General features: G+C 39.2%; 2 long non-coding RNA genes across 3 annotated transcripts; both read left to right on the forward strand.

The window, feature by feature from the left end:
- Nucleotides 1-13,991: 13,991 nt before the first annotated feature.
- On the forward strand, nucleotides 13,992-40,746 carry LOC134735769 (uncharacterized). 2 transcript variants are annotated; one of them, XR_010119220.1, is made up of 2 exons: nucleotides 13,992-14,062; nucleotides 40,479-40,746. It is a non-coding gene; the product is annotated as an uncharacterized lncRNA (long non-coding RNA). The 2 variants fall into 2 exon arrangements; XR_010119214.1 differs by lacking the exon at nucleotides 13,992-14,062 and adding an exon at nucleotides 40,316-40,386.
- A 45,857-nt stretch (nucleotides 40,747-86,603) lies between these two features.
- LOC134735767 (uncharacterized) lies at nucleotides 86,604-224,125 on the forward strand. The gene is made up of 3 exons (XR_010119210.1): nucleotides 86,604-86,619; nucleotides 102,956-103,012; nucleotides 224,113-224,125. It is a non-coding gene; the product is annotated as an uncharacterized lncRNA (long non-coding RNA).
- Nucleotides 224,126-288,358: the final 64,233 nt, after the last annotated feature.

The following is a 288,358-nucleotide window of genomic DNA, read 5'->3' on the forward strand; positions in this document are numbered from 1 at the left end:
AAATTGTTTCTTAATGCTGAGGTCAGACAGGGTTTAATTAGGAGAAATACAATTGGTGTAAAATTCTGCAGCAGGCTGCTTGTTTGGTGTCATGCCAAGTCAACATCTAGTCTCTCCAAATGGAAATTTTCATTAGAGGCCATTGGCAGCCCTAGTTAGGCTGAGTTTCAACTTTTCCAAGTCTCCTGGTAATGTAAACCTGAAACTCAGCATATCTCCTGCCTAATAAGGGGTTGTCCTCCTTGCATTTACAAGCACTTGAACATGTGCACGCTGTCTTTCTCTGTTACTCACATACCCTGCTGCCCCAGTCCCCCCACTAGCAAAACACATTTCCCACGGGAACTGGGTGAACTCAGTTTTCCCCTTTCCTTCACCATTTTCCCTCCTTCCCTGTTCCCACATTAATAATAATCTTCAATCAGCGTATTATTACTTCAAAAATATTTTCCTATGCATCAGTTCATCTAATCTTACCCCTAAACCTGAAAGGTGAATGGTTTTGTATTTGTAGGTAGGAGGCCCAGCACAGGTCATGTCTATGACTGGCTAAGAGTGGGTCTCAGACCTCTTGGTTTTGAACCCTGGGCTTAGGCTAACCCACAGAACTCGGTGTTCACACACGCTGAGACATCCACACTTGCTCACGGAAATGAACAGGCACAAAATGATCTCTGTTCATTCTTTTCTTTTTGCTTCATTTTATGTGCTATCTATGAAGAAGTAAGAGTGCAAGGTGTTATTATTCAAAGCTGCACAAATTTCCCCAAGACTTTGCAAACACTCTTGATGAGATGCGACCCTTTCTTTTGTGTCTCTCTTTTGAGACATGTCTTTTCATACACTCCAAGATCTCAGTGGATGCCTGCAGCAGTAATACTGCTATTTACATTAATTTTAAGAGCCTAGATCTTCACACCTTCAAGGATAAGGTTTTATCAGTGTTTCTAATATAAATTTTGTGTCTCAAAAGTTGTTTAATTTATTTGGAAAATTCTGCTTCTAGGCTTCTATTGTTTCTGTCTCTTCCGCTCTCTTTTCCTTTTAGCTGAAGGCAGTTTTCATTACAGTGACAAAGACCCCACTATGTTAAAGAAAATTGCGCAGAGAGACCCCAAAAATCCATCTACCCAACAGAAATCTAAGTCATTTTCCCCTGCAGTATCATATCAGCAGTAACCATCGTGGGTTTAAAGACATATGGGACCAAGTTTTCATTTTGATCTGTGATTCTGCTTTGCCGAGGCCCAGGCTCCTTGTGAGCTGAGCCACATTTCGTTTAGGTTCTGGGCCTCTGAGCCTAAGATAATGTGCCCAGTTGGGGTCAAGGTAAAGCTCTGTACAGGGCAAGAAATTACTAGGCGATCCCTCCTCCTCAGCCCTGCTGAGCCAGGAGGCCATGGGAGATGCCTTTGAAAGGGGAGCCTTCTTAGCTGCCCAGGACTCTGTTCCAGGGTATGTTCTTGTTGAGACTGGGAGTTATTGGAACTCTTGTACCATGCAATGTCGAATGCAGATTTCTTGCTAATCTCTATTCCCACAGGTTGACGTCCCGCCGACGCTACCTTTGGCTTTAAACCACGGATGCCCCTCTTCTACAACAAGCTTATACCAGAGATTAAAAACACTGTTAAGTTTGCTTTCCACACAATTTAAATTTTCAGTATTTAAAAATTTTCCTATGTTACTGTTGTATAGGTAAGTCTTCCATAATACTTGTTCTGAAATTGTGCATTTGTTCCAGTGCAATGGATATACCAGGGAACAATTCAAGCATAACGTGAATTTTGCATTTGCTGATGCTCAGTTTTGTCCATGAGAAACAGCAAACTGCATGCAGCTGAACTGAACTGCATAGAAATACACATGCACACAACTCCACCATCTATCAGCCACTCTGGCTTACAGTGTGTGAGATTCCACAAGCCTATGTTTTTTATTGTATTCTACTTTAAGTTCCAGGATACATGTGCAGAACATGCAGGTTTGTTACATAGGTATACATGTGCCATGATTGCTTGCTGCACCTGTTAATTCATAATCTAGGTTTTAAGCCCTGCATACATTAGGTATTTGTCCTAATGCTCTCCCCTTCACGTCCCCAACCTGACAGGCCCCGGTGTGTGTTTTTCCATTCCCTGTGTCCGTGTGTTCTCATTGTTAGACTCCTGCTTACGTTCTGTAATGCTCTCATGTTTGTGAGCTTTTTCATTCAAACAAAACACAAAAGCAAAGCAGAACAAAAAACACACACTCATTGAGCATCCTAAGGGTTCTGTATGTCCTGGCTCAAAATGCCAAGCAGTGCCTGCAAAAAAGCAAGCACTATCTGTAATCAAAGATCTTTCATAGAAATTGCCAAGTCCAAAAGTGGCCCTTCTGATGTCAGTAGTGGCTATTTAGTGGTTTCAAAAACATTGCTACAATTTCAAATTCATGAAGGAATTTCCAGAAGTGATCCAGAAGTTAATTAAAGAAGAAGGCTATAAGCTGCATCACGTTCCTGGTTTTGATGAAACAGATATCCCTTTAAATGCATGCCTTAAAGGACTTTCATCTCAATGGCAGAAAAATATGCCCCAGAATTTCAGCATGCAAAAGATGGCTCCACTGTGATGTTCAGTACCAACGCTGAACCAAGAACAATGAACCACACCCATCCACATCTGCTTCTACAACTTTCCACCTGATTTCAGATAGCCCTCCTTCGACCACTTCACAATAACTCAACACAGTGCAGTTCTTCCAAAGCCTGATTGCACAAGCTAATTTCCAGTTTGTTTGTTTTTTTCTGGGCAAAGTGCTGTATTTATTGTATTTATGTATTCCACAAGCATGAAACATGTATGAAACTGTACTTTTATTTTTGACATATCACTGAAAAAGTTTTTGAGTATTATGCCCCAACCCTACTTTTTCCATAACCCTTGTGGATTTTATTGTGCAATTTTTTATGGCACAATGATTTTTTGGGGATACATATGTCTGTTACAGCAGAACTGACTACAATTGATTCTTATCTCGGCATTGCCGTGGTCTTCAAGTATTTCAAATATGATGATGGGTTAGAGATTTCACATCTAGCATGCCCAGAGCTAAATTCCTGATTATTTTCCCATAGTTTTCTTTGCCCACAGTCCTTACCAGGTGCGTGAATAGGTGGCTCCATCCTTTCTTTTTTTTTTTTTTTTTTTTTTTGAGACGGAGTCTCACTCTCTCACCCAGGCTGGAGTGCAGTGGCGCGATCTCGGCTCACTGCAAGCTCCGCCTCCCGGGTTCACGCCATTCTCCTGCCTCAGCCTCTCCGAGTAGCTGGGACTACAGGCGCCCACCACCACGCCCGGCTAATTTTTTGTATTTTTAGTAGAGACGGGGTTTCACCGTGGCCTCGATCTCCTGACCTCATGATCCGCCCGCCTCGGCCTCCCAAAGTGCTGGGATTACAAGCGTGAGCCACCGCGCCCGGCCTGGCTCCAGCCTTTCATTGACTCAGTCTAAAAACCCAGCAGTTACCCTTAACTCTTCTCTTTGTCTTACCCCACATGCTGATGGCTCTGTCTGATGTGTCAATTCTGATGTATCAATTTTTCAACATCCCACTGCTCCCAAGTCACTGGGTTACTCTAATAGCCTCTAAACATGTCTCCTTTCTTGACTTTTGCCTGACCCACTTTCTTCATTCACATCTATTCTAAACCCAAGAGCCAAAGTGCTCTTTTTAAGCCATAAGTCACATCATGCCACTTCTCCACAGCACTCCAGTGGCTTCCCATCCAACTCCAGGTGAGAGCCGGAGGTGCACTGGACCTGCATAGCCCACCTGCCCCAACCCACCTGAGGTTCCTCCCCAGAATCTCCTTCTATCCCTCTTCCTCTGGTTCACACCACCCCAGCGGCCCTGCCTGCCACTTGCCCTTTCTCACACATGGCAGACACATTCTTTCTTCAGAGTTTTTGCTCTGGCTGCCCCCCTGCTGAAATGGGATTCACCAAGGTGTCTATATGGCTGGCTCAATCTCTTATTCCAAGTTTTTGCTCAAATGTCATCTTCTCAGCACATTCTTTTTTTTTTTTTTTTTTTTTTTTGACACGAAATCTCACTCTGTCACCCAGGCTAGAGTGCAGTGGCGCAATATTGGCTCACTGCAAGCTCCACCTCCCGGGTTCACACCCTTCTCCTGCCTCAGCCTCCCGAGTAGCTGGAACTACAGGCGCCAGCCACCATGTCCAGCTAATTTCTTTTGTATTTTAGTAGAGACGGGGTTTCACCGTGTTAGCCAGGATGGTCTTGATCTCCTGACCTCGTGATCCGCCTTGGTCTCCCAAAGTGCTGGGATTACAGGCGTGAGCCACTGCTCTCGGCCTCAGCACATTCTTTACACTTGAACCAAGTATTGCCAGTCCCCTTCCCTGTTATATTTTTCTGAATAGAATTATAATTTTTATCTTCTTACATTTGTTTCTTGTTTTGTTATCTCCCTCCTCCCCCTCCCTCCATTGGACTATGTCTCCTAAACACAGGGATTTTTGCCGGCTCTAGAAGCTGCATCTCCAGCTTCTAGAGCAATGCTTGGCATCTAGTGTATGAACAATAAATATTGGTTGAATAAATAAGCTGAGGGATTGGTCTCTTTGTGTGAGGTAAAACAGAGGAATCAGGAGGACCAATGAGCAGAAGTTACAAAGAGGCTCAATCTAAGAAATAATAATTCAATCATCCAGTGTGCTTCACAAGACTGGAAAAAACTAGAGAGCTTTCTAGTTCTCTGTTATTCAAAGTGTTTAAGGGGTGGGGGCAGAGTTCCCCTACACCATGAATAGGTGGTATGGACACTGGGTTGGTGTATCATATTGCACCCAAGCATAAACAAGGTCTTAGGTCTCTTTGTGCAATGAAAGTCTTTTATTATTATTATTATTATACTTTAAGTTCTGTGTGTGATTCCACAAGCCTATGTTTTTTATTTTAAGTTCTGGGATACATGTGCAGAATGTGCAGGTTTGTTACATAGGTATGCATGTGCCATGGTGGTTTGCTGCACCCATCAACCCATCATCTAGGTTTTAAGCCCCACATTCATTAGGTATTTGTCCTAATGCTCTCCCTCCCCTTGCCCCCAAACCCCCGACAGGCCCCCGTATATGATGTTCCCTTCCTGTGTCCACGTCTTCTCATTATTCAACTCTCACTTATGAGTGAGAACATGCAGTGTTTGGTTTTCTGTTCCTGTGTTAGTTTGCTGAGAATGATGGTTTCCAGCTTCATCTATGTCCCTGCAAAGGACATGAACTCATTCTTTCTTATGGCTGCATAGTATTCCATGGTGTAGATGTGCCACATTTTCCTTATCCAGTCTATCATTGATAGGCATTTGGGTTCATTCCAAGTCTTTGCTATTGTAAATAGTGCTGCAGTAAACATACATGTGCATGTGTCTTTATAGTAGCATGATTTATAATCCTTTGGGTATATATCCAGTAATGAGATTTCTGGGTCAAATGGTATTTCTGGTTCTAGATCCTTGAGGGATCGCCACACTGTCTTCCACAATGATTGAACTAATTTACACACGCACCAACAGTGTAAAAGCGTTCCTATTTCTCCACATCCTCGCCAGCATCTGTTGTTTCCAGACCTTTTAATGATCACCATTTTAACTGGCGTTGAGATAGTATCTCATTGTGGTTTTGATTTGCATTTCTCTAATGACCAGTGATGATAAGCTTTTTTTCATGTTTGTTGGCCATATAAATGTCTTCTTTTGAGAAGCATCTGTTCATATCCTTCATCCACTTTTTGATGGGGTCATTTCTTTTTTTTCTGGAAGTTTCTCATAGATTCTGGATATTAGACCTTTGTCAGATGCGTAGATTGCAAAAATTTTCTCCGATTCTGTAGGTTGCCTGTTCACTCTGATGATAGTTTCTTTTGCTGTGCAGAAGCTCTTTAGTTTAATTAGATTCCATTTGTCAATTTTGGCTTCTGTTGCAATTGCTTTTGTTGTTTAATCATGAAGTCTTTGCCCATGCCTATGTCCTGAATGGTATTGCCTAGGTTTTCTTCTAGAATTTTTATGGTTTTAGGTCTTCTTTAATCCATCTTGAGTTAATTTTTGTATAAGGTGCAAGGAAGGGGTCCAGTTTCAGTTTCCTGCATATGGCTAGCCAGTTTTCCCAGCACCATTTATTAAATAGGGAATCCTTTCCCCATGGAATGGAAATCTTTTATTCCTGTTTGTGTTGAATTTCTTACTATTTCCTTTGATTCCTCAGAAAAGGTTAATAGCCACTTTCTTGTAACTATTTAGCAGTATAGGAAAGTGATTATAATAAAAAATACATTCTACCACATATGAGTTACAAATAATACACTTATAGACTGCCTGTCCAATCTGCCTCCAAGGCCTATGGGAAGCATCAGATAGGATACTTATGAAAGCACTTTGAAAAAGTAACTCTAGAAACACAGCATAGACATGGCAACAAAAAAATTATGTTCGATGTTCAATATATGTTTTGTTCTATATAACTTCTTTACAGTAATACCATAAAATGAGACTTCATCTACATTAAGACATAATTATGAAATTTTTCATACCAAAACTGGGGTGGGAAAAGATGGTATTTACGGAAAGAGAATGCTCATTGTGTTCCCTGGGATGAGGAAAATTGTGGATGGTAGTTTGTTGCTGTTACCATAAATAACATCTCAGTTGACTTAATGCCCTTCAATATAAGATTAATGATAATATAATATCAATATCAATCTGGATAAACTTTACCAAGATTTGCAAACTTACTTCTATCAGGGAAGGCGCTCAAAGAAAGGAACTAAAAATGTGTACTTGGGAATAGTGGGAATTTTCAACTTCACTTTGTAAATCTTCTAAGATGGTACTGGTCCATGATCTCACTATCTGTTAGGAACTGGGCCGAACAGCAGGAGGTGAGCAGTGGGCCTGTGAATATTAACACCTGAGCTCCGCCTCCTGTCGGATCAGTGGCAGCATTAGATTCTCCTAGGAGAGCGAACCCTATTGTGAACTGCGCATGCGAGGGATCTAGGTTGCGTGCTCCGTATGAGAATTTAAGTAATGCCTGACGATCTGATGTGGAACAGTTTTATCCTGAAATTATTCCCCACTCCTACCACCCCCACACACCCTCGTCCATGGAAAAATCGTCTTCCATGAAACCAGCACCTGGTGCCAAAAAGGCTGGGGGCCACCGTTCTAAGATACAGAAAACTAACTGTATGTCAGTGTGCGGGTTGTTCAATAACCAGCCTGTGCACAGAGCTGGCTGCTGTACTCTTTCCTGGGAAAGGAAATTCACTTCCCTTGTAAAGATGACACTGAACTAATGAGTGAGGGTTGTTGTCATGGCATTGTTAGTTATCAGCCAGCATGGACAAGCCAGCTGCCTTTGGCATATATAGCTGAACACAGAGAAAAGCAAGAAGGGTTTTTGCTCCTGTGTGAAGCAGAAGATGGTGAGCTGCTGGATGCATTTGGAGCTGGGCCCTGAGAACAGCCCGGCAGTCCTCTGTGGACCAGGGTATAAGGAATAAATGTGCTTCCTTCTAAAGCCTTCCACAGAGTGATGGTTTTTCAGGACTGAGAAAATCACAAGGAAGCCTGGGTGAGCGATAGAGCTCTGAGACTCCTCCTATTTGCATGCAGTTCAGGAAAGGAAGAAGCTGTTTAAAGGCAAAGACTTTAGCTGCACTGGAAGCTTTGGCCTTTTCAGTGGAGAGACCCAAGAGACAGCCTGTCAAAACAGAAGTCTCTTACTAAAACTCCCTAAGTGCGAAGGCCTGGGCAGTCAAGAGGGGCTGGGACAGGAGAAGGGGGGCCATGCAGGAAGGGCAAACCTACCACAGCCATGGAGTCTGGGTGACATGCAGACACAGGGAAGGGGGAGCAGGACACAGGGGGAGGAACTTAAAAAAAAAACAAAAAACAGGCAACTGGCTATGTGTCTCCAAGCAGATGTCCCCCCGGACAGCATACTGTAGCGATGCGTATTTTTTTTAAATTCATTAATTCCATTTTACAAATAAGAAAGTGAGTTTATTTGCATTTTCCCTAATTACATCTTCCCTGTTCCCTGTCCTTTCCGATTCTCTCCGTGGTGATTCCCACTGCGAGATCAGCTTGGCAGGGCTGCACCAAGCAACTGTAGGGTATTCTGCTGTTTCTTTGCTCTCTTTCTCCTTTCTTTCAGTAATCCCCGATGTTCCCTCAGGATCTGAGTTAAGATTTAATTGTGAAATTTGCATAGTAACTCAGCAAATAAATTCTTCCATCTCTCATAGACCTTTCACTGCAGAGGGCCATTTTAGTTATAAATCACTTACTTCTCCGTTCCCAACTGCATCAGCATTTTGTGCCCCTGAGCAAAGTGGAAAGGGGAAAATATCTAATGACACACCGAGCTGGCGTTTGGCTTTCATGTCTCGTGAAGGGCAGGGTAGAGGTAGAGGCTGGATGAGGGAGTGACTGGCAAACACCGTCTTTCCACCTGCTGCTTCTCTAAGGAAAACCCATGTGAGAATGATCTGGGCCTCCGACCCACACCCAGGAAACCACACACTCCTGATCCCCTTTCAGCATGTGTCATGCTAGGAAATCCAAAGAAGGAAGCTGAAACTGCACCCAGGCATGACGGTTCCCATTTTCTCCACCCAAGTAACACTCTGAAATTGCCCACAGCCTAGGCAATCACAGTAAAACATGGTGGGAATGAATTTGGCGAGCAATAGTCTAAGGAGGGTTGTATTCCTATGGCAATATCAAGGCTGCAAAGAATGTGTCCCCAACCTAGTCCAAGTCCACCTGGAGGCTGGGGTTCCATCTGGGACTCAATCTAGAAAGATTTGTGAGTTTTTTTTCTTTCTTCTTTTCCCAGGCTGAAAATACTCTCAATTCTGGACTCTTCCAAAATGTTGTAAATACGATTGTTTGGGCCAATTCAAATTAAAAATTTTACCAGAGCCCAGAAAATTTTTTCTATAGTATCTTTGCATGTTTCATCTTAGTGTCCCAACTAGATCCCCCTTTCTATCATGAGTCAAACCCGAGTGTGGCTTAGATTACACAGGACAGTCACAGCACGTTGCACAGCTGAGATAATAAAGAAAGAAAGAAAGAAAGAAAGAAAGAAAGAAAGAAAGAAAGAAAGAAAGAGAGAGAGAGAGAGAGAGAGAGAGAAAGAAAGAAAGAAAGAAAGAAAGAAAGAAAGAAAGAAAGAAAGAAAGAAAGAAAGAAAAAAGCAAGCAAGCAGTATCAGAAAAACCAAGGAAAAATACAAGAAAGTCTTAAGAAAGGGGGAAGAAGCATATTTGAGTAGTCACTCTGGATATCCAATATCTCTGCCTAGAAATAACAAAATGTGAGTGATACTCAGCATAGGCCACTCTTGGACCTGTGTAGCATCCCTTGGTCCCTTAAAACTTTCCAGTCTCCAAGAAGGAACCCTACCTGACAACAAACTGCTGATTTGGATTATCAGAGGTTAAACTGCTAATGAACCAAAGTTTGATAATCTCATTTTAAAGAATGTTGCTATTCTTTAAGAAAAAAATTTACAAAGAACAAATAAGGAATTTTATGCAGATAAATTGCATTCACCTAAAAATTTGAAGATTGCTGATCAAACGCAAGCCCTGTAGTCATATTTCTTTCAAACAACTGATTTCAGTTCCTTATTTATTCTGTAGCTGATCAAAACATGGTGCCCTAATTTTTAAGTTATGCTTGTCAGCCCCAGGAGATTAGTGAAAATTTGAATTCCATAGATGAATCAGCAAGTCAGCATCTCTCGCAGATGCGAATCTCCCCACTGACATACACCAAGTGGTCCTCCGACGTAAGACTTCTCTTTTGTCTCCTTTCCTACATCTCCAGTGTGAGTCAATGAAAGATTCTAGGATTGAATTGAAACTGCCTTTTTCTCCTAATTCTATATCAATAGTATTTCCCAGGAAAATGTTATCACAAGAAATCATAATGAATATAATATAGCTAGCTAGAAAAACGATGCCTATTTGAAACCAACACCAGGCGTATGAGTGAAATACTGGTAATGTTATATTCAAATCAGGAATAAGAAAAGGTGTCTATTCTAGCCTGTCGGTCATTGTTGTTTTGGAAGTACTGGCTAAGGTAATGAAACAGAAGAAAGCATCAAATAAACATAAGCATGAATAATAGGAGATATCATTTATAAGTTATATGACTATATGCCTAGAAAATCCAAAATAATAACTAAAATTAGTAAGAATTATTGTTAAGCTAACAGGAAAGTATGACATGTTTTAAAAGCATTATATTCACTTCAACAATGTTAGTACAAATATGGACAAGTACAAAGAAATAGAAGAAGGCTAGAACAGCAGAGAAAGCTTTCTTGGAAAACCCTGGAGAGTCTCACAATTCCAAAACTCAGGAACAGGAGTTAGAAATAGGACATAAAAGCTGAACACAGGAAGATTAATTGAAAGAATATACAACAGTGACTTTTCTTACCCCTTACTCCTATTCTGGCAAGAGGAATCTCTGACAACCAGGCAAGAGGAATCTCTGACAACCAGGCATTGAATGCCACCATCCCTTCATAAAGGATGGCTCTTTATTAAATAAGAAGAATGCATTGATGTTGGTTGCAAAACAAATATATCCTCATGTCAGTGGTCTCAAAACTTAATCACTACTTCCCCATTTCATCTAAAGCTGCCAGTCCACAAGCCTTGCCCATGTACAAGACAGACAAAGACTGAAGTCAACTTCACAAATGCTTGATCCGGGACAGGGGCAGGTAACTTGAGAAAGGGTGGAACTTAAAAGAGAAAGGCAAGATAGCAACATAGAACATAGGATGAAGGAAAAAATAAAAGAAAAAGAAGTGTTGAGAGGAACAATAGCCTCTCATTAGTACCCTCAAAGAAATTAAGATGATGTTAATTTACAATACAACAACAGCATGACAAAAAAAAATAGGAAGAGAAAAAAATATGATGGGAAAATGAGAAAGATCTCTTGGCAGGGCTCATGCCTATAATCCCAGCACTTTGGGAGGCTGAGGCAGGTGGATCACTTGAGCTCAGGAGTTCAAGACCAGCCTAGGCAACATGGTTTGGGCAACCAAACTCCATCTCTACCAAGAAATACAAAAATTAGCCAGGCGTGGTGGTGTGTGCCTGTAATCCCAGCTACTTGGGAGGCTGAGGTGGGAGAATTGCTTGAAGTGGGGAGGCAGAGGTTGCAGTGAGCTGAGATCACACCATTGCACTCCAGCCTGGGCAAGAGAGCCAGACTCTGTCTCAAAAAAATAAAAAGAAACAAGGAATCTTATATGATGGTTAAAAGATAAAAGCATTCTCACACAGAATAAAAAACAAAATGAAAGCATATTAGGTAAAAAACAAGTAACAGAGTTGATCTCTTCAAGAGGTAAAATAGCCAAGAGGAATTTCAGAATGAGAACAGAGAAAGCAAAAAGGAAGACACTGAAGAAATCATACAATAAAGGTTTCTCGGAGCTGTAGAAAGACATGAGTCTCCGGGGTGAAAGGTTCTCTGAGAACCCCAGCAGAATAAATTCCAACACATCCACACAGTCTCGTCAGAACACCAAAAGTGAAGAGACCATTTCAGTAGCTTCCAGGGGAAAAAAGCAGGTCACAGAAATGGGAATTAGATCAGTATCTGTTGTCTCACTGGGAATACTGTATACAAGAATATAATGGAGCTTAGCCTATTATGTTCTAAAAGGAATTGTAATTAACACCAAATTCTATGCCAGGCAACCACACCCCCACCCTGGTAGAGGACTGAAGAGACACTCTTGGAAAGAGTTTGGAACCAAGTATTCTCTGGACTCAGGGACACCAGGCAACTCTTGGGCCCGGACTGGGGGACATCTCAGAAATGAGGTTTCAGTGAAAGCCTGCACACCAACAATGAGAATCCCAGACCCTTCCCCAGTTGGCTCCCAGGATACTGGTAGAGAAGCTTATATTTTGCAGGCAGAAGATGGGAGGGTTTCTCTCCAAGGGAAATGATGAGCTCAAGAAGAAAAAGACATTTGAGGGAAGCTGCAACATGAAAGTAAGAGAGAAACCAAATGACTTGAAAGGAGATTTGCCATAAAGACGTAATGAATACAGAGAGGGGGGAAAATACTTCTGAAATAGTCTTAGTGAGATAAGAGGACATTAATCCTTAAAACAAGAACAAGAAACTATAAAAATAATATTCAGTAAGAAAAATATTTTATACATTAAATTATGACGGCAGAAAATTCGAAAACATATGAATAGAAGGTACGAAAAATAAGCTTAGTAAATCTCTCAGAAAGTAGAATAAAAAGGTAGAGATGGCCAACATTAAAGGACATGAAATTAGAAAATCAAACCAGAGCGTTCAATGTCTAAATATTAGGACTTCTGAAAGGACAGAGAAAAAAGGGGAAATTTAATAAAGGCACTTGGATATTGATTTCTACCCTGAGAAATACCATCAAGCATCCATCCCATTAAATTAGAAGATGCCTTCACCTGCTTATATAATTTTGACATTATTTTTGAAATATACACTGGGGAAAAAAAAAGAGTCTTAGAAATGTCTGGGGAAAAAATAAACAGCCCATATGCAAAGAGACCTGGAATAGAAGTAGTAATTGACTTTTCCAAAGCAACCGTGGAAGCTGGACGACAATTAAAAAATTCCTTCAGGGATCTGTGGAAAATTATTTCTAACCTAGAATTTTAACTCAGCCAAATTATTAACAGAGTGTAAGGGTAGCATAAAAATGTCTTCAGTTGGTACAAATATATTCATGGGATCTTAGTATGCTTCTAAAGGCTGTGCTTCACCAAATATGAAATAAACCAAAAGAGAAGAAGACACAAGATTCAGTGAACAATTGCACTGGCAATTTCCTGGAGGAAGGCCCAAGGAGGACTCAGGAGGACCACTGCACATCAGGCCCTGAGACCCAGTGGTCTGCACTGGGACAGAATGACCTTCTGAGGGAAACAATTGAAGAGATAGATTTGCCGATGTATTGAGAAGAGTTCACACTTGCGTGCATAGTTTGTTGATTAATGAGAAGCTTACAGAAAAATAAATGAAACAATATGTAAAAGTAGAGGGAATAGGTATTAATAATTCCAAGGGAAGCAGACATTTACCAGGAATTTTGACTCTCTGTCCGAGGCAATGGTGAAAAATGTTTTATGTGAACTCTGATCAATTCTATGGCCAAAGTCTTGAGTTTTGATTCCATCAGAATTCTGTGAAATATGGAGATTTGTATAGAAGGGGAGTCGATCCCTGGAAATTGCATACATTTCAAGTATTGGAAGACAGTCTTGGCATTCAGAAAGCTAGCTGGCCCTTTGTTGAAAACAGAGAAGGCAGCCATTTATGCTAGAAGAGTGGCGGGACCAACTAAACACATGTGCCTCTAATTTGTAAACTGAGTGTCTATAAATTAAGAATGTTTTAAATCTGTTTAACAGGCATCTTCTCAAGTATCCTGGATCACCTTTGCTTGTTTGTTTGTTTGTTTAGGCAGGTACTCATTCTGTCACCCAGACTGGAGTGCAGTGGTGCAATCATGGGTCACTGCAGCCTGATCTCCTAGGCTCAGGCAGATCCTTCTACCTCAGCCTCCTGAGTAGCTGAGACCACAGGTGCATGCCACCACACCCAGCTAAATTTTGTATTTCTTATAAAGATGGAGTTTCCCTATGTTGCCCAGGCTGGTCTTGAACTCCTGAGCTCAAGCAATCCCCAACCTTCTGCCTCAACCTCCCAAAGTGCTGAGATCACACGCATGAGCCAACACACCATGATCACTCTTCATAAAATCGCAATCTCCATCATTCCCCACGCCTTTTATTCAGCTTATATTTTGTTTATTTAATATCACCACCTGAGACAGGCTGCATTTTGTTTATTCATAGTTTGTGTTCCTCCACCCAGATTAGAATGTAAACATCAGGATATCAGAGACTTTGCTTTCATTCATGGTTGAATGGCTGACAACTAAAGTAGTAAGTAGAACAAATTAGTTACTCAATAAATACCTGTTAATTAAAGAACATAAAATTCCATTCTACATTAGACATTTTTATTGTTTAAGAGGTTGACATTTATTTATTTTAGTTTTCCGGCTTTATTGAGGTGTAATTGACAAATCAAAATTGTGTCTATTTAAAATGTACAATGTGATTATTTGATATATGTACACACTTTGGAACAATTACCACAATCAAGTTAATTAACACATCCATCACCTCACATAGTTACCACTTTTTTGTGTGATGAAAACAACAAATATCTACTTTTTTAAGCAAATTTCAAGTATAAAATACAATTTTATTCATTATAGTCACCATGCTGTACTCTAAATCCCAGAACTTATTTATCTTATAACTAAAAGTTTGTATACTTTAACTAACATCTCTCTGTTTCCCCCAACCCCAGCGCCTGGCAACCACCATTCTGCTCTCTGCTTCTGTGAGTTCCACTCTTTCAGAGTCCACATATAGTGAAATCATAACAATACTTGTCTTTCTGTGTTTAGTTTCTTTCACTTAGTATAATGTCCTCCAGGTTCATTCATGTTGTCACAAATGGCAGGGCTCCCCTCTCATTTATTATGGTTGAATAAGATTCCATTGTATACGTGTGTGTGTGTGTGTGTGTGTGTACCACATTTTCTTTATCCATTCATCTGTCCACAGACACTTAGGCCATTTCTGTATCTTGGCTATTGAGCGTAATGCTGCAATGAACATGGGGTGTAGATCTCTGTTCAAGACACTGATTACATTTCTTCTGGATATATACCCACAAGTGGTATTGTTGGATCATATGGTACTTCTATTTTTAATTTTTTGAGAAACCTCCATACTGTTTGTTTTTGTTTTTGAGACGGAATCTCACTCTGTCACCCAGGCTGCAGTGCAGTGGTGCAATCTCAGCTCACTGCAATCTCTGCCTCCCGGGTTCAAGTGATTCTTCTGCCTCAGTCTCCCAAATAGCTAGGACAACAGGCGTTCACCACTACACCCAGGTATTTTTTTGTATTTTTAGTACAGATGGGGTTTCACCATGTTGGCCAGCCTGGTCTCGAACTCTTGACCTCAAGTGATCCTCCCGCCTCAGCCTCCATACTGTTTTCAATAGCTGCTGCACCATTTTACATTTCTACCAACAATATACTAGGGTTCCCTTTTCTCCACACCCTCACTAACAATTGTTATCTCTTGCCTTTTTTAACATAACCATCCTAACATTTATGAGATGATACATACCTCATTGTGGTTTTGATTTGCATTTTCCTAATGATTAGTGATATTGAGCACATTTTCATACATCTCTTGGGCGTTTGTATATCTTCTTTGGAAAAAATGTCTATTCAGGTCCTTTGTCCATTATTTAATGTGTTATGTGTGTTTTTTGCTATTGAGTTGTAAGTTCCTTACATATTTTGGATATTAACTCATTATCAGATATATGGTTTATATATTTTGTCTCTCATTTAGTAGGTTTTCTTTTGATTTTGTTGTTTCTTTTCCTGTGCAGAAGCTTTTTAGTTTGATGTAGTACCACTTATTTATTTTTTGCTTTTGTTGCCTGTGCTTTTTGTGTCATATCCAAAAAATAATTACTAAGACCAATGTCAAGGAGCTTTTTTCTTATGTTTTATTCTAGGAGGTTTATGGTTTCTGGTCTTACATTTAAGTCTTTTGCCCATTTCATTTTTGTGTATGGTGTAAGATAAGAGTCCAATTAAATTATTTTTCCATGTGGATATCCAGTTTTCCCAATACTAATTGAAGGATTGTCCTTTCCCCATTGTGTATTCTTGGCACTCATGTCAAAGATTAGTTGACTGTGTATGTGTGAGTTTATGTCTGAGCTCTCTACTATGTTGAACTGGTCTGTGTGCCTGTTTTTATATCAGTACCATACTGTTTACTATACTTCATAATGTAGTTTGAAACCAGGAAATGAAATATCTTCAACTTTATTCTTTTTTCTTCAAAATTTACTGGGTTATTTAGGGCCTTTTGTGATTTCATACAAATTTTAGAACTTTTTTTTCTATTTCTATGAAAATGTTATTGAAATTTTTATAAGGATTGTATTAAATCTGTATATGTGGGTAGTATAGGCATTTAAACAATATTAATTCTTCCAATCCATAGACAATGGATAGCTTTTCATTTGTGTGTGTCTTCTTCAATTTCTTTCAGCAATGTCATAGTTTTCAGCACACAGGTCTTTCACCTCCTTTGTTAAATTTATTCCTAAGTATTTTATTCTTGTTGATGATATTGTAAATAGGATTTTTAAAGTTTTTTTCAATACTTAATTGTTAGTGTATAGAAACAACAAATTTTTTATGTTGATTTGTATCCTGAAACTTTACTCAATTCATTTATTAGTTCTAAGAGGTTTTTGGTGGACTTTTTAGGGGTTTCTATATAAAAGATCATGTCATCTGAAAACAGAGACAATTTAACTTCTTTCTTTCTGATTTTAATGCCTTCTATTTCTTTTTTCTTGCCTATCGCTCTGGCTACTACTATGTTGAATAGACGTGTAAGAGTCAACACCCTTGTCTTGCTCCCCACCTTGGAGGAAAAGCTTTTAGCTTTCCACTATTGAGTGTAATGTCAGCTGTGGTCTTGTTATATGTGGTTTTATTATGTTGAGGTACATTCCTTCTATACTGACTTTGTTGAGAGTTTTTATCAGGGAAAGATGTTGAATTTTATCTAATGCTTTTTCTGCATCTATTGAGATGATCATATGAATTGTTATCTTTCATTCTGTTAATGTAGTGTATCACATGTACTGATTTCCTTGTTAAACCATCTTTACATCCCAGGAATAAATCCCCCTTGATCATGGTGTATTATATTTTTAATGTGATGTTGAATTTGGTATTTTGTTGAAGATGTTTGGATCTCTGTTTATCAAGTATTTTGGCCTATAATTTTCTTTCCCTGTGGTGTCCTTATCTAAGTTGGGTATGAGAGTAATGCTGGCCCCATAAAATGAGTTTGGAAGTGTTCCCTTCTCTTCAGTTTTCTGAGAAAGTTTGAGAAGGATTGGTGTTAATTCTTATTGACATACTTGGTGGAATTTACCTGTAAAATTATCTGGTCCTAGGCTTTTCTTCACTGGGAGGTTTTTGATTACCAATTAAATCTCCATACTTATTATTGGTATGTTCAGATTATCTGTGTCTTCCTGATTCAGACTTGGTAGATTGTATGTTTCTAGGAAATTATTTATTTTTTCTAGGTTATCGAATTTGTTCACATATAATTTTTCATAGTAGTTTCTTATGATCCTTTGTACTTCTGCGTTATCCGTTGTAATGGCTCCTCTTTCATTTCTTATTTTATTTGAGTCTCCTCTTTTTCTTAGTCTGTGTAAGGGTTTGTCAATTTTGTTTAGCTTTGAAAAAAACTAAGTTTTGCTGATATTTTCTTTTTTCTTTTTTTTTTTTTTTTTTTTGACAGGGTCTCACTCTGTCACCCAGCTGGAGTGCAGTGGCATGATCACGACTCACTGTAGTTCAACTTCGAGCAATCTTCCCACCTCATCCTTCGAAGTAACTGGGACTACAGGCATGCATCACCACACCTGGATAATTAAAAAAAACTTTTTTTTGTAGAGATCTCGCTATGTTGCCCAGGCTGGTCCCGAACTCCTTGGCTGAGGCAATCCACCCACTTTGGCCTCCCAAAGCATTAGGATTATCAGCATGAGCCACTGTGGCAGGCCTTGCTGATCTTTTCTATTGTGTTTGTAGTTTGTGTTTATTTATTTATTTATTTTTGCTCTAATCTTTATTATTTCCTTCCTTCTGCTAGCTTTGGGCTTAGCTTTTCCTAGTTACTTGAGGTGTAAAGCTAGTTGTCGATTTGAGACCTTTCTTTTTCCTTGATGTAGACATCTATTGCTTAAACTTCCCTCTTTCCCTCTTAGAACTGCTTTGGCTGCATCCCATAAGTTTTCTGTGTTGTGTTTCCATTTTTATTTGTCTCAAAATATATCTTTATTTTCCTTTTGACTTTTTCCATAACCCATTGATCGTTCAGGAATATGTTGTTTAATTTCTACATATTTCTAAATTTTTCTATTCTCCTCCCATTGATTTTTAGTTTCATATCATTGAGATCAGCAAAGATTCTTAATATGATTTCTGTCTTCTCAAACTTTTTAAGACTTATTTGTGGTCTAACGTATCTACATTCGTCCTTAACATATACTTCATAAATTATTACATAAAATTCCCAATTTTTATTTCAATATCACTTTTTTTTGCTTCTAAAACCAGAAGAAGAAATGTAAAATCGCAATTTGACATACTTTAACTGAACAGCCCTATGGCCTGGGAAAAAAACATAACTTCAAAATCTCATAGGACTTTACTATCATGAGATGTCTACTTTTCTAACCAAAACAATTCCATGTGTAGACATTTAAAAAAATGCCAAGACTCTACTCGAAACTATAAATCTCTTTTGAATGGGAGTTATTTAGTAAATTATGTCAAAGAGCAAAAAAAAATTAAGAACAAGAATTATCTGCATCTTTGTAAGACTTTAATGTTCAACTGTATTTACTAAATTTATGAGACCCTAGTTTTTGCTTTACAAACCAAACTAAGAAAACAAACAAAATAATTTTGATGAAAACATCTTGGACTGATGTTTTGGAAAAGGTAAAATCCAAGATAGCACAAATCTGTTCAGGTAACTAACGTAGCACCAGGCCTACTTATATAATTCTTGGGGACAGCAATTCTTTTTGAAGTAATTTTCACCCCCAGACCACAGGATAAATTAAGAGTAGAAAGACTGGGTCAGAATACATGCAAATTCGGGGTACACATTTGATTATGAACATGAGATTGGTTGACTTAAGCAATTTTGTTTTAATATTTCACTAATTAGGTAAGGGACAGTTCTGATTGTGATGAGATTGTCCCACTCTGTATCAGATTTCCTAGGAGACACATTAATTAAAGCAATTCTCCTTCCTCATGAACTAAAACTTTACGGAGACTAAGTGTACCTCCCCCACCCTCATCCTGTCACACACTCAACTCTGTGTCTCCCTCTGGAGAAAAAGAGTGACAGCAAAAAAATAAAATCAAATAAATAAGAGGCAGAAATAGCATTGCAACCTTGGCAAGCTTGTCTGAATATTTTTAGAAAATTCCAAACAGCACAGATACAATAAATCACCAATGGCTCAGAAAGACATGACATGACAGATCTTGCTATAACCACAGAGAAGGAAATACCATCAAACAAAAACTTTCTAAATGTAAATGTACAAAACTGCATGCAAATGCATGAGCCAAAGAATCATATGATAAACAGGTAGAAGAAGGATTAAAACTAGACATGTATCATTGCTTACATCTCTCCTCAGGCCATCATTCAAAATAAGGTGCTCTCACATATCTCTATGAAGAATAGTCACAGATATTAAATAATATCCATATGACGATGGGATTGGGCATCTAATATAGATTATGGCACAGGACCCATGATGTGTCTGTTGTTATCAAATTCCCTACATCATGGGAAAGACCATAGAATCAGGGCACAGCAGGAAGAAACTATTCCATCTTCTCCATCACTTCCCCGCTTTTCTACCATGACCATCAACAGGCTCAAAAAAGACCACTGACACACCTGAGATGTTGGAATGTGACACACGGAGAGGGTGCAGTGAGGAAGGAAGAGCACAGAATCTGGAATGACATCAATGGACGCTTGCATCACATTTCTGTGACTTCATATCTGTAATTTCCTAAGCAGTTTCCGGCCATACTTCCTCATCTTTAAAATGCAAATAATAATGTAGACTTTACAGGTTTTTGAGCCAATGAGACAATGAAAATTTCTCAAAACAGGGCTCACAATGGTAGCTATTTACCACCAGCAGCCAAATCCAAAGAGCACCTTTCCCACAGTCCCCTGATCCACTCAGTCCACTTGGCATGCACTAGGAATGAAGGAGTACAGAGAATAAACATAAAAGAGGAGGTCAAAAAACTCTATATGTAGCTATTAAGCAATCTAAAATGAATATCTTTTTGTTCAGTTAGCAGATATTTATTGTCTATTATATGCCAAAAATAATCTCTATTTGTCAGACTCCTAACCTTATCTAACAACACTACCATAAAAGATAGGTGATGATTTGCTGGATTGGTCACGATTTGAATTAGTTAGAAGTATTTATTAACTGTATGTATTGCGTTGATGTCCATTTCATTGCATATTTAGAGAGAGAGATAAAGAAGGAGGAAGGGGAAGAGAAAAAGAGGGAGAAAGAAAGAGAAAGAGAGAGAGGAGGCGACCTATATGTTCAGGGATCTTGAAGCCAAGGCAGCCACAGTTATTAATCTCTAATATGTATCTCCAAGTCCCTAAGAACATATATGATTATAAAAATGAACATGCAGAAGGCTGTGATAGTCATAAGGGAATGATGAATGGTAAGGCTCAGATAAAGACCTCCAAAAAAATCCTTTTATTGGAAACTGCACTCAAAAGCAAAGAAATAAAGCGGTACTAAGGCCACACCATCTAGTTTGCAGAATTGAGACTTGTAGGGATTTTACTGACCATCTCCATTATTTGTCTAGTAATTTTGTCTTAAACCTTATTATTCTGGCATGAATTTTGGATTGTTCCAATTCTGGAACTGCCAAGGAATAGAAGCACACTCACAACAAACACCCTTCGAAGAAAACCCAGGAAGACCCATGCGATAGATTCCTGGGACTCAACTTAGAAGGCATGGTGGTACTCTTCACTATATGTCTGCAGTGATTTGTGGAATAAATCTCTCACTTTTCCTAACCCTAGTTTCTTTTATTATTAAAATAAAAGTAATTATTCTTATGGACTTGCCTCAGAGAAAGCCATGAGCACATACCTAGTAATTTTATAAGGAAGCTTTAATAGATCAGGAGGAATAAAGATGAGTGGATGGATGAGAGCACAACATTGGCTGTTACTGCTACCCCATCTGCTAGAGACTAGAGTATTAAACAGTCCAGTCACAGCCTCCTGCTAAACCTGTAGGCTCTGAGAAGAGAGACACATATCAGCTCATTAATGTTCTGTAGTAAAATCAGGATAAGAATTCAGAGCCACCATACAAAGCTGACAAGAGAGAGGAGAACTGGTCTTACCAGGAATGTCGTTGGGGCTCCACTGGTTAGAGAAAAAATGGAAATCAGAGTGGGCAGGTTTTCTTGGCAAGTCCCAAAATAAGAGTTAGTATGAAGCTCCTGGTCTCTAGTTCTTTCTGAAACCAGGAAGAAGCATGATGCAAGGGAAAGCTTCGATAGAAGGCCTAAGGGGCTTCTTATTTCACCTAACCCATTTTCCCAGTCCTGCTGTCCATCAGGCTCAGCAAACCACATATTTGTATGTGTACCTGGGTTGATCTCTCATGGGAAATGTCTTTTGGCTCTAATTCAAATCACTTTGATGCCTAGAAAGAGATATTGCTTGTTATAAAGACATGCCAAGATTGTTTCCAGCCTAAACACTTCTTTTTCTAAACCCAGGAGCTCGTGCGTGAGATGTCTTTAGCTTAAAAGTGACAAAGATGAAAGAAATACAGGTCTGATAGAATCTAAAATTATATAGACATGATTTCTCAGACATGTTTTTTAAGGTTTAGTAAATCCAACTTTCCAAATGCCCTAGGCTGTGTTGATTTCCAAGTATCTTTGGGGAAAGTGTGATGTCTATTAATCAATTTTTCTGCTTCCTTAGCTCAGGGTTTAGGAATACACAAACTACCCCCTCTGGAAGCATGTTACAAGACGGGATTTTCCCGGCCTCAACTTCTTCAGCAATGGGGAAGGGGTCTAGGAACGTGGGGATACTAACTACGATACTATGACATACCTGCCACAAATAAGTTCCCTATAATAACGTAATTAGGAAGATTTTGACTCTTTAAGTTAGAGAATTTTCTGAAAGGGGCTTTAAGAAAAGATAGATAAAGGAAAAAATGAATTCACAAAATAAATGTGGGCCTCCAAATGATTTTAGTGACTTTTTTGAGGGAAAACTTGCTGACTACATAAGGCCAAATTGAAAATCCCAATATGGATTTTTAGAACTGGTTAAGAGATAGAAACTAAGAAGAAGAAATCAATGGTCATTTCTCAGCTTCAGACAAAGTTAATAGTTACTGCCTTAAGAATCTGATTATAGTTAATCCTCTAGTGCTAATTTTCTTCAGTATATTTATTAACAACCTGGAAGTGTAAAATGTGCTGATAAAAAATAATTACGCAGCCTGTCAAGGCTCAGAGAAATTGTGAGCAGGGAAGAAATAAGTCACAAAGATAGCCAAGGAAAGAAATTCGGCTTAGCTAAGGGAAAGTGATGCCCCACTGGAAATAATTTTCAATAATCTTCCCCAAATCCCTTAAAGTGAATAAGAGATGTTAGGCAGATGCCATTACATGTAGCAAAAGCACAGTCTCCCTTGATTCGAAGGACCAAGTTTAGTTTCAGCCAAGTTATTTTACACAAGACACAGCAGAATTCAGAACTAGCCTAAAAAAGATGACCCAGGTAAGAAGAACAACAACCAAAAAAGCTTGGATATGCTGTTCTGGGGAGAGTCGTTAACACATAATAAGTTCAACAATCTATACATGGTGATACAGTTTAGCTCTATGTCCCCACCCAAATCTCATCTTGAATTGTAGTAATCCCCATGTGTCATGGGAGGGACCTGGTGGGAGGTGACCAAATCATGGGGGTGGATTTTTCCCATGCTGTTCTCATGATAGTGAATATGTCTCATGAGATCTGATGGTTTCATAAAAAGGAGTTTCCCTGCACATGCTCTCTCTTGCCTGCCACTAAGTAAGACATGAATTTGCTCCTCATTCACCTTCTGCCATGGTTGCGAGGCCTCTTCAGCCATGTGGAACTGTGAGTCCTTTAAACTTCTTTCCTTTATAAGTTACCCAATCTCAGGTATGTCTTTATTAGCAGTGTGAGAACAGACTAATACAATGGACTCCAAAGAACTGGAGTGAATAATTATTATAGAGATAATTGCTGCACCTTAGCTGTACCTTGAATGACTTATCATGAGTATGGCTATTATGAAATACTATCTGTGTAAACTGTACCCCTAAAAATAGGGCAATGATGTCAAAGCGAACAATTGGTAGAAGACTCATCTATGAATAACTAGTCTTGAACCGAAGGGGGAAAGAGTTGAAAGCTAGCCAGTGCGGCCTTTCCCCTGTATGCTCATCTTATTCTTACCCAGCTTAGGCACTTGTGGGGCTTCACAGGACCTCTCAGAAAGGACCATGTTCAGAAGCACTGTTTTCCTACCAGCCAAATATTTTTTAATTAATTTAAGATTGAGTGTCTGACCCTCTAACTTTCCAATAACAGGGCTGAGCTGTGTTTTGCTTGTTTGTTTGTTTGTTTTTAGAAAATAGAAAAACAGAGAAACCATACACATATAAGTAGACCTACTCACTTTACAGGACATTTGTAATAAAAAGACCATCGGAATAAAATTACTTAAACCAGTGAATTTTTTTCAAATTCAGGTGCAGAAATTAGGGTGAAACAATTGGCTACTTGTGAAAATATACACAGCATTTTCCTGTAAGTTAGACCCAAAGACAACATATATTACTGATGGAAATATCAAAATAACACTTAAAGAAGTACACTGACCAGAATGATACCTTTTGATTTTTCAAATATTCCACATTCTCCATAATAATGTATTTCTTTGTTTTTATTTCAAAAAAACTTTATACCAGGGAAAATTATTTTAAACTAAAATAATTTACTTTCTAAAAGCATTTGATTAAGTCTACAAACACTTAACGTGAATAGAATTTTAATTACAAAAACTAGCCAGCAATTTCCTATGATATTAAAAAACAGGCTCCTCGGCATTTGCTCTCAAGTCGCACCACATAAAGCCAATGTCTTGCTAATGCTTTAATGCACCTTCCACTTGTTCTATTACCAGCCACTGAAACCACTGGGATGTGTGGGAGGAACTGGGGAGGAATTTCACACGCACAAACTTTTGGAAAATTAGACTCAAAACTTGACTCATAAACAAGTATTTACTGAATAACATCTGTCTGGTGCTTTACCAGCCAATGGCTAAGGACAAGAAATACCTAACTCTAGACACAGCAGAGATCATGTGGAGAAGTGGTTGGTGATCTGAAATGAAAAGGAAGGTGGAGTGGTTACCAGAAATAGCAGCATAATCGTAACCACAGCAGGAATTGAGTTATTATAGGTGCAAAAATGGAGGCTTAGAGGTGCCAAGTAATTTGTCCAAGGTTGGCGGGACAGTCACACACAAAAATGTGACAGATTCAGGATTCAAAACACCCAAAATCAGTGTTTATACATAACTAGTTAGAATTTTCCATGCCATGTGAGACTGAAGCATCCTTTATGAGAATCCTGCTTCAAGACATGAAGACAGTGCCTAGCTATTTCTTGGGCTGCAAAGAAAGGATTGGATGGTTGAACAACTATCTATCACTTAATGACCATCCACTAAGAGTGTAGCACTGTATTAAGTCCTGGGCAGAACCACAGCAAATCCAAGAGAAGAGAATTGATCATCAAGTACACTGCATACTTAAGAGTTGTCATTACTAAATATTGGTTGAATTAATGCAGACAAATACATGAATGCCCTGATAAATATTGTGACCCTTAGACCCTAAGTTTTCTAGAATATGTCTATATGGTGGAATCACTATTGCCATTTTTGAAGAAGCAGTTTCCAAAGTACTTCCTTGAGGATTTCTCTCTCTCCCTTTTCTCTCTCTCTCTTTCTCTTTCACACACACACACACACACACACACACACTGCAGCAGCAGCAGCAAGGTGCTCATTTATTCCCTTAGACACAAGTCCTGCCCTAGACTTGGCAAATTGCCTTTTCTGCCCAACCCACAGGATTGAGAATCTGAAGTGAAGTGGAAAATAATAGCTGAAATAGAGCCGTATTTGGGCACAAACCTTGAAAGATGAAAAGAAGGAGGGAAGTAGAGGAAGTGCAAACAGAATTAGAGAGTGTTAAATACGAAGTGTTCTCAGACACAGGGAGAACAGCAAGCAAGCTGCAACCCGTCGGCCCAAGGGAAAAAATTCCAGGTGTTCAGCACTTCTCATTCCCCCCACCCCACATGCCTTCATCTCTCTCCCTCTGCTAGGCTAATAAGACCAAGGAGACACCCTCACGTCTTCCCAGTGTGTTTGGGTGGGATTATTTCCCATGATGATAGACAGGCTTTGTGCAAATGCTCCAGCACTGTCATGAGGAAAGATAGGGGATACTCAAACTTATTCCCTGCCACTTTCAAGCCCTGGCTGCAATCATTTTTTTCCTATAAAATAACCTCAACTGAGAGAGAGCAAGAGAAGGATACCACCTTATTCAGGACAAGAAAGATGCTCCAGAGGTAAATGGGAAGTGTTCAAGGTTATTGGGGAAAATGTGTTCATCCTGGGAAGGCATTCCATTGTCAAATGCTGGCCAGGTAGGAGAGGAATAAAAAGACATGGGAAGAGAAAAGGGAACGTAGACTTTCGTTCTGATGGCTCTCTGTGAGGTGGAAGTGAGAGTGCCTCCACGAAACAGAGGAGTCAGCAGGAAAGGCTTCGTAGAATTCTGCTGCCCAGCGCTGACAGCCCTTGGCATATTTTCAGCACAAGGTACATTAACAAATAAGGAAAAGCATCCTCCTGGGCCTCTAATAACATTTATTTCATGCATCATTTCCTCAGAGGAATAGTAGGCTGTGTATTTTTTATTCCCAGTGTGTCCTGTCTAAGAAATAATAGCCAAGATCACCTGCTTACTTCTGTGTATTTTACAACCCTCCTTAAGCTTTGTTTGTCTTTCCCCGATTCCTATTCTTCTTTCTATGCACTCCATACTATGCAGATCTAAATAAAAGGGACAAAAATGCTAAGAACCCAAGCTGGAATCACTTGACTCTGCAGTGTCAAGACATCTCAAATCTTTTACAGAAGGAGGCAGAGTAAGAATGCAGAATAAATAAATTGAATGGGCTATGCAGTGTAGACTGAAACCAGGATAAATAAGCAAAAATGAGAGTGGTTCCCAAGCCTCCAGGGATCCTGTCAGCCCTAGACATGTGCCAGGTGTTCTGGGCTCTTCTATTGGCCTGAGTTAGCCTGAACCTCAATATGGGCTCCCGTCCTTGGCTGCAAAGAACACCTGGCAACTCAAGCTTTATTCTCGGCCCTATGGTGAGTACTATACTCCCAAGGCCCAGGTCTGCTGATTAACAAAGTAGCTCCAAGTTCTGAGTTCCCTCTTCTCCATTTGTCCATCAGACCCATCGGTGTTATAATCCCAGCAAACTCCAACAGGACCTATGCTGGAAAAATAATTTTTAAGTTGATCTTTCCATGCAACTTCAAGGGTCTTTTCCCCACAACTCTCAGCCCCTATGATACCTTAAGCTCCCACCATGCACTCAGCCAGAGGGGCAGTGGGAAGCCCCCACTGACCCCAAAGGACAGACCTCCCCCAGCTCTATCTGATGCTTCCTCAAGAGAAATGTCAAAAGTGGGTGGAGCACACGCTCTGGGCTGCAAAGCCTGAAGCTGCAGTAATGACATAGAAAAATGGTTATGAAATAAAATGTTACATAGAAAACAGAATATGAAACTGTGCTACATTACAGCTATAACTACATAAAATGTATTTATCTGGTAAGAGAACACAGAACATGAAAAACACAAAAATGGCCATTTATTGAGATGGTGAGTCATGGGCAAAGATTTTCCTTCATTTCAATTTTCATTAACATATTACAATGTTATTTGTGCAACGCAGAAAATAAATGAACTGTCTGATCCCATGAAGCTACATACTAAAGTTAGTCCTGTTGTGAGCTGAACTTGCAGTTCAGTTTCCTCAAACCTACACATATACTGACCTACTGTAAATGTAACTCAATAACCACTCCACCAATCCTGCAACTGTAACTACTGAAATAACTGACTTCAAAGCCCTTCATATTCGTGCTCCTTCTTGCTGCCGTATTGTGGATATTGTCCCTCCAAACCTCATGATGAAGTTTGATCACCAGTGTTGGAGATGGGCCTCATGGGAGGTGTTTGGGTCATGGGGGTGGATCCCTCATGAATGGCTTGATGCCATCATCCTTGTGGTAATGGCTGAGTTCTAACTCTGTTAGTTCCCACGGGAGCTGGTTGTTGAAAAGAGCCTGACACCTTTGATTCCCTCTTGCTTCCTCTCTTACCATGTCCTCTCTGCACATGCCAGCTCCCCTTCACTGCCACTCCTGCCACAAGTGGAAGCAGCCTGAGGTCCTCATCAGAAGCAGATGCTAGTGTCATATGTCTTGTGCATCCTGCAGAACCATGAGCCAAATAAACCTCTTTTCTTTATAAATTACACAGCCTCAGGTGTTCCTTTAGAGCAACACATAATAGACCAAGACACTTACCTTATCCCAACAGAGGCATTTGTCCTCTGCTACCTTTTCAACCCACCTACCTTTTCAACCCACCAAGGGTTGAAATGCCCAGCGTTTCATGAGTGAGTGTGCAGATATCAAGCCATATCTGCATCATTTATTAATGACCAGACTTACTTAACATCATGTTAATTTCTATACAGACCATTTTAAATCAGTTCAAGAAATGTTTGAATATGTTGCCACATTCTCAGAATGGTACCAGGTACTGCCAGGGACCTGAAAGAACTAAAAGGAGAAAGATTTCTGTCTTTGGCCACATCCATCAAGTAAGGGAGAGCTCATAGTTGAATGTGGGGGATAGTGGCAGGGTTGCCAGTCTTAGAAGACTGGAAAGAGGTGAGCTGTGCTGATGCAAGGTGCACTATTTCCCACATGATGTCTGTGGAAGCTGAATCACTTTTGTAACTTAAGAACCATGCATGCTCTTTATGGCATCATTTTTAAGAAGGACTACAGAACAACGCTGTAAATCATTCACTGGGACACACTGTATGGTAAGAAAGGAGAGAGAGGAAAGTAGGTGGCAGAATAATATTTATGAAAGGATTAAAAAAATAAGTAAACCAGAAAGTGAGTAATTAGGTTGAGAAAGAATTTGTATAAAGACAGCTCCAGAAAGATTTACAGCAGTAATCCCTAATTTTTTTCACCACCGAGGGCCACCTTTATTACTTTTCTCAGTAGGATGCACATCTTCACAAATTTTTGTCTACTAACCACAAAACATTTATTGCTTACTGATTAATTTGTTTCATCATTTGGGTTCACTGACAACATCCAGAATTGCCAATCGGAGCTTTTAATCATTACAAACTAACTTACGTTAGCACAACTGATGTAAAATGATTTTCACTCCCCAAAAAAATGACTTTGCATTTAGTCATCACAGCCTCACTGCAGATTCCCGCTAAGCTTTTTGAAATACTGAAAATAGCTCAAGAGTCTATTATGATCAGAGTATTGCAAGGTGTAAGGGACCCTGGGGTGGAAATTCTCAAGGTCTGCAGTAGCCAAGAAGACCAGGGACCCTCAAAAGCAGACTCAGGTTGGAAGGCACTGGGCTTGCATGTGGTAAGTTTGCTCAGAGGAAAAGGATTATGAGTCCCATGGAAAGACTCACAGGCACTAGTGGGCATCAGCAAATGGCTAGGAGGCCCAGGAAGTCTGGTGAGAAGCAGATGGCACCTCTATGCGGATGAGTTTTATTTCTTAATAGCTCCTCACATCTATCTTTCGTTACCTTTCCTGGTGTTACCTTCGCTAATCACATTAAGAAGTTGTTGGTCTCTGTTTTTCCCTTCTTTTTGTTTTGAGATGGAGTTTTGCTCTTGTTACCTAGGCTGGAGTGCAATGGTGCGATCTCAGCTCGCTGCAACCTCCACTTCCCAGGTTCAAGCAATTCTCCTGCCTCAGCCTCCCAGGTAGCTAGAATTACAGGTGCCTGCCACCATGCCTGGCTAATTTTTGTATTTTTAGTAGAGATGGGGTTTCACCATATTGTCCAGGCTGGTCTCGAACTCCTGACCTCAGGTGATCCACCCGCCTTGGCCTTGCAAAATGGTAGGATTACAGGCTTGAGCCACTGTGCCCACCTGTTGGTCTCTTTTTAATGAAACAGTGACTTAGTATTCTTGTAAAGAATTGACATATGTAAGTCTGCCATTATTGCTTTCAAATTTAGATCCCTCTGTTCCTGCTCTGGGCTCGATTGTAACCTGTATACTAGAAAGGGAAAAAAGAAAGACATTTGTGTATGTCTTATTTCAACTCCCAGTAGCCTCACAAATTGGACTTTGGACTAACTGAAGTACAGAACTGGAAAGGGAGGAACCCTGTGACCTGCAGGAGCCCACTGTTGGCACAGAGCGTGTGTGGCAAAAGAGTGGAAGAGGAGCGGCTCCAGCAGAGAACAGGGAACAGGGAGGTGCGACTGGGAAGGACAGACCTTCTGTAGGCAAAGCCCATGCATAAAGAAGCTTTTAGGAAGGAATTAGGTTTGATCTAAAATGAAATAACCACTATAGGAGCCATGTCCCAAGGAGTATTCTATAATCAGTAAAGGAGAAGCCCTGTAGTAAAAGACTAACATTCTTTCACTTTGTTTAACCCAGAAATTCCCAAGGTAATTTAACCACAGAAATCTTCTAGGCGATATGTGGAACGCCTCCTCACATCCTACTAAGTCAATGGAAACAGTGAGCAGAGGGTTTAGAATGTGGAAGATCCTCATGTTAACTAAATGGCCATTGGAATGCTGTGACCAGAGATACTGACTTAGCAACTCAGAAGCTTCCGAGGATGAGACATAGACAATAAGAGAATGTAGAAAAGGAGAAGTCAGGTGAGATGAGGAACTTAAATTCTCATTGCTATTTGGGTACCCTTCAAAAAAAAAAACACAAAACAAAGAGAGAAAGAAAAGTGAAAAATGGAGAGGAAACTGTCAGAGAATGTGCATGAGTTTATTGTGGCTGCTGTAACAAAAGACCACAAACCGGCTGTCTTAACACAATGGAAGCTTATTCTCTCAGAGTCCTGAAGGCCAGAAGCCCGAAGTCAGTATCACTGGACTGAAATAAAGGTGTCAGCAGGGTCATATTCTGCCTGGAGGCTCTAGGGGAGAATCCTCATGCCTCCTTCAGTTCCTGGTGGCTGCTGGCTTGGGTGGTGGCTGCATCACTCTTCTCTTCAAGACTGGCATCTTCAAAGCTCTCTCTGCTCTGTCTTTGCATGACCTATCCTATGGGTGTGTTGTCAAATCCCTCTCTGCCTGTCTCTCTTTAGCTCTCTTAAAGACACTTGTGATTGCATTTAGGGTCCACCAGGAAAATCCAGGAAACACTCTCCATCTTAGGACCATTAAATTAATCACACCTGCAAAGATACACCCCTCCTCTTGAAGAGTTAGGACATGAATACCTTTGCAGGCCATATTTTAGCCTACCATAGAGGGTAATTAAAATGATTTGGAAATAAAGGAAGAAGCAGCTTTCAAGAAGAGAGTGTGCTATTGTGAATAATGCTGCAATGAACATATGCGTATGTGTATCTTTATAATAGAATGATTTACATTCCTTTGGTTATATACCCAGAAATGGGATGGCTGGGCCAAATGGTATTTCTGGTTCTAAAACTTTGAGGAATCGCCACACTGTCTTCCACAATGGTTGGACTAATTTACATTCCCTCCAACAGGGTAAATGCATTCCTATTTCTCTGCAACCTCACCAGCATCTGTTGTCTCTTGACTTTTTAATAATCACAATGTGACTGGCATGAGATGGTATCTCATTGTGGTTTTGATTTGCATTTCTCTAAAGACCAGTGATGTTGAGCTTTTTGGTGAGGGGAAACATTAGGGAAAACAGCGAATGCCTGCTGGGCTTAATACCTAGGTGATGGGTTGATAGGTGCAGCAAACCACCATGGCACACGTTTACCTATGTAACAAACCTGCATATCCTGCACATGTGCCCTGGAACTTAAAAAAAAAAAAAAACAAGAAAGTAATTATTTTTTAAAAAAAGAAGAAAATGTGGTCAAGGTCATCAAATGCTGCAAAGATAATAAGAAAGGGAAGAATTTAAAGAGCAGCTCATATCGAGCAGTTAGAAGTCTGCTGGTGGACATGGTCAGAGCATTCCAGTGCATTCCACTATGGGGGAAGCCCCACTTAAGAATGTTGAGGAGAAATGGACCATGAGGAAGTACTAATAGAAACAGAGAGTTTCATACTTTTTTAAAAGCTATATAAAAACATAGTTACATATATGAAGTATAATTTGGTGATGGATTGCAATCACTACATTATAAAGATAAATTTGAAAAGAAAATGAACTTTGGAGTTAAGTTCTGTGCTGCTTCTTCACTTGCAAACATCTCTGAATAATATTTTCCCAATGCATACTGCCCTCAGGTTTTCACGTCTCCTCTGATTGGTGCTCTATTTTTCCTGCTCACAGTTCCCTGCCTTCTTCCTTTCTTTCTCTTACATCCTGTTCTCTGTTCTCCCACTAGACCTGGCCTTCATGCATTTCTCAGTGAGGAAACCTGAGTGTCCAGCCCTTATCTAAGCACAGTTGATAAAGAGTCATGGATATAACAGAAAGAAGAGGATTTCCAAGAGCAAGAAACATTTTATTATATTTTTGTTAGAAGGGCTAAAATCAATGAGAAATAGGAAGGGAAATAAGGAAGAAAATAGGTTTTAAAACATTTGGCACCAACCACAGATAGACATGCATAATCAAGTATGCAGAAACATGGAAGAATTAGCCAAAAATAATAAGGACAATAAGCAAAATAAGATTTGTACAAATCTTCTAAAGAATTCATGTCTTTGTTACTGTTTTTTCCCATTTGACTTATATATTTATTACCAGAATAAAATGAAAACCCAGTGGCATAGTGGGGCTCAATTTATCTCATCTCATAAATACCTTATGATATCTAAGAGGTTAAAGGCTTTGGAATCCCAAATCTTTTGGGACAGAAGACAGGAGAGTTTATAAGAAAATTAAAAGTCCTATGTCTTTGAATGTTTATAAGCAGCTTTATTCATAATAGCCCAAATTAGGAACCACCCTAATGTCCATCAACTGACTAATGGATAAACAAATTATGGTGCATCCATATAATTGAAAAATACTCAGCAGTAAAGAAGAATGAACTGCTGATACACACAACAGAATCAATGGATCTCCAAAACATTACGCTGAGTGAGGGAAAGCAGACTCAAATGCACACATTCTGTATGATTTCATTTACAGAATGGATAAGAAAGATAAATATAACCTGTGCTGAAAGGAAATACATCTGTGGTTGCCTGTGGCCAGGGGCATCAGGGGTATTAAGAAGAAAGAGCACAGGGAACATTTTGAGAATGATGAAAATCTTCTATAGCTTGATGCTGGGGTGGTTATGTGTGTATAAATTTGTCCAAGCACACCAGAAGGTACATTTAAAATGGGTGCCTTTTATTACATGCAAATTATACCCCAATGAAATTGATTTTTTTTAAGTGTGTGTTATCTCTTTGAGGGGTACTAATATTCATTCCTTAGAATAATATTCATGGGACTTTTTTCTCTGCTTTGGAAAAGATGAAGTAGATTGGCTACCCTGAGACTAACTGGAGTGAGGGAGCAAATATTCTATCCCCAGTGACCTGGGGAAGGCCAGTCAGCATAGCACACTTCATTCGTCCACATCCTCCATTCTCTGGGGATAAGAGAGCTTTGTTAACTGAGAAGTCAGTGTATCCAAAAATCACCCACAAAGAGGCAATAAATAGATGCAAAAACACAAAACATCCACAAAATAGGGAAAGGGCGAATTCACAAATTTCTACTTTCATAGAAAGAACAACAGTGATCACTCATGCCAATAATGGTAACAATGCTATCAAGTAGTCTTATCTGAAGTCCTCATGCCAATCATCTGTTCTGGCATTGCAGTGATCTATATAACTGAAAAACCCTGTTGCTACACAGCACCGAGAAATATTGAATCAAATATAGTAAACATTCCTTTCATGCAAAGCTGAACTTGTAAGCCACTCAGAAAAATTATCAGGGGCAAAGAAGAAACAAAAAGCCAAGCAAAGACAGAAAATGAGGATTTGTGCTTGCAGAAGGTGGGAAGTGTAACTACAGCTACCTGCATTAATCCAGGACCCCAAATGCCCAAATGGATGACACGGTCAGGGGAAGAGGGCATGCCTGTTGTCACAGGTTCTTCTCCCTGGAAATAAGACTATGAGGCACAGCTTAGCAAGAAGGACAGTTTACTAGTGGTGCTCTTAGGATTGATGCCTGTGTGGGGAAGAATGGGAGCAGGATTGGGCAGGAGAAGTAGAAATGTCACATACCCATAGCAAGGCCTTGTCCAGCCCCACAGGGAGTTCTGAAGCTGGATAGCACTTCAGAGTTGTCCTCAGCTGGGGTCCAGGGAGCCCAGCTTTTGTACCATTGAATGCAGGCTGCTCCTAAGAAACAGGCCTGACCTTTAGCAAAGGAAAGTCCCCAGGCTTCAGCTGTCAGCGGGTAGAACTCCCAGTAGCTGGGAAAATAAGTCCTTCAGGCCTGAAAGGCAGTGTATAAGTGAAGAAATCTGAGTAATCTCTGTGGTTTCTATCAGTGCCGATTTCCTGGGATTGTGGAGCACATCCTAGCATATATTACAGTGTTTTAATTTGTCTCTCTCAGCCTGAGTAGACCAAAACTAAAAAATAAATTCCTAGAACTATTAACAAAAATGTCTGCCCTCACATGGCTTTCAGGTTTTAATTCACACTATTTAATTGGTCTGTGAACTCCCAAGCAAATGAATCACTTTAAAGCATTTCCAGACTAGTAATACCCTGGGGTATCTGGCTTAAGTAAACAGAAAAATCTCTCTGGAAGGGTATATATTCAACCCAGGAAGCAAGAGTTCCATAGACAGGGCCCCAAAAAGCATGAGCTTGCAATACAAAATAAAGACATGGAAAAGTAATCTGCCATAAGCAAAAATAACAAGTAGAAAAATTAGAGGCTGAGGCGGGAGAATCGCTTGAACGCGGGAGGCGGAGGTTGCCATGAGCCAAGATCGAGCCACTGCATTTCAGCCTGGGTGACAGAGTGAGACTCCATCTCAAAAAAAAAAAAAGAAAGAAAGAATTCAACACCTAAGAAACCCATGTAATCAACTTTAAAAAAAATAGATCATAAAAGGGATATCTATTGCTTAAGGCATTAAGAATTATTTATAAAATAAAATGAAAAAGGCAACAGAAACTATTAAAGGGATCAACATATATGAAAAAACTGTTTATATATTATTTAAAAATTTGAAATTTCTTTCTCTTTAGAGAACATCTCTTTTATTATCTATTTTAAAAAATTGTATCTAAACTAGATACAGAGAAAGAGAACTTTGGAAACCAGACAATAGAACTAAGAAAGAAAACACCCAGAATAAAGAGATGAAAAAATTTAAAGAGGGATTAAAGACTTGGGACATCAAATGAGAAAACTCAAACTTTATTAATTAGAAGACAAGAGAAGAATTGGGGAGAGGAAAAGTTGCAAGTGATAATGACTGAGGATTTTCTAGGAACGATGAAATATATGAATCCTGTGATTCACAGAAGTAAAAGATTGAACACAGGAAAAGTGTGCCTACAGATCACCAAAACAAAAGATCTTAAAAGCAAGCAGAAGAAAAAAGAACCTATCTAAAACAGAAAAATAATGAAAAGAAGGGTAACTAACTTCTTAACAGCAACAATGAAGGTAGAATGCAGCAGTGAACTTCTATTTTCTTTTTTAAAAATTTATAAACAGCTAAACTATGTTTTAAAAATTTGAGGATGAATATGACCCACCAGTTGCACCTTTGGGCATTTGTCCCAGAGAAACTTGTGTCCACATAAAAATTTGTACATGAATGTCCATAGCCATTTGTAATAGCCAAAAGCTGTTAATTACCCAAATGTTCTTCAATATGTGAATGGTTAAACAAACTATCGTATATCCACACCACGGAATACTACTCAGCAACAAAAAGAAGTGAGCTATTGATACATACAAAAACCTGAATCTCCACAGAAGAATGATGAGTGAAAAAGCCAATCTCAAAAGGCTACATACTGCATGACTTCATTTATATAACACTGTTGAAATAAAATGAGAGAGAGAACATGGAGATCTGGCTGCCAGGGGTTAGGGATGGAGGGGTAAGGAGTGGGTATCTTTAAAGGGTAGCATAAGGGAACCTGTGATGACAGTACAGGTAAGTATCTTGACCTAGTGTAGTGTCATGGAGTTATCCATGTGACAATAATTGAAAGGGGATTGGAGGGGAGAGAGAGAAATTAGTATGTATCTAGGGAGTGAAATATGAATGAACTCTGGTTTCTATCAACACCAATTTCCTGGAATTGAAACTGTACTATACCCGAAGAAAATGTTCCACAGAGGGAGGCTGGGTGAAGGGTGCACAGGACCTCTCTGTGCTATCCTTGCAACTTCCTGTAAATCTACAACTAAAACATAATAATAAAAATTATACTAATAATTTTAACAATTAATAAAGTATATTAAAATAATAAAATAATAATAACATAGCATTAAAAACATAGCATAGAAGAAATCAAAGTAGAATTAAAGCATGTTTAGAACAGAAAAAAAATATTTATTTACCACTAGCAGATCCTCACTGAGGATCTATTTCCAGAGAAAGGAAATATTGGATATATTTATATTTACTGGATATATTTCTTGAGAAAGGAAAATTATCTTAGAGGGAAAAAAGCAATTATTAACAAAAAAACTTGTATACATGTAAATGAATGTAACAAGAATCGACTATTTCAAAGAATAACAATAATACTATCTAATTTTGAGTGTTATGATACTAAGGTAGAAATGAAGTACTATAGTAACATGTAAGATGGAAAAAGATCTATCCAAAATAAAGAATTTTAAGATTTATACAACAGCCTAGAGGAAACTAGAAATAATAATTGATGTTAGACTTTATTCGCTCAATTATTCAAGTTAACATTCAAGGGGTAAACGCTAGGAAAAAAAACATGAACAAACCAAAAGAAGACAGGAGAGGAAGGGGAAAGGAGGAGTAAAAGGAACAAAATAAGTTAGTAGAAATAAATCCAGTTATTCATGATCATACTAAATATAAATGGAATAAATTCCCCAGGTAAAGATTAGAGATCATCAGATTTGATAATTATAACAACTACATACATAAAAACATAAACTCCAGCCACTTCTCTTTATGGAAGTCCCAATTGAAACATAAAGACACAGAAAGTTTGAAAGTAAAAGGAAAATATTAACCAAAATAAAATTAGTGGAGCCATATTTATATCAGACAATAAAAATCTTAAGGTAAATCATAATCAGTATTTTTGTATTAGTGAAAAACTTGAAACAACCTAAATATTTATCACTAAAATTATAAATAAATATAGGAATACTATGCAATCATTAAAATCACTGAACTAGAACAACATATATAAATGTAGAGATGTCCAAAACTTAATCGTGTAGGGGAAAAAGGCAAATTGCAATAAAATAAATAAACTATGATATTTTTAATATAAGGTTAAGAAACAAGCAACAAGTTTTTCAACCTGTTATATTGCCAGTGATATTTGCCTTCCTTTATATAGCTCCATGCCCATGGAAACTGCAAAATTCATTCACCCTTTCATCCAGTTCTCTATCAGGAGAGGGGGAAAAAAGTATTTGAATAGTGAAAGGCTGGGCCAACTGGACTCAATAGAAGGTAAAATTAATCTCAGATGGCCAGGGTAGTGAGGGCTTGGTCACCAAGGACTGACAGTACAGCCTGGAAATAAGGGTTCCTTCAAAGCAATTTCAACATTTCAGATTCTGCCTGAAAAGAATCAATCAGGAAAAAATAATTATTTAGGGGGAAAAAAAGGGCAATGTTAAAGAAACAAAGTCACAAGCAACAAGCTCAGCAAATAATCAAAAACATATATTCTATGGTCTGAATGTTTGTGTCCCCTGAAAATTCCTGTGTTAAAACTTAATCACCAATGTGATGGTATTAGGATATGGGGCCTTTAGGAGATAATTAGGTTTAGATGAGATCTTGAAGACAGAACCCCCATGAAGAGGATGAGTTCCTCCAGCAAACTCCCTCCGTGTTAGTCTGTTTTGTCTTGCTATAAAGAAATACCCAAGGCTGAGTGATCTATGAAGAAAAGAGGTTTATTTGGCTCATGGTTCTGCAGGCTCTACTGGAAACATAGTGCCAGCATCTGCTTCTGGTGAGGCCTCAGAGAGCTTACAATCATGGCAGAAGGCAAAGGGGGAGCTGGCATATCATATGGTGAGAAAGGGAGCAAGAGAGATGCAAGGGAGGCAGCAAACTCTTTTTAACAAATGGATCTCATGTGAACTCATGACCACAGGGAGGGCACCAAGCCATTCATAGAGGATCTGTCCCAATGACCCAACACCTCCCAGTAGGACCCACCTCCAACATTTTGAGTCACATTTTGACAAGAGATTTGGAGGGGACAAATATCCAAACCATATCACCCTCCCCCTCCACCATGTGAGGACACAGCTAGAAAACACCATCTATGAACCAGAAAGCAGGCCCTCCTCAAACACTGAATCTGCCAGCACCTTGATCTTGGACTTCCCAGCCCCTAGAACTGTAGGAAATAAATGCCTGCTGTTTATAAGCCACCCAGTGTATGGTATTCTGTTACAGCAGCTCAAAAGGACTAAAACAAAATGTTCAAGTTTCCAGTGAACTATTTCACTAGCATTGGTCCATCATACCACCTCCACAGATAAAATTACTATAGTTTATGAGGTAGTCTATGAATAAATAAATATACATGTATATATGTATATATACTTTATGTGTATGTATATAAATATATACACAGTTATATATGTATGTTTATTAACATATATGTAAATATGCATATATGTAAGTATACATATGTGTAAATATACATACTTTATATATGTATATATACTTTATGTGTGTGTATCTATGTATATAAAGTATAAAGATGTTTTTTTCAAAGTGAGGGAATGACTACCAAACGCTGACTATGACACGTTTATGTCCTAGGTTACCCCTAAATGCTAAAGCATCTATCTCAGAGCCTGTTGTTCTTGTGCACTGTGACATTTCCCCAGCTGTGTTGGATCCACACCTTCATACACAGCATAATCATTCACATGTCACTGAGAAATGCTTGAAATTACAGCTACATAGAGACATAGCCAGTTTAAGGCAAATGGGAAAGCAAGACTGTAAATCTTCTGATTGTTACAAAAGAAAACAGAATTTTCCTTCCCAGGGCCAAGAAAAATTACTCTTCTCCATGCGGCACTCGTACATGGCAGCTAGGAGCTTCTCCCTCGGTCCCACATGTCATCAGAAGTGATCTCGCAGCAGAGGCTGACAGTGGCATTTGATAAGTGCACAGGGAACATCAGCTCATCGAGGACAATATCTTTGTCATGGGTAACTTCAGCCCATTCCACATTTGAATATGGCAACTCTGTTCCATAATTAGAAGGACAGATTAGGATGGATGGTGTAGTTATGATGAATAATAATGTTATCAGTGCTAGTGGACTTTTTTTTTTTTTGGCTGTTACTATAATACATTTAGAAGCAAGAGGCTCTGCATGAGGTTTGGCCCCCATCCCTTCTGTCTACTTGTTCTCTATCTTGTTTTAAAAATTACTATGGAAGTGCAGTCCTATAAGGAGTCTGTTTGGAATGCAGGTTCTGCAAGGAATTTCTTCTAATCCCAGTCTTGAGGAATTATTAAGAAATTGCTTTATTTAACTGATAGCCTGCTGGACACAGGAAGCACAAACTTGGCAAGAGCAAAACAGAATTTCAATTTTCTCCCTCTCCCATGAGCGGGCTGCTTCTGTACTCCTGCTTTGAGTTAATGCCCCTACCCCAACTCCGTTTCTCAAACTGGGGCCCTTGTTTCCATCTTGTCCCTGCCCCTAATCCCATCCCTTCAAGGCACAAATAGATCTGACACTTGCTTCTTCCACCCCATCCTTCCACCCAGGCTCCACTTCACTTCCTCATTTCTCTTCTGAATTATCACAAAACACCCCACAGTGTCTTCTCCCTTCTAACGTCCTGTTAAATTTTAATTCCACATGACTAAGAGTAAACAATCTATAGGTAAAGTACACTATGTCACTTCCCTTGTGAAATCCTTCTGTGGCTTCCATGACCATAGAATAAAGTCTAAACTCCTCAGATGGACATCAATGTCACTTTATAACCTGGCCCTGCAAAATTTCTCCAGCCCTACTCCATGCCTTTCATTTTTTACTTCATCCAAACCCAATTGGTCACAATGTTACAAATGTAACTGGGTCTTTGTCCACACTAGACCCTCTCCTGGAATGCCCACTCACATTTCTTCCTCTCCTGACCTTCTCTTGACCTTCAAGACATGCCTCCAGGCCTCATGTCCTCCAGGAATGCTTCCATGACCACCTGGGCTGGTTAAAGGATTAATCTCTCCACCTCAAAGCATGTGGAGGGGATATGCATGGAGCACAGACGTGGTTCTCCCTCAGCACACACCTATCACAGGGAAATGGTCTGTCTATTAAAATAATTTTCCATAGTATAAGTTCTTTTTTATCTCATTCCACTCTGTGACTAGCATGATTAGGAAGCATAACAGGCTTTGAATATATTGAAGATATATGTTTGAATATATAAGTTTTGAATATATTGAAGATACACAATTTGAATATGTAGGTTTTGAATATATTGAAGATATACGCCTGGCACTCTTTCAGGCCTTTTCATGCGTGTTTTCTTATTTGCTTAAAATGTTAATTACCTGCTGATCAGGTTCTTCTATTCAATGTGTGGGAAGAACTAACAGGAATTGGGCATTTCCCAACGAAGGCAAAAATAAGTCCTCAGCATCCTCCCCCGGAACACAAGAAGCTCCCCAATGCCTCTCACATTTCAGTATTTCAAAGCAGGTTGAGGTGGAGAAGGGAAGAAAACAGTCGAAATGAAAATGGTTAAGTTAATTAATTGCAAGCTCGCTTGTAGGACCAGCACGTTTATTTAATCAGTTGCCTAGTAACCCTGCCTGTGTATGACGTGAATCTGATTAGCCTGCCGCGGTAGCAAATGATGGGCCATTTTTTTCTCCCAGCCACCAGTGCTCCCAGCCTGCTTCCGTGTGCTTTGAGGTTTGGAAAACCCAAATTCCGCCTCCTGCCCCCTAGCATGGAGGTTGTGAGGTGGAAACAAATTCTCATTCTCTTTTTTCTTGTCTTATCAGTCTCCACAGACCCCACGGCCAAGCGAAGAAGATCTTTGCATGAACACGACCTTTCAGCTGGTGAATCAGATGACCAGAAAAATTCCCCACATCAGTTTTCTTTACGGAGTGACCTACACACCAAGAAGAGCCGCTCGGCTCTCAAAACTGCTGTCGTATAGATACCTACGTGGATAAACAAGTAATGTTTCCACAAAACACTGCAGGTTAGGGCCTCTGCTCATGGCAGGATAGAGAAGGCAAAATAAAGAGGGGGCTTTGGACTGTTGGTTTTGCATCATGTAAGCTTTTTTAGTGACCTTTAATGGGGAGAGAGACTAGATGCTGAGTTTAATCACGTAAGACCAGCTCAAGACAAACGGCGCAGTTTTGTTTCCTGTCTGAAAAGAAAAAAAAAATAACTCATGCACTAACAGGAACTGAACGCTGAACACTCCTTTGGTGCTAGATTTATTGGAGGATTTGACGACAAGAATTTGCTTGTAGTTTTCCACCTTCCCTGTGCTATTTTCTTAGCCAGTCATTTTGAATACTCCTTCCCCACCTTTATCCCCCAACCATTCCTGTTCTTAAGCCAAATAAAAAAAACATCACTGAAATAAAGACCCACGTTTCTGCTTTGACACACCATGACCACATTTTTATACTGTTACGTGGTGGGCTATTTTTTTTTCTATTTGTCAGTCTCTGTGGATAAAAGACTCCATCTTCCATAAAGAATTCCCACCAGAAATCTTTATAAGCCCTCAATCAGAGAGACACTCTGCCATCGCGCTGTGCAAAAGCTAATCTAATTAAGACAGGATCTGCTAAATTTAATAGCCTGCTATGAATTTTTACAGACATCTGGTAGCTGGAAGTTGGAACAGCTCTCACATATAAAATTCACATTGTCCAGATAACCAATATCAGGGTCAAATATTTTCTTTCTTTGGGGAACTTACATTGTTTTGGTAGGAATGCTATTTTCAAATCATGATATCCTATAGGTAAATGCACTGGAAAGAAGATTGAGGATTGAAACTTCAAATCTCAGCTTTCCTTCTGCACAGTAAAGACAAAGATGCTTCCATTGTCCGGTTTTATGGATAAATCTGAAAATGTACACACAGGGCTGGCTTCACGAGTGGTACCCAGCATTAGCAAGTCCTTGCCTGGTACAAGGCGCTGCTCTCCTGTCTTGAAATTCTTAATTTTTGAACAAGGACACCTGCATTTTTTATTTCCCACCAGAGCACACAAATTATATAGCCACTCCTGTGTATATAAAACTCTTTGCTTGATGCCTGTTCCATAGTAGACACAAAATAATTAGAATGTTCTCCTCCCCATCTACCTTCAACTTAAAATTATGAAATCCAAGCTAGTAGCTTTTCTTTTGCTTCTGAGCAGGACCTCTTGACTGATGGTCTTAACTAAGAACCCCTACTACCACCTCCACCAACCATGGTCATATCTATTTGTGTAAAACGAATGATTACAGTAATCTAAAAAAGTTAAATTGTATATATGCCTATATGGTTGTATGTGCAAAAATTGCCAATTATTACAAAAACTGACACTGATTATCTCTGAGGCAAAGAACTGTTACCAGAAATTGGGCTCTGGAAAGGGACATATTTTTTACTTCATTTGTCCTTCTTTTTGTCTTGTTTTGTTTTACCATATGTGTGTTCTGCCCTTGAAAAAATACAGCATAACCTAGTTTTGTTTGACTTAGATCCCAATAATCCTAACTACACAGATATATAAATATACATTCACTCTTAACCGTTGTTTGAAGAGGGAAATCTAAGTAAGGCACAGCTTCCTCAAAATCCAACCAATTGTCCCCAGTTCTAGAAGCATGAGTTACTTATTGAGGTTGGTGGAGATTTCCGCCACCCACCTTATGTTCCATGGTCCACCCCAGAGGGAAAGAGAAGAAAGGGGTGTCAGTGTTCTTTTGGTAGAAACATCACCCCACAAAATTTCCTGCACCTCAGAAAGCCTGTATATTCACGGGAAACTTTCCTGCCACCTGAAAACAAAGAGAAGCAGAGCAACCCATTAAAAATGCATGTTCTCGCAACGTTTTGCCCTGGGACAGCAGAAAACCATAGCATCTAATAGGCTTTGAAGTGAAAAGTGCAATTCCTGTGAAATGAGATTTTTCCAAAGTATCTGATGAAGCAGCTCCTTGCCCCCCAACCATGACCGAAGCATAGCATGAATGACCTTGGGCAATGACAAACAATATCACACCCCCAGCAATCAGCCTGGATAATTACCATATTTAATAATTAAGCATGTGGTCTAAATTTGTGTTCAGCATTTCTGCTGAATTCTGGGGGGCATCCACAGGTGACTTGTGTATGAGGGTTAGGTTGACTAGCCAGCTCTCAAAATTCGAGTGAAAGAAATCTTCCACTTCTTTTCATCCTAAGAGTTCCAGCCTCCCACAATGGAACCCAAGATAGCTACTAAGGAGAGAAACAAGATTCCTCCAGTATTGTTTTATTCCATTGCTCTGGGGCAGCTAGGTATTTAAAACAAACAAAAAACACATCAAAAAAGAGAGGGGCTACTTGCTCTGTTGTAGAAGAGTTACGCAGTCTTTTTGTTTGTTTGTTTGTTATGTATTTTCTGACTCTTCTGTCTGAAATATAGGATATTCAAATATAGGATATTCAGTTCTTTTACTACTCAATCTCTTGTTGCTTCTCTGCCATGGTCTGTGGGGGACCAGACACAATCTGTGTGCCCTAGAAAACACCTTTAGGAGGGTAAAGAAGACCTTGTCCAAGGATACACCAATGACAGTCAGTGGGTATTGGAAAATAAAGATACAAGCCAACCCTGGCTTCTCCCAGTCCTTCCCAGCTGTAGTCCCAGCACTTTTGCGATTCTGGTTTCCCAAAAAATCCCATCCAGGGCATAAACTATATGTGTTGTTGTAGCTGGCACATCCTGGAGTTAAGCTGAGCTCTCGTAAATGTGATTGTTTGTGTGTCTGGGTGACACCTGGCAACGTGGAACTATTTTATGCTTCACTTGGCTTAACATTTGCTTTTCCTCCCCAGCAATGCCTAGAACATAGAGGGACAGAATAGATATTTGTTAAAGCAATAAATCGAGAGGGAGATTGGTATCATTCTCTTGAGTGCTAAGAGGCCCAAGGTACTTTTAACTCTAAGCCCCACCTGTTTTAGCCTGCCCCTTACTCCTGCTTGTTAGAATAGAAGTGTTAACTACTTTCTTAGCTTCCTCATAAAGAGACACAGTTTAGTTGGTTTAGGCCAAGAGTCATAGCATTAACGGAGAAGAGCATGGACTCCAGAGCCCCAAATTTTCTGGAGTAGTATCCCTGAACACCACTTACTTGCTGTGTGACCTTGAACAAGATACTTAGCCTTTCTGTGCTTCAGTTTCCTCATCTGTAAAATGGACATAATACAAGTACCAGTATCATACAATTGCAGTAAGGATAAAGTAGTTAATATTTTAAAGTGCTTAGAATGATGCTAGTACATAACAAGTGCCATATAAATGTCTATGAAATAAATCAAATGCTATTTCTAAGAAAGGGTAATACTAATTCATAGATGGCAAATACAATTCAGCGTAAGAGTGAACTTATATTCATTGGCAGGAGATATCTGAAACCATGTGAGGAAGGAGTCCAAACCCACAATTGGGCTGAGGTGAAAAGTAGAACCTGGTGATTGATGAATGTCTGCCGTGGATTCTCACAGAGGAAATGGAAAGACATGTGCCCTGTGTCTGCTATTGCTGTTATGCATATGATTTTTGCAACCTAACATATTCCAAGAACCCAAGGAAATGGGTCAGAAGACTAGAAAGCTTGAAAAAATATTTTTTGAGAACACTTATGTGGCAGATATTATTCTAAGTGTCAAAATAAAACAATTAATAAGTCAGCCACTGCTTTCAAGATATTTACAGACCAGAAGGAGACATGGACTGGCAAATTCTCAGATAAATACTGTGTTCAGTGATGGAGTGTAAACATAGAACTTTGAGAGCGCAAAGAGGTGGCAACTAACATACTCCAGTGTGGGACAGAGACAAAAGAATCTTAGGGGGACCCCACTTTCTCATATAAAATATCATGTGCTACTCCAATTTCCCTCATGTTGTATACAACTATACAAATGTACAAAATATATGAAACAGTGTTTTTCAGGCATTAAACAACAATCAGCATGGAACTGTGATCCCAGAGAGAAGAAAAACAAACAAGGTGATTTTTGCAAGTGTTCTAACCTAACATCTGCAAGCAGATCCAGGTCAAAGCACTAGGAGGAGACTGGTTGTATTTTTGAGTGGAGGATATAGACATTGGAGTCAAAAAAGGCCGAAGCAGCTAGAATTGTAGGTCCAAGTATGAGCAAAAAGGGAGCTTCACAGAGAGAAAGCTAAGGTCTGCAAAGGGCCACATTGAGTTTGCGGCTGAATATTTCTGTGCTCACAAATTGTAAAATACATTCAAGTATGTAAAAGAACACATAAGCACGACAAGGAGAGAAACAGAAGATACATACAAAGTATACAAATTTAAATTCTAGTGATAAAGTAAATTATCTGAACTCAAAATTACTTGGGACTGGTTAATATACATCTTTAACTTATCAGAGTTTACCTTCAAATATCACACCTTTTCATGTACAGTGTAAGAATCTGCAAGAGTATACTTCTAACCCCTGATCTTTGCTATATACTGCTACACAGATAATTAACTCCACTATTAATTGCTATCTTTTTCTTTTAAGAATCGATTATCTTTTAAAGAAATTTAAAAACAAGAAAAGAAATGCCTTTTATATTTACACACATATCTATTATTTGGGGCACTAATTATTCCTTTTTGTGGGTCCATATAACCATCTGGCATAATTTGCCTTATGCTTAGATAAGTGTTTTTCTTAACATTTCTTTTAATGCTTGTATTCAGTGATGAATTATCTCAGATTTTGTCTTAAAGTCTGTATTTTGCCTCCATTTTCAAGAGGTATTTTCTCTGGATATAAAATTCTGTGTTGACATATTTGACTCCCATCACTTTAAAGATGTCTTTCCATGGTTTAATGGCCTGCATAGTTTCAAGTGAGAAATATGCTGTCATTCTTTTTTTGTTTCTCTGTGCAAAATGTCATTTCTCTCTGACTGCTTTTTAAAATGTTGCCTTATCATACGTGTTCAGAAAATTTGATTATGATATGCCCTCTTGTGCTTTTTTTAAAAAATATTTCTTCTGCTTAGGATCCACTGACCTTCCTGGATCTGTGGATTTTTTGTTTTCATCAATTAAAATAAATTTTCAGGCCTTTCCTTTCAAATAGTTTTTCTTCACTCCCTACATCCCACACTTACAGTTTGGTCTTTTTGGTCTTTTTTTCCTCTGTGTGTTTATTGTCAATAGTTTCTATTGCTAGTACTTCAAAGTCCCTGATCTTTTTTCTTCTTATGGTGTCTAATTTGTTCAGTAATTGATAGAAAAATTAAACAAAAAATGAAAATATAAAGTATTTGAACTTTTTTTTTTTTTTTTTGAGATGGAGTCTCGCTCTGTCGCCCAGGCTGGAGCACAGTGGTGCAATCTCAGCTCACTGCAAGCTCTGCCTCCGGGGTTCATGCCATTCTCCTGCCTCAGTCTCTCGAGTAGCTGGGACTACAGGCCCCTGCCACTACGCCCAGCTGATTTTTTGTATTTTTAGTAGAGACGGGGTTTCACCATAGTCTCGATCTCCTGACCTCGTGATCCTCCCACCTCGGCCTCCCAAAGTGCTAGGATTACAGGCGTGAGCCACCACGCCTGGCCATATTTGAACTTTTTAATTTTTTTAATCTAATTTGTTTTTGTAGAACACTCCATCCAATAGCAGAAAACACATTATTTTTAAGTGCACATAAAAGATTCACCAAGCTAGACCACACTTGGGACCGTAAACAAAACTCAGTAAAGTTTAAAAGATTAAAATCATACAAAGCATGTCACCTGACAATACTAAAGGTAAATTAAAAATCAATAAAAGAGATTCCTAAAAAGTTCCCAAATATTGGAAAAAAATTTTAAACCCATTACAAAATTATCAAAAATACTAAACTGAATTAAATTTAAAATATACATTACATCAAAACCTGTAGGAAGCAGCTAATAAAATGTCTAAAGGAAGATTTATTGCATTACATTCTTCTATTAGAAAATTGAAAACTCTCTAAATCAATTGTTTAAGCTTATTCATAAAGAAATTCAAAAAAGAAGGGTAATTGAAAGCCAAAGTAAGCAGAAGAAATGAGAAGGCAAGGTAATGAAATAGAAAACCAAAAAAAAAATACAGAAAATTCATTCAATAACATAAAAAGCTGGAGGTTTTTTAAAAAAGATCAATAAAACTGATAAACTTCCAATGAGAAAGTACAAAAATAGACAAAAATTATGATTGTAACAGAAAGAATATTGCTACAGTTTCTACATGATTTAAAAGCATAATCAGAGACTGTAATGAGCAATTTAATGCCAATAAACTTGACAACTTAAATGAAATGAGAAAATTCCTGAAAGACACAAACTGCCAAAGCTCACTGAGAAAGAAACAGATACATTAAATAGCTCTACATCTATTAAAAAAAATTGAATTAGTGGTTAAAATCCTCCCACAAAGGAAACTCCAGTTCCAGAGGTCTTCTTTGGTGAATCTACCAAACATTTAAAGAAGCCATGAAGCAATTCTGCAGAAATTCTTCTGGAAAATAGAAGAGGCAAGAACACTTTCCATCCCATTTTATAAAGTTCGTGCTGTCTTGATATTAGAACCAGAGAAAGATACGACAAGAGAACTCTAGGCTAATATTCCAAGAAACATAATGGCAAAAATCCTTCAGAAATTTCTAAAAATTGGATTCAATAAATGAAAAAGTATTATGTCTAATTTTGGCTTATCTGAGGAATCAAAGATTGAATTGACATTTTTAAAAAACCAACTTGATTCACCCTATCAACAGACTAAAAAAGAAGAAATATATGTTCATTTCAATGAATGCAGCAAAAGAATTTAACAAAATTCAACATCTGTTTAAATTAAAAACTCTCAGTAAACTGGGAACAGAGGATAACTTCTTCAATCTAAAAAAGAGCATACACCTAATGCCACACTTTTAAAAGGTTAAAGCTTTCCCCTTTCAAGGTAAGAATGCTTTTAGCACTTGTATTCACCATTGTACTAGAGGACTTTGTCAGTGCAATAATGCAAGAAAAAGAAAAAAAATACATCAAACTGGAAAGAAAGAAGTAAAACTGCCTTTATTCAGAGATGATATGATTGTATTTGTACAAAATCCTAAAGAATCTTTTAAAAAGGAATCCACAAAGAAGCTAAGAGAACCAATAAGTTCTAGGAGAATAAATAAGTTTAGCAAGGTCATAAGATAAAATATCAGTATAAAAATTCAATCCTGTTCTCACATCCTGGTAACTGAAATTGGAATTGAAAAATAAAATGGAAATTGTTGAAAAGCAAAATAAAGAAAGAACTATAACAGTGTCAAAAACATAGAATACTTAGAGATAAACTTACCAAGCATGAGGAAGATCCTTTATTTTTGGATTACAAACCATAGTTGTGAGACATTTAAAAAGGTCTAAACAAATACAGAAATATAGCATGTTTAGGGATTGAAAGTCTCAATAACACTAAGATATGAATTCTGCCAAAATTGATCTATACAATCAAATTGTTCACCACAATCTCAATCAAAATCCTAAACTTTTAAAATTTTAAAACTCCAAAATTTTAAAAATAAGAACAAAGTTGTAAGCCTTATGCTACCTTATTTAACAATTTAAGTGTGGTATTGGCATAATTTAGACATCTAAGTCTGTACTACAAAAGAGAGAAGTCCAGTAATAAACCTACCATATATGGCTAGTTAATTTTGGCAAGGGTGATGATGTAATTAAAAGGGCAAAAGGATCATTTTCTTTAACAGATGGTGCTGGAAGAACTGGATGTCTATGTGCTAGCCAGCCTGCAAGATGTCCCCCAATAATCTTTGCTCCTAGGTATTCAGAGCTTTGTGTAGTACCCTCCCATTGAATTGGAGCAGATTTATGTGACCAATAGAATATAGAACTGAGAGAATATGACTTCTAAGCAGGAGTGGCCCTCACAATATGGAAATCAGATCATTTTTCTCCCCTGTTGAAAGTATTTCAATAGCTTTCTGTCTCACCCAATACAATTAGAAGTCCTCACGTTGGCTTAATAACATCTTTGATGAATACTTCTCTGACTCCATCTTCCACACCTCTCTCCCTTACTTTGTCAGCACGTGGCCTTCACTGTTGCTTGAATCTGCCTTGACCTTGAAATCAGCATTGTTTGCCCCCTGACTTGTCTCTGATCTCAGATTACATAAATGTCCCATTAACAGGGAGTTCATCCTGACTACATGTCTAAAATAACCCAGTCCCCCATAACTCTGAACACTGTATTGCTTATCTCTGCAGCACATATCACCACGTGACACACTGCACATCTACATGTCTGCTCGTTTATCCTGTTGCCTCCTCTTTCCACTCCACACACTAGAAAGTAAGATCCATCAAAGTGGCAACTTTGTTCTATTCATATAATCCCTAAAGCCTGGAAAAACACCTAGAATGTGGTAGGTACTCATGAAATACGTTGAATGTGTAAATAAACCTCTGTATTTTATCAGACTGGGAAAACAGGAACATGAGAAGTTAAAATGAGGCCAAAATTCAAAAGAGGAGAAATGCAAAAGGAAAAGAAAATGGGGGCAAAAAATTGAGGTTTATCACAAGATCATGGCAGCTCCAGAGAGTGTTCAAAAGCTCACAGTCTGGGTCAGCTAATGAGAGGGCACTGAAGAAATATTCCAGGGTTAAGCTGAGAGAGAAAGTTTACAGCTATCTAAGCAGCTCTGCTTGCAGTACATGGTCAGGTTGAGCAGACCCTCAAAACAGAAAACAAAATAGTGCAGGAGTAGATTTGGTACTACCTGAAGAAACTGTAATTACTCTGAAACTGACTAATTTCTGGGTTACCATGAGGAGAAGGTGAGTTATGTAAAAGAGAAAGTTAACTGAGGTAAAATGGGGAGTTGGGGGCAGATTATGTTCTGATCATAGCAAATTTTTTTTTTTTAAAGTCAGTGTGGCAATTCCTCAGGGATCTAGAACTAGAAATACCATTTGACCCAGCAATCCCATTACTGGGTATATACCTAAAGGATTATAAGTCATGCTGCTATAAAGACACATGCCCACATATGTTTATTGCGGCACTATTCAAAATAGCAAAGACTTGGAACCAACCCAAATGTCCAACAATGATAAACTGGATTAAGAAAATGTGGCACGTACACACCATGGAATACTATGCAGCCATAAAAAATGATGAGTCCATGTCCTTTGTAGGGACATGGATGAAGCTGGAAACCATCATTCTCAGTAAACTATCGCAAGGACAAAAAAACCAAACACCACATGTTCTCACTCATAGGTGGGAATTGAACAATGAGAACACATGGACACAGGAAGGGGAACATCACACATCGGGGCCTGCTGTGGGGTGGGGGGAGGGGGGAAGAATAGCATTTGGAGATATACCTAATGTTAAATGACGAGTTACTGGGTACAGCACACCAACATGGCACATGTATACATATGTAACAAACCTGCATGTTGTGCACATGTACCCTAGAACTTAAAGTATAATAAAAAAAAAAAACCTTAAAATTCACAGTTCAAGAAGCCATCCTCAGCTCTGCTTCCTCTATCACCTTTCTTCCTGAAGCCCTCCTGACTTATTTTCCCACCAATGTAGGGCAGAGGCACCATGGAGGTACCTTGGTTGAAGTGGAGACTGTTGTTTCCCAATATCCATTTTCCCCCTCTTCCCTTTCATTGAGGACCCCTCTGGGTTTCACCTCGGCACCTGACCACCCAACTATAGACTACAATGCTTTGTCCCAGTTGATTCTAGGGATGGATTTGTGACTGATTTCACAACAGTGGGATTCCAGTGGAACTGACCTGTCCAAATCCTGTGTGATCTTCTTAGGCATATTCACCATGCACTGGCCCTTTCCTGCCATCTGGATCATAGCAATGCCACCTGGCCAGCCTGGATCCCTAGATGACTTTGTGGAGGAAAACCTTCATATCTACCCTGGTCTGTTTAACAAGAGAGAAATGAACCTTCTCTTTAGGTCCCTTTGCTACAATTATGTAGCTGGCATCCTAAATACTGCACTGGTGCAATGGCATAGAGGAAAAGGTATAGAATCTAGAGTCAGAAATTCCCTAGTTCACGGCCCACACCTGCTACTCACTAGGCAAGTGTTTCCAAACCTTGTTTCTGCAAAATAAAAGAGTGATAATAAAACCTGCCTTGCAAGGGGTTACATGTTTACAACTTTAGAAACACCAATAGTGTCTCATCCTTGGTATTCACTCAGTAAAGTGCTAGACTTCTTCTTCTTCTTCTTCTTCTTCTTCTTCTTCTTATTATTATTATTATTATTATTAAGATGGAGTTTTGCTCTTTGTTGCCCAGGCTGGAGTGCAGTGGCGTGGTCTCAGCTCGCTGAAATCTCCGCCTCCTGGGTTCAAGTAATTCTCCTGTCTCAGCATCCCTAGTATCTGGGATTACAGGCACCTGCCACCATGCCCGACTAATTTTTGTATTTTTAGTAGAGATGGGGTTTCACCGTGTTGGCCAGGTTAGTCTCGAACTTCCGACCTCAGGTGATCTGCCCGCCTTGGCCTCCCAAAGTGCTGGGATTACAGGCATGAGCCACCGTGCCCAGCCTAGACTTATTATTAATTGTATTGGCCATACACAAATGCCTACCAGAAGTGACAGCGTGTCAGGAAAGGAAGGGGTAAAGGAGAGAAGAGGCAGCAAGGTCTTTGGGTCTATCTGCCCAGCTTGCCCCTACCATCCTTCCTGAGTTCTTAAGGAGTGGCACTCACCACTACGCATTCTATGCCAGATGAAGACATCGTCATAGGCTAGGATGGGAAGTCTTCGTGGCTTCCCATGGCCCTCTCCAGTTTTCTTAATCTTACTTAAGTAAAGTCATTTTCCATCCCCAATCAATCACTTCACAGAAGCCCCAATGACAATGCACTGCATCCTGCTCTCAGTCACGTGCTTTCTCTTTAGCTGAAAAAGCTAAAAACTGAAGACAAAGCAATACCTCCATGATCCTCCAAATAGGATTTCTATGGTTTTAAAACCCTCAACGAGGAAATGCCTGAAAATAACTTCTCAGCTGGAACAAGACCAGTGCCGCACAAGTCCTCCAAAAATCCCTGGGGACGGTTTCCCTCCTCCTCTTTCTAACTTTCCCTTTAAAAAAATCTGTACTTCAGATTTGCAACTTTCACATCAACTGTGGAAATCTCAGACAAACATGGGCAAAAAAAAAAAGTCTTCCCAGATATGATGTACTGTAATGTTTACCATTTTAAAAGAGTCACTTCTTAGCCTGCTGCACAGTAAATAACTCATTTGTTTCACTCAAATCACTTCACATAATAAAGGACTTGTGTAAATTCAGCAGGAGTTCTGTCATCCCTAGGTGATGAGTTGGCATTGGAGGATTTATCTCTACCATCCACCAGTATGAAAAGCTGGTGCTGCGCTTTTTAACACGACAAAAACTGTGAGAAAGTTGCAGTTCTGGCTTGTGAATTCATCAAGAGCTGACTTCATGAAATCTTAATGAACAGATTCAAGCAAGGGCTGAGAATAACTCATTCAGGCAAACAAAAATGCATTAATGCAACATTAAGCTCAAGAAATATAAACCTACAGAGCCTAAAAATTTAGTCAGTGCAGGTGAAATAAATAGTATCTTTTGTATATGCATATTTATGCATAGCAAGAGACAGAGACAGAAAGAGAGAGAAAGAGAGAGAGCAAGCACACAAATAACTATAACTCAGGATAAAATGATGTAACATTGTCCAGTGAAACTTTCAGTAATGATGGGTTAATAACCTCAGGTCAAAAGCCGCCCTTGGACTTGCTCCAAAAAATGCTGTCAGCAAGGGAGAATTTGACCCAGCATTATACTGAGAATCCCTGAAAACGGAATTTATTCCAATATCTGAAGGCACAGATACATAACAGGTTGGAGGTGCCCAATTTGTGTTTTCTTCCTGGCTAAAGATGTTTTTCTTTGCTAATAAGCCTAACTCCCATTTGCCTTTCTCTGCCAGTGTCTCTGGGGAGTGCTCGTTGACCGTGATGGTCTTCAGGAGCCCACCCTTTCAACTGAAACTCACAGCCAGGATAGATTGAAGTCTGAGGTTTCCAGCAAAAACAGGGGCAGGGGTGATGGTGAAACCTTGCCAATAACAGTGAAATCATGGCGGGCTCTGAGGTTCAACAGATATTTATGGAATGTTTTTTTCCGAATGCCAGATGGTCATTTCCTTACCTCAACACTATGAAGTTTCACTACCCCTGTCTCTTTCCGGGATGAAGGAGCCAAGACTGAGTTAGGGGAGGTGCTAGCGTGGTGCTCAGCTCGTGAGCTGGTAGCCAAGACGTCACCTTCCTCCCGCCTGACCACCTGCATTTTCACTTACCCGTGTTGCATTATGTACATTTTGTCCAATTCTGCCGTCCACATGCAAGTCCCCACTGTGCCAAGACATGCGGTTCCTTCCTTTGGTGCCACCTGTGAAGTAGCAAAGGCCTAGAGTTGAGAGTGAAATGCAAAGGGCACTGTCCCCAAGGAATTCATTAGAGTTGCGAGGAGGACTAGAATAGGGCAGGTTTTGTTTCTCCATCCATATGCACCAGGCTGCCACAGTTCCTTTCTCTGAGCTGCTCCCATACCCAATGGAAATCAGTCTAAGCAGTGAGCTGGCACAAGCTGCTTTTTAAATAAAAGTGCTTCACACCCAGGACATCTCAAAACGATAGCAAATAGACCCAGAGCCGAAGAGATAACAGTTGCACTATTTGAGCTAATGGTCGTTTTAGCGCCCTATAAACATTTTATTATTAATTCCATAAATGGTTAATATGAAACCCTTTATAATGCTTTCATTTAGGACTTGGTAAAATCATCCACTTGTTAGGTATATAACTGGGCAAATTGTAATACAAATATAAGTGATCATATTTTGGTCACATGTGGTTAATTTTTCTTAGATAAAACACTGAGGAACCCAATATGGAAATGTCAAAATTGCCTTGGAGTGAAAAACTCAATTTGAATATTTATGTACATGCTCCAAGTTGAGGCAATCCAACAAACTGTTTAATAAAGACAAAAGGATTCAGCTGTTTGTGCACTTTAATTTGCAAAACAAAGAACATCACATAAATGTGATTTAGTTATATTATTACACACTTTAATTTATTATTCATGCATCTTATTTTCTATAACCAAAACAATAAGACATGTGTTGCAAAATATCAGCATTGCCACAATTCAAACCACTTACGGGAAAACTTTGGTTAACCAGGACACAGTCAAGCTAGGAGTCCAGATGTACCAAGGGTGTGTATAGATGCACAGACATGTGATTAGAGAAAGAGAAGATTTTTTTTAATCGGTAAAGGTAAAAATAAAATAAAATAGGCCAGCATGCAGAAAATCTTTAATTCTCTTGGCATAGTGCCACCACAAGTTATTTTCCTGTTTAATGTGCTTGTTCCATCATCTCTACCCCCAGCTAGAATGTACACTTTGGAAATCGAGGCCTTCCTGCTCTTGTCTCCACTGTTTCCCCCTGACTACAGCAGTGTCTACCTCTTCTGGTGCTCAAGTCACTCAGTTGCATAAAGGCATGGATGAGCAGTCTCTCCAGCTCAGTATATACCACAGACTTAGGATCTGCATGGCCAGTAAGAAATGACATCATCATGACCCCAGGCCCCCATTGGCCCAAAGACACATTTGTAATATGATTGTTTGCTTGGTTTTCTTAATTGTAGCAAAATATACATAACATAAAATGTACCATTTTAATCATTTTTCAGTATACAGTTCAGGGGCATTAAGCACATATACGATGTTGTGTTACTATCTCCATCATCCATCTCCAGAACTTTTTCATCTTGCAAAATGGAAACTCTGTACCCATTAAAGATAGCTCCCCAATTCCCCTTCCCCTAGCCCCAGCATCCACCATTCTACTTTCTGTATTTGTGATTTTGATTACGTTAAGCTCCTCACAAGAGTGGACTCGTACAATATGTGTTCTTTTGTGACAGGTTTATTTCACTTAGCATGATGTCCTCAAGGTTCACCCATGTTGCAGCAAGTGTCAGAATTTCCTTCTTTTTTGAGGCTGAATAATATTCCACTAAATGTGTATACCACGTTTTGGTTACCCATTCATCCCTCAGAGGCCACCTGGGTCACATTTGGTTTTGATGGCATGTACTGTCTAGGATTTTTTGTGTGTTTGTTTTATTCTGTTTAATTCATTTTGCATGTCTTTAGATAGGGCACATCTTCTCCAATTTTTCACCCTCACCCGCTGTCCTGACTCCTCACCCAGCTTAATCATTTACTCCTTCTTTCCGTGTCTTTCTACGAAGATTAAATTTTGCTGATTATATTCTACTTGCTAAGGCAGAAATAAGAATAATACATATTAGAAGTCAAGAATTAAACCAGGGAAGAAGTTTCTACTTAACTTCTATTTGGTAGTTTTGGTAAACCTTAAAGTAAAACATCTATTCCTTGAGCACTTCAGACATTTGAGGTTTTATTCAGGACATTTGAGCGGCATTTTCCTCTGATTACTTAATCCTAAATCATTTTATACAATTCCAGTATGATCAAACTGGCATGTTTGTGCACCTAGCATATTCTGACCTAGATTTGGTAGGTTACCTGAATTTCTCCTTTTCATTCATTCATTCAATACATGTTTATTGAGTGTCTATAATTTGTAAGGCTTTGTACTATTAGGTTGGTGCAAAAGTAATTGTACCAACCTAATAGCTTTGCAGATACAAGCATTAGCAAAAATTACATAGCTTTGGCCCTTGTGAGCACACTCTCGAGAGGTGCCAATATTGAGCAAAGAGTATTCAAAGTGACGTAAAACTTCAGCATGAAAACATAGTAGGTGAATTCCAAACAGTGAAAGGAGTATGGTGCTACTTTAGCAAATAGCAGGGAAAGCTGATGTAGTCCCAAATGTGAGTGTGTGGTGTGTGCTGGGGAGGGCAGTGGTGAACTGGAAGTGAGTGTTCTTCTGCCAGTCTGACAATGTGTACGAAGTTATCCAGGGGAGAAGTAATGGGATAGATAACCTCATTTCCTTTCTTTCCCATTCATTCTTTCATTCAAACATTCAGTCAGTCAGTCAATCAATTTTGTTGAACATCTACTATGTGCCTGGCACAGTGTTAGGCACTAGGGGTATGATGATGAACAAGACACACATGGCCCTTACCTATATGGAGCTTATGTCCTAGTGGAGAAAAACAATAAAACACAAGTACAGAAACAAAAACACAAGAAAAAAAATATTGGCAAATATTGTAGGAGCTATGAAAGAAACCAACTAAGGCTTAAATAGAGAATAACATGGTGGGGGAACCACTTTAAGCAGGGTGGTCAGCTAAGGCTTCTTTGAGAAGGGAACATTTAAATGGAGTCTGAAAAGATGAGAAAGAATGGATTGTACAATAAAATGGAAGGAGAAGCATTGTGACCAAAAGGAACAGCATAAGCAAAGCAAGGGATGAATTTGGAAGACCACTGGCTGAAAAAACAATGTGAGATTTGGGACTTGGGCAGTTGCTTCCCAGGCCTTGGCCATGAGTTTAGGATTTTGGTTGGGTGTTCATTTATTTTCAGGCTTTTCTTTGTTTTTGACGTAATTAGGGAAGTGACAAGATCTGAACTCTGCCATAGGAAGACTGCCTTTGCTGCTCTGTAGAGCATGAATTAGGGATGCCATTTAGGTGCAGCCCAAGTGAGGGATGGTGGTGTCCCGGCCTCTGCATTTTCATTGCTTTGTTTTCTTTGGAATCCACCCACCTCATTCCCCACTAGGATGTAAGCTCCTTGCAAGGGAACTACTTGTGTCTGATTTTGTTCATGGCCATACACCAAGGGCCTGACAGTGCCTGGAATACAGGAGGTGGTACTCAACAAATACTTGTTATCGTGAGGTAAGATCATCAGCCCTCTGAATAATGGTCTTGGCCTGCTTACTTTTACGCATCAAGATCCCAACCAGGGTAAATTTACTGAAACAGTGTCTGTGGTGGGGGTTCTTATCATTTTCATTGGCTTGAGAATTCTCAGTGAACATGCCAGCAGTCTCACTCTACTTTCAAGTGAAGATTTAGTATCTGGAAGCGGCAGTAAGATTGTAGATCGCGAAGACTTCATTACCTTTACAAAACAGACTACAGGGCATTTACTTGTGTGCTCTGAAATATTATCATAAAACTAAACCACACTTGTCAAAACAAACAAGCAAAGTAAATTCCAGGAGGCATTATAGCCTCAATAGCAATTGCATTATTTTTACAAGCTAATTCATAAAACCAAATAATTCATAATGGCACACCCCTTCATAAATGTGACTGTGTGAGACCCTACAGCATTAATACATCAATGCAGATGTGTAAATAACTATACTGATCCCTCAATAAAAGTGTTTTATTCCCATCACTATTGGATAAATATGCCACTGGAATAATTTACTTCTTTTCCCTCTTGAAATAATATTTCTAAAGGTAAAAATTTAGATTCAGAAAATTGTTTAAAACTAAGTTTGATTAGAGTCTGCCAAACTTCAAGAGGAAAATGGATGATAACTAATAATAATAACAGTAATAATACGAAAGCATTTGGTATGGAAAGCTCATGACTTCACATACTTCAGCCAGTTAGTCACCTGAACGTTTCCAATTATTCATGTTGGTTGGCATTGTGCAAATAAAACATCTGAATGACTGACTGCATTTTTCTTTTCTCATTCAGAGGTTTTTTATTCAACGTCATTGCAACTTTTAGAGGAGAAGCAGTGCTTTTAAAGTGTACTTTCACACAACATGCTTTGATTTGATTTATCAACAGAGTAAAAATACCCATTAGTCATTTAGTTCATCTCTCTCCACAACTCTGACTTCTTGCTTTATATATGGCATAGGACAGGTAAATCTCACAGATACTAACATAAAATAATGCTTAATATGCATATGATCCTTCCAGTTTCAAATACCCTTTCATATTCCAAATTGAGTAAATATAAAAAGAGCCATTTTTGTAGATCCAGCTGGAGTCTTCCAGAAAATGATACTTTATATATACATTATGTGGAAAAGTAAACGCATTGTAAAACATGAAAATGTATATCCTGATATTCATTAAATGCCTACAGGATCATAGTTCCAGCTGTAGTTGACCAGAGATTCTTACCTGAAATCACTCACTGGAATTATAAGAGTTTGCATCATGAAAGTGTCCAGTTAGAACTAACAGCAACTTTGTTTTCAGGGTTTAATCATCACTGCATGTTTGCATCCAGTGGGTATAATAGACCTTATGTCTTAATCCTTGTTTGCTTCATTTGGAAGGTAGATTGGTATTTTCAATGGAAATGATCATACACTTATTAAGAGCTATTTCAAACTGGCATCTAGTAGGAAGCTTTGGATTGCCTAAAATACAGTATAAAGTGTCTTGAGGGTGTGGAGTAGGGGTAAGGGAGGACTTGAAAGGGTGAGAGATTACTCAATTGAATTGTGAGAAGAAGAATCAGGAAGATTTAAAATAAAATGGCAAAGAAATGAAAAATATCTGCAAGCATTCTTGAAGCATTCTCGTAAGACTCTATAAATAATATGAATTTGTTCTTGAAAATACCTTGACTTGAAAGCTTTTGAAATTCTTTGATGAAAATTGTCAGCTGAGTACAAAGCAATAGCATTATTAGCAATTATTACTATAAGACATTAATTGAAACTAGCAATAGAGGAATTTGTAGTAAGTTTCACAAGGGTAAATAGTACATATCTTATTAACATTTTGCAAAAAAAAGTGAACATAAACGTTATTATTTTTACTCTTTCTGCACGTGGAAAACAAACATTAGAACCAGATGAGTAAAACTATCAAAGATGCCAAGGGACATTCAATAGCCCAGATATAGGATTCTTCAGAGAATGGTTTCATTTCTTACTATGATTTCATTGAACCCACCTCATTTATTCAACAACTGTGTTTTGAGCACTGACTATGTTCCAGGCACTGTGCTAGGAGCTGCTGACCAACAGAGGACCTAAAAGAGACCCCATCTTCAAGAAGCTAAGAACTGGGTGGAATATCTACATGAGTTTAACCAGTTTTATTTTTATTAGTTGCAGTAAGAGTAGTATCATTATTAATATTTGGTTGAGTCTCAATTCAGTAGTAGTAGAAACACGAAATATTTAATTTCTGTGCAGCCAGAGGAACTTCTGGGTTCCTCTGATATGGTTTGGGCAGGTATTGGGAGTGGTCCTCGTCTTCTTCGTAAATGCAAAGTGCCTATTTATCACTAATCGATGGAACAGGCCATTTCAAAGGCCCTCTAACCTCTAGCAATCCCTACTCTACACCAGAACCCGGCCTCAGTGCACTTCTAAGATATGCCCCCAAGTTCCAGGAGAAATCAGTACAGTAAATAGTCAATTAAGATTTCGCTTTTAAGGGCCAAGATAGAGCACACACGGATAAAGCAGAAATTCACAGAGGAGGTTCCTAACCCAACCCCAGCGACTTAGGGGAGACTGAGGTGTGAACTGGCTTACAGGATCATGTATACACAGTGAAAACTAGTGAACATTCCCCACGGGTGCTATGTGTATTGTTCAAATTAGGGAATCTTCCTCTAATCTGAATAGCTATCCTAGGCCTCGCTCAAATTTTAATTTCAATTGTTGTCAGGTTGGAGGTTTAAAGAAGTATGGAATAATTCAAGGAAGGATAATGTATCTTATTTCTGCCAGGGGAGTCAATTAGCCTGTGAACAGAGGAAGGACTCTGGTTCAGGGCTTTCTGAATGCAACGTGGGAAGAGCTGGGGAGGAAAATGTTGCTGTGTGAGAAAGAAAAACCAACCAAACAAACAAACAGAAAAAACAAAGTGAAGCAAATGGCAGAATGTACAAACAAAGATAGAAACCGTGGGAACCTCAAGTGAATCCCCTGACTCCACTAATTAGACGACGCTCTTGGGGCTTTGCACTAAAATGCGAGGTGAACCACTTGGAAAGGATCCAGAGGAAGGCAACGATGGTACCCAACAGTCTAGGGGCACTGGGGATATTGATGCTGTCGGAAGAAAGCTCAGAGACAGTTTCCAGTCGCTGTGTGAGCATAAAAAAGAGAATCATAGGTAGGGACACTGGACAAGGTGAAAGGGTCAGGCATCAGCATGGGGATTTGGGTTACGCTGGTTCCAAAAATAATCACTCGTTCACATGCTTGGGGAAGGCCATCACCCAGGAAGAGGTGATTTGATGACTGGCTATGCAGAGGAGGTCAAGACCCCCAAAATCAGTAAGGGCTGCCCAATCCCCTCGGGAGCCATCTGCCCACGAGTCACAGTCCCTTAAGACAAGAATGGCGTTCTCACTCCTCCGCTGACCCACCCCACAGCAGCCCTGGGCCAAATAACTGCATTAACAACGACGTCCCAGAGCCCAGAAAAGAAACACAGGCTTTGGGCAAATCATGGGCCCAAGGCAGGTGCTTAGGAAGTTTCCTTTGTTTTTTCCTTTTCTTTTTCTTAGAAATAGTTGAAAGGTTTCGGTTCTTTGCATTTTTTTGTTTCTGTATTTATAAAAGTACAATAAATAATTCAAAAGAAAGGCAGAAGTACATAAAATATAGAACTGAACTATCCAATACAGTAGTCACTAGCTACATGTGGCTTTCGAGCACATGAAATGTGGTTACTCCAAATTGGGAAGTGCTGTAAGTCTATGGCACACCTGGACTTCAAAGTCTCTGGATCAGAAAATGATGAAAAAAGATTACATGGATAATTACCGTATATTGATTATAGGTTGAAATGATAATATTTGTGTAGACTAGATTACATACATATATATATATATATGTATATATATACTATTAAAGTTAATGCATCCATTTCTTTTTACTTTTTTTAACGTGGCTACTAGAAAATTTAAAATTAAATATGTGGTTCAGATTTGTGGCTGTCATTATTCCTTCTGTTGAACACAGCGAACACAGAATACAAAACCAAAGTCTTTAGTCCTGAGCATTCCGGTCCTCAGAAAAAACACTCATAACATTTTGTGTATTCATCAGAACTTCTTTGATACATACACAGTAAAAACCAAAATAGGACCATTTTACATGTATTTTACTGAAATTGGCTTTGTCTTTCACCTAATAATATATACAGGAGGTGCTTCAATGTTGGCACAGCAACATTTCTCTCATTCTTCATTCTTGCTGCATAGATGTTGCATTGATGCTCCCCAAATCCATATAACATTCCCTTATTTATGGAATTTAAGCTTTTTCCTTTTTTTCCCCCTTTATAATAACATCACTGACTTCTTATTGGAATTGCTGAGTCAAAGAGTATGAAAATTTTTAATTTTGATAGAGACTACCAAATTGTTTTTTAAAAAGTAATCATCAAATTATATTACCAGCTAGTCTGAAAATATCAATTTTTCACATCTTTGCCAAGTTTTTTCAATTGTATCCAATCTGATGGATGCAATTTATATCATTTACATTTTGTTTTCACTGATAACTGCTGAGGTTGAGTATTTTTTCACCTGGATATAACTAGTACAGTCACTAAACAGAAAACAACTTCATCCATCTTCAGACTTTCTGTTGAAAACCCCATCTGGGACCCAGACTTTTTCACATTTCCTTCTGTGTCCTCGCTTTACGAATGAAACCTCAGAAAATCTTTTTGTGTTTTCCAGGACTAACGGAAGTCAAAGTCTTCTCATCTCTTCCTGTCATAGGAACCCTCCTGCTTCAAGAACTAAAATGTCCAGTCCAGACTCAAGCACATGGGTCATTCTTTACTTTATCCAACTTGAAGCTGATCTGTCCTCCAGCTGAGCCTGTCCAGGCTCAAACATTTTCCCTTCCTTTCCTCCCACACCCAATGGAGGAGGAGCTGGTAGCTTCCTCCTCACCCCCTACCCTTATACTTACTTTATTAGTTGTTTGGGTTCTTTTCTTGATGTGGGTAGAAGAAGCTCTCTATGTATTCTGCACAAAAAATTCTTTGTCTGATATGTACATTGAAACTATTTTCTCCCAGCCTGTCACTTCTTTTTTTTTAACTTTATCATATCTTTTACCAAATATAGATTTTGAATGTTGATTTATCAAGCTGTTCTTTTAAGTTCTGCAGTTTGTGTTCTTAGCAAAGCTTTCTATACTTCAAGATTACAGAAATAGACTCCTATTTTTATTTTTGTAACAGCATTATTGAGATATAATTCACATGTATTACAATTCTCCCATTAGAGTATACAATTCAATAATTTTAATATATTCACAGAATTGTACAATCATCAACATAATCAATTTTAGAATATTTTTATCTCATGTAAAAGAAACTCTATACCCTTTAGCCATCACCCCCCAGTCCTCCCATTCCTGGGCAACCACTAATGTACTTTCTACCTCTATGGATTTGCCTGATTTGGACATTTCATACAAATGGAATCATGTAATATGTAGTCGTTTAAAACTGGCTTCTTTCCCTTAGCATAGGGTTTTCAAGGTTTGCCCACATTGTAGCATGGGTCAGCACTTTGTTCCTTTTTATGGCCAAATAATATTCCATTGTATGGATATACTACATTTTATTTATACATTCATTAGTTCATAGACATTTGGGTTGTTTCCACCTTTTGCTATTATGAATGTTACACTATGAACATTTGTGTGCAAATTTTTGGTTGGACACATTTTTTATTTTCTTGGGTGTATATCTGGGAATTGCTGGATCAAATCGTAACTCTATGTTAAACTTTCTAAAGAACTGTTAGGTTGATTTCCAAAATGGCTGCACAACCAGTGTATGAGAGTTCCAATTCCTCTACATCCTTGCTAATACCTGTTATTATCTGACTTTTTAATTATAGCCACCCTAGTGGGTGTTAAGGAGTGTTTCATTGTAGTTTTGATTTGCATTTTCATAATAACTAATGATGTCAAGCATTTTTTTTCAAATGCCTATTGCTCACCTGCATATCTTCCTTAGAGAAACATCTACATGAGCCCCCTGCCCATTTTTTAATTGGGTTATTTATCTTTTTATTATTGAGTTGTGAGAACTCTTTATATCTTCTAAACACAAGTCTCTTATCAAACATGATTTGCAAATATTTTCTTCCATTCATGAGGTTGTCTTTCCACTTTCTAGATAGTATGCTTTGATACATACAAGTTTTCAATTTTGATAAAGCCCAATATATCTGGGTATACTTTTTTTGCTTCGGTGGTTTGGTTTTGTCACTTGTGCATTTGGTGTCACCTCTGAGAAACCATCACCAAATTTGAGATCACAAAAATTTACTCCTATATTCTCCTCTAAGAGTTTTGTAGTTTTAGCTCTTACATTTAGGTCTTTGATCCATTTTGAATTAATTTTTGTATATGCCTTAAGGTGGGGGGTCAAAACTCACTCTTTGCGTATAAATATCTAGTTGTCCCAGCACCGTTTGTTAAAAAGATTATTCTTTACCTATATAATTGCTTTAGCTCTCTTGTCAAAATTATGAAAAGCAAGACCCCTATATTTTGTTCTCATGTTTTTATAGATTTTTTTTGTTTCATTTAGATTTATTTTGTAGTATGATGTCAGGTAAAGGTCTGCTTTATTTTCTAAATTGATGGCTAATTGTGACAATATCATGTTTGAATAATGGATTCTCTTTTCTCACTAACTTGAAATTTTACTTTACCACATGCAGTATTCTACATAGCTCTGTTTAAGAATTTCTGTTTGGAAAGCTTTATATCTGAGTGTTTATCCTTGTGACATTACCCTTGTTAGCACTAAGACATTTTGGTCTACAAACTTACTCTTTTTTCAGCAATAACATTGCCTTCTGAGTAATTTCTCTCCTCCATCATCTCTCTTCTCTTCTCCCAGAAGATATAACGGTGAAACTTCTGGATACATCCCTTATCCTCCCCTTTGTCTCATGCTCTCTAACCCTCAGTGCTTTTCTATTGTTTTCTGGGAGAATTCTTCAATGTAATCTTCACATTAATTTATTCTTTATTTGTGATTTTGTCCATTTCCAAATCCTATAATACTTGATTTTCTTTTACAAGTGAGTGAATATAACTTATTTGCACATCTTTCCAAGGATATTAACTTCTTGTATAAGTCACCGGCATGCCTCTAACAGGCTCTGTCTCCACGCCCATATATATCTCCTCATTCTTAACCCAACATGCACCCAAGCCAATTGCCAGCACCTGTATTTCTTTGCCTGAGGGCTTTCTTCTGCCTCTGAAGCCCACATTGCTGCCAAAATCTCAGGCTTGAGGGAATGAGGAATTAATGTCCCATAGAAGCAGCCCTCAAATAAATACTGGCAGAGGTAGGTATAAAATTACCCCCAGCTCCTTCACCGTCAGATGGGAGACTCTGACTCATGTGTTCTCCACGGGTTCCCAGAGTTTCCCCAGTGGGACCGAATCCCAGCTTCCTGCAGTGGTTGCTGCCCTTCCTGGCTGACTTCCCTTCCCAGGTTCACTTTCTCACTCCCCTCCTGCTGTTGCTTTCACCTCCCAAGTGAATTATTTGCACTTGAAACCTTGTCTCAGGGTCTGCTTTCGAGGGTAGCCCAAACTAAGACACCCTCTTTCTATTAACTCCATTTCTCTGGGCATTAGGTCTGCTATATTTTTTCTTTAATTCCTCTATTTCCAGTGGTTGGTAATTTTTATTTGTTTATCTTTGTACTTGAGAATTCCTGCTAGTTTATCTATTTGAGCTGGGCAGTTCCCCTTGGAGGAAGAGTCATTATGCAGTTAAGTACTTCTTTCCTAGCCTCATCTCCTCTTATGCACTCACCCCGCAGGGCCCCGGCCCCCAGTTTCTGACACATGCCCTGTTGGTGGGGTGGGGTTGGGGGAAGTAGATGCAGAGAGTAAATATTAGAAACAAGAGAAATGATATTTGATGGGCACAGATGTCATCTTGTGGTGGTGCCTGCTGAATGTGGTATATTCTCAGTGTGCATTTTTGACACATGGGGACCTTTGATGGATTTTTCTGAGTTTCAACTGCAAACCTCTGGCTGCAATTTCTGTGATGAACAGGGACAACTGAAGACTCCACCCCCTGACTTGGGGCACTCACACAGGCTTTCTTTGTTGGGAACCATTAGTGTCTAGGAAGCCTTCCTGGGCCAAATCCCTTGTAAGCTCCAGGGCAGGTGGCAGATCTAATTGACCCACGGGTAAAAGAATTTACAAAGCAACCAAGTAAACAAAAAACAAACCTTAATCCACCTTTGGGGAAAGCATGGCTTGCTCCCAGTGTAGCCACCTTTCCTCACTCTAACCAGAGCCTTTTTAAATCTTTGCATTTCTCAGACAGCGTTCAAACACCAGCCCCTTGTGTTCCCACCAAATTCCAAGGGAAACATGTCAGACTATCCAAGCGGTCCCCTTAGCTGACTTGAAGTAAGGAGGCTACCCTTCCTGCATCTCACTTCTTACCTCAACCTTTTTATAACTTTGAGGTTTCCTTTTTGGTATGGTTTTGGTGATCTTATTTAAGAAATCTTTTCTAGGTAGGAGAATCGCTTGAATCCAGGAGGCGGAGGTTGCAGTGAGCCGAGATTGCACCGCTGCACTCCAGCCTGGGCGACCAAGCAAAACTCTGTCTCAAAACAAAGACAAAAACAACTTTTCCTACCCCGATGCCTGCCATAAAAATATTTGTTTTATTTGGGAGGCCGAGGCAGGTGGATAACCTGAGGTTGGGAGTTCAAGACCAGCCTGACCAGCCTGGAGAAACCCTGTCTCTACTAAAAGTACAAAATTAGCCAGGCATGGTGGCACACACCTGTAATCCCAGTTACTCAGGAGGCTGAGGCAGGAGACTTGCTTGAACCCAGAAGGCAGACGTTGCAGTGAGCCGAGACTGCGCCATTGCACTCCAGCCTGAGCTATAAGAGTGAAACTTCGTCTCAAAAAAAAAAAATTATTCTAAAAGTTTTGTTTTTGACATTTAGAACTTTAATAAAGCAGTGCATTCTTCATTCTCCTTAAAATCACCATGATGTGGGGATCCCCCCATACTCAGCTGCTATCTTTCCATGCTTCAGGAAAGGAGTAGACTCCAGAAATGGGTAACTTCAGCTAAAACAAGGCAGGTACCACGCAGCTTTGGTTTCAAATTAGAATTTTCTTTTAAGTGTAAAGTGAAACACTTGTCTTGGGAACTAGAGTTTGTTAAGAGAGAAATGGTTTCTAGGTTCCAAAATCTCCCTTTTGCAATGTCAAGAGGATAACTAACCCACTTAAATGATAGACGTTTCCACCCCAACTTGGAAAAAAGTGAAGAGCTTTTCTAATCTTCAATGTAGCAAAAGGAGAAAAGAGAAAAAGCTGGAGAAGAGGACCAAGACTTACATCTAATTTCTCCGGCTGGAGGAGTAGAGGGTGGGGAAGAAGGGAGAACACCCCAGAGCTGTCGTCACTCTACAACTTCCACCGGCATAGACTGTGAGAATGTTAAGTGTCCTCACATGAGCCATACCCAACATGGCACCAGCCACACAGTAGGTCACCCTCACTGCTGGAAGATGCTCATCATAGAAAAGACTGGAGATAGTGTCCCTTGTGTCACCCCAGTTCACATGTAGATGGAAGGGATCTGGTTCTTCAGGCCAAAGACACTTTTCCTGCTTTGCCATGGATGCATAAGATAGTCTTTGAGAATCCCAAAGTTCCCCTGGGTCTTGGGCTGCAAACTGAAGACCCTCAGTGCAGCTGATACAAAGCTGCTGGTATGAAGCTACAAATGGGCACATTCTAAGACATTTATATTTCTCTAGGAAACACTCCTGGTTTGAAATACTTGTTCTGGACTTAATGTGTCTGTCCAATACTCCCAACATCATTCCTTCTTTAACTCTGCTACCAATTTTAGGGAAATCCTTGAGAGTCCCCAGTAGGAGAAGGGAGTTGCAGAGTTGAGGTGCAGCAGGACTGCCAGGATGAAGCCTGCAGACAGTGAAGCACCCTGTAGCAGGTACCACGGGGAGTTCAGCTAATCCAGGATCTGGATGGAAGGCATGAAGGTGATTCAGAGGAGAGCCAACTAATGCCAAGGTCAAGGGTGTTGTGAGGAAAGGGTCATGTTTCCCCAGTTGAGATGCCAGCATGGGCCCTACTCTGTGGCAAGGCCAGAGGGACACTGCTCCCCTGGCCAGAGAGGACCAGGAGAGGACACTCTGTTATGAGGACAGGCAGTCTTCTCCCTCTACCCAGGTACCATCCTGTCAAGAAGGCAAAGGGAGAGAAGCCATAGAAGTCTAAGCATTTACCTAAGAGAATAAATTCACCCCAAAGATATCCTTTTATAGGAAAGAAATTGATTTACCTATCATGGGCAGTTTTTTCTCCATCCACAGAAGAATAAGGCCCCAAGCATAAGGTGAGATAAATTATAGAAAATCAAGGAAAGTACATTTTCTTTTGAGATGAAAACTCATCTCAATGTGGCATCAACTCCACTGCATATAATAGACCTGTGATAAATATCTGTAGACACCACCTGGTTCTGGTCTGATGTTTTTTAAATAAGCGTTTAAATGCTAGATTTTATTAACAATATTGGTGATGAAATGTTCTTTATCTTTAGTGTCACAGATGTCAAGGAAACACATGTTCTCTGCTTTGCACTCGTTTCTGATGCCTGCTGCAGTTACTAGACCAGGGGGTGGAAACACATGGTTGAAAGTAGAAAGCGCACTACTCCTGCAGACAATCAATTCCTTTACTTAACTGCAATTACAGTGAGAGACCAAAACGTTTATCCTTCTCTTAGCTCCCCTATTTGCTTCTTCCCTGGGAGGTATTGGATAGATGGGCATTTTTAGATGCTGCTGTAGATAGTCTCCCTACAGTAAAAGGCTATTAGTGGGATTGCAAGACAGCCAAAGTTACAGCAAAGTGCAGTTCACTCATATGCAGGACAAGGCATTTTCTAATGGAGCAACGTTAGAGAGTAGACCCAGTACAGGGCTGTGAGTGCCTAACAATGGCACAATGAAAGGCCCTCAATTATGCTGGACCTTGGCTCTCTGGGTCACGAATGGCCAAGGTAACTGCTCAGCCTGTGAGTGAAGGGACTGTTCAGGCCTCTTAAGGAGTACAGGGAAAAGGTGAAGTTATAGAAAGAAAATAGTAGTTAGAATTGGAATTGTAAAATCAGGTGAAGGAAGGAGAAACTGGCACAAATAGAAGGGAAAACACTATTAGGGAAAATATTTCACTTCCGAAAAGCCAAGCAATACAAAAATAAACAGAAAAGAAAACCAAAATGTGGCCTGGCCCCTCCTCCCCAACTCACAGGACTATTGCCTAGAACCTCTGCAGAAAGGACAGCCATTGCGTTTCATCCCAAGGGACTGCTTTTCCTCTCACACCCCAGCCCTGGGTTCCCCCAGCTCCAGCATTAGACCATTAGGAATGGCTTGTTTGCAACATCTAGAGAGGCTACCCTACCCTCATGCAAGCTTAATGAGGTGTTGAGCAATAAGGCCCATATTCCTATTTACGGTTTCTTCTCTCATTTCAAGTCACAGAATACACTATCTTGCAAGCCCCCAAACCCCTGGAAGCAGCCCACCGGACTCAGTACTGAGCCACAGAGAAAAGTAAGTGAAGGAACAATTCCATCAGGCTTAGAGAAACAATGTTCTCCTAATCAGGTTATTTCCTGGCAGTTCCTTACCAGCTGGACTAACTTCTAGTCAGTAAGTTCACAGTGACCTTCTCAGTTGCCAGGAATGCTTAATTAAATGCTTGAACAGATAGTAAGTAGAATAAATAGCACATGCACCCTAAAATTGGCAGTAGAGTTAAAGAAAGAATGATGCAACTTAGTTTTGGTAGACTGGACAGAAACATTAATTTCAGAACAAGAATTTTAAACCAAGACACTTCCTAGGGAGACATAAATGTCTTAGAATGTGCTCCTAGTAGCAGCTTTGTTTCAGATACACTCAGAGTCCTTAGGAAACTTTGAGATGATCAGAGTCTGTCCTATATCTCACATGCAAAATATGGCAGGTCTCTTTGGTCTAAAGAAACAAACAAACAAAAAAGGAGACTTCAAAGTCTGTGGACACAAGCCAGAAGGGGTGGCCCCAGAACGGTCCTAGAGTAGGGTCCAGCTCTCCAGACCCTCAACCCATGTGCTGTTGAATACTAATTTTGTGCTGGAAATAATGTTGAACATTTTTTATGTGTTATCTGATTTAATATTTCACCAATGCTATGATGTAATTATTATTTTTATTTTTTTCAGAAAAACAAAGTGCAACTTAGGGGGTAACTTATCCATGATCGCACCATGAATAGCAATGGCTAGAGCAGTGTTTCAAATCCAGTTGGTCTGGCTCCAAAACCTGTGCCCATAAACACCATACCTTGGAGTCAAAGAATATGTGCTGGACCGGACATGGTGGCTCATACTTGTAATCCCAGCACTTTGGGAGGCTTACGAGGGCAGATCACTTGAGCCCAGGAGTTCAAGGTGAGCCTGGGCAAGAAGGCAAAACCCTGTCTCTACAAAACATACAAAAAATTGGCTGGGTATGTTGGTATGCACCTGTGGTCCCAGCTACCTGGGAGGCAGAGGTGGGAGGATCACTTGAGCCCAGGAAGTTGAGGCTTCAGTGAGCCACATCATGCCACTGTACTCCAGCCTGGACAACAGAGTGAGACCCTGTCACAAAAAAAAATATATGTGTGTGTGTGTGTGTGTGTGTGTGTGTGTGTGTGTGTGCTGGCTCCCACTACTGGATCTAAAGATGGTCTGATCCAGACACCTTTATTGACCTAGGTCTCAGGTAGCCCGAGATGAATCCCAGGAGTACATCCTAGGAGTCCCCATCCTAGGTATAAGGATACACTACACTGGAAACATAAACTTCCCGCAAAACATTGCAGTGTGGCTGATGATACCATGAAAAAACAAAAAGAATCATGAACATAGCTTTAGAATCTATACTTTTTTATCTTTTCTAAATCTACAATATATACCAAGTGGCAACATTCATATTTTATGGATACTTGTTTTTTTTTTTTTTCAATCCCTATGGATCTTTTGTTGACATGCTGATCACTAAAGTTATTTGTGGATCATGGTTCCACATGGTCCCCAACTGACAAATATTACTTATGCTCTTCTAGGGTCTAATTTCATTATCAATTAAAGGACCATGTATTTACCAGCATGGCTCATTCACAGATTTTCCCTGGTCTGGCTATTTGGAAAGCTTCACCTTTTAGTGTACAAAGTACAAAGTGCACATGCAAATGTTTGCTCTCCTTTTATTTCTGAATATTTACTGCTGGGTTTGGCCAACAAGAGTTTCACAGGCTTCTGTTGCTCTGAGAGGAAGAAAATGTACTCCAGGTTGAGTGCACACTTTGCCCTTGATTGGGAAAGACGTGTCAAAGAAAAAAAAGAAAAGAGCCTGCACATGGCCTTTATATGGACCACAGATTGAAAGACAAAGAGCCGAGAATCTTTTAAGACTTTCAGGATTCAGGCCGGGCGCGGTGGCTCACGCCTGTAATCCCAGCACTTTGGGAGGCCGAGGTGGGCGGATCACGAGGTCAGGAGATTGAGACCATCCTGGCTAACATGGTAAAACCCCATCTCTACTAAAAATACAAAAAATTAGCTGGGTGCAGTGGTGGCAGCCTGTAGTCCCAGCTACTTGGGAGGCTGAGGCAGGAGAATGGCGTGAACCCCGGCAGGCAGAGCCTGCAGTGAGCCGAGATCATGCCACTGCACTCCAGCCTGGGCGACAGCGAGACTCCATCTCAAAAAAAAAAAAAAAATAAAATAAAAGACTTTCAGGATTCAAAAATTTGCAACCTTTTAGATTTACGATTCTTAAAGTTAAGAATATCTCTGGATATTTCTCCTACCGACCCCCCCCCCCAAAAAAAAACATGCTTCTGCAGAATAACAAGGGGACTGTCTTATGGAATAAAGAATAATCACAATACTGGTAACAACAACAACCACAAAAGCCTGTGAGGCATAAGGTCAGAAGACAATAAATTAAAAGACAGTAAAATGCGAAACATAGATGAATAGAATATTAATCCAGCAAGACACTGTGTCTGTGAGTGTCTACCCAGAGAAATGGAACACATTCTAGGTGTGTCAAACACAAGAGATTTAATAGAGGAAATGAGTTACATAGATGACAAATGAACTGAAAAGTCAAATAAGCTACAGTGAAGTAACTGCACTCAGGAAGTGACCATCACTCTTGGAGCCACAGAGCTAAAGGAGGAGGTGATATCCTCACCGGAATCAAGACTTGGCGCCTGCCCCCAAAAGGGAGGCTGGCCAGCATGGGACAGGCCTTGAAGGAAGCAGAGGTGCTGCTGCAAGTGCCACCTGCAACAGAGAGAAAGAGGGAGGGACCCCCTGGCTTCTCCCCCATCCCACCTGCCACTTTTCTGCCAGCACCACCCATTGGTTGAACCTCCCGCATAACCAGAAGTTGGGGAAACCGGGGAATTGGACCCCCTGCAATCCAGCACAGAGCAGGGAAGGGCCAGGAAAGGATCCCAGAAGGAACGGGCAAATAGCCAGAACAGAATCTGATGGTTTTCTTCACTTATGAAGAAATAGTTTTATTCAGTTTTCACTCATAAGAAACAAAATAGCATTTTTCAAAAGTAACCAATTCAAATTTTCAGATATAAAAGGATGTTTTCATCAGCGATGGGCCACATATACAATGAGGGTCCTACAAGATTATAATAGAGCCAAAAAATTCCCATCACCTAGTGATGGACAGCTGCCATAATGTTGTAGCACACTGCATTACTCATGTTTGTGGTGATGACGGTGCAAACAAGCTGACTGCACAGCTGGTCATATGAAAGTCTAGTGCATACAATTATACACAGTACATAATACTGAATAATGATAATAAACAACTATGTGAATGGTTTGTGTATTTACTACCCTATACTTTTAAATCATTGTTTTAGAGTGTACTCCTTCTAAATATTATTTTTTTAAGTTAACTGTAAATAGCCTCAGGCAGGTCCTTCGGGAGGCATCCAGAAGAAGGCGTCGTTGTCATAGGAGCTGACAGCTCCATGCTTCTTATTGCCCCTGAAGAACTGTCAGTGGGACAAGGTGTAGAGGTGGAAGACAATGATATGGATGACCCTGACTCTGTATAGGCCTAGGCTAATGTGTATGTTTGCATCTAAGTTTTTCACAACAAAAAAATTTTAAGTTAAAAACAATAAAAAAGTTGAAAAAAGGTTACAGAATAAGGATATAAAGAAAATAATTTTTTAGCGTATAATGTACTTATGTTTTAAGTAAGTGTTGTTATAAAAGAGTCAAAAAGTTTTTAAAAAATTGAAATGTTCATAAAGTTAAAAAGTTACAGGAAGATAAGGTTAATTTATGATTGAAGAAATAAAAACGTTCATATATTTAGTGTAGCCTAAGTGTACAGTGTTGATAAAGTTGACAGGAGTGTACAGTAACGTCCTCGGCCTTCACATTCACTCGCCACTCACTCACTGACTCACCCAGAGCAACTTCCAGTCCTACGAACTCCATTCAGGTGTCCTAATCAGGTGTAGCATTTCTTAATCTTTTATGCCATATATTTACTGGACCTTTTCTATGTTTAGATATGCAATACCATTGTGTTATAATTGCCTACAGTATTCAGTACAGTCACATGCCATACAGGTTTGTACCCTAGGAGCAATAAGCTAGACCGTATAGCCCAGGCGTGTAGTAGGTTACACTATCCAGGTTTGTGCAACCACACTCTACAGTGTTAATACTATGACCCAGATCTCAGAACGTATTATTTGCTCTCAGAAAGGAAAAGAATGTGTTGCCCAAACACATGTCCTCCATTAACTAATTGGCCACCAACTCTTTTGAAGTTTTTTTCCTTGACCCACATCTCTCCTGGGCTCATAGAACAACATCTTTCTGAAGGAAGGAGTCGATGAAAACAGTTTTAGTAACTCCTTTTTTTTTTTTTTTTTTACCCCCAGAGCTGAAAGGGATTATTATTGGCTTTATTGGTGGTTAAAAATAAAAATTATTACTGATTAGTAAATCTCAAATTTATTTTTAATTATCAGATAGAATTGAATGCAAAATCAACTGCCTTGTTAGCTTTTAGTGAAATCCTCTTAAAAGGCACAACTGAAAATACATCAGAAAAAAAATCTTTAATGTGAATTTCCTGGGACCCCATGTCTACTCAGCATTTCCCTTTATTCCAATTGTACTGGGTCACCTGCTGCTTCAGCAGAGAGTCCCTCATGCCTTTGATCACTACACTGATAGGGCTTTTATAACACTTGATATTTATAATCAGAGAGCTACATGCAGGTTATTGTTACATATTCAGAACGTGCTTTTCCTTTCAATGAGAATGAGAATTATTCCCCCGATAACAATAGGAGTGATGGAGGTATTCAACGGCAAAAGTGAGGTTCCAGTAGGACCACCATGAATGTAAGTGCCCGGGACAGGATCCTGCTTAGTCCAGAATGATGGACATAGGCTGGTATCTACTGAAGAGGAAAATGAAATGAGATCACATGAAATGAAGGCAAACTTTTATCTACTACAGAGAAAGAACCTCCTGGGAAAATATGGGCCTGCTAGGAAATAGTACTGGGTATCAAAGGTGATTTCTGTTTCCTGTAGTCAGTTCTGAACTAATTCCCAGAATGGCATGAAGGGATGCCAATTTGAACAGAAGACAAACTGTGCTCTCTGTCCATTTGAAATCACATCACCTACAAGAGTAATACAAATGGCTTGGATTTTTTACAGTCACTTACTTCTAAGGAGGTCCAAGGGCTTCCTACCCATGATCTCATTTACTAGCAAACTGTGAACTCTGTTCTCCCACGTGCAAGAGAAGTGCCACTTCCCTGGGTAGAAGAGAGAGAGGAACTTCCTCTATTCCCTTCTCTCTATTTAACTGTCTCTGGACAAGCAAAGAGGAAAATATGCTGGCCGTGCCCAAACCAGTGTCATGAAAACAGCAGGGCCTTTCCAGCCAGAAGACAGGTACTTGATCCGGGCTTGCTCTGCCACTTTTCATCTGGGTTTAGTTGGCCGAGTCATTTAATCGTTCTGGGCCTCGGTTTCTTTGTCTATAAAATGGGTACAGTGACTCCTTCCCTGAAGTATTGTTATGTGAAATAGAACTAATACAGGTAAAATGCCTCAAACAATGGTTGACGTATACTTGATGTTCAATAAATAGTATCACTTGTGTTTATTATATATTTAGTTGAGCCAAAGCCCAATATCAAGCCTGCTTCTTTTCTTCCATTCCTACTCTGCCATTTTCTCTCTTTTAACTCACTTTGGTGAGAATTTAGAAAAGTGGCAGAGCAGAAGCATAGACCTGCCCAAGAAAAGCCCAGGCTAGGAGTTTTCCTACCCTAATCACAAATGTACACAGGGAGCAGGGCCCCTCCTCTTCACCTTTCTGCTCTTAGATGAGAAAGGCTGCATTTATCCAATGAAAGTCATTCAACCATTATTCCCAATCTTATAGCTGTTAGGGAGGTACAGTAATTTCCAGAGAAAAAAAAGATAAAAGTCTATCTTTAAAAACTCCCTAATGTTAGGAATCTAGAACATTAGTTATTGAAAATTGGTGTGGCTTGCTAAATAGAGCTCAGACATACTAACATCTTAAATGTCTGTCTCATTGGTCCCTGCAATGTCCAAGGCACTGTCTAGATCCTGAGAGCCAAGGTCCTCCCTTTAGAACTCACAGTACAGTGGGAAAATAATCTTTCTATACATATGGGAAATAGAGTGAGCACTAACCACAGGCTTTTCTTCTTTCCCAGCCAACCCCAGCCTGCTGCAGAATTGAGCTGAGGGAGGTGAGCGATGGAATTTAGAGCCCTATTTTGTCATTCAGCATTTCAAAATTATGTCCTAAGAATTTTAGAAGAAGAGTAACTATTAGCTTTGGAAGAAAATCACACATAAATCACCAATGTTGCATTACGTTTTCCCCCTGAACTCCCCCCTGGCATTACAAATTAGTTCTCACATTACTTACTAAAGTACTCTGAACTTTATAAACACAATACAACTTAATTATCCCTTTCTAAAGTGGTTTCCACAGTTTAAAGAGTCTTTGAATGAAAGTATATTTTCACAGCTGTATATTCACATAGAAAAATCGCTATTGTTATCATCATCATAAGTTTCATGGGATGTTTTTTGGTACCAAATATATTTATTTTCTAGAGAACAACAATAAAAACCATGTTTTTACATGCCTTCACTGCAGTTTGAACACCAGTGTTGCAAATGAGTTTGTAGAGAATGTGTTCCTAAAACACACAGCCCTCTTTGCAGTTGTTTGGAAGCATTCCCCAAACCCTCTAGAAACTTAACATCAAGCGACCCAAACCTCCTTCTCTGTGCGGATGCCAATTCTGTGGGATCCACTCTGACACCTTCTACACAGATTGCATGAAAGGTGTGTCCTGTCTGCTTTGGCTGGTTATCATTCTTGTTTCAGAATGATTTCAGAAAAGACCATAAGCTTGTGGCAGAGTGAATTTGTGATCTTATCCAATCATCTGGGCTGTTTGCAAAACTTCAGTAGGTGGCAGCGTTTTGTTGATAAATGTTTTGTTAGCCAAGTGATCTCATTTAGTGCAACTGTTGCAATATTAATAAACTGAACTTATGATCGTGTTTGCCAAGACTGAAAATATTGCCTTTCTATCCAGCGGGTGCTCTTATCTGAACTGACAGCAGCATTCATTGTCTTAGAGATGAAGCGGGGGTGGTGTGATTGTGTGTATGCTCTTATAAGGAGAAAGTGATGGAGGCAGAGAAAGGGGTTAGGAAGGGAGGCTGGAGAGGAAGAAAGAGGATATAAAAGAGCTATGATAAGATGCCTTGCCCACTACCTGGCTGGTTCTGACAAAACTCTGGGCTGCCTCAAGTGTTCACTCCTTCCTTGGGTGCCCTTTGTGGCTCACAATGACCTGCAGGTGGTCCCTGAGATCCTAAGGACACTAGGTCATGGTCACCTGCTAAGCAGCAGCTCAGACCCTTTGCAGCAAACATGGGGAGGCTCATAAGGGCTAAATACCCCAATACCCATTCATGAGGCCACACGAGAGTGCTCCAGATATGTCCCTAAGCTTACCAGGGCTGGGAAAGACAGTGTTCCATTACCTCTCTGAATTAAAACAACTTCTGTCAGGCCTATTGTGACCAACCAGGACAGCCCCAGAGTGGCCTCTAGAAAGAGGGGCATGGGGGCGGCAAATCCTTCACCAAAAGCTCCAGCCTGTCACTCAAGGCTCTTCAAATCTGACCCAATCAATCTCTGTCACATCCCTTTTCTTCAGTCTTCTCTGCAAGCCATCCTTTAAGGGTTGGGAAGCCCTGGCCAGTAAACAGAGCACTAAGGACACTTGAGAAGTGTCCACTCTTTCTCAGAAGACCCGAGAAAGCCACCCACACTCAAAAGTTTTCAGAGGCACCTTGGCTAGGATTTCAGGAGGATCCCTTGTGGGAATCACATATATGGAGCCCAGAATATGCCTTTTAATTTTTTTAATTCCAGAACCTCGCTGCTGCTGCTCTCTTTGCCCCGCTAGAGATGCCCTTTATTCCATCCCCTTCACCTGTCAGCAAGATGAATTCCAGGAGTAGATTCAAGTCCTTCCTCAGTGATAAAGGCTTCTCTGATCACCCCAGCTGGACTGGATATCTTTGTTTTATGAAGACTCACTGCAATTATTGCTATGCCAACTCAGTGGCCTTTACTGCCTTATAACAGCAAGGAGACTTGTTATTGCAGCATCTGGGCTGCAACCTCTGAAAGCAGGAGGCCCATGTCATGCATGTGCTTAGAGGTACTCAGTTAAAGCTTAGCCAACACATCATTTGCACTGCTTTTCATTGACACCTTTCGCACCACTTATTTTTACTTTGTATTAAAATTATAAAAACACTGTATTTATAAAGCCTGCTTTCCTCTGCAGACTCTAAGCCCATTACATGCAAAAGCCTATCTGAATTATCTTTGTCTATGCTGAACACCTAGAACAATGGCATAACAAAAATGTCCTTTGATTAATCGATGCCTTTTTATTCAAATTAACATGCAGTCGATCTCATTGCTACCAGAGAAGGACTCTTTCAGTTCTCTTTGTAAAGTCATTCCTCTGAGATAACCATGGTTAAATTCTTCACCAAGGAAAGGTCCCCATACATCATTTCAGTAACTGTAGCACAAGACCCAGGCCTCTGAACAGTTACAGTAATGACTAACCGAACCGGTAAAACATTAAAGATCTCCTTTGCCTCCAAGTTGGCATAAAGCCTTTTACTTAACACCAGTTAGTAATCTTTCTTATTTCTATTTATATCTTTTCAAAGCAAAAAGATGACCATTTAAAAGGAAATTATCTCTTTCTGCCTTGTCAAATCCTATTAAAATCAATTAAGAATTTTGGAAGACACTAAAACTGGTAACAGAATATGTTAAATATTCCCATGTGGGCCCAAAAAAGCACATTATCTTCCCTGAGAATACCCCAAGTTACTAGTTGGCCAATGTAGAATCAAATCAATTTCCCTTGCCCAATGCCTACTGCCCAATATGAGATGCTTTTCTAACACTGCTTTGTTAGTCAGTTCATCATGTCAGAATGAGTTAGAGAACTTTAAGAGTACGTGATCTCCCATGTGTACAGATTATCATATCACCATTATGTTCAAATATTTGCCTCAAATTCACAGTGAGCAGTGATGTGCATGCTGAAAGTTTTACAGAGTTGGAAGGATGACATGCTTTGGAGAAAGGATTTGGATGCTAGGAATAATTAAGCAATCTGCATTTATAAAGCAACCATTAATTCTGGCCATTCTCTTAGATACATAGTATGAGACAGGAAGGAAAAGCAAGGGGCTCTGGTGGCTTTATTTATTTATTTATTTATTTTTTGATACAGAGTTTCATTCTGTAGCCCAGGCTGGAGTGCAGCATCAGGACCTCGGCTCACTGCAACCTCCGCCTCCCAGGTTCAAGTGATTCTCCTGCCTCGGCCTCCTGAGTAGCTGGGATTACAGGTGCCTGCCACCATGCCCGGCTAATGTAGTATTTTAGTATTTTGTATTTATTTTGCCATGTTGGCCAGGCTGGTCTCAAACTCCTGACCTCAGATTATCTGGCTCCCAAAGTGCTGGGATTACAGGCATGAGCCACCGTGCCTTGCCTCTAGTGGCATTAAGTCCTCCAAATACATCGTCCAGGTACTTCTGTGCTCTATAAAAATATGCTTTATAAAACTTTTCAGAGGTTTGGAGTGAGGAAACAACTATCCTTCAACTTCTGCCCCATAACCTAAAAATTGCATTCCTTCATAGAATATTGTAGTTAAAAAATTGCCTTTCTTCCACCCTACCTTCTGCCCCCTAAACCAACCAGTGCCCCCACGTGCACATGCAAGCTACACCGTAATATCCTTGGATCCCTAGAGCTTTCTCACCACAAGAACTACAGATTCATGAGAAAGCCAAACGTAGAGTTCAGCTCTACTTTCTTTAACAAACATACTCCCAATGTGCATCCTATAGAAACAAACTAGTGTGGGTGCTCCCACCCCAGACAGATCCGTAATCATACTCACTCAAGACTAAACCATCATTGTCGTTTCAAATGTCTTCACTAACCAATGAAATCATGCTCATTCATTCTGCTTCAAACTTCTAAGCCATGTTTCTTTGGAAACTTTGCATCCAAGCTGAACTACCCATAGTTCACTTCAGGTCATCATGAAGATAGTCAAGTCCCATCAGGTAATTGGCTATCACATTCAGGGAACAACGTATTGCTCCATGCTTCAGCCCACACAAATCCCAACTTGTTGAAGCAATTAAAACAGCTACACTATGGACTGAAGAAAAAAAGTGCATCGCAGAAAATTTCAATCCCTTGGCTGGGATGGCATAAATGAACTACCTAATTATAGGAGACCAAGCAGAAATGGTTTGCATAACTAGTTCCCATAACTATTTTTCTCTCCTTTTGTCATCTTCCATGTACAGGCACCATTATTACTGGGGAATTAAAGTTATTATATAATGGATAGACTGCTGGTCTCCTATTTTTTATATTTAGCAATCACCAGCCTAATGGAATGTCTAGAATTCACACTGCCAACCTCACAACTTGACTGGGCACTGGATGTGTTGGAAGCACAAATCCTAGTTTTAGGATGTAGCCTTATAACATGGCATCCTATGGAAAGGAGAAGAGCCTGATTATCAATTTGAAAATTCTCACTATTTTCTTATTAGTGATGAAACCTTAGAATCTGACACCTTGGCTAGTTCTCTCAAGATGTCATTATTTAAATCATTCATTATTAGAGCATCGACAATCAAAAGAAATTAATTTCATATCAGCATGGCCCTATTTGTCTGGCAGAAAGTGACATTGCAAAATTCATCACAAGAACAACTTTCACTTCATAATTGAGAGAAGTTGCGTGGTTGTCTTGAGTCCAAGAAACCAGCTGAGAGACATGCCAGAAGGAGTAGTGGGCAGGAGACAAAAATCTGGGTACCAGCTCCATTTCTATTCTAAATTAGATGGCTTTATGTAAATCACTTTTCTTCTCTGGGCTTCTGTTGTCTTACCGGCAAGATGAGGCCAGACATTTGCTAAGGGCTCTCCAGTTTTAACATTCTGTGATGCTATTAGCATTCTATGGTACTTATGCGGGAAGTCACAGAGATTGTGGTTGACCATGAAAGCCTACAGAATTTTTGGAATCTTTTCAAACAGATATGAACCAAACGTGACCAGCTGGTCAGCATGCTGACAGGAACTACTTGAGTTACGCCCACAAAGGAGTTGACTTGACTCGGTGATAGTGGTGAGGGGGAAACTAGGACTCTCAATGAAAGTTCAGGAAGTTGCTCACTGTTTCATCATGTGTGTGTAGCACCAACTCTGGAGATAATTTTGAGCTGAATAAATCTTAATTTTGGCCCACCACCTCTCCTGCACCTCTTCCTCACTTTACTCGCCTTCCAAGTTTCCAGGACCTTTAGTGTGAGAATGTGTTTGGGGCAGATTGGAATTGTCACATGATGTTTTTTACATTAATATTTTTCTTGCAGACTGTTTTCACTCCAAATTCATGATCACTAATCTCAAAAAGGCCCTAAATGCTGTCTGAAAGTCATTCTAGATGCTCCATTCCATTAACTTTTTACTCCCCCAATTATTTCATATCTTCTCAAAGCACCAATGCTTCCTCCCTCATCTCTTCACTCTCATCTGATAAGTTTGCTTCCTGCACTAGGTAGAAAATGGAAGCCATTAGTTGGGTACTTCAACAAGCTCTTACCACTATATTCACCTACCTACCTGCAGCAATGCCCACGTTATCTTGCTTCCTTTCCTCATAGCATGGGAGAATGCAGCTCTCTGAAGACCAAGCCCTCCACGTTTCCACTAAATCTCAACCCTTCTCACCTACACAAAGGCATTTCTTTAGCAATTTTCCCAGCTGTCAGCTGTTTTTTCCAGTTGTTTTCCTGTTTCATGGATTATTGCCTTTAGCACACAATTATTTTCACCATCTTATGAAAGAAAACAAAAAAATACTCACAAAACCCCACTTTTCTCTCGACATACTATTTCTTTGCTCTTCTTTACAGCAAAACTCCTTGAAAGACTTGGCTATACTTACTGTCTCTAAATCCTCTTCTCTTATTCTGTCTTAAAATCAGCCTAATTAGGCTTCCACCTGTATCAATGCATCTATTCCACTCAAGTTTCTTTTGTCAAGGCCAACAAAGACTTTCGCATTGCTAAAGCCTATAATCAATCCTCAGTTTTCATCTTACTTGATTCTTCAGCTCCTCCTCCTCCTGCTTGAAACACTTTCTTCATTTGGCATCCATGACACAAGACTACCTTGGTTTTTCTAATACCCCATGGTCCTTTGCTAGTTCTTCCACATCTTTTCGATCATCTCTTCAACCCTCTATTTTTGGTGTGCTCTAAGGCTCAGTCCTTGAATTATTCTTATCTATGCTTTTACTTTACTTTAATTATCACATACATTCTAACAACTTCTGATTTTTTTAATCACCAGCTGAGATACCTCCCCTAAACTCTAGACTCTAATATTAAATTGCCTGTTAATATTTAGAAATATAGCAGAATTACAGATTGAGCATGTCCAAAACTAAATTCCTGATGTTTGTACTTAAATCTGTACCATCTCAGTACAGGCTACTTCATCCTTTCAGATGTTTAATCAAAAATCATGGAGTTTTCCTTGACCGCTCTCCTTCTCTCACTGTCCACATATGATCAGTCAACCAATCTCATTAGTTTTACCTTCTAAATATACTGAGAATAGAATCATTTCTCAGACCCTCTCCCACAATCACCCTGATCTGATATAAGATCATGTCTCAGTTGAGTGACTGCCACTGCCTTCCTGCAGGCTTTTCTGCTTCTATCTTTGCTCTCTACACACCATGGCCAATACAGTAACCAAACTGATTCTATTATGAGATAACGTAGATGAGGTCCTTCCCCTGTCTGAAATCTTGCAAAACTTGTCATCTCATTCAGATTAGAAACCAAAATCTTCTCTTTCAGCTACCAGCAACCAAGTAATCTCCCTCTTCATCATTAATTCACTGATCTCATCTTCTAGTATCTCCTCCCCATTTCTCACTAAGCTCTAACTACTTGCCATGTCGACCCCCACACTGGGCACCTTGCTTACCTCCAGGCCTTGTACCAGCTATGCCCTTTGCTGGAACACTGTGTCCCTGGCTTGCTGCTATGTATTTTTCATGTATTTGTTCAAATGTCACTTTCCCAGTAATGGCTACATGGCTTGCTACTTATAATTGGTAATTACAATCCACTCCTTTGCTCCATTGTCCATACCCAGTTCATTTTTTCCCATAACAATGGTAACATTTTAATATACTACACTAGTAACTTTCTAATAGTAACCTTTGAATATATTTCTAATATTCTATGGTAGTAACTTTATAATAATAGTAACCTTTGAATATACTAGCAATAGTAGCCTTCTAATAGTAACCTTCCAATATACTAGCAATAGTAACCTTATAATAGTAATATTCTAGTATACTACCAATAGTGACCCTAATATAGTATACTTCTAATATACTACATATTTATACTATTTACCCTATTATACTATTTTACCCTATTATAGGGTATAATAATACCCTATGTTATTACACTATTTGGTCCCACTAGAACGTAAGCTTTGTAAAGACTGAGTCTCTGTTTTGTTGACTGCTATATCTTCAGCAACTAGAAAAGCTCCTGGCACATAGTGGGCACTCGATGTCACTGAATAGGTGAATTCCTTCCCTATTGCCCAATAATATTCAGGTATGATACTTTATGATTATCTGCCTTAATATAAATTGGGGGGATAGATGTTTGAAGAAACTAATGTTTTAATCTAAGTATTTTATATGTCGTGAATATGGTTTTATCTCATTTTGAACAGTGGAAAGGCCTTAGATTTGAAGCCACGTTGGACTGATATCAAATTCTGGTAGTGCTGCTTATCACCTGAAGAGTCTTCAGAAAATTTTTTGAGCCAATTATGAAACTGATATAATGAGGGAGCCTGCTATTTAAGTTTTTTGAAAGAAAATGATGAGCTTGGATTTACATAAAGGATGTAGCACAGTGTCAGGTCAGACTAGCTGCTCAGTAAAAGTCATTCTGGATGTTTGAATTGCATGAAGTATTCAGGTGTGCTAGGACTCATATAAGGTTTAGTATATCATCCTCTTTCCCCAAGAGAGCACTTTGATGCAAAGGATAGAATCTTACAGGGAAAATTTCTAGCATCAGCAGTAACGAAGGAGATTTTCATTGGTGTTGAAAAGGAAAGACAAAAGGAGAGAGATGGGGTAGGAAGAGCACTCTCCGGGGACTCCTCACACCTCATGGAAAACCACTCTCTTCAGAACCCACTGTGCCTACATGTGCCATAATAGAGTGAGAGGCTGATTCAAGAGCTCATCCGTGACTCCTGTAACACAGAGAAGGACTGTCTTTGAAGATTAACATCCTACTAGCATGTCGCCCAAAGAGATTCATGCTGAAAGAGAGAAAAAGACAAGCGTGCAGGGGAGGGTAGAGTTGAAGAGAGACAAGAAACAAAAACTAGAAATCATTTGTGTCATAATTCCTATATTAACACCTGAATGGCTAACATGCATGCCCTGAGGCACATTAAATGAGAAATTGCAAAGACTATAAATATAAGAAAAATGAGAACATTCGACCCTAACAGTTGGGATTCACAGGCAGGCAGGCAGCAGTTGGTACATATAAGCCCACACAAGTGGAGAGACTCTTGTTCCCAACATCCCCCTTTCTTTAATAAGCCAATAAATATTGATTCTGACCTGGTTGCCACTTGTTCTCCTAACATCTTCTTTCATTCCAAGTCTTTTCGAAACTATAAAAAGCTAATTTCCAGATTCCCCATCTGGCCAGAAGGACTCAGTTTTTCAATCAGATCTCCCAGAGGCCTGATAGCAATCATTATGAATGAGAAAAGGCATTTTGTATTCTCCCCAGCTTGCTCGCAGACAGAAGGAGCAGGGCTGGTTACCTGCAGAGGCAATGCTGAAATTAAAACACTTGTACCTGCTATGCATCTTGGACAGATCACAGAAGACGCTGGGCAGCAGCCCAACACCCAAATAGAGGGTCAGCCGTCATCGTAAAGTGCGGCTTTCAGGTTAACCTTATGATCAAAAAGTTAAAAATCATCCTCGTTTCTCACTGCCAGGCTTTTATCTCAGGCAATACAGTTCCGAAGAATGTGATTTTAAACAACATACATGACAACTAAATTTGAGTTTTAGAAAAACATACAACTGGAAGGAGAAACTCGACCTACATTTTGAGGCAAGCTTTCATTTCTTAGAGTTCCTCAGTAATCGATAAGAATGTATTGAGAAACTACTGTACACTTAGCACTGTTGAAGTAGGTCATCTGGGCGCAGATGAGAATTACCAGACAGTTCCCTAACTCAAGGAGATTTCACTAATTGAAAAGACAGAGAAGCGTGTGCACTCAGAGGTTGGTTCTTAACATTTTTGGGGTCATGGAGCTCTTAGAGAATCCAGTGCCAGTTACAGAGGTCTGTTATAGAAAAATTCAAATCTTTACCACATTTCAGAAATTCTGCATCTCTCACGGACCCCTCTATGGCCCCAGATGAGGTTAGACTTCCAATCACACTTTCCCATAGCACATTTACTTCCTCTTTGGAGAAACACGTATCATATGTTCAAAGTGTGCATTTCCTGCTTTGGCACTGGCACCTAGTAGAGTTCTGTCACATAATAAATATTGTTGAATAAATAACTGAATCAATAAGCTTAAGAATGCCTGCATTGGAGAGTCTAAGAGGCAGAGCATTGATGCCGAACAGATCAGGCTCTTCTTAGGGCATAATAGATTATAGTATTAGAAAGTTCTTGTGAACTAGAATGTTAAAAAAAGGCATCATGAGGTCAGGCACAGTGGCTCACTCATGTAATCCCAGCACTTTAGGAGACCGAGGTGGGCAGATCATCTGAGGTCAGGAGTTCAAGACCTGCCTGGCCAACATGGTGAAACCACGTCTCTACTAAAAATACAAAAATTAGTTGAGTGTGGTGGCACACGCCTGTAATCCCAGCTACTTGGGAGGCTGAGGCAGGAGAATTGCTTGGACCCAGGAGGCAGAGATTGCCAAGAGCTGAGAACATGCCACTGCACTCCAGCCCGGGCGACAGAGCGAGATTCTGTCTCAAAAAATAAAAAATAAAAAAATAAGTAAATAAGACATCATGAGAGGATTTGAGATTTGATCTGGAACTTGACTAGTAGAGAGGATTTATATGGTGACAGCAAAGAAATGAAAAAATCATATCACCAAATCATGACCTAAGAATGAGGACCTCCTTTTGGTTGGAGAATGAATTGGTGTCCTGGACTGGAGAATCAAGATATCAGCTGTTCTCTGGCTATGATGGAAAAGGAGACTTAAAAAAGAGAGAGAAAAGAAAAAGGATACCTGGGGTGCCTGGAATCAATGAAAATCACAACACCTGGAGTTGGAAAGCAGGTAAGAGCCAAAGGAATCCTAACATTTGGACGATTTGGATCACAGACCAATCTGCAACTCTGCTGCAATGAATCTCTTCTCCCAAAAGGCTTTTGCATTGTTTGACCAAATTCTGGGGAGACAGCACGGATAGGAAGAACTTATGTGGTTACATGTCTGGCCCAGGTGTACCAGAAACACATAAACAGAAGATTCAACCCCACAGCTTCTGTAGTTAGAGGTGGCAATGAGAGGTAGGCACAGAGGAGACACTAAGAATTGCACTCCTGCAAACTCATTGATCCATTTGTTCATTCAGCTGGAAGTCAGGTGCTTACAGGAAGTGGAGGAACAAGCCAGTTACATCCTATGTAAAAATAGGCATGATGATAACAACAGCTTAAGTGTTTGAGGAAAATTGCATTACTATTAGGTTGGTGCAAAAGTTATGTGGTTTTTATCATTGAAAGTAATGGCAAAAACCACACTTACTTTTGCACCAACCTAATAAATGAGATAATCCAATGAAAGCTTTTAGCTTGGTACTTGGTATATGCCCAATAAATGTCTATTATTGTTGTTATCATATTATTTGGCTAGATACGTATGACAAGATTTGGGCACCCAAATGTATTTAACCTCAGGCTCTAGATGTATCTTATATTCAGTTCTACATCCTGAAGACACAGAGGGAAAGGAAGAAAGCAAATGGTGAATCGGTGAATGCTATAGAGAAACTCACTTACTCACACACTTTCTAAGAAAAAGATAACCAGTAGCATCGCCCTCCAGAAGAATGCAACCTAATATCTCCCAAAGCCTAGAATTGATCTTTCCTTATTCTTTTCCTACTGCTTCAAAGTCTAGGCGAGTTGCTTACCCACAGGAGGGCTCTCCCAGATGCATGCTCACCCCTGTTTACAACTCAGTTGCCCTCTAATCTACCATTTGAGTGTGAGTTTAACCAATATCTAACCCAACATAACTCAGACTGGGTATACACAGAGCAATGTAGAGTCATATAAAGATTTAATTAAACACTTTAAATGTTATTTGCCTGACACTTCTTTATGTTTCAGAGTCCTGCCTCTGTGATACAGTCATGTAACCACATAATGACATTTCAGTCAATGATGGACTACATATTACACAGTAGTCCCATAAAATGATGATGGCACTGAAAAATTCCTATGGCCTGGTGGCATCATAGCCATCAAACTGCCATAGTGCAAAACCTTGCTCATGGGCTTGGGATGATGCTGGCACAAACAAACTTCCTGTACTGCCAGTTGTATAAAAGTCCAGCATACATCAATATGTAGAGTATACAATATGTGATAATGATAATAAACGGCTGTGTGATGGGTTCATGTATTGACTATACTATACTCTTAATTGTTATTTTAGGGTGTACTCCTTCTACTTATTAAAAAAGGTTAACTGTGAACAGCCTCAGGCAGGCCCTTTAGGAGGTATCTAGAAGAAGGCACTGTGATCATAGGAGATGACAGCTCCATGTGTGGCATTGCCCCTGAAGACCTTCCAGTGGGACAAGATGTGGGAGAGCTTGAAGACAGTGACGCAGATGATCCTGACCCTGTGTAGGCCTAGGCTAACGCGTGTGTCTGTGTCTTAGTTTTTAACAAAAAAAGTTGAAAAAGTAAAAAATAAAATAAAATGTTTTAAAAATAGAAAAAGGCTTTTAAAAATAGAAAAATAGAAAGATATAAAGAAAAAATATTTTGTATAACTGTACAATGTGTTTGTGTTTTACATCTTATTACAAAAGAATGAAAAAGTTAAAATAAATTGAAAAGTTAAAAGTAAAAAAGTTACAGTAATCTAAGGTTAATTTATTATTGAGAAAGTAATTTTTAAAATAAATTTAGTGTAACCTAAATAGTGTACAGGATTTATTAAGCCTACAGTAGTGTACACTAATGTCTAAGGCATTCATAAGGCATTCACTCACCACTCACTCACTGACTCATCTAGAGCAACCTCCAGTCCTGTAACCTCCATTCATAGCAAGTGCCCTATGCAGGTGGACCACTTTTTCTTTTATATCATATTTTTACAGTACCTTTTCTGTGTTTAGATATGTTCAGATACACAAATGCTTACCATTGTGTTACAGCTGCCTACAGCATTGAGTACAGGAACATGCTGCCCAGGTTGGCAGCCCAGGAGCCACAGGCTACAGTGGAGTAGGCTATCCATCTAGGTCTGTGTAAGTGCACTCTGTGATATTTGCATATCAGTGAAATTGTCTAAGGACACACTTCTCAGAACACATCTCTATCATGAAGCATCGGATGACTGTATATTCTCACACTTCCTCCCATGCTTCTTGAGGGCAGGATCTTCACTCTCAAGCAGCAACGTAATCCTATCCCATGGGAGGGAGAGTGTGACTAAGCCTTTTTCACTCACGCTCTAATTGGTCTCCACCATTTCTTTTTTTATTATTATTTATTATTTTATTTTATTTATAATCAGGATTTTATTTTGGAAAAATATGTTCTCACTCATAGGTGGGAACTGAACAATGAGAACCCTTGGACATAGGGCGGGAAACATCGCACATGGGGGCCTGTAGTGGGGTGGGGGGAGGGGGGATGGATAGCATTAAGAGAAATACCTAACATAAATGATGAGTTGATGGGTGCAGCACACCAACATGGCACATGTATATATGCATGTAACAAACCAGCACGTTGTGTACATGTACCCTAGAACTTAAAGTATAATTAAAAAAAAAAAAAGAAAAAGAAAACATTTTCTAGAAACTAGGTCTCCACCGTTTCTATAATGGATGCAATTCACCTCAGAGAAAAGTCTCTACCATCTTCTTTACTATATTCCTCCTCTTCCTTTGACACTGGAAGAGTGTGGGTGATGGGAAGGACGAGTGATACATAGACAACATTGTTGGGATTTGGGGAATGAAGGCAAAGCAGAGAAGAAGTAGGGAAAACCTTATACTGCTTTCCTTTCCCAACTTCCCATACCCTAGCCCCTTACCGTAAATAATGGGAAGCAACATGACTGACTGAATCAAAGGCTATGAATAGTTTTTCTCACCCTCATTAAGACAAACACGCTGAATATTAAGTTGCAACCACCTTCATAAGTGCATGTTACTTAACAGCCAAGGAGTAGTTACAAAGCTTTTCACATATTCTTAAAAGCCTTCAATACAGTAAAACCTTGCATGCTTACTCAAAAGATACTGTGCTGAAAACAGATCCCATCCAATAAGAAAGGTGAGAATACCCATCTCCTTATTTACGGCTAAAGATGAACAGACTTAGGCCCATTATGTATGCTCATAATGATTTTCTATCATCTTGATTTGCCCATAGACAGCCTTCTCCAAATCAGCAAAGAAGGACATTATCAAAAGCATATGGAGTGTCAACAAAGACTTAATCCAAAAATCAGGGAATATTCTGAAACTACAAAGCTGATGATCACTCACAAAGATGTTGATGTCCTTATGTCTATTCATTTATCTGTTTGAATCAAAGGGTTAGTGGAGGAGGAGGGGGAAGGATGGGAGAAGCCTGGGCATGATTAACAATAGGTGCAAGACAGGATGAGCTAGATTATACTGCTCCATATGCAAATTATACAAGTCTGATTGCATCAAACCATGCGCAGTTTAATGAGTACAGTAAGACGCCTTTATCTCTGCTTGGATATGTTCCTAAAAGGAAGACTGTTCCCAGATAAAGCACAGTTTAATAAGAAGATTTTTCATTACAGAGTCGATGAACATTTGCATATCCTTCCCCAAGCTTGGGGCCTCTTCTCTATGTTGTGTCTCAGTCTCTTTCAATCTCTCGCCTGATTTTCTCTCCCTCTGTCAAATTCCCTCCCCTTGCACCCACCAGCCTGTCTCTTATCCACATGGCTATTCTCATTCCTCATTTTTTTTTTCGTAAACTGAAGTCAGTAAACATTTGCATGTTGTTGGCATATATTTTAGGAATGTGTATACTCAGTGCAAATTAAAGAGAGTCCTACACAGATGAGATTAAAATCTTTAAAATATGATTTGAGCAGTTATTTATCTCAGAGGGTTTTCAATTTGTTTAACATTGCCATGTTTTAAAAATTCTGTAAGTGGTTATTTAAATATGTTCTGGTAATTTACTATTTATATATTTCTTTTGGTTTTGTTTTTTATTTTCAGCTCACTGAACTGGCGTGTAGGTTTAGGACACATGTTAGGAACACAAGCTGTGGAGTTTGCAGCCCTGCTCTACAGCCTACACACATGTAATCTTGGAAAAGTCACTTAACCTGTCTACCCTCATTTTCCTCATTTATGAAATGGTGACAATAATATCTATTTGTAGAATTATTTAAAGATAAAATTTTTTAACGTATGTAAAGCAATCAACACAGGGCATGGCATATTGGACCTGCTAAATTATGGATGTTTTCCTTTTTTTTTTTTTTTTTTTTGAGATGGAGTCTCAACTCTGTCGCCCAGGCTGGAGTGCAGTGGCACGATCTCGGCTCACTGCAACCTCCGCCTACCAGGTTCAAGTGATTCTCCTGCCTCAGCCTCCTAAGTAGCTGGGACTACAGACACGTGCCACCACGCCCAGCTAATTTTTTGTATTTTTAATAGAGATGCGGTTTTACGTTAGTCAGGATGGTGTCAATCTCCTGACCTCATGATCCGCCTGCCTCGGCCTCCCAAAGTGCTGGGATTACAGGTGTGTGTTTTGCTTAATAGTACAGTTTCTCCAAAAATATTAAATGTATAACTACATGCCTGATATATACTACATACATGTACACACATACATAAATATACATGTATGTACATATAAATATATATACACGTATGTGTGTGTGATTTGGCTGCATCAACATAGCTAAGCCGAATTTCATGTCCGTAGAATTCCCTCTCTGATTCACTAGAGACATTTCACACAAGATTTGGAAGGCAGAAGTGGGGCAACAGCTATGTTACTTTTAACTCTTAGAAGGTCAGAACAGAGTTTGGGACAGTATATGCAACTTGTACGTTGTCTCTTACTTTTTGCCTTAGTGGATCAGCATAGGGCTGACCTCCAGCTTGCTCAGCTTCCAAACCAGATGTGTGTTTAGCTCCATAGTGAGGGACACCTCTATTGTCAAAGTTACAGGCTTGGAGGGGGCAAGAGACCATCTCAGCCTCCAGTCCAGCCTATTGCATGTCCGTGGCCATCTTCTCTTCCTGAATGGATGAACTAGGGACTTCCAGCTCCTGCACCAAATAGAAACAAGTCACACATATACGGCGTAAGCTGCTCCCAACATTCCATGTAAGATCAAATCCTTATTTTATTTTTATATATGTATCCCTTCGAGACATAATTAATACCTTAGATAAAAATAATGACTCTCAAATGAGCTAATGCTGTAAAAATCAGTATTTTACAGATTACCAAGCGCTGCAAAAGTAGTTGCTTCCACATGTTTTTTTCTAAGACTGAAAGCTCACTGACAGCAACCATGTCAGATTTGTTTTCATTCCCTGCCCTTAACGCTGAGACTTAGTACTCTCTAAGTTTTTGATCAATAAAAAATTTTCATTGCAATCAGTATTTTAGAAATATTACAGTGGTAGAATTATTTTTAGAGGGGTAGGTGGGTTAGGTACCATTGATAAATAATAGACTGCACGTATGTAAAGTATAAAATGTTATACATTTTGATATACATGTAGGACCATGAAACCATCATCACAACCAAAATAGTGAGCATATTCATCATGCCCTTGTGTAATCCTTTCCTTCTCTATTCCCCTCGTCTCCTCCGGAAACCACTGTTCTGCTTCCTGTTACTGCAGATTAATACACTATTTCCAGAATTTCATATAAATAGAATCATAAACTATGTATCCTTCTTTTCACTCTCCATATTTATTTTCACATGCACCACTGTTATGTGTATCAATCGTTCATTTTTTGTATTGAGAAATAACATTCCACTATATTAATATTTCACAATTCGTGTACCCATTTACCAGTATATAGCTTAGATTGTTTACAAACAAAGTTGCTATGAATATTTCTGTACAAGTCTTTTTATGGACAAATATTTCTTTCTTTTTAGGTAAATACCTTGGAGTAGAATGTTGGGTCACATTGTGTGTGTTTAAGGTTTTAAGAAACCATAGTGGCTGCACCATTTTCTATTTTCACCAGAAGTTCCTGAGAGTTCCAGTTCCTCCGTATCCTCACCAAATTGATATTGTCAGTCTTCTAATTTCAGCCACTCTAATACATGTGTAGTGGTTCTTTCTCTCACCTCTTAAGATGGAAGCTGAGATAATTAATTTAAGATCTTTCTTTTCTAATAGAGGTGTTTAACACCATAGGTTTTACTATAAATGCAGCTTTGCATTCCATAAATTGTGACGTTATGTTTTCTTTTTTCAGATTAAAATACTTTATAATTTTACTTTTGATTTCTTCTTTGAACCATAATTTATTTTTAAATGTGTTATTTTGTTTCCAAATATTTGAGGATTTTCTTTTAGAAATGTTTATGCTACTTGTTTCTAACTTAATTGTGATAAAAAAATCTGCTATGTATGATTATTGGCATCCTTTTAAATTTATGGAAACTTGTTTTATGACCCAAAATATGATCTCTCTTGATAAATGCTCTGTGTGCACTTGAAAATAATAAATATAATGCTGCTGTTGGGTGGAGTTCAATTAGGCAAGGTTGATTGATTATTATATTGAAGTCCTCTATGTCCTCACTGATTTTATATCTACTTCTTCTATCAGTTATCAAGAGTGGTATTGAAATTTTACTATAGTTACAAATTTGTCTATTTTTCTTTGTAGTGCTATCACTTTTTGAACATGTATTCTGAAGTTCTATTATTGGGTGCATGTGCATTTAGCATTTATATACTCTTAATAAATAGACACCTTTATTATTATGAAATGATCTTCTTTGTTCTTGGTTATAATCTTTTCTCTGAAATATACTTTGTCTGACAATAAAACAGTAACTCCAGATTTCCTTTGATTGTTATATTCTTTCATATTATTTATAATGCTTATTTTATTTTCCATCCTTGTACTTTTAATCTATTTTTGTCCTCATATTTAAAGTGTTTCTTGAAGGCAGCACATACTTGGGTCTTGCTTTTATATGCAACCTGACAATATCTGTGTGATGTTTAGACTGTTAACATTTAATGTGATTTTAATTATGCTTAAGTCTATCATCTTGCTATTTGTGTCTATATGTTCCATCTCTTTCTTGTTCTCCTTTTTTAGACTAATTATTTTTACACTTTTATTTTGTCTCCTTTATTGGCTTATTAGGAATAAATATATTCTTATTTTAGTGGTGATTGTATAGTTTATACTATACATTTTGAACTTTTCCATGAGTAGTCTAAAAATCTTTCAATACTTCCAGTTTTTGCCATCATGGCATTGATACTAATATTGTCAAACATTTTACTGTTATTGAGATTGCTATTATTTTTGTTTAAACATTCAATTATAAAGAGTTTTAAATAATGAGTAAATAATCTTATCTATTTACCCATGTAGTTACCATTTCTGGTGCTCTTCATTCGTTTGTGTCCATCCATATATCCTTCAGGTATAATTTATCTGACTAAAAGACTACCTTTAACAGTTTTTTGTTTTTTTTTTTTGATGGAGTCTCGCTCTGTCATCCAGGCTGGAGTGCAGTGGTGGGATCTCGGCTTACTGCAACCTCCGTCTGCCGGGTTCAAGCAATTCTCCTGCCTCAGCCTCCCAAGTAGCTGGGACTACAGGTGCGCACCACCATGCCTGGCTAATTATTTGTATTTTTAGCAGAGATGAGGTTTCACCATATTGGCCAGGGTGATCTCAACCTCTTGACCTCGTGATCCACCCACCTCGGCCTCCCAAAGTGCTGGGATTACAGGCATGAGCCACCGTGCCAGGCCAATACTTTTTATATTGTTCTGAAGGTGATGAATTATTTCAGGTTTTTTATCTGTGACAAAGTCCCTGTTTTCCTTTTTTTTTTTTTTTTTTGAAAGATATTTTACAGGGCATAGAATTTTAGGTTGACTTTTCAGTGTTAAAAGATGGTGCACTACCATCTTCTCACAAAGTATCAGAGTTCCACCAAGCAAGGCCTGATGTCAGAACAAGTTTCTGGTTCCAGGAGAGAGCACAGGTTCTAGGCAAGGAAACTAAACAAAAGCCCAACTTGCAAAACAAAGTGAAGCTTCAGGCTACAGGAACATCCTGGGCAATTCCAGAGTATGAGTACCAAATCTGTTGACACTAAGATTAATTGAACATCCAGTTACATGAAGAAAATTGGAATCCTTTCTCTGCCATGATTTATTCAATTCTGGGCCTATGAATGCAAATTATTCAACAGTGGGTGGCATTTAAGGAGCTTGAAAAGACACAGGTAGGGAATATCCTCAGACATATGAGAATAAAAATGTCAAGACATGCTATGTACTTGAAATTTACCAACATTCAAATTCAGGAAATGCAGAGAATCCCTGCAAAATAATTCACAAGAAGATCATCCCCAAGACACATAATTATCAAATACTCCAAGACTGAAATGAAATAAAAATGTTAAAGGCAGCTAGAGAGAAAGGACAGGTCACCTACAAAGGCAAGCCTATCAGACTAACTGGATCTTTCAGTAGAAACCTTATAAACCAGAAGAGATTAGGGGCCTATATTAAACGTTCTTAAAGGAAAGAAATTTCAACCAAATATTTCATATCCAGCCAAACTAAGCTTCATAAGCAAAGGAGAAATAAGATCCTTTTCACACCAAAAATGCTGAGGGAATTCATTACCACCAGACCTACCTTACAAGAGATCCCGAAAGAAGCACTAAATATGAAAAGGAAAGACCATTACCAACCACTACAAAAACACTTAAGTACACAGACTAGTGATACTATAAAGTAATCACATAAATAAGCCTGCATAAGAACCAGCTAACAACACAATCACAGGATCAAATTCACACATGTCAATACTAACTTTGACTGTAAACAGGCTAAATACCTCCAATTAAAAGGTACAGAGTGGCAAGCTGGACAAAGAAGAAAGACCCAATGGCATGCTGTGTTCAAGAGACCCCATCTGACATGCAATGACACTCATAGGCTCAAAATAAAGGGATAGAGAAAAGTAAACCAAGGAAATGGAAAATAGAAAAAAGCAGGGGGTGCAATGCTAGTATCAGATGAAACAGACTTTAAGCCAACAAAGATCAAAAGAGACAAAGAAGGGCATTAGTAATATAATAGTAAAGGGCTCAATTCAACAAGAATGCCAAACTATCCTAAATGTTCATGCACCAAATACAGGAGCACCCAGACTCATAAAACAAGTTCTTACAGAGCTTCAAAGAAACTTAGACTCCCACACAATAATAGTGGGGGACCTCAACACTCCACTGAAAGTTTTAGATATATCATCAAGGCAAAAAATTAACTGAAGTATTTAGGACCTGAACTCAACACTGGACCAAATGAACCTGATAGACATCTACAGATCTCCCCACCCCAAAACAACAGAATATGCATTCTTCTCATCATCACATGGCACACACTCCAAAATTGACCACACAATTGAATATAAAACAATCTTAAGCAAATGTAAAAGAACCAAAGTCATACCAACCACACTCTCAGACCACAGTGTAATAAAATAGCAAATCATGATTAAAAAATCACTCAAAACCACACAATGACACGGAAATTAAACAACCTGCTCCTGAATGATGCTCTTAAATGATGGTAAATAATGAAATTAAGACAGAGATCAAGAAGTTATTTGAAACAAATGAGAACAAAGATATGACATACCAGAATCTTTGGGACATAGCTAAGGAGTATTACAAGGAAAATTTATAGCACTAAATGCCTACATGAAAAAGTTAGAAAGATGTTACACTAACAATCTAACATTATAACTAAAAGAACTAGAGAAGCAAGAGGAAATCAACCAAATCAACCCAAACCAAGAGGAAATCAACCAAATCAACCCAAAGCTAACTGAAAGCAAGAAATAACAAAAATCATAGCTGAACTGAAGGAGATTGAGAGCAAAAAAACCATTCAAAAGATCAATAAATCCAGGAGCTGGTTTTTTGGAAAAAATATAAGATAATAAGATAGACTGCTAGCTATCTTATTAGCTAGACTAATAATGAAGAAAAGAGAGAGAATCCAAATAAACACAATTAGAAATGACAAAGGGGATATTACCACTGACCCCACAGAAATACAAATAAACATCAGAGAATACTATAAACATATCTATGCACACAAACTTAAAAATCTAGAAGAAATGAATAAATTCCTGAACATATCCTCAAGACTGAACCAGGAAGAAATTGAATCCCTGAACAGACCAATAAAGAGCTCTGAAATTGAATCAGTAATAAATAGCCTATCAATAAAAAAAAAGCACCCAGAACTAGATGGATTCACAGCTAAATTTTACCAGATGTACAAAAAAGAGTTAGTACCATTTATACTGAAACTATTCCAAAATATTGAGGAGGAGGGACTCCTCCCAAACTCATTCCATGAGGCCAGCATCATCCTGACACTGAAACCTGGCAGAGACACAACAAAAAAAGAGAAAACTTCAGGCAAATATTCTTGATGAACACTGATGCAAAAACCTTCAACAAAATATTAGCAAACCAAATCCAGCAGCACATCAAAAAGCTAATCCAGCACAATCAGATAGGCTTTATTGGTGGGATGCAAGACTGCTTCAACATACACAAATCAATAAACATGATTCATCACATAAACAGAACTAAAAACAAAAACCACATGATCCTCTCAATAGATACAGAGACATGATAAAAGAAAATACCTCAAAATAAGAGCCATCTATGACAAACACAGCCAATAGCATACTGAACGGGGAAAAGCTGGAAGCATTCCCCTTGAAAACTGGTACAACACAAGGATGCCCTCTCTTACCACCCAGAGCAGTTAGGCAAGAGAAAGACATAAAGAGCATCCAAGTAGGAAGAGAGGAAGTCCAAATATACTTTTTTGCAACAGCATGACTCTGTATGTAGAAAACACCGTGGTCTTTGCCCAAAAACTCCTTGAGCTGATAAGCAACTTCAGCAAAGTTTCAGGATACAAAATCAATGTACAAAAATTACTAACATTCATATACACCAACAACAGCCAAGCCAAGAGCCAAATCAAGAATGTAATCCCGTTTACAATTGCCACAAAAAGAATAAACTACCTATGACTACAGCTAACCAGGGTAGTGAAAGATCTCTACAATGAGGATTACAAAACACTGCCCAAAGAAATTAGAGATGACACAAACAAATGGAAAACCATTCCATGCTCATGCTCATGAATTAGAAGAATCAGTATTCTTAAACTGGCCTAAGCAATTTATAGGTTCAATGCTAATCCCATCAAATTACCAATGTCATTCTTGAAAGAACTAGAAAAAACTATTTTAAAATTTATATGGAACCAAAAAAAAAAAAAAAAGCCCAAACAACCAAGGCAATCCTAAGCAAAAAGAACAAAGCAGGTGGTATCACATTACTCGACTTCAAATTGTACTACAGGGACACAGTAACCAAAACAGCGTGGTACTGGTACAAAAACAGACACTTAGACCAATGGAAAACAGTTGACAGCTCAGAAATATGGTCACACACCTACAGCCATCTGATCTTTGATAAAGCTGACAAAAACAAGCAATGGGTAAAGGACTTGCTATTTAGTAAATAAATGATGCTGAGATAACTGGCTAGCCATATGCAGAAGATTGAAACTAGACCCCTTCCTTACACCATATACAAAAATCAACTCAAGATGAATTAAAGACTTGAATGTAAAACCAACACTATAGAAATCCTGGAAGACAACCTAGGCAATATGATTATGGACATAAGAACGGGCAAAGATTTAATGACAAAGACGCCAAAAGCAATTGCAACGAAAGGAAAAATTGACAAATGGGATCTAATTAAACTAAAGAGCTTCTACATAGCAAAATAAACTGTCAACAGAGTAAATAGACAATCTACAGAATGGGAGAAAGTTTTGGAAACAATGAATTTGACAAAGGTCTAATATCCGGCATCTATAAGGAACTTAAATTTATCAGAAAAAACAAACAATCCCATTAAAACATCACTGATCATTAGAGAAATGCAAATCAAAACCACAGTGAGATACTATTTCACACCTGTTGAATGGTGATTATTAAAACGTCACGAAATAACAGATATTGGCAAGGTTGCAGAGAAATAAGATCACTTTTACACTATTGGTGGGAATGTAAATTAGTTCAACCATTATGGAAGTTGGTGTGGTGATTCCCCATAGATCTACAACCAGAAATACCATTTGCCCCAGCAATCCCTTTACTGGGTATATACCCAAAGGAATATAAATTATTCTATTACAAAGATACGTGCATGCATATGTTCATTGCAGCACTATTCATAATAGCAAAGACATGGAATCAACCCAAATGCCCATCAATGATAGACTGCATAAAGAAAACATGGTACATATACACTGTAATACTGTGCAGCCATTAAAAGGAAAAAGATCATGTACTTTTCAGGGACATGGATGGAGCTGGAAGCCATTATCCTCAGCAAACTAACATAGGAACAGAAAACCAAACACCACATGTTCTCACTTATAAGTGGAAGCTGAACAATGAGAACACACGAACACAGGGAGAGGAACAACACACACTGGAGCCTGTCAAGTGAGGGGATTGGGGGAGGAAGAGCATTAGGAAAAATAGCTAACGCATACTGGGCTTAATACCTAGGTGATGGGTTGATAGGTGCAGCAAACCACCATGACACATGTTTACCTATGTAACAAATCTGCACATCCTGCACATGTACCCCAGAACTTAAACTTTAAAAAAAAATGTGGGCAAAGGACATGAACAGACACTTTTTAAATGAAAACATACATGTTGCCAACAAGCATATGAAAAAAAGCTCAACATTACTGATCATTTGAGAAATGCAAAAGAAAACCACAATGAGATACCATCTCATTGTGATGGTATCTCATTGTGTAATAATTGTCAAGATAGCAATTATTAAAAAGTCAAAAAATAACAGATGCTGGGGAGGTTGCACAGAAATGGAAATGCATATATACTGTTGGTGGGAACGTAAATTGGTTCAACTATTGTAGAAAGCAGTGTGGCAATCCCTCAAAGAGCTGAAGACAGAACTACAATTCAACCCAGCAATCCCATTATTGGGTATATACCCAAAGGAATATAAATCATTCTACTGTAAAGACATGTGCACACATATGTTTGTTGCAGCACTCCTCACAATAACAAAGACATGGAACCAACCTAAATGACCATGAATGGTAGACTGAATGTATTAGTTTGTTTTCACATTGCTGATAAAGACATACCCAAAACTAGGCAATTTAAACAACAACAAAAAAAGAGGTTTATTGGGCTTATAGTTCCACATGGCTGGGGAGGCCTCACAGTCATGGCGGAAGGCAAGTCACATCTTACATGGATGGCAGCAGGCAAAAAGAGATCTTGCGCAAGGCAACTCCCTTTTCTTTTTTTTTTTTTTTAGGGCAAGGGGAGAAACAGAATCTCACTCTATCACCCAGGTTGGAGTGTGGTGGCATGATCTTGGCCCACTGCAACCTCTGTGATTCTCCTGCCTCAGCCTCCTGAGTAGCTGGGATTACAGGCGTGGACTACCACATCCAGCTAATTTTTTTTTTTATTTGTAGTAGGGATGGCATTTCACCATCTTGGTCAGGCTGGTCTCGAACTCCTAACCTCATGATCCATCTGCCTCGGCCTCCCAATGTGCTGGGATTACAAGCCTGAGCCACTGTGCCCAGCCAACTCCCATTTTTTAAAACCATCAGATCTCTTGAGACCCATTCACTATCACAAGAACAGCACGAGAAAGACCCACCTCCATAATTCAATCATCTCCCACTGGGTCCCTCCCAAAACACATGGGAATTATGGGAGCTAGAAGATGAGATTTGGGTTGGGGCACAGAGCCAAACCATATCACTGGATAAAGAAAATGTAGTACATGTACACCATGGAATACTGTGCAGCCATTAAAAAGAATGAGATCATGACTTTTGCAGGAACATGGATGGAGCTGGAGGCCATTATCCTTAGCAAACTGACACAGGAACAGAAAACAAAATACTATATGTTCTCACTTATCAGTGGGAGCCTAATGATGTTAACTCATGGACACAAAGAAGCGAACAATAGACACTGGGGCCTACCTAAGGGTAGAGGGTGAAAGGAGGGAGAGGATCAGGAAAAATACTATTGGGTAGTAGGCTTAGTATCTAGGTCATGAAATAACCTGTACAACAAACCCCCATGACACGAATTTACTTATATAACAAACCTGCACATGTATTCCTGAACCTAAAAGTTTTATTTAAAAAAAGAATAAAATGTAAACAGAATATATTCATTCAGCACATTTCTAGCCTCCTATAGGGTACATGAGACTTTCCCCACATGAGCACAAGATTAATTTGTTTCACATGATTTATATAGTAATTGAGACCTCAGCATACTCAAAAAAGTAAATAATAATACATAGTACTGCCTGGTGCTATTTACCTGAGTTATTCATAAACTTAGCTCTAGTATTATAGGCAACTGTACCTACAGTGATACCACTCAGGATTTGGATTGGGCTCAGCAAGCCTTGTGTACCAGTGTGATCATAGACCAGCTCAATAAAATCGTCCCCCACCCCAACATGGTAAGCAATGAATAGAGCTTTGGGGAGCAAGGTTTCATGTATCTGCAAAATGTTTGACAGTTCAAAGCCATTCTTTGTTCTTATTGGTAAGGAGCTTGGTGATCATTCAATTGCTGCCTGAGGTTTAGAAGAACTAAGCAAATCAATTTCATTTCTTTAGATGTCGTCCTTGAGTTATTAAATTATTTTACAATTTAATTGCATTGGAAGAGTTATTTCTGTGCTGTGATCAAGTCATAGTTCGCAAGCATGTGGAAGGTATCAGTCAGTCAGGAAACCTGTAAGGAAGAAACCAAATCTCTTTGCGAAAGCAACTGTATTTTCTGGGTGAATCCTACCCCTAGCTTCAGACCGAACATAAAGTAAAGAGGGGCTTTAGGATTTATCCATTCATTCCACAGACTTTTATTGTTTATCTACATTTCAAATAAAATTTCTAATGGAAGTTTTGATAGCTGCTTGAAAGAATTTACCGTATCTTATGTATCTCCAGATATTTATATTTGTGACATAGGATGCTATATTGCCCTCATTCTTTTCTGTCTTTTCTTTCTTTTCTTAGTTATATGAACTAAGTAGACAATAAGACTTCAGTGAATAAGAATCACGTGTGATAATTCTTCTGAGTCTGTACACATAAATGATACCTCTTAACTTATAAAATGACACTTGCCTTTTAAAAATAATTATTTTCTTAATGGTTTTTTTAGATCTACCAGATAACATATTACTCAAATGAGAAATCCAACTAAAATTGCTGAACCATTGTGCCTGTGGACCAAAACAACTGCTCAAACCTTCTTCTCAGGAAAACTGAACAATACTTACCACCAAAGCCCAAAGCTAAAATGCCAATTAACCTTTCTTTGGCAACTCTAGCTCCAGTGCGTGTTGTGCACTTTTTGTCAAAGTTCATGAAATAGTTAGTAATTCCAAGTAATCTAGAAAAGGGTAAATACAAATAAAATATGTTGCTTTGTGCATGTGATGTTATTCTTTTTATGATATTTTAGACATCTATATGATACATCTGCGGCTTCACGTGGCCTGGCATCTGTATGGAATCGTAACACAGACCCATAGCCCAGCAAGCAAAAAGTAAACTTTCACAGGGAGTGCTAATCTTCACTTATGTTTCTAGAAGAACATCAAAAAAGAGCTATTTAATAATACACAACAACACTCCTCAAATTCCTTTCCTCCTTCCCCTACTTCTCGTCTGCATAGCTTCTCCCAGCTTAAAATCCCAAACTGACTCCACAGTCCCAGGTATAATGATTTTCCCGGTTTCTCATATCCTGTAATCTTTATAAGTAGATCAGCTTATCTTCTCTGGCTTTGTCCTTCCTCCACTCTCTGGGCTTCTAGGGCCTTATCTTTCTTCTAATTCATCATCGGAAAATATCCAGGAGCCAAGCTAGAAAAGATTCTCCTTCAGTGGGAGGAAGGGATAGGGAGAGGAATATGGTAGAAAAGATTTTAAAAAATAAATTATGTCCCTATGACACACAGTAAATAGAACTAGAACAGAAGAGAATCAGGCAGTTCTGTAAATTTTGGCTACGTGTGGCAGAAAATCAAAGTCCTATTAATACATCAACTTAATTATCTAGATATTTCAGTGATATTAATATTCAGGTAAAAATCACTGCCTTATTTCCCCAATTGAAATTAATCATGTGGCATATATCCCTCAGTAGCATAATTTAACTACTAATCGCACACAAGTTTGCATCTCAGAGGTCAACAAATAAAAGTGTACAGCCTGTTTTTACGTAGCCCACAAGTTAGGACTATTATTTACATTTTTTTAAATGATTGGAAAAAAGTCAAAAGAAGAATAATATTTTGTGACCCATGAAAATTATGTGCCCTTCAAATTTCAGGGTTCATAAATGTTGGTTGTATTGGAACAAAGTCTAGCCCATTCATTTACAGTTGACCCATGATCAGCACGGGTTTGAACTTCATGGATTCACTTGTACATGAGTTTTCTTCCTGAGAGAGCAGACCAATCCCACCTCTTCCTCCTCCTCCTCAGCCTATTCAATGCGAAGACAATCAGGATGAAGACCTTCATGATAATCCACTTCACTTAATGAATAGTAAATATATTTTCTCTTCCTTATGATTTTTCTTAATAATATTCTCTTTTCTCTATTTACTTTATTATAAAAATATAGTATATAATACCTACAACATATAAAATATATATTTATTGACTTCATGTTATCAACAAGGATCCCAGTCAACAGTAAGCTATTGGTAGTTAAGTTTTGGGGGAGTCAAAAGTTATATGTGGATTTCCGACTGCATGGGGGGTTCAGTGCCTCTAGCTCCATGTGCTTGAGGGTCAGCTGTCCATGTTGTCTGAGGCTACTTTTGTGCTATGACTGCAGAGATGAGTAAAGACAGAGACCATATGACCCACAGAGTCTAAAATATTTACTAACTATCTGGCCTTTAATAGAAAAACCTGACCCCTGCTTTTCTCATAACACTCCAGTCTTATTTGGTTCAGGAAGTTACTCTGGTGTCTGCTTAATATTTAGACAGCTAAAGGTCACTATATGTCTCTAACATGAACTTTTTTTATCCTATGAAAAATAGATCAGCACAGAATTATTTGCCCTGAAAAACTGCAAGCCTCAAAATGACTAGGTCTATGAAGAAAGTACATATTTATAGAAGAAATTTAGCCCTGGATGCTCTGGACACTATTTTCATTTCTATTAAAACAGAACCAAGGACTTTTTAAAATTGTTGTTATTACAGCAAATTTAGAACTCACTTGCCAGAATGGCTGCCTGTACTCTTCAATTGGATCCCAAGTGTCTTTCTTTCTATTCATCATTGAAGAAGGTGTCCAATTATTTTCTATTAAATAGTGGTCTAAGGCTGGGCGCCGTGGCTCACACCTGTAATCCCAGCACTTTGGGAGGCCAAGGAAGGTGGATCACCTGAGGTCAGGAGTTCAAGACCAGCCTGGCCAACATGGTGAAACCCCATCTCTATTAAAAATACAAAAGTTAGCTGGGCGTGGTGGCATGCGCCTATGATCCCAGCTACTCGGGAGGCTGAGGCAGGATAACTGCTTGAACCGAGGAGGCGGAGGCTGCAGTGAGCTGAGATCATGCCACTGCACGCCAGCCTGGGCAACAGAGTGAGACTCTGCCCCCCCCAAAAAAAAAAAAAAAAAAAAAAAAAAAAAAAAAAAAACAGTGGTTCTAGTCTACCCTGCCCTGGAGATGGCTGGCTGCATGGCATGCAGAGGTGGTAAAGAAAAGGACACAAGCTAAGTAATCTGCACTCCTTCCAGAAGAAAAGTAGCATGTAGCCACGGAATGTAGTAGAAAATATAGAGGCTCTGCTCATATTACAATACTGAAATGCTATACTAAGTATATTTTAAATTATAAAGTCATTCCTCTCTGCTTTTTTCTTTCTCTCCTTACTTTTGCTTCCTTCTCTTAATTTGTGTTTTGAATATCCCAAGTCCTGTTCTTATTTCGTGTAGAAGCCAGGACTCCCTATACACCGTCTCCCTCTCCTTGTCTTCTTAAGTCACTTGAAAACACTCACTTACCCAGCCTTGGAGGTAAAAGTACCCTGAGGACTTCAAGGTTACCAAACGCAAAAGCTGTCTTTTATTTATTTCACAGTCAGTATACTGAGAGCACAGAATGAAAATTTCAGTTGTACAGATCCGCCTGTGTTTAGAAGTGTTTTAAAAAAGCAATAGGACTTCTTATGACATTAAACAATTACTCAGTTAATAGCCTTGTTTATGCCAGGATAGCAGGCAGAAATGCACCGTTAAAGCTGATAAAGAAAAGATGAACACAAAATATATTATTATTAATGTGTTTGAAAAGCTAAAACCACTGGTGAGCATTAAGTGCTTGGTGTAGAAGGGGAGACGTTTGAAGTTATCAAAGCAAAAAGTCCTGAAGTCAAAGAGAAAGAAGCTCTCGCGTAAACAATAGTTGAAGCTACTACTTTTAAATGGCATGAATTTTGAAGTCATGGAAAAAGACATAGAAGAAACCAAAATGTTGGAAAGCTGACAGCTGAAGGGGAAGGAATAATTGGTGAGGCCTGAGCAATGAATTGGAAAGTTCCAGGAGTATAGCTTTGAGAGATCAATTAACGCGAACTATTATCCAAGTCCCTGAGGTACAAACTTATCCTTTGTATAAGTAGTTCAGTCAAAACAACACACAAACACACATATGTACACACAGGCCCCTTCCTTCCCAACTTATTTGCTTCCCAAATAAGTCTGGAGTTTTATGAAACAGACTGCTTCTGGTCTTAATCTGGTACACAAGAGGCAGGCAACATGGTCCAGGTTTGGAGAATATGTCAGAAAAGCAGCAGTAAGTCCTGACCTGACTACCTACCATCTGTGTAACTTTAGACAGGTGTTATGGGCTGAACCATGTCCCCAAAATCTATACATTGAGGCCCTAAACTCCAATTACTCAGACTTTGATTTTATTCGGAGATAGGGCCCTTGAAGAGGTGATTAAGTTAAAATGAGTCCCTTAAGGTAGGCCCTAATCTATTATGACTGATGTCCTTATAAGAAAAGAATATTTAGACACATAAAGAGATGCAAGGGACATGCACAGAGAAGAAAAGCCATATGCGGACACGAGAAGGCAGCCGCTTTCATATCAAGGAGAGAGGACTCAGGAGGGACCAACACTGTGTCTTAGGAGAAACCACCTTGATCTTGGACTTCCAACCCCCAGAACTAAGAAAAAATCAATTTCTGTTGTGGAAGCCACCCAGTCTGTGGTACTTTGTTATGGCAGCCTGAGAAGATTAATACACCCAGTAACCAAAACAGAATCTCCCTGAGGGCGGGCATTTGTTTCCCCTTTTGTCAGCAGCAGTATTCTCAGCAATTTGAACAGTCCCTTGCAGTAATAAGGTCTCACTATGCCTTTATTGGATGGACGAATGAATGGGTGAAGCATCTATTTTCTCATCTGTAAAGACAGAACCATCATAATCCTATTGCACCAGTTCCTGGTAAGCAACAGAGAGAACCCAGATGTACATATTTCTTTTATCTACAAAAGACCACACCAGAAGTATTCTTCACATTGTCCCATCACCATCATCACAGCAGTATGTGAATCACAAATTTTCCAGATCTCAGTTTCATCGCAAAGTGGATATGAGAGAACTGTTTGTCTCAGAGAGGTTGTGGGAAAAAAATGCATTATCAATTATTATCTGGAAAGAATGTAAGAGTTTTTAGATTTTAGAATTATGCACATTATTATGTGTATTCTGGGGCTCCGATGACACATGAATTCAGGACATTTAGTTGTCAACACACCTCAAAGCAGCACAAGTGCTTCTTGAAATTGTCTGTGTCTCATAACTGTTTATTCAGATGCACTGAATAAACAATTATGGAACACAGGCAATTGGAGATCTCCATAAAATAGGGGTCATTTTCACAAATATCACTGTATTTATTGCACCCAAGTGTATTTTAGTATAACACTTGTAATAATGTAAAATTGCCCTCTGTTTTATAGGTAATGCTACTCAGTTACGCTAAGGGGAAAGAAACACCAAATCTGCAAGCTAGGCATTTTTTCAGCATTCAAAATATGACCACAAGAAGTGTCATGACAATTTAATTGCTTCAAAGTCATATTCTGAGATATACAGTTCATAATTTTAAAGCAATTCATCCATGTTCAACCCTGGAATTACTAGCCCACAGTTTCTTGGATTCTGTCATATTTTTTGCCACTTAAAATTACTAAGGTTAATTTGATTTTAGTAAAGCGAGTGAGATTTAGAGACAGGCGTTTGGAGTTTCATTTCCCTTTCCACCACTCTTTATTTCCAGTGATGGGAAAATTGTGTTAAACCCTTGGAGCTTCAGTTTCCTTATCTGTAAAATTCAGTATAATGATGTCAACTACACTCATTACAAACATAGGCTTTGGAGGTAGACAACGATGAAGATGTAAATCCTACCTTTTCTCTCACTAGCCATGGACTGAGACACACTAATCTATGAACATTTCTGGGTCTTGAGGTCTTCATGTGGCAGGTTGTCACACACAAAGTATAATTTGGTGATATGGTTAGGCTTTGTGTCCCCACCCAAATCTCATCTGGAATTGTAATCTCTAGGTGTTGAGGGGGAGATCTCGTGGGAGGTGATTAGATCATAAGGGCAGTTTCCCCCATGCTATTCTTGTGATAGTGAAGGAGTTCTCACGAGATCTGATGGTTTTATAAATGGCAGCTTCCCCCGGGCTTTTCCCCTTTTCTCTCCTGCCACCTGGTAAAGAGGTACCTGCTTCCCCTTTGCCTTCTGCCACAATTGTAAGTTTCGTGAGGCCTCCAGCAATGCAGAACTGTGAGTCAATTAAACATCTTTCCTTTATAATTACCCAGTCTCTAGTATTTCTTTACAGCACTGTGAAAACAGACTGATACATTTGGCATCAAACAGAGGCACTCAGCTAAAGGGGAAAGGGGAGACAATATTCTCTGCTTGTTGAGCCTTGTGACCTGGCGTGGCTGCCCATAGGAAGGAGTGGGGTTTTACCCATTAAGATGTAATCTTCTCTCAGACCATGTGCTCACCCTTAGGAGCCCCTCTCCTAATTCACACAAAGCATTATGTTGTCCAACTTTGCTGTGTACCTTTCTCTCTTTGTATCTGTTCAACTTTGAGGATGAAATAAGATACATGTGTAAAACCCCTGCCCATGCTGGTGTGCCCCACATTAGCTGCTGGCTGTGATACTCAACCCCCTCCTTTCCATACTCATTGCCAGTGCCCAAAGCAGTTCAGCTTCGGAGCATTTCTTGCCACAGCAGCTTCTTTGGCCTCCCAATAGGTCCTTTGCCTCCATTGCAACCCTAATTCATTCTCGTTCATTGGGCCAATGTAAAGGTGATGTACCATGCCTGCTGAGATCCTGAATGGCCTGTCCAGATCGCTGAGTGTGGTTTATGGGGTCCTCTGTCATTGTTAGTGTCTGCCCAGCTCCACCAGCCCAAGCTGTCTGCTCAGCAGCCTCCTGACCAACCCACCTTCCTGCCTCTGTGCCTTTGAGCAGTGAGTGTCCGGCATGCCTTTCCACCCATTTCCTTTGCTGACCAGCTGCTACTCACTCTTCAAGATTCACCTTCCATCACGTATTTCCAGATGTGTGCCCTAAGCCAGCTCTTTGACCTTGCCCACTCCTACCCCAAAGTAATTTGCCTAAAGCCACACAGTAAGTGGTGAAACTCAGAGGTGAACCTCAAGCTACCTGATTCCAATTTCCCCACTCCTTCCATTGTGCTGTCCTGCTTCTTTTATATAGTAAACTCGATTCTGATTGGTTTAACAGCGCCTCTGATTTCCATTCGTTAAGCAGAGCTGAGGATGAATTGGGCCAGACCAACTTTCTCTAAAGACCTGGTTTTTAACCTCTGACATGTAATGTATCACACATTACTAGAATTGTTTACTTTTCTTGTCTCTTCCACCTGACTGCTTGAATCCTGAGTTGGAACTGTTCTATTCATGGGTACCCCAGGTTCTGGCATGCAGTAGGCACCCAACGAACGGGTAAAAGAGAGGGAAGGTACATTATTGTGGGGTCAAAGAGGAAATCGATTTAAAAAGTGTTTTACTAGCTGTGAAGTACTAAGAAATGATCATTTCTTTGCCTTGCTTATTCTTGCTTTCACCCTTGCTTCAACCTCAGCATCATCCTTCTCTTTTCCCACCAGACCCCAAATTCTGAAGCCCTAGAAGATAAAATTCTGGAAGTCATCTTTGTATTGAAGAAGTAAAAAGGTGAAAATTTCCATAGATTATACTTAATACTAAAGATGCTAATCTCATTAAGATCAGGGACTTTAACTTAAACATGCTTGCTTCTCCACAAGCATCTCACACCAAATAGAAGCTCCAAAAGTATTGACAATTGTTTGAAAATCTTGCATAAAGGTGTATATGATTTATACCAGAATTCTAACATTGTGCTATTTTCCACATCTCTTAAAATAAAGATGCAAATCTAAGTAAAACTAAACAAACAAAAGCAAAAACAGTATTTTTTTATATACAATTTTGTAGCCTAGAGGCTATGAAGGGTAGAGCGAGAGTGTGTTTGTATGTGTGCTTGTGACTGCCTTTTAAGGAAAAGAATTGGGAAGATTCTTTAGACTTTACTGGAAAATATGTAACCCAAAACCTTTTATCTTTAAGGGAAAAAAATCAAGAAAACTTTAGAGTCCCTGTGAACAAGATATTAAATGTTTCGGGAGATTTGGGAGGAAATCCTTAAGGAAAAAGGTAGAATCTTGTGACTGAGGTTGGCGAGAGAGTGATATTCTACCAGCTTCAGGGAAGAGAGGTTTGGGGTCTTGGGATGTGCACGTGGGCTTGAGCAGTGGACCCCTGAGTGAGAGAGCCAGTGGTGCAGTGCTGAGGACCCCAGTTATCAAGATCAGAAGGCAGGATGTGCAGAAGCACAGACAACAGCTTCGAGTCTGCTTGCTAGGCTGTGCCATTCAAGACGTCTCTCTTGCTGGGACTCCCAAGGGGACTCTGCCAACCACCAGGTAAAAGGAAGCATTGGCTTCTATCGGAGGAAGGAGGCTCAGGTTTTAGTTACTGTGGCCTTTCTGTGGCTAAGGCAGCACACGTCAAAGATGGTAGGCAGAACACCCCAGGATGTGCATGCAGGAGGGGAGCCTCTTGAGAGACACAGCATTGGGCAGCCTCAGCTGCTTGAAACGGCATTGGGAACTCTCTGTCCCAAGAAAGATTGCAAATTCAGAGCCACAGAATACAACCAAGCTGACTGTGCAGTGCTGACACCTAGAGGTACCATTCCCATTGACTGCACCTTCTGGAGTTGTGCAGTGCACAACTTGCATAACTGTGCATCACGGCCTTAAGTCATATTTTCTTGGGATAACTGGCCCCATATGAGGTGGCAGGACATCAGAGCTGTTGTGTTGTATCGGGATCATGCTTCCTTGTCTAGTCCATTACCTGTGAGTGAACTGCAGGAAAATTAAGTCACTTAGACTGAGGATTTTAAGAACTTGCTTAAGGCTTAGTAATGTTCTTGGCTGCAATTTCTCAGAAATGAATTTTCCACTGATAGGAAGCTCTTCTGCAGAAGCCTGGCCTGACCTCATGTATAATGTGGATTCCTGTCAGGACCCAGGACTGGCACCAAGAGCACCCAAGGGGATTTAGTGGGAATGCCAGTGTTTGAAAACCAAGAACGTCTAGAAGCCTTTTTTTGATATCACAAGAAGGCAGAGGAGGAAGACAACTTGAAAACTTATAAAATTTTCCCTCACTACAATTCTACATGATAAGTCTTTTCATCATTACACAGAGAAGTTGATGCTCAGCTTCTGCTGAGCTGGTTCTTCTTGAGTCATTTATTCAAAACCACAAAACAAAAAAATAGTGAAGTCCAATTTGCCCATCAAGCAACTTGACTCCATTTTCATCTTTCTTCCCATTGCACCACTCTTCTTCCCCTTATGCATCAAAATACATTCTGATTCGTTTAACGGTGCCTCTGATTTCAGTTGATTAATTAGAGCTGAGGTTAAATTGGGCCCCAAATTTGCCTCCAGTTCTCCATGGTTAATCCACCATCTGCTGGGAAGAATGGTCAGTGTTTAAAGAGAAGCAAAAGAATCCACTGTCTACCATTCCTATCACTTCCATTTCAGCAAATATTTCATTTGGTCTTTAACGAGCATTGTATTTGGAGTTTCTCCTCCAGCCTGTTAAATGTCCCTGTTTCATAGCCTGACTTCAGAAGCATTCAAGAAAATCCTTGAGCCAAAATGTTAGCAGGTCTGATTGCCCTTCTTTTCCTTCCAGGTCACAGTAACTATCACAATAGCAATGATGACAGCATTTTTGAACATGGATCCCCTTTACCTGAATCACTAAAGGACCCCCTTTAGGTGATAGTTGGTCTGAATGATGTACCATCTTTCCAGGGCCGAGGTGGAATAACCGTTGGAGCTCCACAGGACCCCCTTTAGGCATTCAGAATCACTTTAACTTAAATGGTAGAAGAAAACTCTGAAGAGCTGCCATAGTTTAAATAAAATTTAGGGGAAAAATAGCAGAAGAAATCATCTTAATTTAACATACAAAGAGCTATATTTCAGTTCTATCCAATTAGCAGTGCTCAATATTATTAAAATCTGTTGACAAAAAAGTAGCAGATGCTCCATTTCCCTTGATGTTAATTAATGAAGTTTTTACCTCTAAAAATTTGAAGAAACCGGATCTTTTATAATCAAATAGCTTTCGCCTACACAAAATCTACGTCTGGAAAAACATGTAAGTGTGTCAATATTCAAAAGGGATAATTATCCTTTGAGTTCTCCAGATCTTCATTTGTCTTTCTTAGTGTTCCAACTCCAAACAGGCAGCAGTTTCCACTGAAATAAACGGTGATAATAATTATGCGGTGGAAGTCACCAGTTATCTCTGGCTGACTCTTTTATGGCAGGGATGGCTCATTGGCAGTGCTATAAAATTAAAAGACTATAATAATCCTAACAAGATACTCCACCGATTTTCAACTTATGGAGAAGAGTTTGTATGAATGTTGATTTTCTAGCTTTTTAATCAGAGAAAATTTTGAACATAAACAAAAGTTGAATAATATGGTAAACCCCCAATTATCCATTACCCAGCTTCAATAATTATCAACACCTGGACATTCTTACTTCATTTATGACTCTGCCCACTTTCCTGTCCTTCCATTATACCATTTCATGCGTAAGTATTTCAGTGTGGATCACTGAAGATAAGGATTCTTTATTTAAACACAAGTGAAATAGTTCTATAACATCTTGTGAAAAAAAATGACATCAATTCCTTAATGTCAGTGTACAAGTTTTCCTGTTTACCTCCTAATTTTTAGAGATTGTTTGGTTTCTTTAAATCCGACCCAAATCAGGTTTATAGATTGCAGTTTGTTATAATAAACTCTACCCAAATTTTCCTGGTTTACAATTACAAATATTTATTTCATGTTCAGGCTACATTGAACCCTGACCTGCTTCAGCTGGGCTTGGTTGTGCTCAGCCCCATTTGTCCTCTAGTCCTGGAGGCCTGGCTGAATGAGCAGCTCCCATGTGGGGCATATTGTTCTCAAGGAGGAGGGAGGGGCACAGAGGCAGAGCCAAGCCACACAAGTACATCGAAGGCTTCTGCTTGGACTCAACGCCTGTCTGCCCCTTCCACTCACATTTCAAAGACCAGCACGAATCAATGACCAAAACCCAATCCAACTGGCCCCTAAGCCCAGACCACAGTTTTTTTGTTCTGCTGAAGATGAGAAAAGAGGTTTATGTAGCCCACTGAAGGTTATGTGACCTAATAAGTGAGGACACCACAGAACAAAAGGTCAAAGCGCCCTGGTCCATTCGTGTTCATAAAGACTCTTCTCCATCGGCCCCTCACACCCCACCATTTTAAAACTGAAGCATCAGAATTGGAATCCGAGGTCTAGGTGTCTTCACTTCCTAACATGTAATTGACAGGCTCCTCGCCCAATGCTGCCCTTGACAGGGCTCAGTACTCTTCCTCCTCACCTTGAATCACCATTTCTGGAGGTCCACAGGGTGTTAGGTGCTGTGAAATAAAGAAGCAGATTTCCTGGAAAACTACTGGATTAAGCCAAGGTAATAGTTTTCTTGGTCACAGGTTTTCTCAGAGACATTAATATGCACTACAGACCAGACACAGTGGCTCACGCCTGTCATCCCAGCACTTTGGGAGGCCGAGGCTGGAGAATCACTTGAGCTCAGGAGTTTCAGACCAGCCTGAGCAACATGGTGAAACTCCATCTCTACAAACAAGACAAAAATTAGCTAGACGTGGTGGCAGGTGCCTGTAGTCCCAGATACTTGAAGGGCTGAGGTGGAAGGATCGCTTGAGCCCAGGAGGGTGAAACTGCAGTGAGCCAAGGTCATAACAAAAAAGCACTAAAAGCACTACGTAGATAAGTCTCAAAGATAGGAGTCAGCAGTTGGCAGCATTTCTCACATGCATTTGGTCACAGAATTACGTTCTCAGGGCATCTTGAGGAAGTAGTGTTCTGGGAGAAATCTTCGGGAAATGGTGGTCGGTCTGAATGAGGTACCATCTTTCCCGCATATGACAGTTTCTGAAGTGCTTCCAATTCAAACCTTCCCGGCTGTGCTGTTAATCCCACACCTACCCAGCTGCATCATCTGGGCTGCTTTTCAAAGAATATTGATACCTGGTCCTCTTCAGATTTCAGGTACAGCTTTCATTGGCAGGTGTGGGCCCTGGAGTGTAGACATTGTAGAAAAGCTTCTCCAGATTATTCCAATTGAGCCTTGACCTAAAAGACAAAAATGTCTATTTCTTGTTCATTTGCTATGTGCTACAGATGTACAGAAACAAGCTACGGTTTCTCAAGCAACTGATATTTGAGATGGAGTCTGAGCATAGGCAGGAGTTAGCTTGATAGGGAGGAAAAGGCTAACTGGCATTATGGGCACCACATGGGCAAAGCTTTAGAGGCAAGCAAAGATAACGGCACAGTTAAGGAAACACTGAAGGACTTAGCCATTTTACGTCTTGATATTTTCATCCAGTAAGTTGCTTCTTTTATTCTCTCTGAGGTTCCCATATCCACACATCAGAAGACAGTCCTTACATGTTTTCAGTCATTACTTAAATCAAACGAACTTAAGCCACCTCAAGTCCTGTAACACTGCTCCCAAACTGGCCGGTTGTTAAAATTAACTAGGGCAATTTGAAAAGATGCATATTCCTGGGTCTCAACTCCAAACATTCTGAACCAATAGCCTGATGGTAGGATTCCAGGAAATCTGCATTTCTTTCAAAGTTCTCCAGGTGATTCCCACGATCAGCCAGCTTTGGGAATCGCTGGCCTGTCTGATATGAATCCATCCTTGCCTCCCTGAGATTACTAGAAGGCAAAGAATCTGAATCCTGGGAACTTCTGACATGGAAGCATTTCAGCTTTGCACCTACAGACCCTTATTTGCATAAGTCTGAAGTTTTAAACATTTAAGTCGTCTTATCTTCTAATGTCAATGTCAGCAGTAGACATTTGTGACTGTGCTTCATGATAACCACAGAGAGCCGGAGACCGAATGTTTTGGTAAATTTGAGGGAAAAAACAATGGCAAGGAAATGCTGTGGTTTTCATCAGCTTTTTCTTGCTTATAACTATATAAATACAGTTGACCCTTGAAAAACAGGGGCTTAAACTTTCAGCATCCACTTACATGTAAGTATTTTTTTTCAAACAAATGCAGATAGAAAACAGAGTATTCGAGTGGTGTGAAACCCGCTGACATGGAGAACTGATTTTTGTATACGTGGGTTCCACAGGGCCAACTGTGGGACTTTATGTGCGAATTTGAGTATATGACAGGGACCTGGAACCAATCCCTTGCATATACCAAGGGGCAACTGTAAATGTTAAAACAGCCCGGGGTCAGAAAACAATTGACTCGAGGAACTAATTTAATTGTGGAAACGTATAGCCGTGGCCTGTAAGGAAATAACAGACACAACAACCACAATTACAGTAGCATAAATAAGAGTTTTCCAACTGATATGAGCCAAGTTCATTAGAGTATCTAATTCAGCCTGGGGACTAGGTTAGGAAGAGCTTTCTCCAGCAACTGATATTTCAGATGAGTTTTAGCAAATGCAAGAGATAGCTTGATGGGGAGGAAAGGGTTAGTTAGCATGCATGGACAAAGCTTTGGAGGCAAGAAAAGATAACGGCACTGTTAAGAAAAAATTGGTAAAATTTAACCATTCTATGCCTTGATATTTACATCCATAAAAGGGCATAACCATGGTCCCCACCCCTTAGGGGAGTCATGAAGATTGGATTAGTTACTTAGCACAGTGTTTAAAACAATAAACTGTCAAGTACTATGGGCTCAATTAAAGTCAGCTAGTGTTATCCATTGTTTATTTTATATGGTATCAGAATGTGTGGGGAAAGATGCAAATATGTAATTCAAATATCATTTTTATGAAAGTCTCGAATTGAAAACTTCAGAGAACGATGCTATTAAAAACAAAAGCCAACTGTGCGCCATGGAGCACTAAACCGCAGGGGCAAGAAGTGATGGTCTGTACCATTTTTAAAAATTGAACTTTTTTTTTCACAGAATGACATGTTTGAGAGTTCAGATATGATTCATGGCACGAAAATGACATTTGAGGTGCCTCTGATCGCCTCTGCCTGAAGAATACGAGTTAGCGTTAGAGCGTGCAGCTGGGTCTTTTCACTCCCGATTCAGGAGGGGACAGAAGGGAAGAGGCCAGAGCTTTTTGTGCACAGGCAGCAATTATACCCTGAAACCCAGAGCCTGACAGTCGCTGCTCCTGGGCAATCTACACTGCTTCCTGCTGCTGGCTGCTGAATGCCGCAGAGGTGATGGGGCCTGAAGGGAGCGAGTGAACAGGTGGTAATTATGACTGACACAAAGTCGGCCTGCGCAGACATGTAACCACCGAACAAAACACGCAGTTAGCTAACAAGAGATCGGTGGAAGGTTTTTTGCTGGCACTGTGTCTCCTGTCTGACACTTCTGAAATTGGAGGGAGGGAGGGGGAGGCGTTGTAAGCCTCGGTATTCAGAAGTATAATAGGCCAACTGAGCTGAAGGGAGAATGCTTAACATTTGTTCCTTTTGCAGCGATTATATCAGCCACTGTTTTCATGTTGATTTGGCCATAGTGCTCTTTGCTCACAGTTTTTCCTTTTGAAAACGTGTCCTTTGGATCCTTTCTTTGATACAGCGCAGCTTTCACGCACACCCAGCATTTTGAGCAATTTTCAAACTGTTCGTGTATTTCTGGATATTACAGTTCCTACTACATACAAAAGAGGTTTGATAGTACAGGCCGTCTTTTTCTCCCTCTGCCTTGAAGGTCCTGTGGATAGACTTTGTCCCATTCTACAGATAAGGAAAAGAAATACTGGGGTGTGTTCTCCCATCAGTACTTCTGTTGGTTCTTGTAAAGTTGGTGGGCAACGATCTTGAGGAACGTCAACAGCTGAGTCTAAAATAAAACAGCTGAGTCTAACATAAAAAAATAATAATACTGTTTTATTTTACATTCTAGAATATCCAACAAGTGCATCTGAAGATCGCTCTACAAGATTTCTTCCTCACACTAGTTTTCCTTCAAAAATGTTATGGTCATCTCATCCCCTGTGCTAGTTTAACGGGGGAAGCCAATCCTAAGTCTCACTTATTGGTGTTGATGCCGTGTGACTGAACTCCAGCTCATATTCCAGGGTCCTCTCACATCACATCCGTATGCTAAAGAAAATGGTTTTAGGTTCTTCTCTAAAATACCAGACTTAGTTCCATATACATGGCAACACGACATCAAACAGCTATTTGGGGAAGAACGAATGTGTCTTTGGATGTGGACAATAGTTTATTTATTAGCCCCTTTACCACTTTTTGTCCTGTCCTGAGAATAATCCATTCAAAATCTACCTGAAATAATTGGCATGTTTTTGTCCCAATAATAATAAAAGTTAAAATATAATTTTGTTCTTTTCCCATTCAGTTTGGAACCTTCCATCTTGTGGGTGCATCATATTACGGTAAAAATTTTAAAAAGACATGTTCACAGCTCTTTGTGGAGCAGTGGTGGCAGAGGAGGTCACGCTAATCTACTGCTGGTGAATAGTTTGTAGATCCATCCCAATTAAACTTCAGTTTCTTACTGTGAACTATGAGTACCAAAATCTTTCTGCAAAACATCCCTTGAATTACATTTTTCTTTAGGTTCTTATGTATGGGGCAGTGTTTCTCTGAATCACTCTCCACCCGTTTGTCTTTTGCTTTTAAGGAGGAGCCTTCATTTTCTACCCACCAACTCTCAGTATACTTTCAAGCTCTTCCTTTAATACTTTGCTTTATTCCCTCGAAATCAGCTTTATTAGCTACTTTCTATCACTGTGTAAAGATAACCACCAAATTTCTAACTTAAACTTGACATACAGATGGGTTTTTAATTGGATATATTTCCTTTATTTCAGATAAACATGTTTCAAAAAAGTTCTTCTCATGTGTCCCAATTATCACTCCTAACTGCAATTAGTTCTGTCTGTTGATTCTACTATTTTCTCATATTCTTTCAAGCTTACCACCATTGGCATTGCCTTTGACGCTTTCTGTTATTTGATTCTCCTATTCTTATACTTACTGTATCAGAGATTTGTAGTTTGAAAGAAACCTAGAAATTGAGACCAATACTTCTACAACTGAGAAAACTTCCGCCCAGATAAAGTCAGCTATCAAAGAATGCCCCAACGCTCTCAGACCTAGCAACACAACCGGGACTCATTCATCCATGTAACGAGCATTTCTAGAACACATGCAGTGGGCCAGGAGCTGTCCTAGGTGCTGTGAATACAAATAGGAATATGAATCCCTGACTTCTCCATACAGCACATCTAGTTCAGGAGATAAGTCAAAACAGATAGCTAAAGAATAATTTTTATAAGGGCAGCAAGGAAGTGGACAGGGTATTATTATAAGAGGTTTATGTAAGAACATCTTAGGGTGAGAGAAGGGGAAGTAAGAGAGAGGCAGAAACTCACTCTTCTCTTTCTTCTGACCTATCCCTCATACTTGTCATACTGGACAAATCTTCCTAATACAAAACAATTAATGTGACAGCTTTAAAACTGCTTAGGGACAATTGATATTGGTGAAGCCAGAGGATTTACATAGTAAACCATATTTTTATTTTTATTGTATCTTTATTTGAGGGTGACTTGAAGTTGCATTCTATATAGCTGTTTTATTAATTAAACAAGTTCAATTCTGTATTATGCAAATAGAAAGAAACTTTGTATTTTCTATTACACTCTTTTCAAATAAGTTTCCTGGGCTTACTTTTTCCTGATCATGAATAAAATGTCCATTCACCTTTTGGGGTCAAATGGCCCCTTCAGGTGGCCTTGTTGGGCAAGACAACTTTTAAGATGGCTCCCGGTTGGCACCTCCTGTTGGGCCCTTGTCTTGTCTGGAGACAGGCTCCCTGCCCTGCTGCTGGAAGTGGACCTCTCATTGAGAACTCAGGCCTCTCTTTCTCAGCCAGCTTCCACCAGCAGGCATGTTTACAGAGTCCTTGAGTGCTCCGAACTCCAAGAGATGTGGCAAGCTCCCTACTTGTTCCTGTGAAGCTCCCTCCTTCAATTGGCTTTAGGGAAGAGGACACACGTCCCCGTCTCTGCCAGGGGTGCTGAAGAATGTACAGCATATTGACCACTGTCTCTGAGCAGTCCTCATGATCAGCGTCTCCCACACCTCTATTTGGAAGGCTGGATCACAACCCACTAGCATGAAGCAGATGGGTCTCATGCGTAGCTTTATACCAGGATACCTATTATATAGTCTTCAGCTTCTGAGGCCCCAATGGAATGAAACAGAGACCTCAGGAGGAATCACAGTTAGCATACTATTATATAGGAGGAAATTCTACTCTAGCTGGAAGAGACTTAGGGGACTTCTGTTTTTATCTGTTATTTGGGGTGATTCGTGGTAGGACAAAATCATGTTGAGGGCAGCCAAAACACCTTCCCTCAACCACAGCCAAGTAGTCCTTGATGAACAACTCAACATCAGTTCCATAACTCCCCTGCTGAGAAAATTATTAAAACACCCTTTTCTTATCAGGAGCAAAGTCTTGGGAGCAAATTATTTTGCCAAAGTGTATGGGTCTACCTAATTCAACTAGGCCTAACTATCCAATTTTATTCTCAGTTCTCTACAATATGGAGTGTTCTCCTTCTTTCTTGAAGTGCATCTAGTATAAATTGTCTAAATGGGCATACTAGTATCCTTCAAAATTCCTTCCTCTCCATCACGTATTTGGATCCACCATGAAGACCATTTGCTAATAAGTGAATAAAGGACAGATAAAATGCCTTTATTCAAACCAATGGTCACCACATTTCAAGAACTAGTGAAATAGATTTGAATAGGGGTTTTATTGGACATTTTTTTAGATACAGGCATTCAAAAGTTGAAGTTTCCAAGGAAATATTTCGGGGCCAGGGCTCTCGGCGGTGGATTCCAAGGTTACACCCATGGCCTATACAGCATAAAAACATAAATAATTAGCTTAACTGGTAGATCTCCTTGTATCATTAATGTTACAGGAAAAATTCAAGACAGATCAATGAGAGACCCAGAGTCTTACTTTGTTTAATGATTTTGAAGTGCATGAAAAGTGGGCTACAACAAACACGGTACGTGAGATATTTGGAGTGGAAATATAATTCTTAGCTTCAAAAAGACTCAGAAGAGAGTGAGGTGAGGCCAAAAAAGGGGTTTAAGGCCTTTGAGTTTTGAAATTCAAGCCATATATTAAATACACTACATTCCACACAATAGCAAATTACAAGGGCCTCAGACAAACTTTTTAATTCAGGAGAGCTCATAGTAAGTTGATGTGAGGATGTGGAACAGCAGCTCCTGGCGAGCCAAGGGCCTTCTGCCCCTGGCCCCGACAGCCAGGGAGGGCTGCATCTGGGTGCCTCCATCTGCTCTTCTGCCAGGCTGCCGGATTCCACCCGCACACCATGCCGTCTGCTATCCTGGGCTCCCTCGCACAACTTGGCTTGCAAGTTCTAAGAAGATAAGCTTTAAAGTGCAAACGTCAGGGCTAAAAAAGTTTCTCAGATATCAAATGGACATCTTTTTCAACTCAAAGAACCAAATATAAATGATGACCCAGAGGAAATTCCCTTTAAAACAGACTAGCAAGAGAAAACATTCTGCCAGTTTTCATCATCTTGTTCTTTACTACCCTCAAACATTTGGAAAATGATCTAGATCTTCTGTGGGAAGAAGCCACCGGCTATATTTGCTTTGTATTAATGGAACTTATGTTTCTGTATTTCTCTAAAAGTGAGGAGACTGTCTTCAATTAAACAAGTAGGTAAGGGAGGGTGTACCCACAGTTCTAGTTGCAGAAACAGTTGAATGAGAATTAAATAACAAGTCAGACAGATGATACTATAGAAAGCAGGTCTTGAAATTAGTTGTTTTATCTGCATGTCACTGTGTGTCTTTGTTGCAGCACAGCTGAAGTTGGCTGACCCACTTGATCTTTCTGAGTTTCAACTACACTTTCTGCAAAATAGCAGTATTTGTTTCCCAGGGTGGTAAGGAGTAAGCAATCTCTTTGAACATGTCTGTTGTAGATATCTTACTGGTATTAGTATTTCTTATTTTCTCCCTTTACCAAGGGCACATGTGTAAGTGGATTACACATATATAGGTGGATCCTACTTCAGCTGGGCTTTTGTCTACCTCAGTGATTCTCAAACTGGCTGCACTTTATAACTGGCTGGGAAGATTTTTTAAAAGACTATTGGCCACACCCCACTCCAGACCAATTAAATAAGATTGTCTGGGAGTGGGACCTAGGCACTGGTATGGTTTTTTGTGGGGTTTTTTTGTTTTTGTTTTTGTTTTGAGACAGAGTCTCGCTCTGTCGCCCAGGCTGGAGTGCAGTTGTGCGATCTCGGCTCACTGCAAGCTCCGCCTCCCGAGTTCACACCATTCTCCTGTCTCAGCCTCCCGAGTAGCTGGGACTACAGGTGCCCGCCACCACGCCTGGCTAATTTTTTGTATTTTTAGTAGAGACGGGGTTTCACCGTGTTAGCCAGGATGGTCTCAATCTCCTGCCCTTGTGATCCACCTGCCTCAGCCTCCCAAAGTGGTGGGATTACAGGCCTGAGCCACCACGCCCAGCCGGCACTGGTATGTTTTAAGTCTCCCAAGTGATTCTGACGTGCAGCCAAGGTTGAGACCTGCTGACAATATCTCTAAGCCTTTTCTTTGCAATGTAATTTGTTAGAATATTTGTTCCCCACTTTCTAATACAATCACTGGTAGCCACGCACGGCCATGAAGCACTTGGAAAGGGACTAGTCTTAATTGGCACACACTAGAATGTACCACAAGCAGAAAATATGCTCCGGATTTCAAACACTTAATATAAAAAATATGTAAAATACCTCATTAATAATTTTTATAATGACTTGAAATGATAATATTTTGGATATTTTAGGTTAAAGAAAATGTATTATTATAATTAATATGACTTATTCCTCTTCACTTCCTTATGAGGCTACTAGAAAATTTAAAATTACCTCTGTGCCTCATGTTATATTTCTAGTGGACAGCTCTGCTGTAGATCAAGGATCTGAGACTGGAAGTATCCGCCTCAGCTGGGAATGTATTCGAAATGCAAATTCTTGGGTACCACCCCAGACTTAACTCTGTCTGAGACTCAGAGTGTGGGTTCAGCACTCTGTTTTAATAAATCTCCCAGGGCATTTGATATGTGTTAAATTTGAGACCCACTGCCCTAGATAATTGTCAAATCATGCATGCCTTTTCAACTGAGCCTCTTTGTTCTCTTGCAATGGGTCTACAATTTGTTTAGGAATGAAATGCCAAGTGGCTCTCTTTACAGACCATCCGGAGACATCAGAGATAAGGGAACACTGTACCTAAGAACTGCTTCTTCTTTATGGGTATATGGAAAACTTTTATTGAACTGAAAAAGAAAATATGTACTATTGTATTTAAATAAAATCTTGGACTTGATATTCTTGAATTTCTGTTTATATTTTTAATATTGTCTACCTAAATTTTGTTTAGAATCTGTTAAATATCAATAACCTTTGTATGGGAAACCATTAAAAAATAAAATACATGCTACAGAATTTGTATGGCACTAGATATAATCATCAAGAAAGAAAGGTATGGATTGTTTTCCTTCTGAAGATGACATCCTTGGTCTCTGGCTTATTTCCTAGTTCCCTAAACTATAGGTTTATGCTCATAAGCTCTGTCTGCTTTCTCCAGAGCATGTTAAATCTCATCTGCCAACCCCTTTGTTATCTCTCTTTCAAAAAGGAAAAAAGATGATTCAAGGTCAAGTAGCTCCCACATCGCAAACAGTTTAACCTAATTTGCCTGAAAAGAGATTTGAATTCTCAAAAATAAGCCTAAATTGGAAGCTCGCAAATTAAACACTGACATTCAGTGAAAGGTAAGAGCTGTGTCCTTCTAAATAGAAAAAACAGGTATTCCAACCATCTCAGGAAGTTCTCAAGGTCACGAGAGGCCACCAGGCATTAAGAACCAGATGCTCTGCTGTGGCGTGAGGAGACTGTCCCCAGGCATGCTAATGGGAATGGCAGCAGCTGTACCTGACCACTGATGCAGATGGAGAGCATGACAGACCCACAATGGAGTTCCCCCAAGTGAAGGGAGACAAGAGATCAAACTCACTAATCCATAATTTTATCTAGATCATATTGCCTGGACTATCGCCACATGCAAATTAATAATCTGAGAACAATAAATAGAATGGAAGGAGTCCCCAGTCATAGCTCTACCCATCAAAATCTGTGGGCGTTGCAACTACAAAAAGTTAGCAGGTCATAATTCAGCCACGTAAAAGAAAAACCATCTCACCTGAGCAAATGAAATGACAATATCATCTACATTAAGTACAAAACACCATTAACATTGCTTTCGTTCTTTGAAAGATTCTTTTAGAGTATCAGCTAAGCAATGTAGAGTAAGAGTTAAAAACTAAGCCTCCTGAATCTGCCTGCCCTGGGTAAGAGACCCAGTTCTGCAACTTGCAAAGTATAGGACCTTGAGAAGTTAACTTCTGTGTCAGTTCTTACTTGTAAAACTGTCTTGCTGTCATGTTTCCCAGGCAACTATTGATAAGATTAAAAGAAATGATGTATTTTACATGTTTAATCTGGTACCCAACACATAGGAAGTACCCAATCAATGGTAGATATTACTTTAAGAGCTATTCCTAGCATCAATACAATCCCCTTGTTATGTCCAAAATGCACAGCCTCAAACATATCCAAGAGAGAATCACTATTTTTTTAACCGTCTACTGTGCACAGGGCATTTCATATTATTTTACCCTCACAACACACCTAAAAGGTAGACATTACTCTCTTCGTTTTATAGGTGGGATAAGAAAGCTCAAAGATATTAAACAACTTGCCCAAGACCACACAGGTAGAAAGAGAGAGAGGCAGAATTTATACTCAAATCTAGTTGGCCCTAAAATGTAGTCTTTTTATTGTACCATGTAGTCTACTTGGAATTCTTAACATTGAGGGAGAAAAAAACCCACTGTTGCTTTCCGGAGGGGAGGAGATATTTTTCTATTTTTATAGATAGTTTAATTTTAACCAGAATGAGTAGAAGTGCATTATGTTCAGAAATTTGTAAAGTATTTTCAGGTTTTATTTGGGTACTCTGAGACTTAAGGCCCTTAAGCTCTGGGCTAATACTGGGTTCCATCCAATAGCAACAGGAAAACTAGCTCTTGAGAGATCTGATATATCAGAACAGATGCCCAGTGGTATATACATTTAATTTTAACAAATAGTTTTCATAACTATAGGATTTTCTATATTTATTAAAAAAAATCTGGCACATGAGGAAATATCAAATTGTGCTATTCCACCTCCATATGTGCCAGTTATCTATAAATATAGAAATGCAATAATTATCACTAAAACTGTTACTTGTTAAATTTTTAAAAACAGATAAATTATGAATATGGATTTGAAAAATAGTTTAAGGAGTTAAGAAATGGATAAGAATCTAGAATCACTGGCTGTAACTCAGATGGGATCCTGAAAGCCACCTAGTCCAGATGCAATGTTTGAATGCATTCCACAAAGTGGGTTTTAGGCATTTGCTTAAACACCTCCAGTGACAGCAAGCTCACTATCTGTAAAGACTCTCATTTGCAGTTGGATCCCGTTATTTGTTGACACTGACTTCCTTATGTGAATGCAAATTCTGCTAATGTCAATGCTACCATGTATGGAGCCACCACAATATGGCAGGCATCCTGTAAGCAGCATTTGATTCCTTACCTCCTGGAATCTTTAACACAATCTCAAATGAAATACTCACATGTTCACATGAGACGTATTAGTCAAGATGCTAAACATGCCACAGCTAATAAGTGGCCTGGTCCTCCTCTGCACACCAGAGCTTGCTAGTGACATGTCACAAGTGGCATTGGAGCCAGCTTGACCCACTAAAGTAGGATAAGTCAAGTTGAATCCTATTTCCACAGAAAACTTCCCCAAATAAATGGTAGACACCTATCATGTCTCCATATGTATCCTCTCCTTCGGGTTAAACATGCCTAATCTGTCATCATTTTGTGCTCATAATAAAATTTTGCATTTTTTCACCTTTTTGGAAACTCTCATATTTCTAATTTGTTTGTTTTGTTTTCAAGCATTATGATCAGAACCAGATATGATACTCCAGGAATGACCCAAAGAAGGAGGAATAGACACAGCCATCATGTCCTCACTCTGGATACTCTAGTTCCATCAAGGCAAACTTCTAGCTTTTATTACAACCCCATATTGCCCTCAACTCTTACCATCTTTAGAGTCAATAAACAACCCAAATCTCTCTTGTTGGTGCTCCATCTAATGCCTCCTCTCATTCTAGAAAATTGTCTAACCATGTGATTCACATGGGAGATGACTGCTTTTTACATACTAACCTCCATGGGTATTCCATTTGGCCTAGAGTGGTACTTAATCCAGGCCAAGTAAAATCCACCTGAGGAACTTTTTTTCTGACTGAAGCAAGAAAATTCTTTCCTTTTTGTTGACTAAACTAGAAATACATAAGTTCAAGAGTTGTTAGAGACCAGAGTTCCTCCCTTGTAGAGAAACTAAAAAATGCACAAGGAGAATCAGAAACAAGACAAATTGAGAGATTTCCAAAAGCACTCAAGTTCTGAGGCCCCCAGGATTTGCTTACAATAGCCAAAACCCCCTCTTTTGTGTTTAAACAATGAAAGTTAGGTTTCTGTCACTGGCAACCCCAGGAATCCTGACTAATTCACTTCTATTATATCTCTGCTTAAAAAGCTGGTAGTTTGTATTCAAATACTAGAGCTAACATGTATTTAATATTTTTAAGATTCAGGCCATGTTTCCAGAGTATAAAAATATTTTGGGATCCTGTTTTTGTTATTCTTTCCAGCTACATATCATATATAAATTTGATTGCTTAGTTATCAGACTCCTTGTCCAATTAATTAACAAAAACAATAGCATAGGGCAAGGCTGTATGACAGACCCCAAGTCAGCCAGAAGACCCCCGCATCAAAACTGAATCACTCTATCCATCAGCAGTGTTCCTATGGCTTAGCTGTTCTGTCAAGAACTGAGTTCAAGTGTGGATTTTCTTACAGCTAGTCTACCGTGCCAGCCCCCAGGCACCAAAGACAAGCTTTCTTCTCTATAAGTAAGTATTCCCATCACTGACGTGCCTTCCAGAATTGTAAAACATAATGGAAATAAATGACAATGTAATTTATAAATATCAAGCATTGGGTTGAATAGAGAGAGAAGATAAGTTTATGACTTGGAGAGATTGAGTTCTCACTTCATAGATGAAGAACTTGAGCTTATCATCATGCAGTTTGCTAAATGTTTGAACTTTTTAAATTTTAAAATAATGAAGGTGAAGAATTAAAATGCTTTTCAGTATCTATCGAAATAGTCAGGTGGTTTTCCTTATTCAGCTATGTGCTTTTTCAATAAAAGAAAGCAATTCCTCTTTAATAATACTAGAACCAGAGCTGACTCATGATGGATTACCTGGGGATGGAGGAAAGGGTATTAAAAGTGAGGAGAAGATGGTAAAAGTATAAGGAATATAAGTGAAGATAAACTTAATGCATTTCACAGTAGCACAGTGTCAGCTTTCTCTAGAATTTGCCTCCATGCACAGGGAAAACATGAATGGGTTTTGCAGAGAGATAAGCTCGGGTACAAGCCCCTCCACCTTTCCCACCTGAACGTTGGTGTAATAATGTCTACTTTGCAGGGCTGTTGTGAGACATAAATGATTATAGCATCTAAAGAATGTTGCCCAGTGCCAGGCACATAGTAGTTTCTCAATAAATATTGCTTCTCTTTCCTCCCTACTTTATTTCTTCTAATGATAATATATAAAAATACACAAAAATGTCCACATTCACTTTAAAGAAGTAGGCACAATTCATTTCACAAAATTAAATGTGGTATATATGTACAATGGAATATTATTCAGCCTTTAAAAAGGAAGAAAATTCTAATGCATGCTACAACCTGGATGAACCTTGAGGACATCACTCCAAGTGAAACAAGCCAGTCAAAAAACACCAAACACTGTGTGATTCCACTTATATAAAGTACCTAGAGTAGTCAAATTCATAAAGACAGAAAGTAGAATAGTGGTTGCCAAGAGCTGAGGGAGGAAGGGAATGCGAAGTTATAGTTTAGTGCATATACAATTTCATTTTGGGAAGATGAAGAAGTTATGGGGATGGATGGTGGTGATGGTTGCACAACAATGCGAATGGACTTAATGCCACTGACCTGTAAAGGTGGTTAAAATGGTTATGTTATGTATATCTTACTGCAATTTTAAAAATTATCTTTTAAAAAAAAACTTTGTGGAGTTGTTTGATTCTTGTCAATTCTGAACTAAAAATTTAATCTAGGGATTTCTAAGCCATCTATTCCCCCATCTATAAAATCCCCAGAAAGCCCGAGGTCAGTTTTGTTAGAGGCCTGCAGTGCATCTTCTTGGCTGGAGCAGAGCACAGCATGAATGCAGAAGCAGGGCCTGCTATGAAGGATTGGTGGCTTCATTTTTGTCCAAGAGCCTGCAATTTGCAGTGGCCTATGGAGCCACCGCTATTCTGAGCTCAGTGGGGCTGATCCTTGTAGCTCCAATACCTTCGCCTATGTCTGCCTCCTCAGTACTGATTCTGGGCCTGAGAGATTCAAAACAGCAAGTTTCATTATTTTTGTATTTTCTTATTCAATTTACCCTAATTGCACATTTGCAACAATATTTCTATCATCATACTTTTTTTAAAGTATTTCAGGGCCAGGCGCAATGGCTCACACCTGTAATCCTAGCACTTTGGGAGGCCAAAGTGGGTGGATCACCTGAGGTCAGGAGTTCAAGACCAGCCTAGGCAACATGGTGAAACTCCATTTCTACTAAATGTACAAAAATTAGCCAGGGGTGGTGACGCTCGCCTGTAATGGCAGCTACTTGGGAGGCTGAGGCAGGAGAATCACTTGAACCGAGGAGGCAGAGGTTGCAGTGAGCTGAGATCATGCCACGGCACTCCAGCCTGGGAACAGAGCAAGACTCTATCTCAAAAAAATTTTTTTAAATAAATAAAAATAAATCAAAAGCGTATCAGTTAACATCTTAATATTAGGGGAAAATCTTACTAGTAAAATCCTGATCAATGTGGCTCACAGTAATTGCTACCTCCTCTAAACTCTTAGCACTTACTGTCAGTACTATTCAACTGGCATCTAGGGTTGTGTGACATATCTTTTTTGTTGTCTTGTATTGTCATCTATCACTGCATCAGATTCAGTAAATTCACTAACAAAATTTGACGCCATCATTGCCTTGGGCTTGATTGTGCATCTCTTGGCTATAGAAGAAAGACACACGCAGGACTTTTCTGTGATTGTTCAGCATATTTTCTCTGGATTTTCTGTCTAAACCAGGGCAATAGAAATTGCCACTTAAGATTTGCGGTCTCCAGCCTCTCTCTCTATTCTGCTGCCAGAGTTACCTATTTAAAACGCAAGTCTGGTCATATCATATATATGCTTAAAATACATCCATCCATTTATTTTCTTAGTACATATTTCTTGAGCAATGACTAAGTGAACCATGAGTTGATCCACCAACTCAGTGCCAGGGCCTGAGTTGGTTGCTGAGGACACCTAGATGAGAAGACTCTTGTTCTCAAGAAGCTCATGGTCTAGTGAAGAGACTGGCATGACACTAACTGCAATATAACATGATCGGGGGCAAATAGCAGTGAACACAAGACACCTTAAGACTTAAAGGGACATGGAGTATGAGGGTTTAGGGAAGGCTTCATGGAAAATGTACCTTCCCATCAGATCAATCTGATGTTGGGAATCTCCATTACCCCTTGGCCTCTCCTTGCCTCCTTTGGACCTCAATACTGGAAGGTTGGAATTAGGCATAACCATCAGTGTCCACAAGAGAGAATCTTCAAAAGACAGCACTTTTGAGGCAACTGATTTTTCAAAATGAGCAAAATACTTGAAGTACTTCATAGAAAAGCTATCCAAATGGCCAATAAGCACACGAAAAGATGCTTAATGGAAGATGTGTATATTTATCAGGAAAATGCAAATTAAAACCACAATGAGATACCACTACACACTTACCAGAATGGCCCAAATTTAAAAGACTGAACATACTAAGTAATGGTGAAAATGTAGAACATCTGGATCTCTTCTCCATTGGTGGTAGAAATGTAAATTATTACGCATACTGGAAAACTTTTTGACAGTGTACAAGACTGGTATAAGAATATTCATAGCAGTTTCTTCATGAAAGCCAAGATTGAAAATAATTAAACCATCCATCAACAGTAAAATAGGTAAATATAATCTGGTGTATTTATACAATGGAATAACTAAACAGCAACAATAAAGAACAAACTTATACAATACACAGGATCATGAATGAATCTTACAATGTTGAGCCAAAAAATAAGCCAAAATATAAAAGAATTTAAAAACAGGCAAAACTAATCTATGGTAATAAGAGTCAAAACAATGGTAAGCTTTAGGAGGTGTCTACCGGAAGGAGGTGGGATTTTATAATCTGATTTGTGTGTGTAGGGAGGGAATTCATCAAGCTATACACTTAATACTTGTACACTTAATTGTATACAGATTATTCCTTAGCAGAATCAATTTTTTAATGATTACTGCCTTTGAGCCCTGGGTATGTGAGTTGCCCCTGCCCTCTGCCTGTTGGAGTCTCTACATACAGCCCAATGCCTGACCTAGCACTGGGGGCTACTCTGTCCACAGGGGGCTGTGAGAGTTTGTATCCAGGAATCCACATTGTTTTCAATATATGCACTAAAACTTTTAGGCTGTGTTAAGGGATGGCACACCTTTGATAATCACCTCTCCTTTGTTGTAGATAGAAGCTCTATGATATTAAGAGACAGCATCAATGAGCAACTGTTTCCCTGATAGAAGCAACATTGTAAGGAGAACTTGGACAGGGACAACCTCTTCCCAGCAAGGAGGAAGGACACTCTGTTCTGTATCACATACAGTTCCTTTTACATATTTCAAACACTGGGCCTCAAGTCAGGGGACAAGGCCCAAATTTCCTCTTATAAAGTAATTCTGCAGCCAAATTTGGTAGGGCAGAAGTTTGTTACAGGAATTCTGTGTCTCTGACCAGCAGTGGTTGAATGCTCTCCATCTTCTTAATTGAATGAGAAAATATCCGTAAATCTGAAACACTGCAGCAGTGTCACCAAGAACACTTCCTCACTCACAAGTAGTGTTATTGATTGGGCTGTGTCAATTCCAAGGCCTTACAGAGCAGATACAATTAGAGCAATAAAAGCTGAGGACAGAGATTTTGGTGACATTATTGTTTCATGGGACTTTCTCATCTGCATTGACTGAGTCAGTGTAAGATAAATTATCGAGTCCAAAAGACCTGAAAGCTTCCAGACTGGCACACTGCAGGAGAACTGTATGCGGCTCCCTGTGTCCCACCAGAAGGAGTCCTCCAGCGCGTGAGTAGAGCTTGCCTCCCCTCCAGCCCCAGCTCAGCCCCCGCAGAGCAGCATGCATATACCCCTATGTGGGACATCTGCTTTCCATGGGTGTCCTTAAACACACCTTCAAATTTGGGTCCAGATAAAAATATTAAAGACAGAAAGAAATTATGTTGGCCATCATCCTATAGTTTATCCTTCTTTGAATTGTTTTCCCATCAGGACAGAGAGGGCTCTGCATTCTTAGAAAAACTCCAATACCCACCTCCTTCCATAGGTGAACCTTACCCACGTGGACACCAGCTTCCAATACAAAACCAGGAGAATGACTAATGTCAATATGACCCACATATATTTCAATCATTATCAGACCCGATGCTATGCAAAACCAAAAAGAGGGTGAATTTTTCAAATTTTCCCTTATTTGAAGCACCATTCTTATCAAATGAAAGAGAATATTGCCCCCAAGGTGAACAATGACATTCAGATCTCCTGGTGCTCCTTGGCTATCTATGTCACCACAGCAAGCAGGAGTCAGGAATCTTGAGGTGGCTCTGCTGACCCTAAGAAATATGGCGCAGTAGGGTTTGTTTTTCTTTGTGTCCCTCAGTGCCTCCTATTCTTCATTTTTCTTTTCACTGGTCCAGGACTCCCTATCTCTTTTAGGTATCATTCTACCACCAAGGAATCTATGAAATGTTTCACATGACATCAGCTAACCACTGCCAATGCTAACCTGTAATAGATGTGAGGATGAGCTCAAGCTGTGATAATAGCTCCATGATGGGCATACTGGCATTTTAGAAGAGACTGGGGAGAACCTCCATGGCCTTTACCCCCAAGACACCTTTCTACCACTTTTCTCTCTGGGCTCTCATCTGTTGAGACAGATAATACCATCTGCTGACAGTGCCCTCTCTGCCTCCTAAAGTCTTAGGTAATGGTGAATTGTCAGTGTCTACCAGAAGCAGTGATGAACCTGCACGAAATTACTTGAAAAATAAATGTTGTACCAAGAGATTAGCAGAGCCAAGCCTCGACACAGGGTACTACCCATCTGCACTACATCCATAGCAGAATTACAGAGGAGAATTTCCAGGATGTGCATATTATCTCTTTGCAGGGAAGTCACAAGTAAAGATTAAGGTACTTAGCTAGAGTTAATACTGAAACATCGAGTGATTCTGTGCTGGCCCAAAAGTCAGGCTGTTCAAGGCCTTCTGGTCCTACTGCAAAGCTGGCCAACACACTTTTTAAATACACGAATATGAATTCATGTCTTCTCTGTTTTCTGTAATTACAGAATGGGCAGATGTTTTGAAGATAAGTCAGAATGGGAATTACCAGTTTGTGTATGCCAGACTTTGAGGCCTCCATGGGAAAGGGGAGAATGCAGATGTGACCTGGCCTGAAAACTCTATGTTCTGACCTGCCTGAAACTCTCTTCTTCTGCTTCAGCAGGGCTGTCTGTGCCACGCACCATGCCAGATTTGGGGGATAACGAGTTCAGTTTTTGACAGCTTGAATGTGAAATACAAGCACACAACTGGAAATACTAGAGAGGAGTTCAGGCATGAGGTCAGGACTGGAAATACGGTTTGAAAGTCATCCGTGGAGAAGGCATGGGTGAAGTCATGAGCATAGACAAAACTGCCCAGAGAAAGCCTATAGAATGGAGAGAGAAGCAGGGTGGGGGACTTCAAGGGGAGCGTCCACATTTAAGTAGAGGATAAAGGGAAAAGAGCCAGGGAAGATAAAATGAGTATCAAAGAAGTCAAATATAAATCAGCAGAAAACCAGAGTGTCAAGGAAGAAAAGTTAATACTGGTGTCAGACTATAGAAAGGCCAGGACTGAAGAAGGTGAAACCAAGTGATTTGATTTGACAATTAGGAGCTGATCATTGTTGGCCTTTCCCAGAGCAATTTCTAGTGGGGTGGGGGCATGGCAGTGGCAGAATCCAATCGTGTTGATGAGTCAAGTGTAGGTCAAGAAATAGAGGCATTTGTTTTAGAGGGAGTTTGAAAAGGGAATAGTTGAGGGAGACACAGAAGTTTTTGTAGGATAGGTTTTTCTCCTAAGATGAGGGAGATCTAAGTGTGTTTATAGCCAGAGGGGGAAGGAGCCAGTGTACACAAAGAGTAATTGAAGATTGAAGAAAAAGAGGGAATAATTGATGTAGCAGAGACTTTGGGGAAACAAAAGATGGATTGCGAGTTCACATATGCAGGATGAGCCTGCAAAAGAGTGAAGGATGGGAAAGAAACAAAAGTAAACAAAACAAAAGCCAAGCTGGTGAATTAGAGGCCAGGAAGTAGGCAGAATTCTTTCCCCATGGAGTTTCAAGGTAGCAGAGAAGGAAAACAAGGAGAGAGCTAGCGGGTTCCATTGCTCAGAACTTCTCTGTTCTCCCAGTTTGAGTAAGACCCTGGAACCAGTGGGTGGGAGAATGTTGGAGGGAATGCTCTATGGGGACCACAATCAGAAAGCAGGATTTCTGAGTAGATTATTTCAGAGGTAAAAGTTTACCATATATCCTCATGTAGTCATGGGAAACACAAAGGCTTTCTCTAACCCTATGGGAAACCCAGCACTATAACAGCCAATTGGGGAGGAAGTGAAAGTTTTGAATCAAGATTTGAAAACAAGTAGGAAATTGATGGACATTATATATTGATGAGCACACCACATGACTCAGCCCTAGTTTTGCAAGTCCACGACTGACACTCATGTTAATTTACTGAGCAGGCCAAGGTTGGGCCTGGAGAATTGAATACAGTAACACCAGAACATGGAAAAGACTTTACCCAACATTACTAAATGTCACTCGTCCTGATTTTTATTTTAGTGCCTTTCATTTGTGTGTTTTCCTATTTCTGAGTGTGTATTTGCAGCACTGGGTACACTTTCTATCTTTTTTTCTTTTTATCCTATTTTAATATTTTTCCATTTTAAAACGTTTTTTATATAACTCTTCACTTGCCATCTCTCTGCAAAGCCATGAACTCTAGGACAGCTGCTGAAAATAAACAGGCTTGGGGAGAACAGAGAAAAGAAGAACCAGGAACAATTCCACTCAGTGTAGTCCTTTCATCCTTGTTCCAGGGTAACTCTTGATACATCCCCTTTGCCCATTCATTTCCTCTAACCCACCCGAGGGGTGATGAACGTGATCAGTAATGGTTTGAAGGGAAAATGTTTTTCCCTCTCATCTTTTCTCCATCTAATCCCGTCTTTGAATTAGTCTGCCATTTACTGAATATGATGTTATTTCCATGAACTCCTGTTAGGGGGATGCAGGATACATCCCAAAGAGAAGCTTTGGGATGACTACCTTGAGCTTCCAAATAATCCCTCAAATCACACTTGGGATGCCACCAGCATCAAGAAACCGGGACTATGGAGTGACAGCCAGCTCTCTTTCCTCTCTACAAGCCAATAGGACCATAGTTGAATCCTTTAACTCACCCCCAATGTGTCACCAATTCAGGGAGTCACTTCCTGAAAGCCAACTCTGACAACACAACTCCTTGCTTTCTAACCCTGGGGGCCCTTAAGAGGGAGCTGAGACTTGCCATTTTTTCTTTGCAGGGTCATCAATCCAGTGCCTTTTGTGACGACTAAATTCACTGGGGAAAAAATTCAAAATGATTTCAGTGGCAGGCAGCTTCTGAAATTTTCCAAATGTACTTTTTTAGCTCTCTATTTCCCTTAAGCCATATGATGTCATTTGCCTCTCAGTCCCTCAGTGCCAAAAATTCTGCTTTCATATCTCTGAAATTTGCCAAACTATAAAAACCTCAGATCTCAGTTTGGGTTTTTAATCCCCCTCGCCAAAAAGGCAAAAAATTACTTTCTACACTTTCAAAGTAAGAATATCAGTCACACACACACACACACACACACACACACACACACACAAATCTCAGTTCACAAATCCAGTAAGTCTTTTACTGTGTGTGCCCCTGTTTGGGCTAATGGGCTGCCCTAATTTTATTCAGAATTTTTATTTTAATAGCTTGTCATCTGCTGCTTCAGGACATACCTAAAAGTCCTGACGCTCCCGACTTGACAGGTAACTAGGAGACTGATTTTCAAATGCAGTTTTACTTTGCTTTAGGACGTATTCATTAGTGATTTTTGAAGTTAGAACATTTTCCCACTGATTTGGAAGATTCGTAGATTCTTGTTATGTGTTTACCGAAGCTTTTTAGTTCACCTAAGAGAGAGAGAGAGAGGCAGAGAGAAACCTGCTTCCCTTTCTAATTACAGTCCCATTTCCTTAGCAAGTCCTTGAAAAAAGAATTCCCCAAGTCTCTAATCATCTCTCTAGTCGTAATCTCCATAATTGTGTCCCTTCCAGATTCCTTCTTGGCACAGCCCAGAGACTGATTTGCTCCATGTGGTTAAAAACCTTTTATTTTATGCCAGTTAGGACTTGTTTTCACGGCTTGCCTTCTTGGGCCTTAATGCTACATTGGATGCCATTGATCATCACAGGCTCCTTTTCTATCCCCAGTGAGTGATTGTAGCCCTCGTTCCATCTTCTTAATGGAGGGGCCGACTAAGCCTGTCTGACTGGATTCTAACTACCGGGTTCCACTAGGGTACCGCCTCCACTCCATTTTTTTCTCCATTTAGTTGATCAGTTCAATATAAAACCATTACGAAGAGAATTATTTCTGCCATAACATTGCCTCAAATAAAAAATGGGGTTCATTGGTCCTAATTCATCCTTATAGTATTGGTTCTGAACCTTGGACAATTTTACCCCCACTCTTGCCCCCAGGGGACACTTAGCGATGTCTGGAGACCTTTTCAGTTGTCACAACTTGGGGGAGGGGCTGCTACTGTCATGCAGTAAGTAGAAGCCCAGGGATACTGCTTAACACCCTGAAATGTATGGGACGGCCCCCCAACAAAGAATCATCTGGTCCCAGTGTCAGTAGCAAGGAGGCTGAGAAACCTGCTGTAGACGAAGCATGACCCAACCACCACATAAGCCCAGCGATTTTCTCTGATTTCTGTGTTCCCGCCTTCTAGGAGACTGCCTGGCGCATGATCATTGTTTGTTGATGAGCCTATGGAACTTAAAAAAACTCTCCCTCTGGCCAGGCGTGGTGGCTCATGCCTGTAATCCCAGTACTTTGGGAGGCCAAGGCAGGCAGATCACGAGGTCAATAGTTCAAGACCAGCCTGGCCAACATGGTGAAACCTCGACTCTACTAAAAATAAAAAAATTAGCTGGGCATGGTGGTGCAGGCCTGTAATCCCAGCTACTCGGAAGGCTGAGGCAGGAGAATTGCTTGAACCAGGACCCGGGAGGCGGAGGTTGCAGTAAGCCAAGATCGCACCACTGCAATTCAGCCTGGGCTACAGAGCGAGACGCTGTCTCAAACAACAACAACAAAACACTGTCCCTTGCTGGCATTCTAACAATTATCCATCTTCAGTAGTAGTAGCAAAGTGTTGCTTACAGTCTAAGTGGAATTCTTTGGGCTGCAGATTAGCCCCTTTCTTCCTTGTTCTGTCCTCATTGGAGGGGGAAACAGCTGCACACACTTTTCTGAGCAATGTGGCAAAGCTCTTCCTTTGAGCCTTGAGATATGAAGTCAGGTCCGGGACAAGGGTTCTTCTATCCCGAAGGCCTCTGAGCTTTGTTGGGGGATTCTGCCGACGATCCTCTGGACTGGTAATTAGGTCCTCTTCCAGCTAGATTAAGGTCCCATAAAGGAGGGGGGAAACTCCATCCTAACTGACCCCTGCAAAGGGTCTCTGGCATTGGTGGTATGAGAAAGGCAAGGGTGAGCGTTACACATAGGTTTAGGAGGGCAGCTCAGGGAAAGCCTCTAAAACCATCCCTGGCTAGGCTCTGGTACAGAAGCTCCTGAAAGGAGCTGTTAATGGAAGGCATCAGTTCGGGGGCGTAAGGGACAGGAAAGCAACAGCCACAACAAGCAGAGTCGCTGATAGAGGTGACAGGGATGGGAGTGGAGAAGGCGAAGAAGGTGGAGGGGAGGTGGGAAGTGAGGTCTGCATGCAGAAGGAAGCCACGGAGGGCCCAGCAGCACCACAGCTTGGTGAGATTATTGTCCAGTACTATTCAACCAGCTCTCGTAGAAGCACTTGGAAACATCCCAGCTTTCTTACCTGTGGAGTCCACACCCCCACGGACCCCCGTTATGCAGGCTCCGTGGAGTGCTCAACACCCAACTCTAGTATCATACTGGGATCTCTGAGTTTTACAAAATTATTAGGCCACCAAGCATCTTATAAGAACTTGAATGTCTTTTTGAGACATATGATTGCTAAACCTGTAGAGTTCACTTTTCCTTTGCTAATTACCATTGAGTATAACCCCTAACAGGAGAGAGAGCTTATAAAGATAAAAACCATATATATTTATGTAGTTTCTGCACCAAACACTTCACCAGACCAGCATTAGATAACTAGATTGTCTGGTCTGGGCTCCACGCCCTTTTATATACCCCGATCACTCTCTAAAGAAGTTCTAGTGAGTAACGAAAAGGACTGATCCTGAGCTGCTGGTTGGAATTCTCTACTTCCATTGCAAGAAACCAACGCGAGTAATTTCCCTTTCTGGTTGCTGTTTTCACTGGGTCTCTTTCTTCACATGCAATTTCCTCGTGTGCTTAGGAATTTTATGTGGGAAGTTACCTGTTAGTCTCTCTCCTTCCCCACCCCACTTCTCTCTCTCTCTTTCCTCCTCTCTTCTCTTTTATTACCCATTCCTCCACTCCCTGTCTGAAACTTTTCTGGTCGCTTCTCATCTTCCTCTCATCCCACCTGCCACCTCACAGATAGTTCTTTAGAAATTTCTGGGTGATGCTGGGGCTATCCCAGATCCAGCCTCCAGTACAGCCAGCCACCCAACTCTTTCCTTGGCCATAAGGTCACTCTCTGGTCCTGCTGCAGTCTGCTGCTTAGTGCTATAGGGCCAGGCACCAGATCCTAGTTTGGGCAGGTACCATTTTTTCCAGAGTCATCTCTTGGGCATGGGAATGGGAGCAAGCGGCGGCACCAGATCCACTCAGCCCTAAGTTTTTGTTTGTTTGGGTTTTGTGTGTGTGTGTGTGTGTGTTTTGTTTGTTTTTTGCAAGGGGGTGGTATTTGAAACAAGGTCTTGCTCTCTCACCCAGGCTGGAGTGCGGTGGTGTGATCATAGCTCACTGCAGCCTCAGACTCCTGGGATCAAGTGATCCTCTTATCTCAGCCTCCTGAGTAGCTGGAACTACAGGCATGCACTACCAAGCCCGGCTACTTTTTAAATTTTTTGTAGAGATGGGTGTATGTTTCCAAGCTGGTCTGGAACTTCTGGGCTCAAGCAATCCTTCTGCCTTGGCCTCCCAAGGTGCTGGAATTACAGGTGCAAGCCCTAAGTTTTAATTTATGAGTCTGGTTTATGTGGCTTGTCTCTCAAGGAGAATGTTTAGATGTCATTTCCCACAGAAGTTAAACCCTCAGCCACCAGTCTCCTCTGCTGACTTCCAGACCAGTAGGCCGACCCCACTCTGCACCTTAAATTGCTGTCATTTTCTGAGCACAGCTATTTATTTTCTATGTTTCTTTTTTGAATGCTTTAACTCGCATTGCTGGGTATTGGGAAAGAGAGGATACTCTAGAGCATGAACCCCGATGCCATTGTGAGAGGAAGACTTCCCTGAAGGCTTAATTTTATATTGATATTTATCTTTTCCACTTATAAGGATGATGGATATTCATCATGGAAAATGTGGGAAGCTGCAAATTATAACTCTGAAATAACCACTGTTAATATTTTAGTACATTTCTTTTAAACCTTTGGCTCTATAAATGTATATGCACAAACACACACACTCATACACTTACAAAATTGATTCACAGTGTACCTTCAGTTTGGTCTTCTGCTTTTATTTTATTACCAATTATTGTTTTTCATGTATTCTGAATACAGTACATACTCACTGTGGAAAATTCGTAAAACACAGAAGTAGGAAAGGTATATCATCTCTAATTTCACCATCCAGTGGTAACCACTGTGAAAATGAAGTATTTCATTCTACGAATTTTTAGAAATTTGAATAAAATATATAATATTGCACAATGCTTTTTTACTTAACATGATATCATGGGCACTTTTACGGATCATCAAAATATGACTTACATTGACCACACAGCTCTAATTTTGTGGGGTTTTCCCCATGAATAAAGGTCAGAATATATAACCTATACACTTTGTAATTTTTTGTAACTTAGTTTTGAAAATGTACTCATCAACCTTCAAAAAGAATATGTATTCTCAGCTTAATTTCCAATCGTTATTTCAGTCTCATTAAGTGTATCTTACAAATTTTTGACGCCGTTATTACTTTTTTAATCTCCATGATCTTTGAAGCCTTGGAAATTGTGTTACAGGCTCACACAGCAGTCTTGCAACCAATTTAGCTTTGTTCTAAGAACTTTTGGTTGATGTATTTGGTTTAGGTAGATGGCTCTTAAAAGACCATTTTCCTAGTTCATTGCATCTTTTATAAAAATTAAAGATCCTCTTTGGTTTAATGATTGTGCCTCAATTTCTATTTTGTCTGATGTTAATTCTGCGGCCACATATTGCTTTCCTTCATTGTTTCCCTGAAATATGTCTGACAAACATTTAATTGTAAACTTTTTTTTGTTGGTTATTTATTGAGGAGTAACTTGGAACCAGGTGATAGATTTGTAACAAACCTACACATTGTGCACATGTACCCTAAAACCCTAAAGTATAATAAAAAAAAAAAAAAAAAATCTTTATCCTCTACTTATTGTCATGCATGATACATGTGGACTTATTATCATTTTATTGTTATCATCATCAGATATTTCTTTTGTTGTCTGCTGTTGGACATTTTTCTGGCTTTTCCATCTGAAGTAGTTTGGCAAGTATGTATCTTATTTTTGATTCTATTAATAGTTACATTTGTGGTTTCCCACACTTTGTTAGAGACAGCCTTTAGTGACAGAGACGGGGTCTAGAACATTGTCTAGAGTGGCTTTACCACATGGGGACTGACTGTTCTCACATAAGAGGAAGTGGGGACAGAGGAACGCAGGGTCGCAGCTGCTCCCCGGGGTCACCCCATGGCCCAAGCTCTTTCTCTTTCTCTGCTTTGTCATCCTAAGAGTAAAACTTGCATCTCATGGAGGCCTCAGTGTCCCAAAAGACAGAGGGCTGCATCTTGGGCCTCCATCTACATTCCAAACAGGAAGAAAGGTGAAGAGGAGGGTGGAAGGGGGCAAGAGTGCACAAGAGGAGGGAAGAGGCAACGATCTGGATCTGGGTAGTGAAACTTCCCTGGAACCTCCAGCCAGCTTCCTCCCTATATCTCACTGACTACAATCATGTCACATGGCCATCTCTAGCTGCAAGAAAGCTGAGAAATAGACAATTTGTACTGAGCGGTTTGCCATCCTGAACAAGACTGAGTTTTGGTTAGTAAGAAAGAATATATTTTAGTCAAACAATTAGAAACGCTTGCGATTATTTCAAAGATTGTCAAAGATAAGAGCAAAACTGTGTTTTGTCTGCCTGCAGCTTCTGCTCTCCCAACCCCACTCCTGCACAACTGCATTTTAACTGTGTATTTGTGAATTTAAACACATTTTAAATCCATTTTCTTACTAAATTATAGTTTTAGATTATAGGACGTTTCTTTCGAAAGTTTCAAAATCACATTCAGCTTTTAAAACACATTTGAGCATTAAATTTATTACTTAAATTTATAATTATTTTCTGTTTACTTCAGATTCTTATATATCATAAAACTGTCTTTTTTATATTTGAATTTTGAGTTTTATGGGGTTTTTTAATAATTTTCTAAAGTATGTGTTCAAGTGATTTTGGAAAATATGTGTTAAGTGGTATGTGTTCTGGGCTCTTGCATGTTAGCAATTCTCTTCCTAATTCAACATTCCGGAGCCTAACTTGTGGGTAACATTTCAAAATAGTTGCCATTACAAAAAGCATTCAAAAGTGGGCAAAGGACATGAACAGACACTTTTCAAAAGAGGAGGACATACATGCGGAACAACAAACATATTTTAAAAAGTTCAGTATCACTGACCATTAGAGAAATGCAAGTCAGAACCACAATGAGATACCATCAAACACCAGTCAAAATAGCTATTATTAAAAAATCAAAAATAACAGATGCTGGCAAGGTTGTGGAGAAAAGGGAACACTTATACACTGTTGGTGGGAGTGTAAATTAGTTCAACCATTGTGGAAAGCAATATGGTGATTCCTCAAAGAGCTGAAAACAGAACTACCATTTGGCCCAGCAATCCCATTACTAAATATATACCCAGAGGAATATAAATCATTCTATCACAAAGATACATGCACACGAATGTTCACTGCAGCACTAGTCACAATAGCAAAGACATGGAATCACCCTAAATGGCCATCAGTAGTAGACTGGATAAAGAAAATGTGGTACATACACACCGTGGAATACTATACAGCCATAAAGAAGAATGAGATCATTTCTTTTGAGGGAACACGCACGGAGCTGGAAGCCATTATCCTTAGCAAACTAACACAGGAAAAGAAAACCAAATACCATGTGTTCTCACTTATAAGTGGGAGATACATGATGAGAACTCATGAACACAAAGAAGAGAACAACAGACTGGGGCCTCCTTGAGGGTGGTGGTGGGGAGAGGAGAAAGAGGAGTTGAAAAAATTACTATTGGGTACTAGGCTTAGTATCTGGGAGAGGAAATTATCTGTACAACAAACCTCCATGACACAAATTTACCTGTATAAAAAGCCTGTACATGTACCTCCTAATCTAAAATAAAAGTTAAAAAATAAATAAAATAAATACAAATAAATGAACTCACTTAGGCTCCTCATCACTTTATAACCAAAAAGTTACTTGCTCTTCTCTTAAGACCATAGCCAACAATTTTTGAATTTCCAAAACAAAACAAAACATAATTCTGAAAGCACTGACACACAGCACAGATCTTCACTGAACTGAATATGAAGGCAGGAGCCACATTGCACACCACTCAACAAGACTTCTACAAATGTATTTCTCCCTTGCAGTCACTCTTTCCTTAAAGTTTCATGCTTTACAGCAGGTACCACGTCACCTCTCTTGCTGCATCTTTGGCCCTCCTTGAACATTTGGCTTGCTGTTGCTCTCTCCCACAGTCTCTGAAATCTGTCCATTTACTTTTTATTTTTCTTTTTAATTTACTCTTTTTTGGCATACAGTTTGTGTATTCTGCCAAAATGCATAGAATTGTGTAACCTTCGCCCCAAACAGGATACAGGAAACATCATCCCAAAGGTTCCTCACGCTTGCTCCTTTGTAATCCAACCCTCTCTTCCCCTGACCCCTGGCAGCCACGGATTGGTTATTTCTATCATTTTGCTTTTTTTCCTCTCCCTCTCTGTCATTTTGGAATCACACACTATATAGCTATTTGAATCTGGCTTTTTTCATTGGCATAATACATTTCAGATTCATCCAAGTTGTTGCATATATCTATAGTTTGTTCCTTTTTGTTTCTGAGTAATATTTCATTGCTCGGACACACCACAGTGTGTTTATTCATTGGCCAGTGTAGTGAGTGAAATTATGTCTCCAAAAAAGACGTATCCAAGTCTTACTCCCCTTTATCTGTAAATGTTTCCTTATTTCAAAACAGCATCTTGGCAGATGTAATCAAGTTCAAATGAGACCATGCTGGATTAGAGGGGGCCCTAAATCCAATGGCTGATATCTTTATGAGAGAAAGGAGAAAGAGATTTAGATACAGAGACACAAAAGAGACACAGGGAAGAAAGCCATGTGAGGATGGAGATAGAGATTGGAGTGAGGCATCTGCAAGCCGAGGAACACTAGGGATTGTGGGAAGCCATCAGAAGGGAGGAAGAGGCAAGTAAGGATTTTTCCCTAGCACCTTTAAAGGAAGCATGGCTCTGCCAACACTTTACTTTTGGATTTCTAGCCTCCAGAACTGTGAGAAAATTAATTTCTGCTGTTTTAAGCCTCCAAATTTGTGATTTTTTTTTTACAGCAGCCCTAGGAAACTAATGAAACCAAATGAAGGATATTTGGGTTATTTATAATTTGGGGAATAAATTATGAATAAAGTTGTGATAAAAATTCATGTACAGGTTTTTGTGTGACCATTGGTTTTCATTTCTCTAGAGTAAGATAGGAGCGAAACTGCTAGACTGTATGTTAAACACATGTTTATTTAAAAAACTGCCATGCGGATCACGAGGTCAGGAGATCGAGACCATCCTGGCTAATATGGTGAAACTCTGTCTCTACTAAAACTACAAACAATTAGCTGGGCGTGGTGGCAGGTGCCTGTAGTCCCAGCTACTCAGGAGGCTGAGGCAGGACAATGGCGGGAACCTGGGAGGCAGAGCTTGCTGTGAGCCGAGATCGCGCCACTGTACTCCAGCCTGGATGACAGAGCAAGACTCCATCTCAAAAAAACAAAAAAAACTGCCATGCTCTTCACCAAAGCAGCTCCACCGTTTTGTGCTTCTTCTAGCAATGAATAAAAATTTGAGCTGCCCTTCATCTTCACGAGTACTTGTTTTTGTCAGATTCTTTCATTTGTTTTTTAAAAATTTTAGCCAATTCTCATAGTTGTGTGGTGGTATTTCATTGTGGCTTAATTTATATTACCTTAATGACTAATTGTATTAGTCTGTTTTTACACTGCTAAAAAACACATACCCAAGACTTCGTAACTTATCAAGAAAAAGTGGTTTAATGGACTCACAGTCTCACATGGCTGGGGAGGCCTCACAATCATGGTGGAAGGCAAAGGAGGAGCAAAGGCACTTCTTACACGGCATCAGGCAAGAGCGAATGAGTTACCAGCAGGGAAAATGCCAGACACTTATAAAACCATCAGATCTTGTGAGAACTCACTCATTATCATGAGAACAATATGGGGGAAACTGCCCCATGATTCAATTATCTCCACCTGGCCACACCCTGACACATGGGGATCATTAACAATTCAAGGTGAGACTTGGGTGGGGACACAGAGCCAAACCATATCACTAATGATGTAGAACATTTTTTCAGGTCCTTAAATGCCATCCATATATTTTCTTTGGTTAAATGTCTCTACAAATACTTCGCCCATTTTTAATTAAATTGTTGGCTTTCTTATTGCTGAGCTTTTAGATATTATCATTTATTCCTACATGTGCTTTATCAGATATATATTTTACAAATATCTTCTCCTAATCTTTGTCTAGTCTTTTATTACTGTCTTTTTAAAAGCAAAATTGTTAATTTTGATAAAGTCCAATTTATCATTTTTTCTTTTACGAACCAGATTTTTGGCATCATATAAAAGGACTATTTGTTGGATCTAAGATCACAAAGATATTCTCCTATATTTTACTCTAAAGTTTTAAATTTTCATTTACGTTTTATACTTACATTTAGTTCTGATACATTTTGACTTATTTTGTATAATGTATGAGATATAAATTCTAGTTTACCTTTATACATGTGGTTATCTAATTAGTCTAGCATCATTTATTGAATATATTATGGTTTCTTCATTGAATTCCCTTTGTCCTTTGTCAAAAATCGATTGAACACATTTGTGTAAATTTACATGTAGACTCACTATTCCAGCAATCTATGTGTTACTTTTTAGTAAATCTTCAAACTAGATAGTGTAACTCCTCCAATATTTACTCTTCTTTTCCAATATTATTTTGTGTGTTCTAGTTCCTGTGATTTCCATGTAAACTTTATTATATTTTTTATTTTAGATTCAGAGGGCACATGTGCTTGTTTGCTGGATGGGTACATTGTATATTGGTGGGGATTGGGTGTCTAGTGTACCTATTAGCCAAATAGTGAACATTGTTCCTGGTAGGTAATTTTTTAACCCACATAAACTCTAAAATTACCTTTTGATATATAAAACATGTACTGCTGACTTTTTATTGAGATCATGTTGAATCTATATATCAGTTTTGAGTGAATTGACATTTTAACAATATTGAATTTTTCAATCTATGAACACAATATACATCTCCATTTATTCAGGTCTTATTTGATTACTTTCATTAGCATTTTATAGTTTTCTGAATATAGGTCCTGCATATGTTTTGTTAGATTAATACCTATTTCATATTTTCTTGGAGCTATTGAAAATGGCATGTTTTATAAATTTTGATTTTCCATTGTTCGTTACTAGTATATAGAAATACTATTGATCTTCATGCTTGAATCCTGTATACTTGCTAAAATCATTTACTAGTTCTAGGAATTTTTGTAGGTTCTTTGAGATTTCCCATGTAGACAGTCATGTTGTCTACAAATAGTTTTATTTTCTTACCAATATTTGTGCCTTTTATTTCTTTATCCTGTGTTATTGTGTTGACTAAGACCGCTAGTAGAATGATGAATAGAATTGGTAAGAGCAGAAATCCTTGCCTTGTTCCTGATGTTAGGGGAAAAGCATTCAGTCTTTCACACATTAGAATGATACTAGCTATAGCTTTTTGTGGATGCTCTTTATTAGGTTAAAGAAGTTCTCTCTATTCCTACTTTGCTGAAAGCTTTTGTCATAAACTAATGTCGACTTTTGTCATATACTTTTTTGCATCTATTGAGATGATCATAAAGTTTTTTTCTTTAATCTGTTAATATGGCAAATTACATTGACTGATTTTATAATATTAGAGAAGCTTTTTACTACTCAGGATGAACCCTCATTATTTGGGATGTACAATGCTTTCTACGTATTGTAGAATTCAATTTGCTCATATTTTCTTAAGAAATTTTGCATTTTTATTCATGAGATATATTGTTCTGTAATTCTTTTCACTTGTGAAATCTTTCTCTGGTTTTAGTATTTGTAATGTTAATCTCGTGAGTTGAAAATTGTTCTCATCTTTTTCATGGAAGATATTGCATATAATTGGTATTATTTCTTCCTTAAGTGTCTATAGGATTCACTAGTGAAATCAGTCAAGGGTAGAATCAATGGTGAAAGACCTGGTCCAAGTCCAAAGGCCTAAGAACCAGGAATGCCAATGTCTGGGGGCAGGAGAAGATGGATGTCCCAGATCAACAGAGAGCAAACTTGCCCTTTCTTCACATTTTTGTTCTCTTCAGGCCCTCAATAGATTAGAAGATGTCCAGACACATTGGTGAAGACAATCTTCTTTACTAAGTTGTTTCAAATGCTAATGTCTTTTGGAAACAGCCTCACAGATACACCCAGAAATAATATTTTGCCAGTCATCTGGGCAACCTTCAGCCCAGTCAAATTGACACACTAAAATTAACCATCACAATTGTTAACTTATTATTCTTTTAATAATTTCACTTTTGTATCTGATTGTGATAATTTGGATATTCTCTTTTTTTTTTCCCTTGGTCCATATGGCTAGGAATTTATCACTTTTTTTACAATGTTTCTTTCAGGTTCTCTATTATTTATATTTTCAATTTCATTGATTTATTTTTTAAGAATCTATTATTTGCTTTATTATGCTTTATGATGGTTTAATTTGCTTTGTTTTTAGTCTCTAAAGTAGAAGTTTAGATTATTTATTTCAGACATTTTTTCTAATATAAGCATACAGAACACTTGCAAGTGACTCATATGTCCAAGAGAGAGTCTTAAGGAAAATTAGGAAATGTCTTGAAGCAAATGAAAATAAAAATGTATTATGTGTATAATGCGTACACATTTTCATTTTCAAATCAAAATTTGTGAGATGCAGCTGAAGTAGTGCTTAGAGGGAAATTCATAACAGTAAATGCTTTTGGATATATACCAATAAGTGGGATTGCTGGATCATATGGTAGTTCTATTTTAATATTTTTCAAGAAAATTCATACTGTTTTCCATAGCTGCTTTACCATTTTACATTTCTGCCAACAGTGTACCAGAGCTCCACTTTCTCTATATCCCTGCCAACACTTATCATTTTTTAAATAATAGCATCCTAACAAATGTGAGGTGATATCTCATTGTAGTTTTAATTTGCATTTCCCTGATAATGATGTTGAGCACCTTTTCACATATCTGTTGGTCATTAGTATGTCTTCTTCAGAGAAATGTCTGTTCAAGCCCTTTGCCTATTTTTAAGATGGGTTATTTGGGTATTATGCTATTATTAATAACTTGTATGAGTGTCTTCTAAATTTTGGAAATTAACTTCTTATCATATATATGGTTTGCATATATTTTCTCCCATTCTGTAGGTTGCCTTTTCATTCTGATGGTTGTTTCCTTTACTGTGCACAAAGTTTTCAGTTTGTTTTAATTCCACTTGTCTAGTTTCCCTATTGTTGCCTATGCTTTTAGTGTCAAGAAATCATCGCCAAGACCAATGCCAAGAAGCTTTTCCCCTATTTTTTTGGTAGGAGTTTTATAGTCTCTGGTCTTACAATTAAGTCTTTGATCCATTTTGAGCTGATTTTATTCAGAGAAAAATGCCAGATTCAGGTATATAAAATCCTCCTGCCTCAACCCCCACAAGTAGCTAGGACAGGCGTGCGCCACCACACCCAGCTAATTTTATGGTATAAGGTAGGTATACAATTTCTTTTGCCTGTTTTTGTTGTTGTTGCTTTCTTTTCTTTTCTTTTCTTTTCTTTCACATGTTGATATTCACTTTCTTCAGTGCCAGATGTTGAAACTAGCTTTCCTTCATTACGTATTCTTGGAAACTTTGTCATAAATTGGCTCTTTTATTCCAGGAATTTTTTTATTTGAATTTTTCTTCATCTGATATTAATATAGCACCTCTTCCTTTCTTTTGATTAGTTTTTTCAAGGCATATCATTTTCTATCTTTTTTCTTGTCTATAAAATTGTATTTTTTATAGGTATGTTGATTTTGGTTTTTGTGGGGGGGTTGGTTTGTTTGTTTGAGGCAGGGTCTCACTCTGTTGCCCAGGCTGGTGCGCAGTGGCATGATCCTGGATCACTGCAATCTCTGCCTCCTGGGTTAAAGTGATCCTCCTGCCTCAGCCCCCACAAGTAGCTAGGACAGATGTGTGCTACCACACCTGGCTACTTTTTGTATTTTTTGTAGAGATGGGGTTTCACCATGTTGCCCAGGCTGGTCTTAAACTCCTGAGCTCAAGCAATCCATCTGCTTCAGCCTCCCAAAGTGCTAGGATTACAGGCATGAACCAATGTGCCTGGCCTATTGTGGGTATGCTGAAAATTTTATATATCTGAATGTGGAATTTTTCTCTAATTGAACAATTGACTTTTTTTAATTTGGTTTAAACAATATTACATTTATTGAAATTATTGACATGTCTAAACTTAAATCAATATTTTTTTGTTTTTCTTTAGTATACTTTGGTTTTGTTGCCTGACTCACCTGTTTTTCTGTCTGCTTTTGGGTTATTTGAATATTTTTAGTTTTTTCTCTTATCTAGTGGATTTGGGGATCTACTTTTTTGTGCTATTTCTTTAGTTGTTTCTCTTTCACAATTAACTTAGAGTTAATATTTTACTATGTACAGCCGTATAGGTCCCTTTTTCTTCTTCCCTTTGTGCTATACTTGTCATATGTATTACAGTTAACAGGCATTTAAAACCACAGGACAAATATTGTAGGTTTTGTACATATTTTAACTCAAAATAACACTCTTTTATTTACCCAGATATTTACCAATTCTTTTGCTCTCTTTTTTTCACTCCTGATGTTCCTTTTTCCCTCTAATATTATTTACTTTTCACCATGAAGAAATTCCTTTAGTTGCTGATAATGTCTTTATTTCACCTTCATTTATAAAAGAGTTTTCCTGAATGTAAAATTCTGGGTTGAAAGTTAATTTTGTTTCTACTTTAAAGGTGGTGTTCCACTGTCTTCTGAGTTCTTCTTAGTTCCATGTTTTCTTTTTTTTTTTTTTTTTTTCCCTTGAGATAGAGTCTTGCTCTGTCTTCCAGGCTGGAATGCAGTGGCGTGATCTTGTGCAACTGCCACCTCCTAGGTTCAAGCGGTTCTCCTGCCTCAGCCTCCCAAGTAGCTGGGACTACAGGTGTGCACCACCATGCCCAGCTAATTTTTGTATTTTTAGTAGAGATGGGATTTCATCATGTTGGCCAGGCTGGTCTTGAATTCCTGACCTCAACTGATCTGCCCACTTCGGCCTCCCAAAGTACTGGAATTACAGGTGTGAGCCACTGCACCCGGACTGACTTCCATGTTTTCTGACAACAGATCTGCAGTTTTCCCCTGTAAGTAATGTGTCTTTTTTTTCCTCTGGCTACTTTCTAGATTAATTTTTAAATCTTTGGTATTCTGCAGTTTGATTACAATGTGTCTGGGCCTCTACTTCATTGGTGTGTATTGAGCTTCTTGAATCTGTAAATTTGTATCCTTAACTAATTTGGAAATTTTCTATTATGATTATTTCAAATATTTTTTCTGGCACTTTTTTTGCACTCCTTTCACTTTTCTTCAGGTACTTCAATAATTTAAATGTTAGAGGTTTTGATATTTTCCCACATATACCTGAGCCTGTGTTTGGTTTCTTTTCTGTTTTTTTCTCTCTGTACTTCAGATTAGATCATTTGACTCTATCATTATGTTTGCTTATTTTTTTAAGATATCTCCATCATTCCATGGAGGCCAGATAATACTTTTTTACTTATGATATTATATCCTTTTATTCTAAAGTTCCATTTAGTTACTTATCAATTGTTCCTCTTTTTCTGCTGAGAGTTTGTATCTTTTCATTCATTTCAAGAGTGCTTGCCTTTACTTTATGGTGCATGGTCATTAAAGCTGCTTTAAAAATCTTTATTTGATTATTCCAACATCTGAGTCTTCTTGGCTTTGGGGTCATTGATTGTCCTTTTCCTTGAGAATTGCTCAAATTTTCTGGTTCTTTGTATGTTGAGTGATTTTTGAATTGTATTATAGATGTATGAAATTAAATGTGAGACATACCGAATATAATGTAGTGAGACTCTGTATCCTGTTAAAATCCTCCAAACGATGTTCATTTTTTATTGGTTTGTTTGGCAGTCAATTTATAAAACAAAGCTATTTTTGTAAAGTGCTATTTTTCTTTGAGTATGTCCTACACATTTAGCTCAGGTGGGACCTCGGGACTTGTGTTGGTCTATATACCATAATGAGAGTATACCCTTCTCTAGCTATCTCTTCTCAAAGATTCTGCCACTCTTTGGCTGTTAGAGACTACTTTACCAGTTCTTCTGGCCAGAAAGATGAGCTTCTTTTTGGATTTTAGGCCCAGTGCTCTTGCACTGTTCTGTGCAATGGGGGCCACAATTGGGATACAGTGGTAAGAATATAACAGAATAAATAAAAGATTCCTGCACACTATTCAGGCTACTGGGATCCCTTTTTCCCATTCCTCTGATCATGGGTATGGATTAGCTCTTGGGATTTGTATACCCCACCACCACCATATCTAGGCAATACATCACCACGACTGGGGCTGGCCTCAGGCAATGCCAAGAAAGGAAAAAAAGAAACAAACAGAAAAAAAAAAACACAGGGATTTCATTTAATATTCTCTTTCAGTGACTTATTTTTGCTGGTCATCTGATTGGAAAGATGGCTTTCTTTTGGGTTTTGCTCTCCACACCTGTGGCACAGTTTCACCTCTCAGACTGTTGTTGGTTTTCCATGAATCAAAGCTGAGACATAGAGGAGGAGAATGAACAGAAAACTTACCAGTACTAGCTTGTTATGAACTGAGTGTTTGTGCTCCTGGAAAATTCATATGTTGAAGTATTAACCCCCACAATGCAATGGTATTCAGAGGTGGAGTCTTTGAAAGGTAAGTAGGTCATGGAGGTGGAGCCTTCCAGAATGGGATTAAAGTCCTTATAAGAGGAGACATGACAGCTTCCTTTTCCCCTCCCCCTCTCTCTTTCTCTTTCTCTATCCCCCTGCCCTCTTTCTTTCTATCTCCCCCTATATGAGGATATAACAAGAAAGTAGCCATCTGCAAAGCAGGAAGTGTGCCCTCACCAGACATCGATCTGCTGGTGCCTTGATCTTGGACTTCCCAGTCTCCAGAACTGTGAGAAATAAGTTTGTGGTTTAGCCACCCCATCTATGCTATTCCATTATAGCAACCCAAACTAAGACATGGTTGTTCTTCAAGCTTTGACTTCCTGTCTGTATTTACCTCTTATTGTTTACTTTCTAAGTCTTCAAATAGTTGTCTTATGTATTCTTTCCAGAGGTTTGAGTTTTAACCAATGGGTTAGATAAGAAATAGTTGGCTTGCTCCACCTTGGCCACCCACAAATCTGTCATATACTCATTATTTAGAATAATTTGTCTCTTGGCTTCTCTCATTTTTATTCTTTATTCATTAACTAAATGACATTTTTTTCCAGCCACAATGATATTGATTCTACTGAAGTAAGGATAAAGTAATGTCTCTTCAAGAACAATACTTACCTGCCCACCATGGATTTTTATTTTTCAGTTTGTTAAAGGGTGTCACATATTAAAAACTTTGTAAAGTTAAATTAATGTGATCATTATGGCATGCGTCCATCATTCAGTTTACTGGTAAAGGAGATTTAAAAGCCCAACAGAATAACATGGAAACTACAAAACTTTAAATCACCTATCTGCTCTTAAGTTAGAATTGTCATTTTATACAGCTAAAGGATCAGTAGTCTGTAATAATATATCTCTTCTTCTCATACAAGAATGTGATTAGAAAGACACCATATGGTAGCAGTCTGTGTTTTATATATAAATGGGGCAGGGGAAGGAGGAGGAGTGAAAGAGAGGGAAATAAAGGTACTTCTGATTGTTAACCAAGTATAAGATATATCAAGATGAATTCCATTTCTGACAAACAGAGCACCCACTATGCAAGGCAGGCTTCTTGTTACATGCTGGAGGAAATCTTTTAAATGCATAAAGCAAGTTTTCCTATTTCTTAGGAGTTTAGTAGGAGAAACAACTTGCACACCATTGTTTTAAAGGGAGTTAAAGAGTTATAATGCCAAAAGATGATCAGTATAAACCACAACGGATGTTCCACAATAAAAGAGTGGATGAGTTAATCGTGAAAGAGTTAGAACCCCTAAAGCAGAGTGGGGATTCGAGAATACAATGTTTTGGGTAAATGCAAAGATAATAGAAGGAATAGAATGAGTTAGCAGAAAAATATAAAGCATAGAAAGGAAATATCACAAGATTCCATTTTCTACTGAGTGTTAGGAGATAAAGCTGAAAACGTGGACTAGGACCAGATCACTGAGAATGTTAAAAGCCAAGGCAAAAAAAAATTAACTTGGTAATTAGCAAAAAGCCACAATAAAAGGTGGTTGAATAGGATGAATGGCACCATAGGAGCTATGATTTTGGAAGACCCATCTGTAATGTGAATTATGATGATGCTTGAGTAGGGAGGAACATGGATGAAAGAATATCAGCTGTATTGATACAATGATCTGGACAAGAGTTAGCAATTTTAGCTAAGGTGATAAAAGTACAAATGGAATGGAAAGAAGATTGATTAAAAGTAAAATCGATGATGGTCCTGAGTACCTTGGAAATAGGAAACACAGAGGGGTGACCGGCTGGGGAGAAAAGTAGGCAAGTATAGCCAAAAATATTGAATTTGAGTTGCTTGTAAGACAATCTGTTAGAGATGCTCATCAGGCAGGTAGCATGGAAGGGCTCAACAGCACAGGAGAGGAGACAGCTCTGGAAATGGAAAGGCAAGTGATGAGATCAAGGATGTATGGAATTTCCAGGGGGGTGAAGGGGAAAAAAGAGAAAACCATGGGAGATATCTGACTTTCCAGGACAGGAGGTAGAGAACAGAGAGATGCTTTGAAAAAGAGGTAGAAACAGTATCAATTCTGAACAAGGTCTCAGAAGACAAGGGAAAAGACAGTTTTAAGGAGGTATGACAATGCTGTAGGGAGATTAGGAGGGTAAGCACTGAGACAGTTTCCAACTGAGAGACCAGTGGTGACTGCTGCAGGAGCAGTTGTGATGGCAGAAGCAGGGATACAAGGGTGAAGGATTCATATGGTTTGGCTGTGTCTCCACCCAAATCTCATCTTGAATTGTAGCTCCCATAATCCCCACGTGTTGCAGGAGGGGCCCAGCAAGAGGTAATTTATGTATGGGAGCAGTTACCCTCATACTGTTCTTGTGATAGTGAGTGAGTTCTCACAAGATCTGATGGTTTTATCAAAGGCTTTTCCCCTTTTACTCAGCACTTCTCCTTCCTGCCACCATGTGAAGAAGGACATGTTTGCTTTCCCTTCCACCATGATTGTAAGTTTCCTGAGGCCTCCCCAGCCCTGCAGAACTGTGAGTCAATTAAACCACTTTCCTTTATAAATGACCCAGTCTTGGGTATGTCTTTATTAGCAGCATGAGAACAGACTAATACAAGGATCAAGAGGCTGAGACTGGGAGCAAGGGGCACAGTGCACGTACCTCTCTTGAAAAAGTCTAGGAGTCATGACCTAGATTCTACAGTACAACCTGAGAGGAGTATGACCTCTACTGGGTAGATCTACTAACAATTTGAGGGAAATAATTGTCCAATGGTGTCAGATGTTCCAGCTAATCAAGACAACCCCAAAAATTATGTGGAAAACAAGAAATGATGGATTCAAGCAAAAGGTTTTCCTCATAGGGGATGACATAGATTTTCTTTTCTTCAAAAATCTCTTTTATCTATTTCCTAAAAAGACTTATTCCCCTGCCTCACTGTCTTTGTCAGGTTCATGTTCCCGCAGAAGACAAGGAATGGTGTTACATTCCAAAGATGCAGACTATGAAGAAAGAACACTCTCTTTCCTAGCAGAGGGAAGGGGAAAAAAGCAAAGCAACGAGCTGGGACGCTCTCATGGAAAGCAGATGTACCACTTTGGCCTCGCATTCCCACTTGCAGCCCAACTCATTCTACAACCTACAGACTCCTTGCTTGGGAGTTTCCAGTGGGAAGTTAACTGTGCCTCTCGTTCTTCTTCACTCCACTCCACTTCACTCCCCAGTTGGTTTTATTAACAGCACCTCCTCCTTGCCCTTCTCATCCCACAGCCACCACCTGCTTCCATAAGACAGTGAGGAGCACAGCAGGAAGAGAAGGAGTCTTGCCGAGAGCTGAGAAACCAGCATCTTTTACTCCTCAGCCATTAACTGGTAAACGCAGACCACAGGCTCCTCCTTTGACACTGGGGATCTGGAATGTCCCCCTAAGCACTTCGTGCTCTAAGACTTTATAAAAATGTGAAAGGAGGGCTTGGGAAAAAAATGAGAAGGTCTGTAGTCTGGGTTTTCAGGCCCTCCCTCTGCCATTGCTTACACTGACTGACACTCTTAGGGAGATACTACAGTGCCCAGTTTAAAAATTTCACTGAGGTTACTTAACGCTCATTTTTTAAAACTGCAATGAAATGGAAAATGAGGAAATGGCAAGGTCAGCTTCATCCTGGCTACTCTCAGCACGTCTTCCCAGGACCTTTATCCAGGACACAGTGGAGCTTACATGAAAATTCATCTCCTCCAGGACTGACAAGTGTGACAGGACTTTTTGTAGGACATGCTAAATCTAGGAATCATCCAAGGGTAAGTTCTCAAAGGAAATTCTGGGCTGGTGAGGTGATCCATTCTGTCTTCTTTTTTCCTCTTTTCTCTGCCTTCTCTCTCTCCTCTTTTCCTTCTGCAGAGACACTTGATGTAAGGGCCAGGAATGCCTTCTGCCTAAGTTCTGCAGAGACATTTGATAAGATGTAGGGCAGGAATACCTTCTGCCTGACTTGTGCCTTTAGCTCTGGAGGGATATGGAGAGCTGGGGAAGAGGAGGGTGAACCGGGTCACTGTAGAGAAGAGGAAAATGCCAGTGGCTCATGACCAGCTCTGCAAGGTGAGAGTTCAGTTCACTAGACTAGTCAAATAGGGTGGGGATTGAAGACAGAAAGAAACCCAATGCAAAAACTTAAATGGTCTGGCCAGAACGTCCATCTCTTTCTCTGAAAAAACACCTCTCGACAACCTGAGGAAGGGATAAGCAGCTACACAGGTGCTGATGCAGCCAGGAACAAAAACCCTAAGCTACTGTCTTGCAGAGGGTGGACCCCTGAAGAACAGCCATGGAACCAGTAAGAAGGGAGGTCAGGAAGGATGAAGGAAGCACAGAAAGTCAGCAAAATACCAAACTCTCATAGTTAACAAAAAAGCTGCACAGAAATGGAACAATGAATTATGTAACCCAAATGGTTTCCATTGTCAATGAAGTACTAAAACTGTGTTCTTCCAAACGAGGACTGTGGGAGGCGCTCTGCAGGAAGGCGAGACAATGACTGGCTGTGGGCGGCTCCCACGGCAGCAGGTGAGCAGCACCAGGCTCAGCCCTGCTGTCAGGTGCACTCAGCAGACTGCCAAGGGGCCCAGGTTGCCCACCGTTGCTCTCAGACAAGGCTAAGAGAACATAAACCATCCGTTATTAAACATCCCTATGCTAATAGCATGACTCTGTATTTATCCAGCACTCTGCCAAGAGCCCAAACCTTTGTCCTAGAGACCAGAACAGTTGATCTTAACACCTTTGCACAGATGGAAACTGCACAAATGAGAGAAGCAGGAATAGAAAACTATACCTCTTATGTGCTAACCTTGGCCCAGAAAGGACATAATGTGTAAGGGGGAACTGTCAGGAGAAAAATTGCAATCTCTTCAGAAGCCAATGTACCTTTAATTTCAAAAGTACAACTGAGTACCATTTTCTAGACAGATGATTCCCCACTTCATATCTCTTGCTGTTCTTTGGATAACTTCTGTTATTTCTCTTCCATCTGTTATTTTCATTTATTTCAGCTAGATTTTTCCAAATTGGAGGATCTTATTTTGGGAACGATGTATTCCAGAAATGTTACCCCATTTAAAAAGAATGATTGTTTTTTTGCAACTTGGAAGAGTATTTTCTGGGTCCAGGAGTCAAGTATATTTTCTAGTTTCAGAAATTAACAGCCTTTTTAAAATTTTTTCAGAAACTTGCAGCTGGATCTCCTTACCCAGCCCCAGGGAGAGTAGTGGGTTTGGCCACCCTTGTGCTGCCCCCTGGAAAGGGTCACACTCGCATATTTTTCCCAGAGCACTTCAAGTCCCCCTTGAGGAAGGTCTTCCATGAGTCCTAAAGCTCCATCTGAGATTTTGGCAGGCAAGGGAACTGAAACACAAATAAGTGGGTATCTGTGCTACATCCAAGGAGCCAGCTCTCAACAGAAGGACCAGAACTTTCGTCAGAAAAGCAGGGAGAAGGAAAAGAGGAGGCAATGTATGCATGCACCTGCAGCGTGCAAAAGAGAGGGAGGGGAGGTTGTGGGAGCAAAGGAAGGGCCCGGGGATGAAGAGGTGCTGCAGGTTCACTCAAAAACCCAAGAGACAGGAAGAGATACTAAAAGGACTCAAGGCCAGGCGTGGTGGCTCACGCCCAGCAGTTTGGGAGGCCGAGGCGGGTGGATCACCCAAGGTCAGGAGTTCAAGATCAGCCTGACCAACATAGCAAAATCCCATCTCTAATAAAAAAAAATTACAAAAATTAGCCAGGCATGGTGGTGCATACCTGCAGTCCCAGCTACTCCAGAGACTGAAGCATGAGAGTGACTTGAAGCTGGGAGGCAGAGGTTGCAGTGAGCTGAGATCTCACTACTGCACTCCAGTCTGGGCGATAGAGCGAGACTCTTGTCTAAATAAATAAATAAATGGACCTAATTTCATACCCATAGGTGACATTTTCACTTTAATTCTTCTCCCAGATGTTACAATCTTAAATATATGAAACTGAAGATGTGCCACATCTCTCAAGTGACTTGCTTAAGTCTCGTCTGCCTCTTCTCTCAGCTTACCTTAGCTCTACCTGTGATGGATTCCTACTGATTCCAAACGTGCCACATGCCTTCCTGTGAACATGCTTTTGTATGTAATGAGCCTGCCTGGATGCCATTTGCTCTTTTCTGTGCCCGACAAACTCCTGCCCATCTCCATCAAGCCCACTGAAAACCCACATGCTGTCTTCTCCATGAAACCTCAGATTCCTGAACCAGAGCTGTTACATGTTCCCCTCACTTGCTTTCTTGCATACGACTCACTTCTCCCTTGTGGCACTCTTGACATTCCATGTTAATTGTTTGTCTGTTTTCCCCATTGGACTGTGTTAACTCAGGAGCTCCATCAATACTGGAGGGTGGAATGAAGGGAGGTCAATCTTACGGCCTCCATTCATGGTGGGTCAATGTGCTTTATAGTAAAGGATAACACAGCCTAGAATTGAACAGGGCCAAAAGCAGGTTGCCTTGATTAGCTCTCTCACAAGGTGTTATTGTGGTGGCGATGTCTATATAGACAATCATGAAGCAGCTCTGTCATCGTTCAACTTGGAAAAATCTTAAGACTCAGACCCAAGAGACACCATTAACTGATGAGGTGATGTTCTAAAATACACTTACCCTCAGTTTTCTCACCTTTCAATGTCATTAGTGTTATTTCCTTCACCTTTGCTCATGCATTTTGAGGTTAAAATAATCAACTGGTCAGGTGCGGTGGCTCATGCCTGTAATGCCACCACTTTGGGAGGCTGAGGAGGGTGGATCATGAGGTCAGGAGTTCGAGACCAGCCTGGCCAACATGGTGAAACCCCGTCTCTACTAAACGTACAAAAAATTAGCCAGGCCCGGTGGTACACACCTGTAATCCCAGCTACTCAGGAGACCAAGGCAGGAGAATTGCTTGAACCCAGGAGGCAGAGGCTGCAGTGAGCCGAGATCATGCCATTGCACTCCAGCCTGGGTGACAGGGCAAGACTCCGTCTCAAAAAAATAAAATAAAATAAAATAAAATAAAATAAAATAAATAAAATAACAGATGTGTAGGCACCTAATGGTTGTATAGGAAAATGATAGTCGGATTGAATTTCCTTAAATTTTGCCTCCTCCTCTCATCTCACCAGTCTCCACCTATGAGTAAAGCAAGCAGGTAAGAGGATCAAGAACCATCTTACTCTCTTCTCCAAAGCATGAGACACCTCTGTGGGATCCTACAAGATCTAAGAACATAGTTTGAAAACCTCTGCACAAATGCCTTCATACTCATTTGTCCAGGCCACATTGAAAACAGGCAAATATCTGCACTGGAGATGAGCAAACTTAGGGGAGTAGTCCCATGGAGAAAAACAATAATAATTATACACTGCTTGTATCTCATGAGAGCCACAAATTAACCATCTTAGTCCCTAGTCAAGGAAACCTGTAAAAACAGCATATATATTAATTATAAAATAAGGCTGCCAGTGGGGCGCGGTGGCTCATGCCTGTAATCCCAGCACTTTGGGAGGCCGAGGCAGGTGGATCACAAGGTCAGGAGTTTGAGACCAGCCTGGCCAACATGGTGAAACCCCATCTCTACTGAAAAAAAAAAAAAAAAAAAAAAAAATTAGCCAGGTGTGGTGGTGGGCACCTGTAATCCCAGCTACTACGGAGGTCGAGGCAGGAGAATCACTTGAACCCAGGAGGCCGCGGAGGTTGCAGTGAGCCGAGATCACACCATTGCACTCCAGCCTGGGCGACAGAGTGAGACACCATCTCAAAAAAAATAAGGTTGCAATTTAATTTGAGCCTTTGCTGGAGAGAAAATATTTTGCTAATAATGTAGTCATAAAACCCATCCAAATGAATGACCAACTACCAGCACAGGCATATCCTGACTCAGAGCTCTTTAGAGTCCTGCCATCCCAGGCCCTGCCAACCCTTGAACTTTCAAAACACTCAAAGAGATTCCCACAAGTCAGTGTGGAAATAGTTGTTCTGAGAGACCAATCCCTGCTCTACGGGCAGCCAGTGTTTAGATACACAGAAAAGTCCTGATTTGCCATTGGAATACAGCCCAGGTACAGGAAGAATAAAGCCCTAAATAAATGAGAAGAAACTTTTCTAAGATTAGCTTTTATCTTCTCTTTAGTCAATGTAGTCAGGCATCTTCGTTTATTGCAGCTGCTATAACAAAACACCATAGACTGGGTGGCTTATAAGCAACAGAAATTTATTTCTCACAGTTTTGGAGGCCGAGAAGTCCAAGATCAAGGTGCTGGCAGATGTGGTGTCTGGTGAGGACCCTCTTTCTGCGTCATAGACGATGCCTTCTCGCTGTATTCTCACATGGTGGAAGGGGTGAGGGAGCTTTCTGGAGCTTCATTTATAAGGACACCAATTCCATCTATGAGAGTTCTGCCCTCATGACCTAACCACCTCCAAAAGGCCTCACACCTCCTAATATCATCATATTTGAGATTAGGTTTCAATATATGAATCCGGAGGAGAAACAGACTTACAGACCACAGCACCAGGTAACCACTTCCTCTTCCTGATGTGAGCTGAAGGCATCTTTTGGTCAATATTAAACACTGTGCTATGTGAATCAGGAATATTGAGGCAAAACAAACTACGGTACTTGTTAAACTTACCATTGGGATGAGGAAGAAGTTTCCTCTCCCATGGTGTGTTAATTTTGTGTAAACTTAAAAAAAAAAAATTATTCCAAAGATAAAGGAGGAAAGTTAAGAGGATCCACCCGAAGCCCATAAATTCTACTTTATTTTGAATTCTGTTGCAGTACTTTCACATTTTCATGCAGAAAATCTAATCAGCTGCACAGTGCACACTAAAATATAATACATGTATATGTGGCTTTCTCATACACAAATTGAGACATCGACTGACTACGTCAGTGCAGTAATTAAAAATCTTACCTAATCTGAGATCTTCATTCTCCATAATACCTGAATCATTTAGGGTTTGGTTTGGCTATGTGTGACAGAGGAAAAAAAAATAGATTAAAAACAGTGGCTTAAACAAGATAGAAAGTTTTTTTTCTCTGTCACATGAATGAGGCCCAGAGGTGATCTGTCTGGGCTTATTTAGCACCCAGGGTCTTTCGAGCTCACCTTCCTCATGCCTCACCTTCAGAATCCAAGATGGCTAAATCCATCTTCCAGGCAGCAAGTCAGAGACAGTGACGGAGAGGAAGAGAGCAAAGGTGCATGCCAGCTGTCTCTCATGACGGGTTTTCAAAACCTGCTGTGGATACTTTTGCTTTCCTGCCATTGGCCACGATCCCTGATTGGCAATTGTGAAATCTCACAGTTAAGTGGTTTACTAGGGAGTGCCGCCACACTGTACTAGAAAGGTGACATAAATTATAAAATCAGAAAAATGCTGAACTCCGAAACACTAAGTTTTTCAGAAAAGCGAGAGTGGGATGGTACTGACAAATTTTCATAGAAGTCTAGCAGTATCTAAGGATAAGATTATTACTAAGGTTGTCTATTATTCTACTATTCTAGATCTTTCCACTCCACTTTCAAATTATGCATCGTGGTAATAGGTATGACGTCTCTAACTTCCTTTCAGATCAACACCTCTCAAATACGGTGTCCATCACACACTGAAAATCATTGCAATCAGGCAGTTGGGTGTGCCACTGGTAAATTTGAGTATAAACCCCCCAGTAGTAAGAAAAATGTGATAACTAAAAGTATATCTTCTTAAAAGGAGATTGAGATTTGAAAACACAATATCCTTGCGTTCCAGGTGGGAATATTTTAGGGATTCCCCTCAATTTTACCAAAATAAAGTAGACATTCTTTCCTGGTATAGAGAGCTGAGATGTCAATGAAGAGCTATATTTTAATAATGTTAATAAAAGACACCATGGGCCGGGTGCAGTGGCTCACGCCTGTAATCCCAGCACTTTGGGAGGCTGAGGCGGGTGGATCGCCTGAGGTCAGGAGTTCAAGACCAGCCTGGCCAACATGGTGAAACCCCATCTCTGCTAAAAATAAAAAAATTAGCCAGGCATGGTGGTGGGCACCTGTAATCCCAGTTTCTTGGGAGCCTGAGGCAGGAGAATCGCTTGAGCCCAGGAGGCGGAGGTTGCAATGAGCTGAGATTGTGCCACTGCACTATAGCCTGGGCAACAAAGCGAGACTCCATCTCAAAAAAAAAAAGAAAAGAAAAAAAGATACCATGACGTATGTGGTTTTTATTTAGAGTAGAATATTGTATTCTCTGGGGGCCTCAGAGGCAGTTGAATTTGAAATTCTGAGAGGCCCTTATAAGGCATCCATTTTCGGTGTCCAGTTTTAAGATTTTTGTCCCCGCTTTGTAATATTTTTTGTAGGTCCTCTCCAGGCTTTCAGTTAAGTGTACCAGAAGTGTGGCTCAGCCTGGGAATTCAGCTACAAGGCGTCAGAGCCTGACCAGCAGAGAGAAAAATAGGGCAGGGTTCAGTAGCAAACAACAGTGACCAAACTGGTCAGGGACAAGAGGGAGGTTTGCAGGAACACAAAAGCCTTCTTCAGAGAGTCCCAGAGGGTTCTGAAGTTTCAGAAAGCACCTACTAAACGTTAGTCATTGCCTAAGTGATGAAAGGAAAGAGAAAGGTACCCGGGTGTTGCAGCTGAGATCGAGACTGGATACACACCGTTACTGAATTTGAAAAACCAGTTGATGGTGGTCTGCCTTAGTCTCTTGCCTACCTGCTTCTCGGCCTGTCCCTCCCTGGAGACCAACGGTGAATCCTGAGAAGAAACAGGCATCGTCCTTATAGCTACACAGAACACAGGGACCTTCTGGCACATGTAACTCAGGATAGTGCAAACATGTGAGGACCTTGAAGATTGGAAGCCCCAGGATATAGCACCCTAAGCAATGGCACTGTCTCCATGACAGTATCAGCAGGAAGACTGGTGATGAGGGAACTTCCTCAAAAAGAAGGCATTGCCACAGGTCCAAGAAATATCAGGACGAGACTCAGGAATACAAAGGTCAACCAGAAAAACGTTAGCATGCTCTCCTCTGAAACCTAGTAAGGAATATGACTTCGTAAGGGACTATTAAGGTCACCAAATATGAAGGGTTCAGTCAACTATGATGGGATCACACAGTGCAGAAAACATGTGAATCATGACAGAGCACTATGAAGTGCCAAGTGAGGCAGAGACCAAATCCTCTGAGAACAGAGAAGAAGATACAATGGACAACACGCAAGGCATGAGATGGGGGAGGCCTCCAGGAGGAGGCAACATTTGAAAGCAGAGATAAGTGCCCAGCACTTTGGGAGGCTGAGGCGGGCGGATCACGAGGTCAGGAGATCGAGACCATCCTGGCTAACATGGTGAAACCTCATCTCTACTAAAAAATACAAAAAATTAGCTGGGCCTGGTGGCGGGCGCCTCTAGTCCCAGCTACTCAGGAGGCTGAGGCAGGAGAATGGCGTGAACCCAGAAGGTGGAGCTTGCAGTGAGCCGAGATCACACCACTGCACTCCAGCCTGGGCGACAGAGCGAGACTCTGTCTCAAAAAAAAAAAAAAAAGAGGCAGAGATAAGTGAAAAACAAAGTCAGCATCCACATGGAGTGGACATCCTTAAGAGAGAGACAAATGTGCACTAGGGTGCAGGGGTTTCACAGAGCCAAAAAGTAGATGAAAGAAGCTCATAGTGGAAGGACATGGGGTGGCCGCAGGGGGAGATACTGCCTAATTCTCATCAGAAAATCATCATGATCACCACTGTGATTCAGAAAGATCACTCTTCTAGCAGTGTCATGGAAACACTGGAGAGAGATTGTACCGGGGAGACAAGTAAAAAAACCATTTCAAGGATACGGGTGGGAGTCAAGGCCAGAACTAGGAGTACTCTGCTTATTTCAAGGCACAAAACAGACCATTTCCTCACTTACATCTCCATTCCCACCCCCTTGTACTGGGCACCTCTGGAGACATCTTCAAAACATTTGTTTCATTTGTTTTCCTAAAATTGAAAAAAAAAATATGTGAACAATCTGTACTGGCAATCTATCATTTTCCTAAAGGCTCAAAGTCAAATGTGGGTTGTGGGGGTGGGGGATGGAGATCTTACAGATGCAATTTTCTGTTGAAAGGCCATTTGAAGAAAACTGAAATTCGTGGTGAGGAAGAAGTGTTCTGCTTAACAGTTTAAAGTTTCCTATGGGCCTTCCTGAGTCATCAACTGACTCACTCCACCTGCTGAATTTTATTATTAATTCAAAAAAAAATTCTGATAACAATAGAGTCAAAATTATATTGTATGTTTTGATTTCTTTCCTCCCATTGCATAATTCTCCAGTTTTGCCCACATTTTGGCAGTTACTCTCACTACCCATGTAACAATGAGAAACATTCGTTTAAAAATATTTCCAATCCCCTCATGTTCACATGACATTGTTTCAATTCTAACTTTTTTTCAGTTCTTATATAAGATCCATTGCTATCTAATATTAGATCATTGTATTACACGTGACATACTTCTAATGTATGGTAGGAGTTTGACAGATCCTTGATTTGGTTCCTCTCTAAAGCCAAAAAACAAAAACAAAAGGAGCATTTTGTATACGAATGATCAGTCCCAATTTAAGTGCTTGTTGGATTTTTTCTTAGTTAAAATTTTGTTACTTTGAGAAGAAATATATTTATTACAATTATTCATATAGGTAAATATGAGTGCATGTATGTGTACTGTATGCCATAAATGTAGAGGTATAATCTGATTAATGATCAAAATTCCAAATTAATTATTAAAATTGAAATAAAGAAGCCCAAGTTGCCCTCATTTGTCCTTCAGGTGTGAACTCTGAAAGTCTCTAAGATACCTAGAAATGACCACCAAGCAGAAGGGACATTCTCGCTTAAGATGAATGTTTCTCTTAGCCTTCATAATTTGGGTGAAAACTATCTTGACATCGACTGGACATTGACTATATTATATTTGAACCAAAAATGTGAAATAATCTTTGTCACCAATTTTACCAAGTCAGTATAAAATTGTCAATGTTAAAAATGGTCTGGAAGATGATATGTAGGTTTGAAATTAACTTAGGGGTAAGATCGTTGCTTTAGGAAAATGGATCTGATTTTTTTTTTTTTTTTTGAGATGGCCTCTCACTCTGTCATGCAGGCTGGAGTGCAGTGGCATGATCTCGACTCACTGCAACCTCCACCTCCCTGGTTCAAGCAATTCTTCTGCTTCATCCTCCCGAGTAGCTGGGACTACAGGCATGCACCACCACGCCAGGCTAATTTTATTTTATTTTTTTTGTATTTTTACAAAATGCAAAAAATACAGGGTTTCACCATATTGGCCAGGCTGGTCTCGAACTCCTGACCTCATGATCTGCCTGCCTTGGCCTCCCAAAGTGCTGAGATTCCAGACGTGAGCCACTGCGCCCGGCCTGGATCTGATTTTTTCACATAGGCTGAGAGGTGAAGAAGAGGAAGACAGAGGGCAATGGTGAGAAGGAGAGAACACAGTTTGTCCTTCCTATGTTGAGTTTTTACACAGCTGCCACTCCTCAGAGGCTAGGATTTCCTCTAGAGCCCCAGCCTTGTGATTTGCACATTAAGCCACTAGGCCCTGGGCCTCTCCCCATGAAAACATGCAATTGCTTAACCCAGGTAAGCCAAATATAGTAAAGATTCTAAAAATGTGAATTTTTCTTACACAAAGTTCCAGTCTATACCTATGTATTTCCACATGGTTTGGCAGCATCTTCAACCTGTCTGCTCCAGTTGAAAATGTTTCAGCTTCCAGCTTTCAGCTGTGTAGGGGCTGAAGTAGGGGTAGCAGGGTAGAGGTGGCGCAGAAAACAAAAACTTTGCTATAAAATCTTGGGAAACATAAATAAAGATGAGGAAAACTGTACTTGCGCTTAGAACTACACTTTAGTGTTTGCGATGAGAGAGTAAGACTTAGAATCATCATAGAACAAAAGCTTTTTCCCAGCTCAAGCATTCAATTGCCTGCATCTCAGGAGAACCATGGAGGACCAAGGAGGAAAGACTGGACAAAGAGCCCCAGAACGTTAGTGTCAGAAAACCATGGAGTCTCTCATGAGGCCAGACAGCAAACACAACTTCATAAACACATCTTTGCAGAAAAGCAAAATAAAGTTTCAGTGATCTCCTAGGAAAATCCTGAAAAGTGCCTAGTCGACAGAGATGGCAAAAAGGAAATGGACATATGGATTCTTACTGTTTTTTACTTTATGTATAAGGTAACTAAGGTTCAGAAATATTAGGACACAGAGTTATCCATGCATCATACGTGTAAAATGGCATTTAGTTTGCCTGTCTTTAGTGCCTTATCTTTATTGACCTAGTCAAGTAGAAACAAAAATCTTTACAAGAATTTTCCTAAACATGAGACTGACCACGATTCTTTCGATCCTATTTTCTGCACAGGCCCTAACATTCTCATCCGGCAGGCTCTCCACCCACACAGAATCTCAGCTACTCCCTGGGTTTGGGGAGAGACCACACTTGATTTTTAGCTAAAAACAACTCTGTCAAAATATATATAGAGATATGATTTTATTTATTTATATGTCTATATTTATAATTAGTTACTATTTTCCTCATCTCTATCCTTAAAAAAAAAAAGTCTGGAAGCAAGCAGGGCAACAATTATTATTTTCAATATTCAGATGAGGCAAATAAAAATTCAAGGGGCTGGTGATTGCTTCAGATAATTTATATAATTTATAGAGAATGCACCAAACCCAAACCTCGGTTCTCCATTTGATTGTTTGTTTCAAAATCTCAGGTCTCTCCCCTCTCTGCCAAGTAGATAATTCTGAGTGTGATTTGTTTATAGAAAAGCAAACCTGCACAAAAGTTAGGTACCTCACTAATGAACTTCGGAATGTACCTAAATCCTGCCTATTGTAACTCTACATATGTTTTTGTTTTTCTTTTTGTGCTTTTCCCCCTGCATCTATAATGGATATCTTTGAACTTTAAAAAACATACTCCAGGGGTGACTATCACAAGCTTAAGGATACCTGGAAACTTCTTACAAAACACCCTTTGGCATTTCATCTAGCCTTGAGCTTCTCTTCTAATAGGGCAATCTTTTATTGTCTATTAGGTAAAAAGACAAATGAATACATTTAGCCTCATTAATATTACCTTTCTACTAGAATGTCTCTCCTGTTTCTCTTCTTCTGTCTCCCCAGTAGAATAAAACATCCATCCATTTATTAAGAAATATACACTGAGTGCATGTTCTTTGCAAGGTGCTAGGGGACCAGTAAACCAGTTGAACCTACAGTAGCTCAGGAGGGAGGGCTGGGGCTTGGTGGGTTGTGCTAGTCTGGTTCGGGTACTACTTTAAATAGTAATTAGGATTGCGACTCTGCTAGTCCTTCTGGGAAAAGCTAAGACTGGAAATGTAGGGAATGCCCTCCAGCTGTGGACAAAGGCAAAAGACTTATCATGGGAAAGTGAATAGGCACTTATTATTCTAGAGACAAATATGGAGGTAGGTCAAAAACCTCCTCCTGCCTGGTTTCAGCAGGCAAAGTATAAAGAAGAAATATCAGGAAAGGGAGAGCAGAGTCCAGGAATTAGTCTGTCCAAGCTGGGGATCTTGGTGACCAGCAGACTCCAGGTGGCCAGCATCAGCCCCAAGAATAAGGAATAAGTGGGCAGATGTTTGCATCACAGCCTTTGGAAGATTCTGTAGCCCTTTGTGGCAGAGTATAATCAATGTGAACCCCAAATATCACTTGCTATGATGTTTCAGGTCCTGCAGCCTAACCGAGACTAGTTGGTGTGGTAGGAAGAATTGAAAACCTTCCTGTTCTCAGAAGAGCCATTCTGGGATCAGACAAGGCTAATTGGGAATAGTGTTGGCTCAGATGAAGACATTCTCAGCTGATACAGGAGCTCTTTCTAATGAAGAGAATTCAAGGATGGTGTTTTGGACAATCAAACCAAGGATATTACTTCCAAGAAGTAGAATGCCTTTCCTACCTGTTCGCTTTTCATTGGCCCCTTGTCTGCCCAGACAGGGAACATGGCCTCTTTCCTTTGAAAGGACTAGAGAGATGAAGGAAATTAAATAGTAACACCATGAAGAAACAATTTAAAATTAAATGTTAGACATTCCTTCTCTTTTTCATTTCTTTCAGTCATCACCACCACTAACAGGAAATCCTCACTGGCTAGCATGTCTCCTCAGACTTCCAGAAAGCCAGTCTCATTCTCACTTTTTCTCCTCCTTACTCTCCTGCAGAGGACATCAGCTATCTCTTAGGTTCCTTGTTTCTCTCCAATCCCGTCTCTTGAGCACTCAAACACTGCACCAACAGTTCTCTATCAACATATTTTATTTAGATAAAAAGATATCAGTCTAAGAATAAGTAATGCTACTCTCTTTGGGGCTAAAGCAGTTGAAGTTGATTTTAGCAGCATCTTTTTCCTTCTCTGTGACAAATAGTTGGCCCTCCATTCACTTTAGAATTGCAAACCAAGCCCAGAATACAAAAGACATAAGATGAAAATTTATAGATAGGTATGTGTGTGCATATATGTGTGCCTGTGTGTCTAGCTGACTCTTGAACAACATTGGGGATAGTAGGGCTGACCCCCTACATAGCAGTAAATTTATGTAGGATTTTTGACGTTCCAAAAACTTAACTACTAATAGCTTACTATTGACTGGAAGCCTTAGTAATAACATAAACAGTTAATCAGCACATATTTTATATGTTATGTGTATTATATTCTGCATTCTTACAATAAAGTAAGCTGGATAAAAGATGTTATTAAAAATTATAAGGAAGAGAAAATATATTTACTATTCATTAAGTGGAAGTGGATCATCATAAAGGCCTTCATCCTTATCATCTCCATGTTGAGAAGGCTGAGAGGAGGAAGAGGAGGAGGATTTGGTCTTCCATCTCATGGGTAGCAAAAGTGGAAGAAAATCCACAGATACGTGGGCCTGCATAGCTCAAACTCACGTTGTTCAACTACATATATATATATATAGAGAGAGAGAGAGTATATATATATACTATATATATATACTATATAGTATATATATATATATATATATATATATATACAGAATCTTCCAAAGGCTATAGTATATATATATAGTATATATATAGTATATATATGATATACATACATGTAAAATATATGCATATTATATACATATACATGTTTAGCTCATAAAGCAGGAAGCCTGATTACTTAGCTCTGTAGTGTGGTTCTCAGATCAAAAGACAGCCAGAATCAAGATCTACTAAATCCTCAAGTCAGTGAATGAACACTGAGCTCACTGTCCCATCCGCCAAGGCCAAGACTCCTAGGCCTAAGGCAACACAAAGTCTATGGGAGGAGGCCAAGAAGGACACTGACATTAAACAGATGTAGGACTGAGTACCCAGACAGACTCTGAGTTTGGGGCCAACTCCACACTTGCTGTAAAACAGGAGAAGTGAAAAAACATAATTACCTTTAAAAAAAGGAGAATCACATTGGTTAACTAAAATCCCCTTTTGCCAGCCCTCAACTGGACCCTCTTGGATTCAATTACAAATAACTGTTATAAAGTAGATGTGACTTAAAAGACATATCATTGAAGATATACACTTTTTAAAATGTCTCCTATAATCATCCATAGAATCTTAAATGCATACATTTCAGAAATCTGAGATAAATTCCTAATCAATGCATATTACTATATATTTTAAAGTCATAAATGCAATTTGATAAACTTGCAAATTAATTTAGCAAGCAGCCATTTTAGAAAAGTGACTGATAAGCTGGTAATTTTATTTATTAAAGATAATTTAAGCAGATACTTATAAATTCATTAAGGGGTGAATCATCTTCCATTCAACAAGTTTATACTGAATATTTAGGACATGTGTTCACCATACTAAATTAGGGGGAAAGCACCACTGAACACAGTAGACATTTAAATAATGTTATTTAAGTAAAACAAGTTATATATACTGGGTCTTTTGTTCTAACAAATTTAATAAAGCAAACGTGTGTGTGTGTGTGTGTGTGTGTGTGTGTGTGTGTGTGTTAATGTTGGCTCTTTTAAGTATGAAATTTGAAAATTTGGGCATTAGGAACAAAAAAAATATGTGGCCGTCTCAACTCAGGAAACCTTAAATATTGGGTTGTGCAACTAATTCAATCTAACTTCCTTCTCACATGTTTTTAACAACTGCGAAAGAAAGATAAGCTGTCTTTTTTTTTTCAGTTCCCAGATGATTTTAATGTTTAGAAGAAATACATTTGAAAAGTGTTCAACCATGATAATAATGAAGTTAAAATGTAAGCAATAAAAGACTATTTAAAACAAAATTTTAAATGATCAGCTTGTGATACAATGTTGGGGTGATTCTAGTGCAATTTCTGACAGCAATCAATATCAAACGATAGGCTATCAAGATACACCAAAATATTATATTCTTTTAGAAATTCCTCTTGGAAAAAAAGAACAAAGGAAGAAAAAAGATAGAAGCATAAATATTCACTGCAGTACTAACACAAAAGAAAAAAATGGAAACAACCTAAGTGCCAACTATGAGAAAGATTTAATTGTATATTTTTAGTTTGCTGAAATATTATAAGGAATGTTAACAAATCAGCTAAGTTTTTGCAGTAACATGGAGAAATCCTGGCTATACAATGTTAATTGTAAATGTCAACTATATGATCACTCCCATACTATGGTTTTAACTATTAATATTATAAACAAGTAATGGAAAAGCAATTTAGAAGACAAAATAAAAAGGGGTCTGCTATAAAATAAAAAGCCGTCATGAGAACCACTCCACCCAATCCCAGACCTCTGAAGTGGGGTATTATGTGCCTGTTATTATGGGGGAAACATCTGCTGGTAGATTAGATGCTGTTTTAAGGAAGAAATAAAAGAATTATGCACATGTGTTGGAGGAAAAAGAAAGAAATTGCATGGGGGAAACATTATTCTTGTTTTATTCTCAAAATTAAAACATAGTGATAATATAGCCTAAGCAGATATGTATATGGTTGTTGATTGTGTGCCCCAAAAAGTTATATTTAAGTCCTAAACTCCAAGACCTTGGGTGACCTTATTTGGAAATAGGGTTTCTGCAGATGTCATCAAGTTAAGATGCAGTCATACCAGGATTGGGGGGCCCTAATCCAATGACTGGTATCCTTTTTTTAAATTTAAATTTAAATTTTTAATTTTTTTTTATTATTATTTTTTGAGATAGGGTTTTGCTCTTGTTCCCCAGGCTGAAGTGAAATGGTGCAATCTTGGCTCACTGCAACCTACACCTCCCAGGTTCAAGTGATTCTCCTGCCTCAGCCTCCCAAGTAGCTTGGATTACAGGTGCGTGCCACCACATGCGGTTAACTTTTGTATTTTTAGTAGAGATGGGGTTTCACCATATTGGTCAGGCTGGTCTCGAACTCCTGACCTCAGGTGATCCACCTGCCTCGGCCTCCCAAAGTGGTGGGATTATAGGCGTGAGCCACTGCACCAGGCCACTGGTGTCCTTTTGAGAAGAGAAGAATGTAGACACAGACACACACTCAGGGAGAATTCCATGTGATGAAGGCAGGGAGCTGCGTTCACAAGGCAAGGAAGGCCAAGGAGAGCCAGCAGCCAGCAGAGGCTGGAAGAGACCAGGAGGGATCCTCCCCTAGAACCTTCTGAGAGAGCATGTCCCTGCCAGCACCTCCACTTTAGACTTCCGGCCTCCAAAACTGAGAGAGAAGAAATTGCTGTTGTGTTAAGCTACCCAGTCTGTGGTCGTTTATCACAGCAGCCCTAGAGGACTAACATACATAAGCAAGCTAATTAATAGCCAGGGATACCACATTCTAAAATATTACTTTTTGGTTATTAATACTTATAAGCCAAGAAATTCAAGCACTGTTCTTTACATATTATAAGACCAGGCTTTGAAAACTCTTTCAAAGTTAAGGGGCAAGAGTTAATATCATTTTGGAACTGTACCGGCAGCATGGCACTGTGACTGGGGGAGTCACAAGACATGGGTCCCAATATTGACTCCATCACTCAGTGGTGACTTTGAACAAGTCACAACCTCTCTGAGCCTATTTCTTGCTTGTAAAATGGTGATAAGAATTGTCTCATTGGGCTACTGTGAGAACATTAGCTATTAAATGTAAAGCAATTAGAAAGTAGCTGGCCCATTATAAGCCTTCAATAAATGTTAGCTATAATTATCATGTCTGACTAAACATTTTGGTTCTATTCCCATTTTAGAATTACAGAAATTTCACAGGCATATATTTAGAATGCATATATCAATTTGAAAATTACTTATATTCCACTATATCAACACTTCTGTCTTCCTAACTCTAAGTGATTCCTACTCATATTAAGTTATATAACCTCAAATGCCCTGATCGTAGGACCACGAGAAAAGGTGAGTGGGCAGGAGCGGGGAAAAAATGGAATATAAAGAAAAGATTGCTGATTTGAGTTCCTCTGGAATTGATATTCTATGAAGCAGTGTCAGGCAGGATCAAAGAGGATCAGAGGTTTGAGCGTGTCTGCTTGACAAGCCAGGTGCTGAGATAAGCAGCATCTTCCGCGTCAATGCAGGAAATGGGACATTGGTTTTACTTCTTCTCATGTGGATCCACAATTGAGTGAGAGTTACTCAGATGTCTGGGCTACACTTGGCCCATATGTTTGTACTCACTGGGGGACTCTACACAGGAAATACCTTCAAGCATCGGCAGAGTGTTCTGCACAGCATCATTCAAGTGAAAGGGTGAGATATTTTCAGGATAATTCAGGCAAATCAGTTGCAAATGTGTCAAATGCCTGCCCCAACCATCAGTTTGCATATTAATCTGTTCATAGTTGTCACTATCCAGAGGCGGCAGAGGTTGCAGTGTGCCAAGATCGCGCCAACAAGAGCAAAACTCCATCTCAAAAAAATAAAAAAATAAAAATAAATAAAAAAAATAAAAAGCTTTTCAGAGGCCAGGCACGGTGGCTCATGCCTGTAATCCCAGCACTTTGGGAGGCTGAAGCAGGTGGATAATTTGAGGTCAGGAGTTCAGGACCAGCCTGAACAACATGGTGAAACCCCGTCTCTACTAAAAATACAAAAAAAATTAGCTGGGTGTAGTGGTGCATGCCTGTAATCTCAGCTACTTGGGAGGCTGAAGCAGGAGAATCACTTGAACCTGGGAGGTGGAGGTTGCAGTGAGCCAAGATCACACCACTGCACTCCAACCTGGGCAATAGAGTGAGACTCTGTCTCAGAAAAAAAAAAAAAAAAAGCTTCCCAGGTATCTTACATATTTATTGTCACCATAACTACCTTGCCCAGCTCTGTGGTAATTATGCCTGCGATTCTCTAGGCCTCCTCTTTAATTGTACCTCATAGGCTAGTATGAGCCTGGGCCTCCAGCTAAGAAAAGGTGGTAAGTGAACAGCTCTCACAGGGGGAAGCGTAGCACTATTCAGTGCCAGACATTTCTGAAAGAATAGTTCATATTTCTGAAGGCCAAATCCAAAATTTGCTCCTGCTGAGAAACTAGCTATTTAGATGTCCCTGACTAATCTACTGGGCTTTCTTCTATAAATTAAGTATAAAATAAGATTGCTTACGATAGACTGGATTAAGAAAATGTGGCACATATACACCATGGAATACTATGCAGCCATAAAAAATGATGAGTTCATGTCCTTTGTAGGGACGTGGATGAAACTGGAAAACATCATTCTCAGTAAACTATCGCAAGGACAAAAAACCAAACACCGCATGTTCTCACTCATAGGTGGGAATTGAACAATGAGAACTCATGGACACAGGAAGGGGAACATCACACTCCGGGGACTGTTGTGGGGTTGGGGGACGGGGGAGGGACAGCATTAGGAGATATACCTAATGCTAAATGACGAGTTAATGGGTGCAGGAAATCAACATGGCACATGGATACATATATAACAAACCTGCACATTGTGCACATGTACCCTAAAACCTAAAGTATAATAAAAAAAAAAGAGAAAGAAAATGAAATAAATAAATAAATAAATAAAATAAAATAAAATAAGATTGCTTTGATAAGTGGTGTATACTGTTTAATTTTTAAGCATGCAACTTGCAGTAGTATTCAAACACAGTATCCAAATGGAATTTAGTCCCATGAACCAGTCCAGGTTCAAAGTCACCCACGAATAAATGCAAGAGGAAAGCAAAGCTTGACAAATACCTGTGTTGTCAACAGAACCAAGAAAAGGACCTTTGTAGAGAAATGGTGGGCGGGGGGGGGACTACAACTCATATTGTGAATGGTATTGGTGCTGACATGTTGCTGGCACCTCAAAGAAATACCTTTTATTGGATGCCAGCTTAAGAAGAAGAAAAGAAAGGAAACGAAAAAAAAAAATTAGCTGAATGAGTACAAGGGAAAAGATCAATAACTCCCTCTGAATTTTTTTGGCAAATTGGCCAAGAAAGGGCTGAAGTCTTTACTGGCTGACAATTCTGGCATCTTTCCCAAATAGAAATGTTGCAGCCAGAAACTGCACTTAGTGAATTTAGTGAGACAATTAGTTTGGGAATATATATTAAAGGGAAGAGCACAGACCAACAGATTGTCATCAGAGCACCTAGGTCTACCCTGATCCCATGCAATGACAACTGGTTTTTGTTATCTGGGCCAGACCTCCCACTTGATGAGGACGCAGAGACCCTAATGCCCAGGTTGTGTGCTCAGCACCCAGCATGAATAGTACGATCACGCAACTTCTCACCCAAATCCAAACACCTTAGGAATGAAAAGAGGTACAATTAATCATCGGGCTGGGCCATAGGGGTAAACCTGCACTCTCTCAGACAAACCACGGCATACTGACAGCCTAACAGGAGCATGTGCCTCTAGAAATCCGCCCATTTGTAGTCATTGACTATGATCATTGATCCAGACCTTACCCACAAGAAATGAGAGGTAAAAGGGGAGATCACCTGAGTTAAATTTGTCACTCCTGCTGGAAAATGACCTCAAATCACTTGCCCATATGGCTTGGGGACAGCAGTGCTATCCTTCTGAGTTTTTTAGACTTTTCTTCCAGTCAAGCAGATTTTCAACACAGAGTTTTCATGATGGCTTAAATAGGGACAGGTAAGTGTCATTGTTATAATTAAAATGCAAACATCAACAACACAGCCATGAAGCAAAGGCATCCAACAGTTTGAAAAGAAGAGAGATACCTGAGTACAGTCACCAAGTGCTAGTTTGCTTCCAAATGCAGAAATTCAGTTGGTTCCCCCATACCATTTTTCTTGGTCCAATTTTTAGTGTTTTCAGTTTTGTAAAAACTACTTTTTTATTACCATAGAAATGTTAAGTTTTCCTCTCTCTCTCTCATTTCAATCTGTTTCTCCCACCCAACGCCACCCAGGAAGTTCAATTTTGAATTGTAATAGATGCACATTTGTTTCTATTAAGTTCTGAATCAAGTCATGAAAAGAAGCTCAAAATAGATGAATTAAATATGGAAAATAGTCATTTAGCCACCAGAATTCACTGACCAAAAATTTCAGTTCACTCTGAGCACGCCCCACAGAGGCTGAGAGTTCCAGACATCTTCTGATGTGGCTGCCTCAAAATCACAACATGCTGTTTTAAGTACAGCTTGAGTAACGTGTAATATGTGTTACTTTCAAAGCACTATCCCAAATAAAGGCCTGTTTTATCTTCGTGAGAATTTTGAGACAGGGCCTAGAGAAAACACATTTATGCCCATTTTGCAGATCAGGAAACCTACACACGGAGAGAAATCTGGCTGCCTGGAGATGCAGAGTTGATTCGAAACAAATTCAGCAGCACTCATGTGTCTAACTTCTGTCCTGGCCTATTTTTTATAAAAACTGCTAATGCAATTCTGCCACCATTTCAAGATATTAAGATCTGTCACTTTGTCACTCATACCCATCCAATCTTCGAAGGAATCTGCTGTTGATATTTAGTCTCTGGGACACAGAATGTATAACTATGAATAACACAATCATATGATTGGGTGTTTTCTTAATGTGCTCCTCAACTGGCACTCAGTCTAAACATGTAACCCATATTTGGAGCCCAAATATGAGAGTGCTTACACCTATTTTATGTACACTGCTGAACTCAAAACCTTTTAATTTCTAAGAAACAACATTTTCATAATTGCATCAGCTCAACCACATTTTCAGAAAAATAACATGGACTCAAATGTATATGTGATTAGTGGATTTGCCTTATGAAAATTTTAAGTCACTTCAAGGTTTTGGTTCTTCATTTCCCACATTCCCATTATAATGACAGCACCATAAAATTTGATATAAATTGCTAGAATCATAGTAAATATTTTCAAAACCCCTTCCTAAAGAAGAGGTGATCATATAATGAATCGTGCAAATCAGCAAACAGAACATCAGGAAAAAGGTATAAGCTGGGACCACAAATATAAACGAGGATGTCCAGCTGCCACATTGGGATATAGTATCCATCCCTCTCACTAAAGTCCAAGGGAAATAGGAGGAGAGATTTGTAAAGATCCTGTTGACGTCAGATGCTATGAATGTTCTTTGCTAACCATGACTTACTAAACCCGAACATTGAACCTTTTTGGTGACAACAGTTCATGGTAAAAGAAGTTAAAAAAAGTTTAAATAATATTTTCCCTGTGTCTGTTAGTTTGAAGAAATAGTCAGGGTAGGTGTCTGGGGAAAAGAATGAGAAAAAAAAAAAAATGTCTTTCCTTTGGGCTAAAGCCAAGGACAACCTCAAAGAAGATATTCTTCAGAGATGAAAAATCAGAGGAATGACTCTAGGAATGCGACTGAAACCCTGGGTGACACGTGACATATGGGGGTGAAAGGTTTTTAACACAAGAGGCATACTAAACTTTTCGGGGTGGGCTCTGAGGCTGGGCCCTTTTTTAGGGTTCTTTGTTTTTCATTTTTGTGTGTGGGCTCTCCATGCTTTGAAGTTCCAGCCAGCAGCAAAGAGAAAAACTTGCTCTGGTGTTTTTAGTTTGGCTGAGAGCTGCGATTTAGCTAAGGCTTCCCTCATATATGGACTGTAGGCTGATGCTGCAGGGTTGGCCGAGCCTGTCATAACCCTCTCAGTGTGTCTCTGAAATGGACACGGGCTCGGGATCATGTAAGGGAACTTGTGAAGCCATCATTACTTTACAGCTACAAAATTCATGAACACAGCTAGAAAGAATAGCCTGTTGCCATTTATCCGAAGAGGATCAAAAACATCCAGCACACTGCCTATTAAAATGTAAAAGCAGCCTTGAGTTCTTTCATTTTGACTCCAATTCCCTGGCACTGGCTTCGTGATCCTGTAGGGACCTTCTCGTTAGGACTTGTTGCTTCCACTTTCAATGTTATTAGTGGCAAAGCATTAGGCCAACAGTTATGCCCTATTCTTTTGTTCTTGTAGGAAACATCTGTTCTTTTGTCAGAGAGCACATGCCAAAAACTCTGTGATTATAAGCAGCGAGCTCTTCAGGGAGCAGTCAAGACATCACACACCCTGGAGCACAGACCTTGAAAACTTCCCGCACTCCCGCCTGGGTCTTGGCAGCCTCCTGGAGCTAGAGAATTGCTAAGCTAGTCACAATGAGGTCCCCAGCCTAGGCCCCCAAGCACCCAGGCTGGAGGGAGGGAGGAAGGCAAGTGGGGAGGCATGGAATGAGGCAGAGAGTGGGAGTTAATTATCGATGAAGCTACATAAAAACATCTTTAGATGCTCACTTGGCAAGAGTGTGAGGGCCACCCACATGGATCTGAACCCTCCAGACCAGTGCTCACACTGTATCACACACATCTGATGCTAACGGGAGAAGGAGCTAGAGACTACGCACACTGGGAGGCATGCAGAAAATGATGAAGGAAGCACTCAGGAGTCCCTGCGGTTCTAACTTACCAGTTCTCTCAAAGGTGGAATGCTGATGGCTCATGCTTGCTTTCAAGGGTCCACAAGCAGACTTGGGAGCCACGATGCCTGGGTCTGAATCTGGGCTTCACCCATTTTAGATCTCTGACACTAAAGGCGTTACAAGTTCACTGAGCCTCAGTTTCTTTATCTGTAAAATGACAGCAATAATGGTATCTGTCATATACCTGAACTAATGTGTAAAATATCTGCATAACAAAATAAGTTAAATCAATAATCTAAGTTTCTATCTTAAAAAGCTAAAAAAGAACAATAAATTAACCCCCCCAAATGCAAAAGCAAAGAACAATAAAAATTAGAGTAAAAATAAAGTAGAAAACAAAAAAATAGAGAAAAGGTTGATTCATTAAAAATATTAATAAAGTTGACAAACTCCTAGACAGACTTTAAAAAAAGAAAGAGAAAACACAAATTACTAAATTCAGGAATTAAAAGGGAGATATAACTAAAATATTTTCAGACATTAGAAAGTTAAAAAGCAAATATCATAAACAACATTATGTCAATACATTTGGTAAATGAAATGAATGATCTCCTTAGAAATACAATGAAAATTGTAGAAGTCTAATATTTAAGTAGCCTTATACCTATTAAAGAAATGAAATTCACAATCAAAATCTTTGCACAAAGAAAATTTCAGGCCCAATTGGTTTAATGCTAAATTCTTTGAAATATTAAGAGATAAAAGATAGCAATCTTTAAACAAAAACACTTTTAGAAAATAGAGGAGGAATGAGCATTTCTCAACTCTTTATGAGTCCAGCATTACACCAATACCAAGACTAACATAGACATTTCAAGAAAAAAAAATTATAGATAAAAATAATTTTTTAATATATATGTAAAAATTATCAACAAAATATTAGCAAACAGAATCCAGAAACGTATAAAAATAGTATTACACCATGGCCAGGAATGATTTATTTAAGGAATGCACGGTCAGTCTACCATTGGAGAATAAATCAATATAATTTACCACATTAATAAAGAAGAAAATTCACATATTTGAATAGATGCAGAAGTTGCACTTTAGAATATTCAACACCCATTCATAAGTTCTTAGAAAATTAGGAATAGAAAAACTTCCTTATCACAAGGCACCTATAAAAAACCTACAGTCATAACACACTAAATGGCAAAAAAAAAAAAAAAAAAAAAAAGGAAAAAGAATGCTTTCCCCTGAAGACTGGGCAGAGAAAAGGATGTCTGCTGTCATCACTCCCCACTATTATGCAGTAATGTGCTGAAACTCTTATACAGTGCAATAAGGCAAGTAAAAGAGAAAAGGGGCATAAAAGTTGAAAGTAAAAAATTTATTTGCAGAAGATACAACTATCTATCTAGAAAATTCTAAGGTATCTACAAAAAGAGCTACAAAAACTTGATAAGTGAATTTAATAAGATCGTAGGATATCAGATGAATGGGACACAGGAAATGCTACCCCACATTATGGCACCTTGGTTTTAACTGAGTATTTTAAGCTGAAAGAAATTGGGAAAACTGCAGAAGTAGAAATGTCTCACTGACCTTCTCTTTTTCCTTCTCTGACCTTCTTCTTTCTTCTCTGAAGCTTGGTCATAAAAGAATTATTTGACCTGTCTCCCCTGAAAGGAAGTCATAAGACTCTCCTTCCTGAGAGTTCTTCCCCTCTACCCAGAGGCCAAGAAGAATCTAAACTAAAAACCATTGCTAAAGTCATATCCCCTTGTTATCCAATCATACTTCTACATGAATGCCCATTCTTCACTACACCCAAGCATAAAAATACACAGTTTTCCTGGGTTCTTTATTTCTGAAGATTCTCATGTCATCTAAAACCTTGGTTAAGTCAATTGGTTATGCTTTTCTCTCATTAATTTGTCTTCCTTTATAAAGGTGTCAGCCATCAACCTTGTAATGGGTGATGAAAAGATATTACTTCTTCTCCCTTACAAGGTCAATACACAATTACTATATACAATTTGAATTGTATATAGACAATGTAGAGACAATTTGATTTTTTTTTTTTTTTTTTTTTTGGAGATGGAGTCTTGCTCTGTCGCCCAGGCTGGAGTGCAGTGGCGCGATCTCGGCTCACTGCAACCTCCGCCGTAAGCTACTTGAACAAGAATGCCATGTAACTTTCCATGTAATTCCCTTAACCACCTTGCTGGTACGAATGCTTCACTCATTACTGTTCAGCCACTTGGGGCCATGATAACTCTTCAGAAGATGGAAGTTCATGTGGGTGAGAGCTGGTATTAGGCCGGGTAGAGAAGGAGGAGCAAATGACACAAACCATGAATGCAAGTTTTGTTTTTCATTGTAAAACATTATGTTTCTTCCCCATATGAGCATCAGGCAGGAAACGATCTGAACGTTGGAAGAAAAACAAGAGTTCTACTTTAACAAAACAAGAACACACATCACCACCTACACGTCGGATATTTGGCAGTAGATCATGGTTGCAGGATTTATAGGAAGCACAGAAATGAAGAGGAGAAATCAAGCACTAGCCCAGAGACTGCAGGACTCATTATAAATAGCTATCTTTAATTAAGAAATGAATATCTTTGAGAAGAAAATAATGGGTTGTGGAAATGAGCTAAGAGAGGAAAAGAGGTTCTGATTAAAATTACCTTCTCAAGGAGCTAGAAGAAATGTTAGGTATCTTCTAGTACAACCACCTGATTTGACAGAAGGAGACTGAGTCACTCTGGTTGGAGCCAAGTAATTTCCCAACCAAGGTCAACTGCTCCTTAGACCAAGAGACCAGAACTCAGACCCTGGTCTCTTGGCTTCAATTTGTTTTGGATGATTAAAGTCTTTATTCTTCTGAAATGTGCCAAATGATTGAACTTCAGAAAAGGGTGAAGTCACCACGGACTAGCTGTCCAGGGGCCTATTCAATTAGAACAGTAAAAGCTTGATTTAAGTTTTCAGTGGCATGAATATCAGAGCTGGTGCAACAACCTGGTCCCCTATAGGGCTCTGGAAAAGCAAACTCATAAAGTGTGAAAAATGTATCCACAGTCCAGGAAAAGAAGACCATAACAGGCTCTCTCCTAAAGAGAAATGGGCTAAATTTTCACTGGGTGGGTAAGAAGCCTCCTATGGACACAAATTCTACTTTATGATCAGCCTAAGGCAGAGGCACAAGTCACAAACACAACTTCAGTGGTTCTATCCATGAGTCAAGCCCACCCCTGAGTAAAACAAGGGACCTTCACAGTGTCTATTAAGAGAATTTTAAAAATCAAACACACAAGAAAGAAAAGTGTCATTGTGATGCTAATTGAGGATGCTAAGTTTTGGAGTTGTTTCATACAGTTCTTTAAACTTTCATAAATAGAGTTTCTGCCTCTATTTGCATTCTAAAAAGATGGTCCTTTTTCTTTCTAACATTAACATGATATCACCCTCCCCAACTCAAAAGTAAAATGAAAAGAAGAGTTAAGGTTCAAAATGTTTAAATTATGCAAAAATAAAGGGAAATAAGAATAAAAAGCAATACCTCTTTGTTTCAGCCTGCCCTTGTTCCTGTGAAAATCCAACTCATTATATTCATGGGTCCTAATTTAAAGAATAACACACTCGGTGGGAGTCCAGTGACTGTTAATGCTGCTATTGTTAACATCATGAATGGTGTGGGGCTTTTTCCTACCCAGGCACCACATTTTGGAACAAAGGAAAGGAACAAGTTGGCTCTGCTATTATCCAAATTGGCCTCTGGCATCCACCGGAGGAAGTGACTGAGGCCGGCTGCTCTTTCTCAGGTATCCCTGGGGAATATACACATGTGATTAGCCTAACTGGCCACTGGGTGTGACCACGCTCCACACAAAAGGAAGCAGAGGCTGTTCTCAAGGGATTTTCCTGGCAAAGCTTAGACACGCGTGTGCACGCACACACACGCGTGCACACACACACCATGAAGCCTTCACTCTCGGAAGGGAAAGTTTAAAAAGTCAGTTCATGCTTGTTTGTGACTTCCAAGTATACACTTTGGGTCCACGTTATTCATTTCCTTTTCACTCTACAAAGATTATAACCCATCTTTCTATTAGGTCTCAATGAAAGAATAAGAAGCGCGTCAGTTTTGTATTCCAAATAACTCAAATCAAAAGAAATCACCCCTTACACTGAATCTAAACATGCCTGCAGCAAAATATTTCCATCCAAAAATCATATACCTCTGATTCCCACAACTAATGCTGTCTGTGGCTGGATTGCAAAGACAAGTATTTCTGGGTTTCTTTTGAAGAGCAAAGCCTAACATATTTGTGGTAGTGAATTAGACCCATATCCACTGCAGTTTTAAAGAAAACTGATTCAGGTATGCATGACAAAGACTTGAGTTCCAGTGTCATATAAAAGCACTGTGCTCAATAACTTCTCAGGAGACTATTGGCTGATCAGGATTTTTCATTTCTTTCCACATACTGAACAGTATTTAAATGGCAGAGCAAGGGAAGGAAGGATAAAGTCTACTATTGCAAATAAATATTAAAAAAAGAGTAACCACTCACATTGTTTTTCAGCTTTATTGAGATACAATTGACAATTTAAAATTCGTTTTTTTGTTTGTTTGTTTTTGAGACGGAGTTTCGCTCTTGTCACCCAGGCTGGAGTGCATTGGCATGATCTCAACTCACTGCAACCTCTTCCTCCTCAGTCCAAGTGATTCTCCTGCCTCAGCCTCCTGAGTAGCAGGGATTACAGGTGCCCACCACCATGCCTGGCTAAATTTTTTTTTTTTTTTTTGTATTTTTAGTAGACACGGAGTTTCACCATGTTGGCCAGGTTTGATCTCGAATTCCAAACCTCAGGTGATCCACCTGCCTCGGCCTCCCAAAGTGCTGGGACTACAGGAGTGAGCCATCACACGTGGCCAAAATTTTATATATTTAAGATGTACAACATGATGTTTTAATGTATATATTCATTGTGAAATGATTACCACAATCAGGATCATTAACACATCCATCACCTCACATAGCTGCCATTCTTTCTGCGGGTAGTGAGAACTTTTAAGATCTACTGTTCGCAAATTTCAAGCATACAATACAGTATCATCAGCTGTAGTCACAAAGCTGTGCATTGGAACCTCAGAACTTATTAATCCTATAAGTAAAAGTGTCAGAGGCATTTGAACCAGAGCAACTCCATCTTGACTAGGGCTGAGTAACATAAGACTAAGACCTGCATTCTAAGTCACAGGAGAGACAGGAGGTCGGCACAAGATTCGGGTCATGAAGACCTTGCTGATAAAACAGCATGCAGTAAAGAAGCCAGCCAAAACCCACCAAAACGAACATGGCGACGAGAGTGACCGCTGGTCGTCCTCATTGCTACGCTCCCACCAGCGCCATGACAGTTTATAAATGCCATGGCAACATCAGGAAGTTACCCTGTATGCTCTGAAAAGGGGAGCCATGAATAATCCACCCCTTGTCTAGCACATAAACAAGAAGAAATAGCCATAAAAATGGGCAACCAATGGCCCATCCTGCTGCCCTGCATAGGGAGTAACCATTCTTTTATTCTTTTACTTTCTTAATAAACTTGCTTTCACTTTATGAATTTGCTTTGAATTCTTGCTTGTTTGAGATTCAAGAACCATTTCTTGGAGTCTGGATCCAAACCCCTTTCCAGTAACATCTTGCCAGCCACCAAGGAAAGGACAATACTGAGGAAAGCCCCGAACCAAAGGCTAACTATGGGTAAGCGGTGGGGTTCAGTAACCCAAGTTTATACTCTTTGGCCAACATCTCCCAATTTTCCCACACCCCAACCTCTGGCAATCACTGGTCTACTCTGGTTCTATGAGTTTGACTTTTTTAGATTCCACACATAAATGAGATCATATGGTATTTATCTTTCTGTATCTGGCTTATTTCACTTAGCATAATCTCCTCCAGGTTCATCTGTGTTGATGTAAATGGCAGGATTGGCTTTGTTTTTATGGCAGAATAATATTTCACTGTGTGTGTAAATATACACATAAAGAAAATATGGTGTGTGTGTATATGTGTGTATATACATATATACAAACATACATGTATATTGCATATATATATATATATATATATATATATATACCTTATTTTCTTTATGTAGTCATCCACCTATGGACACTTAGGTTGTTCCCATATCTTGGCTACTGTGAATAATTCTTCTAAAATCATGAGAGTGTAGCCATCTCTTCAAGATGCTGTCATGGCGCCGGTGGGAGTGTCTTTCAGCGTGCTAATACATTCCTTTGGATATATACCCAGTAGTGGTAGTTCTATTTTTGATTTTTTGAGGACTGTCTATACCATTTCCTTAAAGGCTGTGTTACCAGAAAAGGGTCCTGATCCAGACCCCAAGAGAAGATTCTTGGATCTCACCCAAGAAAGAATTCAGAGGAAGTCCATACAGTAACGTGAAAGCAAGTTTATTAAGAAAGTTAGAATAGCTACTCCATAGGCAGAGCAGCCCCAAGGGCTGCTGGTTGGCTATTTTTATGGTTATTTTTTGATTATATGTTAAACAAAGGGTAGATTACTCATGAGTTTTCCAGGGAAGAGGTGGGCAATTCATGAAACTGAGGGTTCCTTCCCCTTTTGGACCATATAGTGTAACTTTCTGATGTTGCCATGGCATTTGTAAACTGTCATGGTGCCAGTGGGAGTGTATTTTAGCATGCTACTGCATTATAACTAGTGTATAATGAGAAGTGAGGACAACCAGAGGTCACTTCCATGGCCATCTTGGTTTTGGCTAGCCTCTTTACCACAACCTTTTTTTTTTTTTAACAGCAAGGTCTTTGTTACCTGTATCTTGTGCTAACCTCCTATCTTATCCTGTGACTTAGAATGCCTAACCTGGAAATGCAGCCCAGTGGGTCTCCAATTCATTTTACCTAGCCTCTATTCAAGATGGAGTCACTCTGGTTCAAATGCCTCTGACAGCTATACCAATTTACATTCCCACTAACAGTGTATAAGGGTTCTATTTTTTCCACATATTGACAAACTTTGTTATTACTTGTACTTTTGATAACAGCCATACTAACAGGTGTGACATAATATCTCATTGTAATTTTGATTATATTTCCCTGATGATTACTGATGTTGAGCACCTTTTCATTTACCTGTTTTCCATTTGTATATCTCCTCTTGAAAAATATCTATTGGGGTCCTTTGCCTATTTTTAAATTGGATTACTGGGGGAGGTTGTTTGTTTGTTGTTAGCTTTTTGCTATTGAGTTGTATGAGTTTCTCATATATATACATATATATATATATATATATATGATATTCAGCCCTTCTCAGATACATAGCTTGCAGATATTTTCTCCCATTTTGTAGGTTGCATTTTCATTTTGTTGGTGGTCTTTGGTTTTTTTGTTTGTTAGTTTTTGCTTTGCAGGAGCTTTTGGTATGAATCAATACCATTTGTCTATTTTTGCTTTTGTTGTATATGCCTTTGCGGTCATATACAAAAAAATTATTGCCAAGACCAATGTCAAAGAGCTTTCTATGTTTTGTTCTAGGAATTTTACAATTTCAGGTCTTACATTTAAGTATTTAATCCATTTTAATTTTTGTGTATAGTGTAAGATAAGAATCCAACTTCATTCTTTTGCATGTAGATATTCAGTTTTCCCAAGACCGTTTGTTAGAGACTATCCTTTCTCCATGGTGTATTCTTGGAACCCTTGTCAAAGATTAATTGACTATTTATGTATGGGTTTATTTCTGGGCTCTCTATTTTGATCCATTGGTCTATATGCCTATTTTTAAGCAACTAAGAAAACATATAGGATGTAATGCTTTATTTATGTAAAAATAAAAACTGTACCATACTGCATTGATTACTATAACTTTGTAATATAGTTTGAAATCAAGAAAGGTGATGCCTCCAGCTTTGTTCTTATTATTCAAGATTGCTTTGGCTCTTGAGATCTTTTGTGGTTCCATATGTGTTTCAGGATTGTTTTCACTGTTTCAATAAAAAATGCCATTGGAATTTTGAATGCTATTGCATTGAATCTATAGATCACTTTGGGTAATGTGGACATTTATACAATATTAATTCTTCCAATCCATGGACATGAGACATCTTTCCATTTGTTTATTTCCTTCAATTTCTTTCATAGATATTTTATAGTTTTCAGTGAGCAAACCTTTAGCCTCCTTGGTTAAATTTAATCCTAAGTATTTTACTCTTATTGATGCTATTCATTCACATTATTTTTAATCCAACCTTTAATTACCTTCATTCTCAGTTTCCAGATAGGTCATGCACACACATACACACACGTACACAAAGACATATGAGCATGTGCACACACATGATGGAACATTTAATTTTGACCTATAGTTTAAATTGTGTCTTTCTCTTTGAGCATACACAAAGGGGTATTCACTTGACTTACGCCATTTGTCCCCAAAAGGTTCACGGTGCTTTCACAGGGCTATATGAAAGAGTAGGAATAGGCACATTACATCTCCAAGAAGAAGCAGGGTCCAACATTGCCCTTAAGAGCGCATCCTATTTTTCTAGCATCTTATTTCAAAGAAACCCTTAATGTGTATGTGCAGTGCTCAGAAAATATTTGTTGATTGCTAATGCTGTGTCTGAAAATCAGTTGGAAGATGTTTTCCCAAGCCTGCCAGTTTACAAAGATCAGCTAAGTGCCTGGCGTTCCTCCATGTTTCTTAACTGAGGATATTTTTCTTTAAAGAAATGTTTCTGTGGATAGTCTAAAAACTGAATGACAAACCACAGATTCAGAGCTCGGACTGGAAATCCTCAGTGGGTCCTGGAATCATTATCCTTTTGTACTAAGCACAACAACAAGGCATTTTATTTTTACATAAATAAAGTATTCCATTCTATATAATTTCTTAATTGCTTAAAAAGACACTTGGGCATAATGAATGGAATTAATGAAGACAAAATAAATCTCATGGTTCTTAAGATTTTCATCCATATTATTCTTTAATTTTTTTTTCAGGAAAAAAAATTTAAGTCACACTGATGGCCAAAAGTGTATCGATAGGTATTTTAATATCCCAAGATAGTAAAAGCAGTCGCATTTTTTCTTAAGAAGGAAGGTTTAAACATGTATTATCCTTGGTGAGATGAAGCTCAGAGACCAGATTCACTTTGTGCCATTTTCTAGTACTACTCTAGACTCAAATCGATTCCAACAGTAATGTGCTAACGAGTAGCAGGGTGGCTGCTTTTAAAGTTATTTTCCATGTCAAATTGCAATGGGGGTTTATAAGTGCCAAAAATAAAAATTGACTCAAAGATTACTGGCTGTTAATTTTTATCAATTAATAATCAGTGGGAACCATTAGAATTAGTATAGTAGAATTAGCAACGTTTCTTTTCAATGGGTTCAAGTTTAAATAAAAAGAAGACTAAATTCCACATGATAGAACAGACCTCACCTTATTTGACCCTTGCTTGATTTTTCAGCCTCATCTCCTGACAACTCTGCTATGATCCCCACTCAGCATTTCCTGAATAGACATCCTTTCAAACATCCATATTCATTGCATGTGCTGTTTCCTAGAGCTGAAGGGCTTTACCCTAGGCTAAACCTGACTGCTCAATTTAACAAACTCCTGCTTACCCTTTTAGCCAGAGTTAAAATATTACGTCTTATATTAAACCTTCTTCAAATACACTGTCCTAGTGGGCCCATGGGATTGGACGTGTACTCCTCCTACAAAGCATTTGTTCCGTTGTTTGTATAGTGATCAGAGGTAGTCACATTTGTCTCCCACAGAAAATTGTGAGCAAGACAAATATTTTCAGATTTGTACCCCCAGGGTGCCTGGAACAGTGTGTAGTTCTTTGTGGGAGCTCAATGAACATTGGATAAATGAAGGAAGGAAGGAGGTGTGAATGGAGTGAATAAGTAAATTGATTAAGTAACAGACAAATAAAATCCAGGCTTGGGTAGGGCTCTCCAGCAGGCAGGAGCTCACCTACAAACCAAAGTATAATGAAGGCAAAAATACAATGCTGTCTCCTACATAGTGGAAAGAATACTCCTGAACCTCTCAAGGAAGCAGAGTCGAAGACGCCCATGAAAAGTACATCTAACTACACAAGTCCTTCTCCTCTGCCAGAAATGGGCCTTTCTGGACTAACCCATTTCCATTTCTGACCGTGACTTTTGGTATAACCCCTGAACAATAACGTGTGCCACCTGATCTGATTTTAGCTTACAATTTCCAAACTTCTCTTTTCTTATAATTTGGTTTAAAAGCTCTATGCTGATCTTTTTTTTTCTTTTTCTAGTTTTTATTCTAGAGCACTCTATATGGTTTCTCAGCCATATGCTCTGTCATGGAGCTTCATAGACAAAATAAAATGGTGTGTAGAGTACTCTTTTTTATAAGCTAAGTTGTGAATCCTCTTCAATTTTAAAAAATTCACCTGATTCAAATTTCCACTGCCTCAAATTCACAAGATTGACTCTTCCTTGGTCAATCCTATGATACAAACTAACACAGTAATCCAATCACTGCTTCTGTAGCCATGGTGATGGCCATGGCTCCCACAGTCACCTCTGAGAGAATTGGTCCTGGATCAACAGTGTCAGCTCTGGACTCTTCCTAAAACCCTAATTTTATGTGTCTAACAGGCAATTAGACATATCTACCAAGATGACTAGGTGGAACTTTAAAATGGGATTCTTCCACAAAGCAAACACATCTTCCCCTAAAGAGTTCTCCCGCCATTCAGTTGTTATTTGCGCGTCACCTTCCTTGGCCATGTGTGCTGAATACCACCAGTGTTCTTTGCCTTTTTTCTCTGCCAAAGTCTGACTTATCCATCCTCAGATCCTGACGACTGTGCCTTCATTATCCCCGGCTGAAGTGTTACTTGGGAACCCATGTTCAGTTACAGTGCACCTCCCAAACGTCCTCTTCCCCGTCTGTCCTAGCCTTTCTGTAACACCTACAGGACTTCCACATATTGCTCCCATGATGATTTCCTACCATCCTACCGTAAGCTTTTTCAATAACCCTGTGTTTGTTTACTACCTCTAGTCTTTTACACATTGCTAGAATTTAGATGTGATTAGTAAAAATGTGTTTCTCTAATATTAAATCACAGCCTTGTTTACTGCACTCTTTTCCAAGTTCACACTAAGAAGGACTTCTTGCTTGGATGATTGCATCTTCTCTCCTAGCTCTTCTCCCTGACTCTAAATCTGTTATTTTATCTAATCCATTACACACCACATTAATTTTCCTATGTTATTTCATCCTGTCCAAAAACCCTTAATGGCCCCTTCTCGCCTAATGAAGGAAGGAAATCTCCTTTGCCTGGCATTTGGGGCGCTTTAAAATTTTAGACCCAACCTGTCTCTCTATCTTCATCTCCTACTACTCTCCTAATTTTCCTTTGCTTGCTCTTACCTGGACACGGCTCTATCATTCTTAGGTTATGCTTTTCACAACTTCTATCACCTTCCTGGTCCCCAGTAAAATTCTTGGGAGAGAAGGACATGGGGCAGAGTGGGTCCTAGGAGCTGACCCAGGGCATGCCTTGTAGGGCAGCAGGGTCCTAGGATGCACCCAGGGCTTCAAGTCCTGGCAAGCACCCCATTCCTCAGGTTGGGCCACTTTGGCAAATAGCACAACCTTCCAATCCCTCATTTCTTCATCCCTAAAAAGAGCATAAGAACCTTGTTCACAAAGTTATTTAGAAGATGAACGGTAAAAATGCAAATACTGAAATTATTATCACAAAATAACAGGGATTAACTATAGTTGAGGATATACCCCCCCACCCCACTCAGAGCAAGTACTCAGGATAAGACAAAACTGCGGCAGGAGAAGTTCTGAAGATGAAACCTCTCTCCAATCTGAGGCATCTCCTTTATTAAGTCATTACAATTTTAAAACTGCTCAAATGCCTTTCAGATGAGGAAAACAGTGAAAACTATTCAGTTGTTAAGCAAGGGACTTTTTTTTAAGGAAATAAAAGTTTATGCCTTTCCTTTATCTTTGGAACTCATTTTCTTGTGATTTAATTTAAAATTTAAAGAATTTGATTTAGCTTAATTTGGGGCACTTCTAACCTTCTCTTTCTCTTTCTTTCTTCCTGGCCCAGATCAAGGGATCAATTCATGTCTCCTGAAATATGGGAGTGGTTTCCTCTGAAGCCATTTAGAAGCTATAAGTGAAAAGCAGAATGGGTCTAAATAACTGCTAATGTTGCTGCCAGAGCAGGTGCATCTCAACAAGGTGTGTAGTCGTCCAGAACCCTCAAACATCCATTTTAACTGATCTGCAGCCACAGATGCTCCTACATACCCAGCACCCTCTGCTCGCTTCAGCTCTGAAGAGGAAGGGAGCGTTCACTCTCAGGGTGAAATCTTGTTTGGACTTTTTTTTTTTTTTTGAGACGGAGTTTCACTTGTCGCCTAGGCTGGAGGGCAGTGGCGCGATCTCAGCTCACTGCAAACTCCCCACCATGCAGTTTCAAGTTATTCTCCTGCCTCAGCCTCCCAAGTAGCTGGGATTATAGGTGCACGCCACCATGCCCGGCTAATTTTGTATTTCTAGTAGAGACGGGGTTTCACTATGTTGGCCAGGCTGGTCTTGAACTCCTGATCTCAGGTGATCTGCCCACCTCAACCTCCCAAAGTTTGGGATTACAGGCGTGAGCCACCACATCCAGCCTGGAGTCTCTTTCTCAATAGGATGGATCCAAGGTAATTGGGAGCTAGTCAACCCACCCAAACAGAGAAAATACCGAAGTGGAGCAAGTCAGGCTTTCAGCTGTACCAGGCTGTGTATAGAGTTTATTTTTACCACTGTATTCCCTGCACATTGAACATAGTAGATGCTCAGTAAATATTTGATGAGTGAATAAATCTAGTAGAGAGCTCTGAAAATTCAGATTTTATTCCACTTACTGCATATGTAAGGACATGTGGTAAACAAACTATATTTTTGTTTATACATATAGATGTGTGTGTGTGTGTGTGTGTGTGTGTATATATATATATATAAAGATTAGAATGTCATTTTGAGAAACAGTAAAATGCATGAAAAATAGCAGGCTTTCACCAAAACAATCTAGGAATGTTGTGAAAAAACAACCGTGAATTTAACCCTAAATCAATGTACTAACAGAGTTCAGGACACGATACCCCTAAATATGGCACATTGGCATTTGTGGAAACAGAATGAAGGTCACACTCACCTCCTTGTCCTTCTCCCCTTAAGCAGGCCATAAATCCCTCATTCAAGAGGTGCCCTCCCCACACCTGGAGGAAAGGAACATCCTCATCTCTGAAGACACAGAGGCACAGAGAAATCTGAACAAACAGGCCTTACTAAGTTTCATCCAGTTTATTTCCATTACATCATATCCTTTCATCTTCCAATCACATTTCTTCGTGACTGTCCACTCTTCAAAACTAAGCATAAAAATACCAGTTTACCTGTTTCTTTGGACCTTCATTTTCTTATAAAGGCTCCCCTGGCACATAAAACTTAATAAATTCATGCACATGTTTTCTCTTGTTAATCTGTCTTTTGTTGTAGAGCCTTCAGCTATGAACCTAGTGATGGATGAGAAAATATATTTTTCTTTCCCCTGCAGTATGAAATGAATGCATGGCAACAAACGAAAAAAATTACTAAAATTATCCAACAGTGCTCTTTGTTTTTAATAATTATTTTACATTTGCTTACACAACTATTTTAAAATGCACAGACCAGTAAGTTCTGTTTTATTTTTCACACCTGTAGGAAATAGACTGTTTTTCATTCACTTATCCACTTTTTTTCAATAAAAAATTATTACACGCTAGCTAAGACCTTGGGCACTATGCTAGGTAATTAATGAGAAAATTAAATATACTTCTGCCCTCAGAGACATTATAGTTTCATAGAGGAAGCAGGTACCTGCATAGGTAATTATAATACAGTGGGTTAAGTACAATGATGGATGCAACAACAGTCTGCAATGGTAGCACATAAGCATAGTACCTGGTCTACAGTCAAAGAGCAGAAAAAAAAATCTCTAGGGAGATGAATCTTCACTCAATCTTGAAATTCAAATAAAACCAAACTGAAGAAATAAGTTGGAAAGAGAATGAGTCGGGTAGAGGAACAGTTCAGTGCAAAAGCCTAGAGACAAATATACCCTCATAAGAAACTAAGGGACATGTATGGCTCGGCAAAGATTCCGTCATGTGCTCTAAGCATGACATACCTGTCACCACTCCCCCTTCCCATGTCCATGGCAGACATGGCAAATTGATCACAGCATTCCCACAGAACTCAGATGCCTCCCCAAGTCCTTTTAGCATGGCACTCTAGGGAGTTAATTTCAGTCCATCAGAATGCAAGATGAAATATCCTTGCCATCTTTGCTATAGATGATGGGGAGCCTTTGAAGGTTATAAATAGGGGAAGGACAGCAACCTGATTTGTGATTTAAAAGATTCCTGTGGTAGAACTGTAGATAGTGGATTTGGGAGGGAGTCGAAACAAAAATGAAAGGCTGCTTTTATATGTTATATATGAATCATTATAGGACACAAATTCTTCTCACAGCCTGTATTCAAAAGGGAATTAAAAAGCAACTGGGATAGAGCCCATTTAGATCTATAAGGTCTGAGCTAGCACTGTGTTTGGCCCCATCATTAACAGAAATTCCAAAGAGAAAAAATATTCAGAGTCTTCCCTCAGAAATTTCCCCATCTCAGCTATGCTAACATTTGCTCCTGGAGGATGAAGGTGCTAGAGTTTCTTTAGAAAACAAAAATCATCTCATAATGAATGCTACCACCTTACTAAAGAGGAAAGAATGTTATTTGCAGTTGCTGTTTTACCATCAGAGAGTTGAGTTCTAGAAACTTCAATAAAAAAAAAAAAAAAAACTCAACAAGAGGAGAATAATAATTTAGTTTGGTCTACACTGCTTTTGCAGCCAGAGCAGTCAGTGACTTTCAAAATAACCTCAGCTGGGCTTGTTGAATTAAAAGAGTGAACCTTTTTTTTCCACTTTTTTTTTTTTTTATCCCAACAGAACTGCCACTTGTCAGTCGATTTGTTTTTAATTCCCAGGTCTCCCTGGTTTGTTTGTAGCTACTACGTTTTTTCTTTTTAAGTGCATGAGGAGGGTTAGAGTTTTGATAATCCATGTCCCCCAAAGGCTCCGGGGATATAGGGAAACAGCTAAGTTGAGAGGGAATCTATGAGGAGGAGAAAACACCAGATACAAAGGTTTGTTCTCATCACACAAGTGAAGTTTTCACATACTGGGGGTGACAAATCAAGAGGAGGGAATCAGATATTAGACACCAGGCATTTACCAGGAGGAGAAAGAAAGAGGAGATTTCTCAAGTCAATTTCATATTTGGGTAGAAATCTGCAGGCTTCAGGCACCTATCACTGCTATGTCTAGACTTCTGGACAGACACCAGCCGGGAGAGGGGAAGAAGGTGGGTGAGAGGTGGGCAGCAGCAGGCATCATGAGGAGGGGAAATTCTTTTCCCAAAGGACTCCACACCAAAAAAGTGCAACCGGAACAAAGAGTTGTGCTGTTTCCATTGAGAGAGAGAGATGATTCTTTAAAAGTGACAGAGCAGGTTGAGTCAGGGAACTCTGACTCCGACCCTCCGTGGTGTACCCTCGGTAACTAAAATACCTTTCCATACCACTCTATTTTCTATGTGTTTTCTTCATTTGTTTGGAGGAGATACTGTGAGAGAAACTGAGGAATACTATTAAGAATTTTAAGCTTCTATTTTATACTTTATTCTAGAAAGGATTTAAGAAAAATTTTAATGGTAAATGTACCTCCCAAACAAGTCTATCTAAACTTAGGGAGTATTTTTTGTTATGTTTTGTTTTTTGCTTTCCACACCCCAAAACAAATTCTTCTGATGGACACTTATTTTAGTCTGCTCTGTCTCTCTCAAAAAAACAGCTGTTACAGTCCGGAGTCCAAGGCTTCCTTACTTGTGGACTGAATGGAGGAGGAGTTTGTTGTCACGGAAATTACGCCTTTGGTCTTCCACCAAGACAGTCTCCACACAGTGATTTGTTTTGTGAGTACATCAACAAACAAGCAAGGTCTAGCATAAAGAGCAAACCAGTCCTTTGCTTTCCATCAGAGATGAGTCTACCTGAGATTGGTATGATGGGATTCCCTTTGATCTCTAATCTCTCTCTCTCTCCTCAGCACTAATCCCCACCAAATACTCTGTGATTCTACTTCACCCTCCCCACAGAAGGATGCTAAACAATGACTCATATCATTAAGATGGTCCAGAGTGAAGATTTCACAGGATAAATATTTTTTTCTTAATATGAATCACCTCTCCTTAAAAACCTTGATCCAGTATTTTATGTCCACAAAATGACTACTCTTTCTGTAGCCTTGCTAAAGCCTGTCTTCCCAGAGAGAAGGAAGGAAAGAAGGAGAGTCAGGAAGATACACCAACCCTCCCCAGGGGCTCTGTTTTCTAATTGTGCAATATTGCTATTTCTCTTCATTTCTACACCCAGAGGCATAGGCAGTAAGGCAGGTAGGATTTTGTTTTGTTTTGTTCTTGATGGTTTCTGTTTTGACAAGACCTCTGTAAAGACCTGTCAGCCCAGCTATAAAAAATTTTGTCTGGATTGAAACTTGGCATTTATAGTTGCAGTCTCAGAGAAGTCTTTTTTTTTTTTAAACTGTATTTAGATTAAATCTGTTAAGACTCTTAAATATGTGTAAATATCCATTTCAAGAGCTTTATGAGTTCCTTGATATTTTGTGTCCTACTATGTGAAGAAGAGATTCAAATCTCTAAGAGAGAAAAGCCACCAGTCTATGATTAACGTTTCTTCCTAAGGCATGTGGGTGAACATATCTACGTAGACAATATGTTCATCCAGGTATTGCCCATGCACGTTCAAATAATGAAATAAATGTTCAGCAAACTCCCGGCCCCCATCTCCAACCCCATTGGGAACCTGATCTTTGTCAGGCTGAGAAACACGCAGGAAAAGCAGTGAGCAGCAGGAGCCCACCTCGCATCCCTCTCTCTGTGACACACAACAACACAGGCAGGTGAGGGTGACAGAAGCCTGTTGTCCCCACCAGGAGCACAGGTCCACTCTTGGCAGGAGGCTCAGTGTGGAGCAGCATCTGTTGCCTGACCACTCAACTTGTCAAGAGAGCAGCTTGGTTCCTTTCATCATATTGATGTCTCTCCTCTCTGCGCCCACCAGCCAAAGGGTTAGTGGTGGCCATGGTATCAAACTCTTAACCATCTCTTTATTTTCCAATATCAATAGTTAGAAAAATATTTGCTATCTTCTCGTGTTTTGTGCAGATGGTTGTTTTTTGCTATATTAAAATGTTCCCAAAATGAAAACCTTTAAAAATGCATAGAATGAGAAACACCCCCGGCCTCCTTCACCTTGTGCTGTCACCTACTCCTGCAAGAAATCATCTATGTTCATTTCTCTTTGGTCCCTCCGAGGTTTCTTTATGCAAAAACTAGTGTAGGAACATGTAATTTTATTTTCTTCTCTTTCATATTACACCACTCTGCACCTTACCTTTTTCATTTGACAATATCATTCCACATTAGTACCTAGATACTGTCCTCCTTCATGTTTGACAGCTGCATGGTGTTACATTGGGTGCATGTAGAATCAACCACACACTTGGTTCTCTGTACTTGTGCTGTTTTCAGTCTTTCCTTATAAGAGATACTGAAGCAATGAAGGCCAGGCATGGTGGCTCACACCTGTAATCTCAACAGTTTGGGAGCCTGAGGCAGAAGGATCCCTTGAGCTCAGGAGTGCGAGATCAGCCTGGGTAACATAGGGAGACCCCACCTCTACAAACAAACAAAAAAAATTAGCTGGGCATGATGGCGCATGCCTGTGGTCCCAGCTCCTCGGGAGGCTGAGGTGGGAGGATCGCTTGAGCCCGGGAGGTTGAGCCTGCAGAGAGCCAGGATGGTGCCACCGCACTGCACTCCAGTCTGGACGACAGCAAGACCCTGTCTCCAAAAAAAAAAAAAGAAAGAAAAGAAAAAGAAAAAGAAAAGGAAAAGGAAAGGAAAGGAAAGGAAAGGAAAGGAAAGGAAAGGAAACGAAAGGAAAGGAAACGAAAGGAAAGGAAACGAAAGGAAACGAAAGGATATTGAAGTAATGTATTCTAACTAAAAAACATGTACTTTTTAGTTTTATTAATGACATCCTCTTGTTCTCTTATCCAGCTTTTTGAGTCATATATCTAAATAGTTTATTTTCATTGTTTCATTTTTTATTGATAAAGATATTTCAGGTTATAACTTTTTTCTTAGCAATGATTTAGTTATATTGCAAAATTCTGATATATGTTTTCATCATTATTAAATTTTGTATTTTGGTTTACATTTCTTCTTTGACCCAAGGATTGTTTTTAACATTTTTGTTATTTCCAAGTGAAAAGGCCTTGTTCTGTATTGAACTGTAATTTCATTGTATTGTTTTCAGATAATTTTGCTGCCCCTATTTCTACTTCATTAGAATTTATTGAAAATTTCTTTGTGGTATAATTAATATGTGATCAATTTGTATGAAAGATCTATGGGCTCTTTAAAAGTTGGAGCCAGGGTGTTCATTTGATATATATCCGGAGGAAGTAACTAAAAAGGTTGCTTAGGTCTTCTCTATCCTTGTTTTTTTTGTGTTTCCTTTAAACTACTCAATGTGACTTGTACTGAGAAAGGTTAGTCATAGCCTCCAGTTATTAGTAAGTTTCTTCTATGTGCTGTGGTTTCTGTTTTGTGAAAGTTCCCACTGTAATTTGCTATATAGATATTCTTTTTTTTTTTTTGAAGTTTTTAAATAAACATTTTATTTTTGAGTAGTTCAAAATTTACAGGAAAATTGCAATGCTTACATTTTATATAATATTTACATAAATGTGAAATGTGGTACGTTTGTCAAAACTATGAAATAAACTAAATATTTTAGGCTCACTGAGTCCTGATTCTCACATCTGTAGAAGGAGAATTGAGACTATTAGTTTTGTTTTTACTTTTTTAGTTATTGAAGTAATACACAGATAAATCATCTTTTTTTTTTTTTTTTTTTTTTCTGAGACGGAGTCTCGCTCTGTCGCCCAGGCTGGAGTGCAGTGGCGCAATCTCGGCTCACTGCAAGCTCCGCCTCCCGGGTTCACGCCATTCTCCTGCCTCAGCCTCTCCGAGTAGCTGGGACTACAGGCGCCCGCCACCACGCCCAGCTAATTTTTTTGTATTTTTAGTAGAGACGGGGTTTCACCGTGGTCTTGATCTCCTGACCTCGTGATCTGCCCGCCTCGGCCTCCCAAAGTGCTGGGATTACAAGCGTGAGCCACCACACCCGGCCTAGATATTCTTAAATATTGCATCTTGAGTGAATTATAGCCTTCAGCATTATGAAGTTTCATGTCTGTCATTATTAAAGCTCTTTGGCCTGAATCTCACCTTGTTTAATATTAAGATTGTGACCTCCATTTCTGTCTCTTTTGGTTTGCATTTTCCTAGTATAACTTTATCCATCCTTTTGTTCAGCTTTTCTTAAACACTTTTAGATGCTTCTTTTGTATACAGCATAGAGAATTGTATGTACTTTGTAATCCAGCCTGAAATTTCTATTAACGGCTAAGTTTATTTTTATTTATTCGTACAGCAGATATGTATGGTCTCTAGTCTGTAATATTAATTCATACTATGTTCACATATATGTATATGTATACATAATTTTCACAATGTGATCGGTGATATTTTTGCTCTATTTTGTTTTCTATTTTTGGTTATTATTCTAATATTTGAAAGTTATCTGTTTTGTTCTTGGAGTTAATTTTATATTAATTTTTATATAATGTCTTTAATTCCATCTTTGCTTTAGATGTTATGTACTAGTTTCCTATTATAAACAACAGTTTGGAAGCTCTTCCTTTTCCTTCATGACCTAATTTTTAAAAATACAGTTACTGCCTTTTATATTTGCCTTTGTACTATTAAATAAGCTAAAACTTTTTTTTAATATTTACGCATATTTTTCTCTTTTTTTTTGCTTTTAAGTTTAGGGGTACATGTGCAGGTTTTTTATATAGGTAAACTGCATGTCATGGGGGTTTGCTGTCAGATTATTTTATCATCCAGGTATTAAGCCTAGTACCTATTTGTTATTTTTCCTAACCCTCTCCCTCCTCCCACCCTCTTCCCTCAGGTAGGTCCCAGTGCCTGTTGTTCCCCTCTATATATCTATGTGTTCTCATCATTTAGCTCCCACTTGTGAGAACATGCAGTGTTTGGTTTTCTGTTCCTGCATTAGCATGCTAAGGATAGTGGCTACATCTCCATCCATGTTCCTGAAAAGGAGATGATCCCATTCTTTTTATGGCTGCATAGTATTCCATGGTGTATATGTACCACATTTTCTTTATTCATTCTACTACTGATGGACATTTAGGTTGATTCCATGTCTTTGCTATTGTGAATAGTGCTGCAATGAACATATACGTGTGTGTGTCTTTATGATAGAATGATTTATATTCTCCTGGGTATATACTCAGTAATGGGATTGCTATGTTGAATGGTAGTTCTGTTTTTAGCTCTTTGAGGAATCACCACACTGCTTTCCTCAGTGGCTGAACTAATTTATACTCCCACCAACAGTGCAGAAGTATCCTTTTTCTCCACAACCTTGCTAGTATCTGTTATTTGTTTGACTTTTTAATAAAAGCCATTCTGACTGGTGTGAGATAATATTTCATTGTGGTTTCGATTTGCATTTCTCTAATGATCAGTGATGTTGAGCTTTTTTTCATATGCTTATTGACCACATGTATGTCTTCTTTTGAAAAGTGTCTGTTCATTTACTTGGCCCACTTTTTAATGGGTTTTTTTTTCTTGTAAATTTAAGTTCTTTATAGATAAATAAGCTAAAACTTTTACTAACTGATTAGTCAGCTTTAAAGGATAACTCATGGCTGTTACCTATGTGGCCAGCAATGATCTTAGACTACTTTCCACATTTGCTGCCCATTCTTCTATTTCTTTTTGTTTTATTTTATTTTTTGAAATGGAATCTTGCTCTGTCACCAGGCTGGAGTGCAGTGGCGTGATCTTGGCTCACTGCAACCTCTGTCTCCTGGGTTCAAGTGATTCTCCTGCCTCAGCCTCCTGAGTAGCTGGGACTACAGGTGTGCACCACCTAGGCCTAGCTAATTTTTGTATTTTTACTAGAGACAGGGTTTCACCATGTTGACCAGGATGGTCTTAATTTCTTGACCTCATGATCTGCCCACCTCAGTCTCCCAAAGTGCTGGGATTACAGGCATGAGCCACTGCGCCCAGCTCCCATTCTTCTATTTCTGTTGGTGTATTATTCCTACATTTTCAGAGCATCTACAGTGTACATATCATTCTGTTATGCTTATTTATAACTTTCATTTAATCTGAATTTCAAAGTTGAATATATATAATATTCATCACTAGTCTTTTTCCTACAACTTTCCCTATGTCCTCCTTGTTGGCCAAAGCTCGTTCTCTAGTGAATTTACCATCAAGATATGATCAAAACAATTTGTCTGTATCCTTTATAATTGTATTAGTCCATTTTCATACCGGTATAAAGAAATACCCAAGGTTGGGCAATTTACAAAGAGAAAGAGGCTTAATGGACTCACAGTTCCACATGGCTAGGGAGGCCTCACAATCATGGCAGAAGGCAAAGGAGGGGCAAAGTCACATCTTACATGGTGGCAGACAAGAGAGTGTGTATAGGGGAACTGCCCTTTATAAAACTATCAGATCTCAGGAGACTTATTCACTATATGAGAATAGCACAGGAAAAACCCATCCTTATGATTCAGTTATCTCCCACCAGGTCCTTCCCATGACATGTGGGGACTATGGGAGCTACAATTCAAGATGAGGTTTGGGTGGAGACACAGCCAAACCATATCAAAAACTGAGGAGCAACTTAGCTTCATACAAGGTTTTGGTAACATCCTTTTTTTACCCTTGGGTATCTCGTAGGTAGTTCCATGGCTTCTGCCATAAGGCATTGCTGTTGAGAAGCTCGATGATGACATTGGTCTGGTTTGTGCAGGTATAACTCAATACCATGCATTGGGTGATTTATAAAGAGTAGAAATTATTTCTCATAGTTCTGGAGGCTGGAAAGCTCCAAATCAATGCACCAGCACCTAGAGAGGGTGTTCTCACGGTGCCATAACATGCGGAAAGCATCGCATAGGGAAAGGGCAGAGAGAAAGACAGAAAAAAGGGGACCGAACTTGTCCTTTTTAAGGAACTTACTCCCACAATAAGGAAGCCACTTCCATGATAACAGCATTGACCCACTCATGAGGACAGAGTCTTCATGATCTAATCACCTCTTAAAGGTATCATCTCTTAATATTGTTACAATGGCAATTAAATTTCAACATGAGTTTGGGAGGGGACCAACATTCAAATCAAAGCATAACTTTTCTTTCAAAAGAACTTCGTTTTTGCCTGGCTGTTATAAAAATACTTGTTTCATTTTCAAAATCAAATATTGTAATGGGTTAGTGTTCACAGTTTGGGGTCAATTTTCACTTTTAATGTATACATTTAAATCTTATTTCAAGAAAGGTGTCATGAATTATAGTTTAAATGTTTGCTTTGTTACAATGTGTTCATTTTCTTCTTTGGGAGTTGCAATTACAGAAATGTTACATTTCCTTTGCCTCTCTTCTATATCATTTTTTCTATATCCATTTTTAAAATATTTTTAAATTTTTTCTTATTATCTCAATTCTAACCTTTATGTTCCTAATCATTCTTCAAACCGTGACTATTTTATTTTGTTCTGTATAATTTAGTCTTCATTTCTGAAGTGGCCTTTTTCTCCTTTATTCATTTATTATTTTTATTTTGTTTTTTGAGACAGCCTTGTTGTTGCCCAGGTTGGAGTGCAGTAGCACAATCATGTTTCACTGCAGCCTCCATCTCCTCAGTTCAAGCGATCCTCTCACCTCAGCCTCCTGAGTAGCTGGATCTACAGACATGTACCACCATGCCTGCCAATTTTTTTTTTTTTTTTTTTGGTCATTTTGCCCAGGCTGGTCTCAAACTCCTAGGCTCAAGTAATCTGCCCGCATCAGCCTCCCAAAGTGTCAGGATTATAGATGTGGGCCACCGCGCCTAGCAGATATGGCATTTTTAAATGTGGAAACAACTCCTGCAGGTATAGCAGGGCCTCTCTCTATATGTACATATTAGTGTGAATCAAAACTGAAGTCTCACTGTCCCTGTCTATACCAAGCTAAGAATTTAGCCTTAGGAATGGAAACAGTATTGTAGGGACTGCTCTGAAACACCCGTCTGTTTCATAGGTGACCCACACAGGAAACTTAATGAAATACTATAGAATACCACAGTCATTAATCACAATAGTTCATTAAATCAGATAACCAGTTTTAAAATTACATATATATGTGAAATATATATGATTTTAAAATCTTGTTTTCATTGAAAATATTCATTCACCAATCTTTTCATTAGTTAATTTTCACTTTTGGATGGGTGATCAGTGTTTAGAGTTTCATGCCATTTTGTTTGTTTTTGCATAAATCACACTTATAATGCAATGTCTATAACTTCTAATTTCAGTTTCTTTAAAGTTGACAGAATGTAAGTATCCTTGAGAAACAATATGGGTAGTGGGGTGAGCGCACAATTCTCCTAATATCTTATAGTCATCTTATTCACACCTGAAACAACAGGAATATTTTATAACTTTATCAAAGTTAAATACGTAACATTTAACTTTGGTTTCATAGACATAGAAACTCTTTTCACAGTTATGTTTCATTATATAACATAGTTTAATTGAGATGTACTATTAAAAAAGTAAATTCAACTACTATAAACCCAACAGACTTTTTAGATCTGTGTGGGTGGTAAACTGAAGAGTAGCCCACTGTGGGTGGAGGCGGGGCGGGGGCTCAGTCAGTATGTTTTACAGCAAGAGTTAAGAGCATTGGTTAATTGGATGAGTCAGTTTTGTGCATGCCAATTAAGAGAGTGTCTACTGCTTTGTGAATTTATATAGCTCCTTCTAGGGCACACCAAGGTGTTTCAGAGCTCTTCACTTGGTATCGTTGTGGAATAAGCCATTCCCTGTAAAGAGAACAGAGGCAGATCTCTTCCCCACTTTACTGCTGAGAAACATAGATTCAGAATCCTCCTATGATATGCTCAGTGAAACACAATTATGACACTCCTCCACCTTACCCCTGTGTTCTTGTTGAATATTGATTGAATATTGAGCTCTTTCTCTGTCCAATCAGCTTGTGTGTGTGTGTGTGTGTGTGACCACATCATTGCTTTTTGCTCCAGCAGCTGCTTTTTAAGAGAGTTTGTTGTGTTCAGGACCTTCTAAAATATACTGTGGCTATTTTATTCTTTTGCTTTATTTCTCAGCATAAAGTCTACATTCAAATTGCTTTCACTGCTAATTTTCTGTTTTATTTCTAGTGAGGTAGCTAAGTTGCATTGATGCATTCTCTTCAGGAGAACATTGGTTTCCATTAAGATTTATAGTTTGCCAAGGAGTTTCAGCCTTTGAAGCATCAAAAAAATATTTTGAACAACTTGAAAGTCATGTAAATTAGCATTGAAATAGTGTCCCTTAGCATTCATGGGAAGAAATAAAAGGGCAGCAAGGCCAGGAGGGGCAGATTCAAGCCATTGCATGTGCAGGCAGCAATCCTTCCAGCACTGGGGGAGTTCATATGAGGAGAATATATTTTTGCCTCATGAGGCAACACATACAGAGTTAAGTCAGCTAACTTTTTGTTTGTTTGAGAACCAAAGGAAGTGAGATCCTATGATTTTCAAAAACATGATGCAAACCCCACTTCCCATGCTACATACGGTTTCTTCCTCCTTTCTTGATTTTTACATGCCAGCTTTCTTTCTCACTTGTTTTCATATTTCTATTACATATTTTGGAGGTTTTCATTCAAAACAATTACAAACTGCATCTTGTAACACCCTTAGCAAAGAGGTGTTACAAAATAGCATATAATAAACACAGAAAAGCCTTAGAAGAAAAACAGGGCTTGATAGTACATGAGCCAAATGGTAAGATAATTGCTTAAACAGAGGCACATTGATTCAGAAGTATGAAACATCTTAGTGGGAAGAAACAGATTAAAATCACTGCATACTATGATCACATTTTTTGTAAATGTAGTAAGTCTATGAATACATGTGTATATATTTATGTGTGTTTGTGTGTGTGTGTATGTGTGCGTACTCAAACACTGAGTGAGTGAATGCCAAGCTAAGAAGAAAAAATTTCTGGAAGAATGTATATCAAAATATTAATCGTTATCTCCAAGTATTCGAATTTAAAAGGCCTTCTTCTTTTTCTTCCTTTATATTTTCTGTACTTTCTTAGTTTTTAAAACAAGAATGAATTATTTTTACTAGAAATACAAAACTGTTCACATTTGTTGCCAAAAAGGAAACTCAAATGGACATATACTACAAGTATATGAAAGCACATTTCTGGCTCACGGCAGAGCTAATGTTGGCTAGGTATCTCTTGTACCCCTTCCGAGGGAACTTACACTTTGAAATACCAAAATACTGCTCATCTCCTGGGCATAGATCTGAGGATACTAGAGTCAGTGTGTACGTGAACATAGATCTGTATACTGGAGAAATATATACATATTGGAGGAAATCATTCAACACAATGAAGTCCACAAAATGTGATAAAACCATATGTGAAAGTCAGAACCAAAAAATTAAAAATGACTGCATTCATCAAGCATAAGGGCCACCAAAACAAAGTACAGTATTCCTTCATTCTACCCATGTGTCACTCAGCTAGAGTGTACCCGAGGTCATATGTATCAACTATCAACCTGCCTCGAGCAAATGCTGCCAAAACACAAAAATTGTCTTTGTCAGCACGCTGTCAAAATCTAAGAGTAAGAAATTATTAATGTAGGGAAACTTCTAGGATCTTCTATTGATTCATAAAAATATTTTTTGCAGAAGTGGGCCTTAAAGCAAAGCTTGGAAAACAAGAAGTTCAAGAGCCCATGAAAGTGTGAATTGAAGTTAAAGTGGGAATACTGAGAAGAACTAGATTGGCGGTATGCCCCCTTTCTGAGTCGCTGGTGCAGTCCCAAGGCATGCTGTGTTGTAGGGGATGAGAAGGAGAAAACAGGAAGATATATGAGTGGTTTTATTTATTTCCACTGTAAAATACCAAAAAAAAAATCCAACTCTTTCTGGTTCATTTGAGCCCAAGTTGAAAGAATTCTTCCTACTTATTGATTTGGGATAGGTGAAAAAGAGTGTTGCAGGAGAGATGAGAATAGAAAAAGAGAAGCGTAATCCGATATAATTCTGATTTACAGGTTGGACTACCAACTAGAAAGCAAATACCGATGACCTGAGATCTCCTTTCAGATAAGAAGATGGGGTAGAACAAATATTCACTGAGTCACTACCATGTGCCATGTAATGTGCAAAAGATCTAACAGTGTCCAAGACACAGTTTTTGTCCTCAAGAAATTTACTTTAAGTTCAAAGAGAAGTTAACCAAAAAAGGCATTTCTGTAAATATCTCCTTTCTTAATTTTTGAAAGGTCTATTTCAAAATTCGCCCGTTAATGAAACATTTTAAAGGTTTCTTTTGTGCCTAAAAATTTAAAACACATAAATAATCAAGCCTGATCTCTGTCCTTGAGGATGCAATAATCTGGTTCAAATTTAAATATCTTAATCAAACACACAAAACATAAACCTTTAGGTTTCATAATATGACACAATCAATCTGACTCCATTCCTCAACTACAAACATGTCGAAATAGTGGATAAACAAATGTTTAAAGACAAAAATGGAGCTCAAAATAAATAAGAGAAATTCTCTAGGTACTCACGATTAGAGAATTCATAATTCTTTTCAGATATACAAAGAAAACTTATTATTAATCAAATATTTGCTTTAAAAGTCATGCCAAGGGAACTATTTTTGTTTTTGTTTTTTTCTTTAGTATTTCAGTAAGTAAATACTGAACTCTAAAGTCTGCAGAGGATTAGAAATGGGTTCTCAATACAGGTAGTACATATTCATCTAAACTCTTTTTTATCCCCTATATATAAACATCTTTGTTTTCTAGTAAAAAAAAAATTCATATTCACGTTTCAAATTCAGAAGATATAAAAAATGCAAAGAAAAAGAGAAATCTAAGTTCTAGCATTTGGAATAACTGTTATTAACATTTTGTTATATAAACTTCCAGATTTTTTTCTGTGCATTTACTCACACAATATGAGTATACACATATTTTACATATTTTCATCTTTATAAACACTTAATATGCAGATAATCTTCTCTGGCCATTGTTAATTATAATTAGAAATAAAACACCATATATTTATAACTTTAAAATCATCAAATTATTTATGTGTATCAAAAAGTTATAATGCAGAATTTATAGAATATCTAAAATAGAACAACAAAAATAACAAGACTTTTTCATATCAAAATTTGTAGAATGCTGCTAAAGCTGTACATGTAGGGAAATGTCAGCTTTATATAACAATAAAGGAAACATTATAGAAAAGTAATAAGCTCAGCATTCAAATAAAGTTAAAAAACTAACAATTCAGTAAACCCAAAATAAACCTAAAAGGAGGAAATAAAAAAAAAATAAATAAAAACAATTTATCTGGAGAATCAGCAAAAAGAAAATTTGTTTGAAAATTAACAAGCCATTAGTAAGACTGATCAAGAATTAAAAATATGTCACAAATAAACATAATTAGAAATAAGAAAAATAAATGTATCATATAGAGAAGCCATTTCAAATGTAAAGATTTACCAGATATGTAAGAAAAATTTATGCTGTATATAATGCAATACTATGGGAGAATACAAAGGTAAGGCTCTTTAACTTATTTCATATAGAACAATTTTGATAAAAAAATACACAAAGATAGTAAAAGAAGTGAATATCATAGACCAAGATTGTCCATGAATAGAAAAACAAAAATATAAACTAAAATATTAGAAAACCCTCACCTAGTACCCATTAAAATGGCTACTATTAAAAAAGAAAACAGGCCAAGCATGGTGGCTCATGCCTGTAATCCCAGCACTTTGGGAGGCCAAGTTGGGTAGATCACTTGAGATCAGGAGTTCAAGACCAGCCTGGCCAACAAGGTGAAATCCTGTCTCTAATAAAAATACAAAAATCAGCCTGATGTGGTGGTGCATGCCTGTAATCCCATCTACTCAGGAGACTGAGGCATGAGAAATGCTTAAACCCAGGAGGCGGAGGTTGCAGTAAGCCGAGATCATGCCACTGCACTCTATCCTGGGTGACAGCAAGACTCTGTCTCAAAAAAATAATAAAAAAATTAAAAAAAAGAAAACAAGCACTGGCAAGGATGTGGAGAAACTGGAGCCCTAGTGCACTGTTGGTGGGAATGTAAAATGATGCAGCTACTATGAAAAACAATATGGTGCTTCCTCAAAAAAATTAAAAATAGAATTAACATATGATCCAACAATTCCACTTTTGGATATGAAGCGTCATTATCCACAACAGCGAGGAGGTAAAAAACAAACAAACAAACAAAAAACAGCATAAATGTCCACTGATGGATAAAGGGATAAACAAAATATGGTATATATATATATATATATATATACAATGGAATATCATTTAGCCTTAAAAAGGAAGGAAATGCTACTACAGATATGAATCGGAAGCACGTTATGCTAAGTGAAAAAGCCAGCCAGTCACAAAAAGACAAATACTGTGTGATTCTGCTTATATTAGGTATACAGAGCCATCAAATTCATAGAAACAAAAGTAGAATGGTGGCTGCCAGGGGTTGAGGGGAAGGAAGTATAGGGAGTTGTTTAATGGGTATAGTTTTAGTTTTGCAAGATGAAAAGAGTTTTGGAAATTGGTTGCACGACAGTGTGAATGTACTTAATACTATTGAACTTTATACTTAAAAATGGTTCGAGTTGGTATATTTTATGTTTCTCCTCCTCAGCCTCCCGAGTAGCTGGTATTACAGGCACCCACCACCATGCCCAGCTAATTTTTGTATTTTTAGTAGAGACAGGATTTCACCATGTTGGCCAGGGTTGTCTCTAACTCCTGACCTCAGGTGATCCACCCATCTTGGCCTGGGATTGCAGGCGTGAGCCACCGTACCCGGCCGAAATTAGACCAAATTCAGCACTGGCACCAGAAAGAAATGTATATGATCAGAAATCAAGAGCAACAGAAATGAAAGATATCTGAATAAATATAAATAACTTTTTCTCCTCCTCTTAAGTTCTTTGTATAGAATTTCATATAGAATAGAACAATTTTGATAAAAATATATTTGTTGAAAAGCAAAAACTACAACATTGCCTGTTGGAGTTTGTCAATGCATGCAGATGTAATACATATGACACTTTAATGTGAAGATCAATGGGGGACAGTAAAGGGACTGATATAGTTGTAAGAATTCTATATTTTACTTGAAATGGTAAAATATTAAAAACGCATATCAAGAAAACTTCAAAATAATCATTAGTTTTCAAAATTAGACTTGAACAAATAGAAAAGTTACATATATATTATAATCCCTACAGCAAATACCAGAAAATATGAAGCTTAAAATTGAATAGATAAATTAAGATGGAATATTACAATAATTCAAATAATCCATAAGAAGGCAGGAAAAGGAAAAACAAGTGAGCCAGAGAACAAACAGAAAATTCCAACTGTATCACTAGCAAGAATGTTACTAAATGAAAATTATAAATGGTCTTAACACATTAAATGAAAGATGGAAATTGCCGTATTCTGTTTTTAAAAGACCCAGCTAAATGCCGCCAATAAGAAATGCATTTAAAATATAAAGACATAGAAGGATTCAAAAATTAAAGATGGAAAAAGTCATTATGCAAACAGAAATGAAAAGAAAACTGAGTGGCTCTATTAATATTAGCCAAAGTAAACTTCAAGCAATGAGTTACCAGAGATAAGCAGATACATTAAATAATGACAAAAGGGTCACCTTAACAAGAATACACAACAAACCTAAATAGATACTCATTTAACAACTTAAATTGAAACCTATGAAGACAAGTCTGATAGAAATGAAAGAGGAAGCAGAAAAATCCACAATTATAATTGGAGACTTCAATACTTCTTCCTTAGTAATTGTTAATACAGCAAGCAGACAGAAAATAAATAAGGATATAGAAAACATGAACAAAATTAATAACCAATTTGCCCTAATTGATACTCCATTCTACAATAGCAGAATACACATTCTTTCTGATTGCACGTGGGACATTCACTAAGACAGATCATGTTCTGGGCTATAAAACAAAACTTAACCAATTTAAAAAGAGTAAAAGCCATATAAAATGTGTTCTCTGACATAACTGAATTGAACTTGAAATCAATGACAGAAAGATCGCTATAAAATTCCCAAATATTTGGAAATTAAATAGAACACTTCTATATAATCCATGAGTCACTGCAGAAGTTACAAGATAAATTAGAAAACATATATATATATATATATATATATATATTTTTTTTTTTTTTTTTTTTTTTTTGAGACGGAATCTCACTCTTTCGCTCAGGCCGGAGGCAGTGGCGCTATCTCGGCTCACTGCAAGCTCCGCCTCCCAGGTTCAGGCCATTCTCCTGCCTCAGCCTCCTGAGTAGCTGGGACTACAGGCGCCCGCCACCATGCGCAGCTAATTTTTTGTATTTTTAGTAGAGACAGGGTTTCACCGTGTTAGCCAGGATGGTCTCGATCTCCTGACCTCATGATCCGCCCGCCTCGGCCTCCCAAAGTGCTGGGATTACAGGGGTGAGCCACTGTGCCCGGCCAGAAAATATTTTGACCTGAATGAAAATGAAAATGCAATATATCAAAATGTATGGGACCCAGGTAAAGCAGTGTTTAAGTAGATATTTACAGCATTGAATGCTTAGGAGAAAAAGCCCTCAGATTAATGATTGAATGTCTGCTTTAAGAAACTAGAAAAAGAACAGCAAATTAAACCCAAAGCAAGCCCAGGAAGAAAATAATAAAGATCAGAGTGTAAATCAATGAAATAAAATCTAGAAAGAGCAATAGAGAACATCAATGAAACCAAAAAAAACAAATATTTATGTGATAACACATAAATATTTCTATTTCCAGCTATAATGGACAAGCTTATACCATACTAACCATCCCACAAAAAGCAAAAATAAATAAATAGAATGCAAATCAAATATTTAAAATATATATGAAGTATCAGAGAACTATAAAATTTCCTAGCACTTGAGGTGTTAAGATGTTGAAGAAAAGGAAATTACATTGCTATCATCCCAATATTCTATGACATCTTCCCACTCAAATCATTTGGCAATCTGAAAGTGATGCAGAGCTCAGAGACTGAGGAGAAATGCAACAGAACACACTGGACAAAAGGCAGAGAAGCTGAAACTGATTTTTTTTTTTTTTTTTTTTTTACTATTTACAGATATATGGTGACAAAAATTGGAATCAATGGCTCACCAAGGAGGGGGGCCCTGGTAATAATTACAGTCTTATAGTTGCAATCTTAAAGGTCTACACTACAGAAGTAATGACAAAATAAAATAAAGACTGAATTCTCGCCCCCAATTAGTTCAGCTCCTAAATGGATTAATGCAAGCTGCCCGTACTCCAAGTACCTGAGAAGCCCAAACATAAACTTTTTGTAGAGAGAGAGATTATCGGCTAGAACCTCTATAATTTTTCAAGCATAATATCAAGTATTTGATAAAAAATTACCCTGCATATAAGAAGACAGGACTAAGAGAAATCCAGACAAGAAAGAGGCCCACAGATATTCAAATATTAGAGTTATCAGTAACGAACTTTAAATAACTCTGATTAATATTTAATAATAGAAAATAAGAGAATTGCAAGAAAGAACTGCATACCCGAAAAATAACAAAATTGAAATTCCAAGGCAGATGGTTACGTATTTTAAATTAACAAATAAATAGGCGAGTTTAATTTACACAAATAATTAAACAATAAGTAAGCTGGAAAATAGCCGAATGGAAAATCTCTAGGAAGATATTATATCTAGAAGAAAATATCTATAAAGAAAGTATCTATAAGTATCACAGAAAAAATAAGGATCTGTAATACAGAAAAGAATGCAAAAGATATGTAAGATAAAGAACTAATATACATTCTCTTCCAGACTTAAATTACGTAAGTAGTTATCGAAGTTACTTGATAAAAAAGGAGGAGAGGGAGGATGAGGTAAAAGTAAATATTGCAGAGATAATAACCAGGAAACTTTCAATAATGATAAAAAGTAATCTAGCCAATGATTCAAGTCCTGCTGTGATCGCAAGCAAGACAAAAATAAAGAAAATTACTCATAGGCATATCAAGACGAAACTGCTAAATACCAACTAAAAGAAAATATTCCTTAAATTATGTAGAAAAGAAAAGAAGTGTTACAAACAAGCGACATCAAGGGTAACAGAAAAATTCTGACAGAAAGAATGTAAGTCAAAAGAATGATATATTGAAAAGTCTGAAGTAAAATAACTGCACTGTTATTTCTATGGCCAGTGAAACCATCTTTCAAAAATAATTTATAAATAAAGAAATGTTCAAATATTTATACTTTTCTTTACTAATAGAACTGCCATATATTTATGTCAGAAAAGAATAATCCCTGATGATTTCACAGAAACCCAGGAAAGAATGAGAAGCAACAGAAAGGCTAAATATGTGGATAAATTTAAATGAATACTGGTTACACAAAATAATAACAATAGTAATAATTTTAAATACATACACATTTTAAGATACAATACAATACAAATAGGAGGCAGAGGGAAGGTGGTAGAATTCAAGCATTCTAAAGTCCCTCCCTGCACTATATAGGAAATGGTAAAAAAAAATATTAGTTTATATTAGATTCTAATACTAAATCAAGGACATGTATCACAATTTCTAGGATAACCACTAAAGAAATGGTAATAAGAAATGGGGAAAATACAGTTACAAATAAATATTTGATTAACCAAAAAAATAGAAAAAAGAAATAACAAATTTGTTATATAAAAATGTAGTAATATGGTACATGTAAAACCAAGTATATCAATAATTACATTAAATATAAATTGAATAAAAACTCCAATTAAAAGGCAAAGATGGTCGGGCTGAATTTTAAAAATTAAAACACTGTTTACAAGAGACCACTTTAAATATAATGACACAAAGTTACAAGTAAGATTGAAAAAGAAGATACATTGTGCAATACTAACTGAAAGAAATTAGCTCCATTAATAACAGGGAAAATCTACTTTAAGGCAAAAGTATTACAACAGAAAAAGAGGAACAGATCATAATGTTAATAGGGTCAACCTACAAGATGGTATAATAATACTAAATTTGAATGTATCTAAAAATATAGCTTTAAAATATGTGATTAAAGAGGCTCTGGAGAAAAGGAAAGTGAGCTGCCAATCATTATGAGAAATTATAATACATCCTTAGCCTGTTTTAGTTCACCTAGAGTTGGACAGTCTTTGGTACAACTGACAGCATCCCGTATCAGGTGCCTACACATCTTGCTTTTCTGCCTGGGAGCTTTCTCTAGAATCTTGAGAAAACTCATCTTCATCTATATATACAATCCAGAAATACAGAGGGATTCATGCCACTGGGCACAACCCTCAACTAATGGAAGATGGGAGTTAGCAGGCAATTTTTTTTTTTTTTTTTTTGCCATTATGTCCAATAGTGGGAAAATTCTGAGGCATGTGCTACACATTATTTTTAGACAGTCTCAAATGGCATTAAGCCCTAGTTTTCAAGAGTCATGACCACCTCAATAATATATCCTTTATTGACAACTCTCATCTTTCTTGTCTCACTTTCTCTATTCCCTTCTTGTGATATCTAGGGTTGCCACTCAAATAAACCACCTGAACCCAAGTATTTTTTCCTCAGTGTGTGATTTTAAGAGGACCCAAGCTAACACAATAACTTACTTAGTAGCAAGTAGTAAAAATATATAATTTGAATATAATTAACAAATGTTAATGTAACTGAAATATGTAGAATACTGTATCCAGAAACTACAAAATACAAACAATATTTTTGAAAAATGTATTTTTACATTTCCAAACAATATGGTATTTTTCTGTCTTATTGATTTCTAGGCTATTTCCATTCTGATTAGAGAATGTATGCTTAAGCATTAAAATGATCATATTGCCCAAAGCAACCTACAGATTCAACACTATCCCTATCAAACTACCAACATTATTTTCCATAGAACTAGAAAAAAAAACTATTCTAAAATTCATATGGAACCAAAAAATAGAGCCCAAACAGCCAAAGCAATCCTAAACAAAAGAACAAAGCCAGAGGCATCACATTACCTGACTTTAAACTACACTATAAGGCTACAGTAACCAAAACAGTGTGATACTGGTACAAAAACAAACACATAGTCCAATGGAACAGAATAGAAAAACCCAGAAATAAAGCCATATACCTACCATCATCTGATCTACAACAAAGTCAAAAAAAAATAATAATAAGCAAGAGGGAGAGGAATCTCCATTCAATAAATGGCGCTGGGATAACTGACTATTCACATGCAGAAGAACGAAACTGGACCCTTACCTTTCACCATACACAAAAATTAACTCAAGATGGATTCAAGATTTAGATATAGATCTCAAACTATAAGAGTCCTAAGAGGAAACCTAGGAAATACCATTCTGGACATCAACCTTGGGAAATAATTTATGACTAAGTCCTCAAAAGCAATGGAAATGAAAACAAAAATTGACAAGTGGGACCTAATTAAACTAAAGAGCTTCTTATAGCAAAATAAACTATCAACAGAGAAAACAAGTAGGAGAAAATATTTGTAAGCTATGCATCTGACAAAGGTGTAATATCCAGAACCTGTAAGGAACTTAAACAACTCAACAAGAAAAACACAAATAACTGCATTTTAAAAATGGGCAAAAGACCTGAATAGACACTTCTCAAAAGAAGATATACAAGTGGCCAAAAAACATATGAAAACGTGATACCCATCACTAATCATCAGAGAAATACAAATCAAACCATAATGAGATACCATCTCACACCAGTCTGAATGATTATCATTAAAAAGTCAAAAGACAACAGATGCTGGCAAGGCTCTGGAGAAAAGGGAAAGCTCATATACTGCTGGTAGGAATGTAAATTAGTTAAGCCACTTCGGAAAGCAGTTTGGCGATTTCTCAAATAACTTAAAACATAACTACCAATTGATCCAGCAATCCCATTACTGGGTATATATCCAAAAGAAAACAGAGTATTCTACCAAAAAGACACATGCACTTGCGTGTTTGCAGCACTACTCATAACAGCAAAGACACAGAATCAAGTCAAGTATCCATCAATGGTGGATTGGATAAAGAAAATGTGGTACATATGCACCATGGAATACTATGCAACCATAAAAAAGAATGAAATCATGTCCTTTGCAACAACATGGATGCAGCTGGAGGCCATTATCTTAAGTGAATTAATAAAGGAACAGAAAACCCAATACCACGTGTACTCACTTATAAGAGGGAGCTAAACATTGGGTTCTCTTGGACATTAAAATGGCAGTAATAGAAAATGAATACTACCGAGGTGGGAAAGAGGAGAACAAAGATTGAAAAACTAACTATTGGGTACTATGCTCAGTACCTGGGTGATGAGATCATTCATACCTCAAACCTCAGCAATACACAATATAGCCAAGTAACAAACCTGCACATGCATCCCCTGAATCTAAAATAAAAGCTGAAAATAATTAAAGAAAAAATAATATAAAATATTCTGTGGCTTTCTTTATAGCCCAGCATATGATCAATTTTGGTAAATGTTCGATATGTATCTTTAAAAAGATGCATTTTGATGAGTAAATGTAATGTGGCATTCTGGATGGAATTCTGGAATAGAAAAAAAAGCATTGGTTAAAAACTAAGGAAATTTGAATAAAGTATGCACTTTACTAATAATGTATCAATATTGGCTCATTATTTATACCAATGTAACATAATCATATAAGATGTTAATAACAGAAAACTGGGTATGAACATATGGAAACTTTGTAACATCTTCACTATTTTTCCTCACAATTTTAGTAAATCTAAAAGTGTTCTTGGCCAGTCATGGTGGCTTACGCCTGTAACCCCAGCACTTAGGGAGGCCGAGGTGGGCGGAACACTTGAGCTCAGGAGTTCAAAACCAGCCTGGCCAACATGGTGAAACCCCACATCTACTAAAAATACAAAAATTAGCCAGGTGTGATGGCACATACCTGTAGTCCCAGCTACTCAGGAGGCTAAGCAAGATAATCGCTTGAACTCAGAAGGCGGAGGTTGCAGTGAGCCAAGATCACACAACTGCAATCCAGCCTGACAGAGCTAGACTCCGTCTCAATCAATCAATCGTGTTCAAAAAATAAAGTTTATTTTGAGACCCAATTGGTATTATTTTATTAATACATAATATTTTACATAGAGTAAATGTGGTATTTTGTTATTAATGCATGCACAGAATGTGTAATAACCAAGTCAGGACATTTGGGATATCCATCATCTTGAGTATTTGCCATTTTTATGTGTTAGGAACATTTCAAGTCCTCTCTTCTCCTACTTTGAAACATAGAATACATTGTTTTTAACTACAGTCATTCTACTCTGCTACCGATTATTAAAACTTATATCTTCTAACTGTGAGTTTGTGCCCGTTAACCAGCTTCTCTTCATCTCCGTTCCTACCCAAACATCCTTCTCAGCCTCTAGTATCTATCATTCTATTCTCTAGCTCCATGAGATCAACTTTTAAAATTTCCACATATGAGTGAGAACATGCAATATTTGTCTTTCTGTGGCTGGTTGATTTTACTTAACATAAGGACCTACAGTTCTACACATGTTGCTACAAGTGGCATAATTTTATTCTTTTATATGGCCGAATAGTATTCCATTGTGTATATATACCACATTTTCTTTATCCATTCATTCATTGGTGGACACTTAGTTTGATTCCATATCTTATTGTCACTAGTGCCACAATAAAAATGCCAAGTGGAGGTACCCTGTTGATATATTGATTTCTTTCCCTTGGGATAAATATCCAGTAGTGGGATTACTGAATCATATGGTAGTTCTATTTTTAGATTCTTGAGAAATCTCCGTACTGTTTCCATAGTGGTTATACAAATTTGCATTCCCACCAATAATATAAAAGACTTCTCTTTTTTCCACATTCTCATCACTTATGTTTTCTCTTTTTAATATTAGCCATTCTAACTGGGGTGAGATGATATATCATTGTGGTTTGATTTACAGTTCCCTGATGGTTAGTGATGTTGAGCATTCTTTCATTTACCTATTGGCCATTTGTATGTCTTCTTTTGAGAAATTTATATTTATGTCCTTTGTTCATTTTTTTAATAGGATTGTCTTTTTTACTGTTGAGTTGTTTGAGTTCCTTATATATTCTGGATATTAGGCCTTTGTCAGATGAATAGTTTGCAATTATTTTATCCCATTTAACAGGTTGCCTCTTTGTAGATTGTTTTTGTTTGTTTCGCTTTCAAGAAGCTTTACAGTTTTAGCTTAATATAGTCTCATTTGTCTATTTTTGTTTTTGTTGCCTGTGCTTTTGAGGTATTAGCCATACAATGTTTGCCTAGATCAACGTCCTGAAGTACTTCCCCTATGTTTTCCTCTAGTAGATGTATAGTTTTAGGGTCTTACATATAAGTCTTTAATTCATCTTGAGTTGATTTTTGTATATGATGAGAGACAGAGGTCCAGTTTCATTCTTCTGGTTATGAATAACCAATTTTCCTGTCCCCATTTATTGAAGAGCGTTTCCTTTCCCCAATATATGCATGTGATAACTTTGTTGAAAATCAGGCTATAGGTATGTGGCTTTATTTCTGGGTTCTCAATTCTGTTCCATTAGTTTATGTGTCTATTTTTATACCTATATCATGCTGTTATGGTGACCATAGCCTTGTGATATATTTTGAAGTCAGGTAGGGTGGTACCTCTAGCCTTGTTCTTTTTGCTCAGGATTGCTTTGGCTATTTGGCTTCTTTTATGGGGGCCATAAAAATTTTAAGAATTTTTTTCTAATTATGTGAAAAAAGATGTTAGTATTTTGCTAGGCATTGTCTTGAATCTGTATACTGTTTGGGGCAGTATGGTCATTTTAATGATATATATTCTTCAAATCCATGAGAATGAGATGTATTTCCATTTGTTTGTATATACTTCAGTTTCTTTCATCAGTGTTTTGTGGTTTATCTTGTAGAGGTCTTCCACCTACTTGGTTGAATTTATTCCTAGGTATTTATTTTAGCTATTATAAATGAGATTACCTTCTTGATTTCTTTCTTAGTTAGCTCATTATTGATATATAGAAATGCTGTTGATTTTTTTATATTGATTCTGTATTGGAGTTAATCTCTCCCTTTAGATCTAATAATATTTGCTTTATATATCTGGGTGCCTTAATGTTGGGCTCATGTGTGTTTAGAATTGTTATGTCCTCTTGCTGAATTGGTCTCTGTATTACAAAATGACCTTCTTTATTTCTTTTTATGTTTTTGAATTAAAGTCTGATTTATCTGATATAAGTATAGCTACTTCTGCTCTTTTTTGGTTTACAATTGCATGAAATACCTTTTTTACTTTACGGTAGATCTTTTAAGTCTACTTACTTTAAGTATATATATGTCTTTACAGGTGAGATTAATTTCTTATAAGTAGCATGTACTTGGGTTGTTTTATCATCCATTCAGCCAGTCTGTATCTTTTAAGTGGAATGTTTACATTCAAGTTATTATTGGTATGTGAGGGCTTATTTCTGATATTCATTAATTTATTTCTGCTTGTTTTATATATCTCACTCTTATGGTTTATCATTGTGGTTTGGTGGTCTTCTGTAGTGGTAACATTTGAATCTTTTCTCTTCTTTGTGTGTTTACTTCACCAGTAGGTTTCATATTTTTGTCTATTTTCATAATAGCAGATACCATTTATTTTACTTCTAGTCATAGGACTCCCTTTATTGTAGACCTAGACTAGTGCTGATTAATTCCCTCAGCTTTTGCTTGTCTGGGAAAGACTTTATTTCTCCTTAATTTACTTCTCCTTTGTTGGATATAGTATTCTTGGTTAGCAATTTTGTTTGGTTTTGTTTTTGTTTTACCTTTCAGCACTTTGAATTTATCTACCCATTTTCTCCTGGCCCATAAGGTTTCTGCAGAGAAATCTGCTGTTAATCTGATGGAGGGTCCTTTATAAGTAACTAGACACTTTCTCACACTGTTTTTAGAATTATCTCTTTGTCTTTGAATTTTGATAGTTTGACTATAATGTGCTATGCAGAAGAACTTTTGAATTGTATCTCTTTGAGGATCTCCAAGCTTCCTGTGTCTCAATGTCTGAATCTCTTGTTAGATTTGAGAAATTTTCAACTCTTATTTCGTTAAATAGGTTTTCTTAACCATTTCATTTTCCTTTTGCCTTCTGAAACACAAAAGTTTAAATATATGTCTGCTTATGGTGTTTCACAAGTTACACAGCTTTTGTTCACTTTTAAAATTCTTGTTTCTTTATTTTCCTCAAACTAGATGATTTCAAAAGACCTCTCATCAAGTTCTGAAATGCTTTCTTCTGCTTGATCTGGTCTATTGTTGAAGCTTTTTGAGTTTGTTTTGTATTTCATTCAATGAATTTTTCAGTTCTGGAATTTCTGTTTCATTTTTATAATACCTATCTTCTTTGGCAAATTTCTCGTTCACATCCTAAATGTTTTTCTAATTGCTTTGCATTGTTTTCCTCTTGAATTTCACGGAGCTTTTAAAAATCAACACTTTAATTTTTTTCCATGATTTTGTAAACTTCTTTTTGATTGGAGTCTATTGCTGAATAATTACTGTGTTCCTTTAGGGATGTCATATTCCCTGCTTTTTCATGTTTCTTGTGTCCTTACATTGATACCTAAGCATCAGGTATAAGAGTCATTTCTTCCAATTTTTTATATTTACTTCCATAGGGGAGGACTTTTTCCTGAACTTATAATGTTGATAGTGTAGGGTACTTTGGCTTTGATTCTGGGTGTGTGCAGTAGTGTGATCTCCATATGATTTCCTCAGCTATAAAAGGGTCAGTGGTGTCTGTCGTTTCCTCAGTGGCTTATGGCACAGCTGTTAGTTAAGGCTTTGGTGAAGTTTCTTGGGGACCAGGATGCCGGTGGGCCAGTATTTGGGCCCCAGTAGTGGCAGTGATGGTAGGCCATGCATGTTTCTCTTGGAACCCCAGGGTGGTGTATTATGCTGGCATTGGTGTTAGCATGTCAAGGCAGGCCAATTCTAGACCCTCAAAGTGGTTTGCTCAGGTGCTTGGAATGGGAGCAGTGGGCCGGGTGGTTGGGTGGGTCCTCAGGCCCCTGGGCAACAGGCATGCTGTGGGTGATGGCAATAGCAGTGGAGAGACAACTTCTGGGTCCCCAGTTGTCCATTTTGGTGTTGACAGTGGTTGCAATGGGCTGGATGGGCCATTCCCCAGGCCTGTAGGTGGTGTGTGGGTGTGGGTGTCAGCTGTGGTAGTAGCAGCAGGTTGGGTGAGCTTGGCCTTTGGGACTCAAGAGGAATGCTAAGGTGCCAATGGTGGCAATCTGGGCTGAACAACCTCAGGCCCCAGATGATACGCTTGTGTCCTGGTGGGAGTAGAGCTAAGCTGGGTGAACCTGTCCTCAGACATCCTGATTGTGCATTCAGGCATTGGCTGTGGTAGGCAGGTGTGGGGTGATTCCTAAGCCGCTGGCAGAATGCTTAGGTAGGGGCAGCAGAGTCTATACTGGGGCCCTGTTTCTGGGGAGGGAGGGGTTGCTTTCAGTGGGAGCAGCCATAAGCAGACAGCTAAAGGGCATCTGCTCCACTTGCAACTTAACCTTAAGAAACAGACCACAACAACAGCAACTTTGGGCAACTGAGTCTGTCCTTGGGGTGTGTTAAAATCTGCAAGTGGCCCTCTGCTGGAGGGGTGGGGTCACCATGCTTTGGTCCCAGTGATGGCAGCAGCTCTCAGAGACTGTGGCTCAGGCAGGGTAGGCTTTCTGCATGACTGTCCCTCTGCTGGGTGGGGCAGGGTCACTGCCAGTGACTCATGCTTTGGCCCTGGTGGCAGCTGCAGGTAGGAAATGTCTATAAGGTTTGGGGGATGTGGTGATGCACAGCTTGTTGAGCCCCAGGGCAGGATGCCATCTGGTGGGGTTTGGGCTCTCAAAATGGTACCTTGCTGTGGCTGCTTAGGGCTTGTGGGTATACAGGGCCATGCTGCCACAGTCTCCAGGCAGCTCCCTATGTCAGTCTTGGGGCCCATGAAGATCAAGGGGCTCTCCTGTGGCTAAGATTGCAAAAGTCCATGGTAGGAATGTGGACTACTGTGGGTCTCTCATTTACCCTTTCCCTGTACTGGGGAGTCTCTCCAGTTCCCTGCTGATTTCAGCCAAGTGGGCTGCCTCTGTTTCCTCTCCCTCCTTTTTGTAGGTGCTTCATATCACTTATCTATTGAATTCCAGTGCTCTTTCTTAGATTATCTATTTGAAGTGTGGTTATATGCTCACTGTTTTGGTGCTTCTTTGTGGAGGAGGTAGGTGGGTACCAGATGCATCTACTCTGCCAGCTTGAAGCCCCTCTTTATCAATTTAAATGTAAAACTATAAATTTTTGAGAAGAAAATAAGATAAAATACTTAGAACAAAAGTCTTAAGACTTCATAGACATGACACCAAAGGCATAATCCATAATTTTAAAAAATTCAATAAATTGGAATTTATCAAAACTAAAAACTTTTGTTCTGTGAAATATCCCTTTAAAAAGATGAAAAGACAAGCAGAGATGAGAAGAATATATCTGCAATCCACATGTATGATAAAAGACTCATATCTGGAATGCATAAAATCTCTCAAAATTCAATAGTCATTTTATGGTTTCAGATCTTACATTTAAGTCTTTAATTCATTTTGAGTTAATTTTTATATACGGTGTAAGGCAAGGATCTAATTTCATTATTTTGCATGTGGATATCCAGTTTTTCCATCAACATTTTTTAAAGAGACTTTCCTTTTCGACATGACACCAAAAGCATAGGCAACAAAAGCAGAAGTAGACAAATGGAATTACATCAAACTAAAGATCATCTGCACAGCAAAGAAAACAACAAAATGGAAAGGCGAGCTATGGAATAGGAAAAGAATATTTGCAAACCATAGATCTTACAAGGGGTTTATATTCAAAATAAAGAAGGAACTCATATAACTCAATAACAAAAATATCAATAATCCAATTTATAAAATGGGCAAAGCACTTGAGTAGACTTTTCCAAAGAAGACATACAAATAACAGGTATGTAAAAATGTGCCCAACATTGTTAATCATCAGAGAAATGCAAATTAAAATCACAATGAGATATCACCTCACATCTGTTAGGAAGGCTATCAAAAAAGGTCAGTGATAAAGAGTAGTCAGAGTATGGAGAAAAGGGAACCCTTGGCACGCTATTGATGGAAATGTAATTTGGTACAGCCAATTATGGAAAAGGGTATGGAAGTTCCTCAAAAAATCAAAATTGGGACTATCATATGATTGAGCAATCCTACCTCTAGACATATACAAAGGAAATAAAATCAATATCTTGAAGAAATCTCTGCATCCCATGTTCATTGTAGCATTATTCACAATAGTCAAGATACGGAAACAACCTAATTGCTTATAGATGGATGAACAGATAATTCTGGTACATACATATAATAGAATATTATTTAGCCCTAAGAAGATAGAAATCCTGCCACATCATGGATGAACCTAGATAATGTTATACTAAGTGAAATAAGCCAGACACAGAAATGCTATATGATCTTACTTATATGTGGAATCTTTAAAGTAGAACTCACAGAAGCAGAGAGAAGAATGGCATTTGCCTGGTACTAGGAAATGGAGGAAGTAGAGCAATGTTGGTCAAAGGGTACAAACTTTTAGTTACAAGGTGAACAAGTTCTGAGGATCTAATATTAGCATAGGTGTTGACAGATGTGTTAATTAATTTGATTGTGGTAATCATTACAATATATGTACATCAAAGGATCACATTGTACATCTTGAATATGTTCAAATCTTTATTTGAAAAATATGTTAAAATAAGAACAAAACTCAATAGTTAAAAAAACACAATCTAATAAGAAAAGAGGAAAATCACACGAAAAGACATTTCAACAAAGAGGAATACAGATAATGAATAAGCACAAAATATTCAACCTCACCAGGCATCAAGAAAGTCCAAATTACAACTGTGATGAGATATCAACACACACCTATTTGAATAGCTAAAATAATGATAATAACAAATGCCTACAACAATGTAGAGAAACTGAATCCTTGATACATCAATCGTAAGAATACACATGGTACAGTCACTATGGAAAATAGTTTGGCAATTTCCTACAAAACTAAAATGTGTTTACCATAGGACTCAGCAAACAGGCTTCTGTGAATTTGTCTCTAAAAATGAAAAAATATGTTCACAAAGCAATCTGTATATGAATGTTAAACTGGCTTGTATCTGGGAGAATCAGTTGGCTCCCCAGATAATTTAGGATTATCATGCTGTGGGTTCTAGTTAACCCGCATTGGGGGTAATTCACCACTCCAAGTGTGGGTTCCAGCTTAACTTGATATTGTATGATTCTGATGGAACTCTTCCATTTTACTGAGGTTGATCGAAATCATAGGCAGAATTCACACAGATTAAAATGGAAGATTCCATTTATGAGAATCACAAGAAAAATTTGACTTTAACACGAGTGGTAGTTACAAACTTTTTAAATAAAAGGAGCATCAGACGTAAAAATATTCGGAGTGACAATATGGAGCTGTTCTTAAGGAATAGTATGCCAAATCTATTGGTATATTATTTTTCAAAATGACTCTTAATGGCTGCTACCAGTCAATATTTTTTAGTATGAACATTTGAAATTTTGTGTGGAGGTAGCATTGTCTGAGTAGTTTCCTTATTCTCATTGAGATGGTCAGAAATATAACAAAGTGTGGGAAGGAAAGGAAGATTTAGCATGGCTGCAGAATATGCCATTTATTCCATGTTCAAAGCAGTAGAAAAGAAACCAAGAAGATGCCTTTATTCTTATGTGAGAATTCTATTGTTCAACATGTTCTAATTATGAAATCTGAACTCAGAAGGATGAAAGAGAAGCTCAATCCACAGTATAAAGTGTATCTTTTCTGGAAATAGTTGTTAACGACTTAAATGGCAGGTTTATGCAACCTCGACTGACCCGATTGTTAAAGTAATAAACTGTAATACTCAAAACAGTCTGCAAAGCCACATTTCTTGATTCGTTTGTGTTCCAGACAAATTAGAAGGCTGTATGGCAGAGGGAGAAAACACTGCTAATCTTTTATGACCTATTGGGTGTTTTCACTGAAATGGAATTGTAAAAACAAATTTCTCAGGTGCAAAAAATATATATGTTGTGCCGTTTTCCTCAATTCAAAATGAATTCATTTATTCTTTAATCACAGAAAAAGAAAAGGCTCTGCAAATTGTGCAAAAGAAAATGTAGGGAATTTCCACAAAAGAGAATTTTAAAATAAAATGAAAAAAGGACTTCATTAATACTTTTATTCTTTTGATGCACACAAGAGAGTTAATAGAAACTGTGGCCAGAGCGATCCAGAATTAATGTCTTATATTTGGAAAATCAACATGTTTGGGAACATGAAAAGAGGTAAGCTATGTGGAATGAAATAATCTTGGGTCATTATGTATCTACAATATTTGCCTCACTCAGGCATACTCAGACATACGTTAAAGACATAACTGTCTCTACTTCCATTTGAGGTTTTTTTTTGTTTTTTCAGTAAATGAAACTCCAACCACAAAAGCAGTTGACTATTTGAAATTACAAAAAAGCTGTCAGAAGGCTTGTGAGGGAGATACATTCACCATAAGCACCAGTGCTAGGAATCTGAGAAGCTTTTTTAATGGATTCAGAGACCTTTAGAAAAAAAAGGTCTCCTTCTCCAGTAATTGAATTTGACACCAAAGTTCTTTGGATGCTAGGGCTGTACAGGGTATTTTCCCATCCACATCTAGGCTAAATTGGAGATGGTGACCTCTGATAGACTAGAGCAATCCAGGAAGTAATAGAAACCTCACTTCATAGAAACTGGTGACAGGTTGGGATTAAATTTTAGGCTGGCCAGGAACCGCCAAACTCTTTCTCAGAGAGTCCACAGCCTTCCAATACAAGGGAGATTTTAAAAAACATTCTACAAATGATTCTTTTTCCAATGCACTCTAATTACATTGAAAATTATAAACTAAGATCACTTAAGGTTTGAGACTCAAACAGGACTTAAATCCAAACAAGATGTCTTAGTTTCCTAACTTCAATACCATTTTACAGAGCTTTGTAACAATGGTGAAGGAGAAATAGTGTGGAATATAGACAGGGGTTTATGCATAAGGATGTTCCTTGAACTGTTGTTTAAAATAGTGAAAAAGCAGACACACCTAAGTATTCAGGAGCAATAATTGGTTAAGCAAGGTGTATAATAGATAGAAGTTTATGTAGTCATTAGAAAGCATCTTTTTAAAGGATATTTAAGTAAGTTTCTCAAGCTACGTTATTGTAAAAGCAATATATAGAATTATACGTCTAATGGATATACAAATACCTGGCTATATAATATATACATAGATTAAAAATTAGAAATTATGGAGTAACAATCAGTAGGCAGTCAGATTACAAATGATTTTCTTTTTATATACTTTTGCTAACTTACAGGTTTACTACAACTAATGTGTACTACTTTATAGCCAGAAATTTGAAAAACAGTATTTGAGAGAGTGAAAATATGGTTATAGTCCTTTGAACCAATAAAATTTTTGTTATATTCACTTATTAATTATTAATATGTTTGTTAGACAAGAATTTATTTAAAACATTGTGTTTGGACTTCTGAGAAAGATCTAGAGAAAACATGTTTGGGTAACTCCTCTCCCAGAAACTCACAGAACAGAATAAAAATGAATTAAAATTACAGAATGAAATTTCACATGTTATAAAACTAGGGAAATGACACAAACCTATACAACAAACCCTAAATAATATCTACAAACTATAATTAAATTTTCCTGTTAGAGAAGTATATGAAGCATCTCCCTAAATAATCTCCCTTAAAGACTAATTGATAGAATAATCTTTTGATATATCTGTAGCATTAGAAATAATAACTTAGTTTGACACAAATTGACTTATAGGGATGTATTATTAAATAAGAAAAGAAGGGCACTGAAAACTATATTTTTATACATATAGAATAGGTAAAGATATATTGTACATTATTGTAGATATAGAATAAGTAAAGACATACATGTACATATCTATTATTTGTAATTATGTATTCCAATACATAAATATATATACACAAATAATTATATATTTATTTTTATAAAACAATGCCTTGCAAACTCTTAATGATAGTGTACAGGCATGGGAAAGAGAAAGAAAGACATAGATTATATGGACATAGAAAAAATATGAAAGAATTGACACACACAAGTGCTGATCTTAACAGAAGAGAGCTACTTAGAAGTCAAATAAAATAATCGAAGTTATGTTTTAAATCATATACATAAACCTCTCCTTCTTGCCGTGACAGTAACTGGTAACTGAACTTGTTTTCCCAACAATTATAAAACTGGACAAAATGTATGAGTCAACTGTTTGCAGATGTTGAAAAACAGCACAGGATGTAATTTTTTAGAGAAGGAAAACATATGAGATAAGCCCAACAGTTTCTCCACAATTGCCCTGATTTTCTGCCTAATGGTATTTTTCTGCCACAGATCAGGAAGGGAAAGCCAAGCAGAGCAGCAGTCTTGCTGAGTTGAGAAGGCAGATACTGTAGTTCCAGACTGCTGAACCAGCTGGAATTTTTAGAGCAAAGCACATGAGAAAAGAGAGCTATATGGTAAAGGGAGAATGAATCTCATCCACTAGAATGCTAGGCTAAGGACTGACTTGATCATGCAACAGGATGAGTGTCTACAAAATCAATCAGAGATTGCCTGCTGCAGGGATGATAGCTAAACAATAATATTTGAGGCTGTGCTGTGTTAGGAGACATTGGAGTTCTATCCCTACTACATTCAAGAGACTACACTAAGCACGGTGCACATTCAATGGATAATAATCATAGCTAGAGTAAGACCCATGCCTTAGAATGTGGTCCAAAACTGAACTAGACCATACTTCACAAAGAATAAAAACAATACCAACAGGATCAAAATAATTTGTCTGCAAAAAAAGTAATTTAACGTCTTTTATAATAAGACAACATAACCCAAACTCCCCACAACGTTCATCTAAAATGTCTAGCACATATTCAAAAATTAGTAGAAATGTGAAAAAAAAAAAAACAAGAAAATGTGATCCACAAGTAGGATAAAAATTAGTTAATAGTAACAGGACCAAAAACGACTTAGCTATTCTGAATAGCAGATAATATTTTTAAACAGCTATTATAAATATGTTTAAAATCTTAAAGAAAAATATGGTTGTAATGAATAAAAGAATGAGAAATTCAACAGAGAAATGTTATAAAAAAGAATCACATAGAAATTTAATAAATGAAGTGAACAGTATCTGCAATAAAAAAAATTCACTAAATGGGCTCCTTATCAGATTGGGAGCAGCAAAGGAAAGAATCAGTGAACTTCAAAACAGATCAATACAATTTTTCCAATGTTAAAAACAGAGAGAGAAAGGATTAAAACAAAATGAACAGAATATCAATAACCTTTAAGAATATATTAAGAGAAAAAAGAGAGAGAATGGAACAGAATAAATATCTGAAGAAGTAATAGTAGAGAATTTCCCAAGTTTAGTGAGAAACATCAATATACACCTCCAAAAAACTAGCAAAATGTAAACAGAAAAAATTCAAACCGATTCAGCCCTAGACACACCATAATCAAAGTGCTAAAAATCAAAGAATAAATTATAAAAGTAGCCAGAGATTAACAATATATTATATACAAAGAAACTATAGTATCAATAGTGGCTGCTGTCTCATGAGAAATAATGAAATTCATTTAAAAAATTGAATAGCATCTTTAAAATTATAAAGGAAAGCAAATGACATTTCATAATATTATATCCAGAGAAAATGTCTTCAAATAAAGGTAAAATAATGATATTTTCAGATAATAAAAACAGAGAATTTGTTATTAGCAAACCTTTACTAAGAAAATTCTAAAACAGCTGCCTCTCCCTGATGCCTCCATCCCAGCACCCATCTTCTCCTGCTCCAATGACTGCACTAGCCTCTAACTAGTCTTGCTGCTTCCACTCTTGCCCTCTTCCAATCTGTTCTCCGTACAGCAGCCAGAGAGATCTTTTACTAATGTAAGTCAGAAGCACTTCCTTGCTTAGAACCATTTAATAGGAGGGTGGAGCCAAGATGCCCAAATAGGAACAGCTCCGGTCTCCAGCTCCCAGCCCCAGCGACACAGAAGACGGGTGATTTCTGCATTTCTGTTTGAGGTACTGGTTTCATCTCACTAGGGAGTGCCTAACAGTGGGTTCAGGACAGTCGGTGAAGCGCACTGTGCGCGAGCCGAAGCAGGGCGAGGCATTGCCTCACTCGGGAAGCTCAAGGGGTCAGGGAGTTCCCTTTCCTAGTCAAAGAAAGGGGAAACAGACGGCACCTGGAATATCGGGTCAGTCCCGTCCTAATACTGCGCTTTTCCAACGGGCCTGGAAAACGGCACACTAGGAGATTGTGTCCCGCACCTGGCTCGGAGGGTCCTATGCCCACAGAGTCTTGCTGATTGCTAGCACAGCAGTCTGAGATCAAGCTGCAAGGCGGCAACGAGGCTGGGGGAGGGGCGCCCGCCATTGCCCAGGCTTGCTTAGGTAAACAAAGCAGCCAGGAAGCTCGAACTGGGTGGAGCCCACCACAGCTCAAGGAGGCCTGCCTGCCTCTGTAGGCTCCACCTCTGAGGGCAGGGCACAGACAACCAAAAACTCAGCGAGAACCTCCACAGCCTTAAATGTCCCTGTCTGACTGACAGCTTTGAAGAGAGTAGTGGTTCTCCCAGCACGCAGCTGGAGATCTGAGAACGGACAGACTGCCTCCTAAAGTGGGTCCCTCACCCCTGAGCAGCCTAACTGGGAGGCACCCCCCCAGTAGGGACAGACTGACACCTCATTCAACCGGGTACTCCTCTGAAACAAAACTTTCAGAGGAACTATCAGACAGCTGAATTTGTGGTCTCACGAAAATCCGCTGTTCTGCAGCCACCACTGCTGACACCCAGCCAAACAGGGTCTGGAGTGGACCTCTAGTAAACTCCAACAGACCTGCAGCTGAGGGTCTTGTCTGGTAGAAGGAAAATTAACAAACAGAAAGGACATCCACACCAAAAACCCATCTGTACATCACCATCATCGAAGACAAAAAGTAGACAAAACCACAAAGATGGGGAAAAAACAGACCAAAAAAACTGGAAACTCTAAAAAACAGAGCACCTCTCCTCCTCCAAAGGAACGCAGTTCCTCACCAGCAACGGAACAAAGCTGGATGGAGGATGACTTTGATGAGTTGAGAGAAGAAGGCTTCAGACGATCAAACTACTCTGAGCTACGAGAGGAAATTCAAAACAATAGCAAAGAAGTTAAAAACTTTGAAAAAAAATTAGAAGAATGGATAACTAGAATAACCAATGGAGAGAAGGGCTTAAAGGAGATGATGGAGCTGAAAGCCAAGTTTCGAGAACTACGCAAAGAATGCAGAAGCCTCAGTAGCAGATGCGATCAACTGGAAGAAAGGGTATCGCTGATAGAAGATGAAATGAATGAAATGAAGAGAGAAGGGAAGTTTAGAGAAAAAAGAATAAAAAGAAATGAACAAAGCCTCCAAGAAATTTGGGACTATGTGAAAAGACCAAACCTACGTCTGACTGGTGTACCTGAAAATGATGGGGAGAATGGAACCAAGTTGGAAAACACTCTGCAAGATATTATCCAGGAGAACTTCCCCAATCTAGCAAGGCAGGCCAGCATTCAGATTCAGGAAATACAGAGAACGCCACAAAGATACTCCTCGAGAAGGGCAACTCCAAGACACATAATTGTCAGATTCACCAAAGTTGAAATGAAGGAAAAAATGTTAAGGGCAGCCAGAGAGAAAGGTCGGGTTACCCACAAAGGGAAGCCCATCAGACTAACAGCTGATCTCTCAGCAGAAACTCTACAAGCCAGAAGAGAGTGGGGGCCGATATTCAACATTCTTAAAGAAAAGAATTTTCAACCCAGAATTTCCTATCACGCCAAACTAAGCTTCATAAGTGAAGGAGAAATAAAATACTTTACAGACAAGCAAACGCTGAGTGATTTTGTCACCACCAGGCCTGCCCTAAAAGAGCTCCTGAAGGAAGCACTAAACATGGAAAAGGAACAACCGGTACCAGCCCCTGCAAAAACATGCCAAATTGTAAAGACCATCGAGGCTAGGAAGAAACTATAGCAACTAACGAGCAAAATAACCAACTAACATCATAATGACAGGATCAGATTCACACATAACAATATTATCATTAAATGTAAATGGGCTAAATGCTCCAATCAAAAGACACAGACTGGCAAACTGGATAAGGAGTCAGGACCCATCAGTGTGCTGTATTCAGGAAACCCATCTCACGTGCAGAGACACACATAGACTCAAAATAAAGGGATGGAGGAAGATCTATCAAGCAACTGGAAAACAAAAAAAGGCAGGGGTTGCAATCCTAGTCTCTGATAAAATAGACTTTAAACCAACAAAGATCAAAAGAGACAAAGAAGGCCATTACATAATGGTAAAGGGATCAATTCAACAAGAAGAGCTAACTATCCTAAATATATATGCACCCAACACAGGAGCACCCAGATTCATAAAGCAAGTCCTCAGTGACCTACAAAGGGACTTAAACTCCCACACAATAATAATGGGAGATTTTAACACCCCACTGTCAACATTAGACAGATCAACGAGACAGAAAGTTAACAAGGATATCCAGGAATTGAACTCAGCTCTACATAAAGTGGACCTAATAGACATCTACAGAACTCTCCACCCCAAATCAACAGAATATACATTTTTTTCAGCACTACACCACACCTATTCCAAAATTGACCACATAGTTGGAAGTAAAGCTCTTCTCAGCAAATGTAAAAGAACAGAGATTATAACAAACTGTCTCTCAGACCACAGTGCAATCAAACTAGAACTCAGGATTAAGAAACTCAGTCAAAACCGCTCAACTACATGGAAACTGAACAACCTGCTCCTGAATGACTATTGGGTACATAATGAAATGAAGGCAGAAATAAAGATGTTCTTTGAAACCAATGAGAACAAAGACACAACATACCAGAATCTCTGGGACACGTTCAAAGCAGTGTGTAGAGGGAAATTTATAGCACTAAATGCCCACAAGAGAAAGCAGGAAAGATCCAAAATTGACACCCTAACATCACAATTAAAAGAACTAGAAAAGCAAGAGCAAACACATTCAAAAGCTAGCAGAAGGCTAGAAATAACTAAAATCAGAGCAGAACTGAAGGAAATAGAGACACAAAAAACCCTTCAAAAAATTAATGAATCCAGGAGCTGGTTTTTTGAAAAGATCAACAAAATTGATGGACCGCTAGCAAGACTAATAAAGAAGAAAAGAGAGAAGAATCAAATAGATGCAATAAAAAACGAAAAAGGGGATATCACCACCGATCCCACAGAAATACAATCTACCATCAGAGAATACTACAAACACCTCTATGCAAATAAACTAGAAAATCTAGAAGAAATGGATAAATTCCTCGACAAATACACCCTCCCAAGACTAAACCAGGAAGAAGTTGAATCTCTGAATAGACCAATAACAGGTTCTGAAATTGTGGCAATAATCAATAGCTTACCAACCAAAAAGAGTCCAGGACCTGATGGATTCACAGCTGAATTCTACCAGAGGTACAAGGAGGAACTGGTACCATTCCTTCTGAAACTATTCCAATCGATAGAAAAAGAGGGAATCCTCCCTAACACATTTTACGAAGCCAGCATCGTCCTGATACCAAAACCTGGCAGAGACATAACCAAAAAAGAGAATTTCAGACCAATATCCTTGATGAACATTGATGCAAAAATCCTCAATAAAATACTGGCAAACCGAATCCAGAAGCACATCAAAAAGCTTATCCACCATGATCAAGTGGGCTTCATCCCTAGGATGCAAGGCTGGTTCAACATACGCAAATCAATAAATGTAATCCAGCATATAAACAGAACCAAAGACAAAAACCACATGATTATCTCAATAGATGCAGAAAAGGCCTTTGACAAAATTCAACAACGCTTCATGCTAAAAACTCTCAATAAATTAGGTATTGATGGGACGTATCTCAAAATAATAAGAGCTATCTACAACAAACCCACAGTCAATATCATACTGAATGGGCAAAAACTGGAAGCATTCCCTCTGAAAACTGGCACAAGACAGGGATGCCCTCTCTCACCACTCCTATTCAACATAGTGCTGGAAGTTCTGGCCAGAGCAATCAGGCAGGAGAAGGAAATAAAGGGTATTCAATTAGGAAAAGAGGAAGTCAAATTGTCCCTGTTTGCAGATGACATGATTGTATATCTAGAAAACCCCATTGTCTCAGCCCAAAATCTCCTTAAGCTGATTAGCAACTTCAGCAAAGTCTCAGGATACAAAATTAATGTACAAAAATCACAAGCATTCTTGTACACCAATCACAGACAAACAGAGAGCCAAATCATGAGTGAACTCCCATTCACAATTGCTTCAAAGAGAATAAAATACCTAGGAATCCAACTTACAAGGGATGTGAAGGACCTCTTCAAGGAGAACTACAAACCACTGCTCAATGAAATAAAAGAGGATACAAACAAATGGAAGAACATTCCATGCTCATGGGTTGGAAGAATCAATATCGTGAAAATGGCCATACTGCCCAAGGTAATTTATAGATTCAATGCCATCCCCATCAAGCTACCAATGACTTTCTTTACAGAATTGGAAAAAACTACTTTAAAGTTCATATGGAACCAAAAAAGAGCCCGCATCGCCAAGTCAATCCTAAGCCAAAAGAACAAAGCTGGATGCATCACGCTACCTGACTTTAAACTATACTACAAGGCTACAGTAACCAAAACAGCATGGTACTGGTACCACAACAGAGACATAGATCAATGGAACAGAACAGAGCCCTCAGAAATGATGCCACATAGCTACAGCTATCTGATCTTTGACAAACCTGACAAAAACAAGAAATGGGGAAAGGATTCCCTATTTAATAAATGGTGCTGGGAAAACTGGCTAGCCATATGTAGAAAGCTGCAACTGGATCCCTTCCTTACACCTTATACAAAAATTAATTCAAGATGGATTAAAGACTTATATGTTAGACCTAAAACCATTAAAATCCTACAAGAAAACCTAGGCAATACCATTCAGGACATAGGCGTGGGCAAGGATTTCATGTCTAAAACACCAAAAGCAATGGCAACAAAAGGCAAAATTGACAAATGGGATCTCATTAAACTAAAGAGCTTCTGCACAGCAAAAGAAACTATCATCAGAGTGAACAGGCAACCTACACAATGGGAGAAAATTTTTGCAACCTACTCATCTGACAAAGGGCTAATATCCAGAATCTACAATGAACTCAAACAAATTTACAAGAAAAAAACAAGCAACCCCATCAAAAAGTGGGCAGAGGACATGAACAGACACTTCTCAAAAGAAGACATTTATGCAGCCAAAAAACACATGAAGAAATGCTCCTCATCACTGGCCATCAGAGAAATGCAAATCAAAACCACAGTGAGATACCATCTCACACCAGTTAGAATGGCCATCATTAAAAAATCAGGAAACAACAGGTGCTGGAGAGGATGTGGAGAAATAGGAACACTTTTACACTGTTGGTGGGACTGTAAACTAGTTCAACCATTGTGGAAGTCAGTGTGGCGATTCCTCAGGGATCTCGAACTAGAAATACCATTTGACCCAGCCATCCCATTACTGGGTGTGTACCCAAAGGACTATAAATCATGCTGCTATAAAGACACATGCACACGTATGTTTATTGCGGCACTATTCACAATAGCAAAGAGTTGGAACCAACCCAAATGTCCAACAACGATAGACTGGATTAAGAAAATGTGGCACATATACACCATGGAATACTATGCAGCCATAAAAAATGATGAGTTCGTGTCCTTTGTAGGGACATGGATGAAACTGGAAAACATCATTCTCAGTAAACTATCGCAAGGACAAAAAACCAAACACCGCATGTTCTCACTCATAGGTGGGAATTGAACAATGAGAACTCATGGACACAGGAAGGGGAACATCACACTCCGGGGACTGTTGTGGGGTGGGGGGAGGGGGGAGGGACAGCATTAGGAGATACACCTAATGCTAAATGACGAGTTAATGGGTGCAGGAAATCAACATGGCACATGGATACATATGTAACAAACCTGCACATTGTGCACATGTACCCTAAAACCCTAAAGTATAATAAAAAAAAAAAAAAAAGAAAATTCTAAAACAAGTTCTTCAGGCTAAAGGAAAAATTATATCATACACAATGGAAACCTACAGAAATGAATAGAGGACACTGGAAATGTTAAATGTAAAAATATATGTAAAAGACATCTCATTTTTCTCTTATTATCTTTAAAATCATTTAACTTTTTAAAGCAAAAATTGTAATATTGATGAAAGGTTTAAAATGTCTAGAGTCTTATAACAACAAGATTATAAAGTTTCAGAAATAAATGGAACTATGCTCTTGCAAGGTTATACCTTCTGTAAAGGATAAAACATTTACTCTAAAAACAGTGATAAATTAAGGATGCATATTTTGATTCCTAGAAAAACAACTACAAATAAAATCTATCTAAAAATCCAATAGAAGAATAAAAAGCTATTTGATTAACACAAAGAAGACTTGTAGTAATAGATGGGAATAAAAAATAGATGAGACAAATAGGGAAAAAATAGCAAAATGGTAGACTTAAATCTATCCATGTCACTAATCATTTTATATGTTAATGGATCAAAGACTCCAAATAAAAAGCAAACGTTGTTGAGCCAGATAACAGAGAAAAGAAAGCTATTCTAAATTATGTGTTGTTAATAAAAGATACTTTTTTGATAAAAAGAGACACATTGGTTGGAAGTTTTAAATGTAAAAGACATATCAACCAGGCTGGGCATGATGGCTCATGCATGTAATCCCAGCACTTTGGGAGGCCAAGGAAGGTGGATCACCTGAGGTCAGGAGTTTGAGACCAGTATGACCAATAAGGTGAAACCCTGTTTCTACTAAAAAATACATAAATTAGCTGGGTGTAGTGGTGTGCGCCTGTAGTCCCAGCTACTTGGGAGGCTGAAACAGGAGAATTACTTGAACCTGGGAGGCAGAGGTTGCAATGAGACAAGATTGCACCACTGCACTCCAGCCTGGGCAACAGAGCAAGACTCCATCTTAAAAAAAAAAAAAAAAAAAAAAATACCAACCACACTATAAGTAAAAGAAAACTGGAGTGGGTATATTAATATCAGATATAATGGACATCAAGAGAAGGAAAGTTGCTACAGATTTTTTTTAAAGAACATTTCTTAATAATATAAGGCTCAATTTTAAGGAAGAAATATAAACCAAACTGACTGAATTGATATGTCTAGAAAAACATATTCAACAATTGCAAAATACACATTCTTCTTAAGTGCATAGTGAACATACAGCAGTGTCATAAGTTCTAACACATTTCAAAGATTGCAGTATCATAAAATATACTCTCTGACCAAAAGGGAATTGAATTTTAGAAATGACTATATATTTACAAAACCCCAATTATTTAAAAGTTAAACAATATGCTTCTAAATAATTCAGGAGTCAAAAAAGTATTTTGAGAGAAAGTAGAAAATAGTTAAACTGAAATATAATGAAAATACATCACTTCAACATTTGTGGGCTGTAACTAAGGCCACAACTAAAGAGAAATGTACAGCTTTACCCAGTTACACTTTAAAAGAAGAAAAGAAAAAATAGTTTCCTACTATAAGAAGTTAGAAGAAAAATTAAAGCCAAAAAAGTTAGAAGAAAGGAAACATAAAAATAAAAGTGCAAGTCAATGCAATAGAAGACAAAAAATAGAAGGATTTAAGACATCTAAAAATTGGTTATTTGAACAAAAATAATAAAGTTGATAAATTCCTATCAAAATTATCCAAAAAATAAGAGCAAAAATCATGAAATAGCAGACAATAGAAAAATGAATTGTCAGAAGTTGGTTCTTTTGAAAAGATTAATAAGATAGATAACCCTAGCAAGACTGATGAAGTAAAAATAAAGAAAATACAAATATTAAAATTCAGATTAGAAATGGGTACATCCCTCCATATCCTATAGACATTTAAAAGCTAATGAGAAAATCTTGTGAACAACACTATGTCAATAAATTTGACAACACAAATTAAATTTCTTGGTAAAACAGCATACATAAAATAAAACAAGACAAAGTAGAAAATCTAAATACCTTTTATATAGGAATTTCAATTTGTTATAAAAATCTTCTCACAAAGGAAAGCCCAGGCCCAGTCTGTTTCAGCAGTGAATTCAAATATTAAAGAAGTAGTAATGCCAACCTGGTAGTCTGCCAGTACTCCCCAGGGGCCTGTAGTGGCAGTGGCCATGGGGTGAGGCTCCTGTGTTTGGAAAAGGGAAGGAAGAGTGGAAAGAACTGTGAATTGTGGTTTGAGTGCCAGCTCAGCTGCAGCACTATAGAACACCATATTGACTTCTAAGATTTTTTACTCTGTTCCCTGGCTCCCAGATGGCACCTCTGTACCCACCCAGGACCTGGAGGAACTCGCCACCCTGAGGGCAAGGACACAGATCTGGCTGGCTTTTCCACCTGATGACTGTAGAGCCCCAGGACCTTGAGCCAACATATGCAGTAGCCAGGAGTGGTTACAGCAGGCCCTGGGCAAGGCCCAGTGCCATGCTGGCTTCAAGTCTGACCAAGCACAGTCATAATGGTGGTGGCCATAGAGGTACTTGTGTCACTCCACCCCCAGCTTCAGGTGGCTCAGAATAGAGAGAGAGAAACTCCATTTGTTTGGGAGAATGTAAGGGAAGAGAACAAGGGTTCCTGCCTGGTAATCTGGAGCATTCTCCCACATCTTGTCTAAGATCATCAAAGTGGTACCTCTATGAAACTGCAAGAACCACAGTGTTACCGGGCTTGGGTTGCCCCCTAAAGCAGATGTGCCTGAGACTGAAACACCTAAGTCCTTTAGGATATCTGGAAAGCCTTCCCAAGGACAGGTACAAATAAGGCCAGGCAGTGAAGACTCAATAAATACCTAACTCTTCAATGCACAGACACCAAAGAACATCTACTAGCATCAACACCATCCAGGAAAACATGACCTCACCAAATGAACTAAATAAGTCACCAAGGACCAATCCCAGAGAAACAGAGATATGTGACCTTCCAGACACAGAGTTCAAAATAGGTGTGTTTAAGAAACTCAGATAAATTCAAGATAACACAGAGAAGGAATTCAGAATTCAATCAGATAAATTTAACAAAAAGACTGAAATAATTTAAGAAGAACCAAGCAGAAATTCTGGAGTTGAAAAATGCAATTAGCGTACTGAATAATGTATTACCATCTCTTAACAGCAGAATTATCAAGGAGAAGAAAGAATTAGTAAGCTTGAAGACAGGCTATTCGAATACACCATCAGAAAATACAAAAACAATAAAAGAATGAAGCATGCCTGCAGGATCTAGAAAATGGCCTCAAAGGGGCAAATCTAAGAGTTATTGGCCTTAAAGAGGAAGTAGACAAAGAGATAGGGGTAGAAAGTTTTTTCGAAAGGACAATAACAGAAAACTTCCCAAGGCTGGAGAAAGATACCAATATCCAAGTACAAGAAGGCTATATAACATGAAGCAGACTTAACCCAAAGAAGACTACCTCAAGGCATTTAATAATCAAGCTCTGAAAGGTCAAGGATAAAGAAAGGATCCCAAAAGCAGCAAGAGCAAAGAAACAAATAACATAAAATGGAGTTCCAATATATCTGGCAACAGACTTTTTAGTGGAAACCTTACAGGCCAAGCCAGAGCATACTTAAAGTGCTGAAGGAAAAAAACTATTACCCTATAATAGTATATTCAGCAAAAATATCCTTCAAACATCAAGGAGAAATAAAGATTTTCCCAGACAAAAAAAAAAGCTGAGTAATTTCATCAACACCAGACCTGTCCTAGAAAAAAATGTTAAAGGGAGGCTCCAATATGAAAGAAAAGGATGTTATTGAACAATAAGTAATCACCTGAAGGTATAAAACTCACTGGAAATTGTAAGTATACAGAAAAACAGAATATTATAACATTCTAACTGTGGTATTTATAATACTCTTGTTCTAAATAGAAAGACTAAATGGTGAACCAATAAAAAATGGTAACTACAACTTTTGAAGACATAGACAGCACAATAAGATATAAATAGAAACAAGAGAAAGTTAAAAAGCAGGGGAATTAAGTTAAAGTAAGTTTTTACTAGCTTTGTTTCTGCAAACACTGTTAATGGCTATAAGATAGTATTTTCAAGCTTCATGGTAACCTCAAACCAAAAAACACACAAGGATACAAAATTAAACAATGATAAATTAAATTATGTCACCAGAGAAAATCATATTCACTAATAGAAGACAGGAAGGGAAGAAAAAAGGAAGAGTAACCACAAAACAACCAGAAAACAAATAACAAAATGGCATGAGTAACTCCTTATTTATTAATAATACTATTGAATGTAAATGGAATAAATTCTCCAACCAAAAGACAGAGTGGCTGAATGGTTTAAAAAAAAAAAGCCACTGATCTGTTGCCTATAAAAAACACACTTCATGCATAAAAACATGCATAGACTGAAAATAAAGAAATGGGAAAAGATATTCCATGCCAATGGAAACCATAAAATAGCAGGAGTAGCTATACTTAGACAAAATACATTTTTTAAGACAAAAACTGTAAGACGAGACAAAGAAGGTCACTATATAATGATAAAGTGGTCAATATATTTAAACAATTTTAAATATATATTAACCCAACATTGGAGCACACAGATATATAAAGCAAATATTATTAGAGCTAAAGAGAGAGAGACAGACCCCAATACAATAATAACTAGGGACTTCAACACCCCATTTCAGCATTCAACAGATCTTCCAGAGAGAAAATCAACAAAGAAACATAGGCTTTAATCTGCGTAGACCAAATGGACTTAAGAGATATTTACAGAACATTTCATGCAATGGCTGCAGAATACACATTCTTTTCCTGAGCACATGGATCGTTCTCAAGAGTAAACCATATGTTAGGTCACAAAACGAGTCTTAAAACATTTAAAAAATAAGTGAAATAATATCAAGCATCTTTTCGACTGCAATGGAATAAAACTGAAAATCCAATAACAAGATGAATTTTAGAAACTATACAAACACATAGAAATTAAACAATATGCTCCTGCATGACCAATGGCTCAATGGGATCAATGAAGAAATTTAGAAAGAAATTTAAAATTTTCTTGAAACAAATGATAATGGAAGCATAACATACCAAAACCTACAGGATACTGCAAAAGCAGAACTAAGAGGGAAGTTTATTGCTATAAGTACCTCCATCAAAAAAGAAGAAACATTTCTGCTAAACAATTTAATGATGTATCTTAAAGAACTAGAAAAGCAAAAGCAAACCAAACCCAAAGTTAGCAGAAGAAATAATAAAGATCAGAGGCAGAAACAAATAAAACAGAAATGAAGAAAACAATACAAAAGATCAATGGAACAAAAAGTTGTTTTTTTGAAGAGTTAAACAAAATTGACAAATCTTTAGTCAGACTAACATAAAAGGAGAGAAGACACAAAATAAAATCAGAGATGGTGACACTGTAACTGATCAGAAATTCAAAGGATCAGTAGTGGCTACAATGGGCACCTATATGCCAATAAATTGGAAAATCTAGAAGAAATGGATAAATTCCTAGACACACACAAGCTACCAGGATTGAATCATGAAAAATCCAAAACCTGAACAGACCAATAATAAGTAAGAAGACTAAAGCAGTAAAAAAAAAAGTTATCATGTGATATGTCATATCAACAGAATGAAGGACAAAAACTGTATGATTATTTCAATTGATGCTGAAAAAGCATTTGACAAAATTCAACATCCCTTCATGATAAAAATCCTTAAAACACTGAGGATAGAAGGAACACACCTCAACATAATAAATGCCATATATGACAGACCCACAGCTAGTATTATACTCAGTGAGGAGAAATTGAAAGCCTTTCCTCTAAGATCTGGAATATGACCTGGATGCCCACTTTCACCACTGTTATTCAACATAGTACTAGAAGTCCTATTTAGAGCAATCAGACAAGAGAATGACATAAAGAGCATCCAATTTGGAAAAGAAGAAGGCAAATTATCTTGTTTGAAGATGATATCTTAAATTTGGAAAAACCTAGAGACTTCACCAAAAAAAACTCCTATTATAACTGATAAACAAGTAAAGTTGCAGAATAGAACATCAACATGTAAAAATCAGTAGCATTTTCATATGCCAACATTGAACAATCTGAAAAAGAAATATAGAAGTAATCCCATTTACAATAGCCACACTAGGAATTAACCAAACAAGTGAAAGATCTCTGTAATTAAAACTATAAAAATTGATGAAATAAATTGAAAAGGAAACCAAAGAAAAAATATTCCATGTTCATTTTCAAAATATCCATACTACCCAAAGCAATCTACAGATTCAATGCCATCCCTGTCTATATATCAATGACATTATTCACATAGAAAAAAAACCTTAAATTTATATGAAATCACAAAACAAAAACAAAAACAAACAGACAGAAAAAAACAGAATAGACAAAGCTATCCTAAGCAAAAAGGACACTGGAGGAATCACACTACCTGACTTCACAATTTTCTACAGAGCTATAGTAACCAAAACAGCATGATACTGGCATAAAAATTGACACAAAGACAAACGGAACTGAATAGAGAACCCAGAAACAAATCCACACACCTACAGTAAACTCATTCTGACAAAGCTGCCAACGACATACATTGGGGAAAAGATAGTCTTTTCAATAAATGGTACTGGGCAAACTAGATACTCATATGCCAGAAAATGAAACTAGACCCCTATCTCTCACCATATACAAAAATTAAATCAAAATGGATTAAAGACTTAACTATAAGACCTCAAACTATGAAACTACTACCAGAAAACATTTAGGAAAATGTCGAGGACATTGGTCTGGGCAAAAATTTCTTGAGCAATACCTACAAGCACAGGTAACCAAAGCAGAAATGGACAAATAGGATCACATCAAGTCAAAAAGCTTCTGCGCGACAAAGGAAACAACAAAGTGAAGAGACAACTCATGGAATGGGTGAAAATATTTGCAAACTACCCATCTGACAAGGGATTAATCACCAGAATATATAAGGAGCTCAAAAACTCTACAGGAAAAAAAATCTAATAATCTGAACAAAAACATGGGCAAAAGATTTAAATGGGCATTTATCAAAAGAAGACATGCAAATGGCAAACAGGCATATGAAAAGGTGCTCAACTTCAGGGATCATCAAAGAACTGCAAATCAAAACTACAATGAGATATCATCTTACTCCAGATAAAATGGCTTACATCCAAAAAACAGGCAATAACAAATGCTGGTGAAAGGGCATCCTTGTATACTGTTGGAAGGTATGTAAGTTAGTACAGCCACTATGGAGAACAGTTTGAAGGTTCCTCAGAAAACTAAAAATAGAGCTACCATATGATCTGGCAATCCCGTTGCTAGTAGACACCCAAAAGAAGGAAAATCGAGGCCGGGCGCGGTGGCTCATGCCTGTAATCCCAGCACTTTGGGAGGCCGAGGCGGGCAGATCACGAGGTCAGGAGATCGAGCCTATCCTGGCTAACACGGTGAAACCCCGTCTCTACTAAAAATACAAAAAAATTAGCCGGGCGTCATGGTGGGCGCCTGTAGTCCTAGCTACTTGGGAGGCTGAGGCAGGAGAATGATGTGAACCCTGGAGGCAGAGCTTATAGTGAGCTGAGATTGGGCCACTGCACTCCAGCCTGGGCGACAGAGCGAGACTCCTTCTCAAAAAAAAAAGAAAGAAAAAGAAAATTGAAAGGATGTCTGCACTCCTGGTTTGCTGCAGCACTATTCACAATAGCCAAGATTTGGAAGCAACCTAAATGTCCATCAACATATGAATGGATAAAGAAAATGTGGTACATATACACAATGGAGTACTCTTCATCCATAAAAAAGAATGAGATCCTGCCACTTGCAACAACATGGATGGAACTGGAGGTCATTATGTTAAGTGAAATAAGCCAGGCACAGAAAGACAAATTTTGCATGTTCTCATTTATTTGTGGGTGCTAAAAATTAAAACAACTGAACTCATGGAGATAGGGAGTATAAAAATGGTTGCCAGAGGCTGGGAAGGGTAGTGGGAGCTGGTGGGGAGGGGAAGTGGGGATGGTCAATGGGTACAAAAAATAGAATGAATATCTAGTATTCAGTAGCACAACAGGGTAACTATAGTAAATAACAATTCAAATATACATTTTTAAATAACTGAAAGAATATAATTTGGTTGTTTGTGACACAAAGGATAAAGGCTTGAGGGGATGGATACCCCATTTACCCTGACGTGATTATTACACATCATATGCCTGTATCAAAATATCTCATATACCCCCATGTACTATGTACCCACAAAATTTTAAAAAGGTAAAACTTAATAGGAAATCAATGGCACTTGGGTAAAGACCTACACAATATACCTTTCTAAGGTGTGATGGGAGCTGTGCTCATTCCCAAGGGAAGGCATGTTTTCCGGACAGTGGCGATGTGTAATGTGGACTGAATTGCAAAGGAATTAGAAAAGAATTCAAATGAGATGAAGTAGGTGAAGATAATAAAAGACAGAATTTCCACTGGAATTAGAGGTGAAGACTTCAAAGCAGTACTTTCACTTTCCTTCCTTAACCGATCCTGACCATTGCCTGGTCAGGGCAGCAGGACGTACCTAGGACACTGCAGGACCAAGGCCTCCAGGTCCAGATCTTCTCACTTTACTGTTTGGATTTTGGATAATCCACATGGGTTAGTACTCTAGAATTTTAAGCCTATATTTTTTAAAGAACAAAGTGTATTATATCTAATTACAATGTACTCATCCTTTATTTCCTGAAAGTAGAAATTTAAAAAAATCTAAAATAACAAATAAGTCACTTATGATCACTGCTTAAAAGACGACCACTGATAAAATGTAGAATTCCTGGGCCACAGTATATGAATGGGAAACATATTTCTTAATTCTTTCACCCAAAAGATTATGCTAATAAATATTTCAATCAACCATGTACCTGCATTGAATTCAACCAATTAAAATTTGTTACCTTCCCTTCAGTATCCAGTGAGCAAAGTGCCAGCCCTTATCCTCCACAACAATACTCGGTCCCCATCTTCCACTGAGTTCATTTTCCCTGAAGTTTCTCAGACTCCTGTGGATACCACATCCGAGTACTTGGTGGTCCCTCCCATTACAGACTATTGCTCTGGCCTCTACCTGTCATGGTTGCCATCTGGTCATTTCCTTCCCATAAAGTCAGGGTTCACCCAATCTACGCCATTCCAAGTGTGGATGCAGGTTTAACCTTTAATTCCTGAAAGCACAGCTAAAATGAACATAGCATGTAACTAACTTTACTAAAACCTGGGGGTCAGTAAGAGGATAATAGAATACAGGTGAAAAAGTGCTTTAACTAATTCTCTAATTTGTTTCCTCCTCAAGTCTTTGGCCATGCCCCTTTTGGGGCCCCTTGCAGCCTTGTCTCTCCTTAGCCCCCTAAGGTATCCCCCTCTCACAATGGACAGTTTACCTCCCACAAATGGGAGGCACCTCAGCCTTGCCCCTATGCCTTCAGTCCAGCCCCAACTGCTCCTTCCTGTGCTCAGCCAAAGAAAAATATGTTCACAAAAATCTTTACAGAGATCGAATGTTTTCCGCAAATGAGACAAGTTTTATATTATGTGCACATAACTTAATCTATCAACCTGAAACATCTTCATTCAGATTATGGTGCTATTCCTAAGAACTCTGGGTGTCCTACCTTTCTTAACACCTAAACCAATCACTTCCAGAGCTTTCAGAACACAGGGAGAGCCTGCTGGGACAACTTCAGATGCCACCCCACATGCAGAACCTCTTGAGACTTACTAAAGAGCAATTATTTTCATTGCCAACAATCTTAAGATCCAGACTGTACCCTGGCTACAGGAAAACACTCCTCACAGTTTTCCAGCAGTTGCTTGTCTTATACAAAGAGATGAAAATCAGAGCTCATTTTTGTTTAAGTTCACACTCCTTTGATGACATTCAACTATTTGTTCTTGATTTGTATTGTGCACCTACCCTCTGACTCTTATCTTTTTCATGTATGCTTATGTCTCCCAGATCTACACTCCATGTAGTTATTTCAGCTCCTGGCTACACACAGACAATCAGACCATGAAACCAGAAGGCAGGAGCCACCAGACAAAGGGAGAGAAGACAGTCTGAAATTTAGAGAATGATTCCACTCATCTTCTAAGCAGGTTGTGTGAGGACTGGTGTATTCTGCTGAAGGTATTAGCATTGACCAGATACCAGATACCATTTGTCTGGTATCACAATGATCAGAGTCATGTGAACACCTCAAGCAGGCTCAGCTTAGGAATCAGGGTCAACTTGGGCTGCATGGACCCTACACTAGCCTTGTCCCAAGGTTTATCATCTAAGTTCTTGCTACTTTCTCTTGAATCAAGCCATAACTTCTGAAATCCTAGAAACTATACCCCCCACACCAAATTTTACTTTCTTCCATTCATTAATTTAATAATATTTATTGGTACCAACCCCACCAGAAAACTGTGCTAAGCACTAGGATCTTAGCAATGAACCTGACCAATATGTCCTTGCCTCCTACGAGTGAACACAGACTTGAAACAAATAATTCTAAAGAGCTAACACAAGGTGCTGTGGGCATCCCATAATAATTTCTGCCTTGGTTTCCCACCTAGTGCCTCACTTTTTCCGGAGCTGCAGTACTACCTTACTTCCCCAAAGACTCTTCCTGACCTCAGAGCTCTGCACCCAACCCCACACTTCTCCCACAGGACCCCTGCCTGCATAAATCTCTATTAGCAGATGCCATGATGTTAACACCTGCCAGAACATTCTCCTACCTGGACTCATCCTGAAGCTCAGAGCTGCCTTGTTGCTGATGCTCACTTCTAATCATTTTCTTCCACCTGAATCTCTTCAGTCTCCAATCAGTAGTCAACCCAATTTGGAGAGAGAAAGTGATCAGATACAAGAAATCTAGGCATGAGATTAACAGAAGCTAAAAAACATAGAAAAAAATCACCCAATGAGGAGTAGTAATCTATTAATAATATATCTGGGTTTCTAGAGAGTGATTACTTGTGTTATTTTGTTAATCCTCACTACTTCATTTGTAATTAAACTCATCTAAATAAATAGTTACATAACTTGGGAAGAAAATTAGTCAAGTTTTAATTATACAACTGGTTTTTCTATCCCAAGAGTTTGTTGAATAGAGAGCTTTGTTTTGCATATGTGTGTGCAACATGTCAGGTGTCAGAGACAGATGTGTTGGCATAAAGTTCTTTGGTATAAAATAGAGCATAAGATACCTGCATAGCTCATATGAACAATTTTTAATTAATGGGTCCACTTTCTAGAAAGCATCAACTTGAGAGGGATGGAGGGTAGTACTTCTAATCTTATATTTTTGACACAGCTTATAAAGGTCTTTGCCATTCATCAAAAGGTGAGACATATACCAGCTTCCAGAGTATAGAAATTATTGACTTCACTGATTTTGAAAACTTTGATTCACCCATAAGTACAATAAAGGGGAAATTAATTTGTGGTTGACAGAGCAAAACTGACAGAGCAAACTAAAGCCACAAATGATAACGCTGTCAGAGCAATGAAGCAGCGCAATATAAAATGGAGCGGTGGGCAGAGAGGAGAGTCACAGGCACTCGTTTGCTAAGATCTGCTGCTTTTATCTCTTTATATATATAAGCAGCAGCAAACTGTAATCAAATAAACATGCAGCAAATCATTGGAATAATGTCATTGAAATTTTATCTGCTCAGTGCTTGAGGAATATGTCTTTTCCTCGATTTGATCAATATAGAGTATAATATATTATCTTACTCTATGGGAAACATTGATCAAAGCCTTACAAAAGAGGTATGTATCTTGCTGCAATAGAGAATTGTACTCTTCTCCATTCTGCTATTGTTAGCTACTCTATCATCAATGAGCAGCTTCTGCTTTCTTCTCATGCTTGCCTGAAAGCTCTCGGTCAGAAATTTGGTCTGCATAAAGGAAGAACAGCCCAGAGTCTCATGAAAAGGACTCTGCCAGGTATTTTTAACAGCTGATATTTCAAGGACTAGACTTAGGAGCTGACATCTCTTAGATAATTGTCAGAGGGATTCAGAATTTCCAGGACGCTTTTGAATTCAGTAGTAGATAATTTCATGAAAGCTGTTTGATGACTCAAGATCCAATGGAACAAGAATAAATTAATACTGAATGAACTCAAGAGGAACATCCATTTGTGATTATTTATTGTGGAATAAGGTTGGTAGAGTTTTTAGTGTTCCACTTGCTGATGGCTATATAAGAAAGCCCTTTCTTTTTCTTGTTGATCTATTTTTTCTTTTCTTTTTTCTTTTTTTTTTTTTTTTGTTGTTGTTGTTGTTGCTGCTGTTTAAGATGGAGCCTTGCTCTGTCACCTAGGCTGGGGTGCAGTGGCACTATCTTGGCTCACTGCAACCCCACCTCCCAACCTCAAGTGACTCTCACTTCAGCCTCCCAAGTAGCTGGGACTACAGGCATGCGCCACCATGCCCAGCTAATTTTTGTATTTTTAGTAGAGATTGGGTTTCACTATTTTGGCCAGGCTGGTCTCAAATTCAGGTAATCCACCTGCCTTCGCCTCCCAAAGTGCTGGGATTACAGGCATGAGCCACTGTGACCAGCCTCTTTCTGTTTTAATTGTGGTAAACTATATATAACATAAAATTTGCCATTTTAACCATTTTTCAATGAACAATTTTGCATCATTAATTACATTCACAATGCTGTGCAAACATCATCACATGTATTTCCAATTCTTTTCATGACTCCAAACGGACTCTATATCCATTAAGTTATAACTCCCCATTCTCCCTGCCTCGCCTCCAGCCTCTGGTAAGCTCTCATCTGCTTTCTATCTCTATGAATTTGCCTATTCTAGATATTTCACATAAATTGAATCGTATAATATTTGATCATTTTTGTCTGGCTTATTTCACTTAGCATAATGTTTCACGGTTCATCCACGTCATACGCTGTGTCAGAATTTCCACCCCTTTCAAGGCTGAATAATCTTCCACTTATGTATATGCCACGTTTTGTTTATCCATTTATCTTTCTATGGACACGTGGGTTGTTTCTACCCTTTAGCTATTGTGAATATTTCTGCAAAGAACATTTGCACACTAGTATCTTTTTGAGTCCATTTTCAATTCTTTGGGATATATATGTAGGATTAACATTGTTAAGGCATCTTCTTGATCCATGTCTAACCTTAGTTAATAATTATGCTTCTCTATCTTGTTCTGACTCATCAAAATTCAGAAACAAATACTTCTATTGAGTTTATTTGAATAGCAATATAGATATTTGCAATTGGTTCATAAAAAGTTAATCATATTTTCTGTTAGAAGGTAATTGAACTGATTGAATGTGTAATCTAGACCATCTATAGAGTGTCATATTTCAGAATAAATCTCATTTAATCAGCTATGAGAAGCCCACAACTAAGGATCAAGGGTTGCAGCTTTTGGGTGGAATCAATGCCTTCAGAGTTTTCCCAGGAAATCAGTTTCTTGTCTGTTCTATGGCTTATAGGGTCTCGGCCTTATAGGTAGCATTCCACGTCACTTCCTGGCAGGCCAGGAGGTTTAGGAGATTTGGAGACACTGCAGAGAAAGAAATCCACACAATTTGAAGGTGCTGCAGGCAAAATCTGATGGAGATAAATTTCTTGGGTTTGGCATCTTAGCCTTATAGCAGAACAAATACAGGCAATATTCTATGTAATCTCTGGAGAATAGATTATTGAAAATTCAGGCCTAGGTGTCTTACAAAATTTTCAACAGAGCTCTTTTTCTGGACTTAACAGTTGCTTGACCCCATATGACTCTAGACTTCATGACCATACTAAAGCTTATATATGTTCATTAATACTGAATGTTATACCCATGAAAGCAGCCAAAATACAATGAGACCAGCCATTTTTGAATGAAGAATAATCCCTGGAGATAATTTATAAACACCAGGAGGAAGTATTAAGAACACACTTCACGAACCGGATATGGACAAAAGGGTGACTCATGTCCTTCCAAAATCACATCCAATGAATTAACTAACAAGGCTACCCAAGAATTATCTGATTCTCTAGGAGTATGTAACTTTAACAACGCATTCACTATTAATGAGGGAATTTTACAAATCTCTAAGGATAGACTTCAGTCTGTACAAAAGTAGTAACAATACAAGTGATTTTTGTTTTATGGCAATACAAACCAATTTTGCCCTGTGGATAAGGGTTTCTGTCAAATGGTTTCTATCTGGTAAAGAAGACTTTATCTCAAGGGTGAGAGTTGTATTGCCTATAATTGTGACATTAACAAGTCCTCCGCATTAATCAGTTTTGTATGTGATATAGCATTCTTCTTTCAGTGAGTCTAAATACTTCTGCCTCTCCTATACTTCTTAGAGCTAACTCACCATCCTGTTGGTTTCCTTACTCATGAATTAAATCAATCTGTGGCATGCACTCACTTGAAAAACAAAAAAAGAAAGAAAGGAAAAAGCTATAAGGGGATGGCAAATTAGCTAGTTGCAGTCTTTCATAAAAAATCAAGAAATTCCAGATTATGTTGGAATAATTTCTTTAGAGTGCAGAGAAAATAGCTGTCAACTTAGCAGTTATACGTAGTTCATATATCATTCCTGACTGTGCTAAAATAAAGCTATTCTCAGACACACAAAGATAGTTAACTGCCTCTTTAAAACGACTATTAAAGGAAATATTTCAGTGAGAAGAAAAATAAACTAAGTAGGAATACATGTTTCTTTTTCTAAAAGAAATGGTGAAACTAAAGTTATAGGCAGCAATAACAAGAATTTTGGGGAATTAAAAGAGTAGGTGATACATATGAAAACCTTTTCTCTTGGAGAATGAAAAAATATGAATATGTTTAGATTTGTTTACAGAATCTGTAGTTATCTGTATTTTTTACATTTTAAAGTTATTAAAAATGTTAGAGATACCATTTATGGTTTCCAAACCAGCATAGAGAAAAATAAAGAAATAAAGAAAACTCTATTAATCCAATAGAAGAGAGGAAGAAAGAAGAAAGAGGCAAAGAAATAATACTAATTCAGACAGGCTAAATTAAATGTTGGAGATAAATATAAATACATCAGTAATCATTAAAAATGTAAATAAATTAAGCTTATCTATTAAGGAGGGATTATCAGATGGAATTAAATTCTGCTATATGGTGGTTTCAAGAGATCCTTAAAAACAAAACTCACAGAGAGATTTAAAATAAAGTTACTGAAGAAATACTCTAGACAAATATGAAAATCAATAAAAAGCCAGTATAGTAAATTATTACCAAACAAAATAGAATTGAAGGCAAAATGATAGAAATAAAGAGCTACACTGCATAAGAGCAAAGGGAAATTATCTAGCAATAAAGTATGAAAATCATGAAATTGCATGCACCTCCACACATAGCTTCAAAATATGTAAAGGCAAAACTGACAGGATTATAATGCAAAATTGATACACTTCTATCAGACAGAAAGATCTAGTCAGGAAAATATTACTGAGATTAAATATTTGAATGACAAAATAAACAAGCTTATATCTAAAAGCAAACATAAAATATTTGTTAAAAAAGTGTTCTGCCTACTAGATCACAAAGGATATTATGATAAATGTCAAAGAACCAATACTGTTGAAACTACATTCTCTGATGACAATGCAATTTAATTGGAAGTCAAACAATAAAGAAATGACTAAAATTGCATATGCCTGGATCTATCTTGGCCTCTTTTCCCCCATGAATTATGGAATAATTCATAGTTAAAGAAAATATTCACAATAAAATTAACAATATATTTGGAACAAAGCCTCATTAAAATTGCTATTATATCAAAACCTATGAAATAGAGCTAAAATGTGACCTAAGTAGAAAATATATGGCTTAGATATATTTTAAAGAGAAATATTAACAATAAATAAACTAAGATTCAGTTCATGAATCTGAGGGAAAATCAGTAAATTCAAAGGTAAGAAAGAAGGAAATAATATATAAGAGCCAAAATTAATAAGATTGTTTGGACAACGTAAAGACCATTTGTAAGACAAGCACTTTTTAAAAACCAATTATATAGCACAAAAGCTCTAGCCACACCGATGAAGGAATAAAAAGAGAATACCAAAACAACAATTTTAGGAAAAAAGAAAGCTATACATAGAAATATATTTGAGACTTTTAAAGCCTAACAGAATATTGTCAATAATTTCATGCCAATAAATTTGAAAACTTGGTCAAGAGGTACAATTTTCTAGGAAAATGTAAATCACCAAAAGTTTTCTATAATTATAATGGTTCATAAACCATTACATAGATTTATTTTTAGTATCTTCCCCTAAGCACAGATATAAAACCCAGATCAGTTAACAAGTATTTAATGAATACATAATTTTATATAATAGGTAATAAAATTTCAAATAGAAAAAGGGAGACATTTTTCTAGATTTAAAGAAAATGACAAGAATAATTCAAGAAAGGAGATTATATGCCAGTGCAGTGGCTCACACCTGTCATCCCAGTACTTTGGGAAGCTGAGGTAGGTGGATCGCTTGAGCCCAAGAGCTTGAGACCAGCCTGGGCAACATGGCAAAAACCCTTTCTCTACCCAAAGGAATACAAAACTTAGCCAGGCATGGTAGCACATGCCTGTAGTCCCAGCTACTCAGGAGGCTGAGTTGGGAGGATTGCTTGAGCCCAGGAGGTGGAGGTTGCAGTGAGCTGAGATTGTGTCACTGCACTCCAGCCTGGATGACAGAGCAAGAACATGTCTCAAAAAAAAAAAAAAAAAAGAAGATTATAGCTTAATATTATAGAAGTAGATGTAAAATCATAAATATTAGAAAACATAATCCATTAATGAAACAAACAATTATTTTAAGTCCATAAAATATAACAAAAAACCAGCATGACCATGTATAATTTATCTCAGAAATGCAAGGATAATTTCATATTAGGAAAAAAATATAGATATATTAATAGAGAATCATGTCATCTGCAAACAGGGATTGTTTGACTTTCTCTCTTCCTACCTTATGCCCTTTATTTTTTCCTCTTGCCTGATTGCTCTGGCCAGGACTCCCAATACTATGTTGAATAGGGGTGGTAAGAAAGGGCATTCTTGTCTTGTGCTGGTTTTCAAGGGGAATGCTTCCAGCTTTTGCCCATTCAGTATAATGTTTGCTGTGGGTCACCAAATCTTACAGGTAATGGTGACACTTTAAAACCTTCCCTGCTATCACTATTTTTATTGTACATGGTACCAGAAGCTTATTATTGCAAAAACAATAAAAAATAAATATGTAAAAACTGAAAAGGAAAAACTACAGTTTTTATTACTTATAGATAATGCAATTATCCATATCAACAACCCAAGAAAATTTGCAAACACATCATTAAAACCAATAAGAAAGTTCACGAAAATTTCTGGATTCAAGATCATCATGTAAAAGTTGTAGTTTTTCTCTGCAGTAGAATAAAATATTTTCTTAATGCAATAAATAAAAACAGACACATACAAATCTGCTCCATAACTAACTTATTATTTCTACCTGGAAGCCTACAGGCTTTTATTCTTTATTATCTTTGTTTATGAATATTGCCAAGATGTGCTTGGATATCTCTTTTTCTCCTCAATTCTTTTTGGAACTGTGAGCCTTTTGAATCTTAAGATTAAGTCTTCCCTTAGCTTATGGATATTTTCTTTTAGTATTTGTTTAGGAATATGGAATATCTAATATTCACACATTAAGTCCCCTGGATCTATGCCTGTCTCTTTTCCCTCATGATTTCTGTCTCTTTATAGCTTATTTTGAAGTCAGAATAATTAGGACAGCATGATATTAAACGTAGTGATAGAATTATAGATAATTGTAATAATAGAGAAGGGTAAGTAATAAACTCATCTATTTGGGACTTCAATATATGACAGTGGGATCCGTCCACCAGTGGATGAGATTAAACATTTTAAACTTCGATGTCAATTTTAGCTAAAACTGAAAGAGAAATTAATCTTGACCAATACTTAATATGCAAACTGACATTGGCATCCTTACCAGGTCTTTATTTCAGTAGACAAGGTCATTTACAATGGAAGTATCATAACACAGAGGAATTGCCCTCACTACCACACACAGACCCTTAAAATATTAACTTTACAGAGATGACCCCACATATAAAGTACCTTCACCATATCATTTACAGGAAGATCATTGCAGCAAAGACATTGAGGCCAGAAATGCACAAAGTGCTACAGATTGTCCACAATGTGGTTAATGTTATTAAAATAAGACCTTTAAAAGACAGTTGAAATTTTACAATATTTCATAACAAAATAGGTGAGAGACTAGGCAAATCTGTTGTTCTACAAAGAGATTCATTGTTTAGCTGTGGCAATTTACTTAAAATAATTGTCAAATTTACAGACGAGCTACACATTTTCTTTTACTACATGACAAGTGTTTCCAGTTTTCTGACCTTTTCTATGATAAAAATCAGCTGTAAGTAGTTTGCTACCAAAATAAATGTTTCCAAAAGAAAAAAAAAAATCACATTTAACATGCCCCTTAAGCAGCAGCAAGATTACTGTTAGACAACAGTTGGAAACAAAGACTGCTTTTCAAAACTCAGGCTATGGATTAAACATTTTGCAAACACATATTTGGGTATGTTTCATCATTGTGCAATTTTATTACAACAATGCAGGTATATAATTATAAAATTTATCAAATATTTATACTTAACACTGTAGAAACCTAATTTTCTAACTTGTTTAACAATTCTATAAATGAGACTTTTATGGGTTTTATGATGGACAGAGTCCATATTATCAGAGTCTAGTGGGAAAGAGAGGTGAGTACTGCAAAATTTGGTAAGTGCCAGGTGAGTAGGGAATTCAGTCTAATTCAGCATCAAGAGGGAAATAAAGCTGAAATCTAAAAGACACATATGAAAAGGTATAGTACAGGAGGAGTAGTGAAGAAAGTGTGATGGGGAAAATTTAAGGTTCACCCAAATGTACCAGGGCACAGCAGGTCCTCTGGTTTTAGAAGAAATTTTGCTCCTCCTATTTCTACATCATAGAACCTGGTGGTTTTTCAACTGGAAACTGAGGTTGGCAATGTCACCGAGGGAGACATGAGAAAAGAAGGCAGCTGAGGTCAAAACCAGGTTCAGATGTAGGTCAGCCTCCTCTCCTCCATTTCCTTCCCATCATCTTACAACACTCTCTTTGCCTTTAATCTTCTATTCCTTAACATATTCCACACATGCATCAGGATCATCAACTTGACCCAAGAACAGCTGTATTTTCTCATTACTCTATTTTTGTAGCACTTCCTTACAAATGGTTGATGAGAAAAGTCATATCTAAGATAGACATTTGGATGTAGGAAGGTACCTCTCTCCCCATGCTCCAGCCTAGGGTACCAGACAGCTCTCTTTGTGGAATTTGTTGCTGAATTCCTTCTGTATATCTCATCCAGAAACCTCTTGGGGATAGTTGCCTTTGGGTCCCTGGCCTAGGAGTTCTCAAACCTTAGTGGGCACACAGATCAATCTGGGGGCCTTGTTAAATACATACTCCAGTTCAGTAGGTCCAAAGTGAGAAATCAATTGTGTACATCTTAACAAACTTCCAAGTAACCAAGGCTCTCAGCCAATTCACAGCCTTCCAAACTCCCCCCAATTTCCTGAAATAAGAAATTACCGGATTCTTTTCAATTAAATTATGCCTTTAATCCAAGAAGACATTTATACCACCTGTTATGGCTAAATTGTATACTCCCCAAATTCATATGTTGAAGGCCTAACCCCCAGTACCTCAGAATATGACTGTATTTGGAGATAGGGTCTTTAAAGAGGGGATTCAATTTAAATGAGGCTGATAGGCCAGATCCTAAAACAATCTGATTAATATCCTTATAAGAAGATTTGGACATACTAAGAGACACAGGGATATGCATATACAGAGGAAAAACCAGATAAGAACACAGCAAGAAGGCCAGGTGCGGTGGCTCATGCCTCTAATTCCAGCACTTTGGGAGGCCAAGGCGGGTGGATCATTTGAGGTCAGGAGTTCGAGACCAGCCTGGCCAACGCGATGAAACCCCACCTCTACTAAAAATACAAAAATTAGCTGGGCATGGTGGCAGGCATGTGTCATCCTAGCTACTTGAGAGGCTGTGGCAGGAGAATCACTTGAACCCAGGAAGTGAAGGTTGCAGTGAGCCAAGATCACACTGCTGTGCTTTAGCCTGGGCAAATGAATGAGACTCTGTCTCAAAAAAACAAAAAACAAAAAACAAAACAAAACAAAACAAAAACTCAGCAAGAACACAGCCATCTGCAAGCCAAGAAGAGAGACCTCAGAAGAAACCTTGATGCTAGCACCTTGATCTTGGACTTCTAGCTTCCAGAACTGTGGAAAATAAATTTCTGTTGTCTCTGCCACTCAGTCTGTGAAATTTTGTTATGGCAGCCTAAGGAAATTAATATACTCACGGTATTAAAAGAATTTGCATACCATCAGTGTTTATAGTCTTTGAGAAGTAATGAAAATAGTACAGGTACCTGCAAGTTGGAAATAGGCACTTTCAAAGTAGTCCATTTGACTTTCAAAAATGGGAACAGTATGAATTCCAAAAATTGCAGATGGGTACAGTCGAAATGAATTCCCTTGACAAAATTTTGGACAGGATTGTTAAACAGGTGGTTGGTGAGCTCTTAGACAACAGAGCCATAGTTACTAAAGAAAAGCTATGTTCACTCAGACTAAGTCAAGCTGAGCTAACTTCCCTTCTTGTATTGATAGGGTAGTAATGGAGATCCTGAGAAGGCCACAGCCATACTGAATCCAGATGGAAATAGGATATTGCAGAGAAGGCTGGGATATGATCCTTCAGGGAAAGATGGAAAAATGGGGACTGAACATGATTTGGCATTGAGTGAATTTTGGGCTCACTGAAATCCACCACCCTATGGTGTTAAGGAAGCCTTGTAAATGAGGAGACCAGGACCCACAGTTAGCCCATAACAATGACTAGTAAAAGCTCTCGCTAATTGCATACATGCAAACATAGAAATCATGCGTGGCAAAGATTGCTCATTGTCTGCCAGTAATGATTTTCCCCTTCTTTCAGATAATAGAATTTTTAGCTGAGCAGATGAACATACAGGAAAAAAAAAGACCACTTTTCTCAGCCTTCTTTGCAAGTTGGCCTAGCCATGTGACTAAGTTCTGTGCAAAGCTCTGTGGATAAGAACAAATGTGATGTTGTTCTGGGGATCATGTCCTTAAAAGGCAAGCTTACCCCTTTTCACTTTTTGGCCCTTCTTATTCACTAGAACGTGAATGTGTTGGTGAGCTGGGTTGGCCCTAGGGATGGCCGAGAATTAAGAGAGGAGGCCTCTGGATTTCTGACCTCATGAAACCTTCTAGTCTTAGACTGTTAACACACAGGCAGTTAAGAAAGAAAAGTAAACTTCCATCTTGTTTAAGCCACTGTTAAGCCACTGTTACGCTGAGTCTTGGTCTGAGCACCTGAACCTACATCCTAAGTAATTGAGCGTGTTTATCTGATTGGCAGAGGACATTAAGCTGGGAGGATAACCAATATGGTCTGCATCAATCAGAAAGCCAAGAAAACCTTTATAGGCTGGAATAAAGAGCCTAACCTCACATGGTGCATTTTAACAGCCTTGCATTTGTTAAAATAATCAATTGCATAATAAAGAGTAGAAAGATCCACCATAAAAGAAGTTCGTGTGTTTAAAAAAAGGGTGGGGGGAGATTTTCACTGACTTCAAAGCTCAATATGGGCACAGCCTTAGACTGCAGTAAGAGAATATAATGCCACCACCAATGACATTAAGAGCCCTCATTGTTCCATTCTGATCGGACCACACAGGAAAGCAGCCAGAGGGTGAAGCAAAGTGAAGTGAAAACTGTGTGATCCCTTTACTGAATGGGCTGATCTCCATGGGCACACACACAAAATCGATTTATTTTCTGCCACACAGACTTCAAACACACTAGGCTGAATCTCTGCCCTCACCACCAGTTGACATCTCACACAAATTCCACAGTTTTAGCGTGACTTCCACTTATAACCATAGTATCTATCAGGCCCCTGAGCCTGAGCCCAAGCCAAGCCATCGCATCCCCTGTGACTTGCACATATACATCCAGATGGCCTGAAGTAACTGGAGATCCACAAAAGAAGTAAAAATAGCCTTAACTGATGACATTCCACCATTGTGATTTGTTTCTGCCCCACCCTAACTGATCAATGTACTTTGTAATCTCCCCCACCCTTAAGAAGGTACTTTGTAATCTCCCCTGCCCTTAAGAAGGTTCTTTGTAATTCTCCCCACCCTTGAGAATGTACTTTGTGAGATCCACCCCTGCCCACAAAACATTGCTCTTAACTTCACTGCCTATCCCAAAACCTATAAGAACTAATGATAATCCACCACCCTTTGCTGACTCTCTTTTCGGACTCAGCCCGCCTACACCCAGGTGATTAAAAGCTTTATTGCTCACACAAAGCCTGTTTGGTGGTCTTTTCAGATGGACACACATGAAATTTGGTGCCGTGACTCAGATTGGGGGACCTCCCTTGGGAGATCAATCCCCTGTCCTCCTGTTCTTTGCTCCATGAGAAAGATCCACCTACGACCTAAGGTCCTCAGATCCACCAGCCCAAGGAACATCTCACCAATTTTAAATCGGGTAAGCAGCCTCTTCTTACTCTCTTCTCCAACCTCTCTCACTATCCCTCAACCACTTTCTCCTTTCCACTCTTCAATCTCTCCCTTCTCTTAATTTCAATTCCTTTCATTTTCTGATAGAGACAAAGGAGACACATTTTATCCGTGGACCCAAAACTCTGGCGCCGGTCATGGACTAGGGAAAGCAGCCTTCCCTTGGTGTTTAATCGTTGCAGGGACGCCTCTCTGATTATTCACCCAGGTGTCAAACCACGCAGGGATGCCTGCCTTGGTCCTTCACCTTAGTGGCAAGTCCCGCTTTTCTGGGGAAGGGGCAAATACCCCAACCCCTTCTGTGTCTCTACCCCTTCTCTGCCTTTCTGGGGGGGCAAGAAACCCCTAACCCCTTCTCCTTCACCCTAAGTGGCAAGTCCCGCTTTTCTAGAGGAGGAGCAAGTACCTCAACCTCCTATCTCTGTGCCCCAATCCCTTATATCCACGCCCTGACTTCTTATCTCTGTGCCCAATCCCTTATTTTCATGCCCTGACCTATCTCTGCACCCCATCCCTTATTTCCACCCGACCTCTTATCTCTGCACCCCAATCCCTTTCCTGCCTTTCTGGGAGGTAAGAACCCCCAAACCCCTTCTCTCCATGTCTCTACTCTCTCTTTTCTCTAGGCTTGCTTCCTTCACTATGGGCAACCTTCCACCCTCCATTCCTCCTCCTTCCTTAGCCTGTGTCCTCAAAAACTTAAAACCTCTTCAACTCCCACCTGACCTAAAATCTAAGTGTCTCATTTTCTTCTGCAATGCCACTTGACCCCAATACAAACTCGACAGTAGCTCCAAATAGCCGGAAAATGGCACTTTGAATTTTTCCATCCTACAAGATCTAAATAATTCTTGTCGTATAATGGGCAAATGGTCTGAGGTGCCTGAGTCCAGGCATTCTTTTACACATCAGTCCCTCTCTAGTCTCTGTTCCCAATGCAACTCATCCCAAATCTTCCTTCTTTCCCTCCCACCTGTCCCCTCAGTCCCAACCCCAAGCGTCGCTGAGTCTTTCTAATCTTCCTTTTCTACAGACCCATCTGACCTCTCCCCTCCTCCCCAGGCTGCTCCTCGCCAGGCCGAGCTAAGTCCCAATTCTTCCTCAGCCTCCGCTCCTCCACCCTATAATCCTTTTATCACCTCCCCTCCTCACACCTGGTCCAGCTTACAGTTTTCTTCCGTGACTAGCCCTCCCCCGCCTGCTGAGCAATTTACTCTTAAAAAGGTGGCCGGAACTAAAGGCATAGTCAAGGTTAATGCTCCTTTTTCTTTATCCCAAATCAGATAGCATTTAGGCTCTTTTTCATCAAATATAAAAATCCAGCCCAGTTCATGACTCCTTTGGCAGCAACCCTGAGACACTTTACAGTCCTAGACCCTAAAAGGTCAAAAGGCCGTCTTATTCTCAAAATACATTTTATTACCCAATCTGCCCCCAACATTAAATAAAACTCCAAAAATTAAATTCTGGCCCTCAAACCCCACAACAGGACTTAACCTCGCCTTCAAGGTGTACAATAATAGAAAAAAGTTGCAATTCCTTGCCTCCACTGTGAGACAAACCCCAGCCATATCTCCAGCACACAAGAACTTCCAAATGCCTGAACCGCAGCGGCCAGGCGTTCCTCCAGAACCTCCTCCCCCAGGAGCTTGCTACAAGTGCCAGAAATCTGGCCACCAGGCCAAGGAATGCCTGCAGACCAGGATTCCTCCTAAGCTGCGTCCCTTCTGTGTGGGACCCCACTGGAAATCGGACTGTCCAACTCACCTGGCAGCCAATCCCAGAGCCCCTGGAACTCTGGCCCAAGGCTCTGTGACTGCTTCCCAGATCTTCTTGGCTTAGCAGCTGAAGACTGACGCTGCCCAATCGCCTCGGAAGCCCCCGAGACCATCACGGACGCCGAGCTTCGCGTAACTCTCACAGTGGAAAGTAAGCACGTCCCCTTCTTAATCAATACGGAGGCTACCCACTCCACATGACCTTCTTTTCAAGGGCCTGTTTCTGTTGCTTCCATAACTGCTGTAGGTATTGACAGCCAGACTTCTAAACCTCTTAAAACTCCCCAACTCTGGTGCCAACTTAGACAACACTCTTTTAAGCAATCCTTTTTAGTTATCCCACCTGCCCAGTTCCCTTATCAGGCTGAGACACTTTAACTAAATTATCTGCTTCCTTGACTAGTCCTGGACTACAGCTACATCTCATTGCCACCCTTCTTCCCAATCCAAAGCCTCCTTTGCATCTTCCTTTCGTATCCCCCCACCTTAACCCACAAGTATAGGACATCTCTACTCCTTCCCTGGCAACCGATCACATGCCTATTACCATCCCATTAAAACCTAACCACCCTTACCCCGCTCAATGCCAATATCCCATCCCACAGCATGCTTTGAAAGGATTAAAGCCTGTTATCACTTGCCTGCAGCAGCATGGCCTCTTAAAGCCTATAAACTCTCCTTAAAATTCCCCCATTTTACCTGTCCTAAAACCAGACAAACCTTACAAGTTAGTTCAGGATCTATGCCTTATCAACCAAACTGTTTTGCCTATCCACCCCACGGTGCCAAACCCTTATACTCTCCTATCCTCAGTACCTCCCTCTACTACCCACTATTCTGTTCTGGATCCCAAACATGCTTTCTTTACTATTCCTTTGCACCCTTCCTCCAAGCCTCTCTTCCCTTGCACTTATACTGACCCTGACACCCATTAGGCTCAGCAAATTACCTGGGCTGTACTGCCGCAAGGCTTCACAGACAGCCCCCATTACTTCAGTCAAGCCCAAATTTCATCCTCATCTGTTACCTATCTCGGCATAATTCTCATAAAAACACACGTGCTGTCCCTGCTGATCACGTCCGATTAATCTCCCAAACCGCAATCTCTTACAAAACAACTCCTTTCCTTCCTAGGCATAGTTAGTGCAGTCAGAATTCTTTCGCAAGGGCCAGGACCACACCCTGTAGCCTTTCTGCCCAAACAACTTGACCTTACTGTTTTAGCCTAGCCATCATGTCTCCGTGCAGCGGCTGCTGCCGCCCTAATAATTTTAGAGGCCCTCAAAATCACAAACTATGCTCAACTCACTCTCTACATTTCTCATAACTTCCAAAATCTATTTTCTTCCTCATACCTGATGCATATACTTTCTGCTCCCCAGCTCCTTCAGCTGTACTCACTCTTTGTTAAGTCCCATAATTACCATTGTTCCTGGCCCACACTTCAATCCAGCCTCCCACATTATTCCTGACACCACACCTGACCTCCATGACTGTATCTCTCTGATCCACCTGACATTCACCCCATTTCCTTCTTTCCTGTTCCTCATCCTGATCATGCTTGATTTATTGGTGGCAGTTCCAGCAGGCCTAATCACCACACAGCAGCAAAGGCAGGCTATGCTATAGTACAAGCCACTAGCCCACCTCTTAGAACCTCTCATTTCCTTTCCATCGTGGAAATCTATCCCAAGGAAATAACTTCTCAGTGTTCCACCTGCTATTCTACTACTCCTCAGGGATTATTAAGGCCCCCTCCCTTCCCTACACATCAAGCATGAAGATTTGCCACCACCCAGGATGGGCAAATTAGCTTTATTCAACATGCCCCGAGTCAGATAACTAAAATGCCTCTTAGTCTAAGTAGACACTTTCACTAGATACGTAGAGGCCTTTCCTACAGGGTCTGAGAAGGCCACCGCAGTCATTTCTTCCCTTCTGTCAGACATAATTCCTCAGTTTAGCCTTCCCACCTCTATACAGTCTGATAACAGACCAGCCTTTATTAGTCAAATCAGCCAAGCAGTTTTTCAGGCTCTTAGTATTCAGTGAAACCTTTATATCCCTTACGGTCCTCTGTCTTCAGGAAAAGTAGAACGGACTAAAGGTCTTTTAAAAACAAACCTCACCAAGCTCAGCCACCAACTTAAAAAGGACTGGACAATACTTTTACCACTTTCCCTTCTCAGAAGTCAGATCTGTCCTCGGAATGCTACAAAGTACAGCCCATTTGAGCTCCTGTATAAATGCTCCTTTTTATTAGGCCCCAGTCTCATTCTAGACACCAGACCAACTTAGACTGTGCCCCAAAAAACTTGTCATCCCTACCATCTTCTGTCTAGTCATACTTCTATTCATCGTTCTCAACTACTCATACATGCCCTGCTCTTGTTTACACTGCCAGTTTACACTGTTTCTCCAAGCCATCACAGCTGATATCTCCTGGTGCTATCCCCAAACCACCACTCTTAACTCTTGAAGTAAATAAATAATCTTTGCTGGCAGGACTATGCTGAATCTCCTTAGGCACTCTCTGATCAGATGTCCTGGGTCCTCCCAATTCTTAGACCTTTTATACCTGTTTTTCTCCTTCTCTTATTCCATTTAGTTTTTCAATTCATACAAAACTGTATCCAGGCCATCACCAATAATTCTACGTGACAAATGTTCCTTCTAACAACCCCACAATATCACCGCTTACCACAAAATCTTCCTTCAGCTTAATCTCTCCCACTCTAGGTTCCCATGCCACCCCTAATCCCGCTCAAAGCAGCCCTGAGAAACCTCGCCCATTATCTCTCCACACCACCCCCCAAAAATTTTCGCCGCCTCAAGACTTCAACACTATTTTGTTTTATTTTTCTTATTAATATAAGAAGGCAGGAATGTCAGGCCCCTGAGCCCAAGCCAAGCCATCACATCCCCTGTGACTTGCACGTGTACGTCCAGATGGCCTGAAGTAACTGAAGATCCACAAAAGAAGTAAAAATAGCCTTAACTGATGACATTCCACCATTGTGATTTGTTTTTGCCCCACCCTAACTGATCAATGTACTTTGTAATCTCCCCCACCCTTAAGGTACTTTGTAATCTCTCCCACCCTTAAGAAGGTTCTTTGTAATTCTCCCCACCCTTGAGAATGTACTTTGTGAGATCCACCCCCTGCCCACAAAACATAGCTCTTAACTTCACCGCCTATCCCAAAACCTGTAAGAACTAATGATAATCCACCACCCTTTGCTGACTCTCTTTTCGGACTCAGCCCACCTGCACCCAGGTGATTAAAAGCTTTATTGCTCACACAAAGCCTGTTTGGTGGTCTCTTCACACGGACGCATATGAAAGTATCATTTTGTTTTTCTTCTTGTTTTTGTTTTTTCGAGCTGGACTCTTACTCTGTCACCCAGGCTGGAGTGCAGTGATGCGATCTCAGCTAACTGCAACCTCTGCCTCCCAGGTTCAAGTGATTCTCCCACCTCAGCCTCCCGAGTAGCTGGGACTACAGGCACCAGCCACCATCCCCGGCTAATGTTTGTATTTTTAGTAGAGACTGGGTTTCACCATGTTGGCGAGGCTGGTCTTGAACTCCTGACCTCAGGTGATCTGCCCACCTCGGCCTCCCAGAGTGCTGGGATTACAGGCGTGAGCCACCTCACCCAGCCCATAGTCTCATTTTGATCATTCAAAATAATTTTCAGGCTTGAAGAAGGACAGTTTTGAGGGAGATGTTTGACCACATACCTTTGATTTTTGAACCACACAAATGTATTATCTGGCAACAAAATTAACCAAATAAAATTTTAAATTCCAGTATAAATCAGAAATTCAATATCACATTCAATTCAAACCTGCTCCCCTCCCCCAGTTCAGTTCAGCTCATAGCTCGAGGTGCCAAGGAGGCGGGAATAATCTGTTCTAGCACTTTCTCTCCTGGCTCTTCCCATCCTCTACTCCTACTCACTCTGCTTCTTCAGGCAGAGCAGGTCAGGACAGCCATGGAGAGAAAGAGAAATCAAAAGTTTTTTCGTTTAGCTGGAGCCGTGGGTGTTCTCTCTTGGTGAATGCCAGCTGGCTGTCCTGTCCTTTGTGGCAGGAGTTCAAGTGCCCACCCACTCACAGAGCCGATATAGGGCCTTCTTGGTGACCCTCAGAGGAATCTCTAAGCTGCACATCTCCATGGCCTGGTCACGGGATCCCCCGAATGTTTATTGGCCTCCCTCTGGTCCTAATACCCATGATACAGCCCACAGACTGACTATCACTCCCACTTGAGAAAGGGCTATCAGGTTGGTGCACCCCATGCCCATCTGTGGTCCATGTCCAGGACACAGTTTTGGCCTTTCAGACATAAGGAAGACAGGCCACTGTCACTATTGCCCTCTCCTCCCACTCTTTGACAACAGGCAGATTCCACAGTCTCCAGGCCTCAGTCTCCTTCAGTCAGGAGCAACCACCAGTCTCCATGTTCATACATCCTCCTGGGCTCCAGATGACCAGGGTTATGCTCCTTCAAGATCACCCTCACTGCCCCCTGCTTGGGTGCTCCAGAGCGAGCCTGAGAGTTTCTGCCACTCCCTGTGCCAGGCTCACCTTCTTACAGACACCACAATCTCTTGTGAGCTAATCTTGGATTCCCTCAAAATTGCTTTGGGGACACCCTTTTGTTTCCTATGGAAAAGGAAGGAGAAAAGCCCAATATTTCACCTTAAGTCTGTGGATCCCTATGTGATTCCATTCAGCTGTCTCTTTGAACTCTGCCGGAGGTGAAGACAGAGGACCCATGTCTTCACCCCTTATAAAGTCCTGCAAGCATATGTCTGGCAGCTCTTCCTTAGAATGTGAGGGGATTTGGGTCTTGAAAGAGACTGCTAATTGTCCCTAAAATATGTTTCCCCTTCTTTCAAGTAACAGACTGTTAGCACTTAGCTAAACGTACACAGTTGCCCAACAAGTAACTTTATTTCCCTCACTTCTTTGCAGCTAAGGTTCTGCAAATTTAGATCTAACAATGAGATGAGCTTGCATGAGACTGGAAGGTAGGAGGTAGGTATGGACATTCTTCTGGCTATTGCAGCTGGCTAGAAAACGATTTCTTGGCAGTTCCCCAGATTCATCTTTGCCTAGATGTCGTTGCTTCATTTCAGCATTATTTCCCACCCGGAGAGGCAGGGAATTTTCAAAACCATCAAGTCTTCCTCCTTTGTGATTAACAGTCTTTCCTTTCACTTCTCTGTCTCCTCTTGCATTTTAGTGTCAGCAACAAAAAGAAACCAGAAGGCACCTTTGAGATCTGTTTGAAATCCCCTAAGCTATTGGCCACCCCCTTAATTAGGCACACTTTTTACGGTCTTGGTAACACAGGCGGCACCCTTGCTAAATGTCCTGCCACTACACAAGTGCAGTTTCCAGACGGGTCTTCCTCACTTTCCTTCAAGTCCTCACCACAGCCTCCAGGCCATCATATTTCTAAGAACAACTTCTTCAAAGCTCTTCAAACTTTCACCAACTCCTCCCAGCCTCTGTCTACTGTCCAGTCTCAAAGCCACGTCCACATTTTAGGTGTTCGTTACAGAAGCAACCACTTCCAATCACCAAAATCTGACCTCAATATCTATCACTGTGTAATAAATTACCCCCAAATGGAGTGGCTTAAAACAACAAACACTTTATATGCCACAGATGCTTTGGGTCAGGAATTCAGGAGCCACTCAATGGAGTGGTTCTGGCTCAAAGTCTCTCATGAGTTTGCAGTCAGGAGGTCAGCAGGAAAGGAAGCAGCTATCTCAGAGGCTGGCGGGCCTTCCCTGCATAATTTCAAGATGGCTGCCCAGCATGGCTGCCGGTAGGACACCTCAGCTTTCGCAAGTGGACTCCCCATGATTCTAAGTCCAGGGCAAGGAAAATACAAGTTGATCCTGGAATATGTTATAGTATCAGAAAGTAAGAAAGTACCCCCCAAGAATGTGTTTCTAAGATGAAGGCACGTCAAAAGGACCCAAGAATCAATCTGAAAAGCTCCAAGTGGCCAGAGCTAATATAATTTGAGCACCATAATAAATTTCAGTTGTATTGAATTATCACTTAAAGAATAAAATAAATATCCATGAGCACATACTGATATAAATAAACAAACAAAAGAAGAAAGACCAATCTTTCTTATGTAAGAAATCCAATTAATAAATGTAGAGGCAATCGGAGAAATAGAGAATTGCCATTGGAACACCACAGCTATCCTTGCTGCAGGCAAGACTAACTGATACTTGCTAAAATTTGTGGTTGAACGTTAAGAAGTAACAGGCTATTTGCATCATATTTGTATCCCTTTCTAAATTTACTAATCGCTATTATGGTTTTAAAACATGCCTTTGATACTCTACCTCCATCCAGGAGGTAGAGTTTAATGGCCCTTTCCTCAAGTATAGGCTGGACTTAGTGACTTGCTTTTATGAATAGATAACAGAAAGGGAAAAATTGTAACTTGGCAGTGGGGAAAACTAACAGACATCACATTAGCCAGGTGATCAAAGTTAATGTCACCTGCAGTCATGCTGATATTATACGCCCACTGACATGATACAATGAGAAGGGCCTATCACCTCTGTGGTGTTCTTCTCCAAAATCCATAGCCTCAGAATGTTTATGAGAAACCACCAGATAAACGCAAATTAAGGGCATTCTACAAAACACCTGACCACTACTCTTCAAAACATCTAAAGTCACAAAAGACAAGAAAATACAGAGAAGCTATCACAGATTGGTGGACACTAGGGAGACAGGATGAATAAAGGTATCATCCTATCCCAAAGGGGGTCCTGGAACAGAAAAAGTACATTAATAGGAAAAGTTGAGAAGTCCAAATAAAGTTGGTAGTTCACTCACTAATATTGCACCACTGTCAATGTCTTGATTTTGATAAACATACTATGTAAGATGTTAACATTAGGGGAAGTTGGGTGAAGGATATATGGGAAGACTCTGTACTGTCTTAGAAACTCTTTATTCTAAAATTATTTCAAACTAAAAAGTTTTTTAGAATAGGTAGAGCTGCAAATAATTGGGTGAGAGGTGCAGATGGAGGTATCTCTTACCTGTGAGGTAATAAGCCAAGTAATTGCTGAGAAAAATGTGGGTGGGAGAAAGTGGCAGCAGGGGGCCTTTGTTATGACTTGCCTGAAGGTCTACACTATGTTAGAAAAAATTATCAAAAATGACCACACTGTGCTGTAATGGTGCCATGTCTCCATGTATCTGCCAACTCTGCATTCTCTGGGCTTGCTGCAGTGACGGGAGGTTCAAATCCTCCTCTTCAGCAAAAGGAGAAGTTTCCCGATGGATGGCCTGAGACAGGAAGGGATGTCCTTTCCCTTTCCCTGGGCTGAACATGGATTCCAATGCCCCACTATATGAACAAGCATCATGTCTGGCCACTGAAGCCCAGGATCTTAGGTTTAACCATAAGATGCTTCTGTCTCATGGGCTGCAAACCACCAACATAGAACTAAGATTGATAAGAAAAATATACTGTTTACTCAAAACAGGTGTATACCAGCCTACCTATTTATAATGTCCTATTATATGGTTGTACAGTTCGTATCCTCAATAATTCAATAGGTATCTCACTAACATCTATTTGAAATCCCCCCAAAAATAACATTTAGCAGTAGCTTCATGATCTCTCTAGAATGGTATCTTCATTTTTCTTAAACATTTGATATGTTACACCACCCAGGCGGAAAATAGAACACAGACTGTAGGATACATACGTACTCACCATTAAAACAACCATATTGTAACAGCAAAATATATTTATAAAATTGGTCAGGGAAATTGAATTTAACATATGCTGTTATCATACAAGTATTTTTAATGAAATAACATTTTGTATTTATATAGCACCTTTCCACTAAGGAGCAAAAATATGGCTCAGATATTACTACTCATTCTCACACCATCCTTGACAGGTGGATAAGTAGCAACATTTAAATCAAGTTTTAATCACTGGGAAACAAAGACATGCACAAAGAGAGCAAATAAACCACAAATGGTAACCTAGAAAGTGGCATTTTCCACCCCCCAATGCCCACCGTGGTCCACTCACTCTTTTTTTCTCAAATCTTAAAAGCTACTTTGAATAGTGGTGAAAAAAAAATACAGGAACAGTAGAGAGATAAAATAGGCATATACCAGCCTACTCAGGAACCTGCTGGTGGAACTTAAGACTGGAAACTGCTGAAAGTTAAAAACAGTTCCCAAACCTTGAGCATCTACTCAGACAAATTTGATGTGTACCAGGGACAAATGAAAGTATCTTCCAAAATATGACCCAAATTATTGTCAAGCCTTTCTGTAATAAAGGCCCATTCCTCAAGCAGCTGTCACATAACGTGCAGGTGATCAACAGCAAATCCATTAGCAACACAGGATAAAGAAATTTGAGTAGCCCAGAAACTCTTGCATAAAACATAACTTCAACAAGATAGGAAATTCTGGATGATGCACTCCTGAGGAGTGCTTTAAAAATTCATTCAAGGAAATAAAAAAAAAAGTCTCTTTAAAGATAAATGCAAATTATAGACATAGTTGGAACCTAAAAGTATGTCTTGAATAAGAAAATTACCAGAGGATGAATTTCTTAAAAGCATGACTGTCTTTTAAGAGTTTCTAATATATTTCATCTCCAGTAAACTCTAGGATACCCAAAGGTGTGGTACCTTAATTTTTTTTTCCAGAATATGCAGTGTCTGAGAAACTTTTATCACATCTATCCATGTAGTCAACTAATGTCAGCAAAACTAGATGGGAAGTCATATATAAAGGGAAGGATGAAAATATTTTGTTGTAAACTTCTGAGTCATAGGGATAAGGAAAGGAAGTTACATTATATTCTAATAACAAATTTCAATAACGTGAAAACAGAAAAGTAACAGCCAACACTTATTAAGCACTTCTATGCACTAGTATGGGTCAACGGCGCCAGGCACAATAGAGGCCTTATCTCATTTCCTCATCACAAGCCTCCTTTGAGATATACCCATTTTATAGACTTAGATTAAGACACTTGTCAGAGGTCTGGGTACAAGCAGCTGTCTGACTCCAAACCCTTTATAGATGCTGCCTGGCTTTTTCTCTAGCCCTTTACTTCTTAATTACTGCAGAGAACCAAGTCTTGCCTTTCATTTCCTCCCCTGCACTGAAGAAAAATCTAAAAGCCATCCTTTTGTAACGCTGAAAACTTGGAATCAAAAATCCATTAAAATATTATCTATAGAAACACTCCCAAAGCCTCATAGCAAGAAATTCAGATAAAAGCACATATTTTCACTACTTTGATGTGCATAAGTTTAAACTCCATGACTCTTATTTTGGTCTTCATCATTCCCTATTTGACTGATTTTTAACCTAACATCTTACATCATGGAGTGGCAAATACTATCAAGGAATCAAAACAAAGGCAACTCCTCAACAATCTAATTTATATGAAATATAGTAAGTTACAATGATGCCGCTTTAATTAATCAAATTAATTAGTTAATTGATAAATTTAATTAATTAGTTAATTAACTAATGTCCCTGGTGGGCAAAGTTTTCTTAACCAGAGAGCTTCCTGGCCCACAGAGGAAAGGAAAAAGTAATGATCCTTCAGCTGTTTCTGAACTTCAGGACAGTCGGAGGCCCAGCTTCAGAGATCATGTCTTCTGTGAAGTCACAAGGGAAATTACACCTTCAAGAATGCACTGTGCAAGCCATATCCTTGACTCCCATGAATCAATTAGGAAAGGGCTATTGCTATAAATAAGCAAATAAGACTGGTCATCAAGAAATTGGTTCTCAAGGTTTGACTTTTCTTTTCTTCTCCACCACTGAACAGATTTACTTTTTTTTTTTTCTTTTTTTTTTTGAGACAGAGTCTCCCTCTGTTGCCCAGGCTGGGGTTCAGTGGCGCTATCTCAGCTCACTGCAACCTCTGTCTCCTGGGTTTGTAAGCAATTCTCCTGCCTCAGCCTCCTGAGTAGCTGGGATTACAGGCACCCGCCACCGCGCCTAGCTAATTTTTGTATTTTTACTAGAGAGGGGGTTTCACCATGTTGGCCTGGCTGGTCTCAAACTCCTGACCTCAGTTGATCCACCTGCCTTGGCCTCCCAAAGTGCTGGGATTATGGGCATAAGCCACCGTGCCCAGCCCAGATTTACTTTTAATCTCATGAGATGCTGAGGACTAAGACCTCCTCCTTACCAGGGCCCAAAGCAAGAAAATGAGGTTGAGGAGAGGCCCCTCTCCAAAGATCTTACCCTTGGAATAAGGGTCTTTTTCCCACACCTCGTTGACATCTATTCCCGCTGGGCTGTTTTTATTTTCCTACCCCACACTCCGTCAGCTTTAAAGCACTAAAGAACTTTTTGGCCACCTCAGGACAAAAATTTGTCACAAAAGCCACCTCCCGAATGGAATTAGCTCAGCCTAACTAAGTAAATCAGGCTTTGGACAGGCTTTGCTTCCTGTTGGTTGTTCATACATTTGTGTTGCTCAAGTCATCTTAGAACCCAACCCTGCCTTGCTGGATTCATGATGGAATTTCTCTTTGCACCTGAACAACTCTTCAGGAATCTTCTCCTTTTAATTTTGAAGAACGTGATACCTTTCTGTCAGAAAAGGTATCCAGGTCTTAGATTCACACTCAAGCCATGAATAATACTCTTCTGGGCATACAGAAATACACATTTTTCCCCAAATTCTTCTCCTAGCACAGAGACCGAAGCCTTCTTCCTTCTTCCTTCTCTTTCCCTAGCTTTCTTTCTAATTCTCACCTTTCCTGGCATTGGTTTACTTGCTCAACCTTCTAACAAATGTTTATTTAACAAACCTCTGCTATAATCCAGGCACTGAACTAATCGACACGAAGGTGAATAAGACACAGTCCTTGCCACAAGATGTTCATGCCTCTATGAAGCAGACCAATTATCAGACCACTGGAGCACGTAGCGGAAGGTCAGAGATAGAGTTAAGCCCAGGGCATTACAGGGCCCTCAAAAAGAGCACAGTAACCCCGCTGGGGACCCAGTCTCTTTCTCCTCACTCTTCAGGTTCTACGTGTTTTCAGGGTTTCATTTCTTTAAATAGTAAATAGTTTCCTTTCTAGCAACCTCCCCCACAGAGAACGAGGTAGACCTTCGCAACTCCCAATCTGAATCATCGTATTACTTCCCAGCCAGCGACTCATATACTCTCAGACTCATCAGCTTCTCATTATCCATACTACCACGCACATCAGAATATCTAAAACCCCTAGAGTCCAACCCACTCCAGTCCACGTTTGAGTTTTCCAAATCCACGTATCATTTGAAGAAGGTGAATTTTCCATGCAGTGTGTTTTGAAATCAACAGACATATACTTAATCCTTTTGCCTTAATTTCTGATCATCATAAAGATGGGAAAAACAGAAATCCTCAGTTCATTTTAATTCTCTTAGTCCCTAATGTGATATTCCATGTGCACCCTCAATGACTGGCCTCTCTTTTACCTATCTGGTTTTGAATTACATTGGCTAACTTCAGAAAAATCATCTTGACTAAATTGTCTCTGAAAGAAAGTAATTGAGGCAGAAGATATATGCAGTCCTTCAGCAATTGTTTTAGCTGCACTGTCAGTTTTGAAATAAACAGCCTAATAAGAGGTCAGATACATGGGTTTTAAAAGCCTATTTATCATACAGTATTCAAAACCTTTAATCATTTTATAAGCCTCGCATTAAATTCAGTTGTCATTCTTTTTCTCATCATGATTATTTAACAAACCAAAATACCATTATGTTGTTCCTTTTCTAGAAAACAAATTTGCTTGAATGTGAAAGAAATAAAGCTACAGAGAGACCGGGCTGGCGCAGGGGATCTGGACCTAGAGAACCAGCTTCAAATTCTGCTCCATCACCTATTTATTGTGTGATTTGAAGCCAATTATTTAAGTTCTTTGAGCTTCAGTTCCTTGATCTATTCAAGGAAGATAATAATAATCTCTGCCTCTCAAGTGTTTTCAAGGATGAGTCCACACCCATCCTTGAGTGAATCATCACCTTGGTGGACTCCATGGCATCCCCCTCCCCACCCGATGCCACCCCTGGCCAGCCCTCCTTTCTGAAGCAGCCTTTCCCACCCTGAATTGCCCCACCATCCAAGTTTCCTCCTGCTCTGGGCTCTCCTAAGTCTCTGGGCTATGGCCCACACACACGGGAGTTCTGGTATCTCAGTCCTAGTCTTCATTCTCATTTCGTAGCCTCTGTTTAATACAGTTCATCCATACTTGGCAGCTTCCATTTTCAGATGCCTCCAATCCCTCATTTGAATATCAGACCTTTATAGGCAACTATTTACACCATACCTCCTTTTGGGGGTATCTCCGACTCAACAGGTCTAAATGAAGTTCAAGTCCTCTCCTAAATCTAGTGGGCTTCCCATGTTCTCCTTCTCAGCTAGTGGCACCGCCACTCATTCAGCAGTGCGAGCCAGACACCAGAGCCATCCCAGACCCCTCACTGCTCCCCAACCCCAGCCATCACAAGCCCTGTCCATTCTCCCTCCTAAAGAGCTCAGAAATTTGCCTTCAGAACTACATCCTCATTGGACCACCCCAGTCCGAGTTACATCCACCTATTTCCTAGGCCATCCCATTGTACGCACTGCCATGCTGCAGCGGAGTGCCCTTCTCAGTGCATAGATGTTGTGGTGTCATTCCCCTGCTTTGTCCTCTCACAGCTCTGCATTGATCTTAGGGTCAAAATTAAAATCTTTTTTTTATTTATATAAATGTATGGGGTTCAAGAACACTTTTGTTACACGCATAGATTGTATAATGGTTAAGTCAGGGCTTTTACATATTCATCATCCAGATAATGTACATCGTACCCATTAAGTAATTTCTCATCCTCCACCCCCTCCTGCTCCCTCATCCTTCCAAATCTCCATTGTCTATCGTTCCAATCTCTATGGCTATTTGTACACATTTTTTCACTTCAACTTATGAGTGGAAATATGCGATGTTTGTCTTTCTGTATCTGGGTTGATTTGCTCAGGATAATGGCCTTCAGTTCCATCCGTGCTGCTGCAAAAGACATGATTTCATTCTTTTTTATGGCTGAATAGTATTTCATTGTGTTTGTATGCCACCCTGTCTTCATCCAATTTAGAATATTTAGGTTGATTCCATATCTTTGCTATTGTGAATAGTGCTGCAATAAACATAAAAGTACAGGTATCTTTTTGATATATTGATTTCTTTTCCTATGGGTAGATGCCCAGTAGTGGAGTTGCTGAATCAAATGGTATTTCTATTTTTGGTTCTTTGAAAAATCTCCATACTGTTTTGCACAGAGGTTGTACTAATTTACATGCCTACCAGCAGTGTTTAAGAGTTCACTTTCTCCATATCCTCACCAACATCTGTTAGTTTTTATCTTTTTAATAATAGCCATTCTAGCGTTTGTTTTCTTAGTATTGAGTTGTTTGATTTCCTTATATATTTTGGATATTAGCCCCTTATCATATGTATGGTTTGCAAATATTTTCTTCCATTCTGCAGGTTGTCTCTTCACTCTATTGATATTTCCTTTGCTGTGTAGAAGCTTTTTAGTTTCATCAAGTCCCATTCATCTGCTTTTTTTTGGGGGGGGGGGCTGGAGTTTTGTTCTTGTTGCCCAAGCTGGAGTGCAATGGCACCATCTCGGCTCACTGCAACCTCTGCCTCCTGGATTCAAGAGATTCTCCTGCCTCAGCCTCCCAAGTAGCTGGGATTACAGGCACGTGCCACCACGCCCAGCTAACTTTTTTGTATTTTTAGTAGAGACAAGGTTTCACCATGTTGGTCAGGCTGGTCTTGAACTCCTGACCTCAGGTGATCCGCCTGCCTCAGCCTCCCAAAGTGTTGGGATTACAGGCGTGAGCCTGTTTCTCCTTTAAAATCCTTAGGGAGACGTACATGACCTCACAGGACCTGACCCTGCCTCCCGGCCAGCCTCACCTCCCATGGCTTTCCTGTCCCTGTACTACCTCGCTTCCTTCCCCTTTAGCCTCAGTTCAAGTTCACTCTTCAGGATGGTAGTCTATCACCCCTTATCCCAGTTTAGACCATCTTCTAGGCATTCCCACCTCACCGCTTGATTTTCTTTCAGGCATTTAGCACATTTGCTGTTGCATGACAATGTGGGCCTTTTCATCAATGGCAGTCTCCTGTGCAAGAATGTATAATCCAGTATGGCAGGACATAGCTATATAATGCTTATCCATGAATTCCCAGTGGCAAGCCCCAGTAGAATTTCAATATGTATATAGTGAATTATTAAAAAGTGATTTATTAAGTTATTAGTTACTTTTTAAATTAATTTTTTTAATTTAAACTTTTTAGCCAAAACCAAGAATACCTCTTTAATAAAAAATAAAGAGCAAACCATGCTCCTAGAACACATTAATTCATCAAAGGATAATAAAGAAGAAAAAGTGGAGTCACAGCCAATTGTGCTCTGCTAACAAATAACAATCTTGACAAGACCTTAGGAGGTCAACATCAGCCAGCACCCATTTTGGATACAGGTGACTTGGTGGACCTTTGTTTCCCATCAAGTCCCTTTCCTCTAGTGCCCAAGTGCCCCTGCAGCCCGCCCCTGACACAGCCCGGCAGCAGGTGCTTACCCTCCAAAGGAAACAGCCAGGCCCTGTGCCCCGTATGCAATGAACAAGGCTGGGCTGTGCCCCTTTCCTGCAAGCAATCAGCAAAGGCCCTCAAGCATGAGATTTAATTGCTTGTTCATTATTTTAGCTTGCAGGGCCTACAAGGAAGTATGGCATTTCTGAGCATACCATCCTACCCTGGGAGCTGTCAAATTAAAAAATAACAACAGAAACGAGAAAGGAGCCTGTCTTTAGCCGAACGGCTTCAGGTGCCTGTGACTCAATGAGAGGGCCCCCATCAAAACCCATGGAAGCCCCTCACTGTTTGTTCTGCCCTTTTCAATTCTGTCTGAGCAGGGAGGAGAGTGCCACAAAGAGATGAGAATTTGAACTCGCAGCCCCCGAGTGCACCAATGTCCTTTTCCTGCCTGATTGTATACTTAAAGTGCCTGTAAAGTCAATAACTTCCCATGGTTTCACAGCAAAGCCAAAAGATTAAAAAAGAGACATTGTCCTTTTGAAGATGTGGAAAGTAATAAGTGAGCAGGCTGAATCCTCTTTGGGTTTAAAAGCCTGTGCAGTTCTGCTTTAAGGTGTCAAAATTGCCTTAAATCTTTAGCTTTGTTATACCCTGCTGCTACACAGATATAATAGAACCAGGCTGACTCTCTCAAACAATTTGGAGATCATTTTTTCTCTCTAAAAACTTTGTTGAAATATATATGTTAGCACAGACTTTTTCTTAACATTTTCTGTTTAAAATATAGTATTTTTTTCAGATGCATCTTAAGAGATCAGAATAGTCAAACAGTAGCTCTCTTTTTGGAAAAAAAAAAAAATTGTACACCATCTTCAAGTTTTAAGCACAAAGGTTACAGCTAGTTCTCCTCCCCCATTTTATTTCCACTGTTGGAGCAGATTTGACCTCGTCTCTCTAAAGGCAGAAAACTTCAACAAAGGCGGGAGGACTATTTAAGTGATGAAAAAGATTCTGAATGAAGGATTATGCCTTTGATGAAGGCTGAAAGAAATGCAGTGCTTAGGAAGTGGATAAAAGTCAATAGCAACAATTCTTTGCTTTGGATGAAACCTTGAAGGTGCACTTTTCCCCAGTGATATGAAAAATAAAAAAATAAAAACAACCAACCAGAGACCCGTAACTCTTCTGGTTCTGTGGCATCTGTACATTCACATGATAGAAACTTACTAAATCCCAAAGGGACCCTGGCAAAGCCCAGGCTCCATGATGGGCTGGGAGCCCTGCCACTGCACCAGGAGAAAAGGAGTCACTAGACTCTGGATGGGGAAGAGAAAAGCCTCTTTCCTCCCTCCCATTCCAAAAGAGAAGAAAAAACCTGGACAGCCAGATACAAGCAGCCTTGAAAAATCTCTCTAGAGGAGAAAAGACAGGAAGAATGTCATCCAGAAAGAAGGCCAGGAGACGATGCTACAAAGGTGCTTTTTCTCTCTCCTTTCTTTCCACCTTTCCCACTGTCGCCTCTCCCTCTAAACCACCCGCACTCATCTCTCTCTAGATTCTACTCTCCCGCTGGAGCCTGACCAACACATTTCCCAAAAGCAGATTAAAAAAACAAAAAAAAAAAAGCAAGGATCTCAGGCTCTGTCACATCCAACTCATTATGTGCCAGGGAGACACAGAGTGACATTTTGTGTATCTGTTGGACTGTGAATTACCACTTAAGCATAGAGACTGTTCTCAACAGTGAGATTCCCTTCACGTAGACACCCTCATGCTTCAGGTAGGTGCTTACAGGTGAACAGTTACTCAAAAATCGTCATGTAGCAAATTTGGTTTCCAAACCTTGAATTAGAGAGACTCAGGTGTGCACCAAGGAAATGTCTAGCTGTGCTCTTCTCCAGCCTCCCACCAGACTGCGGGTCTTAGTGATATTCTGTTGGTATCACTGGGGTGTGGCGGGCTTTTGTTTGAATGGTCCAACCTGGCTGCAATCATTTTATGAGCAGACCCAATCGCTCTGCCGGCGTCTGCATTGTCTGCTTCAAAAGTCAGGCTCACCAGAGAGAGCAATTTCTTAATGGAAAGAATTTGTTATCAGTTTAGGCCACAAGCCTGAAGCTTTGAAACAGCATGACTCAGATAGCTCATCACTCAGAGAATTAAGGTTTTGCATCCCTTGGTTCTAAGTGAGGTTTGCTTCCTCTTTTGAGGACAGCAGAATTAAATTACCAGAGCCATCTCATTGGTCATTCATTTAGTATTTACCACACCTACTATGTGCAAGAGGTAGTGGGAAGTAGAAAGATTAGAAAGAAAAGCTCCTGGCCAGGCGTGGTGGCTCTCACCTGTAATCCCAGCACTTTAGGAGGCCAAGGCGGCTGGCTCACCCTGAGGTCAGGAGTTTGAGATCAGCCTGGCCAACATGGTGAAAACCCATCTCTATTAAAAATGCAAAAATTAGCCAGGCATGGTGGGGGATGCCTGTAATCCCAGCTACTTGGGAGACTGAGGCAGAAGAACTGCTTGAACCTGGGAGGTGGAGGTTGCAGTGAGTCGAGATCGGCCATTGCACTCTAGCTTGATCAACAATAGCGAAACTCCATCTCAAAAAAATAAAAAGAAAGAAAGAAAAGCTCCTCTATCAAAGAGGTTAGTAGCTTACAGATCTTAGAATCATACAACTTAGAAAAAAATGTTGAAGCTTATATATAGAATCCAAGTGCTTTATTTTACAGATGAAGAAGACAGACCCTGAACTATTCTGTATCTCCTGCGGTAAACTACAGAGGTAATTCTCAAACCCAGGTCTTCTGACTCAAAGAAGGACTGTGCCTTTCCATTCTGTTTCTAACAGCTGAGAGGCTCCAGCATCCCCAGATCCCAGAGGCCTGTGTGGTCCAGAAAGCTGGTGCATGGTCATCAGTCAAAAGCACACACACCCCTCACTGCATACATACACCATGGCCAGCACACACCTGGAGGTTTGAACACACACATTCACACACTTACGTAATTCTCACAATAAGTGTTTGAGGCAAGGATTGGCATTCAGGATGTAAGCTTGAGAAGCTGAGTGCCGTGTTAAATAACCCATTCAAGGTCAAAGGGTCCCTGTGGCAAATTGAGGACTCAAAACTCAGTCTGTTCTCTGCCCCTACACACCAGTAGCCTCGGTTTCCAACTCGTTTGTTTGTTCCCTGTTATAAACTGAATGCTTGTGTCTCTCTCCCAAAATTCACATGTTAAAATCCTAATCCCCAATGTAAGAGTATCAGGAGGTGAGGCCTTTGGGGGTGATTAGGTCATTAGGGTGAAGCCCTCATGGTGGGATTAGAGTCTTTGTTAGAAGAGACACAACAGAGATCACTGTTTCTCTTCAGCCATGTGAGGACAGACAAGATGTCCATCTACAAACCGGAAAGGCGGTCCTCACCAGACACCAAGTCTGCTGGAGACTTGATCTTGGACTTCCTAGCCTCCAGAACTATAAGAAAAAAATGTCTGTGGCTGGGCGCAGTGGCTCATGCCTGTAATACCAGCACTTTGGGAAGCCAAGACAGGTGGATTACTTGAGGTCAGGAGTTTGAGACTAGCCTGGCCAACACGGTGAAACCCTGTCTCTACTAAAAATACAAAAATTAGTGGGACGTGGTGGTGCATGCCTATAACCCCAGCTACTCAGGAGGCTGGGGCAGGAGAATCGCTTGAACCAGGAGGCAGAGGTTGCAATGAGCCGAGATTGCACCACGGCATTCCAGCCTGGGTGACAGAGCGAGACTGTCTCAAAAAAAAGGAAAAGAAAAGAAAAGAAAAAAAAAAAAGAAATGTTTGTCGTTTAAGCCAGCCAGTCCATGATATTCTGCTATAGCAGGCCAAACTGACTCATACACTCCCTTTGTTTCATCTTCATGTATTTCTGGCATCCTAGTTTGTACCAAATACTGGAATCTTAGAATTTTAGAAATGGCAATGTTCTTAGAGACGATGTGGTCCAGATCTCTCATTTTACAGGTGAGGTAACTAATCCAGTGACTCATGTGTGCTCAGGTCATGAGAGCCATGCAAGCTCTAGAGAGCACACACAGAGTGAGAGAGACAAGCCAAGATCCTGTCCCCACAGGCACCAGCCTCTCCGTGGTTTCATAGAACACAGGTGTCACCCTGGTTGTCCCAAGCCTCAGCAGCCAGTGGATGTTAATATGGTCACATTATTAATAAAAACAAGAATGAATAAAGTACTAACTTGACATAGGAGCCATACATATGCATCTGCCTGCTACAGAACCTCCCACCCCTCTCAAGTCCTCATCTGGGTTTTCTGGAGTCCCATTGTCTGTCTCACAACCACCCTTATTTGTACTCATCCCCTAGACATCATTCAAGTGTTTTCCTCAGTCATAACGGTAGCTGCTCAGACCTTCTTTGTCAATGTCTGCTTCCCCTGAAAAGACTTCTCTCTCATGCCTCTCTGCCTGTGTCCACAGTGTCTGAATTGAAGGTCCTTGGTCTTCAAGGAGCCAAGACTACTTTGAGATCCATTCTTGGGAAGTGCCTCTCTATCAACCTCTGGTACCACTTATCCATAAACACCAATACTGTTTGCCTCTTTGTGTATCATGAAGTCCCTCATTGAAACAGCCCTTAAACTCCAGTCTGGAAAACAAATCCACTGGGCTACAATAAGGACCAATTTTAGACACAGACATCCTCCCGCTTGCTCTTGACCCCAGGTATTCTCTGCCAAACTACAACTCCTCCAGGAAGTCAGCATCTAGCAGCACCCCCATCAACCCATGGAGGTTTGTTTTGTTTTGTTGAGACAGGTCTCCTCTGTCACCCAGGCTGGAGTGCAGTGGGGCAATCATGGCTCACTGCAGCCTGGACCTCCCCGGGCTCAGGCGATCATCCATGGAGCAGGTTTGAAGAGATCTGAAGCCCAAGGTAGGCTAAGGCTGGAATTCCCACTATATACAGATAACTAGATTCAATTTAAATGTGTCTTAAATTTTACAAATTATGCAACAGGATTAAAGATGTAATTGAACAAAACTTGTCCAAGAAGGTCCTTGGTATTTTCTCTCTTCTGGAAATCATCGATGCAAAAGCATGTTCCATGAGCTGGCAGAACTCAATCTTTTAAGGGAGAAAAAGGTCATTTAATTGCACAATAAGAAGCATACTGTGGGCAAAAAACAGTTCCCTGTTTATTGCATGTATCAAATTATTTAGGTGTCTAAGAGAGAAAGGTGGATGTACCAAAAACCTAGGCTATGTGTAATCATTGAAATTGAGTATCAAATTGAGTTCTACGTTTCCTGGAAGCCAAGATAAAAAGTAAAATAGTAAGTTATAAGTTCTCCGCTATTACTCATCTCATAGAGTAACACAGCATCTGGTCTAACAGCCAAAAGCCTATCATCACATAAAGAAATGATTAATTGTCTGGATCTCTAAATAAAGGGAATAAATCACCCTAGACAACAAGGTCTTGGAGGGCCTCATCTGGGTGGTCCCTACCACATGCCCCAAAACAGTTTTCCATAATAGTCAGAAACCGATTTCATCTGATTTCTTATGCAAAGTACAAGAAGAAGTCACATTGCTTTCTTTCCTGATCATTTTGAGGAGGTGTTTTTACAAAGACCTCCTGCTCTGAACACTGCTAGTTCTGCCTCTGATGGGCCCAGCTTCCTAGATGGACCACACATGGTACCAAGCATGGCTTATGAGACCCTTGAGCCTGGCTTATGATGACGCTTGGTGGTCATTTTCCTCATCATTTTCAGCCTGGGCCAGCTTGTCTGTCTCTCTTGGACACAGGAAGGTGCCTCGTTAACCTCTTTTTACCCTCTCCCATAACCAGTGCACAAAAAGATGCTTGGATCCTGGGTCTGGACTGAAGGAAAGGTGCATCTTCTTGAGTTTAGGTCCATGGAGGGACATCATGGTCCAACAAAACCAACCCCAGATCTCCACAGCAGCCTCAACAGGAAAATAATCCATGCCTAAAAGCAGGTTTTTCATCACATAATACTGACTGTGGGGATGTGGGGGAAATAGAGGAGGGTGTTCCCAGCCTTGAGAAGCCCAGCTGTGGAGGCAGGACCATGGAACAACAACCAGAAAGTAGGATTGTGTGGGAGGCCAAAGACTAGAGGGTTAAGAATGCAAGCTCTGGAGTCAGGAAGACCCAGGTGTGAACCCGAATTCTGTTCCTTGTGAGCTGCTTGGCTTTGGGTAGACTAGTTAAATGCTCTGTGCCTGGTTTCTTCATCTGAAAAACAGGGAGAACTTGTTGGAATTGTTGTGAGAGCCAGTAGAGATCAGGGATGGGAAGAAGGGAGCAGTGTTAGCCACATGCTAAGTCGCTCGCAGCAAATTCTAGCTGTTATCCTTGTTCTGTTGCCATCACCACTACTCCTTTGGTATCGGGAAACTTCAGAGAAAGAGAGATGATTGGATGCTGGAAACAGAGAATCCTGCACAACCTCACATGGGTTCTAGGATCAGAGAGGCCTGGATTTGAATCTCTATTTGATTACCTCAATGAATTTACACAAGAAACTCAATATCCCTAAACATCAGTTTCTTTGCCTCTAAAGTGGGAACAGTAATGCCTATGATGCATGTTTACGATGTTTGTCTCTAAGAAAAAACAATGTCATTTGATTGCACAATAAGAAACATACTTCACCTGTGGGCAGACAACAACTTCCTGTTTATGGCCTGCATCAGTATATTTATGCACCTATCAGAGAAAGACAGATGTATCAAAAACATAGATATAACATATAAATCACCCTTATTACAGCCCTGGGCCTTAATGGACCCTCAGTAAACAAGAGCTTCTATGAGTAATATGAGGCAACTAGATTCAAGCGCGACTTCAAAAAGTAAACAGAATTAGACTGGTAAACGGAGTATATGGAGGAGCTATTTCAGAACCAGGGGAGAGGATGAGACTCAGCATAGAAGGGAGAATAAGCTCATTAGATATGAGATGAATTCAGGAGAACAGTCTGAATTTGGGGAGCGATTCATTGGGAACAATGGCAAGTAAGACCACATAAAGAAACAGACCCAAACACTAGGACGTGGGCTGAAGAGTGAACAGAAGGTTACCATCGTGAGCTCCAAAGCAGAGAGTAGCCAGATGGGATCCAAGTCATAAAAGATCAGCCTGGCCAGCCGGGCGCGGTGGCTCACGCCTGTAATCCCAGCACTTTGGGAGGCCAAGGTGGGTGGATCACAAGTTCAGGAGATCAAGATCATCCTGGCTGACACAGTGAAACCCCGTCTCTACTAAAAATATAAAAAATTAGCCGGGTGAGATGGCGGGCACCTGTAGTCCCAGCTACTAGGGAGGCTGAGGCAGGAGAATGCGTGAACTCGGGAGGTGGAGCTTGCAGTGAGCCGAGATCTCACCACTGCTCTCCAGCCTGGGTGACAGAGGGAGACTCTGTCTCGAAAAAAAAAAAAGATCAACTTGGCCATGATAAGCAGAGTGGATGGAGTAAAGAGGAATTTGAGGGGTGTAGTCGTCGATACCTAGGGATAGTAGATGAGTACAATTCTGAACACTTCCAGCATGTACAGCTCAACTGTCCATTTCCGACCTAATTAAATTTCATGTGGATATTCACTTTCTCTATTACTGCCATTGCTATTCTGCACAGTAAAGATTTCTTTTCCAAGACCCAAGGGACATGTAGATATGGATTCCATAAGGATTCTAGTCACTCACCTTCTACTGATTTTTAGCTTAAAACACAGTAGAAAATTATTGACATTATTTCCTTGAAAACCCTTCCCTGCCTGTGCATGTCTGTGTCAATAATTGTCATGTAGCAATTGGAAACGGGCCTTTGGCAGCTCGCCTAGGAATGTCAAATAGTCCCCATTAGGTTTGAAAGCTCCGAGTTTCAGTAATGGGTTGATACTCTACCTGATATGATTGTACAAAATTACATAATTGATTTCTGGGACACTGTGCCACACAAATTGTATAGGTTTCTTTTATTTTGTGCCTCAAAAGGCAAGTATGCTTTCCTTCATTTTCCTCAGTAAGAGGATTTCAAGTCTTGCTCCTGGCTGGTCCAGATTAAGCTCAGGTATTTTATAAGGCTCTACACCCCTTTTCTCAGTTATTTTACACATCAAAGACTGTGATTTTCCACTGGCTTCTAGGAGTTGGTAACTAACTAAAAAGTGGGCCTGAGAATGTTGTCTTACCAACTGTAGGGTGCACAAAGGATATTCTTCCCAGCCTAAAATTAGGAAGGAATATTGCTTAATTGTTTCAGTATGTTTGCAGTGTTTCTTTTTTCATTCAGCTTTATGATGATTGCAAATGTAGCATTTGCTACATATCTTTAGAGTATATTTGGCTAATGCAGGCATTCTCTTTAAAAGAACCAGTTATTTCTAATCTTGAGAAAGCCTATGGTCAGGGAACAATGACAAGGTAAAAAAGAACTGGCTTCTGTGCAATCTCTTCTCTCTGTGTCGATGGCTCCAAGGACTAATGGGCTGCCATTCAGCATCACTGTTCTGTCTGGGCCAAAGCAGAGAGGAAAAGCTAGATAGGCCACATTCGGTGTCACTGGGCAATTGTCCCTAATATTTGACAATGGCCATGACAAACCCAATGCTTGGGGGTAGGAGAAAGAAGTCATTAGTCCAACTAGGTGCTGGGGGAACTGTGAGCGCATTTCGAAAGCAATATCTTGTATTAAGAGAGAGGAATATAATGAAATGCAAAAAGGAATATTATAAGAATAGTAATATTCTTTAAAAATATTGAAAGGCAAGAAAAACTGAAATCAAAACAAAACCTGCTGAATGAAAATTATTTCACTTGTTCTGGCCGGGCGCAGTGGTTCACGCCTGTAATCCCAGCACTTTGGGAGGCCAAGGCTGGTGGATTGCTTGCGGTCAGGAGTTTGACACCAGCCTGGCCAACATGGTGAAACCCCGTCTCTACTAAAAATATTAAAAAATTGGTGTGGCATGGTGGTGCATGCCTATAGTCCTAGCTACTCGGGAGGCTGAGGCAAGAGAGTTGCTTGAACCTGGGAGGCTGAGATTGTAGTGAGTCGAGATTGTGCCACTGCACTCAACCCTGGGCTACAGAGTGAGACTCCGTCTCAACCAGAAAAATAAATAAAAAATAAAAAGAAAATTATTTTATTTGTTTAATTTGGCTCATAAACTGAATGCTAAACTGAGTTACAATTAACTCATATTCAAGTAACCTGATTTTCAGATATGATTTTCAAACTGAAGGACTTAAGAAAACTTCTCATTCCTTCTCCTTGAAAATTGCATTTCTTTTAGATAGAACTTTCTAAATAATTAATACAAATAGATTGCTACCAACACGCAATTCCAAAAATATTTCCAAGTAAGAAAAGTGACAACCTAGAAAATATTATATACTATGTGACCAAGACCTAATATTATACCTTGTGTGGTGATATGCCCCCACACAGGCAAGAATCTAATTGACAACACTCTTACCAAAGATGTAATACACTTTTTATTCTAGTGTTCAAGAGAATCCTAAGGGTAGAATCATCTCAAGAATGCCATACATGTATGGTTTTACTGTTAGAAATTGTGACATTATTAGAAGTGTCATGTTATTTTTTAAATGAAAATCATTTGAAATTAATTTTGTTTTGAGATGTTCACAACTTCCTCAGAAATACTTGGGAGATATGCCAAGGTGTTATAAAACCAGTGCTTGGCTGGACATGGTGGCTCACACCTGTAATCCCAGCACTTTAGGAGGCTGAGGCAGGCAGATCATGGGGTCAGGAGTTCAAGACCAACCTGACCAACACGGTAGAACACCGTCTCTACTAAAAATACAAAAATTAGCCGGGCCTGGTGGCTCACGCCTGTAATTTCAGCTACTCCAGAGGCTGAGGCAGGAGAATCACTTGAACCTGGGAGGCAGAGGTTACAGTGAGCTGAAACCATGCCATTGCACTCAAGCCTGGGTGACAGAGTGAGACTCTGTCTTGAAAAAAAAAAAAAAAAAAAAACAGTCCCCAGTCATTATTCCATGCTTATTCCAGTCAATATGAATAGACGGACTATTCTACACGAGGCACAGTGCAGTCAGCAGTCAGAATGTGAGAATTACAAATTGAGAACAGTTCCCACCCACGTGGAGCAGAAATACAATCAAACATCCAAAAACCCAAGTCCACCCATTTGTTCTTAAATGCAAGAATTATCTACCCAAATTTTAGACAGATAAAATAGATAAACAAGCCATCATCAGTAATTTCTCCATTTACCCAATGTCATAAACTTGAGAAAAGAAATTCCTCTTCCGAGGCTAAAGTTTGAGTAATTTTTCAGTGTAGCTTTAGAGTGGGAGGTCTTTCTGTGATGTATTTTCTTACAATGACCACGATTTTTTTTCTACTCAGCTATTAATACATTCTTAGGCAGGTATTTGAAAATCAAACTTTTTTTGACCTTTGAATTTCTGTGGAAGCCAGCAGTTCTCCTCAGCTATAGCCAGTTCTCCTCTCACTCTGGGTACCCCCCCCAAAAAAATAAATAAACCTAGCTTCTTGACCCCCTGGTGGGTGCTGTGGAAGTGGTTATAGGACTGCTTCAGACCAATGTGTTGGAACACACATGCCCTCCATGCCAGAGCCTTTAATTGCCCATACTAGACATGCCCAGCATTCTCTTTTCAAAGTGATGCCATCTTCCCTTCAGTGACTGATCTTTCAGTCTGGATCCTGGAGAAAGAACCACAGAGAGCAGAGCTCTCTACCAACCTCGAGGGCCATGTGACAAGAGCAAGAAATCACCCTTGTAATTAGCCACTGAGTTTCAGGGATTGCTTGTTACTGCAGCATAACTAAGCCCATCCCGATCAATAACTTCTTTTAGTTTCACTGCCGAAATGCTCTCAGGGTTTTCTATCAGAGGGGAATTGAGCAGGAGAAAAGAAAATAAAGGCCCTCAGGATGCCATCAGTGGGCTTGAGAGCCTTTAAAGGCATGAGCTTTTTTATGTTTCATAAGAAGAAAGATGACTTGTGAGAACCAGGGCATGCAGAACTATGCCCATTATCCTTTAGAAAAAAAGGAAGGCTTTCCTCCTCTTTCTTAGAGGGGTTAATTCTCTCCAACTATGTACCTCTCTCCTAGGCAAATGGCTTTAGGCTAGATGGAATTGGATCAGGAGGTAGGGCTGATAACAGGACTAAAAAGAAGCTCTTAGGAAGATCTGAGAAACCAATACCAGGAGTGCCCAGGTCACCCTATGCAGCTGTCACACATTAGTCACTCAGGTTGAGAGTTTCCTAACATTCTGAATTACTTCTAGTGCTGGACACTGGTCCCCCTCTCTGCTATGAAATTCTCCAGTCTTCTGACCTCTGACTCACCTTGGAGACTTACATGAAGTAGTCTCTTTCACAAATACCCTTCGAGCCTTGGGAATCCCATCGGCCACCTTGTATGAGGTGCAGTCCAGTGGTTTCTACTTGTGGCTGGGCAGCAGCTTGCATAGTTTTGTTAACATGCAGATGGAGGGAGGTTGGGATTCATCACATCTGGAGTGGTCACCTCCCTTCCCTCCTGCCCCCATGTGTACTTCAAAAACATCTCACCAGTGACTCTGCTGGGTAGTCAGCCACCATTGAAAGCCACTGCTATATAAATGCTTTTCCTTTCAGATCACCAGTGTATTAGTCTGTTCTCATGCTATTGATAAAGACACACCTGAGACTGGGCAATTTACGAAAGAAAGAGGTTTAATGGACTTACAGTTCCACGTGGCAGAGACCTCACAATTATGGCAGAAGGCAAGGAGGAGCAAGTCACATCTTACGTGGATGGCAGCAGGCAAAGAGAGAGCTTGTACAGAGAAAATCCTGTTTATAAAGCCATCAGATCTCATGAGACCCATTCACTATGATGAGAACAGCACAGGAAAGACCCCACCCCATGATTCAGTCATCTCCCACTAGGTTTCTCCCACAACACCTGGAAATTATGGAAGCTACAAGATAAGATTTGGGTGGGGACACAAAGCCAAACCGTATCAACCAGGGAAATAAACAACTTCTAATAATAATAACAATAATTGTTAACATATATTGAGCACACACATGCAACTTCTGAGCATTGACTCATTTAATTCTCATACCAATCCTATGAACTAAATACTGATATTATTCTCATTTTATAAACTTATCCAACATCACATAGGAATAAGTGGCAGAATAAGAGTGAGAACTCAAATCTACAAAGCTCTAAAGGCCTTCTTTCCCAAAGCAGAATCCAAACTCTTTAAGCTGAATTTCTTTGTTTCCAATTAAAACACAGCCACAGCCACTGGAGGTATTACACTATGGAACTTGCCTGTTCTCCTCAAGAGGAACTGACTCCATGCTACCAATATTACTGGTTCTGAGTCAGTGCCCAGGAAGAATATGCTTCCTAGCCTCCCTGGAAGATAGGCTGGGTCTCCAGGACTGAGTTCCAGCCGGTGGAACATGGGTCCCTTCCAGGCCTCACAGAAGACATCTCGCAGGCTGTCCATGCAAGCGTGGCTCTTTCTGCATCCCAGGAGGCCGTCTGCTTAAGGTGGCAGCAAGACAGGTTAGAAGGGACCTGGATTTCTGAGCCTTCTTTTAGAGGATAGCTTCCCAGAAAAGCTACCCAGCCTGCAGCAAACTATTACAGGAGGGTGGAATAACCCTTGATTGTGAAAAGTCACTAAGATTTGGAGGGTGATCTTGTAGCAGCTAGGGTTCCTTATTCTGACAAATATACTCTCCTATAGTAATAACATGGAAATACTCATGAATGGCTTACAGTTCCATTCTTCAAATTCCACAAAAATATTCCAAATCTCATCATCACCAAGAAGTTTGAATTCAGCAACCGCTGAGCCAAGACTCTCTTAGTTAACTAACCAAAACAAGCAACGATCCAACAACTCACCTGCAACACATCCAAGGACCCTCACCCCCTCCCCATAAGAAACTTTTTTTCTGGATTACTTCTAAGACAATCACTTTATTCATGTCATCCCATCTTACCCGACTATTTGGTGCTGTATCTTAGAAAATCATTTTAGAAAATCTTCCTTTTAAAAGCCTTCCAAAACCACAGCATGTGTGAGTGGGTGAAGCATGCCGGTTTATTCCAACTGCTCACAGGATACAGAGGTTGAAGATGCCATTCCAGTTAATCAATTACAACCCATATGGGGCTGTTTTAATCAGTGCTTCAAGATGCACCTGGAAACAATTAACTTGTAGGCAACAATAGCAAGAATAGAGAAAGCATTCCTGTGCTGTTGCAAATGGCACCTTCATTTTGCATCATCTGAGATTCTCAGGTGTCTTGCAAGAGTGAGGCCCAGTAGCACATTCCAGAAGGAAATGATGATTACTTTGGTCTTTGCATGCGAGTGATCATTGTACAAAACTGATTACCACTGCATGATGGTCAGTGGGACTTAAATTCATACCGGATGATGGCTTAGGATATTACATTCACACAGTCTAAATTTGTCTTAGAGATGTTCATCCACTTAAAATGTTTTTAAGGAAAGTCTGGCAAAATGCAAGGCTGGGATGTGACAGTTCTGTGACAGATCTCTCAAACAGAAAAGATAACAATGGGGACTCTACATCACTGACGGCACAAAAATTAGTAACGGGCTGAGCGATCTGAAGATGCAATTCTGGGTTTAACGTTCTCATATTTTTAAGTTATTAAGTGAATATTGAGATTTATATATTTTGTCTCATAATAGGGTACACAGAGACAGAAAGAGAAAACTTTTTTGGTAAGAGTGTTTGAAAAAAAGAATGGCATTTCAACCTGGATATATTGTAGATGAAGGAGTACGTGGGGAAAGAGAGGAAGTACACATTTGCACACAACGCACTGCCCCAGTGATGCATTGCTGAGGAACTTTTAAAACTAGGATGTAGGTTTTCTATATATACAGACTTCCCTTATTGAAAAGATGCTTCTTTAGTTAAAGCAATGTTTCCCAAAGAGGGGTCCGAAGATACCCTAAAAGAGAGTAACCTGGGATATTATATACAAATCAGATTCCTCAGCCTAATCTTCAGTCAAATGAATCAGAATGTCTAGGACCTTGGCATCTAGAATTTTAACAATCACCATGTGACTCAGAATCACTAGCAGTGAGAGATGAAGTGGAAGAAATAGAAGGCATCAAAGGCAGGAAGAATTTTTCTGCACGCGAACCCAGAGAAGTCAACCCCACAGCAGTGATATTTTTTCAAAATTAAGATTTTACAGATCAGAATAAATAAGAATGAAATGTGTCTATCTATATAAAAGAGATCAGATGAAAGGGTAGTGTGAGAAAATCATTCTGCATCCAATAGAGATAAATTGGAGGTCTAACTTTTTATTCTACTAAATAGAAATAAAGATCATAAGATGTATAAGGTAATAAGGAGACAGACAAGTATTACAATGCCCACTGTGCTTAGCAGCTAGCTTAAGAAAATACCTTTTGTTCTTCTTTTTATATTCCTCTCTACTTTTAGCTTTCTTCTGTTTTTAAAAACGAAGACTCCATAGCAGTCAAAGGGGAAATGTTTTGAAGCAGCTATTAGAAAGACAGTTTTTCTCCCTCAAACAGCCAGCACAATCCATCCTTCAAGTATCAGAACTTCTCAGTGGGAGGTTAAATTCTGAAAGTCGTTTGGTGAGGATTTCCTGTTACACCTTTCAATGTATCATCTGTTTCCCAATCTACTCCATCCAAGGTGCTATGTCCAGTCCCTCCACCATTGCTAGAGCCTGTGCAAGTGCGAATGGAAATGGATGGAACTTGGGCAATCAAAACCACATTTTCAAAGGAAAAAGATGAGATGGCCCATAACATACTTTTTAGACAACAGGGAAGTTTCAGTACATTTGAACACCAATGAAGGTATGAGAGCAAGACAGAAACTCACAAATGAAAATACTGCATGAACCTTGGTTATCTGTTTGTGAAGCAGATTTCAGCTGCTCAACACAATCCATGATGGCAAATGTTGCAATGCCTAATTGTCGCCATGGCATTCTAAGGCATAGTTTGAGAGAAACATACAGAAAAATATTAGTGCAGAAATCAGAATATAGTGCCCTTACAAAGAAAGTGACCCTACCATCCAGCTGTGAGCCCATGAGGGCAGGCACATTCCTGAAATTCTCATGAAATTCTCCAGTGCCTCACACACTCCTTAACTCCTGTAGGTATGCATCAACACCTAAATAAATTAATTCATTTTGAAAAGGTCAAAAATTAAAAATCACTACAAATAAGATGGGCTTTCTCAAAACTATTAGAAGAAACTCCAAGCTACATCCTGTCATTGCACTGAGTCTTACTGAGTTACTTCCTAAGTATCTTTCAAAACCTTCCACCTTGCCCTACCTCTGCCACCCTCACCTTAATCTCAACCACCATCAGCTCTTTCCTAGACAACTACAAGGTCCTTTCAAAGCCTCTCCACTCATTGACAAGTCCGCCTTCAATCCTCTGTTCATATTTCAACCACACTCATCTTTTTCAACTGCAAATCAGATCGTCACATAGACACTCACACACCACCCCACACACATGCACACAAGCCAGGTTAAACCATTTCAGTGATTCTCCTTGCCCTTAGAATAAAGACAAAAACTCTTAGTATGGCTACCAAGACCTGCATGATCTGGCTGCTATCTGGTCCTACACGGTCACCTTGCAGCAGGCTCCGGCCACATCGGTCTGCTCTCCAGCCCTCTAAGACCCCCAAGCCACCTCTGCCACAGGGCTGTGCTACTTGCTGTGCCCTCCACTGGAATCCTTCTGCCCCTCCCCACTTCCTGTGCCTTTCTTTCTTTTTGCAATTACAAATCTTTCAGATCTCAGCTCACATATGCCTTCTTTAAGGAGCCTCTATCAGCATCTGTGTCTAGACAACTTTCCCTACTGTTTATTCTTAAGTCACCTTAAACCTCTCCCTGGCAGCACTTAGGAAAGTCTTTATTTCCTGTTCATTTGTGTGATTATTTGACTAAAATCTATCTTCTTTGCTACACTGAACACTCTTTGAGGGCAGGGATTATGTCTTTAATTTTTACTCACAACTATGTCATCTAATACAGTGCTTGGCATTATAGTTGCTTCTTAAGAAATATTTATTAGATCCATGAATCAAGTTGGGTACTGACGATTTAAAGGTATCCCATGTGTCTGTTGGTTCCATATTCCTAGCCTGAGGTTTTTTGATGGCATTGTTGTTTTCTTTTTACATCATAGAAGCTTCCTTTTTTGTCAAATGATGCACATTTAAATGATTTAACCAAGTTGCTAATGACATACAGAAAGTCAGATTCAGACTTTTGTTGGAACCGGAAGTCCAAAGTATTCCCAAGCAAAGGGACCTGAGTTAGGAATTTCCAATAATGACATTCACAATGTTTTGGGGTCCTTAGAAAGCTTCTTGGGTACTGAAGCTAAAGCAACTGGCTCCATAATGGTTACAATAAGCCTGATTTCATAATGTTCAGGAAACAAAGTATTAAATTGCAAGTCAATAACAGGATAAAATCAGTGGAAATAATTGGTATCTGCATGGGGCTTAAATAAGAAAATTCAATACTGAGACCCAGCTCACAAGCAGAATGCTCACTGATTGAGTCTCACCCCTACGATGAGCTGTACCAAGCATAGGCAGAAAATTTTGAAAGAGCTGGGCATGGTGGCTCATGCCTGTGATCTGAGCATTTGGGGAGGCCAAGGAAGTAGGATCACTTGAAGATAGGACCAGTTTGAGCAACAAAGCGAGACCCACATCTCTATAAAGATAAATCAAATAAATAAAAGTTAAAAAAAAAAAGTTTCCAAAGACTTTTTTCTCTCTCTTTTTTTTTTTTTTTAATAAAATGATCTTTCTTAGTCTCATGAACCCAGGTACATAATATTCAGCAGACGATTTGGATCCATTAAAGATTAGCTCAGCAGATTTTTTTAACTTCTAAAAATCTACCAAAATATTAATCTTTAATAAATATTTAACAATAACAAAAATTAACATATATAGAGTGAGAGACAAAGAGAACTTGGGCATTTATTCTGTACAAAAACATTGTAAGATTGACAAATTTGTGTTACTGTGTTCACAATTGTACACATGAAAACTCTAAGGCTCACTCACACAGCTGCTAAGTGGCCCAAACAGAATTCAAATCTGTCTCAAAATCCCATGATATCACCATCCCCACAGCCCCTTTAAAAAGAGAAAATTGTGCTGATCAGTTTTTGCAACATGGTATAGTAAATATCTTAATTGCAATGTAAAATATATTAAAGTGATCCATTTCTACCACCCAAGTTTTTTCATTTGAGATATTTTCCATAAATTTTTTCTAAAAGAAAGTCTTAAGCAGATTTTAGAATTTTATTTCACACTGAGACAAAGGATAAAATATCTTCTGAGTTCCAGGCACGTTCCTTTCTATTTCACTCACACAGAGGTCTGCTCTTAATTTTTTTTTTTCTCTTTCATTCAAAAAGCAATTCCACTACCAACATGAGGTTAGCTACATTAATCCAATGTCAACTCCATTATTGTTAATTATTTTATGGTGGCTATATTTTAAGAGAAGGGGTACAAAGATCCCTCATGTCATTTGATAGCCCACCAAGAATTATATTGAAATAACTACATTGATTTCCAGATCTCAGCAAGCAACTAGGACATAATTAAACTTTTATCTCTGCAAATTTTGCTGTCTTTTTTTTTTTTTTAAACCTGGTTACCTATTGTTCAGCAGACTAATCTTATTTTGCTTCTCAGGTGGGCCTAAAATTTCATTCAATGCTCAAGAAATAAATTAAAATGAAAGACATATAATATCTGGACATTTCTCAAATAAGAATTTCCATTGGCATGTTTTCTGTGGGTTCATTTTCTTCCTATTTCTTATTTGACTTTAATAAAGCTATATTCTATTGAAGTTAAATAAAAGCGTTCCTCTGAGCACTTGGAGTTAAATTAAAATAGCTATAAGTCTGAAGAAGCAGCCATTTAAAGATTCTACTTGACCTACCTTAGAAGAGATAACCTGTAGCTATAGAGAAAGCAGGCTCTACTGGGACCCGTGCCGTGCAACTCGCTTCAAGCTCCCAGGCTCTTCCCTCCCATGCACATCTGTCACCTCACCTTGCTCCCACCTCACCCCGCGCTATAGGCCTTAAACTTGATGAGAAGGAAACTTTCTCCAGACTTCTGGAAATTTTTCCTTCCATCTTCTTTTTTAAAAAATTAGCAAGTGAAGGAGCAGTTTGATGAAGTAGGAAGGGGGAAAGAAAGTCCACCAGGCTGAAAATAAACTTGAATTCCTGTTCTCGTCAATTACCTATGTCATGCTGGGCAAGCCCTTTTGTGCTCTCCGTGCCTCAATTTCCTCATCTAAAAATGTCAGGCGCTAGATTAGATCTAGGGCTGGGACTAGGGTGAGTGAGTAAGGGGTTTACCTATGGTGTCAAATTTACGAGGGTACCCAAAATCAAAATTTATGCAAAAAAAATATGATGGGCAAAATATCAAAATTTTAAATAGTGATAGTCTCAGTATAATTGATTTTCCTTTCATCTCAGTACAACTCTGCCGTGAACCCTGATTCAGATTCCTCTCCCTCTAATACCCTGTGACACGGGTTCTAGTCTCAGCTAACAGCAACATGGAGGTAGCAGTACCCCATGTCTCCCTAAACCCTGCAAAGCGAGGTCCAGCCTGGCACAGCCCCATAGGGATATTTTCATGGCAACCTGTAAGAATGTCTGATGGGCTCCTTACTTTTAACTCTCTTCCTGTCTTCCCAGGGAGACAGTGACTTCATACTGCTGCATTTCGGAGATTCTGCAGGCAATCAAGATTGAAATCACAATCTCATTTCCGTAAGAGCTTTGGGAAGGCACAGGTTTCCAGCAAGCTGCCCATGCCATCCTGGACCCTGACTTGCATTGACTTGATTAAACTGCAGCAGCAGACTGAAGCCTGAGCAGGGGACATGTTCAAAGATTTTCTGAGGCTGTCTTCTCCCTGCCCCAGGATATTCCTATCCCTTTCCTCCTTTCCCTCCCATCAGGTCATCTGGGGAATCCCCTGCTTACTGCCTTTGGAAAGGTGTAGCACAGCATAGGAGGATGACCACAAAGGTAAATGTTGACTTTCAAAGCCAAAGATCAAAGTTCCTCCTTTTATTCCTGAGAACTCAGGAGACGTATAATAACAGAGTAGGGACAACTGTGAGGTGAATCAAAGCAAGTAAGGGGACCTCATAGAGATCCTCTGAGCCCCAAGGTGGTGCAAGAAAGTGGTAGGGGACCTTAGAATGTCCTGAGGCTGGCAAAGAGCAGTGGCACGTTTTCCACGCTGCTCTAAGAGGTCTCAGAATTGGAAAAGTTGAATTATTTGAAAAGATAGAGCCACATCTCATACAGCCAAGTTAGTGGCCCCCTGTGATGGTTAATATTGATTGTCAACTGGATTGGATTGAAGGATACAAAGTATTGATTTTGAATGTGTCTGCAAGGGTGTTGCCAAAGGAGATTAACATTTGAATCAGTGGGCTGGGAAAGGCAGGCCCACCCTTAGTCTGGGTGGGCACCATCGAATCAGCTGCCAGCACAGCCAGAATATAAAGTAGGCAGAAAAATGTGAAAAGGCTAGACTGGCCTAGCCTCCCAGCCTACATCTTTCTCCCATGCTGGATGCTTCCTGCCCTCAAACGTCAGACTTCAAGTTCTTCAGTTTTGGGACTCAGATGGGCTTCTTTGCTCCTCAGCTGGCAGATGACCTATTGTGGGATCTTATGATCCTGTAAGTTTAATGCTC

This window comes from Symphalangus syndactylus, chromosome 2, assembly GCF_028878055.3.
Source record: "Symphalangus syndactylus isolate Jambi chromosome 2, NHGRI_mSymSyn1-v2.1_pri, whole genome shotgun sequence".
Classification (NCBI taxonomy): domain Eukaryota; kingdom Metazoa; phylum Chordata; class Mammalia; order Primates; family Hylobatidae; genus Symphalangus; species Symphalangus syndactylus.